Genomic DNA, 288358 nt, shown 5'->3' with positions numbered 1-288358 from the left:
ACTCGTCTATCATCTCTTCCTAATATTGATTCATTATCTCACCTAGTTATCATTAATCCATGCTAGAATCTTCCTAAAGTTATGAGAATTAAGTAGGTCTTGGGTTATCTTCCTCTAATGAACTTGTGATTATAAAACCATGTTTTGTTAATGAATCTAGCATGGGTTATCATGGAATTGATAGGTAATGACTATAGTAACTTGAATCTTCCATTTCTAAGGCTTAATTTGTGAATTAAAGGCTAAGGTTTTACCCAAATTTGGGGGTTTTCTATATAATAAGAATTTTGAGTAATTGTTAGCTAAATTAGTTGTTTATTGATGGGAATTGAACATCTAGAACACTAATTCCATGATGAGAGCCTTAGATCATTATTTTTACTTTATTAGTTATGAAACCGAGTTTATAGGTTGGAATTTGGGGATTTATTAAGAATTAAGTTTATTAAATGCCTTCTTCTTGTTTCTAATTCCGCATTCGAATATGGTAGACTTTGATTATCTTGTGTATCAAAGGAAAGGAAAGGCTAAGGTGTGATTGTTGGTGATATTGATGTTCGGCCTTCCAGGTAGGGGTCACGACCCAAACTGGAGGACCATGACGGGCATCTGACCATACTAGTCAGGCACCACCTGACATGCATGTGTAACATCATCATAAACATAGGTGGGCCGATAAGGCCATCATATGACTCTCGATAAACTCATAAGGAACATGCATGTATCAACTAATCTGAAAGACTCATCTGTAAGAATATGCTGAACATACTACATAAGCCAATAAGGCTATCATTACCACTTGTGACAACAAGTGAAACTACAAGCCTGGACATCATCTGGCAATACATAACTGTCTACAAGCCTCTACTGGAAAACACAACACAACGTGGCTGGCACAGGGCCCTGCCATAGCCATACACGTGTGCATACATAGATGTATATATACATCAGACCATGCTGACTCGTGGAATCTCCAGAACAAATGGAGTGCATCAACCTCATCCGCCGAGCTGACATACTAATATATGGATCACCAACCTGTATCTCAGAACCTGCGAGCAGGAACGCAGCCTACCCAACTAATGAGGGAGTCAGTACGAATAATGTACCGAGTATGTAAGGGGTGAAAATAGCATATACGTAAGAATCATGAAAGGAATCTGAGGCATAAGAGTTAATCTATATATTTGAATGTATCTGTGTGACTGTATATCTGGAAATGTTTGTATAACTCTGTATCACTGAAAGTGCCTCTAAAGCCAATGATATGCATGCTTTCTTTCAAAATCATATACGTCTATCATAATATAATTGTTAGAGCTGTGGAATGTACAGCCTGATCCATAATATTAGTGTTGCGGAACGTGCAGTCCGATCCATATATCATTTCATGTCGGCCCCTCTGTAGGCATCATCATCATCATTATCGTATACCAGCCAATCAGGTGGTGATGCGTATATAACACTTACTTTAAGAAGTCTAAACACTATTTAGTAATTTCAAAACCGTATTCCCCAGCAACGGTGCGAAAATTTGATAAGCTCAAATTACACCTTTTAATAGCATAAAGCGGGCAATGTCAAATATAGTAACCCAACGAGGTTGAGGTCGAATCCCACGGAGAATATGGTGTGAAAAGTTTACTAAATAAGTATTATACTAATCTTGCGGTCCTGGTGTATTCCAGAAAAAGGGTTTTATAGGAATTTTTTTTGTGGATTAATTTATAGTGACTAGAAATTTAAAGTTGTAAATATATGGGTTAAAAGAAGCAAGGTTGTGTCCCCTTCAGATAAAGTGTATGAACATGGGTATCGATCTAATGGATCGTTGTATGAATGCACTTAACCTCTATGTGAATCTAGACTATTTCCCAATAAGAAAAACTTATTTCTTTCTGTGCTTTTCCCAAAGATAAGAAAGTATGCACGAAGAACGATTAATTATGCCGAATTCCTCTTATTCCTAAGTGATTTTATTAAACAAGGTTTAAAGCCTTGAGTTCTTGTAATTTGTTCTTACCAAACCCTAGTTATTTTTCCAAATAAACCAAAGTTTATGGCGTTAGATAATGTTTGCAACCACTAACTATATGATTAAAACGAAGAACAAATAAACCCTAACAATCCATTATGCGTATATCAATCACAATCCCGAATCACAAAACACCCATCCTTGGGTTCACAACCTTAGTACAGAAATTTAGCTACTCATGGCAACAAGAAACAATAAAAGATAAAAAAATTGCATAATTGAAATTGTACTGAATTTTACGAATAAAGCTGGAAATTAAACAATTGTAATTGTCTTGAAATCCTTGAACAGTACTAAGAACAAATTGTCTCCACACAAGTCTCAAAATTCAAGAGTTCAAAATTATGAAGGTGATAATAGCATTCAAAACCCTATTGACTATTTATAGGACCCAAATCCTTCATCTTCAAGGATTAAAATTCATCACCCGCTCGGAAAGAGTACGGGTCGTACATTGAAGTATAGCCCGTCTTTGCAATGTACGTGATCTGGTTGATTTTCAATTCTCGGGCAAAGTACGCCTTGGCTGCAGCCCGTCTTTTAAAGTACGGGACGTACTTTCATCTCGTCCTTTCTTTCTGAGCTTCAGTACTCTCTGCCACCCTTCAATGAAGTATGGGATCAAAGTACGGGTCGTACTTTAATATACGTCCCGTATATTCCTAACCGTACTTTGCGAGACTTTAATAGAACCTTCAGTCACTTTCCACTGGAATACAGGGAACAGGTACGGGGCGTACTTTGATGTACATCCCGTCCTTCTTTGAATTTTCATTATTTTCTCTTAAATATCCATCTTTGGACTCCAATAATGCAAATCACCTAAACACAATAAGAACACATCAAATTGACCAACACTTTATTATAAAAAAGTAAAACTTATAGCCAAAAGGCATCGAATGTGCCATAATTTCATGGCACATCAGGTTGGCCAGTTAGTTTAGAGGTTTCGGATGTTGACTCGGTCAACGGGGCCACCGATGGAAATTTCGAGACCACGAGTGCATTCTTAGTACATTTTTATAGGGGGTAGCATATATGGTATGTGAGCAGATATGTTTGAGCGTTAGTCGGCATTTCAGGTGGAGTCAATGAAGGTTGGGGAATTTTCTGGAGTACCACCGAACTGGTACCGTCAAAGCGGTTTGGGCATTTTGTGAGGGATTGTCGAAGCGGTACCCTAGTGCGCCGAAGCGCTGCTACTGAAGCGGTCTGAGTGACCGCGGAAGCAGTGAACGGGCAGTGACTGGGGTATTTAATGATATAAAACCCCAAGTCCTTTCATTCATTTATTATTCTGAAAGTGGTTCATCTTGGGAAATTTTCTAGAGTTTTCATTGGGCAAACTCTTAGAGGTAAACTCGTCTATCATCTCTTCCTAATATTGATTCATTATCTCACCTAGTTATCATTAATCCATGCTAGAATCTTCCTAAAGTTATGAGAATTAAGTAGGTCTTGGGTTATCTTCCTCTAATGAACTTGTGATTATAAAACCATGTTTTGTTAATGAATCTAGCATGGGTTATCATGGAATTGATGGGTAATGACTATAGTAACTTGAATCTTCCATTTCTAAGGCTTAATTTGTGAATTAAAGGCTAAGGTTTTACCCAAATTTGGGGGTTTTCTATATAATAAGAATTTTGAGTAATTGTTAGCTAAATTAGTTGATTATTGATGGGAATTGAACATCTAGAACACTAATTCCATGATGAGAGCCTTAGATCATTATTTTTACTTTATTAGTTATGAAACCGAGTTTATAGGTTGGAATTTGGGGATTTATTAAGAATTAAGTTTATTAAATGCCTTCTTCTTGTTTCTAATTCCGCATTCGAATATGGTAGACTTTGATTATCTTGTGTATCAAAGGAAAGGAAAGGCTAAGGTGTGATTGTTGGTGATATTGATGTTCGGCCTTCCAGGTAGGGGTCACGACCCAAACTGGAGGACCATGACGGGCATCTGACCATACTAGTCAGGCACCACCTGACATGCATGTGTAACATCATCATAAACATAGGTGGGCCGATAAGGCCATCATATGACTCTCGATAAACTCATAAGGAACATGCATGTATCAACTAATCTGAAAGACTCATCTGTAAGAATATGCTGAACATACTACATAAGCCAATAAGGCTATCATTACCACTTGTGACAACAAGTGAAACTACAAGCCTGGACATCATCTGGCAATACATAACTGTCTACAAGCCACTACTGGAAAACACAACACAACGTGGCTGGCACAGGGCCCTGCCATAGCCATACACGTGTGCATACATAGATGTATATATACATCAGACCATGCTGACTCGTGGAATCTCCAGAACAAATGGAGTGCATCAACCTCATCCGCCGAGCTGACATACTAATATATGGATCACCAACCTGTATCTCAGAACCTGCGAGCAGGAACGCAGCCTACCCAACTAATGAGGGAGTCAGTACGAATAATGTACCGAGTATGTATGGGTTGAAAATAGCATATACGTAAGAATCGTGAAAGGAATCTGAGGCATAAGAGTTAATCTATATATTTGAATGTATCTGTGTGACTGTATATCTGGAAATGTTTGTATAACTCTGTATCACTGAAAGTGCCTCTAAAGCCAATGATATGCATGCTTTCTTTCAAAATCATATACGTCTATCATAATATAATTGTTAGAGCTGTGGAACGTACAGCCCGATCCATAATATTAGTGTTGCCGAACGTGCAGTCCGATCCATATATCATTTCATGTCGGCCCCTCTGTGGGCATCATCATCATCATTATCGTATACCAGCCAATCAGGTGGTGATGTGTATATAACACTTATCCCTTTCCCCATACCCCATATGTATAGGCGTATATAACGCCTTATGGTCATGGGTCACTGGGCATATGTATAAATGAATGCAATGCATAAGTAAAATCAATGAATATGTTACACCTTGAAAATTTCCCCGCGAACGTACAGTGGATAGGCTAACAAAGGGCATAGCGTATACGATGTTTTAATAAGAAGGGAACAACGTTTGACGACCCTAAGTAAGATTTCAAAGGGCATTTGCAATAAGAGATAGGGTATGCTCTATAATGACTAATTATAGGTTCTGAAGACGTGAAAGCTGCAGATTTGCACTTCGGCCCAGTCGATCGTAAAATGAAATACGGATCGTAAAGTAGTTTACGGGCCGTAAACTGCCATGTCGTATTTCAAATCCCAAAACTTCAACTTTCTGTCAAGTGCTCGAATGGTTAAAGACGACTTGAAATACGGACCGTAAACTGGAATACGGACCGTAAACTGAGCTCGTAAACCACCATGTCCTTAGCCTGACTTTCTGTTTCTGTCATCCTTTAATACGCCCACAAAATACAGACCGTAAACTGGAATACGGGTCGTAAACTGAGTTTACAACCACTGTTGCAGTTTCAACTACTGTTCATTTCAAATCAGATTTTAAGTCATTAAATAAGGGACCAACTCTTATTTCATTTCATTTCCACATGACACCCCTTCTCTCTAAAACATCTCTCTACATTTATTCCATAAGAATTCAAGGATTTTTAGTGATCAACAAGATAAACCAAGCGAATCAAGTATGAGAAAACCCATTAAAGATCATTCAAGTCAAGAAATCTCCTTGGAGATGAACTAGGGTTTTGCTCAAGTGGAGTATTATCAACCAAGGCTTGTTCCTACAATATCTAAGGTAAGATTTATGGTACTTATATGTTGTTTGAGGTATTTAAGAGTTGAAATACTTGGATTGTAGAAGGGTATAGAAAAATGGGTCATGAATGTGGAATAATGCCATTTTGAGAAATAGTTTGAATTGAGTCATAATTCTTGATGTGTCGTGATATAAATATGTTATAAATGACGTTGGGAACATGGGATAACCAATGTATGTGAACGAACGTAGTCGTGTGTATTATGACCATGGATATGGTGATTGAAAGTAAATTGAGAAATGTGGATAATGTGGATGAATAATGACTATTGTTATGGTATTGTGAATGTATTATTGACGTTTGGGAGTTGATATACGCTATGGAGGAGTGTTGTATAATAAAGGAGACGCTGTTCGATTTTCTCTAGTTTTAGTCATATATACTAGCTACCGATTATAATGATAGTATGACTTCAATGAAGGTAGAAACGCGAGCATTGAAGGAGGACGTGCAAGTGTAGAATAGTTCAACGGAAAGGTATGTAAGGCTAACCCTTCTTTCATACGGCATGGTTCTTTGGTCAAACGTCTAAATATTCTATAAGACTATGATATCCTTCAAATGATTTCATCTTCCGAGCTAGTAAGCTCACAATTCTTGATATGCTACTATTGTACTAAGTTCCTCATATGACGAGTAAGCCTATAAGATAGATGTAATGAATGACGATAATAGTGATAATGACATTGATGACGACTATAATGGTAATAGCGATGCTGATAACGATGACGACTACGATAGTAATGATAATAGTAAAGATGCTTATGAGCTATTATGTATATGCATCTATGTATGGTTATTATGGAACCCCGAGCTTATGAGGCCGCGTAGGATATGTAAATAAGTATGTATATGATTATGTAACGCGCGCACACCTCTGCAGATGGTACGGATAACCCTGACGCCTTGGTAGGGCCAGGTAGATGTAACCCTGAAGCCTTGGTAGGGCCAGGTATGTGTAACCTTGAGCCTTGGCTAGCCAAGTATGTATGAAACACCGATCCTGCATGGTCGGGTATGCTATGTAAATGTTATGTATATGATATGATTATGTATATGATATAGATACGAGTACGAATACGAATACGATACGATATGAAAGTGAATAAGGGTATGTATACGAATACGAATACAAATATGGAATGGATACGATTATGGATACGGATATGGATGTATGTACACAATACGCATTAGAAATGGAAAGTTCCTATGAAAGGCAAGTAAGTGCCTAAGACGATGATATTACTATCTCCCATCCTGTGCTATTTTTCATGTTGCTTATTATGCTTCTACATTGATATTGATCATGCTTTACATACTCAGTACATTCTTCGTACTGACGTCCTTTTATTTGTGGACGCTGCGTCATGCCCGCAGGTGCACAGGGAGACAGACTTGATCCATAGCCACATTCTCATGGACTACATAGCGGAGCTCCATTTCATTCAGAGCTATAGATTTTGGGTACTTATTCTTTTGTGTATATAATTATGGGCATAGCGGGGTCCTGTCCCGCTTATGTGATATGTTATACTCTCCTTAGAGGCTCGTAGACATGTGTATGTGGTTAGGTATGTCTGACCTTGTTGGCCTATATTTTTTTTGTATATCATTTTGCTGGCCTTGTAGGCTCATTTACATTGATGTGGCATAGATGCCTATGATGATATAAAAGATGTTGTTGTCCAATAGGACTAGTATGACGGATGAATAGAAATGTATGTTTAATTATGTGGCTCACCTAGATGTAAGAGTAAGTGTAAGTCTAGGGGTGCCCGGGTGGGCTAGCACCGGTTGCTCGTCGCGGCCCCCTTAGTCGGGTCATGACAGAATAGAACTCTTGGAGTGACATAAAGTCGCACTACCTCCGATAGATATATTTTGAGCTAAACATCATCAATATACATAATCTCAAGACCCATGGAAAGAAGGAATGATCATAAAAAGGGGTACAGGAACATCAAAGACTAGAGTACTCCTAATGCTTCTATGAGTAGAGTAATATGGAAGCTCGTTTATTCGTTCGTTCATTCTTATCATAAGGGTCATGCCGAAATAAAAGAAAGGATAGCCTCAACATACCTGGTCTTGGCTCAAACGCTCAAGAACTCAACTCGTATATGCTCCTTGACCTATATCATATCAATAATGATACCATCGTTAACCATACCAACGATTCTGTTAATCGTATAATGAAAATTTAACTTATCCTAAAACAAAATGGGCAGCATCCCCCCGTTCATCTCATATTCCCAAACTCCATATATCAACAACAACAACCAGAATAATCCAGCAAGTATATACATCAACACAAAGATACCATGCAGCAGTAACAAGTCATAAACATTTCACGACGAGCGACAGGCCCGGATACGATTATCAAACACACTTCTCCAATTTTTCGTTCCCTCAAAAGACATATCAATGACAACAACAATAATACACTCAAGTTACTCCAACAATTTCCATCCATAACACAACTTAGAATATTATCAAACAATCGATACAACAACAACATAAAAATATGATTTCCCACTATTAACTCTGTATTTTTCATCCCACAATGTAGCTATGACTCGAACAAATTTAAATATATCAAGAATGGGAGAATTCTTACCTTATATGCGAAGAACTAGTCTTTTTCTACCTTACTTATTATGAAGTAGCCTTCGATACGCTAAAAATAGGAAACGCTCATGCACGAGAAATAGCGTCCCTTGCTGCCATACACTTCATACTAGGTATACCTTTCCAAAAAGAGTGGTGTTGTATGTTGTCTTCATTTATCGTGCAAGTGATTCCCATATATTCAGTTCTTTTTCTTCTCAATTCTAAACAAAGTGATTCCAATTATGTATTTTGCCACCTCTCCCTTAATATATAATGAACTTGCAACCTATAGATATACATCTATTTGTTCTTTCATGAGAAGCTACCAAAAAAGATCACAGACAAATCTTTCTTTGTGGATTATGGGGTCCACCCCACTTATACACTTTATTACATACTAAACATAATTGTCCCAAACGTGTCGACCCTGTCACGACCCAACCCCGTAGGCCGTGACTGGTGCCCGAACTGGGCACCCGTATACCAACCTGTTACATATAACGTCAAACTGAAACTACGACAATACGGAAACTTATAAAGGAACTCCAAAGTTCGTAACGTCGTCATATATATATACTTTCAGATCAACGGTCTCCTGAGGAGTCACAACTAATCATATCATGAAATAATACGCAAGCTGACAAGGCTGCAATCACATATCAATATCGTATGCAAGCCGACAAGGCTGCTACTAGAGACGAACATCATACCACCGCACATCGTATAGACACAGCTGAATAGAACCCATACACAACCCACACATATGTCTACAGACCTATAAGAGTACGAATAGCGAAATATGATGGGACAGGGCCCCGTCGTACCCCTGGATAACATATACATATACATCATAAGATCTGTACCAAGAGTCTAGACTCTGGAACAACGTAGCTCTCCAAGACAGCTGAGTAGAAGTCCTATGCTGAAGGATCACCAAGGCGACTATCTGTACCTGCGGGCATAAAACGCAGCCCCTCGAAGAAAGGGGGTCAGTACGGAATATGTACTGAATATGTAAGGCAGTACTGAATCATAAAACAAGGAAAATCGCAACAATAAGCAAGTTTAGAAAGCAACCCGGGAGTAACCTGGAACAACATTTTAAACCATGTCATGTGGTCCTCTACACAAATTCTAGCATACACAATATAAAAATAGAATATCTTACTCGTAGCCGCTTCCGGCTAATAACACAATAGTCCTTTCGGACGGCCGCTTCCGGCATAATAACATAATAGTCCCTTCGGACGGCCACTTCCGGCATAATAATGATGGCCCCTTCGGGCAGCCGCTTCCGGCTTAAAAATGATGGTCCCTTCGGGTAGCCGCCTCCGGCTTAATAATAATGGCCCCTTCGGGCAGCCGCTTCCGGCTTAATAATGATGGCCCCTTCGGGCAGCCGCTTCCGGCATAATAATAATAGCCCCTTCGAGCAGCCGCTTCCGGCTTAATATCACAACCATGTCAACACAACTTTATCTACAAATACCCACACAAAGAGATGATGCTATGGAATGTAAACATAAATCGTAAATGAAATGAAATAGTAAAATCTCGCACCCCCCTTCGGAGTGGTTTTGAAAATCAAACTTTATGTTTCCTTTAGTATAAAACTAATTTCTTCGAAATCATTAGTAAAACCATATACACAACTCAACTGGCACCTTATGGGTGTTCCCTTCGGAACAGAATAGGAGCGTATATATATATCGACTATTATCCATCGTATAGGAAACTGAAGAGGGGAGCTCAATCACTTAAGAGTTCTAACATCAAGAAGTGAATAAGAATCATGAAACGCACTCAAGACTTATGAATAGGATTACCCCAAAGCTTATATCCTTCATCGCTTAAATCTAAGACATGCCAAAAGAAAGAAGGGACAGCTTTACATACATGTTAGCGACTATTCACAAACCCGTTCGTCTTGTCGCTCTTTTAGCCTATTTAATATAAGAGTAACGTTAACGTTAGTAACTATACTTTCTAGTTCATAAATCCGTAGCCCATCTCTTATAAAACTTATTCTTTGGCTTATACTTTCCCGTTAAGGGTTTTTCCTTATTTACGGACTTAACGAAAATCTGGCAGCATTTTCCCTATATATTCGCCTAACCCGAATTTCCTATTATTCTCCTGTTAACACAGAAATACCAACAACAGAGATATACATATAAAATTCTCACAATTCAGCCCATAACAATTCTAACAACGCAACAACTTCTCTACATCCATTTCAACCCACAATTTCCCATAACATCAATTTCATGCATTTTCTTAATTCCAATTTCGTCCAATTCAATTATAATAATTCCATTACAATACTATTAACACAATTACATCATAAAACAATAAAATCTTACCTTAATTTTCTCGGAGGAATTTCTACTCTTCTTCTCTAACTTAAAATCCAATGTTGCTATCACCTCCTTGAATTTGTACTACACTTGAAAATTGATCACAACAAGGAACAAATATTTTTTCCAACAGCCATGGCTGGCCGAACCATGGCTGCCATGGTTAAGTTTTTTTTTCCCTTTCTTAAGCTCTAATTTTGAAAAATGAAGATGAATCCTCCTACTTAGTCATTACTTAACTATTTATGTGAATCTCCCTAGTCCTACATGTGGCCTCCATGGTGACTCACCCAAATTATTATTATTATTATTATTATTTTTACAAATTCGGTGGGGCCCACTTTTAAAAAAAATTAATTAATTAATTTAATTAATCACTAATTCTTGCTTAATAATCCAATCATAATTAATTAGCCCCTAATTTCCAATAATATTTCTACACTAAATAAAATTTATAAACAATTTGTGTTCTAATTAAAATTGAAAATTAAAAGTTTCTACTTTTCGTCCGAAAATGATTCTGCCCTTAACTTGAGTCGATTTGCTTGCGGATAATTCGACGTATAAATATACGGGGCATAAAATCCTTCCCCCCTTTAGAACATTCGTCCTCGAATGTTGGACTGACTCTGAATTCCCAATACTTTCTCAAGTGTTCTCTTAGTTAACTATGTCGTTCACATACCTCTTTCGTTTGTCAATTCGCTTTAATTCATTATAATGCATTCCAGGTCTTTACATAGTCATTCTTGTTATCCTTCCTCTTTTTGTTGCTTTTCGAGGTAATTATTCCACGTCGTTGTCTTTGCTCTTCTCCTGGTGTATTTTTATTCTACATATCTTATTGTACTAAAATTCACTTGCTGTCTATTTCACCATACCGTTTCCCCTTCCTTCATTCACCATTTGGTTTTCTCATATCCTACTATAGGAGGTATTCCCTATCCTTTCTCCTTTACTACCTATATATCACAATATCATTAGCCAATAACTCCGTTGTCAACATCTTAACCTCTAATCCAGCATAGCATTGCTATCCTTCAGAACATCTCTTAAGTTATTCGTTACCATTCTCTTGTCGTATTTTTTCCTTTTTATAAGTATCCACCTTCTGATGTCATATTATCTAAGGTCTTTGCCAATAATTCTCAGCACTGTCTCATATACCATCTTGGTTTCTATCCGTTTATTGCTGGCTTTACTCATTTCTATGGCAATCCTTATGGTGTTCACATTACAACCTGTTCGTAATCCATCCGATAACGTAACACTTCCTAATCTTATTCACAATTTTCAACATGTTTTAATTACACTCCATGAACTAGGCGTACTTAACCCTTCACCCTTTCTGATCGATCTTACCCTTAGTATCTCACAAGCTGTCTTACTAATACCTTCATAACTTGTCATAATTCTTCCTTCTCTGTACTTTTACCTCAATCATACTACTACTTCTTTTTCTATTTCTGGGAAAATTTTAGCAGAGTTTCCTCTGTACTTCTTACTATCCCAAAACCTGCACGCAGGAAATACCAACAATGCCTCACATGGCCAACTTACATACGCATATATCATATCGTATCATAGCCACACAGGGCTCCCAATTTCCAGAAAAAGTATAAAGGTGTCGGGACTTACCTCACATATCGCACCTCAAGACGTACCTGATCCTTTAACGATCTGTTCTGTTATACTTTCCTATCCACCTTCTCTTTCATCCTCCAACTTTACATTTCAAACATATTTCAATATTCTTACCTTATCCAACATGCCTCTTCCACACCGTTACTTACCTCTGTACTTTGTAACTGCTAACATCCTCGGTCGCTTTCTTCTGTCGATGTCGTTCTTTAGCTGAAATCAAAGGTTAGTATAAGGAATTTCATTTCCTATGGCTGGGATCTATCGCACGATCTTAGATATGAATGAAAGGTAACATCCTAAATGTCCTGTAGCTTCCTGTTTATAGATGTGGTGCACAACACACCGATAAACAAGACTCTACTAGACACGGTCTGTAGACACTCCGAGGATGAACTACTCTGATACCACTTTTGTCACGACCCAACCCCGTAGGCCGTGACTGGTGCCCGAACTGGGCACCCGTATACCAACCTGTTACATATAACATCAAACTGAAACTACGACAATACAGAAACTTATAAAGGAACTCCAAAGTTCGTAACGTCGTCATATATATATACTTTTAGATCAACGGTCTCCCGAGGAGTCACAACTAATCATATCATGAAATAATACGCAAGCCGACAAGGCTGCTACTAGAGACGAACATCATACCACCGCACATCGTATAGACACAGCTGAACAGAACCCATACACAACCCACACATATGTCTACACACCTCTAAATGTACGAATAGCGAAATATGACGGGACAGGGCCCCGTCGTACCCCCGGATAACATATACATATACATTATAAGATCTGTACCAAGAGTCTAGACTCCGGAACAACGGAGCACTCCAAGACAGCTGAGTAGAAGTCCTATGCTGAAGGATCACCAAGCCGACTATCTGTAACTGCGGGCATGAAACGCAGCCCCCCGAAGAAAGGGGGTCAGTACGAAATATGTACTAAATATGTAAGGCATTACTGAATCATAAAACAAGGAAAAGCGCAACAGTAAGCAAGTTTAGAAAGCAACCCGAGAGTAACCTGGAACAATATTTTAAACCACGTCATGTGGTCCTCTACAAAAATTCTAGCATACACAATATAAATACAGAATATCTTACTCGTAGCCGCTTCCGGCTAATAACACAATAGTCCCTTCGGACGGTCGCTTCCAGCATAATAACACAATAGTCCGTTCAGACGGCCGCTTCCGGCATAATAATGATGGCCCCTTCGGGCAGCCGCTTCCGGCTTAATAATAATGGCCCCTTCGGGCAGCCGCTTCCGGCTTAATAATGATGGTCCCTTTGGGCAGCCGCTTCCGGCTTAATAATAATGGCCCCTTCGGGCAGCCGCTTCCGGCTTAATATCACAACCATGTCAACACAACTTAATCCACAAATACCCACACAAAGAGATTATGCTATGGAATGTAAACATAAATCGTAAATGAAATGAAATAGTAAAATATCGCACCCCCTTCGGAGTGGTTTTGAAAATCAAACTTTATGTTTCCTTTATTATAAAACTAATTTCCTCGAAATCATTAGTAAAACCATATACACAACTCAACTGGCACCTTATGTGTGTTCCCTTCGGAACAGAATAGGACCGTATATATATATCGACTATTATCCATCGTATAGGAAACTGAAGAGGGGAGCTCAATCACTTAAGAGTTCTAACATCAAGAAGTGAATAAGAATCATGAAACACACTCAAGACTTATGAATAGGATTACCCCAAAGCTCATATCCTTCATCACTTAAATCTAAGACATGCCAAAAGAAAGAAGGGACAGCTTTACATACCTGTTAGCGACTATTCGCAAACCCGTTCGTCTTGTCGCTCTTTTAGCCTATTTAATATAAGAGTAAAGTTTACATTAATAACTATACTTTCTAGTTCATAAATCCGTAGCCCATCTCTTATAAAACAAATTCTTTGGCTTATACTTTCCCGTTAAGGGTTCTTCCTTATTTACGGACTTAACGAAAATCTGGCAGCATTTTCCCTATATATTCGCCTAACCCGAATTTCCTATTATTCTCCTGTTAACACAGAAATACCAACAACATAGATATACATATAAAATTCTCACAATTCAGCCCATAACAATTCTAACAACCCAACAACTTCTCTACATCCATTTCAACCCACAATTTCCCATAACATCAATTTCATACATTTTCTTAATTCCAATTTCTTCCAATTAAATTATAATAATTCCATTACAATACTATTAACACAATTACATCATAAAACAAGAAAATCTTACCTTAATTTTCTCGGAGGAATTTCTACTCCTACTTGCTACAATTTCGCAATTTCTTCTCCAACTTAAAATTCAATGTTGCTATCACCTCCTTGAATTTGTACTACACTTGAAAATTGATCACAACAAGGAACAAATACTTTTTCCAACAGCCATGGCTGGCCGAACCATGGCTGCCATGGTTTAATTTTTTTTTCCTTTCTTAAGTTCTAATTTTGAAAAATGAAGATGAATCCTCGTACTTAGTCATTACTTAACTATTTATGTGAATCTCCCTAGTCCTACACGTGGCCTCCATGGTGACTCACCCAAATTCTTTTCTTTCTCATTTTTTTTTTTACAAATTCGGTGGGGCCCACTTTTAAAAAAAATAAATTAATTAATTTAATTAATCACTAATTTTTGCTTAATAATCCAATCATAATTAATTAGTTCCTAATTTCCAATAATATTTCTACACTAAATAAAATTTATAAACAATTTGTGTTCTAATTAAAATTGAAAATTTAAAGTTTCTACTTTTTGTCCGAAAATGATTCTGCCCTTAACTTGAGTCGATTTGCTTGCGGAAAATTCGACGTATAAATATACGGGGCATAACACACCCACCAGATATTGTATAGGATAGTCATGGGTTGCTTTACTTGTCATGGTCCCACGTGGACAAGATAATTCTTAATCTCATCCAGTTGTTTCTTAATTTCCTCACTTGTCTCCCGCTATAATTAATAATAATAATTAATTTCTTGATCCCAATTCACTCAAACATTTATCACTTAACACATTTCATATACTCGTTATCATAATCATGTGACATGACGCTAGTCCATAGCCCCTTTTGGTACACACAAAATATTAGTTCCAATCATTACCATCACACTTCTCTGTCTTAATTCATTTCGGGACATCATCCTTTTATACGCCGAAATTTTGATTTACATGCTTGAATATGACCAAATCCTCCAAGCTAGGGTAACTTTACTTATGTTGGACGGTCAATTTGCTAGTCAAAAAATACGGGGTATTATAGCTTGAACCGTATTTCATTCAAATAAATGTTGAACCTCGACGAAACTTATTTTATTTGATTTGTTTAACTTCTAATCCTTACGATACATATGCACCATCACTCTAACCACCTAAAAGCTTGAGGGAAAACCTCATTTCCATTACTAATGTTATTTAAGTGGCACTCTTTCCAATGCATGAAAACATGGGATGTAACATCCTTCTCCCTTTAGAACATTCGTCCTCGAATGTTAAACTGGTCCTACATAAGTATGCTGGTTATTAACGAATCAATTCTAACTAGAACTCGTCTATCATGGTGTGCCTCTCTTTGCTTAACTTAATACCATTCTCCACTTGACATCAATAAATATTGAATTTCCAAAGAAAGTGGTCATAATTTAGCTACTTCTGTAATTAACTGCAACTTAATATATCCATCTACACTTGAAGCTTAAGTCATGTTTTTCATTTTTTGGAGTTATCTTTCCAGTAACATCGTAGAATAGGAGTTGTCTTTCGCTTGGGTTGGTTTACCATCGCATATTGGTTCCTCCTGTTCTCTTTTCTAATTCTTATAGGTCTACTTCCACTCTTTATTTAGATCGCATAGTCTGCAGCGTACATCCTTCTTGGAGTCATCATTTTAATCATCTGACATGCACTATCTCTTACATTCCCTTTGAATAGTTGAAAATGAGATAGTGCATGTCAGATGATTAAAATGATGACTCCAACTCTCGGTTGCAATACTTCCTTGACACCTCAGGAATATCCTTTCAAGAGATATAAGTGAGTCACTCTCCTGATATGATCCTCCTTGATACTTGAACTCGTCGATCCTTTTTCTTGCTCAATTAGTCTACATACCTTTCGTCCTTATCGTTACTTCTTCCCATAATCTTGAACTTTTCGTCCCTCTTTCGCCCTTCAGTCCATACCTTTTACCATTTCATCCTTATGTCCCTGCTTGTCGTATCACCTCATAATGTCAAAGGTCAATTTCCCTTTGTTGTCTAATGTCTCTAACTATCTCACCATAGGATAGATGCCTTTGTCATAATGTTCTTTGCCATAAATTCATTGAGACCCATAGGTCATCTTACGCATTAGTCATTTTCACTAATATAGCTCGTAACTAATCTATATTTCCTTCACTGCACTGTTCTCAAACTTGCCATATTTGGATGTGCTTTTCTTAATAATCTCTTCTCCTGGCCGCATAACTTACCCGAATTGTGACTTCATTTGTTACCATCTTCATTTGGCCGCATAACATAACATTGGTTCATTGATCATTGAAGATTATACCTTATCCATTTCCTTGTCTCATTTCTCTTTTTTTTTTTTTTTTTTTTTGCTCATGTAATTCTGTTAGTATCGTAATAACCATAAGTGCAATCACAATGCTTTCAACTATTCGTCAATAAAACTGTGACCTACAACTCAACATTAATCCTTCCATAATTTTCTCTGATCAGCTCACACTATTATGGGCATATTCTTCTCTACTATCGCAATGTGGTAGTAACGGGGTAATATGTGGTCCTTTTGGAATCCCTTGGGGAGATATTATATAGTATAGATGTAGAGTCACTTTCTTCTTTGTGCATAAGGTATTTTACTCATCGAATAACCTCGTACCTCTCATCATAATCTAATGAGTCACGCATTACTTATGATACAATTTGGAACCTCAATCATCTCATAATAATATCCATTAACATTCTCGCATAGTACTGGAATATCCACAAGGCATGATGTTCTCTCATAGTTTGCTCATCAAGTTAGTATTACTAGTGGACGTTCTTTTTATTCGTCTCACTTCTACCGTTCCTTCTCTATCTTTAATATGTTCTTCTTTTTCTGATCATACACATCACACATACTGGACATTTGTCACTTGTCGTTCCTTTGTTTCGTTGATCAATCTTATCTTGTTTTCCATTATCATAGTCTGGATTTCTTCCTTTCTGCATCTCTCACTTTCCTTCGTGTCAATAATATCAAAGTCCTAACATATAATCATTTCACGACCCAACCCTGTATGTTATATCCCGCATTTTGCGCATTTGGATAATTTAAGATAATTGCGGGGAGATGACAAGCAAGGCCTTATTTTTTTATTTTGTTTGGCATACAAGTTGTTATGAAAATTTTGAAGTGGGAATATTAAGAAAGGTCAAGGGCATAAAGGGAAATTCGCAATATGACTAGTGGAATTATGGAGGAAGACGAAGGTCAAATTTGGAAATTGAAAAAATTAAAATTTGTCATGAAGTACAAAAAAAAATGGGCTTATGTTTTGGGCCATGTTGGCCTTCCCACTTGGAGTGGGCTTAGCCCACTTTGGATCTTAATGGATAAATAAAAAGATGACTTAGTCATCTTATTTCCAACACCATCTAGACATTTCAAGAAAACAAAAGAATAAGAAAAGCAAGAGAAAGCTCCAAAGCCATTTCGGCCAAGTGCAAAAACCAACAAGACAATTGACAAAAATTCCTTCAAAAATCATTTTCTACCAAGTGGAGGGTCCTTAACAAAGTAGAGTTGTTATTGAAGCAAGAAAAACACAAATTCATAAGTTGAAAATTCAAGCAAGTTGGAGAATCAAAGAAGAAGGTAAGGGTTCATCCTTTTCTTATATGTTATGGATGTTGTGCATGTTGTAGTGTGTAAAAATGAGTGAAATTCATGAAGAACAAGAATATAGGTGTGTGGCCGTGCATGCCTATGTGTGTGTATGAATCATGTTTTAATTATTCTATCTAGTGTTTGGTTGTTATTGTTGTGGATGTTATGTTGATAATGGAAGTTGAATGATTTTGGAGAGGTTGTAGTTGTGTATGCATGATGTTGGCCGTGTAGTTGTGGTGTGGTGTGGAGGAAGATGAGTTAATTTTATTTAGTATATTGATTGTTGTTGTGTGGATTCTATATTGCTAACAAAAGCCTAATGAGCTTAGTGAAGTATTAGTAGTTGGAGGCTTGTCTTGGAAGATTATGTAAATTGAATATTATGTTCTTACATGTATGGAAGGTAATGATATTAATATGGTGTTGTTGGAATGTATATTATAAGGTTGTTATTGTTTTATTGGAGTTGGAAGGTTTTGAAGGAAGTAGTAAATTGATTAAGTTGTTATAATGTATCTTGGATTGAATATGGAAATTGTTAGTATGGTTGTTGATATTATGTTGATAGTTTGGCCGGGTTGAATTCCTGGATTGTTGTTGATTAAAAATTGACTGAGTTGAACTTTGGGGATGGTGTATTTACAGGGGAAGTTCTGCCGAAATTTCGGTAGCCAAGTGTTATCTTAAGATTTCAATTCTAAATGCTCTAATCAAGTTTGGTAAATGTGACCAATTTGTAGATTTTGGCGGATTTGCAACTTGAATTTGGAATAGCATAAGGAGCGGAAAGAGGTATGTAAGGCTTCACCCTTCCTTCTACGGCATGTCTTAGACGTAATAGGTCGGATACGAGCCTCGGGGACAACTCTATTCTCCGGAATCCGCACCTGAAGTTTTCCCTTTTTCATTCAGTAGGATTGAATTAAAAATCGTGTGAAATGTTGGAAAAACTTCCTAAACCTCTAGAACTTGCATAAATAAGACCCGACTACCTTGAAACCCTCACAAGTAACGCCATGACATGTAACATATGCAAATGGTGTACGCTACCTCATTCAGCCCGAGGTGGGCCCATTGTTCCCAAATTTTCCCTATTGCTCCGTTTGACTCATTTTGGAGTAGAATCCAAAGGAAGCTTTTGACCCTTGTCCCGATTATCAAACGATAAGTACCGTACCATTCTAATGGAAATATGTCTATTGTTAGGCCCCGTGTTTTCGCACAATTGGAAATCGAGAAATAATTATGACTCGGGTGTTGGAAGGACCTAATTTAATTTTTGCGAATAGGACTATGTTGGTTGTGAAATCTTTAATGCTAAGACCTCGGGGAAGGCCGAGGATAAATTTGGAATTTCGGAAATTAGTTTCGGGAATTACAAATCGGGACTTTTCAAGAAGTGGGCCAAAGAAAAAAAAAATTACAATTGAAGCCCAAAGGAAAAATGGGGGCCGGCCATAGTGTGGCCCAAATCCATTTTAAAAGGGGCATGTGCTATGCACATGACCCCATAAGTGGATATATACTAAGATCACACTTAGAAATATCCAAGAATCAAATCATAAATCAAGAACACCAATAAAAGAAGGGCTTCGGCCGAGAGCAATAAGGAAGAGAAAAAAAAAATTCCAAGCTTGTGTGTGATCCAAAAATCTTGGCTTCTACATATTTGTGAAGTACTCAAGGCCCTCTTCAACGGGGTATAATTAGTTTGGCGTAAGATCGACGATTGCGACAAGTCGGGGTTTCAAGAAAAGGTATGAGTTTTGTCCCTTTTATGTTATAGATTTGAGGTGAATGTGTTAAGCATTGGAAGTAGATGGAGATCCCGTAATTTTAACGTAAATAGAAAGTCGTGGGTGTGTGTGTGTAGTGTGTTTGGCCGTGAGTTATGGAAGAAAGAAGTGACTTGAATTGATCTTGTTTAAGTTGGCATAATGTGTTGTTGTGATCCTTATATCGTAAATGAGTGATTGTTGAATTAAATTGGCGGTGGAAAACGAATTCGGATGTTATCGGAAAGTGTATATCCTTGGTATCTTTATGTATATCAATGTATATTTTGGGTACTAGAGACTTTAGATATGACTTTTTAATGATATGGATGAATTCGGAATGAAACGACGTTAGTTAGAATGTTCGTCGTGAAATTTTGATATTTTGAAGAACTATGGAAATTTATTGATTTTGGTGCAATTTCGTGTATGACTTAGATTGAATTTGAAATGTGTTTGGCTAGTGTTGGATGGGTAAATGAATACAATTATGTGAATATAGAATTGGGATTTTGAAAGTTTGAATGGAAGTTGCCAACTTTAGAAATCATGTAGAACTTTAAAGCTAGAATGGTTTGATTGTTGTTTGGTTTGGTTGTTGATGTGTGGGCTGTTGTGGTTGGTTAATTTGAGCCGAGCTACGCCTCGGGGATGTTAGATTTATAGGGGAAATGCTGCCGAAATTTCGGTAGGCAAAAATGAAATTAAAGGCAATTTTTAGCCTAAGAATCTCAATTGGTAACTTTGACCATTTGCAGATTTTTGACGAAACGGGGCGGGACTTTTGGAGGAGCTTACGACATCTGAGAGGTATGTAAAGCTTCCCAATTCTTTATTTGGCATATCTTAGGGTGTTAGTTGAATATGAGACCTTCCGGAGCATTTCTGCTCCTCGAAACCCGATCCACAGGAAAGTTACTATTCATTCAATTCGATTGAAGCCTAAAGGCTCCCTTTTGGCTAGAATGCCACTATTCGTCCGAAACCTATCGAAGTGTGGTCGGGTAACCTAGAAATGATTATGTATGACCCTTGGCGTATAACTGCTCGTAAAAATATGTTCGCCACCTCACTTCGACTCGAGGTGGGTCCGCTACCCCAAAATGCCCGATTTGCCCTTCGGGCCACCTTTGAGAATAAAGTTGAAAGTACCACTTCCGATCTTTGGAACATCCTCCTACGGGGTATGTTTGGACTATTCGATGCGCTAATCTATGTTCCGAACTATATGGACCATTTTGGAAACGTTTTGCAAAATGAAACTTTATGTCGGCTAAGTATTCGACTACTTTGTATTCTAAAATGACTTATGAGTTCACTTTGCTTTGAAAGACTATTTCGAAATACGATTTGCATTTGTTTGCTCACGACTCCGCTCGTGCCTTATTATGACTTCGTTCACCGGTTCCCGGGCCGGTTTTGATTCGTGCGTTTTATGATAATTCGGCCGTATGCTGTGTTACGGTTCCCAAGGCTTCGCTATAGGGCCGGGTTCCGTTTGGAGTTATGCTGTGATATGGCTCGGGATGCGATACGCTCACCGATGATTATGATTATAATCGGGGACGTACGGAGATTTGAAACCTTCTGGTGTTATGCTGTGTGTGGCGCCAGCGTCGGAGTGGCGACCACGTTCTTAAGCGTTTGCATGATTTTTATTTGCATAAAATATATGTATATGATTCCGATACAGATTTTTGACATACCAGTTTGTACCCCACTTTGACATTTGATTTGCTTTCGGTTTTGATCCATAATTCTGTACTCCGTGCTTTACATACTCAGTACATATTCCGTACTGACCCCCTCTCTCCGGGGGCTGCGTTTTATGCCCGCAGGTGCAGACATCGGTGATCCTCCGCAGTAGGCTTCACTTCCTGCTTTCCGGAGTACTCTCACTTGGTCCGGAGTCCACTCTTGGTACAGACTCCTCTACTCTGTATATACTTTGTACATTTGACAGTTTGGGTACGGCGGGGCCCTGTCTCGCCATATGTTATGTTTTGAATTCGTAGAGGCCTGTAGTCATCTTTGTGGGGCGAGGGTCCTATGTGTGTGTTGTCTGATTTTGTTTTCGGGTCTTAAAGCGGTCTGTTTGATATGATGGCCCCAAATGGCCCTTCTGTATATATTTGCATTTTGACCGGCGATGCCTATTTCCGCCGCTTTGTTTGAGTTTGATTTGATACGACCGCTTAAGACATATTTTCGATATAAATTATGTTTGATATAACTTTTGAAAAATTCTGAAATAAGTTTGGACTCGGAAATGAATATGCGATTTGGTCTGGGTACCCAGGTAGGGTGCCAGTCGCGGCCCACGGGGCTGGGTCGTGACAAAAGTGGTATCAGAGGGGTTTGTCCTCGGAATGTCTACAGGCCGTGTCTCGTAGAGTCTTGTTTATCGATGTGTTGTGCACCACGTCTATAAGCGGGAAGCTACAGGGCATTTAGGATGTTACTTTCTTTGAAATCTTAGATCGTGCGATAGAGCTGTGCTATTAGGATAATTTTGATCTGACTCGCCTTCGTGTTTGCAGTGATGCCTCCGAAGAAGGCAACGGCAGCCCAGAAGGGCAAGGCGAGGATTGGGGAGACTAGCCAGGCACAGCGAGCTACCCGGGCTCGTGTTTATGATTTGCCTGAGGATGTGCCACAGTCTGAGGGGTCTGCTACACCCCCACCAGTACAGCCTGGAGTAGGACCATCGGCAGCTCCAGAGGTCCGTGTACCCGCACCTGAGACTGCAGCTCCTCAGCCAGGGGCGGAGGACCGGACCCTGAGAGAGGCTGTGCAGTTGCTGACTACGTTGGTAGCAGGGCAGGCTCGCAGACGCGGGCGTAGAGATGATGATGATGATGACAGGCGGGACAGCCTGCGAGTTCGGGAGTTTCTGTTGTGTGGCCCTCCAGAGTTCTTCGGGTCTAAGCCCGATGAGGACCCCCAAGACTTTATTCGGGGGATGTGACGTTCACTGGACCTAGTCAGGGCTTCGGAGACCGAGTCGGTTGAGCTGGCGTCGCACAGGCTTCGAGATGTGGCTACCCACTGGTATGAGACTTGGGAGCTGTCTAGGGGAGAGGGTGCCCCTCCAGCCACTTGGGATCAGTTTGTGACAGCATTCACCCGCCACTTTTTGCCACCAGAGTTACGGCGGGCACGAGCTGATCGGTTTTTACGTCTGCAGCAGAGGGGTCGGAGTGTTCGCGAGTATAGCCTTGAGTTTGATTCTCTGGCCCGATATGCACCGGCCGTGGTAGCAGATATGTCCGATCGGATGCACCGCTATGTTATGGGATTGGACCGGTATTTGGTAGACAACTGTATGGTCGTGTCACTGCAGACAGACATGGATATTTCCCGGCTTCAGGCCTATGCGATGGGTATGGAGGACCGTCGCAGATCTGATCCTTCTTGCAGAGATCGAGACAGGAGGCCGCCCAAGAGGGCTAGATCCGCGGGTTATTCAGGAGATTCTCGAGGCGGACAGCCTCAGCAGCAGCAGCAGTCTGATAGATATTTCCCTCCTTCCGGCCGGGGTACTCAGTCAGGTAGCCGGAGATTCGACAGTACGGGACCGTCTGGGGCCGGTCAGGGCTCCAGAGCGGCAGGATCGCAGGTATCCAGGGGTCCCAGTCAGGCCAGACCACCTAGACCCCGTTGTCCACATTGCGGGAAGTCTCATCCCGGGGAGTGTTACCGAGCGACGGGAGCTTGTTTTTCTTGTGGCGGTCAGGGCCACTTTATGAGAGACTGCCCATTGGCCAGTGGTTCGGGTAATGCGGCTCAGCAGACAGGGTCAGCCGCCGGTTCTTCCTCTGTTCCATCTGTTGCACGCCCTGGAGGGCGGGGTATTCCAGCACCGGCAGGACGCGGTCGAGGCCGCGGTGGCGCTTCAGGTTCTAGCGGTCCCTCGAACCGCATATATGCTTTGGCCAGCCGCCAGGATCAGGAGGCTTCGCCAAACGTTGTCACAGGTACATTACTGGTTTTCTCCAGATCTGTATATGCTTTGATTGACCCTGGCTCTACTTTATCATATATTTCCCCGCTCGTTGCTAGTAAGATTGGGATAGTGTCGGAGCCTATAGAGCCATTTGAGGTAGCTACGCCAGTTGGGGATTTTATTATAGCAAGGCAGGTCTATAGGGATTGTTCTGTGACCATTTATGATCGTAGCACTAAGGCTGATTTGGTAGAGTTAGACATGCTCGAGTTTGACGTCATTATGGGTATGGACTGGTTGTCCTCCTGTTATGCTAATGTCGACTGCCAGAAAAAGGTGGTCCGTTTTCAGTTTCCAGGGGAACCAGTCATAGAGTGGTTCGGATCTACTGCATCGCCGAGGGGTAAGTTTATTTCATACCTCCAGGCTAAGAAGATGATCCAGAAGGGTTATATCTATCATTTGGTTCGTGTGCACGATACTGCAGCGGAAGTACCTACCCTTCAGTCTGTCCCGGTCGTCAGTAAGTTTCCAGATGTTTTTCCTGACGAGCTTCCTGGCCTTCCGCCGGAGCGTGAGATTGATTTTTCTATTGAGTTGATGCCGGATACGCAGCCTATATCTATTCCTCCCTACAGGATGGCACCAGCTGAGTTGAAGGAGTTGAAGGAGCAGCTGAAAGATTTGCTGGATAAGGGTTTTATCAGGCCCAGCACATCACCCTGGGGAGCGCCGGTATTGTTTGTCAGAAAGAAGGATGGGTCGTTGCGGATGTGTATTGACTACCGGCAACTGAATAAGGTGACTATTAAGAATAAATATCCCCTTCCCCGGATTGATGACTTGTTTGATCAGCTGCAGGGTGCTAGACACTTCTCCAAGATAGATCTGCGCTCATGCTATCATCAGGTGCGAGTACGGGAGTCGATATCCCGAAGACTGCTTTCAGGACCCGGTACGGGCATTATGAGTTCAGAGTTATGTCTTTCGGGTTGACTAATGCTCCAGCGGTGTTTATGGATCTGATGAACCGGGTATTTCGGCCATTCCTGGACATGTTTGTTATTGTATTTATTGATGATATCCTGATTTACTCGCGATCAGCCGAGGAGCATTCAGATCACTTGCGGACGGTACTTGGCATTCTCCGTCAGCAGAAGTTATATGCTAAATTCTCTAAATGCGAGTTCTGGTTGACTTCTGTGGCATTCTTGGGTCATATTGTCGGCGCAGACGGTATTCGGGTCGATACGCAGAAGATCGAGGCTGTGCAGAATTGGCCCAGGCCTACTACACCGACTGAGGTGCGCAGTTTTCTGGGATTGGCTGGGTATTATCGCAGGTTTGTGGAGGATTTCTCTTCTATTGCAGCACCACTGACGAGGCTTACCCAGAAAGCAGCAAAGTTCCAGTGGTCAGATGCCTGCGAGCGCAGCTTTCAGATGCTGAAGGAGAGATTGATTACAGCGCCAGTTCTGGCTCTTCCAGAGGGGTCTGATGGGTACGTCGTATATTGTGACGCCTCTGGTATTGGGATAGGATGTGTATTGATGCAGCACGGTCGAGTTATAGCCTATGCTTCCCGGCAGCTCAGACCGCACGAGAAGAACTATCCCACTCATGATCTTGAGTTGGCCGCGGTGATTCATGCTTTGAAGATTTGGCGGCATTATTTATATGGGGTCCATGTGGATATCTATACGGATCATAAGAGCCTTCAGTATATTTTTAAGCAGAAGGAGCTAAATTTGCGGCAGCGAAGGTGGCTTGAGCTACTAAAGGATTACGACGTTGATATTCTGTACCATCCAGGGAAAGCCAACGTGGTAGCTGATGCGCTTAGCCGCAAGTCAGTAGGCAGTCTGGCTGATGTTCCATCTGATAAGAGAGATCTGGTTCGTGATATTCATCAGCTGGCCAGCCTCGGAGTCCGTTTGGCAGATTCTGGGGATTCTGGGATTTCTGTTCGCCCGGTTGCTGAGTCATCTATTATTCAGGAGGTAAAGCAGCGCCAGTTTGAGGATCCTACTTTGATTCAGTACAGGGATGTGGCCCTTAATAAAGCAACGACTCAGTTCGAAATCTCGCCTGAAGGAGTATTATTGTACGACGGCAGGTTCTGTGTACCGGATGTGGCGGGCTTACGGCGGCAGATTATGGGCGAGGCACATTGTGCCCGGTATTCTGTCCATCCTGGTTCCACCAAGATGTATCGGGATCTCAGGTGTTTGTATTGGTGGGACGGCATGAAGAAAGACGTTGCCGAGTTTGTCAGTCAATGCCCGAACTGTCAGCAAGTCAAGATCGAGCATCAGAAGCCCGGTGGATTATTACAGGAGATGGAGATTCCAGCCTGGAAATGGGAGATGATTAATATGGACTTCATTGTTGGGCTGCCGCGTACGCTACGCAGGTACGACTCTATTTGGGTTATCGTGGACAGGCTGACGAAATCAGCCCATTTCCTTCCGGTCCGGACTACATATTCGGCTGAGGACTATGCCAGATTATATATCAGAGAGATAGTCAGACTTCACGGGGTCCCTCTATCTATTATTACTGACCGAGGTGCTCAGTTTACAGCTAATTTCTGGAGGTCATTTCAGGAGGGATTAGGGACCCAGGTGACCCTCAGTACAGCTTTCCATCCTCAGACCGACGGGCAGGCCGAGCGCACTATCCAGACGCTCGAGGATATGTTACGGGCTTGCGTTATTGATTTCAGGGGCAGCTGGGATGATCATTTGCCGCTTATAGAGTTTGCCTACAATAACAGTTATCACTCCAGCATCCAGATGGCCCCGTATGAGGCCCTTTATGGCAGGAGATGCAGATCTCCTATTGGCTGGTTTGACGTGGGCGAGACTAAGCTGATTGGGCCTGATGTGATCCAGGAGGCTGTAGATAAGGTGAAGCTCATTCGAGAGCGACTGTTAGCTGCTCAGAGTCGACAGAAAGCGTATGCTGATAGGCGACGTCGACCGTAAGAGTTCCAGACTGGTGACTGGGTATTCCTGAAGGTGTCGCCTATGAAGGGCGTTATGAGATTTGGCAGGAAGGGTAAGCAGAGTCCGCGGTACATCGGGCCATACCAGATTGTTCGGAGGATAGGCGCAGTCGCCTACGAGCTAGACTTGCCATCCGATTTGGAGTCCGTGCACCCGGTGTTTCATGTGTCTATGCTGCGGAAATGTATTGGTGACCCTTCCAGGATATTCCCAGTAGATGATCTTCAGGTGACGGAGCAGCTATCTTATGACGAGCAGCCGGTATCTATTCTGGATCGTCAGGTGAGGAGATTGCGCACTAAGGAAGTGCCTTCTGTCAAGATTCTGTGGCGCAATAACAACCGGGAAGAGATGACTTGGGAGGCGGAGGATGAGATGAAGAAGAGATTCCCCCATTTATTCCCTACGCCTCCTGTAATCTAGATTTCTGTATTTGTTGTACCAATGAACGGATGGACCATGTGTGCTATTTATATAAAATGGTTTTCCCGTTATGCTTGTGAGCCTTCATAAGATTTGTTTAACATTCGGGGACGAATGTTCCTAAGGGGGGGAGAATGTTAGGCCCCGTGTTTTCGCACAATTGGAAATCGAGAAATAATTATGACTCGGGTGTTGGAAGGACCTAATTTAATTTTTGCGAATAGGACTATGTTGGTTGTGGAATCTTTAATGCTAAGACCTCGGGGAAGGCCGAGGATAAATTTGGAATTTCGGAAATTAGTTTCGGGACTTTTCAAGAAGTGGGCCAAAGAAAAAAAAAATTACAATTGAAGCCCAAAGGAAAAATGGGGGCCGGCCATAGTGTGGCCCAAATCCATTTTAAAAGGGGCATGTGCTATGCACATGACCCCATAAGTGGATATATACTAAGATCACACTTAGAAATATCCAAGAATCAAATCATAAATCAAGAACACCAATAAAACAAGGGCTTCGGCCGAGAGCAATAAGGAAGAGAAAAAAAAAATTCCAAGCTTGTGTGTGATCCAAAAATCTTGGCTTCTACATATTTGTGAAGTACTCAAGGCCCTCTTCAACGGGGTATAATTAGTTTGGCGTAAGATCGACGATTGCGACAAGTCGGGGTTTCAAGAAAAGGTATGAGTTTTGTCCCTTTTATGTTATAGATTTGAGGTGAATGTGTTAAGCATTGGAAGTAGATGGAGATCCCGTAATTTTAACGTAAATAGAAAGTCGTGGGTGTGTGTGTGTAGTGTGTTTGGCCGTGAGTTATGGAAGAAAGAAGTGACTTGAATTGATCTTGTTTAAGTTGGCATAATGTGTTGTTGTGATCCTTATATCGTAAATGAGTGATTGTTGAATTAAATTGGCGGTGGAAAACGAATTCGGATGTTATCGGAAAGTGTCTATCCTTGGTATCTTTATGTATATCAATGTATATTTTGGGTACTAGAGACTTTAGATATGACTTTTTAATGATATGGATGAATTCGGAATGAAACGACGTTAGTTAGAATGTTCGTCGTGAAATTTTGATATTTTGAAGAACTATGGAAATTTATTGATTTTGGTGCAATTTCGTGTATGACTTAGATTGAATTTGAAATGTGTTTGGCTAGTGTTGGATGGGTAAATGAATACAATTATGTGAATATAGAATTGGGATTTTGAAAGTTTGAATGGAAGTTGCCAACTTTAGAAATCATGTAGAACTTTAAAGCTAGAATGGTTTGATTATTGTTTGGTTTGGTTGTTGATGTGTGGGCTGTTGTGGTTGGTTAATTTGAGCCGAGCTACGCCTCGGGGATGTTAGATTTATAGGGGAAATGCTGCCGAAATTTTGGTAGGCAAAATGAAATTAAAGGCAATTTTTAGCCTAAGAATCTCAATTGGTAACTTTGACCATTTGCAGATTTTTGACGAAACGGGGCGGGACTTTTGGAGGAGCTTACGACATCTGAGAGGTATGTAAAGCTTCCCAGTTCTTTATTTGGCATATCTTAGGGTGTTAGTTGAATATGAGACCTTCCGGAGCATTTCTGCTCCTCGAAACCCGATCCACAGGAAAGTTACTATTCATTCAATTCGATTGAAGCCTAAAGGCTCCCTTTTGGCTAGAATGCCACTATTCGTCCGAAACCTATCGAAGTGTGGTCGGGTAATCTAGAAATGATTATGTATGACCCTTGGCGTATAACTGCTCGTAAAAATATGTTCGCCACCTCACTTCGACTCGAGGTGGGTCCGCTACCCCAAAATGCCCGATTTGCCCTTCGGGCCACCTTTGAGAATAAAGTTGAAAGTACCACTTCCGATCTTTGGAACATCCTCCTACGGGGTATGTTTGGACTATTCGATGCGCTAATCTATGTTCCGAACTATATGGACCATTTTGGAAACGTTTTGCAAAATGAAACTTTATGTCGGCTAAGTATTCGACTACTTTGTATTCTAAAATGACTTATGAGTTCACTTTGCTTTGAAAGACTATTTCGAAATACGATTTGCATTTGTTTGCTCACGACTCCGCTCGTGCCTTATTATGACTTCGTTCACCGGTTCCCGGGCCGGTTTTGATTCGTGCGTTTTATGATAATTCGGCCGTATGCTGTGTTACGGTTCCCAAGGCTTCGCCATAGGGCCGGGTTCCGTTTGGAGTTATGCTGTGATATGGCTCGGGATGCGATACGCTCACCGATGATTATGATTATGATCGGGGATGTACGGAGATTTGAAACCTTCTGGTGTTATGCTGTGTGTGGCGCCAGCGTCGGAGTGGCGACCACGTTCTTAAGCGTTTGCATGATTTTTATTTGCATAAAATATATGTATATGATTCCGATACAGATTTTTGACATACCAGTTTGTACCCCACTTTGACATTTGATTTGCTTTCGGTTTTGATCCATAATTCTGTACTCCGTGCTTTACATACTCAGTACATATTCCGTACTGACCCCCTCTCTCCGGGGGCTGCGTTTTATGCCCGCAGGTGCAGACATCGGTGATCCTCCGCAGTAGGCTTCACTTCCTGCTTTCCGGAGTACTCTCACTTGGTCCGGAGTCCACTCTTGGTACAGACTCCTCTACTCTGTATATACTTTGTACATTTGACAGTTTGGGTACGGCGGGGCCCTGTCTCGCCATATGTTATGTTTTGAATTCGTAGAGGCCTGTAGTCATCTTTGTGGGGCGAGGGTCCTATGTGTGTGTTGTCTGATTTTGTTTTCGGGTCTTAAAGCGGTCTGTTTGATATGATGGCCCCAAATGGCCCTTCTGTATATATTTGTATTTTGACCGGCGATGCCTATTTCCGCCGCTTTGTTTGAGTTTGATTTGATACGACCGCTTAAGACATATTTTCGATATAAATTATGTTTGATATAACTTTTGAAAAATTCTGAAATAAGTTTGGACTCGAAAATGAATATGCGATTTGGTCTGGGTACCCAGGTAGGGTGCCAGTCGCGGCCCACGGGGCTGGGTCGTGACATCTATGATGACCATGATAACGATGATGCTAAGGAAGAGAATACGTCTATGATAAGTATGACAAGAATGATTCCATGACTAAGAGTCTTAAGCTAAGGACCCAATATGAATATGAAAGTATGAAACTAGTTCTTGATTTCAATTCTATTCCTTGGTTATGACACCATCCTCTAAAGATTCCAAAGCCGATGAATTGATTTCTATGACGTCCATGATTTCATTCTATGTTTCTTTCAACACTATTCTCCGTTGATAGTCTCGCCTTAAAATACTCGTTCCTTCAAGGTGAGACAAGGCGATCACGATTGTTCCATAATGTAATCGGAGGTCACCGACCTTATGTCACTCTGATGGTTACATGATTTTCTTTGGGCTTTCCTGCATGCTTATATGACATATGTATGTGAGATATGAATATGTACATGGGGGATGGGAAGGGAAACATGTTTCATTGCCACCTGGTCAGCTGGCTTATCATCCCGGACGCGGGATATATAGGCGAGCCGATGTATTTCGGTGCTATGTGGGCGAGCCGACATCATTCGGTGCTATGCTATGACCTGATATGATATGACATGATATGATATGACACGATATGATATGATATGATATGATAAGACATGACATGATATAAGTTCTATTTTCTATGTCTATGAAAAAGAAATGTTTTTTTAAGGGAAAGACAAGCATGCATGGTATCCGGCCTGAAAGGGTATTCCTATGTACAGGTTACTTCTTGTATCACTATATGTCCTATGATCCCATGATATTGTTAATCATACCTTATGTTTCTGTTTGTATTATTTTCCATGCCTTACATACTCGGTACACTATTCGTACTGACGTCCCTTCTTGTGCACGCTGCGTTCCATGCCGCGCAGGTCAGCAGGTAGACAGACTTGACTCCTAGGAGCTTCATCAGCAGTATTGTAGCAGTGCTCCAGTTGTTCCGGAGCCTCAGTTCCTTGGTACTATTTTGTGTATATATTCGGGCACGGCAGTACTCGGCCCTTCTTATGTATATGTGTACTATGTTTAGAGGCTCGTAGACAGATATGTACAGTTAGATGTTTTGTACTCTTGAGGTTCTCGTCGTTGTATAATGTACTAGCAAAGTTTATTAGTCTGTTTTTATAATTATGCTATTAATGTTGATGTTAAGCAAAAAAAAAAAGGATATGGTATAGTGCATACGGCCCACTTAGTGATAAGAATACGATACGAGATAGGGGGTGCTCGGTACATGTATTGGGTACCCGTCGCGGCCCTAGTTGGGTGGTGACACTGTAGGCCGTGACTAGAGCCCGAACTGGACACTCGTACACACCCCTGTTAGCTATAAGATCAATCCACAACCAAACATAATATGGAACCCATAGGACCAACACATAGTCTCAGAACTGTCGCACAAATGTATATATATATATATCAAGCAACCTGTCTCCTGAGGAGTCCCTACTATCAACAGATAACATAGTATATAAGCCGACAAAGCTATCATAGCATGTGGGAACGTCCCAACTATTTATATACGCAAGCCGACGAGGCTGCCACTATACATGTCAATATACTACGCAAGCCGACAAGGCTGCAACTACGAAACGATAACACAAGCGAGCCGACAAGGCTGCTATAAAAACATAACAGTAAATGCAAGCCGGCAAGGCTGCTATAGCGACGGAAACACACATAATGATCATATACACAACTAGCCACATCGGAGTACAACCCACATACATGTCTACAGACCTCTAAGAGTTTCAACAGTGAAATATGACAGGACAGGGCCCCGTCGTACCCTTACACAACATATACATATTTATATCAAAAAGGGATCTGTACCAAAATCTAGGCTCCTTAACAACGGAGCTCTCCAAGATAGAAGAAAGGGAGTCCTAAGCTGGCGGGTCACCAAAACGAGTATCTGCACCTACGAGCATGAAACGCAGCTGTTACACCTCGGAAATTTTTCCGTACTTGTGTGATGAGTAGAACAATGAAGGACTCGAGTGTATGGTGTTTTACTAAGTCGGGAATGGCTAATTTTGCATTTTTCGGAAATAATAAAGTTGCATAAAATTTTTCTGCCAGTGGTCGTATATGGCACTATACGGCCCGTAAAGTGATTTACGGACCATATAGTGCAATCGTATTCCATCATTCCAAAAATCTCAATTTTCTGCCCAGCGTTGATATGGTTAAATACGACCCAGTTTACGGCCCGTAAACTGGTTTACGGACCGTAAACCAGGTCGTAAAGTGCCATAATCCTCAGCCAAACTTTCTGTTTCTTGGAATGCTTAAATACGTCCACAGTGGATGGGCCGTAAATCAGAATACGGTCCGTAAACTGCAAGTTACGACCACTGTTCACCCGACGAGAATTCATTAAAGATCAAATTTTGGGATTATTAAAAGGGGCTTGGACTACAATTCAGTTCGTTATTCATCAACACAACTCAAGAAACCTCTAGAATATTCCAAATTATTCCTCCACAAGAATTCAAGAGAATCAAAGGGAATATGAAGATCATCACCACTAAATTCATGAAAATAAGTGTAAGAACACATCAAAGGATCTTCTAAATCAAGAAATTCTAAAGAAGGGTGGAACTAGGGTTTTGGCTAAGTGAAGAATTCCAACTCAAGGGTTGTTCAACCACTATCCAAGGTAAGTTTCATGATCATTCTATGTCGTTTGAAGTATTGAAAAGCTTAGACACTTGAAATGTAGAAGAACATAGAAATGGACCATTACTGAGTGAATAGTGCCATAAATGAATGATAGTGGGATTGAATTATGAATGTTGAAGTGTTGTGAATACAAATACGCTGTAAATGATGCTTACATCATGAAACAAGCATTAAACGCATGAAAATGCAAGGATGAGTCATAAGGCTAATTATGATGGAAATTGGAGGAAAATGGTGGATTTTGCTAAATGTACGTAAACGACGATTGTTGATTTCGATATTGTGAGTGATGCTATGAATGTTGGGAGTTAATATAAAACATGAGAAAAAATAGTATAAACAAGAGAAGCGCTGTCCGACTTCTCCTAGAATTAGCGACACGTTCTTGTAGTTAGTATGCTAATGTTGATACGAATTCTTTATGAAGGTAACGATGTGATATTGAAGGAGAACGAGTGAGCGATATCTTAGCTAAACGACCAAGGTATGTGAGGCTAGTCCCTTCTTTCTGATGGCATGAATCTTGTAGCACGAAATTCCTATTCTCTTCATGAGTTCTTGTAGTCCGAAAGGCTAAGAGTCTAACTCCTTAATGTCTATATAAGATGAGGAATACGATATGATGACGCTAGTATAATGATGATGTTAATTATCGCTTACACTCACCTTATGTACTAGTTCCTTCAAGGTGAGGCAGAGTATCAATAGTTGATCCATAATGGAATCGGGGGATCACGACCTTACGTCACCCCGATAGAGTAAAGTTGATCTTGAGCCTTATGCATGTATTACAATGAGATAAGTATTTTATGATGAGTATATTATTATTAGGAGCATTTTATGATAAGCATGACATGAGCATTTCACACCATGCCTAGTTGGCCGGGCAGTCACCGCCAAGGCGGGCAGCTATACGGATACACCATGACCTTCGGGCATGGGCAGACACCCCTAGTGGGCGGCATGAGATGGTACCCCGGACGCGGGAGGCCTGGACGCGGGCTAATATTATTGATTATCACACCGTTCCGACATGGATGGGCAGCTTGCATATGATGCATATATGTCATGAGGATGAGTATGAGTAAGATGGCACGCATGATTTCCTTTATGATTATCAGACAGATCCAGATATTTCATGTTGATGTTATCACTATATTGTTGATGTTTTCTTTCATTGTTTATGCTTCTCATACTCAGTACAACATTCGTACTGACGTCCTTTCTTCGGACGCTGTGTTCATGCCCACAGGTAGACAGAGAGGAGAGCTTGGCCCAGATCCTCAGTAGCAGTCAGCTGGTTGGAAGCACTCCATCGTCCGGAGGTGCTTAGGGTTATCCTTTTGGTATATATGTATATTTTGGGCACGACGGAGTCTTGTTCCGTCCATGTATATACAGTATGTTAGTAGAGGCTCGTAGATAGGCAGTGTGGGTTAGATGGTCTCACAAGACGTTTTCATATGCATGTATATTATTTTGATGGCCGAAAGACAATTGTATATAAAGTATTTATGTTTGTTTAATTATGATTTTCCTACAAATGGTATGTAAATTGATAAAAGAATATTAAATGAGCAAGATAAGTAGTAGAGTGAGCGGTGCTCGGTAACTAGCTCCGGGTACCCGTCGCGGCCCCTAACTGGGTCGTGACAGAAGTGGTATCAGAGCAGTTCGTCCTAGGAAGTGTCTGCGAGCCCTGTCTAGTAGAGTCTTGTTTATGGTGTGTTGCGCGCCACGCTAATAAACAAGAGGCTACGGGGCATTTAGGAAAATGACCATCCTTCTTCTCATGAAATCGTGCGATAGAGCTATGCTTAGGATTATGTTATTCCTAAAAGTGCGTTATGGTTTCAAAAAATGCCGCCAAAAGGAAAAGCTACAGCTGCCCAGAAGGGCAAAGCTACGACAAAGAGGCAGGCGGAAAGAGAGCCTCCGGCAAATGTAGAGGAAAGCGAATCGCAAAGTGAGGCCGCGCCCAATGTAGAAGAGCAGGGAGGAGCCTCAGCTCCGATTCCTCCACCGGGTGCTTCGGGTCAACAAGTGTCCGAGGCCATCCATTTATTGACACAATTGGTTGCCGCTCAGGCACAACGACAGAATGCGGGTCCAAGGGATCGTTCAGCTAGCACGAAAGCCCGTGACTTTATGGCCTTAAATCCTCCACAATTCTTTGGGTCAAAGCCAGATGAAGATCCGCAAAATTTTATCGATGAGATGTTGAGGACTTTAGAGATTATCCATGCTTCCGAGACCGAATCCGTGGAGTTGGCTTCTTATAGACTCCGCGATGTGGCGGTGTTATGGTATAAGAATTGGGTGATAACAAGAGGAGAAAATGTTCCACCTCCCGTGTGGCAAGAGTTTGTGGATGCCTTTATTCGTCACTACTTGCCACCCGAAGTCCGCCGAGCTAGAGCGGACAAGTTCCTGAATTTAAAGCAAAGGGGTATGAGTGCCCGGGAGTATAGCATGCAATTCAACTCATTAGCTCGATATGCTCCGACTATGGTGGCCGACATGGGAGACAGAATCTATAGATTTGTGAGTGGTCTGGGGCCACATTTGTATAGAGATTTTTTGACGGCCTCCTTGCAAGACGGGATGGATATTTCCCGGATACAGGCCCATGCTCAGAATCTCGAGGAACGACAACGACAACAAAGAAGTGATCGTGATGGTGACAGAAGACAAGGTAAAAGGGCTAGATCTATGGGAGAGAACAGTGAGTATAGAGAGGGATCGAGACAGACACATCCCAGGCACTCAAGTCAGTCCGCGACTAGTGCGCCTCCCAGATTCTCAGACGGAAGGTTCGATCGCTCTTTCCAGTCAGGACAGGGTCAGAGTTCGAGGGCCCCAAGTTCTCAGTATCAGGGAGATGTTAGTCAGAGGAGACCTCCAGTACCGTGGTGTAGCCAGTGTGGCAAATTACATTCCAGACGGTGTCGTCAGGGTTCAGATGCTTGTTATGCTTGCGGGCAAGTTGGTCACATGATGAGAAATAGCCCCTCAGCGAGGGATAGAGCTGGGACTCAGCCTAAAGGTTCAGCAGCGGGTTCTTCTTCAGCATGCCCGACAGCACAGACTCCTCAGACTACAGCAGTTAGAGGCAGAGGTAGAGGGGGAGCATCTACTTCAGGTGCTGTTCAGCCCCGTGTGTATGCTTTAGCTGGGCGACAGGATCTCGAGTCTTCCCCAGATGTTGTCACAGGTACCCTGACTATATTTTCCCGTGACGTATATGCTCTGATTGATCCAGGTTCTACCTTCTCATATATTACTCCGTATATTGCTGATTGTGTTGGGGTGAGACCCGAGCCAATTAAACCTTTCGAAGTATTCACTCCGGTTGGTGATCCTGTAATAGCGAGGCAAGTATATAAGAACAGTGTAGTCATTATACGTGATCGTCGGACAAAGGCTGATTTAATTGAACTTGAGATGATAGATTTTGACGTAATTATGGGTATGGACTGGTTGGCGTCATGCTTTGCTAATGTTTGTTGCCGGACAAAGGTAGTTCGATTCAAATTTCCGGGAGAACCCATACTGGAGTGGAAGGGTAATACAGTTGTCACACCCCGACCTTACTAGGGTGTGATGGGAACCCGACCCTTACTTAGGGCCGAGCGAACCCTCAGACTCTTGCTGCACATAAAGTTACGTCAAACTTTTAAATCAAATCAGATAAAATACATAGTAATTTTTTTTTTCTTTCTTTCAAAAATGTTCTTTCTCGAAGCTTCCAAGCGAACAAATCTATAGTCATACAAAATTCAATACATAACACAGACCGACATATCGGCTGACGGAGCCGCTTACAGACTGACATACTATACCCACGACGCTGTCTGCAAAGTCTCTAATACCATACAGAAACCATAACACATATACCATAGCCTGACTTGGCAGTCCTCCAGGAGCAAATGGAGTTCGCCACCACTGCTGAAATATCTTTTATAGGGTCCTTATCTCGTCTGGGAGTACCTGCGCGGCATGAAACGCAGCCCCTAAGGAACAGGGGTCAGTACGGAATATGTACTGAGTATGTAAGGCATAGAATACAGAAAGCAGAACTATAATCGAAACAAACAGTACCAAGAGTACGCATGTTATCCAGATTACCAAATTACTTGCTTCTCAGACACAGTTCATACAGACCAATACCGACCATACAGACCGACACAGACCATACCGACCAATACAAATCCTACAGACCGTACAAATCATACAAAGCATAACAAAATCATACAGAGCATACAGAATGCCGACATACTTACTTTCCAGACACAGATCGCACATACCGATACCAGATGTCAGAAGGAGTGTGGCACGTACAGAACGCACAGATAAGGTCATACATCAGATGGAGTACAGAACGTACTGAATACTCAGATGATGTCATATATCGGACGGTACACAGAACGTACAGATTACTCAGATGATGGCATATATCAGACGGAATACAGAACGTACAGATTACTCAGATAATGTCATATATCGGACGGAATACAGAACATACAGATTACTCAGATGATGTCATATATCGGACGGAATACAGAACGTACAGATTACTCAGATGATGTCATATACCGGACGGAATACATAACGTACAGATTACTCAGATGATGTCATATATCGGACGGAATACAGAACGTACAGATGATGTCATATATCGGACGGAATGCAGAACATACAGAATACTCAGATGATGTCAGAACATACAAAATACTCAGAATCGTATGTCACATATGCGTATAACAGAACCCAGCCCTGTGATAAGGGACGCGGTAAACAGAATCATCATATATCAAATTCATGTATCATATATGCATATATCAGAACCCGACCTTCCAGTAAGGGGTGCGGTAACAGAGCCCGGCCCTCTAGTACGGGACGCGGTGAACAGACAGATCATATGCCATCCTGGCCACCACCCCATATCATCATATCATCAAACCATATAACAGAGCCCGGCCCGCCTATGAGGGACGCGGTGAACAATGCAGAGGAATGCACACAATAACAGAACCTGGCCCGGGGCGCAGTGAATCATATCGTAGCGGACACACGAGGAAATAACAGAACCTGGCCCGGGACGCAGTGAAAGATACATTGAGTCATGCACGAGCAGAGTCGTGAGAAACCACATGCATAGGAATCAAGACTCGACAGACCAGTATACTTACCGATACCTGGGGGCTCAGAACAGATTTCAGGTCCATCCGATGTAGTATGAGAAAGTTACGTGCGTTCAAAGTACATAACGCTTTATAAGCGTTTTAGAAGCCTTTTTCGGGGAATCAGAGTCATAGTCATGTCAGGCACCTTCGGATGTCCTTACGAATCAGATCAAATAGAGATTTTGGAACCACACTTACGTATAAGAAAATTTTGGACGTCTTGATACGGAAACCTCTTCGAACATTCCAGAGCAATCCGAGATCATACACGGAAGTTAGGGACATTAAGTCTTACAGAAGTTCTCGAACCAGAATAAACATATCAGAACGCTCATATCAGAATATTGATTTCGGAATTCTCATATCAGGATACTCATATCAGAATGCTTATATCAGCAAACTTACATCGGAATACTTATATCAAAATACTCGTATCGAAATACTTATATCAAGGACTAACATCAAAATACTTATATCAAAATATTTATATCAAAATACTTACATCAGAATACTTATGTCGAAATGCGGATATCAGAATACTTGTACCAGAATACTTATATCAAAATACTTATATCAAATACTTATATCAGGGAATGAACTAGCATCACAAACTCAGGTCAAGAAGTGAATTAGAATCATAATCAGACTCAGAATCACATAACAGAGTTACCCCAAGGCAGCATATCACATTATACCTTACTTTGGTCTACGACATGCCAAAGAAAAAAAGGGTAAGCCTTACATACCTGTGCTGCGACCAACTAGTTACGCTTGTGCATCCAACTTGTTTGTCTATATGCAAGAAAGTTCATCCCTTGATTAGTTCCATTATCATATACTTGCTTTAACCTTTCAAACACATTTACTTATATTCTGCCGGAATTTCGGCAGCATCTCCCCTGTAAACATACCAACCCCGAGAATATGGCTCGGCTCCAAATCAACAACAACAATCCGGGAATTTAACCCGGCCAAATCAACAACAATACTAACAATTATGCTAGCAATATTCCAACATTCAATTCAATTCAATTTAATTCACACCGTATTCCAACAACTTAATCAATATACTATTTCATCCGAAACCTTCAACTTCAATCCCAACCATACATTTACTTATCGTTCGTATACCTTAACTTCGACGACACCCTTCATTCAATATCACATAATTCATAACGGCGACAACTAGAATATCAAATTACATCAATTCACCTAAACTTACCAAACAACACCATTCTCAACCACAATGACTCCTTACATATTTTCATACAATTTCTTCCATCTCTACATGTTACAACAACAACATGCTACATAAAATTCATTCCTTCATTTCCATATAACACATTTCACACACACGACCAACTTAGACCACACAACACACAACACACGACTTCCACCATATACATGTTTTCCATATTTCTCATCCATTTTGCATTATGGAATTCACAACACAACCATCAAACTACTAAATAAAATCATTTCATCTTTTCTATACAATCAACACCTCATTCGGCCAACACCACAACACACCCACTCCATGATTTTCATTCATTTTTTTATACATTACAACACTACATAATCATGTTGAATACACTTAATTCATTACTCCTACACATTTCACACAACACACGGCCCAACTTGTACATGCAATATTTCATGAATACCCATCACTTCTACATTCAATAACATACATAAACCACTCATAACACATAAAAGAGAAGGTTAAACCTCACCTCGTTCTTCACCCTTTTTCCACTCGGCTTGCTTGCTAAAACGCAAAAACGAGCGGTTCTCTTGTTCTAACAACTTCTCCACGTTGACGAGGACCTCTCAATCACTCTAACTGCAAGAAGAAAAAGACTTTTCTCCATCAACTTCCCATGGCTCATTTTTAAGAGCCATGGCCGAAACCCCCTCTCATCTCTTGCTTCTTTCTTTTGTTTTGTCTTTTTTTCTTTCTTCTCCAATTCTTAAATAAGGATGAACTAGTCATCTTTCCATATTTATATTTTAGTCCCTTCCAATCATAAAATTTTCACATGTCCCCCCTTCTATTATTCTCTAGAGTCTTCTTAAAAGAAGTCTAATTAATTTAATTTAATTATTTTTTTCCTTTCCTTTTCTAGAATTTTCTTCTTCTTTTTCTTTTCTTTTCTTGAATTGTTTTATTTGGTCAAAGAAGACCAAATGTTTTCCTTGGTACACTTTAGCGCCCAAAGCAATGTGGGCATATACTTATGCCACACAACCAACATGGAAATTTTATGAACTTTCAAGACTTTTGTGAAATTCCCATTTTACCCCTAGCTTTCCATAATATCACCATGGTTCTATTTTGCGATTTTTTTTTTCGCCCTCAACCTTTCTTAATATTTCCATAATACTAATGTTGTGAATAATATTTATAACCCACTTGTTCATTGAAATACATTTGGAAAATGGTCATTCCCTTAACTTCGTTACGACTACTTTGGAATATCCGAACGTATAAAATACGGGATATAACATCCTCCCCCCCTTTAGAACATTTGTCCTCGAATGTTCAACCGATCTTATGGGGTGTCATAATACATCGGGAGGATCTCTTTTGTATTCGTCGTTTCCTCCATGCTCGTTCCTTATCTTTTATCTTACTCTCTTTGGCCTTTACACAAATCCTCAGTTTATGTCATAAGTTTCCCTTCTGGTACTTGAGAATATGGTAATCCCTTTTTGGTCTAATATAATGCGGTCTCCCCCCCCCCCCCCTCCTTTAAGGGGCTCCTCATATGCCAACGGTTCTTCTTTTCGACTACGTGCACAACATAGCAAAATTCCGTATCATGAGTTTTCCTTTCATTTTCCGTCGATACCCTCACATATGAGATATCATACATGTTCATATACATATACACATATAATTAGTATCAACTAACCTGCAAAATACTTTCAGACGCTATTCAAGCCTATCCAAATTCCAAAACTGCACTGCACTTCTTATCTTTTTTTTTTCTAGTCTAGCCTGTCGCGTGCCACATGGCTTTTTACATTCTCCAACCATTCCGTATACTCCAATTTCACTTAGGTTGTTCTAGTTTTCCATTTGTCTCTGATAGCTAAATCTTTGGAATTTCCTGCATACTTCCCAGGGGGTCACCCATCCTGAAATTGCTCCCACCTAAGCACGCTTAACCTCAAAACCTTGGTGGAATTTGGCGCCTTAACGCTGATATAATCACGTCCACTTCCTCGTATGTCCTTTACTATGTAATCTGGAGTAAGTCAAGGTTTTATAGATTCTGAGACACATTCGTAACACGTCCTTTCTTGTGAAATTACTATTTTACCCTCTTCGGTCTTCTATACCACCTTTACAAATTCTTATCATTCGAAATCTGTACGCAGAAAATATCAACAATACCTTACAGAGCATACGACTATATATCACATCCTAGCCGCCCAGAACTTTCGGTTTCAGGTAACAGAACGAATATCTCCAGACTTGCCCTTGTGACCTTTCCATATCATTTCCCATCTTCTTCCACAGTATGTAAGGCTTGCATACAAGGGATCTCATGTCCTATGACTTGGCTCTATCGCACGATCTATGACAGAAAGAAGGTCAACAATCCCTAGATACCCCGTAGCCTCCTGTTTATAAGTGTGGCGCGCTATACACCCATAAACAAGACTCTACCGGGCACGACTTTGCAGACAACCCTTAGACCGACCTGCTCTGATACCACTTTGTCACACCCCGACCTTACTAGGGTGTGATGGGCACCCGACCCTTACTTAGGGCCGACCGAACCCTCAGACTCTTGCTGCACTTAAAGTTATGTCAAACTTTTAAATCAAATCAGATAAAATACATAGTAATTTTTTTTTCTTTCTTTCAAAAATGTTCTTTCTCGAAGCTTCCAAGCGAACAAATCTATAGTCATACAAAATTCAATACATAACACAGACCGACATATCGGCTGACGGAGCCGCTTACAGACTGACATACTATACCCACGACGCTGTCTGCAAATTCTCTAATACCATACAGAAACCATAAAACATATACCATAGCCTGACTTGGCAGTCCTCCAGGAGCAAATGGAGTTCGCCACCACTGCTGAAATATCTTTTATAGGGTCCTTATCTCGTCTGGGAGTACCTGCGCGGCATGAAACGCAGCCCCCAAGGAACAGGGGTCAGTACGGAATATGTACTGAGTATGTAAGGCATAGAATACAGAAAGCAGAACTATAATCGAAACAAACAGTACCAAGAGTACGCATGTTATCCAGATTACCAAATTACTTGCTTCTCAGACACAGTTCATACAGACCAATACCGACCATACAGACCGACACAGACCATACCGACCAATACAAATCCTACAGACCGTACAAATCATACAAAGCTTAACAAAATCATACAGAGCATACAGAATGCCGACATACTTACTTTCCAGACACAGATTGCACATACCGATACCAGATGTCAGAAGGAGTGTGGCACGTACAGAACGCACAGATAAGGTCATACATCAGACGGAGTACAGAACGTACTGAATACTCAAATGATGTCATATATCGGACGGTACACAGAACGTACAGATTACTCAGATGATGTCATATATCAGACGGAATACAGAACGTACAGATTACTCAGATAATGTCATATATCGGACGGAATACAGAACATACAGATTACTCAGATGATGTCATATATCGGACGAAATACAGAACGTACAGATTACTCAGATGATGTCATATACCGGACGGAATACATAACGTACAGATTACTCAGATGATGTCATATATAGGACGGAATACAGAACGTACAGATGATGTCATATATCGGACGGAATGCAGAACATACAGAATACTCAGATGATGTCAGAACATACAAAATACTCAGAATCGTATGTCACATATGCGTATAACAGAACCCAGCCCTGTGATAAGGGACGCGGTAAACAGAATCATCATATATCAAATTCATGTATCATATATGCATATATCCGAACCCGACCCTCCAGTAAGGGGTGCGGTAACAGAGCCCGGCCCTCTAGTACGGGACGCGGTGAACAGACAGATCATATGCCATCCTGGCCACCACCCCATATCATCATATCATCAAACCATATAACAGAGCCCGGCCCGACTATGAGGGACGCGGTGAACAATGCAGAGGAATGCGCACAATAACAGAACCTGGCCCGGGGCGCAGTGAATCATATCGTAGCGGACACACGAGGAAATAACAGAACCTGGCCCGGGACGCAGTGAAAGATACATTGAGTCATGCTCGAGCAGAGTCGTGATAAACCACATGCATAGGAATCAAGACTCGACAGACCAGTATACTTACCGATACCTGGGGGCTCGGAACAGATTTCAGGTCAATCCGACGTAGTATGAGGAAGTTACGTGCGTTCGAAGTACATAACGCTTTATAAGCGTTTTAGAAGCCTTTTTCGGGGAATCAGAGTCATAGTCATATCAGGCACCTTCGGATGTTCTTACGAATCAGATCAAATAGAGATTTTGGAACCACACTTACGTATAAGAAAATTTTGGACGTCTTGATACAGAAACCTCTTCGAACATTCCAGAGCAATCCGAGATCGTACACGGAAGTTAGGGACATTAAGTCTTACAGAAATTCTCAAACCAGAATAAACATATCAGAACGCTCATATCAGAATACTGATTTCAGAATTCTCATATCAGGATACTCAAATCAGAATGCTTATATCAGCAAGCTTACGTCGGAATACTTATATCAAAATACTCGTATCGAAATACTTATATCAAGGACTGACATCAAAATACTTATATCAAAATATTTATATCAAAATACTTACATCAGAATACTTATGTCAAAATGCGGATATCAGAATACTTGTACCAGAATACTTATATCGAAATACTTATATCAAATACTTATATCAGGGGATGAACTAGGATCACAAACTCAGGTCAAGAAGTGAATTAGAATCATAATCAGACTCAGAATCACAGAACAGAGTTACCCCAAGGCAGCATATCACATTATACCTTACTTGGCTCTAGGACATGCCAAAGAAAAAAAGGGTAAGCCTTACATACCTGTGCTGCGACCAACTAGTTACGCTTGTGCAACCAACTTGTTTGCCTATATGCAAGAAAGTTCATCCCTTCATTAGTTCCATTATCATATACTTGCTTTAACCTTTCAAACACATTTACTTATATTCTGCCGGAATTTCGGCAGCATCTCCCCTGTAAACATACCAACCCCGAGAATATGGCTCGGCTCCAAATAAATAACAACAATCCGGGAATTTAACCCGGCCAAATCAACAACAATACTAACAATTATGCTAGCAATATTCCAACATTCAATTCAAATCAATTTAATTCACACCATATTCCAACAACTTAATCAATATACTATTTCATCCGAAACCTTCAACTTCAATCCCAACCATACATTTACTTATCGTTCGTATACCTTAACTTCGACGACACCCTTCATTCAATATCACATAATTCATAACGGCGACAACTAGAATATAAAATTACATCAATTCACCTTAACTTACCTAACAACACCATTCTCGACCACAATGACTCCTTACATATTTTCATACAATTTCTTCCATCTCTACATGTTACAACAACAACATGCTACATAAAATTCATTCCTTCATTTCCATATAACACAATTCACACACACGGCCAACCTAGACCACACAACACACAACACAACACACGACTTCCACCATATACATGTGTTCCATATTTCTCATCCATTTTGCATTATGGAATTCACAACACAACCATCAAACTACTAAATAAAAATCATTTCATCTTTTCTATACAATCAACACCTCATTCGGCCAACACCACAATACACCCACTCCATGATTTTCATTCATTTTTTTATACATTGCAACACTACATAATCATGTTGAATACACTTAATTCATTACTCCTACACATTTCCACAACACACGGCCCAACTTGTACATGCAATATTTCATGAATTCCCATCACTTCTACATTCAATAACATACATAAACCATTCATAACACATAAAAGAGAAGGTTAAACCTCACCTCCTTCTTCACCCTTTTTCCACTCGGCTTGCTTGCTAAAACGCAACAACGAGCGGTTCTCTTGTTCTAACAACTTCTCCACGTTGACGAGGACCTCTCAATCACTCTAAATGCAAGAAGAAAAAGACTTTTCTCCATCAACTTCCCATGGCTCATTTTTAAGAGCCATGGCCGAAACCCCCTCTCATCTCTTGCTTCTTTCTTTTGTTTTGTCTTTTTTTCTTTCTTCTCCAATTCTTAAATAAGGATGAACTAGTCATCTTTCCATATTTATATTTTAGTCCCTTCCAATCATAAAATTTTCACATGTCCCCCCTTCTATTATTCTCTAGAGTCTTCTTAAAAGAATACTAATTAATTTAATTTAATTATTTTTTTTCCTTTCCTTTTCTTGAATTTTCTTCTTCTTTTTCTTTTCTTTTCTTGAATTGTTTTATTTGGTCAAAGAAGACCAAATGTTTTCCTTGGTACACTTTAGCGTCCAAAGCAATGTGGGCATATACTTATGCCACACAACCAACATGGAAATTTTATGAACTTTCAAGACTTTTGTGAAATTCCCATTTTACCCCTAGCTTTCCATAATATCACCATGGTTCTATTTTGCGAATTTCTTTTTTTTCGCCCTCAACCTTTCTTAATATTTCCATAATACTAATGTTGTGAATAATATTTATAACCCACTTGTTCATTGAAATACATTTGGAAAATGATCATTCCCTTAACTTCGTTACGACTACCTTGGAATATCCGAACGTATAAAATACGGGATATAACAACAGTTTCCCCAAAGGGTAGGTTTATTTCCTACCTTAAGGCGAGAAAGATGGTAGCCAAGGGTTATATTTGTCATCTAGTTCGGGTTCATGACACTGAAGTGGAAGTGCCAACTTTTCAGTCTGTCCCGGTAGTGAATGAATTCCCAGATGTGTTTCCCGACGAGTTACCAGACCTTCCTCCAGAAAGGGAAATCAATTTTGCTATTGATGTAGTACCCAACACCGAGCCTATTTCTATTCCTCCCTATCGAATGGCTCCAGTAGAGTTGAAAGAGCTAAAGGCACAGTTGAAAGACTTACTCGAGAAGGGTTTTATTAGACCCAGTTCATCACCGTAGGCAGCACCGGTCTTGTTCGTGCGAAATAAAGATGGGTCGCTACGAATGTGTATCGATTATAGACAGTTGAACAAGGTGACTGTGAAGAACAGATATCCCCTTCCCAGAATCTATGACTTGTTCGATCAATTACTAGGTGCTAAGTGGTTTTCTAAGATAGACCTAAGATCGGGTTATCATCAAGTGAGGATCAGAGAAGAAGACATTCCCAAGACAGCCTTCAGAACGAGGTACGACCATTACGAGTTCCGAGTGATGTCATTTGGGTTGACAAACGCCCCGGCGGTGTTCATGAATTTAATGAATAATGTGTTCAGGTCGTTCTTGGATCTTTTTGTGATAGTGTTTATCGACGATATCCTGGTATATTCTCGCACAGAGTCAGAACATGCAGATCATCTAAGAATTGTTCTTGGCGTTCTCTGAGATCGGGAATTGTATGCAAAGTTTTCGAAGTGCGAGTTTTGGCTAAAATCCGTGGCATTTCTAGGTCATGTTATTTCAGATGATGGTATCCGCGTCGACACTCAGAAAATAGAAGCTGTGAAGACTTGGCCAAGGCCTACGACACCTACGGAAGTTCGTAGTTTTCTTGGGTTAGCAGGGTATTTGTTATATCCCGTACTTTCGCATGTTCGGGAAAATTCGAAATAATCTTGATTTGTAAGGAATAAGGTTATATGTTGGGTTGAATTAATATATGTGTGTGTGTTGTCTATGAGAAATATTATTGTGGAGGTGTTGAAGAAGGCCAAGCGCAAAATTGAGATTTCGGAAATTAGTTTCGGAAATTACAAAACGAGATTTTTAATGATTGGGCTCAACAAAATGAAAACAATTTTGGGCCCAAATGTTAAGGGGTGGCCGGCCATGATGGCTTAGGCCCAAGCCCATGGGAAATTCTCCATGTGACAATTAATTGGATAAGGATTAACATTATATATGTGAAGCCTATCCTTAGAAGATTCAAGAAAAACAAAAGCAAGAACAAGAAAAAAAAAAAAAGGGCATTCGGCCTAGAGAAAGAGAGAAAGAAAAGAAATGAAAAAAATTCTCTAGCTTCCAATCTTGATTCAAAAATCTTGTTCCTCTTGAATTCTTAACAAGTTCAAGACGCTCTACAACGTGGTGTAATTAGTTGGCAAAGAAGGCAACGTTAGTGGCAAGTGAAAGTTGGAAGAAAAGGTAAGGATTCTATGTTCTTATTATGTTATGGAAGCTTTTATATGTGTTGTGACGTGTAGAAAGGAATGAAAGCATGAAATTGTAAATATATATAGATGTAGCCGTGTATGTGTGTGATGAAGTTTTGGCCGTGAGCCATGGTATAGGCAAGGGAAGGTGAATTGAATTCTATTTAGTCCGTTAGTTATGTCGTTGTGGCATTTGTGACGTAAATTAAGGTTTAATGACTTAGGACGGCGTTGAAATGGCATGTATGTTGTTATTGAAAATTATGTGTTTTACTATGGTTTTATGTAATCATGCAAGTAAAGGTTTAAAGTGGGAAATGATGTTGTTGTTAATGAATTTGGAAGAAGACGACGCGACTTTATTGTTTTGTTGCATTTGTTGAAGTATCGGATAGAGTATGGAATTGGCGAATTGTTTGAATCCTTAAGTGTTGCTTGAAATGTCATTGAAATGTATTTAAATAATCCTTAATTAGTTAATGGATATGGAAACCGTGGATATCAGCGTGGTATTGTGAAGTTGAAATGAAAGTTTTGCTTTATGAAGAAAAGAGGAATCTTTGCATTATAGTGCTATTTGTGATAGTTGTTTATATTGTTGGATGGGTTGTTGTTGTTGTTGATATATTGAGCCGAGCTAAGTCTCGGGGATGCTATAGGTATAGGGGAGATGCTGCCGAAATTTCGGTAGACAAATATAGACTTAAGTGATTTCCTAAAAGCTCGCAACTCACAATTGGTAAATGTGACCAAATTATAGATTTTGGCGAACTTGAGGCTTGATTTTGGAGACGTATAAGGGGCGGAAAAGGTATGTAAAGGTTATCCCTTCCTTCTTTAGGCATGTCCTAGGTATACTAGGTTGAGATTTGAGCCTCGGGGACAATTCTACTCATAGAAACCCGAGATTGATTTTTGATACTATTCATTCAGCGCAATTGAACTCCAAAAGGCGCATTTTGTTGGAAAAATGGTTAGGCATCCGTAACTTTCACAAATGTAATCCGATTGCTCTGAAACTTTCATGGATGACTCCGTAGAGTCTAATGTTCGTGATTTTTTTTTTGCCCGCCACCTCGACTTGACCCGAGGTGGGCCCGCTATCCCCGACTCCTCTTCTATGGTCCTGTTTGTCTCGTTCTTGTACGCTAAGTCCAGGGAACTTATGGTTCTTGTTCCGACTACTAAACGGGAGTCATTTTAACTGGTCTGAGTGTGATTGAAGGATTATTAAAACAACTGTGGAGACAGAAACCCTGATATACTCTGTATGGCTTTAGGCAATGCACTTTTGTCCGGAGCTCACAAGTAGCTCCTGGTTATTATGCTGTTTACTATATGATAGGTGCTATGACCACCTTTATGAGCCTTATAAAATATTTTTGACATCTAGAACGTTTTCAGAAATCTTACCTTGATATTCTGGATAAACTACTTATCTTCTGTATTTTCCTGATATACGATTTTGGCATACGTGAATCTTGTGTGATGCATGAATCTGGCATGCGTGTGTGTGGTATTGGCCGCTGGACCCTCGACCGCGGCGTGTCCGACATTGACCGCTGGACCCTTGACCGCGATAAGCCGGATGTGTGGCATTAACCGCTGGACCCTTGACCGCGGTATGCCGCATTTGTGATATTGACCGCTGGATCCTTGACCGCGGTTTGCCCGACCTAGACCGCTGGACCCTCGACCGCGGTATGTCGAATTTGTGATAGTGACCGCTGGGTACTTGACCGCGGTATGTGTGATAGTGACCGCTGGGCTTCTGGCCGCGGCAATTTTGTGTTTGATTTTCTGTGTGTATAAAACAAAAATGTTTTCCAAAAGAAAGCAAGCATTCTGGCATTCTGATTGCTGTATTGATCTTCTGGAACTTCTTGTGCCTGTTTTGTACGCCGGCTGCAACTCTTTAGTATTCTGGTTATTGTGCTGACTTTCTATATAGCGTACTTCGGTTGTGACTTCGCTTTCTGTGTTATATGCTTTACATACTCAGTACATATTCCGTACTGACCCCCTTCCTTCGGGGGGGGGGGGGGGCTGCGTTTCATGCCCGCAGGTACAAATTCACGTTTTGGTGACCCACCGGCATAGGATTTCCCTTTTGCTGTTCGGAGTGCTCCCTTTGTTCCGGAGCCGATGTTTTGGGTACATACTCTTCTGATGTATATGTTTATGTTTATTCAGGGTACGGCGGGGCCCTGTCCCGCCATCTGATTCCGTTGTTCCGTACTAGAGGTCTGTAGACATAGACGTGGGTAATGTACAGTTTTGTCTGGACGTGTTGTGTGAATTGTGTTTGGGCGGCTCATCCGCCGTGGCAGCCCTACCGGTTGCATGTATGTATGTTTTGGTACGTTATGTATGGTCTGAAAGCCCTGCCGGCTTCTATGCAGTAGATATGGTTGTAGGCACCCGTGTGGAGCCAGGTCTGGTAATTATTTATGTACAGGTCAGTTGTATGTAAATCTGGTAAATGAGCGCGTAGGGGGTGCCCAGCTCGGGCACTAGTCACGGGCCACGGGGATGGGTCGTGATAGAAGTGGTATCAGAGCGGTTCGTCCTCGGATTGTCTACAGACCCTGTCTAGTAGAGTCTTGTTTATCGGTGTGTTGTGCACCACATCTATAAACAGAAGGCTACAGGGCATTTAGGGTGTTATCTTTCCTTCTGGTCCTAGATCGTGCGATAGAGCTGTGTTATCAGGATGTTTCTTCCCTGACGAATTGTTATATTTTCAGCAATGCCTCCGAAGAAGGCCACAGCTGCCCAGAAGGGCAAGTCTACAGCGGCAGGTGAGACCAGCCGAGCTCAGGTGACTACTAGGGCTCGTGCCCAGATTGAGCCAGATGTTGTGCCTTCGACGGCCAGTTCTGCTACGCCACCAGTATCAGAGCGATTTGGAGCAGCCGCAGCTGCAGCACAGGGGGCAGCTCCACCGCCAGCTCCCGCGGCACCAGTACCTGTGCCTCCAGCCCCCCAGCCAGGGGCGGATGATGGGACCCTGCGAGAGGCAGTCCAGTTATTGACTCAATTGGTAGCAGGGCAGGTTTACAGACAGGGAGCAGGGGATGATCGTGTAGACAGACGCGATAGCCAGAGCGCCCGTGATTTTCTGCTTTGTCGCCCCCCAGAGTTTTCCGGGTCAAAGCCCGCAGAAGACCCTCAGGAATTCATTCGACAAGTGCAGCGTACCCTGCGATTGATTAGTGCCTCCGAGACAGAGTCGGTTGAGTTGGCGTCGTACCGGTTGCACGATGTAGCAGCTAATTGGTACGAGTCTTGGATGTTGTCCAGAGGCGAGGGTGCCCCTCCAGCCGTATGGGGAGAGTTTACAGAGGCCTTCCTGGCCCATTTTCTACCTCCGGAGGTGAGGCGGGCCAGAGTAGACAGATTCCTGCTATTGAGACAGAGGGGCAGGAGTGTCAGGGAGTACAGCCTGGAGTTCGATTCGCTGGCCAGATATGCGCCCGCTTATGTCGCTGATATGACTGATCGGGTGCACCGGTATGTGATAGGGCTAGAAGATTATTTGGTTGACAGCTGCACGGTGATGGCGGCCCAGACAGGGATGAACATTGCCCGTATAGAGGCCCACGCCCAGAGTATGGAGAACCAACACCGAGGGCGTCAGCCTGACAGGGATTATGACAGGGGTCCGCCCAAGAGGTCCCGATTCGTGAGATATTCTGGAGAATCGCGAAGCAGGAAGCCTCAGCAGCAGCAGAGCAGATATCCTCCCCAGTCAGCACCGAGCACACCCCCACAATTCCCCGGCTGGGAACCGGGTGGTGCAGAGTATTCGAGGGCAGGCCAGAGCTCTAGGGCTTCAGACTTACAGATGGACAGAGGTTCCAGCCAGTGGAGGCCACCTTTACCCCGCTGCCCTCTCTGTAGGAGACACCACCGGGAGGGGGAGTGTCGTCGTGCCACGGGTGCTTGCTTTACCTGCGGCCAGCAGGGCCTCTATATGAGAGACTACCCACTAGGGGACCGCGCTGGGGGAGCAGCCCAGCCTACCGGGTCAGTCGCCGGTTCGTCTTCCCCTTCCATAGCTATGCGCCCGATGGGACGGGGCACACCGGCACCAGCAGGCCGTGGCAGAGGTCGTGGCGGAGCCCCCAGTTCTGGCGGTCCATCGAACCGCCTATATGCGCTGACCATCCGGCAGGACCCAGAAGTGGTACCAGATGCAGACCCAGGTATACTATTAATCTTTTCTTGAGGAATGTGTGTGTAGATAGATCTGTACTCTATCATATTATGTGATTTTCTTCTTCCGGGTGTTAGTAAAAGTAAGGTAATCTTCAACCCAGTAGACCTATATGAGATAACCATAAATACACATATGGAAATGGACATTGAGGATTCAGAAGGGCGATACGATAATTGTATGGTTTAGACCGGGATGGGACCCGCTACGAAATCTTTTTGAAAATCTACCAACACTGCGATCTGCCCTGAATTGCGCGACAAAGGTCGTGTGGGGCAGTCAACGCAATTATATTGACATTAACGCATCAAAACGCATAGAAGTTTCAAAGTTAAGTGAGCTTGGGCCAGAGTAATTTTGGGATGGGTGACCCCCTGGGAAGTACCCCGAAATTCTCATCAATGTAGCTATAAAAGGCAAATGGGAAATTTGGAGTAACCTACAGGAAATTAGAAGTACTAAATGGTTAGAAACCTTGAATAGGTCGAGTAGGCTAAGGCGGACCCAGCCGGTAAAGAAAAAAAGAAGCGCAACACAGCTCCGTGATTAGAATAAGTTTGAGTAGATGTTCGGAAATGTTTTGGTGGGCAACATGGTAGTAAATGCATAGATAGGTATATGATGTGTCGTTCATGACTGTACCTATCCGTAGTGGGCCCCAGCGGCCAGTGTTACGATATGTGAGAGATGTTAGCTAAACAAAATTCGGGAGACAAGTAAAAGGTGTGATATGGAAATGTTCTGAAGTAAACGGATACTGACCTCGCCACAGTAAGGGTAGAAGCTTCTGGTACGACGATATTAAGGAAGAAGAGAAAAGTAAGTGGACGGAAGAAAAAGAGATAACAGTTGCAACTTTTGGAACTCCTCGAAGGAAAGACGGGAACCTCCCAGGGTATATCAAGAGACCCCACAAGGTCAGTCTAACATTCGAGGACGAATGTTCTAAAGGGGGGGGGGGGGAGGATGTTATATCCCGTACTTTCGCATGTTCGGGAAAATTCGAAATAATCTTGATTTGTAAGGAATAAGGTTATATGTTGGGTTGAATTAATATATGTGTGTGTGTTGTCTATAAGAAATATTATTGTGGAGGTGTTGAAGAAGGCCAAGCGCAAAATTGAGATTTCGGAAATTAGTTTCGGAAATTACAAAACGAGATTTTTAATGATTGGGCTCAACAAAATGAAAACAATTTTGGGCCCAAATGTTAAGGGGTGGCCGGCCATGATGGCTTAGGCCCAAGCCCATGGGAAATTCTCCATGTGACAATTAATTGGATAAGGATTAACATTATATATGTGAAGCCTATCCTTAGAAGATTCAAGAAAAACAAAAGCAAGAACAAGATAGAAAAAACAAAGGGCATTCGGCCTAGAGAAAGAGAGAAAGAAAAGAAAAGAAAAAAATTCTCTAGTTTCCAATCTTGATTCAAAAATCTTGTTCCTCTTGAATTCTTAACAAGTGCAAGACGCTCTACAACGTGGTGTAATTAGTTGGCGAAGAAGGCAACGTTAGTGGCAAGTGAAAGTTGGAAGAAAAGGTAAGGATTCTATGTTCTTATTATGTTATCGGTAGACAAATATAGACTTAAGTGATTTCCTAAAAGCTCACAACTCACAATTGGTAAATGTGATCAAATTATAGATTTTGGCGAACTTGAGGCTTGATTTTGGAGACGTATAAGGGGCGGAAAAGGTATGTAAAGCTTATCCCTTCCTTCTTTTGGCATTTCCTAGGTATACTAGGTTGAGATTTGAGCCTCGGGGACAATTCTACTCATAGAAACCCGAGATTGATTTTTGATACTATTCATTCAGCGCAATTGAACTCCAAAAGGCGCATTTTGTTGGAAAAATGGTTAGGCATCCGTAACTTTTACAAATGTAATCCGATTGCTCTGAAACTTTCATGGATGACTCCGTAGAGTCTAATGTTCGTGATTTTTTTTTTTTTGCCCGCCACCTCGACTTGACCCGAGGTGGGCCCGCTATCCCCGACTCCTCTTCTATGGTCCTGTTTGTCTCGTTCTTGTACGCTAAGTCCAGGGAACTTATGGTTCTTGTTCAGACTACTAAACGGGAGTCATTTTAACTGTTCTGAGTGTGATTGAAGGTTTATTAAAACAACTGTGGAGACAGAAACCCTGATATACTCTGTATGGCTTTAGCCAATGCACTTTTGTCCGGAGCTCACAGGTAGCTCCTGGTTATTATGTTGTTTACTATATGATAGGTGCTATGACCACCTATATGAGCCTTATAAAATATTTTTGACATCTAGAACGTTTTCGGAAATCTTACCTTGATATTCTGGATAAACTACTTATCTTCTGTATTTTCCTGATATACGATTTTGGCATACGTGAATCTTGTGTGATGCATGAATCTGGCATGCGTGTGTGTGGTATTGGCCGCTGGAACCTCGACCGCGGCGTGTCCGACATTGACCGCTGGACCCTTGACCGCGGTAAGCCGGATGTGTGGCATTAACCGCTGGACCCTTGACCGCGGTATGCCGCATTTGTGATATTGACCGCTGGATCCTTGACCGCGGTTTGCCCGACCTAGACCGCTGGACCCTCGACCGCGGTATGTCAAATTTGTGATAGTGATCGCTGGGTACTTGACCGCGGTATGTGTGATAGTGACCGCTGGACTTCTGGCCGCAGCAATTTTGTGTTTGATTTTCTGTGTGTATAAAACAAAAATGTTTTCCAAAAGAATGCAAGCATTCTGGCATTCTGATTGCTGTATTGATCTTCCGGAACTTCTTGTGCCTGTTTTGTACGCCGGCTGCAACTCTTTAGTATTCTGGTTATTGTGCTCACTTTCTATATAGCGTACTTCGGTTGTGACTTCGCTTTCTGTGTTATATGCTTTACATACTCAGTACATATTCGGTACTGACCCCCTTCCTTCGGGGGGGCTGCGTTTCATGCCCGCAGGTTCAAATTCACGTTTTGGTGACCCACCGGCATAGGATTTCCCTTTTGCTGTTCGGAGTGCTCCCTTTGTTCCGGAACCGACGTTTTGGGTACATACTCTTCTGATGTATATGTTTATGTTTATTCAGGGTACGGCGGGGCCCTGTCCCGCCATCTGATTCCGTTGTTCCGTACTAGAGGTCTGTAGACATAGACGTGGGTAATGTACAGTTTTGTCTGGACGTGTTGTGTGAATTGTGTTTGGGCGGCTCATCCGCCGTGGCAGCCCTACCGGTTGCATGTATGTATGTTTTGGTACGTTATGTATGGTCTGAAAGCCCTGCCGGCTTCTATGCAGTAGATATGGTTGTAGGCACCCGTGTGGAGCCTCGTCTGGTAATTATTTATGTACAGGTCATTTGTATGTTGAATCTGGTAAATGAGCTCGTAGGGGGTGCCCAGCTCGGGCAGTAGTCACGGGCCACGGGGATGGGTCATGACAGTATTACAGGAGATTTGTAGAGGGCTTCTCATCTATTTCAGTCCCATTGACGAAGTTAACTCAGAAGTTGGCTAAATTCCAGTGGAATGATGCCTGTGAGTGTAGTTTCCAAGAGTTGAAAAACAGGTTGACCTCAGCGCCAGTGCTAACACTTCCAGAAGGGTCCGATGGCTATGTCGTATATTGTGATGCCTCCGGTGTGGGAATAGGATGCGTATTAATGCAGCATGGGAGAGTCATTGCATATGCCTCGAGACAGTTGCGAAGGCATGAACAGAATTATCCGACTCATGATCTCGAATTGGCCGCGGTTATCCACGCCTTAAAAATATGGAGGCACTACTTGTATGGTGTACGTGTTGACATCTATACGGATCACAAAAGCCTCCAATATATTTTCAAAAAGAAGGAGTTGAACCTGTGGCAAAGGCGATGGTTAGAATTACTAAAGGATTACGATGTGAACATTCTATATCATCCAGGGAAGGCGAATGTACTGGCAGATGCACTTAGCCGCCGATCGATGGGTAGTTTATGTGGATTTCCTTCGGAAAAGCAGGAAATGGTTCGTGAGCTCCATCAACTAGCAAGTCTCGGCGTACGTGCGACTGATGCAGGAGATGCAAGTATTAGCATCAATGACCCCACAGTTTCATCATTGAATCTAGAGGTGAAGGAACGGCAATATGAGGATTCCCAGCTAAGTCATTATCGAGATCTAGCTCACGAAAAATAAAAGTCTCCATTTGAAGTTTCCATAGAAGGGGTCCTTAGATATCGGGGCAGGTTATGCGTACCGGATGTGGCAAACTTACGCTAACGGATTTTAGAGGAAGCACATTATTCCCGGTATTCTATTCATCCAGGTGCAACCAAGATGTACCACGACCTTAAGTTGCTATATTGGTGGGATGGCATGAAGCGAGACATAGCAGGGTTTGTAGCCCAATGTCCAAATTGTCAGCAAGTGAAAGCCGAACATCAAAAGCCAGGAGGTTTATTGCAAGCAATGGAAATTCCTACGTGGAAATGGGAAGAAATTAATATGGATTTTGTGGTAGGATTACCCCATACGCGAGGGAAGTATGATTCTATATGGGCGATCGTGGACAGGCTCACAAAAGCAGCTCATTGTCTCCCCGTCAGGACTACGTATTCAGCGGAAGACTATGCTAAATTGTATCTCAAGGAGATTGTACGACTTCATGGTATTCCTTTGGCCATTATCACGGATAGAGGGGCGCAGTTCACAGCCAAGTTCTGGAAGTCCTTTCAAGAAGGTCTAGGTACTCGAGTTAAGCTCAGCACGGCGTTCCACCCACAGACCGACGGGCAAGCCGAGCGCACTATTCAGACCTTAGAAGATATGCTACGAGCATGTGTGCTGGACTTCGGTGGTAGTTGGGACGAGCATTTTCCTCTTATTGAATTTGCCTATAATAACAGCTATCATTCCAGTATCCAAATGGCCCCGTATGAAGCCTTATATGGAAGAAATTGTAGATCTCCAATTGGATGGTTTGAAACCGGAGAAGTACAATTGATAGGCCCCGACTTGGTCCAACAAGCAGTTGAAAAGGTTAAAGTGATTCGAGACCGACTGTTAACAGCTCAAAGTCGCCAAAAGTCTTATGCGGACAACCGCCGACGGGATTTAGAATTTCAAGCTAATGATTGGGTATTCCTGAAAGTTTCACCAATGAAGGGAGTAATGAGGTTCGGAAAAAAGGGGAAATTGAGTCCAAGATACATTGGAACTTATCGAATCATCCGCAAGGTGGGAAGAGTAGCCTATGAGTTGGACTTGCCTTCAGAGCTCGAATCTGTACACCCAGTATTCCATGTTTCGATGCTCCGCAAGTGTATTGGAGACCCCACGAGGATTGTTCCGATTGATGATGTACAAGTGACAGAGAAATTGACATACGAAGAAGTGCCCATTGCTATTTTGGATAGACAAGTGCGAAGGCTTCGGAATAAAAATGTTGCTTCAGTCAAAGCGCTATGGCGAAACAATAATCGGGAAGAAATGACTTGGGAAGCGGAGGAAAAGATGAAATCTATGTACCCCCATTTGTTCCAATCCCCAGAAGAGATTCAAAATGAGACGTCGACGATATAAGGTATGAATGTTTTAATTTTATGTTTTTGGTCGTGTGTGGCCATAAATGTGTTGATATTGTGACATAGCCCTGTGAGGCGATGATATTATGGGTCGTTGTGGTAAATTGGTAGTGCCAAATTACAAAGGGAACTCTGGCAAAACTTTTCTAGAATCCCCGAGTGTCGAACATTCGAGGACGAATGTTCCAAAAGGGGGGAAGAATGTTACACCTCGGAAATTTTTCCGTACTTGTGTGATGAGTAGAACAATGAAGGACTCGAGTGTATGGTGTTTTACTAAGTCGGGAATGGCTAATTTTGCATTTTTTGGAAATAATAAAGTTGCAGAAAATTTTTCTGCCAGTGGTCGTATATGGCACTATACGGCCCGTAAAGTGATTTACGGACCGTATAGTGCAATCGTATTCCATCATTCCAAAAATCTCAACTTTCTGCCCAGCGTTGATATGGTTAAATACGACCCAGTTTACGGCCCGTAAACTGGTTTACGGACCGTAAACCAGGTCGTAAAGTGCCATAATCCTCAGCCAAACTTTCTGTTTCTTGGAATGCTTAAATACGTCTACAGTGGACGGGCCGTAAATCAGAATACGGTCCGTAAACTTCAAGTTACGACCACTGTTCACCCGACGAGAATTCATTAAAGATCAAATTTTGGGATTATTAAAAGGGGCTTAGACTACAATTCAGTTCATTATTCATCAACACAACTCAAGAAACCTCTAGAATATTCCAAATTATTCCTCCACAAGAATTCAAGAGAATCAAAGGGAATATCAAGATCATCACCACTAAATTCATGAAAATAAGTGTAAGAACACATCAAAGGATCTTCTAAATCAAGAAATTCTAAAGAAGGGTGGAACTAGGGTTTTGGCTAAGTGAAGAATTTCAACTCAAGGGTTGTTCAACCACTATCCAAGGTAAGTTTCGTGATAATTCTATGTCATTTGAAGTATTGAAAAGCTTAGACACTTGAAATGTAGAAGAACATAGAAATGGACCATTACTGAGTGAATAGTGCCATAAATGAATGATAGTGGGATTGAATTATGAATGTTGAAGTGTTGTGAATACAAATACGTTGTAAATGATGCTTACATCATGAAACAAGCATTAAACGCATGAAAATGCAAGGACGAGTCATAAGGCTAATTATGAGGGAAATTGGAGGAAAATGGTGGATTTTGCTAAATGTACGTAAACGACGATTGTTGATTTCGATATTGTGAGTGATGCTATGAATGTTGGGAGTTAATATAAAACATGGAAAAAAATAGTATAAACAAGAGAAGCGCTGTCCGACTTCTCCTAGAATTAGCGACGTGTTCTTGTAGTTAGTATGCTAATGTTGATATGAATTCTTTATGAAGGTAACGACGCGATATTGAAGGAGAACGAGTGAGTGATATCTTAGCTAAACGACCAAGGTATGTGAGGCTAGTCCCTTCTTTCTGATGGCATGAATCTTGTAGCACGAAATTCCTATTCTCTTCATGAGTTCTTGTAGTCCGAAAGGCTAAGAGTCTAACTCCTTAATGTCTATATAAGATGAGGAATACAATATGATGATGCTAGTATAATGATGATGTTAATTATCGCTTACACTCACCTTATGTACTAGTTCCTTCAAGGTGAGGCAGAGTATCAATAGTTGATCCATAATGGAATCGGGGGATCACGACCTTACGTCACCCCGATAGAGTAAAGTTGATCTTGAGCCTTATGCATGTATTACAATGAGATAAGTATTTTATGATGAGTATATTATTATTAGGAGCATTTTATGATAAGCATGACATGAGCATTTCACACCGTGCCTAGTTGGCCGGGCAGTCACCGCCAAGGCGGGCAGCTATACGGATACACCATGACCTTCGGGCATGGGCAGACACCACTAGTGGGTGGCATGAGATGGTACCCCGGACGCGGGAGGCCTGGACGCGGGCTAATATTATTGATTATCACACCGTTCCGACATGGACGGGCATATGATGCATATATGTCATGAGGATGAGTATGAGTAAGATGGCACGCATGATTTCCTTTATGATTATCAGACAGATCCAGATATTTCATGTTGATGTTATCACTATATTTATGATGTTTTCTTTCATTGTTTATGCTTCTCATACTCAGTACAACATTCGTACTGACGTCCTTTCTTCGAACGCTGTGTTCATGCCCACAGGTAGACAGAGAGGAGAGCTTGGCCCAGATCCTCAGTAGCAGTCAGCTGGTTGGAAGCACTCCATCGTCCGGAGGTGCTTAGGGTTATCCTTTTGGTATATATGCATATTTTGGGCACGACGGAGTCTTGTTCCGTCCATGTATATACAATATGTTAGTAGAGGCTCATAGATACGCAGTGTGGGTTAGATGGTCTCACAAGACGTTTTCATATGCATGTATATTATTTTGATGGCCGAAAGACAATTGTATATAAAGTATTTACGTTTGTTTAATTATGATTTTCCTACAACTGGTATGTAAATTGATAAAAGAATATTAAATGAGCAAGATAAGTAGTAGAGTGAGCGGTGCTCGGTAACTAGCTCCGGGTACCCGTCGCGGCCCCTAACTGGGTCGTGACAGCAGCCCCCGAAGAAAGGGGGTCAATACGGAATAGGTACTTAGCATGTAAAGCATGAAATACAGTAAACAGGATCATAACTGAAATATGAAGTATCAAAAACGAGTGCAGTAACCAGAATACCAAAATACTTGCCTTTAAAACATAAATCATGCATGTTAATATCATATATCATATCCGGCCCCTTAATGGGACTCGGTGAACATGGTCGCCACCCCGTCTTTGGCGTCATAACACAACATACTCCAGAATATAGTATAATTCCGTAACACAGCATAACTCCGTAACACAACATAACCCCGTAACACAGCATAACACCATAACACAGCATAACACCATAATATATATATATATATACCGTACCCGGCCCTCTAGTGAGGGACTCGGTGAACAATGCAGTGGAAATGTGCACGATAACAGATTCTGGCCCGGGACTCAGTTAAAGACATATTGAGGCGTGCACAAGCAGAGTAGTGAGAAACCATATGCAGTTTAAATCATTATCAAGACTCAATGGAACAATCAATACGAGCTATCATTTAGAAATCAGGACAATAGTCATATCAAATACCTTTCGATTATTACTCAGGGCATATCAGCTAACTCTCGAATATTATCACAACGTATATCAAAAGGGCTTGGAAATCATAGTTATATGTCACTAATGTACGTAACATCTTATAGGAATCCAGTCACAAGTTGTCATAAAATTCCTGGAAATAGAAAACGGATGTATATCGACTAGTATTCAACATACAGGAAACAGAAGAGGGAGGCACAATCACTCGAGAGTTCTAACATCTCTAAGTAATTAAGAATCATGAATTACATCCAAAGTCTATGAATAGAGTTACCCCGAAGTTCATATCATTACACTTAAATCTAGGACATGCCAAAAGAAAGAAGGGACAGCTTTACATACCCGTCAGCGACTAATCGTGAACCCTTTTCGCTTCGTCGCTCTTTTTGCCTATTTATATAAAAGTAACGTTATCGTTAGTAACTACATTTTCTAGTTCGCAAATCTATAGTCCATGCTTATATAGGACCTACATTTCAGTTTATATATATACTCTCGTTTAGGGTTTCCTATTATCTAAAAATTTAGCGAAAATCCGGCAGCACTTCCCCTATATGTTCACCTATCCCAAATTTCCAACTGTTCTCCTGTAGACACAGAAATACCAACAACAATATATGGATACAACTATATTTTCAATTCCTTCAATTCAACAAGAACAACAACATGTTCATATCAACACAACTTCACCTTTAACTTTCTAATTCTTTCCATTCTTTTACTATGTAATCTATGATAGCAAAAACCATAATATAACCCTAAAATCAATTTACCATCCTTATTGCATATAATCCTATCACACGGTTGAACTTTGAATTTCAACAACAACATTTACAATCTTTCATATTCAACATACCTTTATCAAATTAAACAAGTTAAAATCCTCCTAAACGTGTAGAAAAAGAAGATCAAATTTTTACCTTATTACACTTGCCCTCTTAATCTTGCTAATTACTTGAATCTTCACAACACCTTGATCATCACATCACCATGAACTTGAAATTTACCTTCAACACTATTCTCGGCCAAACCACCTTAGCCGAGAGCCTCACTTCTTTTTCTCCTTTCAAATTTCAATTGTTCAACTATAATGAAGATGTAATGGATGAATTACTCATCCAACATACATTTATATGCCTCCCCTAAACCTCTCCCTTGGCTTCAATTGTCCATGGCCGAACCTCCCTCTCCAATTTGCTCCCTTTTTTTTTTTTGCAATGTTGAAAGTAATGACTATAAGTCATATTACTAACTTATATATGTATTGTCTAGGCCCTACACGTGCCATTCTAAGGTGGCATGTATTTGATGATTTCATTTTTTTTTGTACTTAGTTCGGGTAGGGCCGACATTACTAATTAACTTTAATTAATTTAATTATTTACTAATTTCCACTTAATAATCTAAGCACAATTTATTAATTCCTAATCTCCAATAATAATATTTTTACACTAAATAAAATTTATAACAATTAATTCTAATTTAGAAATTTAAACGAAATTAGGGTTCCGTTCTTAACTCGCGTCGATTCCTTGCGAATAATTCGACGTATAAAAATACGGGGTATAACATCCTTCCCCCCTTTAGAACATTCGTCCTCGAATGTTAAATTAATCTCGTCGGGTCCTGTAAGAGTTTTGGAAGGGTTCCCTTTATCGTCATAACATATAGTTTTATCAGGCAATCAATATAACCAAGTGAGGAGTTTAGGCTACCTGTAGGCGTAGGGAACAAGTAAGGGTATTTGTTCTTCATTTCCTCCTCGGCCTCCCAGGTCATCTCTTCCCTGTTGTTGTTTCGCCATAACACTTTGACGGAAGCCACGTCCTTAGTTCGCAACCTCCTAATCTGTCGATCAATTATGGCTATAGGCTGCTCCTCGTAGGCTAACTCCTCTGTCACCTGGATATCATCTACGGGAAACACTCTGGAAGGATCACCTATATATTTGCGAAGCATTGACACGTGGAAGACTGGATGCACCGCTTCCAAATCAGCTGGTAGGCCTAACTCGTAGGCAATTTGGCCTACCTTATGGATAATTTGATAAGGCCCAATGTATCTTGGGCTTAGCTTCCCTTTCCTGCCAAACCTCATAACACCCTTCATGGGTGACACCTTCAAGAAGACCCAGTCACCAACCGGAAATTCTAAAGGTCGACGTCGATTATCTGCATATGATTTCTGCCGACTCTGGGCTACCAGTAACCTCTCCTGAATAAGCTTCACTTGATCGACAGCTTGCAGAACCATATCTGGGCCTATCAACTTAGTTTTGCCAATATCAAACCAACCAATAGGAGATCTGCACTTTCTCCCATACAAGGCCTCATACGGTGCCATCTGAATCCTCGAATGATAGCTGTTATTATAGGCAAATTCAATAAGTGGAAAATGATCATCCCAGCTACCCCTGAAGTCAATAACGCAGGCCCGTAACATATCTTGTAGTGTCTGAATGGTGCGCTCGGCCAATCCCTCATGGAAGGATCTCCAGAAGTTAGCTGTAAACTGGGTCCCTCTATCGGAGATAATAGCTGCGGGTACCCCGTGAAGTCTCACTATCTCCTTGAGGTACAATCTGGCATAGTCCTCAGCTGAATATGTAGTCCTGACTGGGAGAAAGTGGGCTGATTTTGTCAACCTATCAACGATGACCCAAATAGAGTCATATTTTCGCGGAGGACGAGGTAAACCTGTGACGAAGTCCATATTGATCACCTCCCATTTCCAGGTCAGAATCTCCATCATCTGTAATAATCCAGCAGGCTTCTGATGCTCGATCTTAACCTGTTGGCAATTCGGGCACTGAGCAACAAACTCTGCTATGTCCCTTTTCATGCCATCCCACCAGTACAAACACCTGAGGTCATGATACATCTTTGTTGACCCCGGATGCACGGAATAACGGGCACAGTGTGCCTCTCCCATAACCTGTTACCGCAAACCTGCAACCTCAGGTACACATAATTTGTCCCTATATCGCAACACTCCGTCAGATGTAATCTCGAATTGGGTCTCTTTCTTTTGAAGAGTTGCATCTCTATGATGTACAAGAATAGGGTCCTCGTATTGGTGTCTTTTTATCTTTTCTATGATAGAGGACTCAGCAACTCCTCGAACAGAAACCCTACTATTATCAAGATCAGCCAAACGGACTCCAAGGTTAGCTAACTGGCAAATGTCTCGGACTATCTCTTTCTGCTCTGGTTGTACATCCGCCAAACTACCCATAGATTTACGGCTGAGTGCATCTGCTACAACATTGGCCTTTCCTGGGTAATATAGAATGTCAACATCATAGTCTTTTAGCAACTCTAGCCACCGCCTCTGCCGCAAATTCAGCTCCTTCTGTTTAAAGATGTATTGGAGACTCTTATGATCTATATAAACATCAACATGCACACCATATAAATAATGTCCATATTTTTAGAGCATGAATCACCGCTGCTAACTCCAGATCATGGGTGGGATAATTTCTTTCGTGCTTTCTGAGCTGTCGGGAGGCATAGGCTATAACTCTGCCATGCTGCATCAACACACAACCTAACCCAACACCCGAGGCATCACAATAAAAAACATAGCCATCTGGCCCCTCAGGAAGTGTTAGGACTGGAGAAGTAGTCAAGTTATCCTTCAATAATTGGAAGCTTCGCTCACAAGCATCGGTCCACTGGAACTTAGCTGCCTTCTGTGTTAGCCTTGTTAAAGGCGCTGAAATTGAGGAAAACTTTTCTACAAACCTCCTGTAATACCCTGCTAGCCCCAGAAAACTACGTACCTCGGTAGGCGTCGTAGGCCTCGGCCAAGTCTTCACCGCCTCAATCTTCTGTGAGTCTACCCGAATGCCATCAGCTCCGACAATATGCCCCAAGAATGCTACTGCAGTTAACCAGAATTCACATTTAGAGAACTTGGCATACAATTTCTGGTGCTGGAGCACCATAAGTACCGTCCTCAAATGATCTGCATGCTCCTCTTCTGATCGTGAATAGACCAGAATATCATCAATAAATACAATCACGAACAGGTCAAGGAATGGCTTGAACACTCAGTTCATTAGATCCATAAATACCGTTGGAGCATTGATCAACCCAAAAGACATTACTCTAAACTCATAATGCCCGTATCGGGTCCGGAATGCAGTCTTCGGAATATCTGCCTCTCTTACTCGCACCTGATGGTAGCCTGACCGTAAGTCTATCTTTGAGAAGCACTTAGCACCTTGCAACTGGTCAAATAAATCATCAATCCTGGGGAGGGGTTACCTATTTTTTATTGTTACTTTATTCAGTTGCCTATAATCAATACACATCCGCAGCGACCCACCCATCTTTCTTTCTCACAAATAATACCGGTGCTCCCCAAGGTGATGTACTGGGCCTGATAAAGCCCTTTTCTAATAAGTCTCTCAGTTGCTACTTCAAATCCTTCAGTTCTGCAGGTGCCATTCTGTAAGGAGGAATAGATATGGGCTGAGTGTCTGGTAATACGTCTATAGTGAACTCTATCTCACGCTCAGGAGGAAGACCTGGAAGCTCGTCTGGAAATACATCTGGAAACTCATTAACTAGCGGGACTGACTGAAGAGTCGGTACCTCTGCTTCCAAATCATGCACAAGAACCAGATGATAAATATAACCCTTTCTGACCATCTTCCTTGCCTTGAGGTATGAAATAAACTTACCCCTCGGTGATGCTGTATTTCCCATCCATTCTATAATTGGCTCTCCTGGAAATTAGAAATGAACTACCTTTTCCCGACAGTTAACGTTGGCATACCAAGAGGCTAGCCAATCCATGCCCATAATAACATCGAATTCAGTCATATGCAACTCTATCAGATCTTCTTTGGTGCAACGGCTACATATAATTACCGAACAATCTCTATATACCTGCCTTGCTATAACAGAATCTCTTACCTGTGTAGCTACCTCGAACGGTTCTATCGGTTCAGGTTTTATCCCAATTCTACTAGCAACAAGGGGAGAAATATATGATAAAGTAGAGGCTGGGTCTATCAATGCATACACATCTCGGGAGAAAATCAATAGTATACCTGTAACCACATTTGGTGACTCCTCCTGATCCTGTCTACTAGCCAGGGCATATATGTTGTTCGAAGGACTGCTAGAACTGGAAGCTCCGCCACGACCTCTACCATGGCCTGCTGGTGCCTGAAAATCTTGCCCCCCAGGGCACATCGCTACAGAAGAAGATAAACCAGCAACCCACCCAGTAGGCTGAGTTGCACCGCCTAGACTACCCCCGAGTGGACAATCCCTCATAATATGGCCCTGACGGCCGCAAGAAAAGCAAGCACCCGTAGCACGATAACACTCGCCAGAATAATGCTTCCCACATTGAGAACACCGAGGCAAGGGTGGCCTCGACTGACTGAAACCTCTGTTCACCTGCGAACCCGAAGCCCTGGAGCTTTGACCGGCTCCTGAGTACCCTGTACTATCGAATCTCCTACCATTGAACTGTGGGGGTGCACTCCGTGCTGGCTGAGAGGGGTATCTACTATACTGCTGAGGCTGCCTGCCCCGAAACTCACCTGGATAGCCAGCCGATCTAGCTCTCTGATGCTTGCCTCTGTCATAGTCTCTATCGGACTGACGCCCCCTGTGTCGATCCTCCATCCCCTGTGCATACGCCTGTACCCGAGCAATATCCATCCCTTGTTGGAAAGCCATTACCATATAGCTATCAACCAAATAACGATCCAACCCACCACATATCGATGCATCCTATCGGTCATATCAGCTACAATAGTAGGCGCATAGCTAGCCAACGAATCAAACTCAACACTATAATCCCGAACGCTCCTGCCATTCTGCCTCAGGTGTAAGAATCTATCAACTCTAGCTCGCCGCATCTCTGGAGGCAGAAAGTGGCCAAGGAAGGCCTCCACAAACTCATCCCATACTGCTGGAGAAGCATCCTCGCCCCTACATAACTCCCACGACTCATACCAATTGACAGCTACATCCCGCAGTCGATACGAAGCTAACTCAACAGACTCAGTCTGAGAAGCCTTAATTAACCTCAGTGTACGCTGCATCTGTCGAACGAACTCCTACCGGTCATCCTCGGGCTTCGACCCAAAAAACTCCAGAGGATTACAACATAGGAAGCCACGGGCCCTCAAACTGTCATATCTATCCGTCTGGTCAACCCCTAGTCCATGCCTGCGAGCCTATCCTGCCACTAATATGGTGAGTAACTGAACTGCATCTCTCATGGCTCTATCCTCCGCCCCTGGCTGAGGAGCTGGAGGCTCAGGTGCTGGAACCTCAGGGGCTGGCGGTGGAGCCGCCCCTTGACCCGGAGCTGTAGCTACCCTGGGTTCCTCTGGAAGTGGCGGTGTAGCAGAACTCGCAGACTGGAGCACCACCTCAGGCATAATCTAGGCATGAGCCCTAGTAACTCGCCGAGTCTGGCTAGTATCCCCTGCTATCGATTTGCCCTTCTGGGCAGCTATCGCTTTCTTTGGAGGCATAGCTGTAAACATAGTAATCGATTAGAAGGGATTATCCTGATAATGCAGCTCTATCGCACGATCTAGGATAAGAAGGAAAGATGACACCCTAAATGTCCTGTAGCCTCCTGTTTATAGATGTGGTGCACAACACACCGATAAACAAGACTCTACTAGACACGGTCTGTAGACACTCCAAGGATGAACTGCTCTGATACCACTTTTGTCACGACCCAACCCCGTAGGCCATGACTAGTGCCCGAACTGGGCACTCGTACACACCCCTGTTAGCTATAAGATCAATCCACAACCAAACATAATATGGAACCCATAGGACCAACACATAGTATCAGAACTGTCGCACAAATGTATATATATATATATCAAGCAACCTGTCTCCTGAGGAGTCCCTACTATCAACAGATAACACAGTATATAAGCCGACAAAGCTGTCATAGCATGTGGGAACGTCCCAACTATTTATATACGCAAGCCGACGAGGCTGCCACTATACATGTCAATATACTACGCAAGCCGACAAGGCTGCCACTATGAAACGATAACACAAGCGAGCCGACAAGGCTGCTATAAAAACACAACAGTAAATGCAAGCCGGCAAGGCTGCTATAGCGACGGAAACACACATAATGATCATATACACAACTAGCCACATCAGAGTACAACCCACATACATGTCTACAGACCTCTAAGAGTTTGAACAGTGTAATATGACAGGACAGGGCCCCGTCGTACCCTTACACAACATATACATATATATATATATATATATATATATATATATATATATATATATATATATATATATATATATATATATATATCAAAAAGGGATCTGTACCAAAATCTAGGCTCCGGAACAACAGAGCTCTCCAAGATAGCAGAAAGGGAGTCCTAAGCTGGCAGGTCACCAAAATAAGTATCTGCACCTGCGGGCATGAAACGCAGCCCCCGAAGAAAGGGGGTCAGTACGGAATATGTACTGAGCATGTAAAGCATGAAATACAGTAAACAGGATCATAACTGAAATATGAAGTACCGAAAATGAGTGCAGTAACCAGAATACCAAAATACTTGCCTTTAAAACATAAATCATGCATGTCAATATCATATATCATATCCGGCCCCTTTATGGGACTCAGTGAACATGGTCGCCACCCCGTCTTTGGCGCCATAACACAGCATACTCCAGAATATAGTATAACTCCGTAACACAGCATAACTCCGTAACACAACATAACCCCGTAACACAGCATAACACCATAACACAGCATAACACCATAATATATATATATACCGTACCCGGCCCTCTAGTGAGGGACTCGGTGAACAATGCAGTGAAAATGTGCACGATAACGGATTCTGGCCCGGGACTCAGTGAATGACATATTGAGGCGTGCACGAGCAGAGTAGTGAGAAACCATATGCAGTTTAAATTATTATCAAGACTCAATGGAACAATCAATACGAGCTATTATTTAGAAATCAGGATAATAGTCATATCAAATACCTTTCAATTATTACTCAGGGCATATCAGCTAACTCTCGAATATTATCACAACGTATATCAAAAGGGCTTGGAAATCATAGTTATATGTCACTAATGTACGTAACATCTTATAGGAATCCAGTCACAAGTTGTCATAAAATTCCTGGAAATAGAAACGGATATATATCGACTAGTATTCAACATACAGGAAACAGAAGAGGGAGGCACAATCACTCGAGAGTTCTAACATCTCTAAGTAATTAAGAATCATGAATTACATCCAAAGTCTATAAATTGAGTTACCCCGAAGTTCATATCATTACACTTAAATCTAGGACATGCCAAAAGAAAGAAGGGACAGCTTTACATACCTGTCAGCGACTAATCGTGAACCCTTTTCGCTTCGTCACTCTTTTCGCCTATTTATATAAAAGTAACGTTATCGTTAGTAACTAAATTTTCAAGTTCGCAAATCTATAGTACATTCTTCAATAGGACCTACATTTCAGTTTATATATATACTCTCGTTTAGGGTTTCCTATTATCTAAAAATTTAGCGAAAATCCGGTAGCACTTCCCCTATATGTTCACCTATCCCAAATTTCCAACTGTTCTCCTGTAGACACAGAAATACCAACAACAATATATGGATACAACTATATTTTCAATTCCTTCAATTCAACAAGAACAACAACATGTTCATATCAACACAACTTCACCTTTAACTTTCTAATTCTTTCCATTCTTTTACTATGTAATCTATTATAGCAACAACCATAATATAACCCTAAAATCAATTTACCATCCTTACTGCATATAATCCTATCACGCGGTTCAACTATGAATTTCAACAACAACATTTACAATCTTTCATATTCAACATACCTTTATCAAATTGAACATGTTAAAATCCTCCTAAACGTGTAGAAAAAGAAGATCAAATTTTTACCTTAATACACTTGACCTCTTAATCATGATAATTACTTGAATCTTCACAACACCTTGATCATCACATCACCATGAACTTGATATTTTCCTTCAACACTATTCTCGGCCAAACCACCTTGGCCGAGAGCCTCACTTCTTTTTCTCCTTTCAAATTTCAATTGCTCAACTATAATGAAGATGTAATGGATGAATTACTCATCCAACATACATTTATATGCCTCCCCTAAAGCTCTCTCTTGGCTTCAATTGTCCATGGCCGAACCTCCCTCTCCAATTTGCTCTTTTTGTTTTTTTTGCAATGTTGAAAGTGATGACTATGAGTCATATTACTAACTTATATATGTATTGTCTAGGCCCTACACATGCCCTTCTAAGGTGGTATGTATTTTATGATTTCATTTTTTTTGTACTTAGTTCGGGTGGGGCCCACATTACTAATTAACTTTAATTAATTTAATTAATTACTAATTTTCACTTAATAATCTAAGCACAATTTATTAATTCCTAATCTCCAATAATAATATTTATACACTAAATAAAATTTATAACAATTAATTCTAATTTAGAAATTTAAACGAAATTAGGGTTCCGTTCTTAACTCGCGTCGATTCCTTGCGAATAATTCAACGTATAAAAATACCGGGTATAACAAATCATCCTGGTGAATAACGAAGGCTATAACGTAGAACGTAGCAGTAGTCATAAATTCAACAAGCTACCAAAAAAGAGCTTTAGTAAACAATTTGCTTTCCATCTATTATCTCTAGGCATTTGTTAAGGTCAACAGCCCATAGTGACTTATATGTTTTCCCGCTTTAATCATCGGGTCAGGTCTAACTTGCCAATCTATAATGGTATTACATGCGTATACATATACGTGTACACATCAAGCTCATCTCATAGCTCAAACTTTCGAAGACATATAATGTCACGACCCAACGAGAGGGCCATGACGGGTACCCAGAGCTAACCTACCGCGTACCTCCAAACATACATCTCAATAATCATTTCTAGGTGGGCCATAAACTAGCTCATATGCATCATACTCTGTAAGGACATGCTTCACAATATAATGGCACGATATTATGTAATCATCAGCAACCATGCCCATAAACATAAGCCAACAAAGCTGTCTAAGTATCATACATCAATATGTACTGATAAGACTAGAACTATCTAGATACATGCATCGGTATACGAGCCTCCATATAAAGAATACAGGAATCCATAAGGACGGGGCAGGGCTCCGCCATACCCAAGTATATGCACAAAAGAGAAGTACCAATAAGTTGAAGCTCCGGAACAACGAGAGACTTTCTGAAACTCCACTAATAAGGCTCCTACGAATCAGGTGCCTCAACTTGTCTACCTACGGGTATCAACGCAGCGTCCAAAAGAAAGGACGTTAGTACGAATAACGTACTGAGTATGTAAGGCAGGAATAACAACATAACAAGAGATATGGAGCATAACATAGAATAAGGAAATAACCTGTACATCTATTCGCCTCTTAAGGCGGATACCATGCATGCTTAGCCCTTTAAAGAAAACATTTCACATGCACATATAACATAATAGTGTTGTAGAACGTGCAGCCTGATCCATATATATATATACACTATATTGCTGCGGAATGTGCAGCCCGATCCATACATCATATCATCACTACATATATATTGCCACAGAATGAACAGCCCGATCCATACCCATATATCCCGCGTCCGGGCATCCCGCGTCTGGGCATCCCGCGCCCGTGAGGATATCATAGTATACCAAATGATCAGGTGATTATGCGCATATAATGCCTCACCTTTTTCCCATATCCCATACATACATATATACAATATACATATATAATATAAGTAGCATGCATGAGTGTTACATCTCGGAGATTTCGGATTGTTGCATTGTGAATAGACTAATGCGAGCTTAAGGTAAATAAGAAGTCCTTACGATATTAAGAAAAGTATTAGATAACTTAAAGTGTGTACCACATGATTTTGAAGTCATATGAATACGTGGAACTAAGTTTGTGGAAGAAAGTGAGATGTAAGTCATGTTTGGAAAGGTTTTTGCTATAATTGAGCTAATATTAATTTAGTAATGTCTTGAGGTTGGGATATGGGGCCTCTTGTGTGGTTAATGAAGTGTCATACAAGTTCCAAGAAGGGTCCATAAGGATTGGGAGTCAAACGAATTGAAAGGAGCAACTTATTGGAAGATGCCACTTTGACGGACCGTATAACATTTGACGGCCCGTCAAATGTTATACGGCCAGTCAAAGTGGCATCTTCCGATAAGACATCGAATGGGGGAGCACCACTGTATAATCGTCACAGTGAGCCATGTTGGGCTGGACACTTTGACAGACTGTAGGAATTTTGACGGTCCGTCAAAGTGGGCGTAGGATTGCCCGATGGGTTTTTAAGTCACGCTTTATATATTTCATTCCACTTCATTTGGGCATTCCATTTTCCCAAATAATATCCAAGAGCTCTCTAAAAACCCTCTCTTTAACTCCATAAACTAATATAAGCCAAGTCCAAGAGAATTAAGAGATCCAAGTGCTAAGGAGCTTGCTAGGGCTTGTGGAACTGAAGTTTTTCTTGGGTGTTGATGTTAGGGTTTTTCACTTTGGTGGATTAAGTTGATCCAAGACTTGTTCTTGTATGATTAAGGTAAGTTTTCACATCTTTTACATATGGCTAAGGCTACTTGATTGTTACGCCATTTGGTTGAAGGAAGAAAAGGTGAAAATGGGGTCAAGTATGAATTTAAGGATATTGTGAGCTATATTTTAACTTAAATCATGATCCTTGACATGTTATGAGTATAATATTGTTTTGGATGATATTAATGATGTTGAGGAGGTATTGTATGTAAGTATATATGTGTTGTGTTGTAGCTATTGTTATGAACGATCTTGAAAAGGAGTTTCGGGGATTGAATGATGTCAAACTTGAGTAGAGTATCTTGATTATAGTATTGTTGATAATGTCATTGTTGTTGGTGGTTGTTCGGAAATTCGGTAGAAGTAGAGGAAAGAGGGGAAATGCTTCCCAATTCTCGTTAGCTCATGAATTATTCTAGTTTGAATTTAAGAGTGTCCTTAAGACTTAACCTTGGTATGAATCCTTTTTAAATGTAGCTTTCTCATGCTTTGGCGGTGAACGTTAAGTAGTTAAGAAGACAAAGAGGGATGTAAGGCTAACCCTCTTTTCTTAAGGCATGATCCCATTGATGTATACCTTCATGAGAAATCGATAGTATCTTCCATGATGATTTCATTCCTAGAATCACTAAATCTCATGATTTTGATATTCTCATGATACCATTGGTCTCATCCTATGATAGTTGATTCTCAAAGAAAGGATAAAATGAATATGATGATGATGATGGTGTTGTTGAGGACACGTATGTACTCCTATGTGTATATATATATATTTATATATCAAAGTATGACTACTAAGAACATAGACCTGATATGGCCGGGAATGATACCTATCGCGCGCACACCACTTTAGTTTGGTACGGATAACAACTGAGCCTTGGTAGGGCCAGGTATGTATAACACTGAACCTTATCATGGTCGGTATGTATGATGCCGAACCTCTATGGTCGGGTATGATACTACTATATATAAAAGTGTACGTAATGGAAGGTTCCCATTAGAAAAAGGGTAAGTGAACATGATGAACGTCGCTAAAGGTATAAATGGCTCTATCATCCCTTGAGTCTTCTATATAATGTTATTTCTCATGCTTCTATTATACTATTGATTATGATTTACATACATATTACATTGTATTTACTGACGTCTTTTTGTTTGTGAACGCTGCATCATGCTCGCAGTTGGACAGGGAGATAGACTTGATCCATAGACTGCTTGTTCAGAGACTACATAGAGGAGCTCCATTTGATTCGGAGCTGCAGCTGTTGGTACTATTCTTTTGTGTATATACATATGGGCATGGCGGGGTCCTGTCCCGTCTATATGATGTTACAAACTCTTTCTAGAGGCTCGTAGACGGTTGTGTATAGCTAGATGCCTCTTAGCCTTATCAGCTTATATTTTTGTATGTCATTTTGTTAGCCTCGTCGGCTTGTGTATAGATATGGGCACAACGTTGATGTTGATATAAAAGTGCTTCAACCAAATGGAAATGGTATTACTCATGTGTAAAGATTGTTAGCAGGCCATGTGGCTCACCTAAATATGATTGTAAAAGTATGATTTGTGGAAGGTTTTTCTTCGATTTCTGCACCACTAACTAAGCTAACTCAGAAATAGCTAAATTTCAATGGACTGATGCTTGTGAGCACAGTTTCCAGGAGTTTAACAATAGATTAACTTCTGCCCCCGTCCTGACACTTCCAGAGGGATCAGAAGGCTATGTTGTGTATTGTGACGCTTCGGGCATTGGGTTAGGGTGTGTGTTGATGCAGCTTGGTAAGGTGATTGCCTATGCTTCAAGGCAGTTGTGAAAACATGAGAAAAACTACCCAACCCATGATCTTGAGTTAGCTATTATGATTCATGCATTGAAGATGTGGAGACATTATTTGTGTGGTGTCCATGTTGATAGTTACATGGATCACAAAAGCTTTTAGTATATCTTCAAGCAGAAAGAATTGAATTTACGGCAAAGGCGATAGTTGGAGATGTTGAAAGACTATGATGTTAACATCCTATATCATCCCGAGAAGGCGAACGTTATGGCCGATGCTCTTAGCTGTAGATCTATTGGTAGCTTATGCGATGGTAAGCTAGAGAAAACTGAGCTAGCTCGTGAGCTCCAGTAGTTAGCTAGCCTAGGAGTTCGGATAATGGACCCGGGCAATATGGGAGCTACCATTCAGAATTCAGTTGTTTCGTCACTAGTAGTTGAGGTGAAAGAGCATTAATATGAGGATGTCATGCTAATTCATTACAAAAATACACTTCCTCAGAAGAAGAAGTCATCCTTTGAAATTTCTAGAGATAAAGATCTCCGATATCTTGGCAGGTTGTGTGTTCCTGATGTTGCAGGGTTACATCATCATATTTTGAAAAGAAGCCCATTGTTCCTGTTATTTTGTTCATCCCGGAGCAACAAAAATATATCATGATCTTAAATCCATATATTGGTGGAATGGAATGAAGAAAGACATAGTGGAGTTCGTGGTTCAGTGTCCTAATTGTCAGCAAGTGAAAATTGAACACTAAAATCCTGGTGGATTGTTGCAAGCTATGGAAATTCCGACTTGGAAATGGGAAGTGATAAATATGGATTTCATCGCAGGCTCACCTCGTTCTAAGCACAAATATGATTCTATGTGGGTAATTGTGGATAGAGTCACAAAGTCAGCTCATTCTTACCAGTCAGAACTACATATGTAGCTGCAAATTATGCGAAGCTTTATGTCAAAGAAATAGTATGGCTCCATGGTGTTCTAGCATCTACTATTTTTTATAGAGGGACACAATTTATAGCCAATTTCTTGAAATCTTTTCAAGAAGGTTTGGGAACTCAAGTGAGTCTTAGTACAACCTTTCATTCACAAACTGATGGACAAGCTGAGTGTACCATCCAGACTCTCGAGGATATGCTATGGGCTTGTGTATTAGAATTTGGAGGTAGTTGGGATCATCACTTACCGCTTATTGAATTTGCTTATAACAACAGTTATCATTTTAACATCCAAATGGCCCCGTATGAGGCTTTATAGGGCGCAACTGCAGATCGCCAATTGGGTGGTTCGAAGTAGGGGAGACTAAATTGATAGGGCCAGACTTGGTCCAACAAGCTATAGAAAAGGTTAAGCTTATACAGGATCGATTATTAACAGCTCAAAGTCATCAGAAATCCTATGCAGATAATCATCGATGAGATTTAGAGTTCCAAGTGAATGACTGGGTATTCTTGAAGGTGTCGCCAATGAAAAGCATCATGAGATTTGGAAAGAAGGACAAGCTTATTCCTCGGTATATTGAACCTTATAAGATTGTACGCAAGGTAGGCCAAGTGTCTTATGAATTAGATCTACCTTCGGATTTGGAGTTAGTCCATCCAGTTTTCCATGTATCGATGCTTCGTAAGTGCATTGGATATCCTTCCAGAATTGTACCAGTAGATGACGTCCAAGTCACCAAAAAATTGTCTTATGAAGAAGTTCCCATTGTCATTCTAGATAGGCAAGTACGAAGAATCAGAACCAAAGATGTAGCTTCAATTAAAGTCTTATGGAGAAATAATAATAGAGAGGAAATGACCTTGTAAGAGGAAGAAGACATGAAGTTCGGGTACCCGCATTGTTTTCCACCTCCAGCGGAGACTCAGGAAGAGACGCCATTGTCCTCCGGTATGTAATGATTTCCTTGATGCTTTCTTGGTCGTGTGTGGCCATGGTTATTAATGTTGTTGTTGTAGCCCAATGAGGCAATATATTTTCGGTTGCTATGACAGGATGGTAGTGCCATATTACAGGGGAAACTCTGGCGAAATTTTTGTAGGATCCCCAAAAGTCTAACATTCGAGGATGAATGCTTCTAAGGGAGGAAGAATAATACATCTCGGAGATTTCGGATTGTTGCATTGTGAGTAGACTATGCGAGCTTAAGGTGAATAAGAAGTCTTTACGAGATTAAGGAAAGTATTAGATAGCTTAAAGTGTGTACCATAGGATTTTGAAGTCATATGAATATGTTGAACTAAGTTCGTTGAAGAAAGTGAGATGTAAGTCATGTTTGGAAAGGTTTTTGCTATAACTAAGCTATATTTATTTAGTAATATCTTGATCAGGGGCTATGGGCCTCTTGTGTGGTTAATGAAGTGTTATGCAAGTGCCAAGAAGGTTCCATAAGGTGTGGGAGTCAAACGAATCGAAAGGAGCAACTTATCGGAAGATGGCACTTTGACGGACCGTATAACATTTGACGGCCCGTCAAATGGTGGAGCACCACTATATAACGGTCACAGTGAGCCATGTTGGGCTGGACACTTTGACGGTGCATTTTTGACGGTCCGTCAAAGTGGGCGTAGGATTTCCCAATGGGTTTTTAAGTCACGCTTTATATATTTCATTCCACTTCATTTGGACATTCCATTTTCCCAAATCAGATCCAAGAACTCTCGAAAAACCCTCTCTTTAACTCCATAAACTAATCTAACCCAAGTCCAAGAGAATTAAGAGATCCAGGTGCTAAGAAGCTTGCTAGGGCTTATGGAACTGAAGTTTTTCTTGGGTGTGGATGTTAGTGTTTTTCACTTTGGTTGAGTAAGTTGATCCAAGACTTGTTCTTGTGTGATTAAGGTAAGTTTTCACATCTTTTACATATGGTTAAGGCTATTTGATTGTTACACCATTTGGTTGAAGGAATAAAAGGTGAAAATGGGGTCAAGCATGAATTTAAGGATATTGTGAGCTATATGTTAACTTAAATCATGATTCTTATCATGTTATGAGTATAATATTTTTGTGGATGATATTAATGATGTTGAGGAGGTATTGTATGTAAGTATATATGGTGTTGTGTTGTAGCTATTGTTATGAACGATCTTGAAAAGGAGTTTCGGGGATTGAATGATGTCAAACTTGAGTAGAATCTCTTGATTATAGTGTTGTTCATAATGTCATTATTTTTAGGGGTTGTTCTGATATTCGGTTGAAGTAGAGGAAATAAGGGAAATGCTGCCCAATTCTCGTTAGCTCATGAATTATTCTAGTTTGAATTTAAGAGTGTCCTTAAGACTTAACCTTGGTATGAATCCTTTTTAAAAGAAGATTTCTCAAGCTTTGGCGGCGACCGTTAAGCAGTTAAGAAGACAAAGAGGTATGTAAGGCTAACCCTCCTTTCTTAAGGGATGATCCCAATGATGTATACCTTCATGAGAAATCGATAGTATCTTCCATGATGATTTCTGTTACACCTTGGGAAATCCCCTGTGTATGTACAGTGAATAGGCTAACAAAGGACATAGCGTATACGATGTTTTGATGAGTAAGAAATAGTATTTGACGACCCTCAACGAGATTTAAAGGCATATAATGCAAGGAAAGAAAGTTGCCTAGTAAAGCGAATCCTATGTCGTGTATCAGAAAAGAATTTCGAGCAACGAGTCTATGATGGCATAATGATGTCTTGGAGACAAGTAATAACGCCCCTAATATTGATATTGAGATGTTAAACAAGTGCCAAGAAGGTTCCATAAGGATCGGAGATCAAACGAGTCGACGAGAACGAAAACAGAACCACTGGGCATTATATGGCCCAACCTACGGACTGTATAAATTGTACCAGCCGTATGTTGGACCGTATAATTGGCCAAGGAGGGAAGCAGCTACTGGACCAAACATACGGCCACACATACGGTTCGTATAAATAGTACGGACCGTATGTTGGTCCGTATAAAGTTGGTCGGCCAGCTTTTTGAGTTAAGTATAAGGATCCTTTTTTCATTCCAATTCATTTCACTCTCACTCCACACTTCACGAAACATCTAGAATACTCTCTAATACTCCTCCAAAATAGAATCAAAGGAAAACCAAGATCAACAACACCAAATCCATGAACCAAAGTGTATGAAACCCAAGTGAAGTTCATCCAAATCAAGAAAACCCAAGGGAGGTGAAGTAGGGTTTTGGGTGCTAGAGGAGCAACTCCACTCAAGACTTGTTCAACCATCATCTAAGGTAAGTTTCATGACTAAACCATGTTGTTTAAGGTATGGGAAGGTTAAGATACTTGAATTGTAGAAAGAATAGGAAATGGGTCATTAATGAGTGAATAGTGCCATGTTTGGATGGTAGTTGGATTGAATGATAAATGTTGGTGTGTTGTGATTATGAATACGTCATAAATGAAATTTAGACCATGAAATAAGTGTGATACATGAGAAAGCGCGATAGTAAGCTATAACCATAAATGTGGAGAAATTGAAGAGAAATGGTGGATCGTGGTCAATGTATATGAACGATGATTGTTGATTGCATTATTGTGAATGTTGTTGTGAGCGTTTGGGAGTTGATATATAATATGGGGAAAGTAGTATAAACAAAGGAAGTGTTTTCCAATTTCCTCTAGCTTTAGAAAGCCCGTTCTTATAATTGCTTAGCTAATGACGATATAAATTCTCTTGAAGGTAGAATGTGTGAATTAAAGGAGAACACACAAGCGATAGCTTAGTTAAATGTTAAAGGTATGAATCTTTCAAGGTTTCCATGATCCTCCTATATGATGGAACTTATGAGTCCTTAAATATACTAAATTACATACGAGCATGATAATGATGATAATGAGTTAAAGTATAGAGATTCGATAGTTCATGATATGATGATCCCATAACGTTGATGATGTCATTATTGTTAACACTCACCTTATGCACTATTTCCTTCAAGGTGAGGCAAGGTACTCATACATGTTCATAATATAATCGGGGGCTTACGACCTTACGTCACCCCGACATAGCCATGGTTGTCTTCAAAGTCTAATGTATACTCCTAATGCTCAATGTGAAATGATGTAAAGTCAAGGTATGCTTATAAGATGATCAATAATGCTAGATTATAATATGCCTATGTTATGTATGAAAATGCCAAGTTATTATAAGATTTTGATACGTTCATGAAATGTGCAATAGCGATGGGTAATGATTGATCATGTGATGATAAAGTTCCACCGTGCCAGAATGGATGGGCATGTCACCGCTAAGGCGGGCTGCATATGATTCCACCGTGCCTAGATGGCCGGGCATGTCACCGCTAAGGCAGGCTGTGATGTTACACCGAGTCTAGAGGGGCCGGGCATGATCACCACTAGTGGGCGGCATATGATGGTTACCCGGACGCGGGATAAGGATGTGATATGTGATGTGACGAGATACGTGATGTGACGAGATATATGATGTGACGAGATATGTGATGTGATGATATATGTACCATGATTATGTAAAATATGATATATGTACGAGATGTATTTTCCTATGACACTCTTGCAGGTTATATCTTTCTCTTATGGCTCATGATCCTCCTAGTATATTTATTTCATTCTTGCCTTACATACTCAGTACAATGTTCGTACTATCGTCTGTTTTTCTTTGGACGCTGTGTTCATGCCCACAGGTAGACAGGGAGAAGAGCTTGAGCCAGACTCGTAGGAACTGTTAGCCGATTGAAAGCACTCCTTTGTCCCGGAGGTGCTTGATTATTCTTTTGTGTATATTTGTATATGTTGGGCTCGACGGGGTCCTGTCCCGTCTATGCATTTTGTACTTCAGTAGAGGCTCGTAGATACGCAGTGTGGGTTATGTGGTTTGACGAGGTCACGATGGTACAGTTGTATATATTATTTTTGATAACCTAAAGGGATTATGTATATGAAACTATTTCTGTTTACAAATGAAACATGACTTTCTTATGATTTGAGTATAAAATCGATAAAAGAGTAGTTAATGAGCATGATGAGTAGTAGAACGAGCGGTGCTCGGTGGTTAGCCTCGGGTACCCGTCGCGGCCCCTAGCTGGGTCGTGACAATTTCATTCCTAGAATCACTAAAGCTCATGATTTGATATTCTCACGATACCATTGGTCTCATCCTATGATAGTTGATCGTCTAAGAAAGGATATAATGAAAATGATGATGATGATGATGCTGAGGACACGTATGTACTCCTATGTATATATATATTTATATATCAAAGTATGTCTACTAAGAACGCCGAGCTTATATGGTCGGATATGATATCTATCGCGCGCGCACCACGTTATATATGCACAACACCAGATCAACTGGTATACGATGATTATCATGCCCGAATGGGTTCCCCGACTGGGACATTATGCTATTATGCCCGAAGGGGCTGCGAACAGGGCGAAGATATGCATATATGATGTTTCAGAAGTTCATATGCACATGCATGATTCTCAGTGTTGGTTACAGGTACAGATTGAGTCTCCTACTCTTTTATTATTCGAGTTGAGATATATTGTTTAAGTTCTGCCTTACATACTCGGTACATTATTCGTACTGACGTCCCTTTGTCTGGGGGAGTTGTGTTTCATGCCACACAAGTTTATACAGATGAGTAGATGACATTTGCTATAGGATGTTCCCAGGCTATCAGCTGGATTGGTGAACTCCATTTCTGTTTGCAGTGTTGCCGAGTCACAATATTTACGTATGTCCTTGAGTTAGATGCATTACAAGTATGTTGGGGCCCTGTCCCAACTTAGGTCATGGTATCTTGTTACATGTTAGAGACTTTTGCAGGCAGTGTCCTATGGATAGTGTGTTGAGATGTCGAAAGTTGTGTAAAGCGGTCATATAGGTCGATGTGTTCATATGCTTTGTTTTAAAGGTTCTGTTTCAATTAGTGATAAGGGAGAAGTCCCGACATGATGAAAGAGTTTTATTGAAAAGTTTTTCCATGTTTTACTTGACGGAAGCGTCATTTGATAAATTAAAGGTTCACAAGAAGTTGTGGCTCATGAATAGAATGGTAGAATGTCACTCAGCCGAGTAGGGTCTTGGGTGTCAGTCTCGGCCCTCCGGTTTGGGTCGTGACAGAAGTGGTATCAGAACTGTTATGTCCCGTATTTTTACAGATTGGGACAACCCGGATGAACTATGATAATTTAAGGCCAAGATTATTTCGGGATTTGAAGTCGGGACTTTTGACCATTTGATTTTATTTTGAGATATAAGTTATGTATGAAATTGTTGACATTGTACACTTAGGGAAAATTGGGACCACAATTCATAAAATTGGAATTTAAAATGTTGTGCAAAAATCCCTTGGTGGCCATGTAAATGGGAATTGGTCTCACACATTGTGTGGCCAATTTTAATTGGTCCAACACATTGTGTGGGACAAGACACTTGGAGATATTTGTGGACTTAAAAAGGATGACTTTAAGTCATCTTTCCCTCATTACACTTCAACACTTAGCACAAAAAGAAGACAAAACTTGAGAGCACCACCACCCCCACTGTTTCGGCCAAGCCTCAAGAAAACCAAATCAATATCTAGCTTCCCTAAAAGTATTTCCTTGATACAAACCCACTATATTGAAGACCCTAAGTACCGTGGATTTATTTTTTGGATCATTTAACCATTCATTGTGTCCAATTGCAAAACCCTAGCTATTTGGTGGAGTGAAGAACAAAGGTAAGATTTCATCTTGTTTATGTATTGTGAATCTTGTATGTCTATTGTAGTATGCTAAAATGGATAGAAATCATGAAATATGGAATGTTGAAGTGGGGTTGTGTGTTTGGTATGTTGGCCGTGTATATGGGTGTGAATTGGATTGATGAATTCAGTCTTGTATCATGTTAAATTGTTATAGAGTGGAGAAGAGAATACGAATCGTCGATATATGAATATATGTGTGCCATGTAGCCGTATGTAGCCCTAAATGTTTGGCAAAGAATGAATTTATATCGCTTAGCGTCGTAATGGTTATTGTGATGACTTGTAGGTTGGAAATGGGAATTTAATATCCCAAATTGACATAGTAAGCGTTGCGGACAGATTTGGAGAACTTTGTGCAATGAATGAAATTCGTATAATAGGAATCCTTAACATATGTATATATGTGTGGTGTGGACGAATGTGAGTTTTATAATGTGTCGAAGATTGCATTACTACCGCTTAGTATAGTTGTCGTCGTCATGAATTCTAGTCTTGAAATGAACATTTAATGACTTATGATTGATGTGAGATTGTGCGGGCTGTTTTGAGGCTTATCGTGCGTTGATGTAATTGGTATATTATATGAGAATAACATCGTTATATTGTGGATTGTTGAGACAAAACATGACTTGAAATTGAGGAAAAATGAAAAGAGGGTTGCTCTCGGCCAAAGGGCTGTTTTCGGCCAATTGGGAGAAAAATTGTGAATTGTTTAGAATGTCCTAGAATATTGTTGGTGAAGATTCGGGTGGATAATTAAATGTGTGAGCGATATTGTGGCTCGAATGTAAGCCGTTGAATTGAATATTTGGAAAGTTGTCGAATGATGAAAAAGAGAGTATTAATGTTATTTTGCCTTCCGAATTTACTATTGATGTTGCTAGGTTGGTTATTGTGGTTGTTGTTGTTGATTTTTAAGCGAGATAAATTCTCGGGATGACCTATTTACAGGGGAAGTGCTGCCGAATTTTCTGTAGAATTTAATGATTAGTTGGAAAGAATGGCTTAAGAGCCTTAACTAATGTTTGGTATTCGTTGGCGTATTGTAGACCTTGGGGATCCCGAGGCGTAGATTTGGAGTAGCTTTAGATTGGCTAGCTTGGAAGTGCGTTCGAGGTATGTAAGGCAACTTCCTTTCTTTTTGGCATGTCTTAGTAGTTTTTCATAGGCTAAATTAGAGCCTTAACGAAATTCCAAATCTGACATCCAAGCATGTTATGATCCGTATATGTTCTTTGGCATTCTTATGCATGATTTGATGAAATATGAATCTTTATGTATTCGAAATAATCGTTCTCCGAACGTTGCACCAAAAGGGTTTCATTTTAAAGAATTCGTAAATTTTGAATGTCATATCTTTCGTATAAATGCTCGGATGGCTCCAATATTTTTATAAGAGTTGGCATTATGTATCATGAGCACGTTTTCCATAAGCGGGCCCGACTTGGGTAAATCCCCGTCCGTGGGTCCCGCGACTTCCCTTTATGTAATTCGGAAGCTTTTGAAAGATTAGTATAACTATTATTGCGATTTTCAAATATGACCATTTTGCTTATGTTTGAATTTATGAAAATGACTTTTATGCATATGACTACTCACGACTCTATTCGTGCATTCTGTTATTCCTTTCGCCGAGTTCCAGGCCGGTTCTGTTATCGTACGCATTTTGATATACTCCGGAGTTATGCTGTGTTTATGGTTCACCGAGCTACTCGCAAAAGAGGGTCGGGTTCCATCTATGTTTGGTGTTATGCTGTGTATGGCGTTATGTTGTGATGTGATATGTGACGGGGATACGGAGATTTGAAATCTTTCTGGTGTTATGCTGTGTTATGGCGCCATCGACAGGCGGGCGACCATATTCTTCTGTACCCTATGCATGATTTACATATTTGAAACTAAATAATTTGATAAGATTGGATTTGCACTTATGTTTGATACTCCCATTTCGTTATGTCTCAGATTTGCTTTCTGTACATTCTGCTTTGCATACTCAGTACATATTTCGTACTGACCCCCTTTCTTCGGGGGCTGCGTTTCATGCCCGCAGGTACAGACGCACAGTTCGGTGATCCCCTAGTGTAGGATACCCCTTTTGCTATTGGAGTGCTCTCCTCCCTTCAGAGCACATCTTTTGGTATACACTTCTGTTCGCTATGTTGTATATATTCGATCATGGGTACGGCAGGGCCCTGTTCCGCCATATGATTCGTTTGGTCTGTTTAGAGGTCTGTAGACTTATTTGTGGGTGTGTGTGCCTACTTCTGCTCGGTGGTGTTTATATGATTCTACTCGTTATGGCAGCCTCGTCGGCAAGCATTTTGTAAATTTGAAAAACAAAGGAAACTCTGCCGATTTTTTTTTTCTAAAAATCTTATAAATTTGAAACATCGCCTTGTCGGCTTCTGTTATATACCTGGATGTGTTTGATATAATCTGGGGCAGCGTTTGATATTTGTGTCGGTATAAGCCATCTGTTTGCCACTCGGATTTTTGATTGTGTTCGGGTGCCCAATTCGGGCACTAGTCACGGCCCACGAGGTTGGGTCGTGACAGAAGTGGTATTAGAGCGGTTTGTCCTTGGGATGTCTACAGACCGTGTCTAGTAGAGTCTTGTTTATCGGTGTGTTGTGCACCACATCGATAAACAGGAGGCTACAGGACATTTAGGGTGTTTCCTTCCTTTGAATCTTAGATCGTGCGATATAGCTGTGCTATTAGGATGACTCTGTTCTGATCAGTTGTTGTGTTTTTCTTTCAGTGATGCCTCCGAAAAAGGCGGCAGTTGCCCAGAAGGGCAAGTCATCAGCGGCCGGAGTGACTAGCCGGGCTCGGAAGGGTACTCGGACCCTTGCTCAGATGATGCGTGATATTGCGCCCCGGCCAACAGACTCTGCTACGTCTTCATCATCAGAGGAGTCTGGAGCAGCTTCACCATTAGCTCCAGAGGCTCCAGCTCCAGCGCCTCCAGCACCCCAGCCAGGGGCGGAGGATAGGACATTGAGGGAGGCAGTACAGTTATTGACTACTTTGGTAGCGGGGCAGGTTCGCAGACGCGGGCAGAAAGATTATGATGATGATGACAGGCGTGATAGCCTGAGGGTTCGAGACTTTCTGACATACCGTCCCCCAGAGTTTTACCGGTCTAGGCCCGAGGAGGACCCCCACGACTTCATTCGGGGGATTCGGCGCTCATTAGATTTGGTCAGGGCTTCGGAGACTGAGTCCGTTGAGTTGGCCTCGCACAGGTTACGGGATGTTGCTGCCAATTGGTACGAGTCTTGGGAGCTATCCAGGGGTGAGAGTGCTTCCCCAGCTACTTGGGATGAGTTCGTGGCTGCTTTTATCCGCCACTTTTTGCCCCCGGAGTTACGGCGGGCGCGGGTTGACAGATTTTTACAGTTGCAGCAGAGGGGCCGGAGTGTTCGTGAGTATAATTTGGAGTTTGATTCTCTGGCTCGATATGCCCCTGCTATAGTAGCGGATATGGCGGACCATATGCACCGGTATGTGATAGGATTGGACCGCTACTTGGTCGATAGTTTCATGGCGATGGCGTCACAGACATATATGGATATCGCCCAGTTACAGGCCCACGCTCAGGGTATGGAGGATCGACACAGGGCTGATTATTCTGGTAGGGATCGAGACAGGAGGCCGCCCAAGAGGGCCAGGTCCGCTAGGTATTCGGGAGGTTCTCCAGGCGGACAGCCTCAGCAGCAGTCGTCGGGCAGGTATTTTCCTCCACCAGGCCGGCGTACACAGTCAGCCGGTAGACGATTTGACAGTGCAGGGCCATCTGGGGCCGATCAGAGTTCCAGAGCATCGGGTTCCCAGACAGTCAGGGGTTCCAGCCAGTCCAGACCACGCTGGCCCCGTTGTACTTATTGCGGGAAATCGCACCCAGGGGAGTGCTATCGAGCTACAGGAGCCTGTTTTTCTTGCGGCCGTCAGGGCCATATGATGCGTGATTGTCCGATGTCGAGTGGTTCTGGCAGTACAGTTCAGCCGACGGGATCAGCCGCAGGTTCATCTTCTACTCCCTCAGTTGTGCGCCCTGCGGGGCGAGGTATTCCGACACAGACGGGTCGCGATCGAGGCCGTGGCGGTGCTGCAGGTTCTAGCGGTCCTTCGAACCGCATATATGCATTGGCTAGCCGCCAGGATCAGGAGGCTTCGCCAAATGTTGTTACAGGTACTTTACTGGTTTTCTCCCGATCTGTGTATGCATTGATTGATCCTGGTTCGACTTTATCATATATTGCCCCACTTGTTGCTAATGAGATTGGGATAGAATCCGAGCTGATAGAGCCTTTTGAGGTAGCTACACCTGTAGGGGATTCTGTTATAGCCAGACAGGTTTATCGGGATTGTTCTGTTATCATATCTGATCGTTGTACTAAAGCTGATTTGATAGAGTTAGATATGCTAGAGTTTGATGTTATTATGGGCATGGACTGGTTAGCGTCCTGTTATACTAATGTTGACTGCCAGCAGAAGCTAGTTCGTTTCTAGTTCCCAGGGGAACCAGTCATAGAGTGGTCCGGGAGTACAGCATCGCCGAGAGGTAAGTTTATTTCATACCTCAAGGCTAAGAAGATGATTCAGAAGGGTTATATTTATCATTTGGTCCGGGTGCACGATACTACAGCCGAGGCACCTACTCTGCAGTCAGTTTCGGTTGTCAATGAGTTTTCGGATGTTTTCCCAGATAAGCTTCCGGGTCTTCCGCCCGAGCGGGAGATAGACTTTGCTATTGATTTGCTGCCAGATACGCAGCCCATATCTATTCCTCTGTACAGGATGGCACCAGCAGAATTAAAAGAATTGATGGAATAGTTGAAAGATTTAATAGAAAAAGGTTTCATCAGACCCAGTACATCGCCCCGGGGAGCGCCGGTATTATTTGTGAGAAAGAAGGATGGGTCACTGCGGATGTGTATTGACTACCGGCAATTAAATAAGGTGACAATCAAGAATAAATATCCCCTCCCCCGGATTGATGATTTGTTTGATCGGTTGCAGGGTCCCAAATATTTCTCGAAGATAGATCTGCGTTCGGGTTATCCCCAGGTACGGGTACGAGAGTCTGATATTCCGAAGACTGCTTTCAGGACCCGGTACGGGCATTATGAATTCAGAGTTATGTCTTTTGGGCTGACTAATGCTCCAGCGGTATTCATGGATTTGATGAATCGGGTATTTCGTCCTTACCTTGATATGTTCGTGATTGTGTTTATTGATGATATATTGGTTTATTCACTATCAGCAGAGGAGCATTCTGATCGTCTGAGGACAGTGCTTGGCACTCTTCGGCAGCAGCAATTATATGCGAAATTTTCGAAATGTGAATTCTGGTTAACTTCTGTGGCATTCTTGGGGCATATTGTCGGAGCAGATGGTATTCAGGTTGATACGCAGAAAATTGAAGCTGTACAGAATTGGCCTAGGCCTACTACACCTACAGAGGTACGCAGTTTTCTGGGTTTGGTCGGTTATTACAGAAGATTCGTAGAGAATTTTTCTTCCATTGCGGCGCCATTAACAAAGTTAACTCAGAAGGCAGCGAAATTTCAGTGGACTGATGCCTGTGAGCGCGGCTTTCAGATGTTGAAGCAGAAATTAATTACAACTCCAGTTTTGGCTCTTCCAGAAGGACCAGACGGGTATGTGGTTTATTGTGATGCCTCTGGTACGGGTTTGGGTTGTGTGTTGATGCAGCACGGTCGAGTCATAGCCTATGCTTCCCGGCAGCTCAGAACGCACGAGAAGAATTATCCTACACATGATTTGGAGTTAGCCGCGGTTATTCATGCTTTTGAAGATTTGGCGGCATTACTTATATGGGTTCCACGTTGATATTTATACGGACAATAAGAGCCTTCAGTATATTTTCAGACAGAAAGAATTGAATTTGCGACAGAGGCGGTGGTTAGAGTTGCTGAAGGATTATGATGTCGATATTCTATACTATCCAGGGAAAGCTAATGTCGTAGCAGATGCGCTTAGTCGCAAGTCCATGGGCAGTTTGATTGGTGTGCAGTCTGGTAAGAAAGAAATGGTTCGTGATATTCATCAGTTAGCCAGTCTTGGAGTCTGCTTAGCCGATTCTGGAGATACTGGGATTTCTATTCGAGGAGTGGCCGACTCCTCTATTCTGGGTGAGATAAAGCGGCGTCAGTATGAGGATCCTGTTCTGACTCAGTACAGAGATTCAGTCCGTGAAAAAGAGCAGACCCCATTTGAGATTTCATCCGATGGAGTACTATTATTCAGGGGCAGATTATGTGTACCTGATGTTGCGGGACTGCGACGACAGGTTATGGGTGAGGCACATCATGCCAGGTATTCTGTTCACCCAGGGTCGACGAAAATGTATCATGATCTTCGATGTCTGTATTGGTGGGATGGTATGAAAAAGGACATAGCAGAGTTAGTTGCCCAGTGCCCTAATTGTCAGCAGGTGAAGATTGAGCATCAGAAGCCCGGTGGGCTATTGCAGGAGATGGAGATTCCGATGTGGAGGTGGGAGATAATTAATATGGATTTCATTGTAGGCTTGCCTCGCACTCCACGGAGGTATAACTCCATATGGGTTATCGTTGATCGGCTGACAAAATGAGCCCATTTTCTGCCAGTTCGGACTACATACACAGCTGAAGATTATGCCAGGCTTTATATTAAGGAGATTGTGAGACTGCACGGAGTTCCTGTGTCTGTTATTTCTGCTAGAGGTGCCCAGTTTACAGCAAATTTCTGGAGATCATTTCAGGAGGGATTGGGGACCCAGGTGAGTCTGAGTACAGCATTTCATCCCTAGTCCGACGGACAGGTCGAGTGCACTATTCAGACATTGGAAGATATGTTGCGTTCCTGTGTTATTGATTTTAGGGGTAGCTGGGATGAACATTTGCCGCTTGTTGAGTTTGCTTATAACAACATCTACCACTCCAGCATTCAGATGGCACCATATGAGGCTTTGTATGGCAGGAAATGCAGATCTCCGATCGGTTGGTTTGATGTGGGTGATACTCAATTAATTGGTCCAGATGTAGTCCAGCAGGCAGTCGATAAAGTGAAACTGATTCGAGAGCGACTACTAGCGGCCCATAGTCGATAGAAATCTTATGCTGATAAACGACGTCGACCGTTAGAGTTTCAGATTGGCGATTGGATTTTCCTGAAAGTGTCACCTATGAAAGGTGTTATGCGATTTGGCAAGAAAGGAAAGCTCAGTCCGAGATATATTGGACCTTATCTGATTATTCGTAAAATAGGCAAGGTGGCCTACGAATTGGATTTGCCAGCTGACTTGGGAGCGGTGCACCCGGTACTTCACGTCTCTATGCTTCGTAAGTGTATTGGTGACCCTTCCAAAATCTTTCCTTCAGATGATATGCAGGTCACAGAGGAGCTATCTTACGAAGAGCAGCCTATAGCCATATTGGATCGCCAGGTAAGAAAGTTGCGGAATAAAGATGTGGCTTCTGTTAAAGTGCTGTGGCGGAATAATAACCGCGAGGAAATGACCTGGGAGGCTAAGGAGCAGATGAAGAAAAAGTATCCTCACCTATTTCCGGTACCTTCAGGTAATCCAAATTCTTTGTTTGCTTATGATTGATGTGTGAATGATTTGTTCATGTTGACTTTAAGAGAACCTCCCCCGAATTTGAGTGGGATCCGTAGAACTAATCCAAGATTCGAGGACGAATATTCTTAAGGGGGGGAGGATGTTACGTCGCGTATTTTTACATATTGGGACAACCCGGATGAACTATGATAATTTAAGGCCAAGATTATTTCGAGATTTGAAGTCGGGACTTTTGACCATTTGATTTTATTTTGAGATATAAGTTATGTATGAAATTGTTGACATTGTACACTTAGGGAAAATTGGGACCACAATTCATAAAATTGGAATTAAAAATATTGTGCAAAAATCCCTTGGTGGCCATGTAAATGGGAATTGGTCTCACACATTGTGTGGCCAATTTTAATTGATCCAACACATTGTGTGGGCCAAGACACTTGGAGATATTTGTGGACTTAAAAAGGATGACTTCAAGTCATCTTTCCCTCATTACACTTCAACACTTAGCACAAAAAGAAGACAAAACTTGAGAGCACCACCACCCCCACTGTTTCGGCCAAGCCTCAAGAAAACCAAATCAATTTCTAGCTTCCCTAAAAATATTTCCTTGATACAAACCCACTATATTGAAGACCCTAAGTAGCGTGGATTTATTGTTTGGATCATTTAACCATTCATTGTGTCCAATTGCAAAACCCTAGCTATTTGGTGGAGTGAAGAACAAAGGTAAGATTTCATCTTGTTTATGTATTGTGAATCTTGTATGTCTATTGTAGTATGCTAAAATGGATAGAAATCATGAAATATGGAATGTTGAAGTGGGGTTGTGTGTTTGGTATGTTGGCCGTGTATATGGGTGTGAATTGGATTGATGAATTTAGTCTTGTATCATGTTAAATTGTTATAGAGTGGAGAAGAGAATACGAATCGTCGATATATGAATATATGTGTGCCATGTAGCCGTATGTAGCCCCAAATGTTTGGCAAAGAATGAATTTATATCGCTTAGCGTCGTAATGGTTATTGTGATGACTTGTAGGTTGGAAATGGGAATTTAATGTCCCAAATTGACATAGTAAGCGTTGCGGACTGATTTGGAGAACTTTGTGCATTGAATGAAATTCGTATATATAGGAATCCTTAACATATGTATATATGTGTGGTGTGGACTAATGTGAGTTTTATAATGTGTCGAAGATCGCATTACTACCGCTTAGTATTTTAGTTGTCGTCGTCATGAATTCTAGTCTTGAAATGAACATTTAATGACTTATGATTGATGTGAGATTGTGCGGGCTGTTTTGAGGCTTATCGTGCGTTGATGTAATTGGTATATTATATGAGAATAACAACGTTATATTGTTGATTGTTGAGACAAAACATGACTTGAAATTGAGGAAAAATGAAAAGAGGGCTGCTCTCGGCCAAAGGTCTGGTTTCGGCCAATTGGGAGAAAAATTGTGAATTGTTTAGAATGTCCTAGAATATTGTTGGTAAAGATTCGGGTGGATAATTAAATGTGTGAGCGATATTGTGGCTCGAATGTAAGCCGTTGAATTGAATATTTCAAAAGTTGTTGAATGATGAAAAAGAGAGTATTAATGTTATTTTGCCTTCCGAATTTACTATTGATGTTGCTAGGTTGGTTATTGTGGTTGTTGTTGTTGATTTTTAAGCGAGATAAATTCTCGGGATGACCTATTTACAGGGGAAGTGCTGCCGAATTTTTTGTAGAATTTAATGATTAGTTGGAAAGAATGGCTTAAGAGCCTTAACTAATGTTTGGTATTCGTTGGCGTATTGTAGACCTTGGGGAGCCCGAGGCGTAGATTTGGAGTAGCTTTAGATTGGCTAGCTTGGAAGTGCGTTCGAGGTATGTAAGGCAACTTCCTTTCTTTTTGGCATGTCTTAGTTTTTCATAGGCTAAATTAGAGCCTTAAGGAAATTCCAAATCCGACATCCGAGCATGTTATGATCCGTATATGTTCTTTGGCATTCTTATGCATGATTTGATGAAATATGAATCTTTATGTATTCGAAATAATCGTTTTCCGAACTTTGCACCAAAAGGGTTTCATTTTAAAGAATTCGTAAATTTTGAATGTCATATCTTTCGTATAAATGCTCGGATGGCTCCAATATTTTTATAAAAGTTGGCATTATGTATAATGAGCACGTTTTCCATAAGCGGGCCCGACTTGGGAAAATCCCTGTCCGTGGGTCCCGCTACTTCCCTTTATGTAATTCGGGAGCTTTTGAAAGATTAGTATAACTATTATTGCGATTTTCAAATATGACCATTTTGCTTATGTTTGAATTTATGAAAATGACTTTTATGCATATGACTACTCACGACTCTATTCGTGCATTCTGTTATTCCTTTCGCCGAGTCCCGGGCCGGTTCTGTTATCGTGCGCATTTTGATATACTCCGGAGTTATGCTATGTTGATGGTTCACCGAGCTACTCGCAAAAGAGGGTCGGGTTCCATCTATGTTTGGTGTTATGCTGTGTATGGCGTTATGTTGTGATGTGATATGTGACGGGGATACGGAGATTTGAAATCTTTCTGGTGTTATGCTGTGTTATGGCGCCATCGACAGGCGGGCGACCATATTCTTCTGTACCCTATGCATGATTTACATATTTGAAACTAGATAATTTGATAAGACTGGATTTGCACTTATGTTTGATACTCCCATTTCGTTATGTCTCAGATTTGCTTTCTGTACATTCTGCTTTGCATACTCAGTACATATTTCGTACTGACCCCCTTTCTTCGGGGGCTGCGTTTCATGCCCGCAGGTACAGACGCACAGTTTGGTGATCCCCCAGTGTAGGATACCCCTTTTGCTATTGGAGTGCTCTCCTCCCTTCAGAGCACATCTTTTGGTATACACTTCTGTTCGCTATGTTGTATATATTCGATCATGGGTACGGCGGGGCCCTGTTCCGCCATATGATTCGTTTGGTCTGTTTAGAGGTCTGTAGACTTATTTGTGGGTGTGTGTGCCTACTTCTGCTCAGTGGTGTTTATATGATTCTACTCGTTATGGCAGCCTCGTCGGCAAGCATTTTGTATATGTTTATGGCAGCCTTGTCGGCTCGCATATGTATATGTTGTTCTGTTGGCCCTGTGTGGCCTTTGTGGTATTTGCTGTGTACAGGGTTATTTTGGATAGTCCGAAAAACAAAGGAAACTCTGCCGATTTTTTTTTTCTAAAAATCTTATAAATTTGAAACACCGCCTTGTCGGCTTCTGTTATATACCTGGATGTGTTTGATATAATCTGGGGCAGCGTTTGATATTTGTGTCGGTATAAGCCATCTGTTTGCCACTCGGATTTGTGATTGTGTTCGGGTGCCCAATTCGGGCACTAGTCACGGCCCACGGGGTTGGGTCGTGACAAGAGCAATTCGTCCTAGGAGTTGTCTGGAAAGTCGTTCCTAGTAGACTCTTGTTTATGGTGTGTTGCGCGCCACATTTATAAACAAGAAGCTACAGGGCATCTAGGATTGTTGTCTTCTTTCATATCTAAGATCGTGCGATGAGAGTCAAGTTATAGGAAATGAAATTCTTTGCACTAACTCTTGATTTAAGTGGAAGAATGGTATTAACAAAGGAAGTGAATGATGATATTGGGATTACATCGACAATAGAAGTTGAAGGAATAAGTAAAGAGGTAAGTAAGAGTAAAAAGGATTATAAGCCAGATTTGGTAAGAATGTTGCAAGTATGACTAAAATGTATAGCTAATGAATGGAAGAGAAAGTGGCTAGGGACGTATAAAAGGACAATCGATAAAGGTTCATGTATATTCCGAGTTGTGACGCATGAGGTAAGTTTTGTCATCTTTGCATTTTTGTTCGATATTGAGAGCCCTGTATGACTAAGGTGTTCTAAGAATGTATATATTCGGCTCTGTGAGGCATTGTATGCATTTTCTAGGCTGCGTGCTGGTTTTGGATAATAAGGAATATAAGGGACACTATACCAAAATTTTCCTAAAATTTAAGGACAAGGACCAAAGATTTAGGAGAAAACGAAAATGATACGTCTATGATTGCTACAGATTGGTTAAAGGGAAAGTATGGGATAGGTTGATATGGAATGATAAGATAAAGATTACGCTACAAGTGGACATCGGAGGTATTGCATAACTTTCGCATGTCTCTAAGAGTTAACATTCGAGGACGAATGTTTCTAAAGGGGGGAAGGATGTTACATCCCGTACTTTAGTACGTTAGATTGGTCGTAAGTTAATCGACATAAGTTCAAGGGCAAGGTTAATTTTTGAGGTTATAAGTATTTATGCGATACATAACAAGTGATAAGTAAGTGTCGTGAAGGTTAGAGGTTAAACAAATTGAATAGTATAAGTTTCATCAGTATTATACCCGTACTTTCGGGATATGGTTCAAACCGCTCGCACCGGAGACTTTTGATCATATTCAAATAGGTAAACAAAGAGCCCGGTGTATAAAAGGATGAAGTCCCGAAAAGTTAGACTTTTAAATGTGTGTCGACGATGATTGGAAATTTTATTTTGTGTGTGCCAAAAGAGGCTACGGACTAGTGCTGTATCACATAGCCATGATAATGAGTATATGAAGTGTGTTGGAAGTGATTATTATTTAAGTGAATTGAGATCAAGAAATTAATTAAGATTGTTGGATAAATATTACATGGGCAACCTTTTTGCTCGTAGATAATAAAGTCATGCTTTCCATTTACAAGTTGTTATGTGGCAGTAGTTAAATGAAAGTTAGCATTAAATGGGAAATGAAGAGTCTCAACAATTGATGTGTCAAGATGACACGTGTAAAGTGATCAAGCATGTCAATTTTGACCTTAACTTCACTTTGCATATTAATCACGTTTGTGGGGGGATCCAAAATCATATGGAGGAGACAATTCTTTTCTTAAGCTCAAGAATTGGAAATGTTCATGAACTGCATACGTACAACAACCATTTCTTATGAGAATACAAAGCAATTTGGAGCAATCTCTCTCGTTAAAAAAAAAATTATTCCACAACACTTTATATTGGAACAAGAACGTTATTTTCTATTTTGATCGGAAAGCAGATTTCTTTGTAGTGAAGTACGGTGTAAGAAGAGTATTTCTTGGCATTCAAGGTAAGAAATCCTCTCTCCTAGATGTATTTAGGTTATCCAAGTCGTATCTACATTGCTAGATGAAAGAAATACGAAAATTATATCGAAAATCGGATAAATTGTTGTTGTTATCGTGTGGGTTGTTTGGTAATTGTTATGAATTGTTTTGTGGGCAGGAATATCGTAGGAGTTGGCTGTAGGTGTTGTTGTTGTGTTTGTTTTGTCACGACCCAAACCTATGAGCCATGACGGGAGTCTGACCTCTAGCGGCCAAACACCCCTAAACACTTATCTGAAACATACTGAACATCAATAGCCCATAAATGGCACAAACTAATCTCATAAAGAGGAAACATCCGAACTCTGTACAATCTGTATATACATATAAACATAACATGCGGAAGAACAGTGCAAGCCAGCTAGGCTGCCATAAATACTGTACACAAAAGAATATAAGCCGACAAGGCTACATTGTCTAACTACTGCATACAACTGTCTACAGACCTCTACTGGAATAAAGCTGTAGAAAGGACGGGACAGGGCCCCGTCGTACCCATCTATATATATCCCAAAGAATGTCCTACCAAAATAGACTGCAACTCCGGATCGAATGGAGTGCACTGATCGCTGCTGTATAAGGGTCCTACTAAGCCGGACCACCTCCTTGTCTACTTGTACCTGCGGGCATGAATGCAGCCCCCCGAGCAACGGGGAGTCAGTACGGAAAATGTACTGAATATGTAAGGCATAAAGACAACATGTATAAACATGTACAGAAATCATGAATAAGATCTGAACTCATAAGCTGAAATGACTATCTGCATAAATCTGTATGAACTAGTATCTGTCTGCATCTGGCTGAATCTGTATGTCGGAAAGTATGGACATGCGTATAAATATAACTAATAGGTACACACCTCATCGTCATATCACAGGCCACACCTTCACCCCCTGTCAAGTGTGTCTTTCTCATGTATATACTCCAACATCATAGGCCACTCATGGACCACTCATAGGCCACACCTTCACCCCCTGTCACGTGTGCCTTTCACATATAGAATGTAATATCATAGGTCACACATTCACCCCCGGTCAAGTGTGCCTTTCACTACATCTCTAAGGACTGAAAGTGAATGCATAATGCAAGTAAGACTTAACAACATGATTCTCAATAATATGATGACAATTTGCCTCTTCATGGGCCTCACTAAACTAGTACTACTAGGACAGGAAATCATAAGATCTGTATATGGGGAAAATACCATGGCCGGGGTACGGGAACATCAACTATATTTCTCTTAGTACTTATAAGAATAGAGTAATATGGAAACTCTCTTTCTCGTTTATCGGTTCATATCATAGGATCATGCCGAGAAAATGAAGGAATAACCTTAACATACCTTGACGTATATCAAATCGCCCAACTTCTACTTCTTGAACTTGTAAAACTACAATTAAGATAACATAAGCCTTAATTAGGCTACTTGCTTTGCTTACTAATCATCCCCAAGCACGTATAAAGCTTAACGAATCATAGATGACTATCTCATTTATAAGATTACAATGATAGCGCCTATATATATCCAAATACACGTAAATCCATCCCTAATCATTTCTTTAAAATAGTCTCATGTCACTACCTTGTTGTTCATCAATCTATCACTTCCACAAATACCCTTTCTTTACCTAGAATCACTAAAGTTGTTGATAGAAAACCCAAATACAAGGGTAGGAATCATTATACATACCTTGAGGGGTCAGGAATTCCATGAATCACTTTAACTTCAAATCCCTAGGCTTCCCATCCTTGGAGAAACCCTAGAATCAACCTTCTTCTTCACAAGCTCGGGTGTACGGGGTCCGGGTCTTGTCAAATCTTCACTACTATGCCATAAATGTTGGAAGAGCAAAATATTAGGGTTTTCTGATCTGGGACAGAGAGAAATAAGACATAAAGTCGTGGACCATGTATTTATACTCGGAGAATTAAATGCTTCAGTGGTCCGGTTCGACGAGCGGGTTGATGACCCGTCGACATGCTCGTCAACCTGCGCCTACAGAATGCAGGGCTGCGGAACCCTGTCGATGCCGCACAACAACAGTCCATCGATAGGTTTGACGACCCGTCGAACACGACTTGTGTCTGCAGACTTTTCCGCTTCAGTTCGGATTGCGACGATTCGATTCGTTAAACTTCTAATCCTGTAAATCAGCAGGAATACCTGCTGGTACCATTGCACATGGGGTAAGACACTTTCTATCTCCAAAACTCTGGCTCGGGTCTTAATTCCCAAGGCATACTCAACTAGGAAATCATAAGTTCTGCCACTACGAAACGAGGGGTGTAATATCCTTTCACCCTTAGGAATATTCATCCTCGAATGTTCGAAACAAAAAATCCTGGGTTATAAGAATTTCGGCATAGTTTCCCCTGTACTTATATCAATTCGTCCGGTACGCAACAACCCAAAATAATGCCTCACAGGGACACATACTATAACATACAATACTATGGCCCCACATGACCAATCACGAAACTGAAATGAAATAATACTTGAGAAAAGTGATGTCTCTGACTGCACCTCTTGTACTGCTGGGAAAAAATGCGGGTACTTAATATTCATCGCTTCTTCCGTTTCCCAAGTCATTTGTTCAACATTCTTATTCCTCCACAAGACTTTAACAGAGGCTAAATCCTTTGTTCGCAACCGACGGACCTGTCTGTCCAATATAACCACTGGAGTCTCTTTGTATGATAACTGTTCGATCACCTGGATATCATTCACTGGTACAACTCTTGAAGGATCTCTGATACACTTATGAAGCATTGATACATGAATTACTGGATGTACCGATTCTAACTCAGAAGGCAATTCCAGCTCATATACCACTGTACCCACTATACGAATGATCTTATATGGCCCAATATATCGAGGGCTCAACTTACCCTTCTTACCAAACCTCATTACTCCCTTCATAGGCAAAACTTTCAGGAACACCTAGTCGCCCAACTCGAACTCTAGCTTACGTCGCCGATTATCCGCATAGGATTTCTGTCGGCTCTGAGCTGTTAGAAATCTCTCTCTAATCACTTTCACCTTATCAACAGCTTGCTGAATTAAGTCTGGGCTTAGTAACTAATTCTCCCCAATATCAAACCATCCTATGGGCGATCTACACCTCCGCCTATATAAGGCCTCATAAGGAGCCATCTGAATACTGGAATGGTAACTGTTGTTCTATGTGAACTCTATAAGAGGAAAATGATACTCCCAATTTCTCGAAAAGTCAAGCAGACAAGCTCTAAGCATATCCTCAAGGGTCTGTATTGTACGCTCTGCTTGCCCATCCGTCTGCGGGTGGAATGCGGTGCTAAGACTCACCTGAGTTCCCAATCCCTGCTGGAAAGACTTCTAGAATCTGGCTGTGAACTGTGCTCGCCTATCTGAAATAATGGCTGAAGGAACACCATGGAGTCGTGCAATCTCCTTAAGATAAAGCATCGCATAATCCTCGGCTGCATAAGTGGTTCTGACAGGCAGAAAGTGTGCTGATTTTTTAGCCTATCAACTATGACCCATATCGAATCACACTTCCGCTGAGTACGGGGCAACCCTGTAATAAAGTACATATTAATTACCTCCCTCTTCCATGTCGGAATCTTCATAGCCTGCAATAGACCTCCAGGCTTCTGGTGCTCTATTTTGACTTGCTGACAATTTGGACACTGAGCGACAAATTCTGCTATATCTCTTTTCATACCATCCCACCAATAAACTTCCTTGATATCATGGTACATCTTTTTTGATCCTGGATGAATAGAATAGCTGGAGTAATGTGCCTCCCCTATAATCTGCTGATGGAGTCCTGCAACACTAGTGATACACAATCTACCTCGATATCTGAGTACCCCATCACCTGTGATTACAAAAGATGTCTTTTCTTTCTGAGGTGTTGTATCGCGGTAATGAACTAGAACAGGATCCTCGTACTGACGCTCCTTTATCTCAACTACCAAGGATGATACCACTGTGTCTTGAATAGTAACTTCTGCATCACCTTAGTCTATCAATCGAACTCCGAGGCTAGCCAATCGATAAACCTCACGAACCATTTCTCTTCTCTCAGGCGATACGTGAGATAAGCTACCCATAAATTTATGACTGAGGGCATCGGGTACCAGATTAGCCTTCCTGGGATGATATAGAATGTCCACATCATAATCTTTTAACTATTCTAACCATCGCCTCTGACGCAAGTTCAAATCCTTCTGCGTAAAGATGTACTGGAGTCTTTTATGATCAGTATAGATATCAACATGGACACCGTACAAGTAGTGCCTCCATATCTTCAGGGCATGAATCACTACTGCCAACTCAAGATCGTGGGTTGGATAATTCTTCTCGTGCTTCTTCAACTACCTAGAAGCATAGGCGACAACCTTACCGTGTTGCATCAATACACAGCCCAATCCAACACCTGAAGCATCACAATATACCACATTGCCGTCTGCTATTTCTGGAAGAGTCAAAACTGGTGCTGAAGTTAGCTTATCTTTCAACGTCTGAAAACTCTGCTCACAAGCGTCTGTCCATTTGAAATTAACTTATTTCTAAGTCAATTTGGTCAATAGGGCTGAACGAGAGGAAACTTCTTCTACAAACCTTCTATAGTAACCTGCCAAGCCCAAGAAACTACGTATCTCCATTGTTGCTATGGGCCTTGGCCAATTCTTCACAGCCTCAATCTTCTGAGTATCCACTCAAACACCTTCTTCTGAAATAATGTGACCCAGAAAAGCCACGGAGTTCAACCAGAACTCATACTTAGAAAACTTAGCATACCACTCTTTACCTCGGAGAATCCCAAGCACTGCCCGCAGATGTTCTGTATGATCAGCCTCTGACGGCGAATAGACCAGAATATCATCTATGAACACAATCACGAACAAATCTAAAAAGGGCCTGAACACACGATTCATCAAATCCATGAATATGGCTGGGGCATTAGTTAGCCCTGTTACACCTCGGAAATTTCTTTGTACTTGTATGATGAGTGGAATGATGAAAATTAAGTGAATGAGGTTTTATTAAGTCGGGAATGGCTAATTAAGAATTTTTTGAAATAAGAAAGTCGCGGAAAAAATTTCAGCCCAGTGGTCGTATATGGCACTATACGGCCCGTAAAGTGATTTACGGACCGTATAGTGCAGTCGTCCTCCAGCTTGTCAAAAATCTCAACTTTCTGTAAATGTTGAATATGGTTAAACACAACCCAGTTTACGGCCCGTAAACTGGTTTACGGACCGTAAACCAGGTCGTAAACTACCATGTCCATCAGCCAAAACATTTTGTTTTTGGAATGCTTAAAAACGACCACAGTGGACGACCGTAAATCAAAATACGGTCCGTATATGGTGGTTTACGACCACTGTTCATCCCGACAAGAATTCATTAAAGATCAGATTTGTGATTTTTAAAGGGGACCTAAGCCTCATTTCAACTCATTATTCATTCAACCAACTCAAGAGACTTCTAGAACCCTCCAAATATTTCCTCCACAAGAATTCAAGAGAATCAAAGGAGATATCAAGATTATCAAAACCAAATTCATAAAAATAAGTGTAAGAACACATCAAAGGATCTTCTAAGTCAAGAAATTCCCAAGAAGGTGGAACTAGGATTTTGGCTAATTGAAGTATTTCAACTTAAGGATTGTTCAACCATCATCCAAGGTAAGTTTCATGATTATTCCATGTTGTTTGAAGTATTGGAAAGCTTAGACACTTGAAATGTAGAAGAACATAGAAATGGGTCATTATTGAGTGAATAGTGACATAAATGAGTGATAGCGGAATTGGACTATGAATATTGAAGTGTTGTGAGTACTAATACGTTATAAATGATGTTTATATCATGAAACAAGCATTAAATTCATGAAAACGCAAGGACGAGCTAGAAGTAGAAATAAGGGAAAATTGGAGGAAAATGGTGGATTTTGCCAAATGTACGTAAATGACGATTGTCGATTATGATATTGCGAATAATATTATGAATATTGGGAGTTGATATAGAACGTGAGAAAAGTAGTATGAGCGAAGGAAGCGTTGTCCGACTTCTCCTAGAATTAGCGACGCGTTCTTATAGTTAGCTCACTAATGTAGATACGAATTCTCTTGTGAAGGTAACGACGTGATGTCGACGGGGAACAAGTGAGAAATATCTTAGCTAAGCGACCAAGGTATGTGAGGCTATTCCTTCTTTCAAAAGGAATGAATCTTTTAACTTGAATCCCTATTTCTATCGTGAGTTCTTACATTCTAAGAAGTTAAAAGCTATTACTTATGCATGTCTATATGAGAGAAGTTATACGATATGATGACGCTAGAATGATGATGATGTCATTCCTTGCCTACACTCACCTTATGTACCAGTCCTTTCAAGGTAAGGCAGAATGTCCATGACAGTTCCATAATGTAATCGGGGGATCACGACCTTATGTCACACCGATAGAGTAAAGTTGATCATGAGTCAAATATACGCATTATGATAAGATAAGTATTTTATGATAAGCTTATTACTATGAGAATTTACATTGAGCATGTCATGAGCATTTCACACCGGGCCTAGTTGGCCGGGCAGACACCGCTTCGGCGGGCGGCGATACGGATACACCACGACCTACGGGCGTGGGCAGACACCACTAGTGGGCGGCATGAGATGGTACCCCGGACGCGGGCTAATATTATTGATTATCACACCGTTCCGACATGGATGGGCAGCTTGCATATGATGCATACATGTTATGAAGATGAGTAAGACAGTATGCATTACTTCATGTATGATTATCAGTGAGATTCAGTTGTCTCATATTGATGTTATCCTTATATTACTGATGTTTCCTTTCATTTTGTACGCCTCTCATACTCGGTGCAATATTCGTACTGACGTCCTTTCTTCGGACGCTGTGTTCATGCCCACTGGTAGACAGGGAGGAGAGCTTGGCCCAGGTCCTCAGTAGCTGTCAGCTGATAGATAGCACTCCATTGTTCGGAGGTGGTTATGACTATTCTTTTGATGTACATTCATATATGCATATTTTGGGCATGACGGAGTCTTGTTCCGTCCATGTATTCATTATGTTAGTAGAGGCTCGTAGATACGCAGTGACAGAAGTGGTATCAGAGCAGTTCGCCCTAGGAAGTGTCTACGAGCTGTGTCTAGTAGAGCCTTGTTAATGGTGTGTTGCACGCCACGCTAATAAACAAGAGGCTACAAGGCATTTAGAAAAATGACCATCCTTCTTCTCATGAATCGTGCGATAGCGCCATGTCTAGGATTATATCATTCCTAAAAGTACGTTATGGTTTCAGAAAAATGCCGCCGAAAGGAAAAGCTACAGCTGCCCAGAAAGGCAAAGCTATGACGAAGAAGCGGGCAGAAAGGGAGCCTCCGGCGGGGGTAGAGGAAAGTGAATCGCAAAGTGAGGCCGTGCCCAATGTAGAAGAGCAGGGAGGAGCCTCAGCTCCGATTCCTCCACCGGGTGCTTCGGGTCAACAAGTGTCCGAGGCTATATATTTATTGACGCAGTTGGTTGCCGCTCAGGCACAACGACAGAATGCGGGCCCAAGTGATCGTTCAGCTAGTATAAGAGCCCGTGATTTCCTTACTCTAAATCCTCCAGAATTTTTTGGGTCGAAGCCGGATGAGGACCCACAAGGTTTTATCAATGAAATGCTGAGGACGTTAACACTTATGCATGCTTCTGAGACTGAATCTGTAGAGTTGGCCTCATATATACTTCGCGACGTGGCGGTACTATGGTATATGAATTGGGTGATAACAAGAGGGGAGAATGCACCACCTCCTGTGTGGCAAGAGTTTGTAGATGCCTTTATTCGTCACTACTTGCCACCTGAAGTCCGCCGAGCTCGAGCGGACAGGTTCTTGAATTTGAAACAAGGAAGCATGAGTGCCCGAGAGTGTAGTATGCAATTCAACTCATTGGCCCGGTATGCTCCGCTTATGGTGGCTGACATGGGGGACCGATTCTATAGATTTGTGAGTGGTTTAGGACCACACTTGTTCAGAGATTGCCTGATAGCCTCTTTGCAAAACGGGATGGATATTTCCCGGATACAGGCCCATGCTCAGAACCTCGAGGAACGACAACGACAGCAGAGAAGTGATCGTGAGGGTGACAGAAGACAAGGTAAGAGGGCTAGATCTATGGGGGAGAGCAGTGAGTACCGAGGGGGACCGAGACAGACATATTCTAGGCACTCAGGTCAGTCAGTGACTAGTGCACCTCCTAGATTCTCAGACAGGAGGGTTGACCGTTCTTTTCAGTCAGGCTAGGGGCAGAGTTCGAGGGCCTCAGATTCGCAGTCTAGGGGAGACTTTAGCCAGAGGAGACCTTCAGTACCGCGGTGTAGCCAGTGTGGTAAATTACATTCCGGACAGTATCGTCAGGGTTCGGATGCTTGTTATGCTTGCGGGCAAGTCGGTCACATGATGAGAGATTGCCTCTCAGCAAGAGATAGAGCTGGGACTCAGCCTACAGGTTCAGCAGCGGGTTCTTCTTCAGCACGCCCGACAGCACAGACTCCTCAGACTACAGTAGGTAGAGGCAGAGGTAGAGGGGGAGCATCTACTTCAGGTGCTGTTCAGCCCAGTGTGTATGCTTTAGCTGGGCGACAGGATCTTGAGTCTTCCCCAGATGTTGTCACAGGTACCTTGACTATATTTTTCCGTGACGTATATGCTCTGATTGATCCAGGTTCTACCTTCTCATATATTACTCCGTATATCGCTGATTGTGTTGGGGTAAAACCTGAGCTAATTAAACCTTTCGAGGTATTCACTCCGGTTGGTGATCCTTTAACAGCGAGGCAAGTATATCAGAACTGTGTAGTCATTATAGGTGATCGTCAGACAAGGGCTGATCTAATTGAACTTGAGATGATAGATTTTGACGTAATTATGGGTATGGACTGGTTGGCATCATGCTATGCTAATGTTTGTTGCCGGACAAGGGTAGTTCGATTCCAATTTCCGGGAGAGCCCATACTCGAGTGGAAGGGTAATACTGTTTCCCCAAATGGCAGGTTTATTTCCTACCTTAAGGCGAGAAAGATGATAGCCAAGGGTTATATTTGTCATCTAGTTCGGGTTCATGACACGGAAGCGGAAGTGCCAACTTTCCAATCTGTCCCGGTAGTGAATGAATTCCCAGATGTGTTTCCCGCCGAGTTACCAGGCCTTCCTCCAGAAAGGGAGATCGACTTTGCTATTGATGTACTACCAGACACCGAGCCTATTTCTATTCCTCCATATCGAATGGCTTCAGCAGAACTGAAAGAGCTGAAAGCACAGCTAAAAGATTTACTTGAGAAGGGGTTTATAAGGCCTAGTTCCTCGCCATGGGGAGCACCAGTCCTGTTCGTAAGGAAGAAAGACGGATCTTTACGAATGTGCATCGACTACAGGCAGTTGAACAAGGTGACAATAAAGAATAAATACCCTCTTCCTAGAATTGACGACTTGTTCGATCAGTTACAAGGTGCTAAATGGTTTTCCAAGATAGATCTGAGATCGGGTTATCATCAGGTGAGAATTAGGGAAGCAGATATTCCCAAGACTGCCTTTAGGACAAGATATGGTCACTACGAGTTTCGAGTAATGTCGTTCGGGTTGACGAATGCCCCGGCAGTGTTCATGAATTTAATGAATAATGTGTTAAGGCCGTTCTTGGACCTTTTTGTGATAGTGTTCATCGACGATATTTTGGTGTACTCTCGCACAGAATAAGAACATGCAGATCATCTAAGAATTGTTCTTGGCGTTCTTCGAGATCGAGAATTGTATGCAAAGTTTCGAAGTGTGAGTTTTGGCTTAATTCTGTTGCATTCCTGGGTCATGTTATTTCAGATGATGGTGTTCGAGTTAACACTCAGAAAATAGAAGCTGTGAAGACTTGGCCAAGGCCTACGACGCCTACAAAAGTTCGTAGTTTTCTGGGTTTGGCAGGTTATTATCGAAGATTCGTAGAGGGCTTCTCATCTATTTCAGCCCCATTGACAAAGTTAACCCAGAAGTCGGCTAAATTCCAGTGGAGTGATGCCTGTGAGCGTAGCTTCCAAGAGTTGAAAAACAGGCTGACCTCAGCGCCAGTGCTAACACTTCCAGAAGGATCAGATGGCTATGTAGTATATTGTGACGCCTCCGGTGTGGGATTAGCATGTGTGTTGATGCAGAATGGAAAAGTTATTGCTTATGCTTCGAGACAGTTGCGAAAACATGAACAAAATTACCCCACTCATGATCTTGAGCTAGCTGCGGTCATTCATGCATAGAAAATATGGAGACACTACTTATATGGTGTGCACGTGGACAACTATATGGATCACAAAAGCCTTCAATATATTTTCAAACAGAAGGAGTTGAACCTGCGGCAAAGGAGATGGTTAGAATTACTGAAGGATTATGATGTGAACATTCTATATCATCCAGGGAAGGCGAATGTAGTAGCAGATGCACTTAGCGGCCGATCGATGGGTAGTTTATGTGGAGTTCCTTCGGAAAAGAGAGAAATGGTTCGTGAAGTCCATCGGTTAGCAAGTCTCGGCGTACGACCCATTGATTCAGGAGATGCAGGTATTAGCGTCAATGACCCCACAGTTTCATCATTGAATCTAGAAGTGAAGGAACGACAATATGAAGATCCTCAGTTAAGCCACTATCGAGATCTATCTCAGGAAAAGGAAGAGTCTCCATTCGAAGTTTCCATAGAAGGGGTTCTTAGATATCGAGGCCGGCTATGTGTACCGAATGTGGCAAACTTGCGCCAACGGATTTTAGACGAAGCACATTATTCTCAGTATTCTATTCATCCAGGTGCAACCAAGATGTACCACGATCTCAAATTGGTATACTGGTGGGATGGCATGAAGCGAGACATGGCAGAATTTGTAGCACAGTGTCCGAATTGCCAGCAAGTGAAGACCGAGCATCAAAAGCCAGGAGGGTTATTGCAAGCAATGGAAATTCCTACGTGGAAATAGGAAGAAATTAACATGGATTTTGTGGTGGGATTGTCACGATCCAACCCCGTAGGCCGTGACTAGTGCCCGAACTGGGCACCCGAACACACTCATCAAATCCGAATCACATACAGATAGCGTATACCGGCACAAATATCACACGCTGCCTCAAATTATATCAAATTGTCTCAGACACATTTCAAACACAACCATATATGTACATATATATCAGAAGCCGACAAGGCTATCAAATGGCTCAATGACCCAAAACATATACAAACGCACGCCGACAAGGCTGCCATGGCAAGTGGGATCATACAAACACACCCGTACAGAAGTAGGCACAAAACCGACATATACGTCTACAGACCTCTAAACAGATAGACCGAATCATATGGCGGGACAGGGCCCCGCCGTACCCTTGAACAAATACATACATATGCAACGAACGAAGATATATACCAAAATGTAGGCTCCGGAATAAGAGGAGCACTCCAAACAGCAGAAGAGGGTATCCTAAACGGCTGGATCACCAAACTGTGCGTCTGCACCTGCGGGCATGAAACGCAGCCCCCCGAAGAAATGGGGTCAGTACGAAATATGTACTGAGTATGCAAAGCAGAAGATACAGAAAACAAATCTGAGGCATAAACGAAATAGAAGTACAGAACATAAGTGCAAACCCAAAATATCAAAATGTTTACTCTCAAAATATAAGTCATGCATAGGGCACAGAGAATATGGTCGCCCGCCCGTCGATGGCGCTATAACACAGCATAACACCAGAAGGTTCAAATCTCCGTATCCCCGTCACACATCATAACACAACATAACGCCATACACAGCATAACGGAAAATATAAGTGGAACCCGGCCCTCTAGCGAGTGGCTCGGTGAACCATAAACACAGCGTAACACCGGAGTATAACAAAGTGCGTACGACAACAGAACCGGCCCGGGACTCGGTGAAAGATATAACAGAACGCACGAGCAGAGTCGTGAGTAACCATATGCACAAAATCATTATCATGGACTCAAATATAAGTAAAATAACCATACTTGAGAATCAAAATAATAGTCATACCAAATTCTTTCAAAAGTCATCCGAATTTACGTAAAGGAAAGTCGCGGGACCCATGGACGGGTATCAACCCGAGCCAGGCCCGCCTATGGAGAACATACTCATTATACGCCATACAAACTCCTACGAAAATATCGAAGCAATCCGAGCCTTTATGTGAAAGATACGGCGTCCATAATTACGGAATTCTTTAAAACAAAACTTTTGTGCAATATTTGAAAATCAATTATTTCGAAGACATAAGGGTTCATATTTCATCACATCAAACATACGAGTGCCAAGAAATATATAAGAGTCATAACGTGCTCGGATTGCGGATTTAGAATTTCCTCGAGGCTCGTGATATAAACTATTTATAACTAAGGCATGCCAAAAGAAGGAAGGTTTGAACTTTACATACCTCGTACGCACACCAAGCAAGCCCAACTCAAGCTAATCCCAACCTACGCCTCGGGCTCCCCAAGGTCTACAAATACGCCAACGAATATCAAACATTAGACATAGGTACTTAGGCGATTTACTCCAAACTAATACTCAAGTCTACAGAAATTTGGGCAGCATTTCCCCTGTAAAATGGCCAACCCCGAGAATTTAACTCGGCCAAATCAACAATCACAACAACAATAACCAACCTAACAACCCCAATGACCAATCCGAAAGGCAATATAACAATAATAACTCTCTTTTTCATCATTCAACAACATTCATAATATTCAATTTGACGGCTTACATTCAAGCCACATCACCGCTCATACATTCAATTTCCAACCCGAACCCATACCAACAATATTCAAGAACATTTCGAACAAGTTACACAATATTTCCAACAATCCAACAATTTCTCCAATTTACCCGAAAACAGCCCCCAAACCCGAGAACTCCACTACAACACACTCCTCATTTTCAAATCATGATTTGTATCAACAATCCACACTATAACGATATCATTGTCATAAAAATAAAAGTTGCATTAATTGCACATAATTCTCCAAATCAGTCCGCAACACTTACCATATCAACTTGCGACATTAAACTCTCATTTCCAACATAAAAGTCATCACAACAACCACTAAAACATTAAGCGACATTAATGTGTTCTTTGGCATATAGTATGACCCACATTCGGCTATCACCACACATGCATATATTAGTGATTCTTAGCCATCCTACACACTACAACAATCAAACATGCTACATAAGATCAATTCATCACCTCCACACCACACAACATACACACACCTCACACGGCTAACACACCAAGCACACGACCCACTTCCAACATACCCTATCTCATGATTTTCATCCATTTTAGCATACTACAACATGCATACAACATTTATAACACATAAAACAAGATCAAATCTTACCTTTCTTCTTCAACTCCACACTTTGCCTAGGGTTTGCGATCTACTAAACGGATGGCTATATCGCTCCAACAACACTTCCACGTTACTTAGGGACCTTCAATTAGTGGATTTGCACCAAAGAAATATTTTTGGAATGGCTCAAATTGGATTTGGTTTTTCTTGTTCTTGGCCGAATGGTGTTGGAGTTGTTCTTCAACTTCTTGATTTTTTTCTAAGTGTTGAAATGATAAAAGATGAGTTAGAAGTCATCCTTTAAGCCTCCACATAAATTCTCCATGTGTCCATGGCCCACACATGAGTTGGACCAATTAAAATTTGCAACAAAGTGTGGAACTACTTGCATGATTTTCAACTTACAAATATATAATTTTTGGTCCCAACTTTTCCTAAGTGTTCCATGCCAAAATATTTCATGAACAACTTATGTCTCAAAATAAAATCGAAGGTCAAAAGTCTCGACTTCAAGTCCCGAAATGGTCTTGGCCCTAACTTATCATAGTTAATCCGGATTGTCCCAATGTAAAAAATACGGGACGTAACAGGGATTACCCCGTACGCAAGGGAAGTATGATTCTATATGGGTGATCGTGGATAGACTCACGAAAGAAGCTCATTTTCTCCCCGTTAGGACCATATATTCAGCGGAAGATTATGCTAAATTGTATCTCAAGGAGATTGTACGACTTCACGGTATTCCTTTGGCCATTATCACAGACAGAGGGGCACAGTTCACAGCCAAGTTCTGGAAGTCCTTTCAAGAAGGTCTAGGTACCCAAGTTAAGCTCAGCACGGCGTTCCATTCGCAGACTGACGGACAAGCCGAGCGCACTATTCAGACCTTAGAGGATATTCTACGGGCATGTGTATTGTACTTTGGCGGTAGTTGGGATGAGCATTTTCCTCTTATTGAATTTTCCTATAATAACAGCTATCATTCCAGCATTCAAATGGCCCCGTATGAAGCCTTATATGGAAGAAAATGCAGATCTCCAATTGGATGGTTTGAAATCGGAGAAGTACAATTGATAGGCCCCGACTTGATCAAACAAGCAGTTGAAAAGGTTAAAGTGATTCGAGACCGACTATTAACAGCTCAAAGTCGCCAAAAGTCTTATGTAGATAATCGCCGATGAGATTTGGAATTTCAGGTGGGCGATTGGGTGTTCCTGAAGGTATCGCCGATGAAGGGAGTGATGTGATTTGGCAAGAAAGGAAAGCTAAGTCCCAGATATATCGGACCCTACCAAATCATTCGCAAGGTGGGTCGAGTAGCCTACGAATTGGACTTGCCTTCAGAACTCGAATCCGTGCATCCAGTATTCCATATTTCGATGCTCCGCAAGTGTATTGGAGACCCAACAAGAATAGTCCCGATTTATGATGTGCAAGTAATAGAGGAGCTAACATACGAGGAGATGCCCATTGCCATTTTGGATAGACAAGTACGAAGGCTTCGGAATAAAGAGGTTGCTTCAGTCAAAGTTCTATGGCGGAACAATAATCGGGAAGAAATGACTTGGGAAGCGGAGGAGAAGATGAAATCTATGTACCCCCATTTGTTCCAATCCCCAGAAGAGATTCAAGATGAGACGTCGATGGTGTAAGGTACGTATGTTTTAGTTTTGTGTTTTCGGCCGTGTGTAGCCATAAATGTGTTGATATTGTGATATAGCCCTCTGAGGCAAAGATATTGTGGGTGTTTTAATGGAAAGGTAGTATCCAACTTACAAAGGAATCTCTGGCAAAAATTTTCCAGAATCCCCGAGTGTCGAACATTTGAGGACGAATGTTCCAAAAGGGGGGAAGAATGTTACACCTCGGAAATTTCTTTGTACTTGTATGATGAGTGGAATGATGAAAATTAAGTGAATGAGGTTTTATTAAGTCGGGAATGGATAATTAAGAATTTTTTGAAATAAGAAAGTCGCGGAAAAAATTTCAGCCCAGTGGTCGTATATGGCACTATACGGCCCGTAAAGTGATTTACGGACCGTATAGTGCAGTCGTCCTCCAACTTGTCAAAAATCTCAACTTTCTGTAAATGTTGAATATGGTTAAACACGGCCCAGTTTACGGCCCGTAAACTGGTTTACGGACCGTAAACCAGGTCGTAAACTACTATGTCCATCAGCCAAAACTTTTTGTTTTTGGATAAAAACGACCACAGTGGACGGACCGTAAATCAAAATACGGTCAGTATATGGTGGTTTACGACCACTGTTCATCCCGACAAGAATTCATTAAAGATCAGATTTGTGATTTTTAAAGGGGACCTAAGCCTCATTTCAACTCATTATTCATTCAACCAACTCAAGAGACTTCTAGAACCATCCAAATATTTCCACCACAAGAATTCAAGAGAATCAAAGAAGATATCAAGATTATCAAAACCAAATTCATAAAAATAAGTGTAAGAACACATCAAAGGATCTTCTAAGTCAAGAAATTCCCAAGAAGGTGGAACTAGGGTTTTGGCTAATTGAAGTATTTCAACTTAAGGATTGTTCAACCATCATCCAAGATATGTTTCATGATTATTCCATGTTGTTTGAAGTATTAGAAAGCTTAGACACTTGAAATGTAGAAGAACATAGAAATAGGTCATTATTGAGTGAATAGTGACATAAATGAATGATAGTGGAATTGGACTATGAATATTGAAGTGTTGTGAGTACTAATACGTTATAAATGATGTTTATATCATGAAACAAGCATTAAATGCATGAAAACGCAAGGATGAGCTAGAAGTAGAAATAAGGGAAAATTGGAGGAAAATGGTGGATTTTGCCAAATGTACGTAAATGACGATTGTCGATTATGATATTGCGAATAATATTATGAATATTGGGAGTTGATATAGAACGTGAGAAAAGTAGTATGAGCGAAGGAAGCGTTTTCCGACTTCTCCTAGAATTAGCGACGCGTTCTTATAGTTAGCTCACTAATGTTGATACGAATTCTCTTGTGAAGGTAACGACGTGATGTCGACGGGGAACAAGTGAGAAATATCTTAGCTAAGCGACCAAGGTATGTGAGTCTAGTCCTTCTTTCTAAAGGCATGAATCTTTTAACTTGAATCCCTATTTCTTTCGTGAGTTCTTACATTCTAAGAAGTTAAAAGCTATTACTTATGAATGTCTATATGAGATAAGTTATACGATATGATGACGATAGAATGATGATGATGTTATTCCTTGCCTACACTCACCTTATGTACCAGTCCTTTCAAGGTGAGGCAGAATGTCCATGACGGTTCCATAATGTAATCGGGGGATCACGACCTTACGTCACCCCGATAGAGTAAAGTTGATCATGAGTGAAATACACGCATTATGATAAGATAAGTATTTTATGAAAAGCATATTACTATGAGCATTTACATTGAGCATGTCATGAGCATTTCACACCGGGCCTAGTTGGCCGGGTAGACACCGCTTCGGCGGGCGGCGATACGGATACACCACGACCGACTGGCGTGGGCAGACACCACTAGTGGGCGGCATGAGATGGTACCCCGGACGCGGGCTAATATTATTGATTATCACACCGTTTCGACATGGATGGGCAGCTTGCATATGATGCATACATGTTATGATGATGAGTAAGACAATATGCATTACTTCATGTATGATTATCAGTCAGATTCAGTTGTCTCATATTGATGTTATCCTCATATTACTAATGTTTCCTTTCATTTTGTACGCCTCTCATACTCGGTACAATATTCGTACTGACGTCCTTTCTTTGGACGCTGTGTTCATGCCTACAGGTAGACAGGGAGGAGAGCTTGGCCCAGGTCCTCAGTAGCTGTCAGCTGATAGATAGCACTCCATTGTTCGGAGGTTCTTATGACTATTCTTTTGATGTACATTCATATATGCATATTTTGGGCATGACGGAGTCTTGTTCCGTCCATGTATTCATTATGTTAGTAGAGGCTCGTAGATACGCAGTGTGGGTTAGATGGTCTCACAAGAGGTTTTCATATGTATGTATATTATTTTGATGGCCGAGAGGCAAATATATATGAAGTATTTATGTTTCGATTAAATATGATTTTTCCTACAATTGGTATGTTAAATAGATAAAAGAGTATTAAATGAGCAAGATAAGTAGTAGAGTGAGCGGTGCTCGGTAACTAGCTCCGGGTACCCGTCGTGGCCCCTAGCTGGGTCGTGACAAGCCCGAACGACATAACACGGAACTCGTAGTGGCCATATCTAGTCCGGGATGCCGTCTTCGGAAAGTCTTCTTCCTTCACCCTAACTTGGTGGTATCCTGACCTCAAGTCTATCTTCGAGAAATACTTGGCACCTTGCAACTGATCAAATAAATCATCAATCCTCGGGAGCGGATACTTATTCTTTACAGTCACCGTATTCAATTGCTAGTAATCAATACACATTCGCAAAGATCCATCCTTCTTTCTCACAAATAACACCGGGGCTCCCCTCGGCGATGTACTAGGCCTAATAAAGCCTTTCTCAAGCAAATCTTTCAACTGCTCCTTCAATTCCTTCAACTCCACAGGTGCCATCCTATAAGGAGGAATAGATATTGGCTAAGTGTCTAGCAATAGGTCAATGGCAAAATTGATCTCCCTCTCTTGGGAATGCGTGGAAGTTTACCTGGAAACACTTCTGGGAACTCATTAACCACAGGGACAGACTGAAGAGTTGGCGACTCTGCTTGCACATCTTAAACTCGAATTGGGTGAAAAATACACCCTTTTCTGATCATCTTCTCTGCCTTAAGGTAGGAAATAAAACTGCCCCTTGGCGAAGCAGCATTAGCCTTCCACTCTAGGACTGGCTCGCCGGGAAACTGAAATTGAATTATGTTTATTCTGAAATCAACATTAGCATAAGAGGAAGCCAACCAATCCATTCCCATAATAACGTCAAAATCAATCATATCTAGCTCAATCAAATCTGCTACAGTGTGGCGATCATAAACTATAACAACACAGTCCCGATATACTCACCTAGCTATAACCGGATCACCAACTGGCGTAGACACCTCAAATGGTTTAATCGAGTCGGGTTCTATCCCAAACATACCAGCGACAAATGGAGTAACATATGATAAAGTGGAACATGGATCGATCAATGCATACACATCATAGGAGGAAACTGATAATATACCTGTAACAACATCAGGGGAAGTCTCGCAGTCCTGTCTACCAACCAATGCATACACGTGGTGCTGAGGACCGCTCGAGCTGGACGCTCCACTCCTCCCTCTACCTCGCCCTGCTGGCGTCAGAAAAACATGCCCTGAAGGGCGCACTGCAGAAGAAGAAGAACCAGCTATAGACCCTGTAGGCTGAACAGTGCCCATGCCACCTCCTAACGGACAATTCCTCATCACATGACCTGGTTGACCACAAGAATAACAGGCATTCGATCCCAATCAGCACTGCTCGACATGTAACCTACCACACTAGGCACACCGTGGTACGGGTGGTCTCATCTGTCCTGACTTTGGTCTGTACTAGGAGCCTGATGCTCTAGAACTCTGGGCTGCTCCGAAATAAGAAGATCGATCAAACCTCGGGCCTGAAAATAGCGGAGGTGCACTCCCTACCGAATGATATGAATACTGGGAATGTTGCTGACTCTGTAATCCCCTAGACTCACTTGCAATGTCGAAAGATCTAGCCCTCTTACCATGGCCTCGGTCACGGTCACGCTCTGCCCCCCTCTGACGCTTGTGATCTTCCAGATTCTGTGCATATGCCTGTATACGGGAGATATCCATGCCTGGCTGTAATGCAGCAGTCTTACAAGCATCTATCAAATGTGGCCCTAAACCAGCCACAAAACGGTGAAATCTGTCCTCCATCTCAGCTACCATGGCTAGGGCATACCTAGCCATAGAATCGAAATACACACAATACTCTTGGACACTCATGCTGCCCTCCTCAATACGTAGGAATTTGTCTGGTCGGGCTCGCCTGACATCAGTAGGCAAAAAATGGCGGATAAAAGCTGTCACGACCCAACCCCGTAGGCCGTGACTAGTGCCCGATCTGGGCACTCAAACACATTCTAGTATATAGCAGAAGCCGACAAGGCTTTATTTCCAATTTAGATAATTTCCAGAAAAATTTCGGCAGAGTTTCTTTGTTTTACGGACTATCTCATATACCCTGCACGCAGAAAATACCAACAAAGGCCACACAGGGCCAACAAAGCAACAGTTAAATATATGCGAACCGGCCGCCGCGGCGAATGGGATCGCCCAAACACAACATAAGCACACAACTGTACAGAAAGACCCCAACCCACAAACATGTCCACAGACCTCTAAACAGACTAACAGAATCATATGACGGGACAGGGCCCCGCCGTACCTATGAACGAGAGTAGACATATATGGAAATGACAGACTGTACCAAAAGATGGCTCTGAATAAAAGAGCGCTCCAAATGGCAGAAAAGATATCCTAGCCGGACGGATCGGCAAACCTGTCGTCGGTACCTGCGCGGCATGAAAATGCAGCCCCGGAGGAAAGGAGGTCAGTACGAAATATGTACTGAATATGTAAAGCCTGAATTACAGAAACAAAATCATAACTGGTACAGAACGTACAGAAAGTGAGCAGAAAATCCAAAGTATCCAAATACATATTTTCAAAACATGCAGAGTGTGTACAGAAACATATGTCATATCAAATCCGGCCTCTGCCAAGGGACTCGGCAGACAGAACGTGGCCACCCTCCCGACGCTGGTGCCACAACACAAAAGAATCAGAATAGGGGCATAACCCCGTAGCATAATATGTCATATCAATTGGTCATAGCAAATCATATCAGAACAAGCGGACATGGCACATCATACTCCACAAACCCATGTACGCGTATACCTGCCCCCTCACATCGAGGCACGGCGAACAATGCAGAGGATCACGGTTGACAACATATCCTGGCCCGGGCTCAGTGTGGGAAACATTGGGGCATCCACGAGTGGAGTAGTGCGAGACTAATGCAATTAAAATATCATAAATGTTTTAATAGACTCGATGAGGCATATCAAAGACAAACCGATCCAATGAAGTCGAACGGGAACATAATAAACGAGTTTCAGATATCATAATGGATTACAGAAGTATAACCTTTCTGAAATCATTCCGAGTGTCAAAACAATTTATCGGACTCAATGGAATATTTAAAACAATGTTTGTTAGGTAATTAGAATAGTAGTCAAAACGTTTCTTTTAAGAACTGCTCGAAAAGAAGACTTAAGTACATTAAGGGCAAAACCGGGAATAGCGGGCCCACCTCGGGACAAACAAGGCGGCGGGCTCAAATTATGCCCTTATAAGCTTATGGGGTCACCTAAAAAGGTTCTACGGACATTCTATAGCTTTCCAAGTAATTTAGAGAAAGTTTGCATAATTTCAGGGAAAGCACACCAAATGGGCTCAATCTTACTAAAGGAAAAAGCGAGATTTTCAATTGCGGATTCCGAGGGGCAGAAAGTCTTCCGAGTCCCGAATCCGATTCTACTACACTTAGGCATGCCAAAATAAGGATCGGGTTAGCTTTACATACCTTTTGAGCTTTTTAAGTCTATCCAAGCTCACTTCCCGTTTCGTCAAAAATCTGTAAATGGTCACATTTACCGGTTGTGAGTTATGGATGCCATGATTTCAATTTAATGCATGTTTGTCTACCGAAATTTCGGCAGCACCTCCCCTATACATATAGCACCCCCGAGAATTTAACTCGGCTCGAAATCATTAACAACAACCCAAACAACAACATTAACATCAACAACGAACATTAGAACACAATATGGCACAACTAGTTCTACTTGCCGACAATTGCCATAACCTTCATTCCAACCCAAACTTTCAAACTAATATCAATGATTTCACATTCATTAACAATCAAGATCATCACAATATAGTTTTAGAAACATTTCCTGTCTTTTTCCTTAAGTTATACACTCGATATAGATAATATACAACTTTCCGTCAAAGTCATAACTTGTGCAAAACATCAAACCTTTGGCATACAACTTCACAACATGCTTCCAACTTCTAAACTCATCAATGATCATCACAATTAACAACCAAATAACTTCATTTTCTTAATGTCGGAAAATCATACTAAAACGACATAAGTTTCTACATTCCAATTCAATACAAACTTATATCATTCTAACTTCATTTACATTGCAAACATCACAATAACACACTAAACAACTTAATTCATTTCTATCCCAAGCCAAACACACCCTACGGCCATATGCCTATTTTATCAATATCAATTAAATTCATCCAACTCTCAATTCCCATATGCATTTCATCACAATCACAACTAGAATATAACATGAATTCAACACATTATAACCACACCATACACACATACCCACGGCTACAAGCCATATTCCAAACCCACTTTGCAAACTTCCATTTTTCCATACAATCAACACATTTCTATATACTACAACACAAACAAGCCTTCATAACACAAAGATAAGGGAGAAATTCTTACCTTTTCCTCAAGTCTTCTTCACTTGGAGGTATGATCACTTTGATGATTCTAATGCTTCTCCCTCCAAACCAACTATACCAAGTTACAAAGGGACCTTGAATTAGTGGAAATCCAACAAGAGAAAAAATTTTAGAACAATATTTTTGGTAGCCAATATTTCCTCCCAAACCCGAGACCTTCTTTCTCTTCTTCTATTTTTGCTCTTGTTTATCTTGTTTCATACTTATCATAAGTCTTCTAATGTATATATTATAAAGACTTGGTCACATGACCAAGCACATGACCAAGAAATGGGCTTGGACCAAGGCCATTATAGCCGGCCAAGCAACCCTCTTTGGGCCTCAATTCATTTCAATTTGTTGTGCCCAATAACTTGTAAATAACATTTTGTAATTCCCGAAACTAATTTTCAAAATTCCAAAATTTACCCTTAGCCTTATCCCACACTTTCACAACAATATTTTTCTCATGCACAACTCCTATGTCAAATAAAAATTAATTATGACCTTATTTCTTACAAGCCAAGAATGTTTCCAAATTTTTCCAACATGTTAAAACACGGGATATAACATCCTCTCCCCCTTTAGAACATTCGTCCTGGAATGTTAAATTAATCTTATAGGGTCTGAGAATACTTTGGGGGAGTTTATGTTTATAGACAGCACATATGACGCACATTCATTATTGAAACAGAATTAAGTAAGGATTGAGGATTACCTGTGGCCGTAGGGAACAATGAGGATATTTCTTCTTCATCTCCTCTTCCGCCTCCCAGGTCATTTCCTCCCTATTATCGTTCCGCCACAGCACATTAACAGAGGCTACATCTTTGTTCCGGAGCTTCCTTACCTGGCGGTCCAAAATAGCGACGGGCTGCTCCTCATAAGATAACTACTCCGTCACCTGAATATCATCCGCAGGAAATATTCTGGAGGGATCACCAATGCATTTGCGGAGCATAGATACATGGAATACCGGATGTACCGCCTCTAAATCAGATGGAAGATTTAACTCATAGGCGACATTTCCAATTTTTCTAACAATCTGATAAGGCCCAATATAACGCGGACTGAGCTTACCCTTTCTGCCGAACCGCATCACGCCTTTCATAGGCGATACCTTCAGAAATACCCAATCACCAACCTGGAATTCCAAAGGACGACGCCGTTTATCAGCGTATGATTTCTGTCGACTCTGGCTGCCAATAGCCGCTCCCGAATAAGTTTCACCTTATCAACGGCCTGCTGGATCATATCTGGGCCGATTAATTCTGTCTCGCCAATATCAAACCAGTCGATCGGTGACCTGCATTTCCTGCCATACAAAGCTTCGTACGGAGCCATCTGGATGCTGGAATGGTAGTTGTTATTATAATCAAATTCAATCAATGGCAAGTGATCCTCCCAGCTACCTCTGAAATAAATAACACAGGCCCGCAACATATCTTCAAGTGTCTGGATAGTGCGCTCGGCCTGTCCGTCGCTCTGAGGATGGAATGCTGTGCTCAGACTCACCTGAGTCCCTAATCCCTCCTGAAAAGATCTCCAGAAGTTCGCCGTGAACTGGACACCTCTGTCAGTGATAATAGATATAGGAACTCCATGAAGTCGCACAATTTCTTTAATATAAAGCCTGGCATAATCCTCAGTGGAGTAAGTAGTTCTGACGGGGAGAAAATGGGCTGATTTAGTCAGCCTATCAACAATAACCCAGATGGAATCATACTTCCGTGGAGTGCGAGGCAAACCTGTAATGAAGTCCATATTAATGATCTCCCACTTCCACGTCGGAATTTCCATTTCCTGCAACAGTCCACCCGGTTTCTGATGTTCAATTTTGACCTGCTGACAATTTGGACACTGGGCGACAAATTCTGCGATATCCCGCTTCATACCATCCCACCAGTATAGGCACCTAAGATCATGGTACATCTTCGTAGACCCAGGATGAACAGAATAGCGAGCATAGTGTGCCTCGCTCATAACCTGCTGCCGTAGCCCTGCGATATCTGGTACACACCACCTGCCTCTGTACAATAGTGTCCCGTCTGGTGTAAACTCAAACGGAGTATTCTCCTACTCGTGAGCCGTGTCTCTGTACCGGGCTAAAACAGGATCTTCATATTGGTGCTGCTTAATATCTTCCTTAATAGATGACTCAGAAACCCCTCGGACAGAAATCCGTGTACCGCCAGAATCGGCCAGACGAACCCCAAGATTAGCCAACTGGTGAATATCACGTACTATCTCTCTCCTGTCTGGCTGTAAATCTGCTAAGCTGCCCATAGATTTCCTGCTAAGTGCATTTGCAACAACATTAGCCTTGCCCGGATGATACAGAATATCCACATCATAGTCTTTTAATAGCTCCAGCCACCGCCGCTGCCGCAAATTAAGCTCTTTCTGCTTAAATATATACTGGAGACTCTTATGATCTGTGTAAATATCAACATGAACACCATATAAGTAGTGTCTCCATATCTTCAGAGCATGGATTACCGCTGCAAGCTCCAGATCGTGGGTAGGATAATTCTTTTCATGCTTTTTGAGCTGCCGGGAAGCATAAGCTATAACTCTGCCGTGCTACATCAATACACAGCCTAATCCCACGCCAGAAGCGTCACAATAAATAACATACCCATCGGGTCCCTCTGGAAGAGTCAGAACTGGAGCTGAAGTCAACTTCTCTTTCAGCAACTGGAAGCTTCGTTCACATGCATCGGTCCACTGGAACTTAGCTCCCTTCTGAGTTAGCCTTGTCAAAGGCGCTGAAATCGAAGCAAACTTTTCCACAAATCTCCTGTAATAGCCTACTAACCCCAGAAAACTCCGTACCTCCGTGGGCGTCGTGGGTCTCGGCCAATTCTTTACGGCCTCAATCTTCTGTGTGTCTAACCGGACACCATCAGCTGCAATAATATGTCCCAAGAATGCCACTGAAGCCAGCCAGAAATCACATTTAGAAAATTTTGCATATAATTTCTGATGCCGAAGTACCCCAAGTACCGCTCTCAGATGATCTGCGTGCTCTGCCTCAGACCGAGAATAAACCAGAATATCATCGATAAATACAATTATGAACATGTCTAAGAACGGCCTGAATACCCGGTTCATTAAATCCATGAATACCGCAGGAGCATTAGTCAGCCCAAAAGACATAACTCTGAATTCATAATGCCCATATCTGGTCCGGAACGTTGTCTTAGGAATATCAGCCTCTCGTACCCGTACCTGATGATAGCCCGACCGAAGATCTATCTTCGAAAAATATTTGGCACCCTGCAACTGATCAAACAAATCATCAATTCTGGGGAGGGGGTATTTATTCTTTATGGTTACCTTATTCAGCTGCCGATAATCAATACACATACGCAGCGACCCGTCTTTCTTACGCACAAATAATACCGGGGCTCCCCAAGGCGAAGTGCTGGGTCTGATGAAGCCCTTTTCTAACAGATCTTTTAGCTGCTCTTTCAATTCTTTTAATTCTGCCGGTTCCATTCTATACGGGGGAATGGATATAGGCTGAGTATCTGGAAGCAAATCAATAGTAAAATCTATCTCCCGCTCTGGAGGAAGGCCTGGAAGTTCATCCGGGAATACATCTGGAAATTCATTAACCACGGGAACTGACTGAAGGGTCGGCGTTTCTGCTGTCAAGTCTTGTACCCGAACTAGATGATAAATATACCCTTTTTTGATCATTTTCTTCGCCTTAAGGTATGAAATAAACTTACCTTTCGGCGATGCTGTATTACCGGCCCATTCTATAACTGGCTCCCCGGGAAACTGGAAACGAACTACCTTATTTTGGCAGTCAACATTAGCATAACAGGAGGCTAGCCAGTCCATTCCCATAATAACATCAAATTCAATCATATCTAATTCCACCAGATCGGCCTTAGTGCCTCGGCCATATACAGTTACAGAACAGTCTTTATATACCTGTTTCGCTACAATAAAGTCCCCAATCGGTGTGGCTACCTCAAACGGCTCTATAGGTTAAGACGTTATACCAATTTTACTAGCAACCAGAGGCGAAATATATGACAAAGTCGAACCTGGATCAATCAATGCATACACAGACCGAGAGAAAACCAATAATGTACCTGTAACGACATTAGGCGATGCCTCCTGGTCCTGGCGGCTGGCCAAAGCATAAATGCGGTTCAAAGGACCGCTAGTACCAGAAGCTCCACCACGGCCTCTGCCGCGACCCGCCGGTGCTGATGTACCCGGCCCTATAGGGCGCATAGCCACTGACGAAGATGATGACCCGGCGGCTGATCCGGTAGGCTGCGTTGCACCACCCGAACTACCCTTATACGGGTAATCTCTCACAGAATGGCCCTGACGGCCACACGAAAAACATGCACCGGTGGCTCTGTAGCACTCCCCAGGATGGTATCTTCCATAATAAGAACACTGAGGCCTAGGGGGCCTCGTCTGACCAGAACCCCTATCTGTCCGCGAACCTGAAGCCCTGGAGCTCTGACCTGCTCCTGAATAACCTGGGCTATCAAATCTGCGACCTGTAGGTTGTGGAGGTGCGCTCTGTGCCGGCTGGGATAGATGTCTGCTAGGCTGCTGCGGCTGCTGAGGCTGTCTACCCCGAAAATCTCCCGAATACCCAGATGATCTAGCCCTCTTGGGCTGTCTCCGATCCTGACTCCTATCGGGCTGATGACCCCTGTGCTGGTCCTCCATGCCTTGGGCGTGCGCCTGAATACGGGTAATATCCATATCGGGCTGAGCGGCCAATACCAAGCAACTGTCGACAAAATACCGGTCCAGCCCCATAATATACCTGTGCATCCTGTCAGCCATAGTAGATACCACAGCAGGTGCGTATCGGGCCAATGAGTCGAACTCCATACTGTACTCTCGGACGCTGCGGCCCCTCTGTCTCAGTAATAAGAATCTGTCAGCCTTGGCCCGTCGTAACTCCAGAGGCAGAAAATGGCTAAGAAAAGCCTGAGAAAAATCATCCCAAACTGCTGGGGGAGCGCCGTCCCCTCTAGATAACTCCCATGACTCGTACCAATTAGCCGCCACATCATACAACCGGTACGAGGCCAACGCAACTGACTCTGTCTCGGAAGCATTAATCAGCCGTAAAGTGCGCCGCATCTTCCTGATAAACTCCTCAGGATCCTCCTCGGGCTTTGTCCCGAAGAACTCTGGAGGGCCACAAGTCAAGAACTCACGAGCTTTCGAACTGTCACGCCTATATGCTCGGTCACCTCCCAATCCGTGCCCCTGCACCTGTCCCGCCACAAGCCTGGTCAATAGCTGGACTGCCTCTCTCATAGTCTGATCCTCAGTCCCTGGCCGTGGAGCTGGAGGCTCAGGTACTGGAATCTCGGGAGCTGGCGGTGGAGCCACCCCTCGACCTGCAGCTGCTGCTGCTCCAATCTCCTCTACATGTGGCGTTGTGGAAGAGCCCTCTGCCGGGGGAAAAATATCAGGAGCAATAGGTGCATGGGTGTTACACCTCGGAAGTTTTTCCGTACTGGTATGATGTGTGTATGGTGTTTCACTAAGTCGGGAATGGCTAATTACGAATCTCGGAAAAAAATTATAAAGTTGCAGAGAAATTCACTGCCAGTGGTCGTACGTGGCACTATACGGACCGTATAGTGGTTTACGGACCGTATAGTGCACTCGTCCTTCAACCTACCAAAAATCTCAACTTTCTGGAAATTGTTGAATATGGTTAAATACGACCCAGTTTACGGCCCGTAAATTGGTTTACGGACCGTAAACCAGGTCGTAAACTGCCCTGTCCACCAGCCACACTTTCTGTTTCTTGGAACGCTTAAATACGTTCACTGGGACGGACCGTAAATCAGAATACGGTCCGTAAACTGCACAATACGGTCACTGTTCATCCCGACAATAAGGACTGTGTAGTGGTTATATGTGATCGCCAGACGAGAGCTAATTTGATTGAACTTGAGATGATAGATTTTGACGTAATTATGGGTATGGACTGGTTGGCATCGTGCTATGCTAATGTTTGTTGCCGGACAAAAGTAGTTCGATTCCAATTTCCGGGAGAGCCCGTACTTGAGTGGAAGGGCAATACAGCTTCCCCAAAGGGTAGGTTTATTTCTTACCTTAAGGCGAGAAAGATGATAGCCAAAGGTTACATTTGTCATCTAGTTCGGGTTCATGACACGGAGGCGGAAGTGCCAACTTTCCAGTCGGTCCCGGTAGTGAATGAATTCCCAGATGTGTTTCCCGACGAGTTACCAGGTCTTCCTCCAGAAAGGGAAATTGATTTTGCCATCGATGTATTGCCGGACGCCAAGCCTATCTCTATTCCTCCCTATCGAATGGCTCCAGCAGAGTTGAAGGAGCTAAAGGCACAGTTGAAAGACTTGCTCGAAAAGGGTTTCATTAGGCCCAGTTCATCACCATGGGGAGCACCGGTCTTGTTCGTGCGGAAGAAAGATGGGTCGCTACGAATGTGTATCGATTATAGACAGTTGAACAAGGCGAATGTGAAGAACAGATATCCCCTCCCCAGAATCGACGACGTGTTCAATCAATTGCAAGGTGCTAAATGGTTCTCCAAGATAGATCTGAGATCGGGTTATCATCAGGTGAGAATTAGGGAAGCAGATATTCCCAAGACTGCCTTCAGGACAAGATATGGTCACTACGAGTTTCGTGTAATGTCGTTCGGGTTGACGAATGCCCCGGCAGTGTTCATGAATTTGATGAATAATGTGTTCAGGCCGTTCTTAGACCTTTTTGTGATAGTGTTTATCGACGATATCCTGGTATATTCTCGCACAGAATCAGAACATGCAGATCATCTAAGAATTGTTCTTGGTGTTCTTCGAGATCGGGAATTGTATGCAAAGTTTACAAAGTGCGAGTTTTGGCTAAATTTTGTTGCATTCCTGGGTCATATTATTTCAGATGATGGTATTCGAGTCGACACTCAGAAAATAGAAGCTGTGAAGACTTGGCCAAGGCCTACGACGCCCACAGAAGTTCGTAGTTTCCTTGGGTTAGCAGGATATTATAGAAGATTTGTAGAGGGCTTTTCATCTATTTCAGCCCCGTTGACAAGGTTAACCCAGAAATCGGCTAAATTCCAGTGGAGTGATGCTTGTGAGCGTAGCTTTCAAGAGTTGAAAAATAGGTTGACCTCAGCACCAGTGCTAACACTTCCAGAAGGATCAGATGGCTACGTAGTATATTGTGATGCCTCCGGTGTGGGATTAGGCTGTGTATTGATGCAGCATGGGAAAGTCATTGGATATGCCTCAAGACAGTTGCGAAAGCATGAACAGAATTATCCCACTCATGATCTTGAATTAGCCGCGGTCATTCATGCATTGAAAATATGGAGACACTACTTATATGGTGTGCACGTAGACATCTATACAGATCACAAAAGCCTTCAATATATTTTCAAACAGAAGGAGTTGAACCTGCGGCAAAGGCGATGGTTAGAATTACTGAAGGATTACGATGTGAACATTCTGTATCACCCAGGAAAGGCGAATGTAGTGGCAGATGCACTTAGCCGCCGATCGATGGGTACTTTATGTTGAGTTCCTTCGGAAAAGCGAGAAATGGTTCGTGAGGTCCATCGGTTATCAAGTCTTGGCGTACGGCCAATTGATTCAGGAGATGCAGGTATTAGCGTTAATAACCCCACAGTTTCATCATTGAATCTAGAAGTGAAGGAACGACAATATGAAGATCCTCAGTTAAGCCATTATCGAGATCTAGCTCATGAAAAGGGAAAGTCTCCATTCGAAGTTTCCATAGAAGGGGTCCTTAGATATCAGGACAGGTTATGCGTACCGGATGTGGCAAACTTACGCCAACGGATTTTCGAGGAAGCACATTATTCTCGGTATTCTATTCATCCAGGTGCAACCAAGATGTACCACGACCTTAAGTTGCTATATTGGTGGGATGGCATGAAGCGAGACATAGCAGGGTTTGTAGCCCAATGTCCAAATTGTCAGCAAGTGAAAGCCGAACATCAAAAGACAGGAGGTTTATTGCAAGCAATAGAAATTCCTACGTGGAAATGGGAAGAAATTAATATGGATTTTGTGGTAGGATTACCCCGTATGCGAGGGAAGTGTGACTCTATATGGGTGATCGTGGATAGACTCACGAAATCAGCTCATTTTCTCCCCGTTAGAACCACATACTCCGCGGACGATTATGCTAAATTGTATCTCAAGGAGATTGTACGACTTCACGGTATTCCTTTGGCCATTATCACAGACAGAGGGGCACAATTCACAGCCAAGTTCTGGAAGTCCTTTCAAGGAGGTCTAGGTACCCAAGTCAAGCTCAGCACGGCGTTCCATCCGCAGACCGACGGACAAGCCGAGTGCACTATTCAGACCTTGGAAGATATGCTAAGGGCATGTGTAATGGATTTCGGTGGTAGTTGGGATGAGCATTTACCTCTTATTGAATTTGCCTATAATAACAGCTATCATTCCAGCATTCAAATGGCCCCGTATGAAGCCTTATATGGAAGAAAGTGCAGATCTCCAATTGGATGGTTTGAAACCGGAGAAGTACAATTGATAGGCCCCGACTTAATCCAACAAGCGGTTGAAAAGGTTAAAGTGATTCGAGACCGACTATTAACAGCTCAAGGTCGCCAAAAGTCCTATGCGGACAACCGCCGACGAGACTTGGAATTTCAAGCCAACGATTGGGTATTCCTGAAAGTTTCACCAATGAAAGGAGTAATGAGATTCGGTAAAAAGGGGAAGTTGAGTCCAAGATATATTGGACCTTATAAAATTATCCGCAAGGTGGGTCGAGTAGCCTACGAATTGGACTTGCCTTCAGAGCTCGAATCTGTGCATCCAGTGTTCCATGTTTCGATGCTCCGCAAGTGTATGGGAGACCCAACGAGAATAGTTCTGATTGCTGATGTGCAAGTAACAGAGAAGCTAACATACGAGGAAAGGCCCATTGCCATTTTGGATAGACAAGTACGAAGACTTCGGAACAAAGAGGTTGCTTCAGTCAAAGTTCTATGGCGGAATAACAATCGGGAAGAAATGACTTGGGAAGCGGAAGAGAAGATGAAAATCAAATATCCGCATTTATTCCACTCCCTGGAAGAAACTCAAGAAGAAACGTCGACGATATAAGGTATGTATACTTTAGTTTTAATGTTTTTGGTCGTGAGTGGTCGTGTATGTGTTGATATTGTGATATAGCCCTGTGAGGCGGTGATATTATGGGTCGTTGTGGTAAATTAGTAGTGCCCAATTTACGAAGGAAACTTTGGCAAAATTTTTCCAAAATCCCCAAGTGTCGAACATCCGAGGATGAATGTTCCTAAGGGGGGGAGAATGTTACACCTCGGAAGTTTTTCCGTACTGGTATGATGAGTGTATGGTGTTTCACTAAGTCAGGAATGGCTAATTACGAATCTCGGAAAAAAATTATAAAGTTGCAGAGAAATTCACTGCCAGTGGTCGTACGTGGCACTATACTGGTTTACGGACCGTATAGTGCACTCGTCCTTCAACCTGCCAAAAATCTCAACTTTCTGGAAATTGTTGAATATGGTTAAATACGACCCAGTTTACGGCCCGTAAACTGGTTTACGGACCGTAAACCAGGTCGTAAACTGCCCTGTCCACCAGCCACACTTTCTGTTTCTTGGAACGCTTAAATACGTTCACTGGGACGGACCGTAAATCAGAATACGGTCCGTAAACTTGTTACACCCCGGAAATATTTTGAGTTACCGAAAACTGTAGACGGCTTAGTAAGGGCCAAAGGGCCATTACAGCGCGAACGCGCTGAACAAAATTCGATAATCAAGTATGGAATGAAGGTTGTGTTATAAGAAGTTAATAATAATATATATATGACATTGGAAGACCATATGGTGTAAATTAGTTTATATGTTATTTGACAAAAAGCCCTCGTTACTGCAAGCTAAGCGGGGCCCACATGTCGGAGTTTTGTGAAAGACGTGAGAAGGGACACGTGAGTAGTATATGGAAAGTTGAGTAGGTCCTAAGAAGGACCCATAAGCTAAAAATGAGTGTAGACCCTCTAAAAGGACGATTTAAGAAAACATTTTTGGGTGATCCGACTTGGAGGGCAAAAACCGGCACTATAGGTTTGGAATTTGGGAAAACCCCCAGAAATAAAAGTTGTAGATAATTGAATTATCTTTCCAACCATAGGTCGTGGGCCCTCATAAGATATCGGGATCAAACGTTATGACCGTTTTACTGAACGAACATCCAGTCAGAAAATTTAACCCTGCGCGACCGCGCCCAAAGGGACGCGAACGCGCAGAAGGAGTTTATTTCACCCTACGCGATCGCGCCAGAAGGCAGCGCGAACGCGATGAGCAAGTTTCCAGTAGTTTCTGGCAGCTTCCAAACGTCATAAAAAGGGGGAAACCCCCCTCATTTTCAGATCAACACACAAAAAAAACACCACAAAAACTCTCCAAAAATCTGGAGAGTTCCCCCCAACTCCCCAACCAAAATTTTGCCCAAACTAGGTATAATTTCCCAATTCCAGTCCGGATAGCGTGTAGTTTTTGCTGCGGAATCATATGGCAGGCGGGTGATGCCCTAAATTTAGCATGGAAAAGTGGAGATTAAGCAATATTAAAGGGAGAAAGGTATGAATCTCTTTCTATTTGTGCTAATACCGGTTTATTTACGAAGAAAGCGTGATTAAATGATTGTATACTGAGTTAATTAATTATGAAAATTGGAAAACAGCGTGTAGGCTGTTTTATGAGATATTTTAGAGTTGGAAACATTATAATTGATGTTGGTATTATTGTTATTGTTGTTGGCTGCTGAATTAAAAATTTGGGCTAGGCATATAAACATGGGAGATGCTGCCCGATTTTCGGCAGAATATAAAATAGTATAATTTGAATTATGGTACAAGTGTAAGATGAAAAGGCTAACATTAGTATGAATTATTTTAAATGTAGACTTACAAGCTCGGACACATAAGCGTAGCTAATAGGACGTGGAACAGGTATGTTAAGGCTCGACCTTTTCCTTCTATGGCATGATCTCTAGGTCGCAAGTTTACGAATGTTTTCATAGTCCCCTTATTTTCAAAAGTTATAAGCCCATGACACCAAGGTATAAGCCTCTCCTTAATAGTTTACAAACTATTTTCCAAAATGCCCATATTTTTCAAAAAACCAAGTTTTAAGAAGTTGAAAGCTTTTATTACTAAAACGACGAATATTATTCTTATAATGAAAATGATAATGCCAGACATGAGAAAATGTCTATGATGATGAGTATGTAATAACAATTCCATGTTGGGAAATCCTAAGTTATGGGTTCGCTACGAATATGAGAATATTGAGTTATTTCTTGATTCTCAATTTTACTCCTTGATAACGATTCTATTTTTTTTCAAAAACTTCAAAGCATATGATTCAACGTATTATGAAATTTATGATCCTATCTTATGTTATTTACTATTAGTCTCATCTTATATAATTGTTCCTTCAAGGTGAGACATGACGACCATGATGATTCCATAATACAATTGGAGGTTAACGACCTTACGTCACTCCGATATGGACATGATTTTCTTTGGGCTCTCATGGATGTTGTTTATATGTTATAAGTATAAGTATATGTATATGGGGAAGATTGAAAAAGGGAAGGCGCTATAGACGCACAACCACCTGATCAGTTGGAGTATGATACATGATATCGTCCCGGACGCGGGATGCCCGGACGCGGGATATATGGTTAAATGGATCGGAGCCGACGCCTCGGCAATATGATGTATTTTATTTTCTATATACATGAAAAGAAAAGTTTTCCAAGAAAGTAGAGTAATATATGCACATATGGATCGGGCTGCACGTTCCGCAGCAATATAACATAGTATATGCACGTATAGATCGGGCTGCACGTTCCGCAGCGCTAAGTATGCATGGTATCCGCCAAAGGGCACTTACATGTACAGGTTATTTTTCTACCTCATGACATGCTCCACATTTCTCTTATGTCATTATCCCTGTTCTATATTTTCCGCATATTATTATTCATGCCTTACATACTCAGTACATTGCTCGTACTGACCCCTCTTCTTCGGGGGCTGCGTTTCATGTCACGCAGGTACACCCAGATGAGTTGAAGCTAGCATAGAAGATGTTCCAACGGAGTTGGTAGGCTCCACTTGTCCTGGAGTGCTGCCGAGTCAGAGTATACGTGCTACGATGTCTGATAAATGTTAGAGACTTTGCAAACAGTGTCATGGGTATAAGATGTCGGTATTGTGAATGGCTCCACTAACCTATGTGTCATTTTATGTTATGTTATAAAGTCAATATGATCAAAGATTATATTGATTCGAGTACGATGAAAAAAAAATTGAAAGCTTTACTATGTTTTCCACTCCTTATTAATGCAAGAGTCTAAGGAAATTAAGTACGTAATAAGAGTCAGCGGGTTCGCTCGGCTCCGAGTATGGGGTCGGGTGCCCATCACACCCTAGTACAGTCGGGGTGTGACAAAGTGGTATCAGAGCAGGTCGGTCTAAGGGGTTGTCTGCAAAGTCGTGTCCAGTAGAGTCCTGTTTATGGGTGTGAAGCCGGCCACATTTATAAGCAGGAGGCTGCGGGGCATCTAGGGATTTTGACCTTCTTTCTGTCCTAAATCGTGCGATAGAGCCAAGTAATAGGAAATAAGATTTCTTATACTAATCGTGAATTCCGCAAGATGCCTAGTATCGACGGAGGGAAGCGAGTGTTGACATGGCAAGCCACATAGGTAAGTCGGGATATTTGTTCTGTTACTCGGAACTGGAAGTTCAGGATGGATGGAATATGTCATAAAGTTGTATGTTCTGTGAAGTATTGCCTATATTTGCTACATACAGACTTTGAAAAGTAAGAATGGTAAAGGAGGTTCTGTCAGACTAGATACGCCTAACAGGAAGAAACAGGGATAGAAGATACTGTAAATAGGTAATGAATGAGATGTGTTGGTTCAGGAAGGTTATGGGTTTGGCATGGCGACGATGATGTAATCACTACCATCGGGAATCTGGGAATCCAGGATGAAAGATAGTTATGCACGTAAGTGACAGGTGAACATTGGGAATCAAAAAGGGTAAAATAGTAATTGTAAAAGGAGGGACGTGTTACGAAAAGGTCCCGGAATCTGTAAGACTTCGATATGCTCCAGATTATATGCTGAAGGTCATATGAGGAAGCGGACGCGATTATATCAACATTAAGCCATCGGATTCCATCAAAATTTCAAGGTTAAGCGTGCTAAGGTGGGAGCAATTTTAGGATGGGTGACCCCCTGGGAAGTGTACTGAAAATTCCATAAATGTAGGTATAGGAGACGAATGTGAAATTAGGGTAAACTAAAGGAAATAAGAGTAAGTGGAGGGGTTATAAATCTTATAGAGGCCACATAGGACAAGACAGACTAGACTGCTGAAGAGAAAGAAAATGTAGTACAGCTTTGGAATTTGCATAGGCTTGAATAGCGTTTGGAAGTATTTTATGGGCTAGTTGGTAGTAAATATATAAATGAATGCATACGACACCCCACATGCAAATATATTTGTGGACACGAGATGTGTGTCCCAGCAATCGGTGCTACGGTATGAAAGGCACCAATCAAATAAGGGTACTGAAGTTCAAGTGACAACAAACTAAATGGTACCAGTGTTACAAAGTAAGATGATGTCATTTTTACTACAGGTTAAGATTGAAAATTCTAACAAAACGATATTTGGAAAAGAAAGAGTGTGAGTAAATGGAAGGCAAGAAGATCAGATGTCGGGAAAATATGAAAGTTAAAAACACCTTAGTGAGTGAAACCCCCGAGAGAAATTACCGGTAAGAGTACGAGACAAAAAAAAAATCAAATCAAAGGTAGGCACATGAAAAGGATAAAGTATGGTAACATGGAACAAAAGAGATCAGACAATAGATTTACGAATGATATAAGTAAAACCCAAAAAGGGGGGAAGCAAGTAAGGAATGCGTAAGTGAAGAGATTGAAATGACGAATTCCAAATATGACAAGTAGATGTAGTTGGGAGCGAGAATTTTTGTAGAAACAAGTTCAATAAGATCCAAGGGCTAGTCAGCAAAGAAATAGAGTGATTGAAGTGTATCTTTTAAGATTGGACTAAAAATAATTTATGAGCTACAAAAGAATTGAGTGATATTCCAATGAAGGGGGAAAATATTAACAAGATATTGGAATAACGAACATACTTGTTATGGTATAATCGCATTAAAGGAAGAATGGACCGATAACGGAATGTACCCGAGAATAAGATTATGGACAGACTACAAAACTAGTATGAACATTCGAGGACGAATGTTCCTAAGGGGGGAAGGATGTTACACCCCGGAAAAATTTTGAGTTACCGAAAACTGTAGACGGCTTAGTAAGGGCCAAAGGGCCATTACAGCGCGAACGCGCTGAACAAAATTCGATAATCAAGTATGGAATGAAGGTTGTGTTATAAGAAGTTAATAATAACATATATATGACATTGGGAGACCATATGGTGTAAATTAGTTTATATGTTATTTGACGAAAAGCCCTCGTTACTGCAAGCTAAGTGGGGCCCACATGTCGGAGTTTTGTGAAAGACGTGAGAAGGGACACGTGAGTAGTATATGGAAAGTTGAGTAGGTCCTAAGAAGGACCCATAAGCTAAAAATGAGTGTAGACCCTCCAAAAGGACGATTTAAGAAAACATTTTTGGGTGATCCGACTTGGAGGGGAAAATACGGCATTATAAGTTTGGAATTTGGGAAAACCCCCAGAAATAAAAGTTGTAGATAATTGAATTATCTTTCCAACCATAGGTCGTGGGCCCTCATACGATATCGGGATCAAACGTTATGACCGTTTTACTGAACGAACATCCAGTCAGAAACTTTAACCCTGCGCGACCGCGCCCAAAGGGACGCGAACGCGCAGAAGGAGTTTATTTTACCCTACGCGATCGCGCCAGAAGGCAGCGCGAACGCGATGAGCAAGTTTCCAGTAGTTTCTGGCAGCTTCCAAACGTCATAAAAAGGGGGAAACCCCCCTCATTTTCAGATCAACACACAAAAAAACACCCCAAAAACTCTCCAAAAATCTGGAGAGTTCCCCCCAACTCCCCAACCAAAATTTTGCCCAAACCAGGTATAATTTCCCAATTCCAGTCCGGATAGCGTGTAGTTTTTGCTGCGGAATCATATGGCAGGCGGGTGATGCCCTAAATTTAGCATGGAAAAGTGGAGATTAAGCAATATTAAAGGGAGAAAGGTATGAATCTCTTTCTATTTGTGCTAATACCGGTTTATTTACGAAGAAAGCGTGATTAAATGATTGTATACTGAGTTAATTAATTATGAAAATTGGAAAACAGCGTGTAGGCTGTTTTATGTGATATTTCAGAGTTGGAAACATTATAATTGATGTTGGTATTATTGTTATTGTTGTTGGCTGCTGAATTAAAAATTTGGGCTAGGCATATAAACAGGGGAGATGCTGCCCGATTTTCGGCAGAATATAAAATAGTATAATTTGAATTATGGTACAAGTGTAAGATGAAAAGGCTAACATTAGTGTGAATTATCTTAAATGTAGACTTACAAGCTCGGACACATAAGCGTAGCTAATAGGACGTGGAACATGTATGTTAAGGCTCGACCTTTTCCTTCTATGGCATGATCTCTATGTCGCAAGTTTACGAATGTTTTCATAGTCCCCTTATTTTCAAAAGTTAGAAGCCCATGACACCAAGGTATAAGCCTCTCCTTAATAGTTTACAAACTATTTTCCAAAATGCCCATATTTTTCAAAAAACCAAGTTTTAAGAAGTTGAAAGCTTTTATTACTAAAACGACGAATATGATTCTTATAATGAAAATGATAATGCCAGACATGAGAAAATGTCTATGATGATGAGTATGTAATAACAGTTCCATGTTGGGAAATCCTAAGTTATGGGTTCGATACGAATATGAGAATATTGAGTTATTTCTTGATTCTCAATTTTACTCCTTGATAACGATTCTATTTTTTTTCAAAAACTTCAAAGCATATGATTCAACGTATTATGAAATTTATGATCCTATCTTATGTTATTTACTATTAGTCTCATCTTATATAATTGTTCCTTCAAGGTGAGACATGACGACCATGATGATTCCATAATACAATTGGAGGTTAACGACCTTACGTCACTCCGATATGGACATGATTTTCTTTGGGCTCTCATGGATGTTGTTTATATGTTATAAGTATAAGTATATGTATATGGGGAAGATTGAAAAAGGGAAGGCGCTATAGACGCACAACCACCTGATCAGTTGGAGTATGATACATGATATCGTCCCGGACGCGGGATGCCCGGACGCGGGATATATGGTTAAATGGATCGGAGCCGACGCCTCGGCAATATGATGTATTTTATTTTCTATATACATGAAAAGAAAAGTTTTCCAAGAAAGTAGAGTAATATATGCACATATGGATCGGGCTGCACGTTCCGCAGCAATATAACATAGTATATGCACGTATAGATCGGGCTGCACGTTCCGCAGCGCTAAGTATGCATGGTATCCGCCAAAGGGCACTTACATGTACAGGTTATTTTTCTACCTCATGACATGCTCCACATTTCTCTTATGTCATTATCCCTGTTCTATATTTTCCGCATATTATTATTCATGCCTTACATACTCAGTACATTGCTCGTACTGACCCCTCTTCTTCGGGGGCTGCGTTTCATGCCGCGCAGGTACACCCAGATGAGTTGAAGCTAGCATAGAAGATGTTCCAACGGAGTTGGTAGGCTCCACTTGTCCTGGAGTGCTGCCGAGTCAGAGTATACGTGCTACGATGTCTGATAAATGTTAGAGACTTTGCAGACAGAGTCATGGGTATAAGATGTCGGTATTATGAATGGCTCCACTAACCTATGTGTCATTTTATGTTATGTTATAAAGTCAATATGATCAAAGATTATATTGATTCGAGTACGATGAAAAAAAATTGAAAGCTTTACTATGTTTTCCACTCCTTATTAATGCAGGAGTCTAAGGAAATTAAGTACGTAATAAGAGTCAGCGGGTTCGCTCGTCTCCGAGTGTGGGGTCGGGTGCCCATCACACCCTAGTATAGTCGGGGTGTGACAAAACTGCACAATACGGTCACTGTTCATCCCGACAGAAATTCATTAAACATTAGCTTTTGAGTTATTAAAAGGAACATTGGCCTCATTTTATTTCATTCATTATTCATGCAACTCAGGAGACCTCTAGAACTTTCCAAATATTTTATCCACAAGAATTCAAGAGAATCACAAGGAACATCAAGATCAACACCACCAAACTTATGAAATCAAGTGTAAGAACACCATAAAAGATCATTCAGGTCAAGAAATCCCACAAAGGGTGGAACTAGGGTTTTGGCTAAGTGAAGAATTTCAACTCAAGGGTTGTTCAACCACTATCCAAGGTGAGTTTCATGATCATTCTATGTTGTTTGAAGTATTGAAAAGCTTAGACACTTGAAATGTAGAAGAACATAGAAATGGACCATTACTGAGTGAATAGTGCCATAAATGAATGATAGTGGGATTGAATTATGAATGTTGAAGTGTTGTGAATACAAATACATTATGAATGATGTTTACATCATGAAACAAGCGTTAAACGCATGAAAACGCAATGACGAGTCATAAGGCTAAAAATGGGGAAATTGGAGGAAAATGGTGGATTTGCTAAATGTACGTAAATGACGATGGTCGATTGTGATATTATGAGTAATGTTAGGAATGTTAAGAGTTGAGATAAAACATGAGAAAAATAGTATAAACAAGTGAAGCGCTGTCCGACTTCTCCTAGAATTAGCGACGCATTCTTGTAGTTAGTATGCTAATGTTGATATGAATTCTTATGAAGGTAACGACGCGATATTGAAGGAGAACGAGTGAGCGATATCTTAGCTAAACGACCAAGGTATGTGAGGCTAATCTTTCTTTCTAATGGCATGAATCTTTTGATGTAATTTCCTATTCCCTTCATGAGTTCTCACTTCCTAAGAAGTTAAAATCCTATACCTATGAATGTCCATATGAGATAAGCTATATGATACGATGACACTAGAATGATGATGATGTTATTTCTTGCCTGCACTCACCTCATGTTCTAGTCCTTTCAAGGTGAGTCATAATGTCTATGATGACTTCATAATGTAATCGGGGGATCACGACCTCACGTCACCCCGATAGAGTAAAGTTGATCATGAGTCATGTACACGCATTATGATAAGATAAGTATGTTATGATAAGCATATTACTAGGAGCATTACATTGAGCATGTCATGAGCATTTCACACCGTGCCTAGTTGGCCGGGCAGTCACCGCCAAGGCGGGCAGCTATACGGATACACCATGACCTTCGGGCATGGGCAGACACCACTAGTGGGCGGCATGAGATGGTACCCCGGACGCGGGAGGCCTGGACGCGGGCTAATGATATTGATGATTACACCGTTCCGACACGGACGGGCAGCTTGCATATGATGCATACAGGTTATGGTGATGAGTATGAGTACGATAGCATGCAATACTGCATTTATGATTACCAGTCAGATCCATATGTTTTATGTTGATGTTTTCCTTCTTTATGTATGCCTCTCATACTCGGTACAATATTCGTATCGACGTCCTTTCTTCGGACGCTGTGTTCATGCCCACAGGTAGACAGGAAGGAGAGCTTGGCCCAGGTCATCAGTAGCTGTCAGCTAGAAGATAGCACTCCTTTGTTCGGAGGTGCTTGTGATTACTCTCTTTTGATGTACACTCCTATATGTATATTCTGGGCATGACGGAGTCTTGTTCCGTCTATGTATTCCTTATGTTAGTAGTGGCTCGTAGATACTCAGTGTGGGTTAGATGGTCCCATAAAACGATTTCCTATGTATGTATATTATTTTGACGGCCAATAGGCCAATGTATATGAAGTATGTATGTTTTAAATAAAATATGATTTTCTCAAAATTAGTGTGCAAAATGTATAAGAGAGTATTAAGTGAGCAGAATAAGCAGTAGAAAGAGCGGTGCCCGGTAAATTCTCCGGGTACCCGTCGCGGCCCCTAGTCGGGTCGTGACAATGGGCCTTGGTAACCCTCTGGGCCCGACTAGTCTCTCCCATAGCTGCTTCCTTGGCCTTTTGGGCCGCTGTTGCCTTTTTTGGAGGCATAACTGCAAATGTAACAATTCGTTAGAGAGGAGTCATCCTGATAACACAGCTCTATCGCACGATCTAAGACAGAAAGAAGGGTAGTATCCTAAATGCCCTGTAGCCTCCTGTTTATAGGTGTGGTGCACAACACACCGATAAACAAGAATCTACTAGACACGGCCTGTAGACATTCCGAGGACGAACCTCGCTCTGATACCACTTGTGTCACGACCCAACCCCGTAGGCCGTGACGAGTGCCCGATCTGGGCACTCAAACACATTCTAGTATATAGCAGAAGCCGACAAGGCTTTATTTCCAATTTAGATAATTTCCAGAAAAATTTCGGCAGAGTTTCCTTTGTTTTATGGACTATCCCATATACCCTGCACGCAGAAAATACCAACAAAGGCCACACAGGGCCAACAAAGCAACATTTAAATATATGCGGACCGGCCGCCGCGGCGAATGGGATCGCCCAAACACAACATAAGCACACAACTGTACAGAAAGACCCCAACCCACAAACATGTCCACAGACCTCTAAACAGACTGACAGAATCATATGACGGGACAGGGTCCCGCCGTACCCATGAACGAGAGTAGACATATATAGAAATGACAGATTGTACCAAAAGATGGCTCTGAATAAAAGAGCGCTCCAAATGGCAGAAAAGATATCCTAGCCGGACGGATCGGCAAACCTGTCATCGGTACCTGCGCGGCATGAAAACGCAGCCCCCGAGGAAAGGGGGTCAGTACGAAATATGTACTGAATATGTAAAGCCTGAATTACAGAAACAAAATCATAACTGGTACAGAACGTACAGAAAGTGAGCAGAAAATCCAAAGTATCCAAATACATATTTTCAAAACATGCAGAGTGTGTACAGAAACATATGTCATATCAAATCCGGCCCCTGCCAAGGGACTCGGCAGACAGAACGTGGCCACCCTCCCGACGCTGGTGCCACAACATAGAAGAATCAGAATAGGGGCATAACCCCGTAGCATAATATGTCATATCAATTGGCCATAGCAAATCATATCAGAACAAGCGGACATGGCACATCATACTCCACAAACCCATGTACGCGTATACCTGCCCCCTCACATCGAGGTACGGCGAACAATGCAGAGGATCACGCTTGACAACATATCCTGGCCCGGGCTCAGTGTGGGAAACATTGGGGCATCCACGAGTGGAGTAGTGAGAGACTAATGCAATTAAAATATCATAAATGTTTCAATAGACTCGATGAGGCATATCAAAGACAAACCGATCCAATGAAGTCGAACGGGAACATAATAAACGAGTTTCGGATATCATAATGGATTACAGAAGTATAACCTTTCTGAAATCGTTCCGAGTGTCAAAACAATTTATCAGACTCAATGGAATATTTAAAACAATGTTTGTTAGGTAATTAGAATAGTAGTCAAAACGTTTCTTTTACGAACTGCTCGAAAAGAAGACTTAAGTACATTAAGGGCAAAACCGGGAATAGCGGGACCACCTCGGGACAAACAAGGCGGCGGGCTCAAATTATGCCCTTTTAAGCTTATGGGGTCACCTAAAAAGGTTCTACGGACATTCTATAGCTTTCCAAGTAATTTAGAGAAAGTTTGCATAATTTCAGGGAAAGCACACCAAATGGGCTCAATCTTACTGAAGGAAAAAGTGAGATTTTCTATTGCGGATTCCGAGGGGCAGAAAGTCTTCCGAGGCCCGAATCCGATTCTACGACACTTAGGCATGCCAAAAGAAGGATCGGGTTAGCTTTACATACCTTTTGAGCTTTTTAAGTCTATCCAAGCTCACTTCCCGTTTCGTCAAAAATCTGCAAATGGTCACATTTACCGGTTGTGAGTTATGGATGCCATGATTTCAACTTAATGCATGTTTGTCTACCGAAATTTCGGCAGCACCTCCCCTATACATATAGCACCCCCGAGAATTTAACTCGGCTCAAAATCATTAACAACAACCCAAACAACAACATTAACATCAATAACGAACATTAGAAACACAATATGGCACAACTAGTTCTACTTGCCGACAATTGCCATAACCTTCATTCCAACCCAAAATTTCAAACTAATATCAATGATTTCACATTCATTAACAATCAAGATCATCACAATATAGTTTTAGAAACATTTCATATCGTTTTCCTTAAGTTATACACTCGATATACATAATATACAACTTTCCGTCAAAGTCATAACTTGTGCAAAACATCAAACCTTTGGCATACAACTTCATAACATGCTTCCAACTTCTAAACTCATCAATGATCATCACAATTAACAACCAAATAACTTCATTTTCTTAATGTCGTAAAATCATACTAAAACGACATAAGTTTCTACATTCCAATTCAATACAAACTTATATCATTCTAACTTCATTTACATTGCAAACATCACAATAACACACTAAACAACTTAATTCATTTCTATCCCAAGCCAAACACACCCTACGGCCATATGCCTATTTTATCAATATCAATTAAATTCATCCAACTCTCAATTCCCATATGCATTTCATCACAATCACAACTGGAATATAACATGAATTCAACACATTATAACCACACCATACACACATGCCCACGACTACAAGCCATATTCCAAACCCACTTTGCAAACTTCCATTTTTCCATACAATCAACACATTTCTATATACTACAACACAAACAAGCCTTCATAACACAAAGATAAGGGAGAAATTCTTACCTTTTCCTTAAGTCTTCTTCACTTGGAGGTATGATCACTTTGATGATTCTAATGCTTCTCCCTCCAAACCAACTATACCAAGTTACAAAGGGACCTTGAATTAGTGGAAATCCAACAAGAGAAAAAATTTTAGAACAATATTTTTGGTAGCCAATTTTTCCTCCCAAACCCGAGACCTTCTTTCTCTTCTTCTATTTTTGCTCTTGTTTATCTTGTTTCATACTTATCATAAGTCTTCTAATGTATATATTATAAAGACTTGGTCACATGACCAAGCACATGACCAAGAAATGGGCTTGGACCAAGGCCATTATAGCCGGCCAAGCAACCCTCTTTGGGCCTCAATTCATTTCAATTTGTTGAGCCCAATAACTTGTAAATCACATTTTGTAATTCCCGAAACTAATTTTCAAAATTCCAAAATTTACCCTTAACCTTATCCCACACTTTCACAACAATATTTTTCTCATGCACAACTCCTATGTCAAATAAAAATTAATTATGACCTTATTTCTTACAAGCCAAGAATGTTTCCAAATTTTTCCAACGTGTTAAAACACGGGATATAACAAAAGCATCCGCAAAATTTCGCCACACAGCTGGAGGAGCACTCTTTCCCCTAGACAACTCCCAAGTCTGATACCACTGTACTGCAATGTCGCGAAGGATATACGAAGCTAACTCCACTGACTCAACCTCACTTGCATGCATAACCCTAAAAGTCCTCTGCATACCATCAATGAAATCTTGGGGATCCATATTCTGCTTTATCACTGAAAATTCTGGAGGATCTAACTCAAGGAAGGTCTTAACCCTCGAACTACCAGCTCCCTACCTCTGAGCCTGAACGGCTACTAATCTGGTCAATACCTGAACAGCATCCCGCACACCCTGGCCTGCTGCATCTGGCTGAAGAACTGGGATGGGTGCTGGAGACGGTGTATGCGATGTCTCAGATGGGATCTCACTCTGAACCCCAGCCTGAGCCCTAGTGGCCTGCCGAGTACGGCTAGTGGCCTCTCCTGTGGCTTTCCTGCCTTTCTGGGCAGCTGTAGCTTTCTTGGGAGGCATTGTTGAAATCATAACAATTCATCAGAAAGCGAACGCCTAACACATGGCTCTATCACACCATCTAGGAGAGAAAGAATGACATCATCCTAAATGTCCTGTAGCCTCATGTTTATAAGTGTGGTGCACAACACGCCCATAAACAAGACTCTACTAGACACCGTCTGTAGACAACCCTAGGATCAAACTGCTCTGATACCACTTCTATCACAACCCAAGCTGATGAGCCGTGACGGGAGTCTGACCTCTAGTGACCATACACGCCCAAACACTTATCTGAAACATACTGAACATCAATAGCCCATAAATGTCACAAACTAATCTCATAAAGAGGAAACATCGGAACTCTGTATAATCTGTATATACATATAAACATAACATGCGGAAGAACAGTGCAAGCCAGCTAGGCTGCCATATATACTGTACACAAAAGAATATAAGCTGACAAGGCTACATCGTCTGACTACTGCAAACAACTATCTACAGACCTCTACTGGAAAACAAGCTGTAGAAAGGACGGGACAGGGCCCCGTCATACCCATCTATATACATCCCAAAGAATGGCCTACCAATATAGACGGCAACTCCGGATCGAATGGAGTGCGCTGATCACTGTTGTATAAGGGTCCTACTAAGCCGGACCACCTCCCTGTCTACTTGTACCTACGGGCATGAACGCAGCCCCCCCGAGCAACGGGGAGTCAGTATTGAAAATGTACTGAATATGTAAGGCATAAAGACAACATGTATAAATATGTACAGAAATCACGAATAAGAGCTGAACTCATAAGCTGAAATGACTATTTGCATAAATCTATATGAACTAGTATCTGTCTGCATCTGGCTGAATCTGTATGTCGGAAAGTATGGACATGCGTATATATATAACTAATAGGTACACACCTCATCGTCACATCACAGGCCACACCTTCACCCCCTGTCAAGTGTGTCTTTCTCATGTGTATACTCCAACATCATAGGCCACTCATTGACCACTCATAGGCCACACCTTCACCCCCTGTCACGTGTGCCTTTCATATATAGAACGTAATATCATAGGTCATTCCTTTACCCCCGGTCAAGTGTGCCTTTCACTGTACCTCTAAGGACTGAAAGTGAATGCATAATGCAAGTAAGACTGAACAACAGGATTCTCAATAATATGATGACAATTTGCCTCTTCATGGGCCTTACTAAACTAGTACTACTAGGACAGGAAATCATAAGATCTGTATATGGGGAAAATACCATGGCCGGGGTACGGGAACATCAACTGTATTTCTCTTAGTACTTATAATAATAGAGTAATATGGAAACTCTCTTACTCATATATCAGTTCATATCATAAGATCATGCCAAGAAAAAGAAGGAATAACATTAACATACCTTGACGTATATCAAATCGCCCAACTTCTACTTCTTGAACTTGTAACTCTACAATTAAGATAACATAAGCCTTAATTAGGCTACTTGCTTTGCTTACTAATCATCTCCAAGCACGTATAAAGCTTAACGAATCATAGATGACCATCTCCTTTATAAGATTACAATGATAGCGCCTATATATATCCAAATACACGTAAATCCATCCCTAATAATTTCTTTAAAATAGTCTCATGTCACTACCTTGCTCTTCATCAATCTATCACTTCCACAAATACCCTTTCTTTACCTAGGATCACTAAAGCTCTTGATAGAAAACCCAAATACAAGGGTAGGAATCATTTACATACCTTGAGGGGTCAAGAATTCCAAGAATCACTTTAACTTCAAATCCCTAGGCTTCCCATCCTTGGAGAAACCCTAGAAACAACCTTCTTCTTCACAAGCTCGAATTTACGGGGTCCGGGTCTTGTCAAATCTTCACTACTATGCCATAAATGTTGGGAGAGCAAAATATTAGGGTTTTCTTATCTGGAAAAGATAGAAATAAGACATAAATTCATGGACCATGTATTTATACTCGGAGAATTAAATGCTTCAGTGGTTCGGTTCGACGAGCGGGTCGACGACCCGTCGACATGTCGACGGACCGTCAACATGCTCGCCGACCTGCGCTTGCAGAATGCAGGGCTGTGGAACCCTGTCGACACCGTACAACGATGGTCTAATTACAGGTTCGACAACCCGTCGAACACGACTGGTGTCTACAAACGTTTCCGCTTCAGTTCGGATTGCGTCGATTCGATTCGTTGAACTTCTAATCCTGTAAATCACCAGGAATACCTGCTGGTACCATTGCACACGGGGTAAGCCACTTTCTATCTCAAAAACTCAGGGTCGGGTCTCAATTCGCAAGGCATACTCAACTAGGAAATCATAAGTTCTACAACTACGAAAACGAGGGGTATAACATGTTTTTATACTATGTATTTACGGAAATAAAGAAGTGTATATAGGTGTGGGTATAAGAATGTATAGTGGGTTGTTTTCAGGTTCTTAGTATGGATAATTACTACTTATTGTCGTTGTTTAGAGTTGTTTAAAGTTGTCAGAAGTCTTTTGATGATTTAACTAAGGAATAGAATGAAGAAATATTCGTCGAACGGTTCTAAATGAAGCTTGTTGCTCATTAGGTTGTTGTGGGATTGTTGTTGATGTTGTTTGTGGATTGTTTCACTTCTGGGAGGTTTGAAGGAGTAAGAAGAACAGGGAAGATGTTGTCTGTTTCATCTTTGGATAGGTTAACTTCCGTTTACGTATAAGAAGTCATTCATATAGTAACAACAGTGTTATTCTTATTATCGTATAGGTTAAAGGGCAACCAAAGCGAGTTCGTATAGAGTTGGACGATGACTAGGTATTTTAAGGCTATTTCTCCTTTCATTTTGGCATGATCTATGACAAGTGCTAAATGTAGTGATACTCATAATGAATACACTCCTAGATGGAGAAGCTCATGTCCGTATGTTTATATTGATGTTGTTCATATCTTGAGTTCCTTGACTTCTTAAGTCCTGATAGGGCATCCATATTTTGTACGTTTCTATAATCGTGTCTCAATCCCGAAGTGGATATTTATAAGGTTTCTTTATCCATATGCATTTCATATTTGATTTTTAAGAATCGAAGGAGAAGAAGTTTCCATTTTGAACTAAAAGTTGCTCCGAAAGGAGTCTTTAATATTTTACAAAGATTATCATGCATTGGCACACTTATTTATATGTACGGTGTGATTTTATGGGAAAGGGGGAAAGGGATATGGCATTATATACGCACACCACCTGATTAGCTGGTATACGATGATTATTATGCCCGAATGGGTTGCCCGACGGGGCCATTATGCTATTAGCCCGAAGGGGCTACGAGTAGGGTGAAGATAAGCATTACATATATATATACATATGATGTTTCAGAAGTTCATATGCACATGCATGATTCTCAGTGTTGGTTACAGGTACAGATTGAGTCTGCTACTTTTTTATTATTTGAGTTGAGATATGTTGTTTCAATTCTGCCTTACATAATCGGTACATTATTTGTACTGGCGTCCCTTGGCTTGGGGGTGCTGTGTTTCATGCCACACAGGTGTATACAGATGAGTAGATGGCATTTGTTATAGGATGTTCCGAGGCTATCAGCTGGATTGGTGAACTCCATTTTTGTTCGGAGTGTTGCCGAGTCATAGTATTTACACATGTCCTTGAGTTAGATGCATTACGGGTATGTTGGGGCCCTGTCCCAACTTATGTTATGGTATCTTGTTATATGTTAGAGACTTTTTCAAACAGTGTCCTGTAGGGAGTGCGTTGAGATGTCGATAGTTGTGTAAAGCTGTCGTATAGGTTGATGTGTTCATGTACTTTGTTTTAAAGGTTTTGTTTGAATTAATGATAAGGGAGATGTCCCTGACATGATGAAAGAATTTTATTGAATTTGTTTTTCATGTTTTACTTGACGAATGCGTCATTTCATAAATTAAAGGTTCACAAGAAGTTGTGACTCATGAATAGAATGGTAGAATGGCACTCAGCCGAGTAGTGTCTTGGGTGTCAATATCGGCCCTTCCGTTTGGGTCGTGACAGAAGTGGTATCAGAGCAATTCGTCCTAGGGGTTATCTGGAAAGTCATGACTAGTAGTGTCTTGTTAATGGTGTGTTGCGCGCCGCATTTATAAACAGGAAGCTACAGGGCTTCTAGGATTGTTGTCTTCTTTCATATCTAAGATCGTGCGATTAGAGCCAAGTTATAGGAATGAAATTCTTTGCACTAACTCTTGATTTGAGCGGAAGAATGGTATAGAGAAAAGAAGTGAATGATGATATTGGGATTACATGGACAACAGAAGTTGAAGGAATAAGTACAGAGGTAAGTAATAGTAAAAAGGATTATAAGTTAGATATGGTAAGAATGTTGCAAGTATAATTGAAATGTATAGCTAATGAATGGAAGAGAAAGTGACTAGGGAAGTATAAAAGGACAATCGATAAAGGTTCAGGTATATTCCGAGTTGTGACGCATAAGGTAAGTTTTTTCATATATCCATTTCTGTTCAATATTGAGAGCACCGTTGTCACGACCCGACTAGGGGCCATGACGGGTACCCGGGGCTAACCACCGAGCACCACTCGTTATATTACTCATCATACTCATTATACACTTCTTTAATATTCATATACTCATAATCATAGGAAAACCATTTTTCATTTGGAAACATAATTACTTTTATATACATAAGCCCTTCGGCTATCACAATAATACATATATATACAATAGCAACATCGTGAGACCATACTACCCACACATGCGTATCTACGAGCCTCTACTAGAGTACTAGACATATGGACTGGACAAGATCCCATCGTTCCCAAAATACATATACATATATATACACAAAACAATAAACCAAATAGCACCTCCGGAGTAATAGAGTGCTCCTGTAAATCTGCTGATGACCTCTACGAGTCTGGATCACCTCCCTGTCTACCTGTGGGCATGAACACAGCGTCCAAAGAAAACGAACATCAGTACGAATATTGTACTAAGTATGTAAGGTGTCATGACCCCAACCGATGGGCCATGACTAGTGCCCGACTTGGGCACCCGTATACGACCCGCTAGATATAATCAGACTGAAACTGAAAACAATATGGCACTCTGTAAAAGCATACTGAACTCATCATATCATACATCAGAAATAACCTGTCTACTGAGAAGTCACAGTTAACCAAAACATAAAAAATATGCAAGCCGACAAGGCTGCCGCTATACACGGGGACGTCCAAGATGAACTACATCGATATAGCTGACCAAACCGTATATACACAACCCACATATGTCTTTAGACCTCTAAGAGTGTAACAAAGTCTACGTCAAAAGGGTATGTACCAAAATAACTCAAGCTCCGGAACAATGGAGCTCTCCAAGCTGCTGGGCAGAAGTCCTAAGCCGGAGCATCACCACACTGAGTGTTTGTACCTGCGGGCATGAAACGCAGCCCCCGAAGAAAGGGGGTCAGTACGAAAAATGTACTGAGTATGTAAAGCATGAAGTACATTAATGGAGATCATGACTGACTAAAAGATGACAAAAGACTAATATGATAATCAAGTAATACCAAATCATCTGTACCTTATGAAATGAGTCATGCATATATATATATAATATACCATACCCGGCCTATTATGGGACTCGGTGAATGAAGTCATATACATATATACCGTACCCGGCCCTCTAGTGAGGGACTCGGTGAAATCATCATATATATACCGTATCAGGCCCTCTAGTGAAGGACTCGATGAAATCATCATATATATACCGTACCCGGCCTTCTAGTGAGGGACTCGGTGAAATCATCATATATATACCGTACCCGGCCCATTATGGGACTCAGTGAATGAAGTCATATGCATATATACCGTACCCGGCCCTCTAGTGAGGGACTCGGTGAAATCATCATATATATACCGTACCCAACCCTCTAGTGAGGGACTTGGTGAACAATGCAATGAAACTGTGCACGAATACGTACCCGGCCCGGGACTCCGTGAATGATACATTAACGGTATGCACGAGTAGAATATCATGAGAAACCATATGCAAGCTAAATCAGAAAATGAGACTTAATAGAATAATTAGAATAAACCAACACTGGAGAATCAAAGACAATTATTGTTATATCCCGTATTTTTGCATATTCGGAAAATTCGAAATAATTTTGACTTGTAAGAATAAGGCCATATCTTGATTTTATTTAATATATATATGTGTTGTTCATGAAATGTTGACGTGGAAATATGGAGGAAGGCCAAGGGAAAAATTGGGAATTTTGGAAATTAGTTTTCGGGAATTACAAACTGACCCATAACTAATTGGGCTCATAATAAATGAAAAAAAAAACAAGAGGCCCAATGGTGCAAGTGGCCGGCCATGGCAATGGAAAGAGGCCCAAGCCCATGTGATTAATTAACCCAAGTAATAAAATAGACATAGGGCCACAATTCATTCATTTCAAAGAAGCTTCAAGAACAAAAAAATTGAGATAAAAGAAAAGGGGGCCATTCGGCCATTGAAGGGAGAAAGAAAAAAATTGGAGGGCTTCCACCTTTGATCTAAAAATCTAAATTTTCTAGTATTCCTACTAAGCTCAAGACCCTCTTCAACGTGGTACAATTATTTTAGCAAGAAAATCACTTTGGTGGCAAGTGAAGAATTTGAAGGAAAAAGGTAAAAATTCTATCTTTTTTTTATGGAAGATTTATATATGTTATAGTGAGTAGAATTGAATGGAAAATATGGAGATGTTGTGTGTGGTGTGTGAGCCGTGTGTGTGTGTGTGTGTGTGATGTCTTTTGGTGAAGGGAGATGAATTAAATTTATTTAGTATGTTAATTATGTTGTTGTGGCCTTGTGATGTAAATGGAAGACTAATGGTTCTAGTTGGCATGAAAAAGTTGTTGTTAAGCTGTTGTAGGAAAGTATGTGATTTTATTATAGTTTATGTAATTATGGGAATGGAGTTGTTAAGGTGCAAATTGTTGTTGTTGTTGATGAAATTGGAAGAATAAAATGCAACGTTGTGACTTTGTCGCATTTGTGGAGATTCCGAGTGGAATATGGTGTTAGAGGGGTTATTGAATATTTTGTAGAATTGTATGAAATGCTTTTGAATTGTATTTGGTTGATCTTGAATTAATAATGAATATGTGAGCCTTGGAATTGGCTTGAAAATGCGTAGTTGAATTGAATAATGATGAAATATGTAGAAAGGAAGGTTACTAGTGTTGGAATGCGTTTTAAATTGATTGTTGATGTTATTGGTGTTACACCTCGGAAAATTTCCCGTTGATACGCAAGTGAACGAACTAGTGATGTGTGCGAGGAGTGCGAGAGTATAATGTTTCATGAGCAATGTGCGTAAATGGACGAGAATGATTAGAATGAAAAGTCGAGAAATTTGAAAAGTTGAAAGTTGGCAAAACTGCCCAGTGGTCGTAAAGTGCAAAATACGGACCGTAAACTGGTATACGGTCCATAAACTGGAAGGTCGTAAACTGCCATGCAAGGCTTCGACTTTCTGCCCAGTGGAGAAATGGTAAAATACGACCAGGAGGACGGACCGTAAAGTGATTTACGGCCCGTAAACCATGGTCGTAAATCACCATGCATGCAACCTAAAGTTTCTGGCGCTGCTTAAGGTCAAAGACGACCACGAGGGATGGTCCGTAAACTGAAATACGGACCGTAAACCTCCATGGACGACCACTGTTCACCCCAGCACCGATTTTCAGTTCATTAAATATAAGGACCAAGACTTGTTTTATTTCATTTCTACACTACACCACTTCTCTCTAGAATCATCTCTCTACATTTATTTCATAAGTTTTCAAGGACTATAAGCCACCAACAACATAAACAAGTGAATCAAGTGTAAGCAAGCCATTAAATACCATTCAAGTCAAGAAATGCAAATGGAGAAAAACTAGGGTTTTGCTCAAAGTGGAGTATTATTAACCAAAGCTTGTTCCTACAATTTCTAAGGTAAGATTCATGATTTTTAGGAATAGTTTGAATTGAATCATGAATGTTGTTGTGTTGTGATATGAATGCATTATAAATGTTACTAAGATCATGAACTAGACACTTTAGACGAATGGACGAAGTTGGATGTTATGACCATGAATATTGGTGAATTAGAGGCAAATTAAGGAGTCTAAATAATGTGGATAACGTGAATGTTACGTCCCGTATTTTTATACATTGGAACAACCCGGATTAACTATGATAATTTAAGGCCAAGATTATTCCGGGATTTGAAGTCGGGACTTTTGACCATTTGATTTTATTTTGAGACACAAATTATTTATGAAATTGATGGCATTGAACACTTAGAGAAAATTGGTACCACAATTCATAAAATTGGGATTAAAAATCTTGTGCAAAAAGGGCCATGTGGCCGTGTGAATTTAAAGGGGTCCCCACATTGTGTGGCCAAATTTAATTGGTCCAACACATGTGTGGACCATAGGGACATGGAGATATTTTAGTGGGAACTTAAAAATATGACCTCTAAGTCATTTCTCTTCATTTCTACACTTAGAATAAAAATTAAGAAGGAGGAGAACAACAACTCCAACCTCACGGCTAAGAGGAGAGAAAAACAAGATCATTTTTTTGCTTTCCAAAAATCAATTCTTTGGTGTTAACCCAATATATTGAAGTCCCTAAGTAGCGTGGAAGAGTTGTTTGGGCCATCCAACCACTAGTTGTGCCCAATTGCAAACCCTAACTATTGAAGGAAGTGAAGAACAAAGGTAAGATTTCATCTTGTTTATGTATTGTGAACCTCGTATGCCTATTGTAGTGTGCTAAAATGGATAGAAATCATGAAATATAGAATGTTGAAGTTGGGTTGTGTGTTTGGCATGTTGGCCGTGTAAGTGGGGGTGTGTTGGGTGGTATTGGATTGATGAATTTATTCTTGTATCATGTTAAATTATTGTAGGATGGAGAACTTTGTGCATTGAACGAAATTCGTATATATAGGAATCTTTAACATATGTATATATGTGTGTTGGGGACGAATGTGAGTTTTATAAGGTGTCGAAGATCTCATTTCTACCGCTTAGTATGTTAGTTGTCGTCGTCATGAATTCTAGTCTTGAAATGAACATTTAATGACTTATGATTGATGGGAGATTGTGCGGGCTGTTTTGAGGCTTATCGTGCGTTAATGTAATTGGTATATTATATGAGGATAACATCGTTATATTGTGGATTGTTGAGACGAGACATGACTTGAAAATGAGGAAAATTAAAAAGAGAGCTGCTCTCGGCCAAAGGGCTGTTTTCGGCCAATTGGGAGAAAAATTGTGAACTGTTTAGAATGTCCTAGAATATTGTGGTAAAGACTCGGGTTGATAATTAAATGTGTGAGCGATGTGGTGGCTTGAATGTGAGCCGTTGAATTGAATATTAGGAAAGTTGTCGAATGATGAAAAAGAGAGCTATTAATGTTATTTTGCCTTCCGAATTTATTATTGATGTTGCTAGATTGGTTATTGTGGTTGTTGTTGTTGATTTTTTTAAGCGAGATAAATTCTCGGGATGGCCTATTTACAGGGGAAGTGCTGCCGAACTTTTTTGTAGAATTTAGAGTTAGTTGGAATGAAAATTTTCTTAATATGCCTATGGTTAATATTGGATATTCATTGGCACATTTTGTAGACCTTGGGGAGCCCGAGAGGTAAATTTGGAGTAGCTTTAGATTGGCTAGCTTGGGAGTGCGTTCGAGGTATGTAAAGCAACCTCCTTTCTCTTTGGCATGTCTTAGTTTTACATAGGCTAGATTAAAGCCTTAAGGAAATTCCTATGATTCGAAATCCGAGCATGATATGATCCATATGTATTCTTTGGCACTCTTATGCATTATTTGATAAAAGTATGAACCTTCACGTCTTTGAAACAATCGTTTTTTGAACTTTGTACAGAAAGGGTTCACTTTAAGGATTTTTCGTAATTCTTGAATGCCATTTCTTGCACATAAATGCTCGGATTACCTCAATACTTTTGTAGGAGCCTATATGGCATGTGATATGTATGTTTTCTATAGGCGGGCCCGACTCGGGTAAATAACCATCCGTGGGCCCCGCGACTTTCCTTTATGAAATTCGGAAACTTTTGAAAGAATTTGTTAAGACTATTATTTCGATTTCCAAATATGATCATTTTACTTATGTTTGAGTTATGATAATGATTTTATGCATATGACTACTCACGACTCTATTCGTGCATTCTGTTATTCGTTTCGCCGAGTCCCGGGCCGGTTCTGTTATCGTGCGCATTTTGATATACTCCGGAGTTATGCTGTGTTATGGTTCTCTGAGCTACTCGCTAATGAGGGTCGGGTTCCACTTATGTTTGGTGATGTGTTGTATATGGCGTTATGTTGTGATGTGATATGTGACGGGGATACGGAGATTTGAAATCTTTCTGGTGTTATGCTGTGTTTATGGCGCCATCGACAGGCGGGCGACCATATTCTTCTGTACCCTATGCATGACTCACATATTTGAAACTAAATAATTTGATAAGATTGTATTTGCACTTATGTTTGATACTCCCATTTCGTTATGTCTCAGATTTGCTTTCTGTACATTCTGCTTTGCATACTCAGTATATATTTCGTACTGACCCGCTTTCTTCGGGGGCTGCGTTTCATGCCCGCAGGTACAGACGCACAGTTCGGTGATCCCCCAGTTTGGGATATCCCCTTCAGCTGTTTGGAGTGCTCTTCTCATTTCAGAGCATACACTTTTGGTATATACTTTTGTTCGTTATGTATGTATATATATTTGTTCTGGGTACGGCGGGGCACTATTCCGCCATATGATTCGTTTGGTCTGTTTAGAGGTTTGTAGACTTATTTGTGGGTGTGTGTGCCTACTACTGTACAGTTGTGTCCATATGATCTCTTTCGTTATGGCAGCCTTGTCGGCTCGCACATGTATATGTTGTTCTGTTGGCCCTGTGTGGCCTTTGTTGGTATTTGCTGTGTACAAGGTTATTTTGGATAATCCGAGAAACAAAGGAAACTCTGCCGAAATTTTCTTTGAAAATCTTATAAATTTGAAACACCGCCTTGTCGGCTTCTGTTATATACCTGGATGTGTTTGATATAATCTGAGGCAGCGTTTGATATTTGTATCGGTATAAGTCATCTGTTTGCCGCTCGGATTTATGATTGTGTTCGGGTGCCCAATTCGGGCACTAGTCACGGCCCACGGGGTTGGGTCGTGACAGAAGTGGTATCAGAGCGCGGTTTGTCCTCGGAATGTCTACAGACCGTGTCTAGTAGAGTCTTGTTTATCGGTGTGTTGTGCACCACATCTATAAACAGGAAGCTACGGGACATTTAGGGAGTCTCCTTTCTTTGAATCTTAGATCGTGCGATAGAGCTGTGCTATTAGGATGATTCTGTTCTGATCCGTTATTGTTTTTCTTTCTGTGATGCCTCCGAAAAAGGCGATGGCCGCCCAGAAGAAAAAGGGCGTGGTAGGAGAGACCAGCCGGGCTCGGAAGAGTACTCGGACCCTTGCTCAGATGATGCGTGATATTGCGTCACGGCCAGCAGACTCTGCTACGTCTTCATCATCAGAGGAGTCTGGAGCAGCTCCACCATTAACTCTAGAGGCTCCAGCTCCCGCGCCTCCAGCACCCCAGCCAGGGGCGGAGGATAGGACATTGAGGGAGGCAGTACAGGCATTGACTACCTTGGTAGCGGGACAGGTTAGCAGGCGTCGGCAGAGAGATGATTATGATGATGACAGGCGTGATAGCCTGAGGGTTCGTGATTTTCTGACATGCCGTCCCCCAGATTTTTACGGGTCTAGGCCCTAGGAGGACCCCCACGACTTCATTCGGGGGAATCGACGTTCATTATATTTGGTCAGGGCTTCAGAGACCGAGTCTGTTGAGTTGGCCTCGCACAGATTACGAGATGTTGCTGCCAACTGGTATGAGTCTTGGGAGCTATCCAGGGGCGAGAGTGCTTCCCCAGCTACTTGGGATGAGTTCGTGGCTACTTTTACCCGTCACGTTTTTCCCCCGGAGTTACGGCGGGCACGGGTTGATAGATTTTTACAGTTGCGGCAGAACGGCCGGAGTGTTCGCGAGTATAACCTGGAGTTTGATTCTTTGGCTCGATATGCCCCTGCTATAGTAGCGGATATGGCTGACCGTATGCATCGGTATGTGATAGGATTGGATCGCTACTTAATTGACAGTTTCATGACGATGGCGTCACAGACAGATATGGATATCGCCTGGTTACAGGCCCATGCCCAGGGTATGGAGGACCGACATAGGGCCGATTATGCCGGTAGGGATCGAGACAGGAGGCCGCCCAAGAGGGCCAGGTCCGTGGGGTATTCTGGAGATTCTCGAGGCGGACAGCCTCAGCAGCAGTCGTCGGGCAGATATTTTCCTCCGCCAGGCCGGGGTACACAGTCAGCTGGCAGACGATTTGACAGTGCAGGACCATCTGGGGTCGGTCAGAGTTCTAGAGCATCAGGTTCCCAGACAGCCAGAGGTTCCAGCCAGTCCAGACCACCCAGGCCCCGTTGTACTTATTGCGGTAAATCACACCCAGGGGAGTGCTACCGAGCTACGGGAGCCTGTTTTTCTTGCGGCCGTCAGGGCCATATTATGTGTGACTGTCCGATGGCGGGTGGTTCTGGCAGTACAGTTCAGCCGACGGGATCAGCCGCAGGTTCATCTTCTACTCCCTCAGCTGTGCGCCCTGCGGGGCGAGGTATGCTGGTACAGGCAGGTCGCGGTCGAGGCCGTGGTGGTGCTTCAGGTTCCAGCGGTCCTTCGAACCGCATATATGCATTGGCTAGCCGCCAGGATCAGGAGGCTTCGCCAAACGTTGTTACAGGTACTGTACTGGTTTTCTCTCAATTTGTGTATGCATTGATTGATCCTGGTTCGACTTTATCATATATTGCCCCACTTGTTGCTAATGAGATTGGGATAGAATCCGAGCCGATAGAGCCTTTTGAGGTAGCTACACCTGTAGGGGATTCTGTTATAGCCAGACATGCTAGAATTTGACGTTATTATGGGCATGGACTGGTTAGCGTCCTGTTATGCTAATGTTGACTGCCAGCAAAAGGTAGTTCGTTTCCAGTTCCCAGGGGAACCAGTTATAGAGTGGTCCGGAGTACGGCATCGTCGAGGGGTAAGTTTATTTCATACCTCAAGGCTAAGAAGATGATTCAGAAGGGTTATATTTATCACCTGGTCCGTGTACACGATACTACAGCCGAGGCACCTACTTTGCAGTCAGTTCCGGTTGTCAATGAATTTTCAGATGTATTCCCAGATGAGCTTCCGGGTCTTCCGCCTGAGCGAGAGATAGACTTTGCTATTGATTTGTTGCCAGATACGCAGCCCATATCTATTCCTCCATACAGGATGGCACCGGCAGAATTAAAAGAATTGAAGGAACAGTTGAAAGATTTATTAGAAAAAGGTTTCATCAGACCCAGTACATCGCCTTGGGGAGCGCCGGTATTATTTGTCAGAAAGAAAGATAGGTCACTACGGATGTGTATTGATTACAGGCAATTAAATAAGGTGACTATCAAGAACAAATATCCCCTTCCCCGGATTGACGATTTGTTTGATCAGTTGCAGGGTGCCAAATATTTCTCGAAGATAGATCTGCATTCGGGTTATCACCAGGTACGGGTACGAGAGTCTGATATTCCGAAGACTGCTTTCAAGACACGGTACGGGCATTATGAATTCAGAGTTATGTCTTTCGGGCTGACTAATGCTCCAGCGGTATTCATGGATTTGATGAATCGGGTATTTCGACCTTTCCTTGATATATTCGTGATTGTGTTTATCGATGAATATATTGGTTTATTCACGATCAGCAGAGGAGCATTCTGATCATCTGAGAACAGTGCTTGGCACTCTTCGGCAGCAGCAATTATATGCTAAATTTTCGAAATATGAATTCTGGTTAACTTCTGTGGAATTCTTGGGGCATATAGTCGGAGTAGATGGTATCCAGGTTGATATGCAGAAAATTGAAGTTGTACAGAATTGGCCCAGGCCTACTACACCTACAGAGGTACACAGTTTTCTGGGGTTGGCCGGTTATTACAGAAGGTTTGTAGAGAATGTTTCTTCTATTGCGGCACCGTTGACAAAGTTAACTCAGAAGGCAGCGAAATTTCAGTGGACTGATGCCTGTGAGCGCGGCTTTCAGATGTTGAAGCAGAAATTAATTACAGCTCCAGTTTTGGCTCTTCCAGAAGGACCAGACGGGTATGTGATTTATTGTGATGCTTCTGGTACGGGTTTGGGTTGTGTGTTGATGCAGCACGGTCAAGTCATAGCCTATGCTTCCCGGCAGCTCAGACCTCACGAGAAGAATTATCCCACACATGATTTGGAGTTAGCCGCGGTTATTCATGTTTTGAAGATTTGGCGGCATTACTTATATGGGGTCCACGTTGATATTTATACGGACCATAAAAGCCTCCAATATATTTTCAGACAGAAAGAATTGAATTTGCGACAGAGACGGTGGTTAGAGTTGCTGAAAGATTATGATGTTGATATTCTATACCATCCAGGGAAAGCTAATGTTGTAGCAGATGCGCTTAGCCGCAAGTCCATGGGCAGTTTGATTGGTGTGCAGTCTGATAAGAAAGAAATGGTTCGTGATATTCATCAGTTAGCCAGTCTTGGAGTCCGCTTAGCCGATTCTGGAGATGCTGGGATTTCTGTTCGAGGAGTGGCCGACTCCTCTATTCTGGGTGAGATAAAGCGACGTCAGTATGAGGATCCTGTTCTGATTCAGTATAGAGATGCAATCCGTGGAAAAGAGCAGACCCCGTTTGAGATTACATCTGATGGAGTACTATTATTCAGGGGCAGATTATGTGTACCTGACGTTGCGGGACTGCGACGACAGGTTATGGGTGAGACACATCATGCCAGGTATTCTGTTCACCCAGGGTCGACGAAAATGTATCATGATCTTCGATGTTTGTATTGGTGGGACGGTATGAAAAAGGATATAGCAGAGTTCGTTGCCCAGTGCCCAAATTGTCAGCAGGTGAAAATTGAGCATCAGAAGCCCGGTGGGTTATTACAGGAAATGGAAATACCAGCGTGGAAGTGGGAAGTAATTAATATGGATTTCATTGTAGGCTTGCCTCGCACTCCACGGAGGTACGACTCCATTTGGGTTATCGTTGATCGGCTGACAAAATCAGCCCATTTTCTGCCAGTTCAGACTACGTACTCAGCTGAAGATTATGCCAGGCTATATATTAAGGAGATTGTGAGACTGTACGGAGTTCCTGTGTCTGTTATTTCCGATAGAGGTGCCCAGTTTACAGCTAAGTTCTGGAGATCATTTCAGGAGGGATTGGGGACCCAGGTGAGCCTGAGTACAGCATTTCATCCTCAGTCCGACGGACAGGCCGAGCGCACTATTCAGACATTGGAAGATATGTTGCGGGCCTGTGTTATTGATTTCAGGGGTAGCTGGGACGATCATTTGCCACTTGTTGAGTTTGCTTATAATAACAGCTACCACTCCAGTATTCAGATGGCGCCATATGAGGCATTGTATGGCAGGAAATGCAGATCTCCGATCGGTTTGTTTGACTTGGGCGATACTCAATTAATTGGTCCAGATGTAGTCCAGCAGGCAGTTGATAAAGTCAAATTGATTCGAGAGCGATTATTAGCGGCCCAGAGTCGACAGAAATCTTATGCTGACAAACAACGTCGACCGTTAGAGTTTCAGATTGGCGATTGGGTTTTCCTGAAAGTGTCACCTATGAAAGGGGTTATGAGATTTGGCAAGAAGGGAAAGCTCAGTCCGAGATATATTGGGCCGTATCAAATTATTCGTACAATAGGCAAGGTGGCCTATGAATTGGATTTGCCAGCTGACTTGGGAGCGGTTGACCCGGTATTTCATGTCTCTATGCTTCGTAAGTGTATTGGTGACCCTTCCAGAATCTTTCCTTCAGATGATATGCAGGTCACAGAGGAGCTATCTTACGAGGAGCAGCCTTATAGCCATATTGGATCGTCAGGTGAGAAATTTGCGGAATAAAGATGTGGCTTCTGTTAAAGTGTTGTGGCGGAATAATAACCGCGAGGAAATGACTTGGGAGGCTGAGGAGCAGATGAAGAAAAGGTATCCTCACCTATTTCCGGCACCTTCAGGTAATCCAAATTCTTTGTTTGCTTATGTTGATCTGTGAATGATTTGGACATGTTAGATATAAAAGAAACTCCCTCGAATTTGAGTAAGATCCCTAGAACTAATCTAACATTCGAGGACGAATGTTCTTAAGGGGGGGAGTTGTGTTACGTCCCGTATTTTTATACATTGGAACAACCCGGATTAACTATGATAATTTAAGGCCAAGATTATTCCGGGATTTGAAGTCGGGACTTTTGACCATTTGATTTTATTTTGAGACACAAATTATATATGAAATTGATGGCATTGAACACTTAGGGAAAATTGGGACCACAATTCATAAAATTGGGATTAAAAATCTTGTACAAAAAGGGCCATGTGGCCGTGTGAATTTAAAGGGGTCCCCACATTGTGTGGTCAAATTTAATTGGTCCAACACATGTGTGGACCATAGGGACATGGAGATATTTTAGTGGGAACTTAAAAATATGACCTCTAAGTCATTTCTCTTCATTTCTACACTTAGAATAAAAATTAAGAAGGAGGAGAACAACAACTCCAACCTCACGGCTAAGAGGAGAGAAAAACAAGATGATTTTTTTGCTTTCCAAAAATCAATTCCTTGGTGTTAACCCACTATATTGAAGTCCCTAAGTAGCGTGGAAGAGTTGTTTGGGCCATCCAACCACTTGTTGTGCCCAATTGCAAACCCTAACTATTGAAGGAAGTGAAGAACAAAGGTAAGATTTCATCTTGTTTATGTATTGTGAACCCCGTATGCCTATTGTAGTGTGCTAAAATGGATAGAAATCATGAAATATAGAATGTTGAAGTTGGGTTGTGTGTTTGGCATGTTGGCCGCGTAAGTGGGGGTGTGTTGGGTGGTATTGGATTGATGAATTTATTCTTGTATCATGTTAAATTGTTGTAGGATGGAGAACTTTGTGCATTGAACGAAATTCGTATATATAGGAATCTTTAACATATGTATATATGTGTGTTGGGGACGAATGTGAGTTTTATAAGGTGTCGAAGATCTCATTTCTACCGCTTAGTATGTTAGTTGTCGTCGTCATGAATTCTAGTCTTGAAATGAACATTTAATGACTTATGATTGATGGGAGATTGTGCGGGCTGTTTTGAGGCTTATCGTGCGTTTATGTAATTGGTATATTATATGAGGATAACATCGTTATATTGTGGATTGTTGAGACAAGACATGACTTGAAAATGAGGAAAATTAAAAAGAGAGCTGCTCTCGGCCAAAGGGCTGTTTTCGGCCAATTGGGAGAAAAATTGTGAACTGTTTAGAATGTCCTAGAATATTGTGGTAAAGACTCGGGTTGATAATTAAATGTGTGAGCGATGTGGTGGCTTGAATGTGAGCCGTTGAATTGAATATTTGGAAAGTTGTCGAATGATGAAAAATAGAGCTATTAATGTTATTTTGCCTTCCGAATTTATTATTGATGTTGCTAGATTGGTTATTGTGGTTGTTGTTGTTGATTTTTTTAAGCGAGATAAATTCTCGGGATGGCCTATTTACAGGGGAAGTGCTGCCGAATTGTTTTGTAGAATTTAGAGTTAGTTGGAATGAAAATTTTCTTAATATGCCTATGGTTAATATTGGATATTCATTGGCACATTTTGTAGACCTTGGGGAGCCCGAGAGGTAAATTTGGAGTAGCTTTAGATTGGCTAGCTTGGGAGTGCGTTCGAGGTATGTAAAGCAACCTCCTTTCTCTTTGGCATGTCTTAGTTTTACATAGGCTAGATTAAAGCCTTAAGGAAATTCCTATGATTCGAAATCCGAGCATGATATGATCCATATGTATTCTTTGGCACTCTTATGCATGATTTGATAAAAGTATGAACCTTCACGTCTTTGAAACAATCGTTTTTTGAACTTTGTATAGAAAGGGTTCACTTTAAGGATTTTTCGTAATTCTTGAATGCCATTTCTTGCACATAAATGCTCGGATTACCTCAACACTTTTGTAGGAGCCTATATGGCATGTGATATGTATGTTTTCTATAGGCGGGCCCGACTCGGGTAAATAACCATCCGTGGGCCCCGCGACTTTCCTTTATGAAATTCGGAAACTTTTGAAAGAATTTGTTAAGACTATTATTTCGATTTCCAAATATGATCATTTTACTTATGTTTGAGTTATGATAATGATTTTATGCATATGACTACTCACGACTCTATTCGTGCATTCTGTTATTCGTTTCGCCGAGTCCCGGGCCGGTTCTGTTATCGTGCGCATTTTGATATACTCCGGAGTTATGCTGTGTTTTGGTTCTCCGAGCTACTCGCTAATGAGGGTCGGGTTCCACTTATGTTTGGTGATGTGTTGTATATGGCGTTATGTTGTGATGTGATATGTGACGGGGATACAGAGATTTGAAATCTTTCTGGTGTTATGCTGTGTTTATGGCGCCATCGACAGGCGGGCGACCATATTCTTCTGTACCCTATGCATGACTCACATATTTGAAACTAAATAATTTGATAAGATTGGATTTGCACTTATGTTTGATACTCCCATTTCGTTATGTCTCAGATTTGCTTTCTGTACATTCTGCTTTGCATACTCAGTACATATTTCGTACTGACCCGCTTTCTTCGGGGGCTGCGTTTCATGCCCGCAGGTACAGACGCACAGTTCGGTGATCCCCCAGTTTAGGATATCCCCTTCAGCTGTTTGGAGTGCTCTTCTCATTTCAGAGCATACACTTTTGGTATATACTTTTGTTCGTTATGTATGTATATAAATTTGTTCCGGGTACGGCGGGGCCCTGTTCTGCCATATGATTCGTTTGGTCTGTTTAGAGCTCTGTAGACTTATTTGTGGGTGTGTGTGCCTACTACTGTACAGTTGTGTCCATATGATCTCTTTCGTTATGGAAGCCTTGTCGGCTCGCACATGTATATGTTGTTCTGTTGGACCTGTGTGGCCTTTGTTGGTATTTGCTGTGTACAGGGTTATTTTGGATAATCTGAAAAACAAAGGAAACTCTGCCGAAATTTTCTTTGAAAATCTTATAAATTTGAAACACCGCCTTGTCGGCTTCTGTTATATACCTGGATGTGTTTGATATAATCTGAGGCAGCGTTTGATATTTGTATCGGTATAAGTCATCTGTTTGCCGCTCGAATTTGTGATTGTGTTCGGGTGCCCAATTCGAGCACTAGTCACGGCCCACGGGGTTGGGTCGTGACAGTGAATGACTAATGGCCATTGTTATGATACTAATGAAGGTATAGACGCTAGCAGTTGAAGGAAGCGTGCAAGTGTAGAATAGTCCGACGAAAAGGTATGTAAGGCTAACCCTTCTTTCATAAGGCATGGTTCCTTGGCCAAACTCTTAAATCCTCTATATGAGTATGTTGTATTCAAGTGACTGACACTCCGAGCTCATAAGCTCACAACCCTCGATACGTGCTACGAATGTACTACGCACCCCATTGACGAGTAAGCATAAGATAGAGATGTAGCGAAAACGATGATGATAGTGATGACGATGATGATAATAATGATGCTAAAGGTGCCTACGGGCTATTATATTCACATGTGCCTATGAAGGCTATAATGACACCCCGAGCTTATAATGCCGGGTAGAATATATGTATATGGATGTATATATATATGTATGTATATGATTACGTAACGCGCGCACACATCTGCAGATGGTACGGATAACCCTGAAGCCTTGGTAGGGCCAGGTAGAAATAACATTGAGCCTTGGTTGGCCAAGTACGTATGAAACACCGAACCTTATGGTCGGGTACGATATGTATGTATATAAGTGCATGGCTATGTATATAATATGAATATGAATGTGAAAAGACTATGTATACGAATACGAGCCCTATTATGAAATACGCATGAGAAACGGAAAGTTCCTATGAAAGGCAGGTAAGTGCCATGATGATGATATTATTGTCTTCCCTCCTATGCCACTTCATTAGTTGTCTATGATGCTTCTACATTGATGTTGATCATGTTTTACATACTCAGTACATTCTTCGTACTGACGTCCTTTTGTTTGTGGACGTTGCGTCATGCCCGCAGGTGCACAGGGAGACAGACTTGATCCATAGCTGCTTATTCAGAGATTACATAGCGGAGCTCCATTTCCTTCGGAGCCATAGCTTTTGGGTACTTATTCTTTTGTGTATATAATTATGGGCATAGCGGGGTCCTGTCCCGCTCATGTGATGTGTTATACTCTTCGTAGAGGCTCGTAGTCAGGTGTATATGGTTAGACATGTCCGGACTTGTCGGCCTATGTTTTGTATATCATTTTGTCGGCCACGTTGGCCCACGTACATTGATGTGGCATAGATTCCTATTGTGATATAAATGTACCGTTGTCCAATTGGGGCTAGTTGACGAATGAATAGAAATGTATGTATAATTATGTGGCTCACCTAGATGTAAGTATAAGAGTAAGCTAAGAGGGTGCTCGGGTGGGTTAGCACCGGGTGCTCGTCGCGGCCCCGAGTCGGGTCGTGACAAAAGTTGTATCAGAGCAGTTCAGTCCTAGGGTATGTCTACGAGCCGTGTCTAGTAGAGTCTTGGTTATGGGTGTGTTGTGCACCACACTTATAAACAAGGAGCTGCAGACATTTTAGGAATATATGACCTTCTTTCTTCATAAGAATCGTGCGATAGAGCTATGATGTAGGAAATTCTTGCTCCTAAATCGTGTGTTGTGTATTTCAGAGATGCCTAAAAAGAAAATGGCTACAGTAGCCCAAAAGGGCAAGACGGTGGTAGAAAAGCGGGCTAAAAGAGCACCGCCACCGGTAGCAGAGGAAAGTGTGTCCCATAGTGCGGCTCAATCTCAGTCCTCCCAGACAGTGCCTATTACTGAGGAGCGTGAGGGAGCCTCAGCCCCAGCTCCAGCTCCTCCGCCAGATGCTTCGGGCCAAGATGTGAGAGAGGCCATTACTTTGTAGACTCAGTTGGTTGCGGCCCAGACTCAGAGGCAAAGCTCGGGGCAAGGCGACAGGGCTGTTAGTGCAAGGGCCCGTGACTTCATTACTTTGAAACCCCCGAAATTCTTTGGGTCGAGACCGGAGGAGAATCCTCAAGACTTCATAAACGGTATGTTGAGGACGCTCCGATTGATACATGCTTCAGACACTGAGTCAGTAGAGCTAGCGTCGTATAGGTTGAGGGATGTATCAATCCAGTGGTATACGGTTTGGATGGCTTCACGGGGAGCCAATGCACCTCCCCCGGTATGGCAAGAGTTTGTTGATGCTTTTCTCCGTCACTATATGCCTCCAGAAGTTCGGCGAGCAAGGGCCGATAAATTCTTGAATTTGAGGCAAGGTAGCATGAGTGCTACAGAGTATAGTCTCCGCTTCAACTCCTTGGCCAGGTATGCTTCAACCATGGTAGCGGATATGGGCGATCGGGTGCACCGGTTCGTGAAAGGCCTAGGGCCACACTTAATGGATAAATGCTTGACTGCGTCCCTTCAGTATGGCATGGATATTGCACGCATTTAGGCACATGCTCAGGCATTAGAGAAACACCTACAACAGCGGAGAAATGAACGTGAGCAAGACAGGGGACATAGCAAGAGGGCTAGACCTTCGGGTTCGATAAGTGAGTCCAGGGGCGGGCATAGACAACAGTTCCCCAGGCATTCAGGCTATCCTACGACCAGTACACCTCAACAGTTTACGGGGCAGATTGACAGATCTACTCATTCCGGGCCGAGTCAGGGTTACTCGGGGTCTCAGTTTAGAGATGATTCAGGCCAGTCAAGGCCACCTGTACCACGATGTTCCCAGTGTGGGAAGTTACATTGGGGTCGATGCCGATTGGGCTCGGATGGTTGCTATTCATGTGGTCAACCAGGCCATATCATGCGTGATTGCCCCTCAGTACAAGGTAGAGGTAGGACCCAGCCAGCAGGGTCGGCAGCCGGATCATCAGCATCTGTACGCCCTACGGGGCTAGGTTCACATGCGCCAGTCGGCCATGGTAGAGGTAGAGGCAGAGCTCCCAGTATTAGCGGTCCTCAGCACCGTATTTATGCTTTAGCTGGACGCCAAGATCTTGAGTCTTCTCCTGATATGGTCACAGGTATATTATCGGTATTCTCTCATGATGTATATGCTTTGATTGATCCGGGCTCCACATTATCATATGTTACTCCATATATTGCGGGTCGATTTATAGTCGAGCCGGAGTCGATCAAACCTTTTGAGGTGTCTACGCCCGTTGGCGAATCGGTGATAGCTAGCCGAGTGTATAGAGATTGTGTAGTCGTGATATGTGACCGCCGTACTATAGCTGACTTGCATGAACTAAAGATTGTAGATGTTGATGTCATTATGGGCATGGATTGGTTGGCTTCTTGCTACGCCAATGTCGATTGTAGAATGAAAATGGTTCGCTTCCAGTTTTCGGGAGAACCAGTTTTAGAATGGAAAGGAAATACGGCGTCACCAAAAGGTAGGTTTATTTCCTATATGAAGGCAAGGAAGATGATCACGAAAGGGTGTATCTATCACTTAGTGTGAGTTCAAGATGTTGAAGCTGAGTCGCCGACTCTTCAGTCAGTTCCAGTAGTGAATGAATTTCCGGATGTGTTCCCGGAAGAGCTTCCAGGCCTTCCTCCCGAGCGGGAGATTGATTTTGTGATTGATGTGTTGCCAGACACTAAACCCATATCTATTCCTCCCTATAGAATGGCGCCCACAGAACTGAAAGAGTTGAAGGAGCAATTGAAAGACTTGCTTGATAAAGGCTTCATTAGGCCCAGTTCATCCCCGTGGGGAGCCCCTGTATTGTTTGTCCGAAAGAAGGATGGCTCCTTGAGAATGTGCATTGATTATCGACAATTAAATAAGGTGACGATTAAGAACAAATATCCTCTTCCGAGGATTGATGATCTATTTGATCAATTGCAAGGTGCCAAGTGGTTTTCAAAGATCGATTTGAGGTCCGGGTATCACTAAGTAAGAGTTAGGGAGAAAGATATCCCTAAGACAGCTTTCAGAACAAGATACGGTCATTTTGAGTTCTGAGTGATGTCGTTTGGGTTAACTAATGCACCGCCAGTGTTTATGGACTTAATGAACAATGTATTCGGGCCTTTTCTGGATCTATTCGTGATTGTATTCATCGATGATATCCTAGTGTATTCTAGATCCGAGGCAGAACATGTGGATCACTTGCGTATTGTCCTTGGAGTTCTTCGAACTCGAGAGCTATTCGCGAAGTTTTCCAAATGCGAGTTTTGGTTGAACTCAGTGGCATTTCTGGGCCACATTGTTGCAGCTGACGGTATTCGAGTGGATAGTCAAAAGATTGAGGCAATGAAGACTTGGCCAAGGCCCACGACCCCTACGGAGGTTCGTAGCTTTTTGGGCTTAGCAGGTTATTACAGAAGATTTGTTGAGGGTTTCTCTTCTATTTCTGCACCGCTTACAAAGTTGACTCAGAAGTCAGCCAAGTTTCAATGGACAGACGCTTGCGAACGTAGTTTCCAAGAGTTAAAGGTTCGATTGACTTCTGCCCCAGTTCTAACACTTCCAGAGGGATTGGAAGGATACGTTATTTATTGCGATGCTTCAGGTGTTGGGCTAGGCTGTGTATTGATGCAACATGGCAAGGTGGTTGCGTATGCTTCCAGGCAGTTACGGAAACTTGAGCAGAATTATCTTACCCATGACTTAGAATTGGCCGCGGTGGTCCATGCATTAAAGATATGGAGACATTACTTATATGGTGTCCACATGGATATTTATACAGATCATAAGAGTCTCCAGTACATCTTCAAGCAGAAAGAGTTGAATTTGCGGCAACGACGATGGCTAGAGTTGCTAAAAGACTATGATGTTGAAATCCTGTACCACCCCGGAAAGGCAAATGTTGTGGCTGATGCTCTTAGCCGTAGGCCGATGGGAAGTCTAAGTGATGTACGACCAGAAAAGAAAAATATGGCCCGTGATCTTCAGCAGTTAGCTAGCCTAGGAGTCCGAGTGGTGGACTCAGGTAGCAGCGGAGCTGCTATTCATAATTCAGCAGTTTCATCGCTAGTAGCGGAAGTAAAATAGCGACAGTATGAGGATCCCACGCTAATGCAGTACAGAGATGCACTCCCTCAGAAAGAGGAGTCATCGTTTGATATTTCAGGAGACGGAGTTCTCCGATGCCGGTGCAGATTATGTGTTCCCGATGTGGCAGGTCTACGCCACCAGATTTTGAGAGAAGCTCATTGTTCCCGTTACTCCATTCACCCTGGAGCGACGAAAATGTATCATGATCTTAAGTCCGTATATTGGTGGAATGGTATGAAGAAAGATATAGCGGAATTCGTGGCTCAATGTCCTAATTGTCAACAGGTGAAAATCGAGCACCAAAAGCCGGGTGGATTATTCCAAACAATAGAAATCCCGACGTGGAAGTGGGAAGTGATTAATATGGATTTCATTCCAGGCTTACCCCGTTCTCGACGTAAATATGATTCCATATGGGTGATCGTGGATAGACTCACTAAATCAGCTCATTTCTTACCGGTCAGGACGACCTATGTGGCTGAAGATTACACAAAGCTTTATCTTAAAGAGATAGTGAGACTCCACGGTGTTCCAGTATCTATTATGTCCGATAGGAGAACTCGGTTTACAACCAAGTTTTGGAGGTCTTTCCAAGAGGGTTTAGGGACCCAAGTGCGCCTTAGCACGGCATTTCACCCCTAGACCGATAGGAAAGCTGAACGTACTATTCAGACTCTTGAAGATATGTTACGGGCATGTATGATAGATTTTGGAGGAAATTGGGATGACCATTTGCCACTCATTGAGTTTTCTTACAATAACAATTATCATTCTAGCATTCAAATGGCACCGTATGAGGCTTTATATGGGAGAAAGTGTAGATCCCTGATTGGGTGGTTTGAAACTGGAGAGGCCAAGTTGATAGGGCCAGATTTGGTCCAGCAAGCTATAGAGAAAGTCAAGCTCATACAAGATCGGTTGTTAGCGGCTCAAAGTCGCCAGAAGTCCTATGCGGATAATCGTCGAAGGGACTTAGAGTTCCAAGTTAAGGATTGGGTATTCTTGAAAGTGTCGCCAATGAAAGGCGTTATGAGATGTGGCAAAAAGGGGAAGCTCAGTCCCCTGTATATCGGACCCTATGAGATTGTGCGCAAAATAGGCAAAGTGGCCTATGAGCTAGATCTACCTCCAGATTTGGAGTCAGTGCATCCAGTATTTCATGTCTCGATGCTTCGGAAGTGTGTTGGAGATCCTACGAGGATCGTCCCAGTGAATGATATTCAAGTGACAGAAAAGTTAACTTATGATGAAATACCCATTGCCATATTAGATAGGTAAGTACGGAGGCTTAGAAACAAAGAAGTGGCCTCAATTAAAGTTCTGTGGAGAAATAACAATCGAGAGGAAATGACATGGCAAGCGGAAGAGAATATGCGATCCAAATACCCACATTTATTTCAGCCATTGGGAGAACTCCAAGATGAGACGTCGAGATCATGAGGTATGTATGATTCCCTTTTATACATTCAGGTCGTGTGTGGCCAAATTTCTAGTGCTGTTGTATTATTGCCCTGTGAGACATTGTTATTGTGGGTTGCTGTGACAGGGTGGTAGTGCCACATTACAGAGGAAACTCTGGCGAAATTTTTATAGAATTCCCCAAGCCTTTAACATTCGAGGACGAATGTTCCTAAGGGGGGTAGAATGTTACACCTCGGAAAATTTCCCGTTGATACGCAAGTGAACGAACTAGTGATGTGTGCGAGGAGTGCGAGAATATAATTTTTCATGAGCAATGTGCGTAAATGGACGAGAATGATTAGAATGAAAAGTCGAGAAATTTGAAAAGTTGAAAGTTGGCAAAACTGCCCAGTGGTCGTAAAGTGCAAAATACGGACCGTAAACTGGATGGTCGTAAACTGCCATGCAAGGCTTCGACTTTCTGCCCAGTGGAGAAATGGTAAAATACGACCAGGAGGACGGACCGTAAAGTGATTTACGGCCCGTAAACCATGGTCGTAAATCACCATGCATGCAGCCTAAAGTTTCTGGCTCTGCTTACGGTTAAAGACGACCACGAGGGACGGTCCATAAACTGAAATACGGACCGTAAACCTCCATGGACGACCACTTTTCACCCCAGTACAGATTTTCAGTTCATTAAATATAAGGACCAAGACTTGTTTTATTTCATTTCTACACTACACCACTTCTCTCTAGAATCATCTCTCTACATTTATTTCATAAGTTTTCAAGGACTATAAGCCATCAACAACATAAACAAGTGAATCAAGTGTAAGCAAGCCATTAAATACCATTCAAGTCAAGAAATGCAAATGGAGAAAAACTAGGGTATTGCTCAAAGTCGAGTATTATTAACCAAAGCTTGTTCCTACAAATTCTAAGGTAAGATTCATGATTTTTACATGATGTTTAAGGTATTGAAGAGTTGAAATACATGGATTGTAGAAAATATGGTCAAGCAGGTCATGAATGATGAATAGTGGCATTTTGAGGAATAGTTTGAATTGAATCATGAATGTTGTTGTGTTGTGATATGAATGCATTATAAATGTTACTAAGATCATGAACTAGACACTTTAGACGAATGGACGAAGTTGGATGTTATGACCATGAATATGGGTGAATTAGAGGCAAATTAAGGAGTCTAAATAATGTGGATAACGTGAATGACTAATGGCCATTGTTATGATACTAATGAAGGTATAGACGCTAGCATTGGAAGGAAGCGTGCAAGTGTAGAATAGTCCGACGAAAAGGTATGTAAGGCTAACCCTTCTTTCATAAGGCATGGTTCCTTGGCCAAACTCTTAAATCCTCTATATGAGTATGTTGTATTCAAGTGACTGACACTCCGAGCTCATAAGCACACAACCCTCGATACGTGCTACGAATGTAGTACACACCCCATTGACGAGTAAGCATAAGATAGAGATGTAGCGAAAACGATGATGATAGTGATGACGATGATGATAATAATGATGCTAAAGGTGCCTACGGGCTATTATATTCACATGTGCCTATGAAGGCTATAATGACACCCCGAGCTTATAATGTCGGGTAGAATATATGTATATGGATGTATATATATATATATATGTATATGATTACGTAACGCGCGCACACATCAGCAGATGGTACGGATAACCCTGAAGCCTTGGTAGGGCCAGGTAGAAATAACATTGAGCCTTGGTTGGCCAAGTACGTATGAAACACTGAACCTTATGGTCGGGTACGCTATGTATGTATATAAGTGCATGGCTATTTATATAATATGAATATGAATGTGAAAAGACTATGTATACGAATACGAGCCCTATTACGAAATACGCTTGAGAAATGGAAAGTTCCTATGAAAGGCAGGTAAGTGCCATGATGATGATATTATTTTCTTCTCTCCTATGCCACTTCATGTGTTGTCTATGATGCTTCTACATTGATGTTGATCATGTTTTATATACTCAGTACATTCTTCGTACTGACGTCCTTTTGTTTGTGGACGCTGCGTCATGCCCGCAGGTGCACAGGGAGACAGACTTGATCCATAGCTGCTTATTCAGAGATTACATAGCGGAGCTCCATTTCCTTCGGAGCAATAGCTTTTGGGTACTTATTCTTTTGTGTATATAATTATGGGCATAGCGGGGTCCTGTCCCGCTCATGTGATGTGTTATACTCTTCCTAGAGCCTCGTAGTCAGGTGTATATGGTTAGACATGTCCGGACTTGTCGGCCTATGTTTTGTATATCATTTTGTCGGCCACGTTGGCCCACGTACATTGATGTGGCATAGATGCCTATGGTGATATAAATGTACCGTTGTCCAATTGGGACTAGTTCACGAATGAATGGAAATTTATGTATAATTATGTGGCTCACCTAGATGTAAGTATAAGAGTAAGCTAAGAGGGTGCTTGGGTGGGTTAGCACCGGGTGCTCGTCGCGGCCCCGAGTCGGGTCATGACAATTGGTATGGTTGTTGGTATTGTTGGTATGGTTGTTGATGAATTTGGTCGAGTTAAATTCTCGGGGATGTTGAATTTACAGGGGATATGCTGTCGAAATATCTGTAGACAAGTACTAGTTGGAATTGAATCTCTAAGTACTTGTAACTAATGTTTGGTAATTGATAATGTTATTGTAGATCTTGGAGAGCCCGAGACATGAGTTGGGATTTGTTTAGCGAGTGATCGAAATTTGTTAGCGAGCGATTGAGGTATGTAAAGCCTACCTTTCTTTCTTTTGGCATGACCTTTATGATATGGACGAATGACATATGTGTGTGCTTCTGAAGAAAATTCTATTCTTAAGAGCCACTAGGATGGCCGACATCTTTGACCTCCATAAGCTGTTCCATATGGTTTGCTACGCATTTATGATGTTCGAAAGATTCTAGTTGGTATACTTCCGAATGATGTCCGAAAAATATTTGATATGGCTAAAGTTTTGGATACATGTATTTTGATAGGTACATATGATTCTAAAACCCCATTTGATTTGATCCTTAGTGATAGTTGAAAGTTCCCTAATATGATTGCTACTTGAAATTTCCAAAAAGGAGCTTCTTAAATGCTTTTAGAAAGTTCTGTACTTCAAACGTTTGTAACTTTCGCATACTAACTCCGATTAACCCGAAACAGATTTCTGAGCCTTCGAATGTTGTAAATATATTTGTCCATCGAGTTTTGAAATTTGTTTATGTATTATTATGCATATAGTTCCCTCACTACTCCGGTCGTGCATCCTACTATGATATCGTTCGCCGGATCCTGGGCCGGTTTTGTGATCGTGCGCACTATGTTATATTCGGCAGTATGATGTGTTACGTTTCCCGAGACCTCGCCATAAGGCCGGGTACCGCTTATATATGGCGTTATGATGTGATATGGCATATGATATGTTCTGGTGTTGTGATATGTTATGATGATACGATATGTTCGGGGATTGTACGGAGATATGAAACCTTCTGGAGTATGATGTGTTGTGGCGCCAGCGTCGGAGTGGCGACCACGTTCCTGAGCCCTATGCATGATTTTATTTGCATCATATATATACATATTTTCAGCACAGTTCTTGATATACTAATTCTGTATCCATTTTCTGTACTCCTCACTTCAGTTATGATTCAGATTTCTGTATTTCATGCTTTGCATACTCAGTACATATTTCGTACTGATCCCCTTTCTTCGGGGGCTGCGTTTCATGCCCGCAGGTACATGCGTTCGTTCAGGTGACCCGCCAGTGTAGGGCACTTATTCTGCTGTTGGGAGTACTCCTTTTGATCCGGAGCTTATATTTTTGGTACATACCTTCTGTTATACATGTTCTGTACATATGACTATTTGGGTACGACGGGGCCCTGTCCCGTCATATGTTTCTGTTATGGTTTGTAGAGGCCTGTAGACATGTATGTGGGTCATGGGTCATGTTTGTTCATTTATGTTTATGATCTGTTCCTTAAGCGGTCCCGTTTGCTATTATGGCCAAAACGGCCCAAATGTTTGTATATGTATGTATATCTAGGCGATGTGTATTCCGCCAGCCTACCGGTTTTGGTATGATATTTCTGTACGGGCAACCGCTTAGGATGATTTCTGTTCTCAGTATCCGTATAAATAATGTATGTTAAACTTGAATAAGTCTGCGATATATCGATCTGGTACGTAAGTCTATTTGGGTGTCCAAATAGGGCACCAGTCGTGGCCCACGGGGCTGGGTCGTGACAATTATCATGCAAGTACCACTGAGAATTAGAGTTCATTGGATTCATGTATGTTCGTCGTTCCCTCACTTTACGTAGTTCATGCCAAAAAGAAAGAAGGGGTAACCTTACATACACCTTGGAGCCTTTAAAGGTAGAGTCATCATCAATGAATAAAATTGAGAACGTCTAGAAGTAGCTCCACATTTTCATATTCGCTTTAAAATCATAAACACAAAATCATCATTATCGTTGTCACCATCATAAAATCATTCTTATCCTAGACATCATAAGAAGCTTTAAGAACAATGGACTTTTGGCTTTTGAAGACAAGAAGGTTACAGAAACATTTATGAAATCATACCATAGGAATCATGCCTTTGAAAGCAAGGGACGAGCCTTATCATACCTGTTCCACCTCCTATTGGCTACGCTTATTTGTCCAAGCTCGGAAGTCTACATTTAAGAGGATTTACACAATCGTTAGACTCATCGTTATACGCTTGTCTTAATCCTTCAAATAAATCCACTTATAATCTGCCGAAATTCGGGCAGCACCTCCTCTGTTTATATGCCTAGCCCGAAATCACAATACCAACAAAACAACAACTACAACAGCACCAATATCAACAACATCATCATCAATACCAAAAATTCCATAAAACATCTCACGCGATGTTTGTCCAATTTCTCAACCAACAACTTTATTATACAACCATTTCATCACTCTATCTTCGTAAATAAACCAAAAGTAATATTAATAAGGAGAGATTCATACCTTATTTTTGTTAAAATAGCGATATATTCAATATCCACCTTGAATCCACTGCAAAACCATACTAGAATCACATCTATGCGTTTATCCGAGCTTCGATTAATACTCCGTCACTTGAAAATTGCTTACTTTTTGTTTCCCTCTCTCTCTCTCTTCAATTTATAGAAATTGCTGGGCTAAAATCTGGTGAAAAAAAGTGGGTCTTACAAACTCTCCCTTTAATTCCTTTGCCTCCATTCTTGCAATATAACTAATAATTATAAGGTTAGGGCAATTCTCACTTTACCACAGCTTCTTTCCAACATCGGTATGGTATACTTACCCTTGACTTCCTTATTCTAGTGATCACTTAGTTCGCTGTCATTCCTTGTTGGCTTTCCGGTGTGTCCATTCCCATCTGTGGGGCATAACCTTACGTTGATGGTTCATATAAACCTATAATACATACCCTTATGCTCAGTATGGTTAGTGACCCGTGATATACTTTCTAATTTCTATTGATGCTGCTGCCTCTCTATCTGTACCCACATTGTTCTTCCTCTCTTTCGAGATCACCACACCGCTTATCGTTACTCCCTTTGTTCAGATTCTCATATTTTTCCTTTAACATCAAGATTTTCTTCCGTTGTAACCCAAAGTGTCCTTTGTACTCATCATCCATTTCATCATTCTCTTTGTACTTAGCTTGTATAGCTTTCTTACTCTCTTTATTACCCTTTAGGATACGCCGCTGCCTATTTAGGTGCTGCACAAATTTCCCTAGTCTAGAAATATCATTTCTCACGCCCGCATGAAGTATTCTCTTGATCCATTTTAATTCCTTTTCATACCTGCTTTTGTCACGACCCAACCTCGTAGGCCGTGACTAGTGTCCGTGCTGGACACCCAAACGTACCCAAACCCCAAACCAGTATTTTAGCAGAAAATATCAATATAAAAGTTAGTAAGCGATACTAAATAGTGCAGGGAAACAGATATAGCACGTGGAAGCCGATAAGGCCATCACAGATCATAATAACCCAAAACATATACAGAACCCACATAGATATATCTACAGACCTCTACAGGGCCCCGTCATACCCCTGAATAGTGTACATGTATACAGTAGTGACAGATTGTACCAAAAGATGGGCTCTGGATAAGAGAGCGCTCCAAAATGGCAGAATGAGATCCTAAGCGGGCGGATCGGCAAACCTGTCGTCAGCACTTGCGCGGCATGAAAACGCAGCCCCCGAAGAAAGGGGGTCAGTACGAAATATGTACTGAATATGTAAAGCCGGAATTGCAGAAACAAATCATAACTGGTACAGAACGTACAGAATGTGAGCAGAAAATCCAAAGTATCAAATACATATTTTCAAAACATGCAGAGTGTGTACAGAAACATATGTCATATCAAATCCGGCCCGTGCCAAGGGACTCGGCAGACAGAACGTGGCCACCCTCCCGACGCTGGTGCCACAACACAGAAGAATCAGAAGAGGGGCATAACCCCGTAACATAATATGTCATATCAGATGGCCATAGCAAATCATATCAGAACAAGCGTACATGGCACAGCATACTCCACAAACCCATGTACGTGTATACCTGCCCCCTCACATCGAGGCACGGCGAACAATGCAGAGGATCACGCTTGACAACATATCCTGGCCCGGGCTCAGTGTGGGAAACATTGCGGCATCCACAAATGGAGTAGTGAGAAACTAAATGCAATTAAAATATCATAAATATTTTCAGAGACTCGATGAGGCATATCAATGACAAACTAATCCAATGAAATCAGACGGAATCATAATACGTGGGTTTCGGATGTCATAATGAATTACAGAAGCATACTCTTTCTGAAATCGTTCCAAGTGCCAAAACAATTCATAAGACTTAGTGAAAGATTTAAAATAGTTTTTGTTTAGTAGCTAAAAGAGTAGTCAGAACATTTCTTTCAAAAACTGCTCGAAAACAGGCCTTAAGTACAATAAGGGCAAAACTGGGAATAGTGGGCCCACCTCGGGACAAGCAAGGCGGTGGGCTCAAATTACGCAATTTTAAGCTTATAGGGTCACCTACAACAGTTCTACAGACATTCTATAACTTTTCATATAGTTTGGGGAAAGTTTGCATAATTTTCAAGAAAGCATACAAAAAGGGTTCAATTCTATTGAACGAAAATGTGACAATTCCAGACGCGAATTCCGATGAGCAGAATATCCTCCGAGGCGTGAATCCAATCCTAGTACATCTAGGACATGCCAAAAGAAGAATCGGGGTAGCTTTACATACCTTTCAAGCTCCTTACGCCTTTCCAAGCTCACTTCCCGTTTCCTCAAAAATCTACAAATGGTCATGTTTACCAATTGTGAGTTATAGATTCTACGAATTCAACTTAACTCATATATGTCTACCGAAACTTCGGCAGCACCTCCCCTATACATATAGCACCCCCGAGAATTCAACTCGGCCAAAACAATCAAAAACATCCCAACAACAACACCAACAACAACAACAATCAATATAGAATGCAATATGACATAACTAGTTCTACTATGCGACATAATACGATACCTTCGCATTGTCAAATCAATATCGACATTCTCATATTCATTAGTAATCAAGATCATTACAACGCAATTTGGAAGCATTTCATATCATGTCCACAAGGTATTCACAAGATATACAAAATATACAAACTTTCCGCCTAAGTCATAATTCCTCCAAAACTTCTAATCTTTAACAAACATATTCATAACATGTTTCCATCTTCAAAGTCTATCAATGATCGTCATAATGTAATAAAATCGTACTAAAACGACATAAGCTTCTACATTCCATTTCAATACAAACTTATATCATTTTATCTCCATATACATTGCAAGCATCACAATAACACAACTAACACACTAAACAAACTTAATCCATTTCCATTACACACAACTCCATACCACACGGCCAAACACCACATTACTAACCTCAACTAAATTCATTCAGTTTTCATTTCCAATGTGAATACCATCATCCACACAATTAGAATATAACATAAAATTCAACTCATATATGTATACCACATATATACCCCCACGGCTACACACTATATTCCAAACCCACTTTGAAATCTTCCATATTTCTATACTTTCAACTCATTTCTACATACTACAACACAAACAAGACTTCATAACACAATAATAAGGGATAAATTCTTACCTTTTTCTCTAGTCTTCTTCACTTGGATATATGATCAAATTGATGAACCAAGACCTCTTTCTTCCAAACCAAATACACCAAGTTGAAAAGGGACCTTGAATTAGTAGGAATTCAACAAGAAATTAATTTTTGGAGGGAGATTTTTGAGGGTTGATCTTCCCTAGCCAAACCCGAAACCCCTCTTCTTCTCTGTTTTTTTTTTTGCTCTTGTGCTTTGTTCTTTCACAAACAACTCATGTGCTAGATGTAATCAATTATGACTTTATTTTATACCAGTCCAGATTATTTCTAATTTTTCCAAATGTGCGAAAACACGGGATATAACATCCTCCCCCCCTTTAGAACATTTGTCCTCGAATGTTAAATTAATCCTATAGGGTTTGAAATGGCTTCGGGGGAGTTCCTGTTTATAGACAGCGCATATGGTACACATTCATTATTGAAATGGAATTAAGCAAAGATTCAAGATTACTTGAGGGCATAGGGAACAATTGTGGATATTTCTTCTTCATTTCCTCTTCGGCCTCCCAGGTCAATTCTTCCCTATTATTGTTCCGCCACAGCACCTTAACAGAAGCTACATCTTTGTTTTGGAGCTTTCTTACCTGGCGGTCCAAAATGGCTACGGGGTGCTCCTCGTAAGATAACTGCTCCGTCACCTGAATATCATCTGTAGGAAATATTCTGGAAGGATCACCGATGCATTTGCGGAGCATAGATACATGGAATACCGGATGTACCGCTTCCAAATCAGATGGCAGATCTAACTCATAGGCGACATTTCCAATTTTCCGCACAATCAGATAAGGCCCAATATAACGCGGACTAAGCTTACCCTTTCTGCCGAACCGCATTACGCCTTTCATAGGCGATACCTTTAGAAATACCCAATCACCAACTTGGAATTCCAAAGGACAACGTCGTTTGTCAGCGTATGATTTCTGTCGACTCTGGGCTGCTAATAGTCGCTCCCGGATAAGTTTCACCTTATCAACGGCCTGCTGGATCATATCTGGGCCGATTAACTCTGTCTCGCCAATATCAAACCAGCCGATAGGTGACCTGCATTTCCTGCCATACAAAGCCTCGTACGGAGCCATCTGGATGCTGGAATGGTAACTGTTATTATAATCAAATTCAATCAATGGCAAGTGATCATCCCAGCTACCTCTGAAATCAATAACACAGGCCCGTAACATATCTTCCAGCGTCTGTATAGTGCGCTCGGCCTGTCCGTCACTCTGAGGATGAAATGCTGTGCTCAGACTCGCCTGAGTCCCTAATCCCTCCTGAAAAGACCTCCAGAAGTTCGTAGTGAACTGGGCACCTATGTCAGTGATAATAGATATAGGAACTCCACGAAGTCGCACAATTTCTTTAATATAAAGCCTGGCATAATCCTCAGCGGAATAAGTAGTTCTGACGGGGAGAAAATGGGATGATTTTGTCAGCCTATCAACAATAACCCAGATGGAATCATACTTCCGTGGTGTGCGAGGCAAACCTGTAATGAAGTCCATATTAATGATCTCCCACTTCCACATCGGAATTTCCATTTCTTGCAACAGTCCACCCGGTTTCTGATGTTCAATTTTGACCTGCTAACAATTTGGGCACTGGGCGACGAACTCTGCGATATCCCATTTCATACCATCCCCCCAGTATAAGCATCTGAGATCATGGTACATCTTCGTAGACCCAGGATGAACAGAATAGCGAGCATAGTGTGCCTCGCTCATAACCTGCTGCTGTAGCCCTGCAATATCAGGTACACACAACCTTCCTCGGTATAATAAGGTTCCGTCTGGTGTAAACTCAAACAGAGTCTTCTCCTTGTCATAGGTTGTGTCTCTGTACCGAGCTAAAACAGGATCTTCGTATTGGTGCCGTTTAATATCTTCCTTAATAGATGACTCGGAAACCCCTCGGACAGAAATCCGTGTACCTCCAGAACGCCAGACGAACCCCAAGATTAGCCAACTGATAAATATCACGTACTATCTCTCTCCTGTCTGGCTGTAAATCTGCCAAGCTGCCCATAGATTTCTGGCTAAGCGCATCTGCAACAACATTAGCCTTGCCCGGATGATACAGAATATCCACATCATAGTCTTTCAGGAGCTCCAGCCACCTCCGCTGCCGCAAATTAAGCTCTTTCTGCTTAAAAATATACTGGAGACTCTTATGATCTGTATAGATATCAACATGAACGCCATATAAATAATGTCTCCATATCTTCAGGGCATGAATCACCGCTGCAAGCTCCAGATCGTGGGTAGGATAGTTCTTTTCATGCTTTTTGAGCTGACGGGAAGCGTAGGCTATAACTCTGCCGTGCTGCATCAATACACAGCCTAATCCCACACCAGAAGCATCACAATAACTAACATACCCGTCTGGTCCCTCTGGAAGAGTCAGAACTGGAGCTGTAGTCAGCTTCTCTTTCAGCAACTGGAAGCTTCGTTGACAAGCATCAGTCCACTGGAACTTGGATCCCTTCTGAGTTAGCCTTGTCAAAGGCACTGAAATCGAAGCAAACTTTTCCACAAATCTTCTGTAATAGCCTGCTAATCCCAGAAAACTGCGTACCTCTGTGGGCGTCATGGATCTGGGCCAATTCATCAATGCCTCAATCTTCTGTGTGTCCACCCGGACACCATCAGCTGCAATAATATGTCCCAAGAATGCCACTGAAGCCAGCCAGAATTCACATTTAGAAAATTTTGCATATAATTTTTGATGCCGAAGTACCCCAAGTACCGCTCTCAGATGATCTGCGTGTTCCTCCTCTGACCGAGAATAAACCAGAATATCATCGATAAATACAATCACGAACATATCCAAGAACGGCCTGAATACCCGGTTCATTAAATCCATGAATACCGCAGGAGCATTAGTCAGCCCAAAAGACATAACTCTGAATTCATAATGCCCATATCTGGTCCGGAATGCTGTCTTAGGAATATCGGCTTCTCGTACCCGTACCTGGTGATTGCCTCATCGAAGGTCTATCTTCGAAAAATATTTGGCGCCCTGCAACTGATCAAACAAATCATCAATTCTGGGAAAGGGGTATTTATTCTTTATGGTTACCTTGTTCAGCTACCTATAATCAATACACATACGTAGCGACCCGTCTTTCTTACGCACAAATAATACCGGGGCTCCCCAAGGAGAAGTACTGGGTCTGATGAAGCCTTTTTCTAACAGATCCTTCAACTGCTCTTTCAGTTCTTTCAATTCTGCCGGTGCCATTCTGTACGGGGGAATAGATATAGGCTGAGTATCTGGAAGCAAATCAATAGTAAAATCTATCTCCCGCTCTGGAGGAAGACCTGGAAGCTCCTCTGGGAATACATCTGGAAATTCATTAACCACTGGAACTGACTGAAGGGTCGGCGTTTCTGCTTTCAAGTCTTGTACCCGAACCAAATGATAAATATAACCTTTTCTGATCATTTTCTTCGCCTTAAGGTATGAAATAAACTTACCTTTCGGCGATGCTGTATTACCGGCCCATTCTATAACTGGCTCCCCAGGAAACTGGAAACGAACTACCTTATTTTGGCAGTCAACATTAACATAACAGGAGGCGAGCCAGTCCATACCCATAAGAACATCAAATTCAATCATATCTAACTCCACCAGATCTGCCTTAGTATCTCGGCCACATGTAATTACAGAACAGTCTTTATATACCTGTTTCGCTACAATAAAGTCCCCAATCGGTGTGGCTACCTCATATAGCTCTATAGGTTCAGACGTTATACCAATTTTACTAGCAACAAGGGGCGAAATATATGACAAAGTCGAATCTGGATCAATCAATGCATACACAGACCGAGAGAAGACCAATAATGTACCTGTAACGACATTAGGCGATGCCTCCTGGTCCTGGCGGCTGGCCAAAGCATAAATGCGGTTCGAAGGACCGCTAGTACTAGAAGCTCCACCACGGCCTCTGCCGCGACCCGCCGGTGCTGATGTACCCGGCCCTGTAGGGCGCATAGCCACTGACGAAGATTATGACCCGGCGGCTGATCCGGTAGGCTGCGCTGCACCACCCGAACTACCTTTATACGGGCAATCTCTCATAGAATGGCCCTGACGGCCACAAGAAAAACATGCACCGGTGGCTCTGTAGCACTCTCCCGGATGGTATCTGCCACAATAAGAACACTGAGGCCTAGGTGGCCTCGTCTGACCAGAACCCCTATCTATCCGCGAACCTGAAGCCCTGGCGCTCTGACCTGCTCCTGAATACCCTGGGCTATCAAATCTGCGACCTGTAGGCTGTGGAGGTGCGTTCTGTGCCGGCTGGGATGGATGTCTGCTAGCCTGCTGCGGCTGCTGAGGCTGTCTGCCCCGAAACTCTCCAGAATACCCGGATGATCTGGCCCTCTTGGGCTGTCTCCGATCCTGACTCCTATCGGGCTGATGACCCCTGTGCCGGTCCTCCATGCCCTGGGCGTGCGCCTGAATATGGGCAATATCCATATCGGGCTGAGCGGCCAATACCAAACAACTGTCAACAAAATACCGGTCCAACCCCATAATATACCTGTGCAACCTGTCTGCCATAGTAGCTACCACAGCAGGTGCATATCGGGCCAATGAGTCGAACTCCATACTATACTTTCGAACACTGCGGCCCCTCTGTCTCAGCAATAAGAATCTGTCAGCCCTGGCCCGCCGTAACTCCGGAGGCAGAAAATGGCTAAGAAAAGCCTGAGAAAAATCATCCCAAACTGCTGGGGGAGCGCCGTCACCTCTGGATAACTTCCATGACTCGTACCAATTAGCCGCTACATCATACAACCCGTACGAAGCCAACATGACTGACTCTGTCGCGGAAGCATTAATCAAATGTAAGGTGCGCCGCATCTTCCTGATAAACTCCTCAGGATCCTCCTCGGGCTTTGTCCCAAAGAACTCTGGAGGACCACAAGTCAGGAACTCATGAGCTCTCGAACTGTCACGCCTACCTGCTCGATCACCTCCCAATCCGTGCCCCTGAACCTGTCCCGCCACAAGTCTGGTCAATAGCTGGATTGCCTCTCTCATAGTCCGATCCTCAGTCCCTGGCCGTGGAGCTGGAGGCTCAGGTACTGGAACCTCAGGAGCTGGCGGTGGAGCCGCCCCTCGACCTGCAGCTGCTGCTGCCCCAATCTCCTCGATGTGTGGTGGTGTGGAAGAGCCCTCTGCCGGGGGCAAAATATCAGGAGCAATATGTGCATGGGCCCTGGTAATCCTCTAGGCCCGACTCGTCTCTCCCACAGCTGCTGACTTGGCCTTTTGGGCCGCTGACGCCTTTTTTGGAGGCATAACTGCAATTATAACAATTCGTTAGGGAGGAGTCATCCTGATAACACAGCTCTATCGCACGATCTAAGACAGAAAGAAGGGTAGTATCCTAAATGCCCTGTAGCCTCCTGTTTATAGGTGTGGTGCACAACACACCGATAAACAAGACTCTACTAGACACGGTCTGTAGACATTCCGAGGACAAACCGCTCTGATACCACTTCTGTCACGACCCAACCCCGTACGCCGTGACTAGTGTCCGTGCTGGACACCCAAACGTACCCAAACAAGTATTTTAGTAGAAAATATCAATATAAAAGTTAGTAAGCGATACTAAATAGTGCAGGGAAACAGATATAGCACGTGGAAGCCGATAAGGCCATCACAGATCATAATAACCCAAAACATATACAGAACCCACACAGATATATCTACAGACCTCTACAGAGCATAACGGAATCATAAGACGGGACAAGGCCCCGTCATACCCCTGAATAGTGTACATATATACAGTAGTGACAGACTGTACCAAAAGATGGGCTCTGGATAAGACAACGCTCCAAAATGGCAGAATGAGATCCTAAGCGGGCGGATCAGCAAACCTGTCGTCAGCACCTGCGCGGCATGAAAACGCAGCCCCCGAAGAAAGGGGGTCAGTACGAAATATGTACTGAATATGTAAAGCCGGAATTGCAGAAACAAATCATAACTGGTACAGAACGTACAGAATGTAAGCAGAAAATCCAAAGTATCAAATACATATTTTCAAAACATGCAGAGTGTGTACAGAAACATATGTCATATCAAATCCGGCCCCTGCCAAGGGACTCGGCAGACAGAACGTGGCCACCCTCCCGACGCTGGTGCCACAACACAGAAGAATCAGAAGAGAGGCATAACCCCGTAACATAATATGTCATATCAGATGGCCATAGCACATCATATCAGAACAAGCGTACATGGCACAGCATACTCCACAAACCCATGTATGCGTATACCTGCCCCCTCACATCGAGGCATGGCGAACAATGCAGAGGATCACGCTTGACAACATATCCTGGCCCGGGCTCAGTGTGGGAAACATTGGGGCATCCACGAATGGTGTAGTGAGAAACTAAATGCAATTAAAATATCATAAATATTTTCAGAGACTCGATGAGGCATATCAATGACAAACTAATCCAATGAAATCAGACGGAATCATAATACGAGGGTTTCGGATGTCATAATGAATTACAGAAGCATACTTTTTCTGAAATCGTTCCAAGTGCCAAAACAATTCATAAGACTTAATGAAAGATTTAAAACAGTTTTTTTTTAGTAGCTAAAAGAGTAGTCAGAACATTTCTTTCAAAACTGCTCGAAAACAGGCCTTAAGTACAATAAGGGCAAAACCGGGAATAGTGGGCCCAACTCGGGACAAGCAAGGCGGTGGACTCAAATTACGCATTTTTAAGCTTATAGGGTCACCTACAACGGTTCTACGGACATTCTATAACTTTTCATATAGTTTGGGGAAAGTTTGCATAATTTTCAAGAAAGAATACAAAAAGGGTTCAATTCCATTGAACGAAAATGTGACAATTCCAGACGCGAATTCCGATGAGCAGAATATCCTCCGAGGTGTGAATCCAATCCTAGTACATCTAGGACATGCCAAAAGAAGAATCGGGGTAGCTTGACATACCTTTCAAGCTCCTTACGCCTTTCCAAGCTCACTTCCCGTTTCGTCAAAAATCTAGAAATGGTCATGTTTACCAATTGTGAGTTATAGATTCTACGAATTCAACTTAACTCATATATGTCTACCGAAACATCGGCAGCACCTGCCCTATACATATAGCCCCCCCGAGAATTCAACTCGGCCAAAACAATCAACAACAACCCAACAACAACACCAACAACAACAACAATCAATATAGAATGCAATATGACATAACTAGTTCTACTGTGCGACATAATACGATACCTTCGCATTTTCAAATCAATATCGACATTCTCATATTCATTAGTAATCAAGATCATTACAACGCAATTTGGAAGCATTTCATATCATGTCCACAAGGTATTCACAAGATATACAAAACATACAAACTTTCCGCCTATGTCATAATTCCTCCAAAACTTCTAATCTTTAACAAACATATTCATAACATGTTTCCATCTTCAAAGTCTATCAATGATCGTCATAATTTGCAACCTAACAACTTAATTTTTCATAATGTCATAAAATCGTACTAAAACGACATAAGCTTCTACATTCCATTTCAATACAAACTTATATCATTTTATCTCCATATACATTGCAAGCATCACAATAACACAACTAACACACTAAACAAACTTAATCCATTTCCATTACACACAACTCCATACCACACGGCCAAACACCACATTACTAACCTCAACTAAATTCATTCAGTTTTCATTTCCAATGTGAATACCATCATCCACACAATTAGAATATAACATAAAATTCAACTCATATATGTATACCACATATATACCCCCACGGCTACACACTATATTCCAAACCCACTTTGAAATCTTCCATATTTTTATACTTTCAACTCATTTCTACATACTACAACACAAACAAGACTTCATAACACAATAATAAGGGATAAATTCTTACCTTTTTCTCTAGTCTTCTTCACTTGGATATATGATCAAATTGATGAACCAAGACCTCTTTCTTCCAAACCAAATACACCAAGTTGAAAAGGGACCTTGAATTAGTAGGAATTCAACAAGAAATTAATTTTTGGAGGGAGATTTTTGAGGGTTAATCTTCCCTAGCCAAACCCGAAACCCCTCTTCTTCTCTTTTTTTTTTTTTGCTCTTGTGCTTTGTTCTTTCTCTTCTAATTTTCTTGAACCATCTAAGGGATAAAGACCACTATATATTATTATTATTATTAGCACATGGAAAATTAACTAAAAAGGTTGGGTGGGCTTTGCCTTGTGGCCGGCCACCCCCCTTATTTGGGCCTCATTTTTCTCTTCAATTTTCTTGGCCCAATGAATGAAATCCTTGCTTTACAATTCCCGAAACTAATTTCCGAAATTCCAATTTTTGCCCTTAGCCTTCCCCGACACTTTCACATTAATATTCTTTCACAAACAACTCATGTGCTAGATGTAATCAATTATGACTTTATTTTATACCAGTCCAGATTATTTCTAATTTTTCCAAATGTGCGAAAACACGGGATATAACAGCTTTGTGGTATGCTTATCTTTAATTTGTTCCTGCTCCTTCTTAATGCATTCTTCGTATGCCACTACGTCCCGAATTTTGGCCTCCTTAAGCTAACCTCTTTCTTTCCTTGGATTTTTGACAATGCCATACCTCGTTTCAGGACTAGATCTGCCCTTCCACCCTTTTTCAGGGTGTTCTTATACACTAGTAACTGCCGAGTATCAGTAGTCATTGGCCTACCCTAACGATCCTTCGACTCTTTTGGTCTGTTATAATACCGGAATTCCCTCATCGTATAGCTTGACTTATTTTCCTTTCTGCTAATCGAGGGCTTTTCATTTGAACGAAGCGCTTATGCATTACAGATCCATTCTCATTGCCTTTTTTAAGGCCTTTCTACTTCTACCTTTTATGACTGAACATTTCCCGAATCAACGGGTTAATGGAAACATTAGAATCCATCAAAACATTTTACGGAACGTTTGGTCACACTTTGCACTTTTTATCCCTCGTCTTCTTCCACAACTATTATCTCTGAAATTCTTCTTACTCTGAGTTTCCGGTTTCACTCTACGTCTACAATTTATCATTGAGGGTTAATATGCTACACTCTTCCCCTTCCACTATCAATTCTTTTATTGACTTAGCTCACTTATCCAAAATTTTCCTTGACTACTTATTTGCGTCCCACCTATGCGTTGTAGTTCTTCCAGTGTTCTGCCACTTCTTGTTCGTGTCATGAATTCCTTGCAAATATACCCTCTTCTTTCTTCTCCTTCCTGCCGCCAAGGCTAGTCCATACTCATGAATATTTCCCATACATCCTTCTATTTTATTTATAATTAAACCTCGGTATTCCTTATCCTCATCCTATGTCATTGATGTACTACCTCCCGGTTAGCTTTGTTAGTTCATTAACCTCTCACTTGTCCTTGGTGATTGGTCAATTTTTCTTTTCTTCCTTTCTTCTTCTTTTGACCAGCCCATTAGTGTACCTTTCCTGCTTTCATCCTCAAACCTTCCTTGAGTTCCTTCCTCCCCGAGCGCCTTCTCCACTTGTTATTTTATAGTATCGACCTGTTATATCCCGTATTCCGCACATTCGGAAAATTTGAAATAATTGTGACAAGTTAGAGACAAGGCCATATTTTGATCTTGTTCTATATATAAGGTGTTCAGGAAAAACATTGACGCGGAAATATCGAGGAAGGTTAAGGGCAAAACTTGGAATTTTGGAAATTAGTTTCGTGAATTACAAAATATGGTCATAACTAGTTGGGCTAGAAAAAAATCAAAATAAATAAAAAGGGCCCAAGTGATAGGGGTGGCCGGCCATAGTGGCCATAAGCCCAAGCCCATGGAATTAAAATTTTGTCCATGTGATAAATAAGGACAAGGGAGTCAAAATTCTTCATTTATCAAGAAACTTCAAGAACCCAAAAATGGAGAGAAAGACTTAAGGGGATTTCGGCCAGCCCCATAAGAATTCAAGCCATAGAAATCTTGTCCCAAAAATTATTTTCTTGTGGTATTCCCACTAATTCAAGGGTCCTCTACAACGTGGTATAATTGTTTCGGAAGATAAGTCATCCGTTTCGTCGTTTCCGCGTTCTAGTCAAGTGAAGAAGTTGAAGAGCAAAGGTAAGAATTCATACCCTTTTATGTGTTATGAAGGCTTGGTCTATGTTTTAGTATGTGGAAATAAGTGAAATTCATTAAATATGTATGGGTGAAGGTTGGCCGAAAATGGTGGTGTGGTATAGAATGTGATGAATAAATTTTTAGTTAGTATTTTGATTGTTGTTGATGTTATGGGTGATTTGTATATGTTGTAGGATGAAGAAATGGATGGAATATATGGAACCATAGATGTAGTGATATGGCCGTGAGTTGCTATGTGGTATAGAAGTGAATGAATCAATTTTTATCTAAGTATTTTGGTTGTTATGTTGCGGTTTCTATGATGTTAAATGAAGAATAAATGACTTGAAATGAAGTTGTAATTTGTTGGTGGATTATGAAAGAAGTTAATGCGATATTAGTATGGTTTCTTGCGATCATAAGAATGAAGGATATTGTTGAAGTATAGATTATTAATGTCCTTGTGGAATTTGGAAGGTCTTGGGTGAAGAAGTAGGTCGTTTGGGTTGTTTGGTATACTATGCGAATTGTTTGAAATATTCTTGAAATGATTGATGATGTTGTTGCCATAATTGTTGGTATTATTGTTGATAATGTGGCCGAGTTCCATTCTCGGGTTGTTGTTGTTGAATTAGCCGAGTTGTACCCTCGGGGATGGTGTATTTACAGGGGAAATGCTGCCGGAATTTCGGTAGACAAATATGAATCTAAGTTGAATTCTTAAGAGTGTACAACTCATATTTGGCACTTATGACCAATTGCAGATTTTGGGCGAAACGGGGTTTGATTTTGCGCGAGAATAAGCCGCGAGAAAGGTATGTAAGGCTACCCTATTCCTTCTTTTGGCATGTCCTAGGTATACTAGGTCGATACTTGAGCCTCGGGGGCAATTCTGTTCATAGAAATCCGAAATTGAATTTGAGCACTATTCATTCAATCTAATTGAACTATAAATCTCATGTTTTGGTCGAAAGGAAATCAAACGTCCGAAACTTTTGTAAATGTAATCAAGTCGACTCGAAACTTCCTTGGATGACTCTATAGACCCTAATGTCCATGATTCATGTCCGTTGCCTCGACTTGATCCGAGGTGGACCCACTACTCCCGAAATCTTCCCCTATTGTTCTATCTGGCTTAATTCCATACAATAATTAAAGGAGACTCTTGGTTGTTTTACTATCCCATTGAGTCCTTAATCTATATCTTGATATGTGCACACGATCTTATAAGTTATATTTGGTCCGATCCGGAAGGAATTCGCTTCTAAAGTGCTATCTAATATGTTCCGAGTCTGCCTATGATTCTGACCTATATGAGTAGAAGTATGTTTGACATGACCCATTCTACGACATGATCGGGTAACGAAATAAGTATAAAGAATTTGTGTCGGAAAGAATATTATGAGTACATTGATTCGACTATTCTGATATAAATATTCCGGTACAAGTAATCCGATATGAGTACTTCCAATTCTGATATAAGTGTTCAGATATGAACATTCCGATTTGAGCGTTTTGATATAAGCATTTGGGTATAAGTATGTTGACATGAATATTTCGACATAAGTATTCCGATATAAGCACTCTGATGTGAAAATTCTGATGTGAGTATGTAATTTGATATAAGAAATCTGTTATGAATAATCTGATATATAAGTGTGTTGATAAAAGTACTCTTCTATAAGTATTATGATATATGTACTTTGACATGAGTATTCTGATAAAAGTATCCGATAAGAGTATTCTGATCTCGGTATGTAATCTGATAGGAGAATTATAATATGAGTAATCTGTTATGGATAATTCGCTACGAACATTTTGATAGGAATATCTTCTGTAAACTCTGATGTTTTGGTTGTCAGACGACAACACGTACGATTGTTCTAATGAATCTCCGGATTGTCGGTAAGTGTGTATATATACTGAGTCCTGATTTGTATGCATATGGTTTCGCACTACTCTGTTTGTGCAAGTTTTAGATATGTCTATTCACTGAGCCCGGGCCAGGATATGTTCTCGTGCGTACTCCACTGCATTGTTCACCGAGACCCACCAGTAGAGGGCCGGGACACGTATATGATGATGGCGCCAGATCCGGACCGGATCCCCTCTACCGAGTCCCTTAATGAAGGGCCGGGACATGTTATCCACCGAGTCCCTCACTGGTGGGCCGGGACACGTTACATGCATACATGACATTTGATGTGACATATACGATTCTATTCACCGAGTCCTTCATTCGAGGGCCGGGACACGTTATGTATATATGGTATATGATTCTGCTATACATGATCCTATCCACCAAGTCCCTTAATAAAGGGCCGGGACACGTTATATGCATATGCTATACATGATATTGATATACGTAATTCCATTTACCGAGTCCCTCACAAGAGGGCCGGGACACGTCATAGGTATATATAGTATGTGATACTGATATGTCTGACCTTATTCACCGAGTCCCTCACTAAAGGGCCGGGACACGTTATGTGCATAAGTATGTATATGTATATGTATCTGAATTATGATTTGAGATCTACTACTTTATTATACAAAGAAAACGTATTGATGACTCTTCACAGTTTTACTGGCTCTGTAGAGTTTCCATTTTTGGCTATGATTCTCTGTTCTGTATTTCATGCCTTACATACTCGGTACATTTTTCGTACTGACCCCCTTTCTTCGGGGGCTGCGTTTCATGCCGCGCAGGTACTCCCAGATAAGTTGAAGACATTATAGAAGATGTTCCAGCGAAGATGGCAAACTCCATTTGCTCCTGGAGGACTGCCGAGTCAGAAGTATATGTGATATGGTCTCTGGTTAATGTTAGAGACTTTGTAGACAGAGTCGTGGGTATGGTATGTCGGTTTAGTAAGCGGCTTCATCAGCCGATGTGTCAGTTTGTATTATAATGTGAATTCTATATAATCACAGATTTAGTTGAATTTAATGAGCAAAGAAAAAAAAAATTCTATGTATGTCAGGCTTATTTGACTTCACAAGTCCGGAAAGATCATGTATGAAATAAGAGTCTGTGGGTTCGCTCGGCTCCGGATATGGGGTCGGGTGCCCATCACACCCTAGGGAAATCAGGGTGTGACAGGACCCTAACGTTCGTAAAATATTCCTCTAAACGTGAAAATCCGTTCTATTCTTAAATCATCTTTTAGGAAAGATTCTCCGTTTCCGAGGCAACCGTGTCAGTATGACTACACATTTATCCCTTTAGACACCTCTCGAGAGCTGGAAATCTCTTAGTATCGTTGCAAGGCCTGATCATTCTCTCTCTTACTTCACATCCCTATTTGTGATTACTATCCTTTGGTCCCACTTATCGAAGTCTGTTTTCTGACCCCACACATTCATCTTGTGTGTCACACTACCATACTTTATCCCTTTCGCATGCCTACCTTCGAATTTTATCCAAATAGTCCCTTGCCTTACCCATCGTCCCTCTTGGAAGCTTCACTTACCCTCGTTTCTTACACTTTTTTTTCTCAAGGCATTCTATTCTCATTACTTTCTATATATTCACTTTCTTCCTTTCCCAGATGTTGTTGCATTAGGACTTTCCAACTCTAGCCTATAGTGAAAATAACATCAACTTGTTGTAACATTTGTTACTTGAACTTCACTGCCTTGTTCGATTGATGCCTTTAGTATACCACAATGTCGGTTGCTGGGACACATATACCGGTTGGCGTAGCCATATATGGGATGTCACACACACACACACACACACACATATATATATATAGGTATGCTTACTAACGCCTCGCTTACAAAGTACTTCCCAATACTATTCGAACTCATCGTTATTCTAGAGCGGTGATGCACCTTCTTTCTCGTTGCCGGTCTAGTCTGCCTCATCCTTCGCGATCCTTTAGAGTTTCCAACCACTCCGCATACTTCAATCTCCCTTAGCCTACTCTAGCTTCTCATCTGTCTCTTATGTCTGAATTTATAGGACTCTTAATATACTTCCCAGGGGGTCACCAATCTTAGTATTTCTCTCACCCCAGCGCGCTTAACCTGGAAATTCTAATAAAATCCGGTGTGTTAGTGCTGGTATAATCGCATACACCTTACTGCGTGACCTTCCTCACATGACCTAGAACCAGTCGAAGTTCTAACGGGCCCAATAAATTCTCGTAATGCATCTCCCTCCGGATTAAAAGGATCTCTTACTCTTCTGACTAAGCTTGTCACGACCCAACCCCGTGGGCCGCGACCAGTGCCCGAGCTGGGCACCTATACGTACCCGATACCCCAAATTGGCATATTAACAGAATAATAATATAATAATAATATTAGTGGTCGCTACAGAATTTAGCAGAAAAACAGACTTGGCACACATAGGCCGATAAGGCCATCACAGAACAGAATATCCCAAACATATGTACAGAACCCACACAGATGTATCCACAGACCTCTACAGAACATATCATAATCATAAGACGGGACAGGGCCCCGTCATACCCTGAACAAAGTACATATCCAGATAGCAGTGACAGACTGTACCGAAAGATGGGCTCTGTAGAAGAGAGCGCCCCAAATAGCAGAAATAGGATCCTAAACGTGTGGATCAGCGAACCTGTCGTCAGTACCTGCGCGGCATGAAAACGCAGCCCCCGAAGAAAGGGGGTCAGTACGAAATATGTACTGAATATGTAAAGCGGAATCACATAAGTCAAATCATATTGGTTACAGAAAATGAGTACAGAATCCAGAGTGTCAAATGCATATTTCCAAAACAGACAGAATGCGTACAAAAACATATGTCATATCATATCATATCCGGTCCCTGACACGGGACTCGGCAGACAGAATGTGGCCACCCTCCCGACGCTGGTGCCACTATACAGAGGAATCAGAATAAGGGGCGTGGCCCCGTATCATATAATGTCATATCAAAATGGCCATACAGATCAGATCAGAATAGGCGGACATGGCACATCATACTCCACAGACCCATGTACGCGTATACCTGCCCCCTCACAACGGGACGCGGCGAACAATGCAGAGAATTACGCTTGACAACATATCCTGGCCCGGGCTCAGTGTGGGAAACATTGGGACATCCACGAATGGAGTAGTGAGAGACTAATGCAATTTAAAAATATCATAAGTATTTTCAAAGACTCGATGAGGCGTAGCGAAGACAAACAAATCAAATGGAGTCGGACGGAATCAGAATTAATACAATTCGTATATCATAATAATTTACAAAAATATAACTTTACTGAAGTCATTCCGAGTGTCAAAATAATTTATAAGATTTAATAGAATATTTAGAATAATATTCGTTAAGCGATTAGTAGGGTAATTAAAACATTTCTTTCAAAAATCGCTTAAAAAGGAATCTTTAGCATATTAGGGGCAAAACCGTAAATAGCGGGCCCGCCTCGGGACAAATAAGCCGGCGGGCTCAAATTGTGCCCTCTAAGCATATAGAGTCACCTAAAAAGGTTCTACAGACATTCTATGACTTTCTGAGTAATTTGGAGCAAAATCGCATAATTTCAGAAAAAGCGTATCAAAGTAGTTCAATTCTATTGAAGGAAAAACTGAAATTTTGTCTTGCGGATTCCGAGGGCCAAGAGGTCCTTCGAGGCCCGGATCCGACCCTAACATACTAGGGGCATGCCAAGGGAAGAATTGGGTTTGCTTTACATACCTTTCACGCTCCTTAAGCCTTTCCAATCTCACTTCCCGTTTCGTCGAAAAACTGCAATTGGTCAAGTTTACCAATTGTAAGCTAATAATACCAAAGTTCCAATTTGATGCATAATTGGCTACCGAAATTTCGGCAGCACCTCCCCTATACATATAGCACCCCGAGAATTCAACTCGGCTATAATTTATCAACAACAACCCAAACAACAACATTAACATCAACAAAAAGCATTAACAACACAATTATCCTTCAACTAGTCATTGTTTCCACAACTTGCCATAACTTCCCTTCTAATCCAAACTTTCAAACTAACATCATTACTTTCACATCCATAATTACTCAAGATCATCACAACAGAGATTTAGAGGCATTTCATATCATTTTCCTTAAGATATACACTTGATATACATAATATACAATTTTCCGCCAAAGTCTTAATTTATGCAAAACATCAAATCTTTGGCATATAACTTCATAACAAGTTTCCAACTTCCAAATTCATCAATGATCATCACTATTAGCAATCAAACAACTTCATTTCCTTAATGTCGGAAAATCATACTAAAACTACATAAGTTTCTATATTCCAATTCAATACAAACTTATATCATTCTAACTTCATTCACATATCAAGCATTACAATAACACTCCAATACACTAAACAAACTTAATCCATTTTATTCTCAAGCCAAATACACCACACGGCCAAGTGCTATTTTAGCAATTCAATCAAATTTATTCCACTTTCATTCTCAACATGAATTCCATCACATTCACAACTAGAATACAACATAGTTTCAACACATTTTTGGCTATACAACATATATATACACACGGCTACACCTCCAATTCCAAACCCACATTGCAAACTTCCATTTTTCCATCCAATCAACACATTTCTACATACTACAACACAAACGAAACTCAACAACACAATAAAAAGGTAGAAATTCTTACCTTTTCCTCAAGTCTCCTTCACTTGAATATATGATCACCTTGGAGATTCTAGTGCTCCCCACTCCAATCCAACTATACCAAGATGCAAAGGAACCTTGAATTAGTACGAATTTAACAAGAAATGAATTTTTGAAGCAAGATTTTGGAGGGTCAATTTTGCCCCTCAAACCCGAAACCCTCTCCCTTTTCTTTCTTATTTTTGCTTTGTTTGGTCTTGCCTTCTAATGTCTTGAATCTTCTTATACATATAATATCAAGACTTGGTCACATGACCAAGCACATGACCAAGTAAAAATGGGCTTGGATCAAGGCCATTATGTTAATTAATCTTATGGAAATTAAATACAAATTTTGGGCTTGGGCCAAGGCCATTATGGCCGGCCACCCCCTAATATTTTGGGCCTCAATTGTTTCTTATTTTACAAGCCCAACAACTTGTGAATCGTATTTTGTAATTCCCGAAACAAATTTCCAAAATTCCAAAATTACCCTTAGCCTTGTCCCACACTTTCATGACTCTATTCTTTCATGCATAACTCCTATGTTCAACAAGATATAAAATTGATCTTATATCTCAAGAATCCCATATAATTCAAGTTTCTCCAAACGTGTGAAAACACGGGATATAACATCCTCCCCCCCTTTAGAACATTCGTCCTCGAATGTAAATTAACCTCATAAGGTTGGAAAATACCTTGGGGGAGGTTCTGATTATAGACAACACATAGGATATACGATTGACATTGAAATAAATTTAAGCAGGAATTTAAGGTTACCTGTGGGCACAGGGAACAGATGAGGATATTTCTTCTTCATTTCCTCTTCGGCCTCCTACGTCATTTCCTCCCTATTATCGTTCCGCCACAGTACCTTAACGGAGGCTACATCTTTATTCCGGAGCCTCCTTACCTGACGATCCAAAATAGACACGGGCTGCTCCTCGTATGATAACTGCTCCGTCACCTGAATATCATCTGCAGGGAATATTCTGGAAGGGTCACCGATGCACTTACGAAGCATAGAGACGTGAAACACCGGATGTACCGCTTCCAAATCAGATGGCAGATCTAACTCATAGGCGACATTTCCAACTTTCCGAACAATCTGATAAGGCCCAATATAACGCGGACTAAGCTTACCCTTTCTGCCGAACCGCATTACGCCTTTCATAGGCGATACCTTCAGGAATACCCAATCGCCTACTTGAAACTCCAACGGTCGACGCCGTTTATCCGCGTATGACTTCTGTCGACTCTGGGCTGTTAACAGTCGCTCTCGAATAAGCTTCACCTTGTCCACTGCCTGCTGGACCATATCTGGGCCAATCAACTCTGTCTCGCCAATATCGAACCAGCCGATCGGCGATCTGCATTTCCTGCCATATAAAGCCTCGTACGGAGCCATCTGGATGCTGGAATGGTAACTGTTATTATATGCAAACTCAATCAACGGCAAGTGATCATCCCAGCTGCCTCTGAAATCGATAATGCAGGCCCGCAACATATCCCCCAGCGTCTGTATAGTGCGCTCGGCCTGCCCGTCGCTCTGAGGATGAAATGCGGTGCTCAGACTCACCTGAGTCCCTAGTCCCTCCTGAAAAGATCTCCAGAAATGCGCCGTAAACTGGGCGCCTCTGTCAGAAATAATAGATATAGGAACTCCGTGAAGCTTCACAATCTCCTTAATATAGAGCCTGGCATAATCCTCGGCGGAATAGGTAGTCCTGACGGGAAGAAAATGGGCTGATTTCGTCAGCCTATCAACGACGACCCAAATGGAATCATACTTCCGTGGAGTGCGAGGCAATCCTGTAATGAAGTCCATATTAATAACCTCCCACTTCCAAGTCGGGATTTCCATCTCCTGCAACAGTCCACCCGGCTTCTGATGCTCAATCTTGACCTGCTGACAATTAGGGCACTGGGCGACGAACTCTGCAACATCCCGTTTCATACCGTCCCACCAGTATAAGCATCGGAGATCATGGTACATCTTTGTAGACCCAGGATGGACCGAGTAGCGAGCATAATGTGCCTCGCTCATAACCTGCTGCCGAAGGCCTGCAATATCCGGTACACACAACCTGCCTTTGTATAACATAGTGCCGTCCGGTGAAAACTCGAACGGAGTCCTCTCCTTATCATAGGCTGTGTCCCTGTACCGAGCTAAGACAGGATCCTCAAACTGATGCCGCTTAATATCGTCCCTGATAGATGACTCAGAAACCCCTCGAACAGAAATCTGGGTATCTCCAGAATCGGCCAGACGAACCCCGAGACTAGCCAACTGCTGAACATCACGGGCTATCTCTCTCCTGTCTGGCTGTAAATCGGCTAAACTGCCCATGGACTTCCGACTGAGCGCGTCTGCAACAACATTAGCCTTGCCCGGATGATACAGAATATCTACATCATAATCTTTCAGAAGCTCCAGCCACCTCCGCTGCCGCAAATTAAGCTCTCTCTGTCTGAAAATATACTGGAGACTCTTATGATCAGTATAGATATCCACATGAACGCCATATAAATAGTGTCTCCATATCTTCAGAGCATGAATCACCGCTGCGAGCTCCAGATCGTGGGTAGGATAATTCTTCTCATGCTTTTTGAGCTGCCGGGAAGCATACGCTATAACTCTGCCGTGCTGCATCAATACACAGCCTAACCCCATGCCAGAAGCGTCACAATAAATAACATACCCATCCGGTCCCTCTGGAAGAGTCAGAACTGGGGCTGTAGTCAGCTTCTCCTTCAGCAACTGGAAGCTCCGTTCACAACCGTCAGACCACTGGAACTTAGCTCCCTTCTGAGTCAGCCTTGTCAAAGGCGCTGAAATCGAAGCAAACTTCTCCACAAACCTCCTGTAATAACCTGCTAACCCCAGGAAACTGCGTACCTCTGTGGGCGTCGTAGGTCTGGGCCAATTCTTCACGGCCTCAATCTTCTGTGTGTCCACCCGGACACCATCAGCTGCAATAATATGCCCCAAGAAGGCCACTGAAGACAACCAGAATTCGCACTTAGAAAATTTCGCATATAACTTCTGATGCCGGAGTACCCCTAATACCGATCTCAGATGATCTGCGTGCTCCGCCTCAGACCGAGAATAAACCAGGATATCATCAATGAATACAATTACAAACATATCCAAGAATGGCCTGAATACCCGGTTCATCAAATCCATGAATACTGCGGGAGCATTTGTTAGCCCAAAAGACATAACCCTGAACTCGTAATGCCCATATCGGGTCCGGAAAGCTGTCTTAGGGATATCGGCCTCTCGTACTCGCACCTGGTGGTAACCGGATCGAAGATCTATCTTCGAAAAACACTTAGCGCCCTGTAGCTGATCAAACAAATCATCAATCCTGGGGAGGGGGTATTTATTCTTTATCGTTACCTTATTCAGCTGCCGATAATCAATACACATACGCAGCGACCCGTCTTTCTTACGCACAAATAATACCGGGGCTCCCCAAGGCGAAGTACTGGGTTTGATGAAGCCCTTATCCAACAAATCTTTCAGCTGCTCCTTCAACTCCTTTAACTCTGCAGGCGCCATTCTATACGGAGGAATAGAGATAGGCTGAGTGTCTGGGAGTAAGTCAATAGAGAAGTCTATCTCCCGCTCTGGAGGAAGACCTGGAAGCTCGTCGGGGAAAACATCTGGAAACTCACTAACCACGGGGACTGACTGAAGTGTCGGCGTCTCGGCGTCCAAGTCTTGCACCCGAACCAGATGATAGATATAACCCTTTCTGATCATTTTATTTGCCTTAAGGTATGAAATAAACTTACCTTTCGGCGATGCTGTATTACCAGCCCAATTTATAACTGGCTCCCCGGGAAACTGGAAGCGAACTACCTTATTCTGGCAGTCAACATTAGCGTAACAGGAAGCTAGCCAATCCATACCCATAATAACATCAAATTCAGTCATATCTAACTCCACCAGATCTGCCTTAGTGTCACGGTCACAAACGATCACAGAACAGTCTTTATAAACCTGTTTCGCTACAACAAAATCCCCTATCGGCGTGGCTACCTCAAATGGCTCTATAGGTTCATACATAATACCAATTTTACCGGCAACAAGGGGTGAAATATATGATAAAGTCGAACCTGGATCAATTAATGCATACACAGACCGAGAGAAGACCAATAAAGTACCTGTAACGACATTAGGAGATGCCTCCTGATCCTGGCGACTGGCCAAAGCATAAATGCGGTTCGAAGGACCGCTAATACCAGAAGCTCCACCACGGCCTCTGCCATGACCCGCTGGTGCCGAAATACCCTGCCCCGTAGGGCGCATAGCCACTGACGAAGATGAAGACCCAGCGGCTGATCCGGTAGGCTGCGCTGCACCACCCGAACTACCCTTATACGGGCAATCTCTCACAGAATGGCCCTGACGGCCACAAGAAAAGCATGCACCGGTGGCTCTGTAGCACTCTCCCGTATGGTATCTGCCGCAAAAAGAACACTGAACCCTGGGTGGCCTCATCTGACCAGAACCCCTATCTGTCCGCGAACCTGAAGCCCTGGAGCTCTGGCCTGCTCCTGAATACCCTGGGCTATCGAATCTGCGACCTGTAGGCTGGGGAGGCGCGCTCTGCGCCGGCTGAGATGAAAATCTGCTAGGCTGCTGCGGCTGTTGGGGCTGTCTGCCCCGAAAATCTCCAGATGACCTGGCCCTCTTGGGCTGTCTCCGATCCTGGCCCCTGTCAGGCTGGTGTCCTCCTCTGCCCCGATCCTCCATGCCCTGGGCATGGGCCTGGATACGGGCAATGTCCATACCGGGCTGAGCAGCCAATACTAAGCAGCTATCAACAAAATACCGATCCAGCCCCATAATATATCTGTGCATCCGGTCCGCCATAGTAGCCACCACAGTAGGTGCATATCGGGCCAAGGAATCAAACTCCAAACTATAGTCCCGGATACTGCGGCCCTTCTGCCTCAATAATAAGAATCTATCAGATCTGGCTCGTCGCAACTCTGGGGGCAGAAAATGTCCAAGAAATGCCTGAGAAAAATCGCCCCAAACTGCTGGAGGAGCGCCGTCCCCCCTGGATATCCCCCATGACTCGTACCAGTTTGCCGCCACATCATATAACCGGTACGAAGCTAACGCGACTGACTCTGTCTCGGAAGCATTAATCAAATCTAGAGTGCGTCGCATCTTCCTGATAAACTCCTCAGGATCCTCCTCGGGCTTTGTCCCGAAGAACTCTGGAGGGTTACAAGTCAAAAACTCACGGGCTCTCGAACTATCACGCCTGACTGCCCGGTCACCTCCCAGTCCATGCCCCTGAACCTGCCCTGCCACAAGTCTCGTCAGCAACTGGACTGCCTCCCTCATAGACTGATCCTCAGTGCCTGGCCGTGGAGCTGGAGGCTCAGGTACTGGAACTGCGGGAGCTGGCGGTGGAGCCGCCCCCCGATCTGCGGCTGCGGCCGCCCCAATCTCCTCCACGAGTGGCGGTGTAGACGAACCCTCTGTCTGGGGCAGAGTCCCCGGAGCAATATGTGCCTGGGCCCTGGTAATCCTCTGGACCAGGCTAGTCTCTCCCAAGGCTGCTGACTTGGCCTTTTGGGCCGCGGTTGCCTTTTTTGGAGGCATATCTGCAAATATAGCCACTCGTTAGGGAGGGGTCATCCTGATAACACAGCTCTATCGCACGATCTAAGACAGAAAGAAGGGTAGTATCCTAAATGCCCTGTAGCCTCCTGTTTATAGGCGTGGTGCACAACACACCGATAAACAAGACTCTACTAGACACGGTCTGTGGACATTCCGAGGACGAACTGCTCTGATACCACTTTTGTCACGACCCAACCCCGTGGGCCGCGACCAGTGCCCGAGCTGGGCACCTATACGTACCCGATACCCCAAATTGGCATATTAACAGAATAATAATATAATAATAATATTAGTGGTCGCTACAGAATTTAGCAGAAAAACAGACTTGGCACACATAGGCCGATAAGGCCATCACAGAACAGAATATCCCAAACATATGTACAGAACCCACACAGATGTATCCACAGACCTCTACAGAACATATCATAATCATAAGATGGGACAGGGCCCCGTCATACCCTGAACAAAGTACATATCCAGATAGCAGTGACAGACTGTACCAAAAGATGGGCTCTGTAGAAGAGAGCGCCCCAAATAGCAGAAATAGGATCCTAAACGTGTGGATCAGCGAACCTGTCGTCAGTACCTGCGCGGCATGAAAACGCAGCCCCCGAAGAAAGGGGGTCAGTACGAAATATGTACTGAATATGTAAAGCGGAATCACATAAGTCAAATCATATTGGTTACAGAAAATGAGTACAGAATCCAGAGTGTCAAATGCATATTTCCAAAACAGACAGAATGCGTACAAAAACATATGTCATATCATATCATATCCGGTCCCTGACACGGGACTCGGCAGACAGAATGTGGCCACCCTCCCGACGCTGGTGCCACTATACAGAGGAATCAGAATAAGGGGCGTGGCCCCGTATCATATAATGTCATATCAAAATGGCCATACAGATCAGATCAGAATAGGCGGACATGGCACATCATACTCCACAGACCCATGTACGCGTATACCTGCCCCCTCACAACGGGACGCGGCGAACAATGCAGAGAATTACGCTTGACAACATATCCTGGCCCGGGCTCAGTGTGGGAAACATTGGGACATCCACGAATGGAGTAGTGAGAGACTAATGCAATTTAAAAATATCATAAGTATTTTCAAAGACTCGATGAGGCGTAGCGAAGACAAACAAATCAAATGGAGTCGGACGGAATCAGAATTAATACAATTCGGATATCATAATAATTTACAAAAATATAACTTTACTGAAGTCATTCCGAGTGTCAAAATAATTTATAAGATTTAATAGAATATTTAGAATAATATTCGTTAAGCGATTAGTAGGGTAATTAAAACATTTCTTTCAAAAATCGCTTAAAAAGGAATCTTTAGCATATTAGGGGCAAAACCGTAAATAGCGGGCCCGCCTCGGGACAAATAAGGCGGCGGGCTCAAATTGTGCCCTCTAAGCATATAGAGTCACCTAAAAAGGTTCTACAGACATTCTATGACTTTCTGAGTAATTTGGAGCAAAATCGCATAATTTCAGAAAAAGCGTATCAAAGTAGTTCAATTCTATTGAAGGAAAAACTGAAATTTTGTCTTGCGGATTCCGAGGGCCAAGAGGTCCTTCGAGGCCCGGATCCGACCCTAACATACTAGGGGCATGCCAAGGGAAGAATTGGGTTTGCTTTACATACCTTTCACGCTCCTTAAGCCTTTCCAATCTCACTTCCCGTTTCGTCGAAAAACTGCAATTGGTCAAGTTTACCAATTGTAAGCTAATAATACCAAAGTTCCAATTTGATGCATAATTGGCTACCGAAATTTCGGCAGCACCTCCCCTATACATATAGCACCCCGAGAATTCAACTCGGCTATAATTCATCAACAACAACCCAAACAACAACATTAACATCAACAAAAAGCATTAACAACACAATTATCCTTCAACTAGTCATTGTTTCCACAACTTGCCATAACTTCCCTTCTAATCCAAACTTTCAAACTAACATCATTACTTTCACATCCATAATTACTCAAGATCATCACAACATAGATTTAGAGGCGTTTCATATCATTTTCCTTAAGATATACACTTGATATACATAATATACAATTTTCCGCCAAAGTCTTAATTTATGCAAAACATCAAATCTTTGGCATATAACTTCATAACAAGTTTCCAACTTCCAAATTCATCAATGATCATCACTATTAGCAATCAAACAACTTCATTTCCTTAATGTCGGAAAATCATACTAAAACTACATAAGTTTCTATATTCCAATTCAATACAAACTTATATCATTCTAACTTCATTCACATATCAAGCATTACAATAACACTCCAATACACTAAACAAACTTAATCCATTTTATTCTCAAGCCAAATACACCACACGGCCAAGTGCTATTTTAGCAATTCAATCAAATTTATTCCACTTTCATTCTCAACATGAATTCCATCACATTCACAACTAGAATACAACATAGTTTCAACACATTTTTGGCTATACAACATATATATACACACGGCTACACCTCCAATTCCAAACCCACATTGCAAACTTCCATTTTTCCATCCAATCAACACATTTCTACATACTACAACACAAACGAAACTCAACAACACAATAAAAAGGTAGAAATTCTTACCTTTTCCTCAAGTCTCCTTCACTTGAATATATGATCACCTTGGAGATTCTAGTGCTCCCCACTCCAATCCAACTATACCAAGATGCAAAGGAACCTTGAATTAGTACGAATTTAACAAGAAATGAATTTTTGAAGCAAGATTTTGGAGGGTCAATTTTGCCCCTCAAACCCGAAACCCTCTCCCTTTTCTTTCTTATTTTTGCTTTGTTTGGTCTTGCCTTCTAATGTCTTGAATCTTCTTATACATATAATATCAAGACTTGGTCACATGACCAAGCACATGACCAAGTAAAAATGGGCTTGGATCAAGGCCATTATGTTAATTAATCTTATGGAAATTAAATACAAATTTTGGGCTTGGGCCAAGGCCATCATGGCCGGCCACCCCCTAATATTTTGGGCCTCAATTGTTTCTTATTTTACAAGCCCAACAACTTGTGAATCGTATTTTGTAATTCCCGAAACAAATTTCCAAAATTCCAAAATTACCCTTAGCCTTGTCCCACACTTTCATGACTCTATTCTTTCATGCATAACTCCTATGTTCAACAAGATATAAAATTGATCTTATATCTCAAGAATCCCATATAATTCAAGTTTCTCCAAACGTGTGAAAACACGGGATATAACAAAGCTACTGTTATTTTGGCCTTTGAAATCCTCAATAATCACCTTTCATCTGTGTATATGACTACCTTCCATCCTAGATTTCAAGAATCCCAATAGTGGCAACAACACCTTAATCGCAGCTACCTCCAAATACTTAAGTCACTGATCACCTATAGGATTTCTGCTCATCACTATTCAGTATTACCCTGAAGTAATTATATGCGCACATAGGAAATTCCAATAAGAACTCATACACCTATAGCCAATCGGTCCTTAGCCTGATCTGGTAGGCTATAAAGTGAAGTGTGCTCTTCATCCTTGTCTTCCTACCGTCTACTAGTCTGGTCTAACACAAATGCAGAAACGTAGGGAAAATCTAGATGTGTCAACTTTGTACTTCCTCACGTACGTCTTCATCCACAGGAGTCTCGTGACCCTTAAACTGGTCTTTGTCATATGATTTCTCAGTCGGGTCTCCTCCTACTAGAGCCACATCCTCTGATAGGTCCGCCCCAATGGAATAACTGATGCTCTTTCTTATACCTCTTGACATCCTCGATCCTGAGTCGACGAGCGATACGGGTCTGATGTCCCCCTTCGAAGCCGCACTTACGCTCCCATTAATTGAACTTGTCCTCTTCACCAATGCAATCCTGCAATTTAATAAAAATCGTACCAAGAACGAGCTTTCCTATCCTGGCTCTACTGCGCGATCTATGATCAGAAAGAAAGATGACATCCTAAATGTCCTGTAGCTTCCTGTTTATAGATGTGGTGCACAACACACCGATAAAAAAGACTCTATTAGACACGGTCTGTAGACACTCCAAGGATTAACTACTCTAATACCACTTTTGTCACGACACCAACCGATGGGCCATGACTAGTGCCCGAGCTGGGCACCCGTATACGACCCGCTATATATAATCAGACTGAAACTGAAAACAATATGGCACACTGCAAGCCATAACAAATATGCAAGCCGACAAGGCTGTCGCTATACACGGGGACGTTCAAGACGAACTACATCGATATAGCTGACCAAACCGTATATACACAACCCACATATGCCTACAGACCACCAAGAGTGTAACAAAGTCTACGTCTTAAAGGTCTGTACCAAAATAACTCAAGTTTCGAAAATATGGAGCTCTCCAAGCAGCTGGGCAGAAGTCCTAAGCCGAAGCATCACCAAACTGAGTGTCTGTACCAGCGGGCATGAAACGCAGCCTCCGAAGAAAGGGGGTCAGTACGAAAACTGTATTGAGTATGTAAAGCATGAAGTACATCAATGGAGATCATGACTGAGTAAAAGATGACAAGAGACGAATATGATAATCCAGTAATACCAAATCATCTGTACCTTACGAAATGAGTCATGCATATATATATAATATACCGTACCCGGCCCATTATGGGACTCAGTGAATGAAGTCATATGCATATATACCGTACCCGGCCCTCTAGTGAGGGACTCGGTGAAATCATCATATATATACCGTACCCAACCCTCTAGTGAGGGACTCGGTGAACAATGCAATGAAACTGTGCACGAATACGTACCTGGCCCGGGACTCGGTGAATGATATATTAACGGTATGCACGAGTAGAATATCATGAGAAACCATATGCAAGCTAAATCATCATCTGAGACTCAATAGAATAATTAGAATAAACCAACACTGGAGAATCAAAGACAATTATCATGCAAGTACCACTGAGAATTAGAGTTCATAGGTGTCATGTATGTTCGTCGTTCCCTCACTTTACGTAGTTCATGCCAAAAAGAGAGAAGGGGTAACCTTACATACACCTTGGAGCCTTTAGAGGTAGAGTCATCATCAATGAATAAAATTGAGAGCGTCTAGAAGTAGCTCCATATTTTCATATTCGCTTTAAAATCATAAACACAAAATCATCATTATCGTTGTCACCATCATAAAATCATTCTTATCCTAGACATCATGAGAAGCTTTAAGAACAACGGACGTTTGGCTTTTGAAGACAAGAAGGTTACAGAAACATTTATGAAATCATACCATAGGAATCATGCCTTTGAAAGCAAGGGACGAGCCTTATCATACCTGTTCCACCTCCTATTGGCTACACTTATTTGTCCAAGCTCGCAAGTCTACATTTAAGAGGATTTAAACAATCGTTAGACTCATCGTTATACGCTTATCTTAATCCTTCAAATAAATCCACTTATAATCTGCCGAAATTCGGGCAGCACCTCCTCTGTTTATATGCCTAGCCCGAAATCACAATACCAACAAAACAACAACTATAACAGCACCAACATCAACAACATCAACAACATCATCATCAATACCAAAAATTCCATAAAACATCTCACGCTATGTTTGTCCAATTTCTCAACCAACAACTTTATTATACAACCATTTCATCACTCTATCTTCGTAAATAAACCAAAAGTAATATTAATAAGGAGAGATCCATACCTTATTTTTGTTAAAAAAGCGATATCTTCAATATCCACCTTGAATCCACCGCAAAACCATACTAGAATCATATCTATACGTTTATCCGAGCTTCGATTAATACTCCGTCACTTGAAAATTGCTTACTTTTTGTTTCCCTCTCTCTCTCTCTCTCTTCAATTTATAGAAATTTCTGGGCTAAAATCTGGTGAAAAAAATAGGGTCTTACCCTTTTTATAAGGGTCAAATTCGGGTCGGGGTCACTGTAGCATTTTACTGTAGCACGCGTTTCTGCTCTGTCAGCTGAACTTGTAACGTCTATAATTCTCTACTCTGAAGTCCAATCGACAAGCGGTTTGTTGCATTGGAAACTAGACTCGACGAAGTTCATTTTAGGCTTTTGTTTCACCTTAAAACGCTTCATATTCTAAGAGATAGTCATCCACCCAGTTGGACAAAAATTTTCACACAAAACATTACTCATCCTTTTTCCAAAGTCGTACTACCCATTTCTTCCACTCATTTCCTTATAAAACCTTTTGGTATACCTTATATACATCCTTCCTCATTAAATATACTTAATAATTCTTGCTCCTTATATTCCATAGTGGTTTTACTTAACCATAACTCAACATACTTATGTTTGAAATTTTATAAGTGCTTCTTTGAAGATACGGGGTGTAACATAAGGCATGAATGAGATGTACATGATAGAGAAGTCATAAGTTATAAGGTGAAGAAACAACCTGTGGAACTTTTAAGGGTGGATACATTTCATACGTATATCATATATATAGTCATAGTACACGTATCATCATAGCGCATACATCATCGTAAAACATATATCATCGTCGTTAACCCGCGTCCGGGTAACCATCATATGCCGCCCACTAGTGGGGACCATGCCCGACCCTCTAGGCTTGGTGTAAACATAGCAGCCCGCCTTAGCGGTGACATGCCCGGCCATTTAGGCACGGTGGAATCGTATGCAGCCCGCCTTTGCGGTGACATTGTTACACCTTGGAAAATTTCCCGTTAATGTACGGTAAATAGGCTAGCGAGGAACACGAGGTATACGATGATTCGGAGAAGTGAGAGATAGCATTTGACGACCCTAACAAAGATTCAAAGACATTAGACCTAAAGGAAGAAGTTTGGTAAAGAAAGTAAAGGATATGTGATGTGTCGAGTAAAACTTTTGGACGGCGAATTAATGATGGCATAATGATGTCTTAGAGGCGAGTAATGACGTCCCTTAGATTGGTATTAAGGTGTTAAACAAGTGTCAAAAAGGTTCCATAAGGATCGGAGATCAAACGAGTCGACGAGAACAAGTCCCGGACAGCTGGACATTATACGGCCAGACATACTGGCCGTATAAAATCCACGGACCGTATGTCCAACCGTAGATTCAGCCCAGAATGGCATACTCCACTGGACCAAACATACGGTCCAACATACGGTCAGTGAAAAATATACGGACCGTATGTTGGTCCGTATAAGTTGGTCGGGACAGTTTCAACATTTAATATAAGGGACCTCTCTCATTTCATCTTCATATCATTTTCACTCCACAAGCTAAGAAACCTCTAGAAAACTCCCTAACATTCTTCCACAAGGAAAATCAAAGGAATCCATGATCAACTACTTCAATCCATGAAAACAAGTGTATGAAACCTAGTGAAAGTCATCCAAGCCAAGAAATCCTAAGAGAAGTGAAATAGGGTTTTGGTGCTAGAAGAGTATTTCCATTCAAGGCTTGTTCATCCATCATCTAAGGTAAGTTTCATGACCATACCATGTTGTTTAAGGTATTGGGAGGATAAGACACTTGAATTGTAGAAAGACATAGAAAATGGGTCATAAATGGGTGAATAGTGTCATTGTTGAATAGTGGTTGAGATGAATCATGAATGTTGGTATGTTGTGATTGTGAATACGTTATAAATGACATTTAGACCATGGAATAGGTATTATATGTGAGAAAATGCGATAGGGAGTCATAACCATAATTGTGGAGAAAGTGAAGAGAAATGGTGAATCGTGGTAAACGTAGATAAATGATGATTGTCGTGTGCGATATTGTGAATGTTGATATGAACGTTTGGGAGTTGACATAGAACATGAGAAAAGTAGCATAAACAAGGGAAGTGCTGCCCAATTTTCTCTAGCATTAGTAAGTCCGTTCGTATAATTATTAGCTAATGTCGATACGAATTCTCTTGAAAGTAGAACGTGTGCATTAAAGGAGAACAAGAAAGCGATAGATTAGTTAAACGACAAAGTTATGTAAGGCTAATCCCTTCCTTTAAAGGCATGAATCCTTCAAGCTTTCCATGATCCTCCTTTATGATGAAGCTTATGAGTCCGTAAATATACCAAACTACATTCGAGCATGATAATGATGATGATGAGTAAAAGTATAGAGATTCTAAAGTTCATGATATGATGCTCCTATAACGTTAATGATGACATTATTGTTAACACTCACCTTATATACTATTTCCTTTGCGGTGAGGCAGGATACTCATAAATGTTCATAATATAATCGGGGGTTCACGACCTTACGTTACCTCGACATAGCCATAGTTGCCTTCAAAGTCTAATGTATGCTCCTAATGATAAATGTGAACTGATGCTAAGTCTTGATATGTCTATAAGATGGTCAAAAATGCTAGCTTATAAAATGATAAGATTATGATATGTTCATGAGATGTGTAATAATGATGGGTTATGATTGACTATATGATGATGTGATTCCACCGTGCCTCAATGGCCGGGCATGTCACACTAAGGCGGACTGCATATGATTCCACCGTGCCTAAATGGCCGGGCATGTCACCGCTAAGGCAGGCTGCTATGTTTACACCGAGCCTAGAAGGCCGGGCATGATCACCACTAGTGGGTGGCATATGATGGTTACCCGGACGCGGGTTAACGATGAGTATTATGATGTGATGATATATGTGATGTGATGACATATGTACCACGATTACATAGAATATGATATATGTACGGAATGTATTTGCCTATGAAACTCCTGCAGGTTATATCTTTCTCTTATGGCTCATGATACTTCTATTATATTTGTTTCATTCTTGTCTTATATACTCAGTACAATGTTCGTACTGACGTCCGTTTTCTTTGGACGCTGTGTTCATGCCTACAGGTAGACAGGGAGGCGAGCTTGACCCAGACTCGTAGGAGCGGTTAGGTGATTGAAAGCACTCCTTTGTTCCGGAGGTGCTTGATTATTCTTTTGTGTACATTTGTATATGTTGGGCATGACGGGGTCCTGTCCCGTCCATATGTCTAGTACTCTAGTACAGGCTCGTAGATACGCAATGTGGGTTGTATGGTCTCACGAGGTTGCTACTATGCATACATATTATTTTGATGGCCGAAAGGCTTATGCATATAAAAGTATTTAAGTGTTCCAAATGAAAGATGATTTTCTTATAATTTGAGTATGAAGTTGATACAAGAACGATTAATGAGCATGATAAGTAGTAGAGTGAGCGGTGCTCGGTGGTTAGCCCCGGGTACCCGTCGCGGCCCTAGTCGGGTCGTGACAGACATGCCCGGCCAACTAGGCGAGGTGAATTGGATCGTCATGTAATCAATCATAAACTTAACATTATTGTACATCTCATAGACATGTCATGACTTAGCATCATTATACGTTTATCATCAAAACATAAATTAGAACTTGAAGGCAACTATGGCTATGTCGGGGTGACATAAGGTCGTGAACCTCCGATTATATTATGGGGCAATCACGAACATCATATCTCACCTTGAAGGAAATAACATTTTAAGGTGAGTGGACACAAGTAAAAGTTAGAATCATTTACTTCATGGGCATCTTACTTTACTCTAGGATTCTTTATACTTAATCCATCATCATCATTATCTTGCTCGTCGTCATATCTCCTTTCTTTATCATATGCGTATGTAGCTCTTTATAGTCATGGACTCATAATTTCCGTTATTTAGAAAGACCATGGAAAGATAGGAAAATTATGCCATAGGATTCATGCCATAGAAAGAAGAGACTAGCCTTACATACCTTTTTGATTAGCTACTCTATCGCTTGAACGTTCCTCTCCAATATTCACGTTTCTACCTTCAAGAGAGTTCATACTTATATTAGATAATCAATAACATAAGCGTGTTTGAACTAAAGCAATAGAAAATTGAGCAGCATCTCCTTTGTTATTGCTACTTTCTCCATATCATTTATCAACTCCCAAACGTCAATAATAACATTCATAACGTCATCATCAATGACTTTAGTCAAATTCATCATTATCCAATCCCCACAATTTCCTCTCAAGATCAACCATAATCATAATCATAATGCAACGTTACAGTCATTCTCATCTAATGTTTCTCTCTTACACTTAACATCATTCATAACGTAATTACAATCACAATCATATCAATATTCATGATTCACCCCAAACTACTTTTAAAAAATGGCACTATTCCCACTTTCATGACCCATTTCTTATACATTTCCACAATCCGAGTGTTTCAACTTTTCAACACCTTAAATAACATGTAAATACCATAAAACTTACCTTAGATAGTATAGGAATAAGCCTTGAGTTAAAAGATTTTCTCTTTCACCAAAACCCTAGTTCACTTCCATTGATATTCTTTGGTTTGGATGCACTTCAATGTATTTCTTACACTTGATTTTTGTGGGTTTGATGAAATTGATCATCAATTTCTCTTGGGTTCTTGTATATGAAGTGTGTGGAAGTTTCTAGAGAAGTCTTGAGTTTTGGAGAATGAAAATGAAATGAAAATAATGAACTTGGGTGCTCTTTTTATAAATTAAAACATTTGTCCCGACGAAATTATACGGACACTTATACGGTCCGTATAAATTTATACGGTCTGTATAAGTGACTGTTAAACTGCTTCAGCAACTATCCATTTCTGTGTTAATTTGACGGCACATTATTCGGTCCGTATAATTTTATACGGTCCGCATAAGTGACCGTGAAATCACCCCGTCAACTTCTCGTTTCTGTGATCATTATACGGTCCGTATAATTTTATACGGTCCATATAAGTGACCGTATAATCCCATTAGTGAGGGACTTCACTGTGACGATTCTGCGGTCCATTATATGGACCGTATAACATTATACGGACCGTATAATCGGCCGTAGAATCCACCTTTTCTCCTATCTTGTTCTCGTCACTTCGTTTGATCCCAAATCCTTATGGGACCTTCTTGACACTTGTCTAATACTTCATTAGAAATCTAAACATCCCTGTAACTCATCCTCAAGGCCTTACCCAACAATCCTTAACGCAATAATTTACGAAACCTTTCCTAAACCCCACTCATCCTCCACTTGTCCTTATAAATCCTTATTTCGTCAATTCATATAACTTCAAAATCTTAATGTATGCATTCTAAGACCACTAAATATCTGTCTTATAGTCTTAAGAACTTCTTGTTACCCTTAAGCTCGCATTGGTTCATTCACTACACGACGACATGAAATTTCCAAGGTGTAACACTTTTCCCCTCCTTTTGAACATTCCACCTCGAATGTTAAGCACTCGGGAATTCTGCAAAAAATTTGCTGGAGTTTCCCCTGTAATATGGCATTACCATCCTATCATAACAGTCCATAATAATAATGCCTCACAGTGTTACAACACAATGACATTATAAATTGGCCACACACGACCCATATGCATAAAAGAAAACATACATACCTCATACTCTTGGCGTTTCATCTTGGATCTTTTCTAGGGGTTGGAATAAGTGCGGGTTGTTACATCCCGTATTTTCGTACATCGGAAAGCGTGCGAGTTAAATGATATTAGTAACGGACACGAGGATATCCCCCCCCCCCCCCAAGCTTATAGAGGATTAAAGTGATGGTACACATGTATCGTAAGGATTTGAAGTTAAACCAATCGAAGAAAATAAGTTTTATCGAGTTTCAACATTTATTTGAGTGAAATACGGTCCAAGTCATAATATCCCATATTTTTTTGGACTAGAAAAATTTGATCGTCCAATATGAGCAAAATTTCCCGAGCCCGGAGAATTTGATCATATTCAAGGATGAAAATCAAGAGCTTGGTGTACAAAGAGTTTGAGGTCCCGAAATAATTTAGCCCTTAACAAGTGTGACCACGGTGGTTAAGAATAATATTTTTGTGTGTATCAAAAGGGACTATGGACTAGTGATACGTCACATAATCATGGAAATGAGTATATGAAGTGTATTAAAAATAATTGGTATTAAAGTGAATTGAGATCAAAAAATTAATTATGGGTGTAATTGGCCAAATGAGGAGTACAGTGGAGGAATAAATTAATTTATTAGTGATGGATAAATATTAACGTAAAATTTCCAGGTGGTCCCATTTTAAGGTCATTAATGACTAAGCTTTTCATTTATTAGTGGTCAAGTGTTAAAATTCTCACTTCCATGTGTGACCTTGCAAATCAAGTCACATATGACTAATTGTATATTCAAGATCTGTTGGTGGACACATAGTTGGACATGATGCAATGCAAATATGATATGCATAGGTTGTGTGGACCCCACGGTCACCAACAAGGAATAAATGGGATCTATCCTTTTATTTTCAGTGGCTTCTCACGAGAGACTAACTCATTAGGTGCAACAATTTAATTTATGTGTGGAAGAGGAGTGTATAAAAATTCTAATCAAAAGATATACTAAGTTCTACACACAAAAATACATGGGAAAAGGGCATAAGTTTTATGGCCACGTCGATTTTGTCCGGATGATTGCAAAGCGGAGATTTCTTTAAAGTGAAGTAAAAATTGAAGAAGAGTAGTTCTTGGCATATAAGGTAAGAATTATCCTATTCATGATATATTTATGTTCGTCCGGGTCACAACTAAATTGTGACACGGGAACTACGAAATTAATTGCGGGAAATCGGATAAATTGTTATTGTTATCATATGGACTGTTTGGTGGTTGTTATAAATTGTTTGGTGTACTGGAATATCGTGGAATTTTCTGTAGTTGTTGTGGTTGTGCTTGTTGTTATACTATGTATATACGAAAATAAAGAAGTGTATACAAGTATCGGTATAGGAATGTATATTGGGCTGTTTTGGAGGTGATTTAAGAATGGATTTGATTCTATTGGGATATGTATTCATGGATATCGCTATTGATATTTTGGATAAATTAGAATCATGAGGATTATTAAGTTTTTAAGGAAGATACTACCCGAATATCGTTAGATTTCTAAGTAATTAAGGATTTGTTTGAAAGAGTATCCTAATTTGATTATTGTCACATTTGGTATTGTTTGTAGATTGGTGAAGCCCGAGACCTAAGTTAAGGTTAACTTGAGAAGCAACAAAGTATGTAAAGTTAACCCTTCTTTCTTTTTGGCATGATCTTTATGAAACAAACAGACGGCGTGTATATGATTCCAAAGAAGTTCTTATTCTTAGAGCCACTAGAATGGCTAATGTTCTTGACTAACAGAAGCTATTTCATTATGTCTTGATACGTGTATATGATTCCAGAAGTTCTATTTTGATATAATCCGTATTGATATTCGAAAGGTACTGGATATGGCTATTGTCTTGATTATCAAAAGATGATTCATTTTGAATATTCTATTGAGTCCTTGAATTCCATAAGCTATTTCATGTTAGCTTGATATGTGTCTATGATTCCCGAAGTTCCATTTGACATAATCCATAATGATATTTGAGTGATACTTGACATGACAGACTCCTTTGACACTCAAGTGTTAGTTTATTTTACTTATTCTATTGAGCCTCAGATGATGACTTGGTTTGTATATGGTCACTTACTACTCTGCTCGTGCATGCTGTCATTATGTCTTTCACCGAGTCCCGGGCCGGGTATGTTATCGTGCACAGTGTCACTGCATTATTCACCGAGTCCCTTACTAGAGGGCCGGGTACGGTATATGTATATGATGATATAATTATGGCACCGAGTCCCATGATGGGCCAGGTATGGTATACGTGTACACGACTTTATTCACTGAGTCCCTTATTAGAAGGCCGGGTACGGTATATGTATATGATGATATGATTATCGCACCGAGTCCCATAATGGGCCGGGTATGGTATATGATAATGATATGCATGATTTTGTTTCGTAAAGCACAGGTACAGTGATTTCTTGATTATCATACTTGTCTCCTGGAATCTCTACTTCAGTTATGATCTTCCTTAATGTATTTCATGCTTTATATACTCAGTACATATCTCGTACTGACCCCCTTTCTTCGGGGGGGGGGGGGGGGGGGGGGGGGGCGGCTGCGTTTCGTGCCCGCAGGTACAGATAGTCGGTTTGGTGACCCTTCAGCATAGGACTTCTACTCAGCTGTCTTGGAGAGCTCCATTGTTCCGGAGCCTAGACTTTTGGTACAAATCTTTTGATGTATATATACGTTTATCTAGGGGTACGGCGGGGCCCTTTCCCGTCATATTTCACTATTGATACTCTTAGAGGTCTGTAGACATGTGTGTCGGTTGTGTATAAGTTCTGTTCGGTTGTGTCAATACGATGTGCTATGATATGATGTCCGTCTGTAGTGGTAGCCTTGTCGGCTTGCATATGACATGATATTGATGTGTAGTGGCAGCCTTGTTAGCTTGCGTATCATTTTATTATTTGATCAGTTGTGACTCCTCAGGAGACAGTCTGTCTTACTATACATATATGATGACGTTATGAACCGTTGGAGTTCTTTTGCAAGTTTCCATATTGTTCATAGATTCAGTTTGATTATATTTAACATTTACGTATACGGGTGTCCAGGTCGGGCACTAGTCATGGCCTACGGGGTTGGGTCGTGAGAAAAGTGGTATCAAAGCAGTTCATCCTCGGAGTGTCTGCAGACCGTGTCTAGTAGAGTCTTGTTTATCGGTGTGTTGTGCACCACATCTATAAATAGGAAGCTAGAAGACATTTAGGATGTTACCTTTCTTTCATATCTAAGATCGTGCGATAGAGCCCAGCCATAGGAAATGAAATTCCTTATACTAACCCTTGATTTCAGCTGAAGAACGACATCGACAGAAGAAAGTGACTGATGATATTGGAAATCAAAAAGGTACGCAGGTAATCAACAATACGAAATATGTATGTCGGGCAAGGTATTTGAAGTGCGATTGAAATGTAAAGTTGAAGATTGAAAGGGAAAGTAAACAGGAAAGTGTAACAGGTGCAGTTTGAGTTGGACATACGAGGTAAGTTCATCATTTCATACTGTTATTGATATTGGGAGCCATGTGTGGCTGTGATATGATATGAGATATATATATGCTGGCCCTGTGGGGCATTGTTGGTATTTCCTGCGTGCAGGGTTTGAGATAGTAAGAAGTACAGAGGAAACTCTGCCAAAATTTTCCTAGAAATAAAAAGAGAATGAGATATAGGTTTGTAATATGTCCTGAAAGGTCGCGACGATAGTAATGATAGGATTTGACTAAGTTGCGAGTACGGCTGACTTCGAGAAATAAGTTAACCGTTGAATTGATGGTAATAGTAATTATGAGATCGGTATCAATATGGTAAAAAGGGAAATGCTAGGGTAATTTGGAAGGGCTTGAGATACTAAAAGATGATTTAGAAAAAGATGGCAAGTCTTAATAGGGTGTTATATTAAGGTATCAACTGAACTGACAAGTAGAGATAAATTACGACGAGTTTACATTAAAAGGAGTAATAGTATGATTGAGATAAAGGTATGGAGGAGGAAGAGTTATGACAAATATGAAGGTATTGATAAGACAGCTCGTGAGATATTAAGGACAATATTGATCTCAAAGGGTGAAAAGTTAAGTACGCCTACTCCACAGAGTGTAATTAAATTATTGTAAGAATCGTGAATAAGGTTAGGAAGTGTTACGTTATAGGATGGATTATGAACAGGATGTAATGTGAATACCATAAGGATTATTATAGAAATGAGTAGAGCCTAGCAAGGAAGTAACTAAAGGATATGATGTGATTAGTGTGAAACGGAAAAGCAAATGTAAAACGAATAAGAAAGACTTACAAAGTTCTACAGGGAAAGTTCATAATAGAGATCAAGTGGTAACGAAAGTGGAAGCGAGCACAGGAAGAGAAGGAGTTAATTGAAAGAAGAACATAAGAAGAAAGCGAGTGGGATTACAGTATAGCGATGTGTTATGACGTGTAGCTAAGAAAACGAGTAATATAAGCGACAGAATTGTGAAAGCCCAAACTAAAGGAAGATGAGCAACGAGACAGAATGAACGCCAGAAATGACTGGTATGATAAGAAAAAATAGGGATGAACAGAATATACTATGAAAATAAGAAAGGGGTTATGTAGAAGTAGTGTTTTCTGAAGTATACAGGAGTAGCGTAAGAATCCTCATTGTCATGACCCAACCCCGTAGGCCGTGACTAGTGCCCGAGTTGGGCACCCTAACACACTTATCCAAATTGAATCACATACAGATAGCGCATACGGCACAAATGTCCCACGCTGCCTCAAATCATATCAAAAGCCGACAAGGCTGCCATAACGAGTGGGATCATAATAACGCAACTGTACAGAAATAGGCACCAGCCCACATATATGTCTACAGACCTCTAAACAGACCCACCGAATCATATGGCGGGACAGGGCCCCGCCGTAACCTGAATAAACATAAACCTGAACATCGGTAGAGTATGTACCCAAAATGTCGGCTCCGGAACAAAGGGAGCACTCCGAACCGCAGAATGGAAATCCTACGCCGTTGGGTCACCAAAACCTGAGTCTGTACCTGCGGGCATGAAACGCAGCCCCCAAAGAAGAGGGGGTCAGTACGGAAAATGTACTGAGTATGTAAAGCGGAAATATAACAAAAATAATCATAGTACGAACCAGAAGTGCAGAGATATAGCGGACAGAATCACCATACGGATCGGGGCACAGAATATGGCTGACATAATTGTAATCAGAGTTAGAGGTACCGAAGTGTAACAGACTGAATCACGGTCTGAATCATATTTCTGGAAGTGTAACAGACGGAGTCATAATCCAGATCAGGCATACAGAAGCGTAACAGACAGAATCATGCATGCAGAGTCATAAGCATATACAGATACAGGTGGCATATATATATCAGATCCCGGAAGACAAATACGGCAATCAAAATTCCAAACTGCTTTGCTTTCTTTTAAAAAAACATTTCCGTCTCATACACATAGAAAATCAAACACACAAATGCCGCGGCCAAAAGTCCAGCAGTTAACATCCCAAATGCGGCATACCGCGGTCAAGAATCCAGCGGTCAATGTCGCACGCACCGCGGTCAAGAATCCAGCGGTCAACATCACAAATGCGGCATACCGCGGTCAAGAATCCAGCGGTCAATGTCGCACACACCGCGGTCAAGAATCCAGCGGTCAACGTCACACAGTGCACACAATAATAAAACCGGCCCGGGACTGGGCGAAAGAAGTAATAACAGAATGCACGAGCGGAATCGTAAATAACCGTAAGCATGCAAATCTCTTACCACAACCCAACAGGATAATCAAAACAAACTGTTAGTTCGACCCCGGAACAACAGTCAAACATGTTATAACCCCAATGAAATGATTAAACGACCATCTCACAGTAGTTGACGCACTAGTCATAAGTTTTCATGTTTCAAATACATTGTGGGACTTACGAAATACTTCAAAACAACTGTCGTATAGCAGTTAGAAAAGTAGCCAAGAGTTTCCTTTGAATTCCACTTCAAAATAAGTCAAACGGAACAAATCAGAAAAATCCGAGAATAGTGGGCCCACCTCGAATCAAATGAGGTGGCGTACGTAAATTATGGATTATAGGTCTTATGGAGTCATCCGTGAGAGTTTTAGGGCATTCCGACTTCATTTGTGAAAGTTGCATACATATAGGTCATTTTGCCGACGAAAGGTTAAGAAACCAATTCAATCTCATTGAATGAAATGGAGCCAATTTCAATCTCGGATTTCTAGAAACAGGGTCGTATCTGAGGCTCGCGGCCGGGCCTATTATGTCTAGAACATGCCAAAGAATGAAGGGAAAGACTTTACATACCTTGATTGCGCCTTACGCTCGTCCAAGTTCAATTCCCATTTCGCTCAAAATCTACAAATGGTCATGTTTACCAATTATCAATAGTATGACTTTTAGCATTCAAATATTTAATTCATTACTTGTCTACAAAAATTTGGGCAGCATTTCCCCTATAAACTCGCCTATCCGAATTTCCAATTGCTCTCCTGTTGACACAGAAATACCAACAATAACATATGGACACAACCATATCTTCAATTCTTTTATTTCAACAAGAACAACAACATACCAAAACAGCCCCCAACTATAATATAACGATGCCCGAAATTCTAACGAACACTTGCAATACACCAAGCAGCCCATATGCACTTCTTATACCTTATTTCATGCAATCTTTTCAGCAAAATTCTGAGAAATACAACAGCAGCCACACGACACCACATCATCTATTCATATGCAACTAAACCACATTATTATCTCTATAATCCTTACAACAACCCACAACAATTTAACTCCAACTCTAACCATTAAATTCCTTCACTCTCCTCACATAATCCATGATTGCAACAACCAAAATATTAATTCAAATCAGTCCATCAATTTCAATTAAAATAGCCCCTCACCCATAAATTTCAACAAAACAACAAACGAGTTTATAATGCTGTTTTCTCCGTTCTAATTCGTTACATAAAAGGAATTTTATAAATACCTTATCAGAAGCTCCACCACGAAAATTTCATCCCCCAAGACCAATATTTATCTCAAATTGAAGGCAACGCAACGTACAACATTTTTCTCTTCATGAGCTTCGGGATTCGGAGCTCGGATTTTAATCAAAATGGCTTCCTTAGCCTAGAAGCTCTCTCCCTCTCTCTCTCTCTCTCTCTCTCTCTCTCTAATGTTTTGGAGGATATGAGCTGAAAATGATCAGCCCTCAAATGAATCTACAATATATTTTAACGTTAATGGGCCTCATGGGCCGAAACATACTCATGGGCCAAAATATGAGTGCTTGGATCGGGTCTCAAGTTTCTGCCCCGCCAGCCCAACTTTCATCGTCCATATCTCCTTATTCCGATATCAATTTGACGTGAGGTTTGTTGCGTTGAAAACTAGACTCGATGAACTTAATTTTAGGCTTTTGAAACACCTTAAAACTCCTCATATACTAGGAGATATGCCTCCAACAATATGGGCTAAAAATCTGGTCCGAGATATTTCTGAAGTTGTTCTGATTCATTTCGTTCAGATTCGTTTAACGACTAATCCTCTTCCGACCCTCATGTAACCTCTTATACATACATATACATACTCATATACATACATAACAATCCATACACATCTCGAAGGGTCCGGAGAATCACAATAACCTTAAACGTAACTAGAGAACTTACGAAGCTTCGACGAAACTCCAATCGCAAAAATATATTCATATCTTTTATCCATCTTCTATATCATTACTAATAATCTCAAATACTTTAAAAGGGCACTCACATTACCTCATATACGCTCATAACGCGATTTCAAATCCTTTAGGTTACGATGTCACCTCGGAATACTTAAGGCAACCATATATATATATATAACGATATTCTTACTAACTCGATTAACTTTCCTTGAACTTTCTTAACTCATTCTTTCTTGTCTTAATTAAAATAGCACAAACTCTTACGGGGTGTAACATCCTCCCCGCCTTAGGAACATTCGTCCCCGAATGTCAAATTAGTCCTACATAATTATACCGCTTCTGGTGATCTTATAACGAATCACATGTAACTTGAACTCATCTATCATGCTGTGCCTTTCTTTACTTAGCCTAATGCCATTCTCCACCTGACATCTGTTAATATTGATCTTCCAAATATAGTAGACACGATTTAACTACCTCCGTAATCGACTGCAACTTACCATATCCATCTATACTTGAAGCTTAAGTCGAGTTCTTCTTGCTCGTTCTCTTTAAATTCACTGTCTTCTAGTAACTAGCTCGTTCTGACCATCTCACTTAAACCATTTCGCAATTTCCCTTAATCCCACTTATAACACTTCAAGCATATTATCTCGTGTCGTTTCTCTCTTTTTGACTCAACTCTTCTATCGCCCCTTTACTCAGATTCACCTGGGTCTTCAATCCCTCCTGAAATGATCTCCAGAAATTTGTTGATCATATATGCTTTCCCAAGTAAGGATGATGCTTCTTACGAATGACATGGAGGGTATCTCTTAGACTTTAATCCAACATAATAGATTTGCCCTATCGGTATCGACTTTCAAAACATGCTAAGAACTTATATCTCATTTTCCCTATTCAAATTTCTAGAAAAATTTGGGCAGAGGTTCCTCTGCATTTCTTACTATCCCAAAACCTGCACGCAGGAAATACCAACCATGCCTCACAGGGCCAACACACATACGTATATACACATCATATCACATCGTATCGTAACCACACAGGGCTAACAATTTCAAATAAAAGTATGAAATGTCGAGACTTACCTCACATGCCTAACTCAAACGGCATCAAAGGCACTTTCCTGTTTACTTTCCCTTTCAATTTTCAACTTTATGTTTCAATCGTACTTCAAGATACCTTACCCAGCATACATCTTTCATACCATTGCTTACCTGTGTACTGTGTAGCTTCCAATATCATCAGTCACTGTCTTATGTCGATACCGTTCTCCAGCTGAAATTAAGGGTTAGTAAGAGGAATTTCATTTCTTATGGCTGGCTCTATCGCACGATCTAAGATATGAAAGAAAGGTAACATCCTAAATGTCCTGTAGCCTCCCGTTTATAGATATGGTGCACAACACACCGATTAACAAGTCTCTACTAGACACGGTCTGTAGACAATCCGAGGACGAACTGCTCTGATACCACTTCTGTCACGACCCAACCCCGTAGGCCGTGACTAGTGCCCGAGTTGGGCACCCTAACACACTTATCCAAATTGAATCACATACAGATAGCGCATACGGCACAAATGTCCCACGCTGCCTCAAATCATATCAAAAGCCGACAAGGCTGCCATAACGAGTGGGATCATAATAACGCAACTGTACAGAAATAGGCACCAGCCCACATATATGTCTACAGACCTCTAAACAGACCAACCGAATCATATGGCGGGACAGGGCCCCGCCGTACCCTGAATAAACATAAACCTGAACATCGGTAGAGTATGTACCCAAAATGTCGGCTCTGGAACAAAGGGAGCACTCCGAACCGCAGAATGGAAATCCTACGCCGGTGGGTCACCAAAACCTGAGTCTGTACCTGCGGGCATGAAACGCAGCCCCCAAAGAAGAGGGGGTCAGTACGGAAAATGTACTGAGTATGTAAAGCGGAAATATAACAAATATAATCATAGTCCGAACCAGAAATGCAGAGATATAGCGGACAGAATCACCATACGGATCGGGGCACAGAATATGGCTGACATAATCGTAATCAGAGTTAGAGGTACCGAAGTGTAACAGACTGAATCACGGTCTGAATCATATTTCCGGAAGTGTAACAGACGGAGTCATAATCCAGATCAGGCATACAGAAGCGTAACAGACAGAATCATGCATGCAGAGTCATAAGCATATACAAATACAGGTAGCATATATATATCAGATCCCGGAAGACAAATACGGCAATCAAAATGCCAAACTGCTTTGCTTTCTTTTAAAAAAACATTTCCGTCTCATACACATAGAAAATCAAACACACAAATGCCGCGGCCAAAAGTCCAGCGGTTAACTTCCCAAATGTGGCATACCGCGGTCAAGAATCCAGCGGTCAATGTCGCACGCACCGCGGTCGAGAATCCAGCGGTCAACATCACAAATGCGGCATACCGCGGTCAATGTCGCACACACCGCGGTCAAGAATCCAGCGGTCAACGTCACACAGTGCACACAATAATAAAACCGGCCCGGGACTGGGCGAAAGAAGTAATAACAGAATGCACGAGCGGAATCGTAAATAACCGTAAGCATGCAAATCTCTTACCACAACCCAACAGGATAATCAAAACAAACTGTTAGTTCAACCCCGGAACAACAGTCAAACATGTTATAACCCCAATGAAATGATTAAACGACCATCTCACAGTAGTTGACGCACTAGTCATAAGTTTTCATGTTTCAAACACATTGTGGGACTTACGAAATACTTCAAAACAACTGTCGTATAGTAGTTAGAAAAGTAGCCAAGAGTTTCCTTTGAATTCCACTTCAAAATAAGTCAAACGGAACAAATCAGAAAAATCCGAGAATAGTGGTGTTATGTCCCGTGTTTTCGTACAATTGGAAATCGTGAAATAAATATGACTCGGGTGTTAGAAGGACATAAATTAATTTTTGAGAATATGACTATGTTGGTTATGGAATCCTTAATGCTAAGACCTCGGGGAGGGCCGAGGATAAATTTGGAATTTCGAAAATTAGTTTCGGGAATTACAAAACGGGGATTTTAATGTAGTGGGCCAAGAGAAATTGAACACAAAAATTGGGCCCAAAGAGGTGAAGTGGCCGGCCATGGCATGGTCTAAGCCCACTTTAAATGGTCATGTGATTATCACATGACCTATATTGTGGATATATATCAACTAAATCTTAGTAATTATCAAGATCAAAAGCAAAAAAATCCAAGAACACCCCATGAAAAGGGCTCTCGGCCGAGAATAGAAAAGAGGAAAAAAAAATTGTGCTAGCTTGTGTTGTGATCCAAAAATCTTAGTTTCTACATAGTTGTGAAGTGCTCAAGACCCTCTTCAACGGGGTATAATTAGTTTGGCACAAGAACTACGTTTGCGACAAGTCGGAAAATCAAGAAAAGGTAAGAATTTTGCCCCTCTAATGTTATAGAATTGATATGAATGTGTTAAGGATTGGAAATAGACGAGAATCCCGTAATTTTGATATAAATAGAAAGCCGTGGGTGTGTGTGGATAGTGTGTGTTGGCCGTGAGCCATAGAGAGGAAAAATTTATGTGAATTGATCTTGGTTTAGTTGGTATAATGTGTTGTTGTGACCCTTAGATCGTAATTGATTGATTGTTGAATTAAATTGGCGGTGGAAAACGAATTCGGATATTATCGGAAAGTGTATATCCTTGGTATCTTTATGTATATCAATGTATATTTTGGGTACTAGAGACTTTAGATATGACTTTTAATGATATGGATGAATTCGGAATGAAACGAAGTTAGTTAGAATGTTCGTCGTGAAATTTTGATATTTTGAAGAACTACGGAAATTTATTGATTTTGGTGCAATTTCGTGTATGACTTAGATTGAATTTGAAATGTGTTTGGCTAGTGTTGGATGGGTAAATGAATACAATTATGTGAATATAGAATTGGAGTTTTGAAAGTTTGAATGGAAGTTGCCAACTTAGATAACAAAGTAGAACTTTGAAGCTAGAGTGAATTGATTGTTGTTTACATTGTTTGGTTGATGTGTGGGCTGTTGTGGTTGGCTAATTTGAGCCGAGCTACGCCTCGGGGATGTTAGATTTATAGGGGAAATGCTGCCGAAATTTCGGTAGGCAAATATGGAGTTAAAGGCATTTTTGAGCCTAAGAATCTCAATTGGTAACTTTGACCATTTGCAGATTTTTGACGAAACGGGACGGGACGTTTGGAAGGACTTACGACGTCTGTGAGGTATGTAAAGCTTCCCACTCTTTCATTTGGCATATCCTAGTGTACTGGTAGAATATGAGATCCTCCGGAGCATTTCTGCTCCTCGAAACCCGATCCACAGAAAAGTTACTATTCATTCAATTCGATTGAAGCCTAAAGGCTCCCCTTTGGCTAGAATGCCATTATTCGTCCGAAACCTATCGAAATGTGGTCGGGTAACCTAGAAATGATTATGTATGACCCTTGGCATATAACTGCTCGTAAAAATATGTTCACCACCTCACTTCGACTCGAGGTGGGTCCGCTACCCCAAAATGCCCGATTTGCCCTTCGGGCCATCTTTGAGAACAGAGTTGAACATACCACTTCTGATCTTTGGAACATCCTTCCACGGGGTATGTTTGGACTATTCGATGCACTAATCCAGGTTTTGAACTATATGGACCATTTTGGAATCGTTTTGCAGAATGAAACCTTATATCGACTAAGTATTCGACTATTTTGTAATAGGATATGATTTATGAGTTTACTTTGTTTTGAAACACTATTTCGAAATACGATTTGCATTTGTTTGCTCACGACTCTGCTCGTGCCTTATTATGACTTCGTTCACCGGTTCCCGGGCCGGTTTTGATTCGTGCGCTGTATGATAAATTCGGCCGTATGCTGTGATATGGCTCGGGACGCGATACGCTCACCGATGATTATGATTATGTTCGGGGATGTACGGAGATTTGAAACCTTCTGGTGTTATGCTGTGTGTGGCGCCAGCGTCGGAGTGGCGACCACGTTCTTAAGCGTTTGCATGATTTTATTTGCATAAAATATATGTATATGATTTCGATACAGATTTTGACATACCAGTTTGTGCCCCCACTTTGACATCTGATTTGCTTTCGGTTTTGATCCATAATTCTGTACTCCGTGCTTTACATACTCAGTACATATTTCGTACTGACCCCCTCTCTCCGGGGGCTGCGTTTTATGCCCGCAGGTGCAGACATCGGTGATCCTCCGCAGTAGGCTTCACTTCTTGCTTTCCGGAGTACTCTTGTTTGATCCGGAGTCCACTCTTGGTATAGACTCCTCTACTCTGTATATCCTTTGTATATTTGACAGTTTGGGTACGGCGGGGCCCTGTCTCGCCATATGTTATGTTTTGAATTCGTAGAGGCCTGTAGTCGTATTTGTGGGGCGAGGGTCCTATGTGTATGTTGTCTGATTTTGCTTTCGGGTCTTAAAGCGGTCTGTTTGATATGATGGCCCCAAATGGCCCTTCTGTATATATTTGTATTTTGACCGGCGATGCCTATTCCGCCGCTTTGTTTGAGTTTGATTTGATATGACCGCTTAAGACATATTCTCGATATAAATTATGTTTGATATAACTTCTTGGAAATTCTGAAATAAGTTTGGATTCGGAAATGAATATGCGATTTGGTCTGGGTACCCAGGTAGGGTGCCAGTCGCGGCCCACGGGGCTGGGTCGTGACAAGTGGGCCCACCTCGAATCAAATGAGGTGGCGTACGTAAATTATGGATCATAGGTCTTATGGAGTCATCCGTGAGAGTTTTAGGGCATTCCGACTTCATTTGTGAAAGTTGCATACATATAGGTCATTTTGCCGACGAAAGGTTAAGAAACCAATTCAATCTCATTGAATGAAATGGAGCCAATTTCAATCTCGGATTTCTAGAAACAGGGTCGTATCTGAGGCTCGCGGCCGGGCCTATTATGTCTAGAACATGCCAAAGAATGAAGGGAAAGACTTTACATACCTTGATTGCGCCTTACGCTCGTCCAAGTTCAATTCCCATTTCGCTCAAAATCTACAAATGGTCATGTTTACCAATTGTCAATAGTATGACTTTTAGCATTCAAATATTTAATTCATTACTTGTCTACAAAAATTTGGGCAGCATTTCCCCTATAAACTCGCCTATCCGAATTTCCAATTGCTCTCCTGTTGACACAGAAATACCAACAATAACATATGGACACAACCATATCTTCAATTCTTTTATTTCAACAAGAACAACAACATACCAAAACAGCCCCCAACTATAATATAACGATGCCCGAAATTCTAACGAACACTTGCAATACACCAAGCAGCCCATATGCACTTCTTATACCTTATTTCATGCAATCTTTTCAGCAAATTTCTAAGAAATACAACAGCAGCCACACGACACCACATCATCTATTCATATGCAACTAAACCACATTATTATCTCTATAATCCTTACAACAACCCACAACAATTTAACTCCAACTCTAACCATTAAATTCCTTCACTCTCCTCACATAATCCATGATTACAACAACCAAAATATTAATTCAAATCAGTCCATCAATTTCAATTAAAACAGCCCCTCACCCATAAATTTCAACAAAACAACAAACGAGTTTATAATGCTGTTTTCTCCGTTCTAATTCGTTACATAAAAGGAATTTTATAAATACCTTATCAGAAGCTCCACCACGAAAATTTCATCCCCCAAGACCAATATTTATCTCAAATTGAAGGCAACGCAACGTACAACATTTTTCTCTTCATGAGCTTCGGGATTCGGAGCTCGGATTTTAATCAAAATGGCTTCCTTAGCCTAGAAGCTCTCTCTCTCTCTCTCTCTCTCTCTCTCTCTCTCTCTCTCTCTCTCTCTCTCTCTCTATCTATCTATCTCTCTCTCTAATGTTTTGGAGGATATGAGCTGAAAATGATCAGCCCTCAAATGAATCTACAATATATTTTAACGTTAATGGGCCTCATGGGCCGAAACATACTCATGGGCCAAAATATGAGTGCTTGGATCGGGTCTCAAGTTTCTGCCCCGCCAGCCCAACTTTCATCGTCTATATCTCCTTATTCCGAAATAATTTTGACATGAGGTTTGTTGCGTTGAAAACTAGACTCGATGAACTTAATTTTAGGCTTTTGAAACACCTTAAAACTCCTCATATACTAGGAGATATGCCTCCAACAATATGGGATAAAAATTTGGTCCGAGATTTTTCTAAAGTTGTTCGGATTCATTTCGTTCAGATTCGTTTAACGTCTAATCCTCTTCCGACCCTCATGTAACCTCTTATACATACATATACATACTCATATACATACATAACAATCCATACACATCTCGAAGGGTCCGGAGAATCACAATAACCTTAAACGTAACTGGAGAACTTACGAAGCTTCGACGAAACTCCAATCGCAAAAATATATTCATATCTTTTATCCATCTTCTATATCATTACTAATAATCTCAAATACTTTAAAAGGGCACTCACATTACCTCAGATACGCTCATAACGCGATTTCAAATCCTTTAGGTTACGATGTCACCTCGGAATACTTAAGGCAACCATATATATATATATAACGATATTCTTACTAACTCGATTAACTTTCCTTGAACTTTCTTAACTCATTCTTTCTTGTCTTAATTAAAATAGCACAAACTCTTACGGGGTGTAACACTCATGTACAGAATAAAAGATGGATATAGACTGGAGAAATGAAAGGAATACTAAAGGAAGCACTCAAGACGGACATAATTAATTAAGTATGAGTATAGGACAAAAGGGAAATATATAGCTATGAACTTTAAGGTGTAGTATGACGAGAAGGTGATAAGACAAGACCTCTATTAAGACGAATTTGATATGATTTTGAGTAAGTTAGAAGTTAGCGTTGGGTATACAACAAGGATAAAAAGGCAGGAGGCATAAAGGAGTACTGCATGTGTATGACTACACCTCGGAAATGGTGAAATCCTTAAAGGACAAGGACTGCGGATTTGCAAATCAACTGATGTATTGTAAATTTATTAGAAGAAACAGACGATATCCGTTGGGATAAAGATAGTGTTATGAGAAAGCTTGAGACACTTGTCATCAGAATGTAAGTGCTACCGAATGGAGAATTTGAAATCACTATAAGCACTAGCTAATTACTGATTGGAATGAATGCAATGTGGCTTTGGATAAATTGCTACATTAATTACAATACTCGAGTACCAACCATCAGATTAGATGTTGTACTATATATTGAGAGTTCTCATCGCCTCGTGATTGTGTTGGGGTTTCATACATGGGTAATCTAAGTTATAGATGATATAAAGGAAGACATGGATATGGGACAGTATACCAAATGTATTGGAAAAGAATCATATGAATTTGAAAATTGGAAATGGGGACATAGAGTGGAATATAAATAGATAATGATGTGAGTACATCCAAAATGGGGGAAGCGAATGAGAGAAATGCAAGTACAAGATGAAATCAACTGACACTGCAACACGTTTGATGTGAATACTTAAACTTCAAGTGAGATCCCATGCTGAAACAAGTTAGTGAGATCTGAAAGCCAGCGACAAACGGATAGAAGCCAATATGGTATTTGAGACAGTGTTGAGTATTATTGGTAAAGACTTTGGGTACTATGACATCAGAAGGTGGATGCTTATAAAAAGGAAGAAAAAGACAAGAGAATGGTAACAAGTAACTTAAAAGGATATTATAAGGATAGCAAGACTCTATTGGATTAGAGGTTAAGATGTTGACAACGGAGTTATTGGCTAATGATATTGTGACACATAAGTAGCAAAGGAGAAAGAATAGGAAATCTCTCCTATAGTAGGATAAACAAAAAAAAAACAAATGGCAAATAGAGGAAGGGGAAGGAGTATGGCGAAATAGATAGCAAGTGAGTTTTAGTACAATAAGATATGTAGAGTAGAATAAACCAGGAGAAGGGAAGACTATGACTAAGATTGGATGCACTTTATACGAATTGTACAAGAATAGTTATGCAACCTATGAATATTTGTATACTAAGAATGAGACCAAGTGAGTACCTGATAAGAAGAGTAAGAATTCAGTAACAACAACGTAGGTGCGATATTTTGGATACATCAAGGAAAGGTATAAGATGGTTTGAGGCAAAACTACAGAGATATAATTAGTACTGAGGGCAAAAGCCATAGTTGAGCCTTGGTATCAATTGAAAAATACAAGGGAAGAATATAGGGTCTACATGAAGACTGGCGAGGCGACGCTAAGGTATTTTCTGGGCTGATTTGAGCACCTACACATACTCGTGTAAAGATTGCAATAGGATATGTGATAGGAGAACTAAGAACAAATTTGAGTAAAGAGGCAATAGAAGGGTTTGAGTCAAAAATAGAGAAACGACACGAGGTAATATGCCTAAAGTATGGCCAGTTAGAGTAAAGGAAATTACGAAATGATTTAACCGAGACGATCAGAACCAACGGGTTATGGGTTACTGGATGACAGTAAAGCTATAATATGAGGGGACCCTAGCGCTATTTGATAGCCAACCCTAAAGATCGGGATCAAGAAGTAAAAGCAAGTGAAGTTGAAGACCTTTAAAAGAATATCCGAAAGTGACACATGATGCCGAGGATTTCAGAATACGGACAGTCACAGCGGAGTAAATCAAAGATATTGGAGTACAAAAATGTTACCCTCTAGGAAATTTTGTTTTACCCGTAGAACCTGCGAAAGGTCCACAGGTTACCAGAGTCATACGATACTCCAGGGATATTAAAGTCTAATGAACTGACGAGGGACGTCAGCGCGTTATTAAAATCACATTTAAAGATTGAGAGGTAAGATAAAGGAAACGATACGTTAAGGGAATAACTATAGGAGAAGAAGGAGTCAAGTAAGATTTCAACGGAAGAGCTCGCAATACAACTGACAACGGACTGCGAAGTAAGATGAGGGTAAAGGCAATGACGTGGAATTATTACCTCGAGAGGCAAGAGCAAGAGGAAATATTACGGAAATGGTTATTTAGAGATCAGGAATGCGTTATAATAAATTGAAGGGAATCGATCAACGAAAAAGGCATGTGAAGGGCATAATTCAATAAAAGAACACTTGAGGAAATATTGGGAGTACAGGACTAGTTTAACATTCGGGGACGAATGTTCTAAAGGGGGGAAGGATGTTACATCCCGTATTTTCATACGTCGGAAAGACTGCGAGATAAATGATATTAGTAATAGACACGAGTTTATCCCCCCCCCCCCCCCCCCAAGCTTATAGAGGATTAAAGTGATGGTACACATGTATCGTAAGGATTTGAAGTTAAACCAATCGAAGAAAATAATTTTATCGAGTTTCAACATTTATTTGAGTGAAATACGGTCCAAGTCATAATATCCCGTATTTTTTTGGACTAGAAAAATTTAATCGTCCAATATGAGCAAAATTTCCCGAGCTCGGAGAATTTGATCATATTCAATGATGAAAATCGAGAGCTTGGTGTACAAAGAGTTTGAGGTCCCGAAATAATTTAGCCCTTAACAAGTGTGACCATGGTGATTAAGAATAATATTTTTGTGTGTATCAAAAGGGACTATGGACTAGTGATACGTCACATAATCATGGAAATGAGTATATGAAGTGTATTAAAAATAATTGGTATTAAAGTGAATTGAGATCAAGAAATTAATTATGGGTGTAATTGGCCAAATGAGGAGTATAGTGGAGGAATAAATTAATTTATTAGTGATGGATAAATATTAACGTAACATTTCCAGGTGGTCCCATTTTAAGGTCATTAATGACTAAGCTTTTCATTTATTAGTGGTCAAGTGTTAAAATTCTCACCTCCACGTGTGACCTTGGAAATCAAGTCACATATGACTAATTGTATATGCAAGATCTGTTGGTGGACATGTAGTTGGACATGATGCAATGCAAATATGATATGCATAGGTTGTGTGGACCCCACGGTCACCAACAAGGAATAAATGGGATCTATCCTTTTCTTTTCAGTGGCTTCTCACGAGAGACTAACTCATTAGGTGCAGCAATCTAATTTATGTGTGGAAGAGGAGTGTATAAAAATTCTAATCAAAAGATATACTAAGTTCTACACACAAAAATACATGGGAAAAAGGCATAAGTTTTATGGCCACGTCGGTTTTGTCCGGATGATAAGCGGAGATTTCTTTAAACTGAAGTAAAAATTGAAGAAGAGTAGTTCTTGGCATATAAGGTAAGAATTCTCCTATTCATGATATATTTATGTTCGTCCGGGTCACAGCTAAATTGTGAGACGGGAACTACGAAATTAATTGCGGAAAATCGGATAAATTGTTATTGTTATCATATGGACTGTTTGGTGGTTGTTATAAATTGTTTGGTGTACTGGAATATCGTGGAATTGGCTGTAGTTGTTGTTGTTATATCCCGCATTTTTGCGTATTTGGATAATTTAAGGTAATGGTGGAAGGTCAAGAACAAGACTATAATTTTGATTTTGATTGGCATACAAGTTGTTTATGAAAATTTTGAAGTGGGAATATTAAGAAAGGTCAATGGCATAAAGAAAAATTCGCAATATGACTCGTGGAAATATGGAGGAAGGCGAGGGGTAAATTTTGAATTTAAAAAAAAAATAAGAATTCATGAGTTACAAGACCAAGAGAGCTAAATATGGGCTTGGAATTAAAAAGGGGCCACTTGGGCCATCCACATGGATGGGCTAGGCCCAACTAAAGCTTAAGGGGTCAAAAATAAAAAGGATGACCAAGTCATCTTTTCCACTTCAACTTCTAGAAATTTCAAGAGCCTAAGAACACTAGAGAAGAAGGAGAAAAAAATCTCCAAGGCCATTTTCGGCCAAGTTCAAGACCAAAAAAAAAAAAAAATTTTTTTCTTCAAAAATCATTTTCTACCAATTGAAGGGTCCTAAACAAAGTGGAGTGGTCATTGAAGCAAGAAAAACACATATTCATACAAGTTGTGAATTCTAGCTAAGTGGAGGATTAAAGGAACAAGGTAAGAATTCATCCTTCCTTATATGTTATGAATGTTTATGGATGTTTATGCATGTGGTAGTGTACAAAAATGGATGAAATTCATAAGGAAAAAGAATATGGTGGTGTGGCCGTGAGGTAGCATGTGTGGGTGTAGAAATCATGTTTTAATTATTTTATCTAGTAATTGGTTGTTATTGTTGTGAATGTTATGTTGATAATGGAAGTTGAATGATTTTGGAGAGGTTGTAGTTGTATATGCATGATGTATAGCCATGTATATTTGGTGAATCATGAAGGAATGTGAGCAAGTTTTATTTGGTATGTTGGTTGTTGTGTTGTGGATTTTATATTGCAAATAAAAGCCTAATGAGCTTAGTGAAGTATTAGTAGTTGGAGGCTTGCCTTGGAAGATTATGTAAATTGAATATTATGTCCTTACATGTATGGAAGATAATGATATTAGTATGGTGTTGTTGGAATATACATTATAAGGTTGTTATTGTTTTTATTGGAGTTGGAAGGTTTTGAAAGAAGTAGTAAATTGATTAAGTTGTTATAATGTATCTTGGATTGAATATGGAAATTGTTAGTGTGGTTGTTGAAATTATGTTGATAGTTTGGCCGGGTTGAATTCCCGGGATTGTTGTTGATTGAAATTGGCCAAGTTGAACTTGGTGGGATGGTGTATTTATAGGGGAAGTGCTGCCGAAATTTTGGTAGACAAATGTTACTTTGAGATTCCAATTCAAAAATGCTCTAATCAAAGTTTGGTAAATGTGACCAATTTGTAGATTTTGGCGGATTTGCAACTTGGATTCGGAATAGCATAAGGAGCGAAAAGAGGTATGTAAGGCTTCACTTCTTTCTATGGCATGTCTTAGATGTAATAAGTCGGGTACGAGCCTCGGGGACAACTCTGTTCCCCGGAATCCGCACCTAAAGTTTTCCACTTTTTGTTCAATAGAATTGAACTAGAAAGTGTGCAAATGGTAGAAAGACCTCCTAAACCCCTAGAAGTTGCATAAATGGGACCCGATTACCCTAGAACCCTCACAAGTAATGCCAAGACATGTAACATATGTAAATCGTACACGCTACCTCATCCGGCCCGAGGTGGGCCCGTTACTCTCGGAATTTCCCTATAGTCTTGTTTGACTTACTTGAAGTGAATCCAAAGGGGACCTTTGATCCCGATCCCGCTACCAAATGATAAGTGATGTGACTACTTTAACGAGAATGTTTCTATGGTGATAATGATAACGACAATGTTAGACAAGAGAATGTGCCTATGATAAGTACGACCGGAACGATTCTACGACTAAGATTCCTAAGCTAAGGAATTAATGTGAATATGAAGTTGATAAACTAATTTCTGAATCTTATTTGTATCCTCTAGCTATGACTTTACTTTCTAAAGACTCCCAAGCCTATGAACTGTCATATGTGACGCCCACGATTTCATTCTACGTTTACTTTAATACTATTCTCCGTTGACCGTCTCACCTTAAAATATTCGTCCCTTCGAGGTGAGACAAAAGCGATCACGAGTATTCCATAATGTAATCGGAGGTCACCGACCTTACGTCACTCCGATGGCTACATGATTTTTCCTTGGGCTCCCTTGTGTGCTTATATGATATATGTATATAAAAAACATGTATATGTATATATATATATATATAAAACATGTATATGTATATAAGATATGTGTAAGTATATAAAATATGTATATGTATATAAGATATGTAAATGTGAGCCGGTGCGTATCTACATCGGCGCTATGTGGGTGAGCCGACATTGTTCAGCGCTATGATATGACCTACCATGTCATGACCAGACATGCTATGCTATGATATGACACGATACGTTATGATACGTTATGCTATGATAAGAAATGCTATGACAAGCTATGCTATGACATGATATGCTATGATATGCCATGACATGACATGCTATGATACGGTAAGCTATGCTATGATATGAAAGGCTATGCTATGATATGATAAGCCATGCTATGATACGATAAGCTATGCTATGATATGACAGGCCATGCTATGATATGATAAGCTATGCTATGATGTGACAAGCTATGCTGTGACATGATACGCTAGGATATAATACTCCCATGACATGATATGCTACGATATGATATGATACGACACGCTATGATAGTGCAGAATGTAATATGATAAAAACATAACATGATTTAAACCCTATTTTCCATGTCTATGAAAAAGAAATGTTTCAAAGAAAAAAAAAAGACAAGGGGCCTCCCTAAGTGCAGGTTACTTTCTTACCTTATTATACGTCCTACGACTCCATGATACTATTAATCGTACTCTATGTTACTACTTGTATTATCTTCCATGCCTTACATACTCGGTACACTATTCGTACTGACGTCCCTTCTTGTGGACGCTGCGTTTCATGCCGCGCAGGTCAGCAGACAGGTGGACGTGATCCTTAGAAGCTCTACCAGCCGCACTTGACAGCGCTCCAGTTGTTTCGGAGCCTCCCTCCAGCGGTACTATTTTGTGTATGTATATTCGGGCCCGACAGTACTCGGCCCTCTCTATGTATAAGTATACTATGTCTAGAGGCTCGTAGACAGATATGTACAGTCAGTCAGGTACGGTTAGATATATGGTGTTTTGGCATGGTTGTTGTATAAAGTGATAACGCAGTTTACTAGTCTATGTTCATAATGACGCTGCTAATGTTAATGTTCATTAATGTTCAAAAAAAAAAAACATGGCACTGTTTATACGGCTTGCTAAGAGGTAAAGGTAACAAGATAAATAAGGGGTGCTCGGTACAAGTATCGGGTACTCGTCACGGCCCCTAGTCGGGTCGTGACAGTTGTGGTTGTGCTTGTTGTTATACTATGTATATACGAAAATAAAGAAGTGTATACAAGTATCGGTATAGGAATGTATATTGGGCTGTTTTGGAGGTGATTTAAGAATGGATTTGATTCTATTGGGATATGTATTCATGGATATCGTTATTGATATTTTGGATAAATTAGAATCATGAGGATTATTAGGTTTTTAAGGAAGATGCTACCCGGATATCGTTAGATTTCTAAGTAATTAAGGATTTGTTTGAAAGAGTATCCTAATTTGATTATTGTCACATTTGGTATTGTTTGTAGATTGGTAAAGCCCGAGACCTAAGTTAAGGTTAACTTGAGAAGCGACAAAACATGTAAAGTTAACCCTTCTTTCTTTTTGGCATGATCTTTATGAAACAAACAGACAGCGTGTATATGATTCCAAAGAAGTTCTTATTCTTAGAGCCACTAGAATGGCTAATGTTCTTGACTTCCAGAAGCTATTTCATTATGTCTTGATACGTGTATATGATTCCAGAAGTTCTATTTTGATATAATCCGTATTGATATTCGAAAGGTACTGGATATGGCTATTGTCTTGATTTTCAAAAGATGATTCGTTTTGAATATTCTATTGAGTCCTTGAATTCCATAAGCTATTTCATGTTAGCTTGATATGTGTCTATGATTCCCGAAGTTCCATTTGACATAATCCATAATGATATTTGAGTGATACTTGACTTGACAGACTCCTTTGACACTCAAGTGTTAGTTTATTTTACTTATTCTATTGAGCCTCAGATGATGACTTGGTTTGTATGTGGTCACTCACTACTCTACCCGTGCATGCTGTCATTACGTCTTTCACCGAGTCCCGGGCCGGGTATGTTATCGTGCACAGTGTCACTGCATTATTCACCGAGTCCCTTACTAGAGGGCCGGGTACGGTATATGTATATGATGATATTATTATGGCACCGTGTCTCATGATGGGCCGGGTATGGTATACGTGTACACGACTTTATTCACCGAGTTCCTTACTAGAGGGTCGGGTACGGTATATGTATATGATGATATGATTATCACACCGAGTCCCATAATGGGCCGGGTATGGTATATGATAATGATATGCATGATTTTGTTTCGTAAAGCACAGGTACAGTGATTTCTTGATTATCATACTTGTCTCCTGGAATCTCTACTTCAGTTATGATCTTCCTTAATGTATTTCATGCTTTATATACTCAGTACATATCTCGTACTGACCCCCTTTCTTCGGGGGGGGGGGGGGGGGGGCTGCGTTTCATGCCCGTAGGTATAGATAGTCGGTTTGGTGACCCTTCAGCATAGGACTTCTACTCAGCTGTCTTGGAGAGCTCCATTGTTCCGGAGCCTAGACTTTTGGTACAGATCTTTTGATGTATATATACATTTATCTAGGGGTATGGCGGGGCCCTGTCCCGTCATATTTCACTATTGATACTCTTAGAGGTCTGTAGACATGTGTGTGGGTTGTGTATAAGTTCTGTTCGGCTGTCTCTATACGCTGTGGTATGATATGATGTCCGTTTGTAGTGGCAGCCTTGTCGGCTTGCATATGACATGATATTGATGTGTAGTGGCAGCCTTGTCGGCTTGCGTATCATTTTATGATTTGATCAGTTGTGACTCCTCAGGAGACAGTCTGTCTGACTATACATATATGATGACGTTATGAACCGTTGGAGTTCTTTCGCAAGTTTCCATATTGTTCATAGATTCAGTTTGATTATATTTAATAGGTACGTATACGTGTGTCCAGGTCGGGCACTAGTCATGGCCTACGGGGTTGGGTCTTGACACGGGTACCTTGACTTCATACTCTCTTCTGCTTCCCAAGTCATTTCCTCTCGGTTGTCTTCACAAGCTAGCTTCTCTGTCACTTGAACATCATCTATTGGGAAAATCCTCGTAAGATCTCCAACACACTTGCGGAGCATGGAGACATGGAAAACTAGATGAATCAATTCAAGTTCTGAAGGCAAGTCCAATTCATAAGCCACTTGACCCACCTTGCGGATAATCTTATAGGGTCCAATGTATTGAGGACTTGACTTTCCTTTCTTTCCAAACCTCATCACACCTTTCATTGGTGACACCTTTAATAATACCCAATCATCAACTTGAAATTCTAACTCTCACCGGCGGTTGTCCGCATAATATTTATGGCGACTTTGGCCTGTCAACAATCGATCTCGGATCACCTTGACTTTCTCTACTGCTTGTTGAATCAACTTAGGGCCTATTAGCTGTACTTCTCCTATTTCAAACCATCCAATTGGGGATCTACACTTCCTCCCATATAAAGCTTCATACGGAGACATTTGGATATTGAAATGATAGCTATTGTTGTATGCAAACTCGATTAGAGGTAAGTGGTCATCCCAACTCCCACCAAAATCTAAGACACATGCTCTTAGCATATCCTCCAAGGTCTGAATAGTACGTTCGGCTTGTCCATCGGTCTACGGATGAAATGCCGTGCTAAGCTTCACTTGAGTACCTAGACCTTCTTGGAAGGATTTCCAGAACTTGGTTGTAAATTGCGCTCCTCTATCGGTGATAATAAATATCGGAATACCATGGAGTCACACAATCTCCTTGAGATACAACCTTGCATAATCTTCTGCTGGGTATGTGGTTTTGACTGGAAGAAAATGAGCTGCTTTCGTGAGTCTATCCATGATCACCCATATAGAATCATACTTGCCTTGGGAACGAGGTAACCCCATAATAAAATCCATGTTGATCACTTCCCATTTCTAAGCAGGGTTTTCCATTGCTTGCAATAATCCTCCTGGCTTATGATGTTCGATTTTCACTTGCTGGCAATTTGGACATTGAGCTACAAATCCTGCTATGTCTCTCTTCATGCCATCCCACCAATATATTAACTTGAGATCATGATACATCTTTGTTGCACCTGGGTGTATAGAATACCGGGAATAATGAGCTTTTGCTAGAATTCGACGGTGCAATTCTGCAATATTCGGAACACATAGCCTGCCTCGGTATCTACGAATTCCATCCATAGAAGTTTCAAATGGAGACTCCTCTTTTTCATGAAATGTGTCTCTGTAATGGCTGAAATGAGGATCTTCGTATTGACGCTCTTTTACTTCCATATTCAGGGACAAAACTGTGGGATCATTAATACCAATCCCTGCACTACTTGAATCAATTGCACGTACTCCAAGATTAGCTAGTTGGTGGAGCTCATGAATCATCTCTTTCTTTTCTGAAGGAACTTCACATAGGCTTCCCATTGATCGGCGACTAAGCGCATCAGCTACTACATTTGCCTTTCCAGGGTGGTATAAAATACTCACATCGTAACCTTTCAACAATTCAGATTCAACTCCTCTCCCGCAGATTCAACTCCTTTTGTTTGAAAATGTATTGAAGACTCTTGTGATCTGTATAAATATCGACATGCACGCCATACAAGTAATGTATCCACATATTTAACGCATGAATAACTGCAGCCAATTCAAGATCATGAGTTGGGTAGTTCTTTTCATGTTTCCGCAGTTGTCTCGAAGCATAAGCAATGACTTTACTGTGCTGCATTAACACACATCCTAACCCAACACCGGAAGCATCACAATATACAACAGAACCATCTGGCCCTTCTGGGAGTGTCAAGACTGGGGCTGAGGTTAATCTGTCCTTCAACTCTTGGAAGCTACGTTCACAAGCATCATTTCACTGAAACTTAGCTGACTTTTGGGTTAGCTTCGTCAATGGCACTGAAATAGCCAAAAATCCTTCTACGAACCTTTTATAGTATCCTGCCAATCCCAGAAAACTACGAACTTTTGTAGGCGTCGTAGGCCTTGGCCAAGTCTTCACAGCTTCGATTTTCTGAGTATCAACTCGAATGCCATCATCTAAAATAACATGACCCAGAAATGTCACAGAATTCAACCAAAACTCGCACTTTGAAAATTTTGCATACAATTCTCGAGTTCGAAGAATTCCAAGAACAACACGTAAGTGATCGGCATGTTCTGATTCTGTGCGAGAGTATACCAGAATATCGTCAATACTATTACAAATAAATCCAAGAGAGGCCTGAATACATTATTCATCAAATTCATGAACACTGCCGGAGCATTGGTTAACCCAAACGACATCACCCAGAATTCGTAATGGCAATATCTCGTTCTGGAAGCTGTTTTGGGAATATATTCTTCTCTAACTCTAACTTGGTGATAACCTGACCTCAACTCTATTTTGGAAAACCACTTGGCCCCCTGTAGTTGATCAAACAAATCATCAATCCTTGGGAGAGGATACTTGTTCTTTATCGGCACCTTGTTCAACTGCCTATAATCGATACACATTCGTAGGGAACGATCTTTCTTTATTACAAATAGGACTGGCGCTCCCCACGGTGATGAACTGGGTCTAATAAACCCCTTCCCAAGCAAATCTTTTAGTTGTGCCTTTAATTCCTTCAGTTCTGCCGGAGCCATTCGATAAGGAGGAATAGAAATAGGTTTGGTATCCGGCAACACATCAATAACGAAATCAATCTGCCTTTCAGGAGGAAGGCCTGGAAGTTCATCTGGAAATACATCCGGAAATTCATTCACTACCGGAACGGATTGGAAAGTTGGCGACTTTGCTTCGGTGTCATGAACTCGGACTAAGTGATAAATATAGCTCTTAGCTATCATCTTCCTTGCCTTAAGGTAGGAAATGAACCTACCTTTTGGAGAGGCTGTATTACCCTTCCATTCAAACACGGGCTCTCCCGGAAATTGAAATCGAACCACTTTTATTCGGAAGTCAACATTAGCATAACATGAGGCCAACCAATCCATACCCATAATCACATCAAAATCTAACGTCTCTAACTCAACTATATCAGCTTTAGTCTGGCGGTCGCATATCACAATTACACAATTTTTATGCACTTGTCTAGCTATCATGGGATCACCAACCGGAGTAGATACCTCAAAAGGTTTTATTGGCTCAGGTTTCACCCCAATAAGACCAGCAACATACAGAGTAATATAGGATAGGGTAGAACCCGGATCTATCAATGCATACACATCATGGGAAAATACGGATAATGTACCTGTAACCACATCTGGGGAGGACTCAAGATCCTGTCGTCCGGCTAAAGAATACATACGGGGATGAGGGGCACCTGAAGTAGATGCTCCCCCTCTGCCTCTACCTCGACCTGCTGAAATCTAGGGAGTCTGCCCTACCGGGCGCACTGAAGATGAACCAGCCGCTGACCGTGTGGGCTGAACCCCACCCCTACCATACCTCGAGGGACAATCTCGCATCAAGTGCCCAGTCTGTCCATAAACATAGTAAGCATCTGTACCCTGGCAACATAGCCCTGAATGTAATTTACCGCACTAACTGTATCGCGGCACTGGTGGTCTCCTCTGACTATGATCACCCCCAAACTGAGAACCCGAAGCTCTCGAACTCTGACCCTGTCCTGAAGGAAAGGAGCGATCAAATCTCCTATCTGCAAATCGTGGAGGCGCACTAGTCACCGACTGGCCTGAATGTCTGGAATAAGTCTGCCTCGATTCCCTGCTATAATCACTACCTGCCCCCATAGATCTAGCCTCTTTGCCTTCTATCGGTATCACGATCACCCCTTTGTGGATACTGTTGTCCTTCTAAATTCTTGGCATGGGCTTGAATTTGGGAAATATCCATCCCATCTTGTAACGAAGCCATCAAAAAATCATTGAACAAATATGGCCCTAAGCCACTCACAAATCGATGCACTCTATCTCCCATGTCGGCCACCATAGTCGGGGCGTATCTAGCCAATGAATTAAACTGAATGCTATACTCCCGGGCACTCATATGTTCTTGTTTTAGATTTAAGAACCTATATGCTATAGCTCGGAGGACCTCGGGTGGCGAATAATAGCGGATGAAGGCATCTACAAATTCTTGCAAGACGGGAGGAGGCGCATCCTCTTTCCTTGGCGATATCCAATTATTATACCATAATACTGCCACATCTCGGAGTCTATAAGATTCCAACTCCACAGATTAAGTTTCGAAGGCATGGATAATCTTCAACGTCCTCAATATTTCATCAATAAAACTTTGCGGGTCTTCATTCGGCTTTGACCCGAAAAATTCTGGAGGATTCAAACTCATGAAATCACGAGCCGTGGTACTAGCTGCCCGATCACTTGGACTCACATTCTGCCGCTATCCCTGGGCGGCAACAAACTGTGTCAACAGGTGGATAGCCTCGGTCACTTGTTGGCCCGAAGCAACCGGTGGAGGAACTGGAGCTGAAGCTCTTCCTTGTTCTTCTACATTGGGCGGGGTGGAGGAAGTACTAGATGGGGCCTCATTATGTGACTCGCCCTCTTCTACATTCATTGGCGGCTCTCTTTCTACCTGTCTTTTCATCGTAGTCTTGCCCTTTTAGGGAGCTGTAGCTTTTTCCCTTTGGCCGCATTTCTGAAATCATAGCACACTATTAAGGAGGAGAAAATCTTATAAATATCTTAAGATGAAAGATGGTCATTTTTCCTAAATGCACTGTAGCCTCCTGTTTATTAGTGTGGCGTGCAACACACCATAAACAAGACTCTACTAGACACGGCTCGTAGACACTTCCTAGGACTGAACTACTCTGATACCACTTTTGTCACGACCCGACTAGGGGCCATGACGGGTACCCGGGTCTAACCACCGAGCACCACTCATTCTATTACTCATCATACTCATTATACACTTCTTTAATATTCATATATTCATAATCATAGGAGAACCATTTTTCATTTGGAAACATAATTACTTTTATATACATAAGCCCTTAGGCTATCAAAATAATACATATATACACAATAGTAACATCATGAGACCATACTACCCACACATACGTATCTACGAGCCTCTACTAGAGTACTAGACATATGGACGGGACAAGACCCTGTCGTGCCCAAAATACATATACATATATATACACAAAAGAATAAACCAAATAGCACCTCCAGAGTAATGGAGTGCTCCTATAAATCTGCTGATGACCTCGACGAGTCTGGATCACCTCCCTGTCTACCTGTGGGCATGAACACAACATCCAAATAAAACAGACGTCAGTATGAATATTGTACTGAGTATGTAAGGCATGAATGAAATGTACATGATAGAGAAGTCATAAGTTATAAGGTGAAGAAACAACCTGCGGAACTTTTAAGGGTTGATACATTTCATATGTATATCATATATATAATCATAGTACACGCATCATCATAGCACATACATCATCGTAACACATATATCTCATCATCGTTAACCCGCGTCCGAGTAACCATCATATGCCGCCCACTAGTGGTGACCATGCCAGGCCCTCTAGGATCGGTGTAAACATAGCAGCCCGCCTTAGCGGTGACATGCCCGGCCATTTAGGCACGGTGGAATCGTATGCAGCCCGCCTTTGCGGTGACATGCCCGGCCAACTAGGCGCGGTGGAATCGTATCGTCATGTAATCAATCATAAACATAACATTATTGTACATCTCATAGACATGTCATGACTTAGCATCATTATACGTTTATCATCACAACATACATTAGAACTTGAATGCAACTATGGTTATGTCGGGGTGACATAAGGTCGTGTACCCCCGATTATATTATGCGGCAATCACCAATATCATATCTCACCTTGAAGGAACTAACATTTTAAGGTGAGTGTACACAAGGAAAAGAATCAACGGAACCATACTTAGAATCATTTGCTTCATGGATATCTTACTTTACTCTAAGATTCTTTACACTTAACTCATCATCATCATTATCTTGCTCGTCATCATATCTCCTTTCTTTATCATATGCGTATGTAGCTCTTTATAGTCACGGACTCATAATTTCTGTTATTTAGAAAGATCATGGAAAGATAGGAAAATTATGCCATAGGAGTCATTCCATAGAAAGAAGGGACTAGCCTTACATACCTTTTTGATTAGCTACTCTATCGCTTGAACGTTCCTCTCAAATATTCACGTTTCTACCTTCAAGAGAGTTCATACTCATATTAGATAATCAATAACATAAGCATGTTTGAACTAAAGCTATAGAAAATTGAGCAGCATCTCCTTTGTTTTTGCTACTTTCTCCATATCATTTATCAACTCCCAAACGTCAATAATAACATTCATAACGTCATCATCAATGACTTTAGTCAAATTCATCATTATCCAATCCCCACAATTTCCTCTCAAGATCACCCATAATCATAATCATAATGCAACGTTACATTCATTCTCATCTAATTTTTCTCTCATACTCTCAACATCATTCAAAACGTAATTACCATCACAATCATATCAATATACATGATTCACCCCAAACTACTATTCAAAAATGGCACTATTCCCACTTTCATGACCCATTTCTTATACACTTCCACAATCCAAGTGTTTCAACTTTTCAACACCTTAAATAACATGTAAATACCATAAAACTTACCTTAGATAGTATAGGAATAAGCCTTGAGTTGAAATATTTTCTCTTTCACCAAAACCCTAGTTCACCTCCATTGATATTTTTTGGCTTGGATGCACTTTAATGTGTTTCTTACACTTGATTTTTGTGGGTTTGATGAAATTGATCATCAATTTCTCCTGGGTTCTTGTATGTGAAGTGTGTGGAAGTTTCTAGAGAAGTCTTGAGTTGTGAAGAATGAAAATAAAATGAAAATAATGAACTTGGGTGCTCTTTTTATAAATTAAAAAATCTGTCCAGACAAAATTATACGGACACTTATACGGTCCGTATAAATTTATACGGTCCGTATAAGTGACCGTGAAACTGCTTCAACAACCATCCCTTTCTGTGTCATTTTGACGGCACATTATACGGTCCGTATAAGTGAACGTGAAATCACCCCGTCAACTTCTCATTTCTGTGATCATTATACGGCACATTATACGGTCCGTATAAGTGACCGTATAATCCCATCAGTGAGGGACTTCACTGTGACGATTCTGCGGTCCATTATACGGACCGTATAATCGGCCGTAGAATCCACCTTTTCTCCCATCTTGTTCTCGTCACTTCGTTTGATCTCAAATCGTGATGGAACCTTCTTGACATTTGTCTAATACTTCATTAGCAATCTAAACATCCCTGTAACTCGTCCTCAAGGCCTTATCAAACAATCCTTAACGCAATAATTTACGAAACCTTTCCCAAACCCCACTTATCCTCCACTTGTCCTTATCAATCCTTATTTCATCAATTCATATAACTTCAAAATCTTAATGTATGCATTCTAAGACCACTAAATATCCGTCTTATAGCCTTAAGAACTTCCTGTTACCCTTAAGCTCGCATTGGTTCATTCATTACACGACGACATGAAATTTCCAAGGTGTAACAACCGTATGGCTAAGGTGTTCTAAGAATGTATATATTTGGCTCTGTGAGGCATTGTATGCATTTTCTGGGCTGCGTGTTGGTTTTGGATAATAAGGAATATAAGGGACACTCAACCAAAATTTTTCTAAAATTTAAGGACAAGGACCAAAGATTTAGGAGAAAACGAAAATGATATGTCTCTGATTGCTACAGATTGATTAAAGGGAAAGTATGGGACAAGTTAATACGGAATGATATGATAAAGATGACGCTACAAGTGGACATCAGAGGTATTGCAAAATTTTTGCATGTCTCTAAGAGTTAACATTCGAGGACGAATGTTTCTAAAAGGGGGAAGGATGTTACATCCCGTACTTTTGTACGTTGGATTTGTCGAAAGCTAATCGAAATAAGCTCAAGGACAAGGTTAATTTTTTAGGTTATAATTATTTATACGATGCTTAACAAGTGATAAGTAAGTGTCGTGAAGGTTAAAGGTTTAACAAATTGAATAGTATAAGTTTCATCAATATTATACCCGTAACTTCGAGCTACGGTTCGAACCGCTCGCACCGGAGAATTTTGATCATATTTAAATAGGCAAACAAAGAGCCCGGTGTATAAAAGGATGAAGTCTCGAAATGATAGTCTTTTAAAAGTGTGTCGACGATGATTGGAAATTTTATTTTGTGTGTGCCAAAAGAGGCTACGGACTAGTGCTATATCACATAGCCATGATAATGAGTATATGAAGTGTGTTGGAAGTGATTATTATTTAAGTGAATTGAGATCAAGAAATTAATTAAGATTGTTCGATAAATATTACATGGGCAACATTTTTGCTCGTAGATAATAAAGTCATGCTTTCCATTTACAAGCTGCCATGTGGCAGTAGATAAATGAAAGTTAGAATTAAATGGGAAATGAAGAGTCACAACAATCGATGTGTCAAGATGACACGTGTAAAGTGATCAAGCATGTCAATTTTGACCTTAACTTCACTTTCCATATTAATCACGTTTGTGGGGGGATGCAAAATCATATGGAGGAGACAATTCTTTTCTTAAGCTCAAGAATTGGAAATCTTCATGAACTGCATATGTACAACAACCATTTCTTATGAGAATACGAAACAATTTGGAGCAATCTCTCTCGTTAAAACAAAAAATGCCACCACACTTTATATTGGAACAAGAACGTTATTTTCAATTTTGATCGAATCGGAGATTTCTTTGTAGCGAAATACGGTGTAAGAAGAGTATTTCATGGCATTCAAGGTAAGAAATCCTCTCTCCTAGATGTATTTGAGTTATCCAAGTCGTATCTACATTGCTAAATGAAAGAAATACGAAACTTATATCAAAAATTGGATAAATTATTGTTGTTATAGTATGGGTTGTTTGGTGATTGTTATGAATTGTTTGTGGGCTAGAATATCATGGGAATTTGCTGTAGTTGTTGTTGTTGTGTTTGTTGTTATACTATGTATATACGAAAATAAAGAAGTGTATATAAGTGTGGGAATACAAATGTATAGTGGGTTGTTTTCAGGTTCTTAGTATGGATAATTACTACTTATTGTCGTTGTTAAGAGTTGTATAAAGTTGTTAGAAGTATTTTGATGATTTAATTAAGGAAAGGAGTGAAGAACTATTCGTTGAACGGTTCTAAATGAAGCTTGTTGCTCATTAGGTTGTTGTGGGATTGTTGTTGATGTTGTTTGTGGATTGTTTCACTTCTTGGAGGTTTGAGGGAGTAAGAAGAACATATAAGATGTTGTCTATTTCATATTTGGATAGGTTAACTTCCATTTACGTATAATAAGTTGTTCATATAATAACGACAGTGTTATTCTTATTATCGTATATGTTAAAAGGCAACGAAATCGAGTTCGTATATAGTTGGACGATGACCATGTATGTTAAAGCTATTCCTCCTTTCATTTCGGCATGATCTATGACAAGTGCTAAATGTAGTGATACTCATAATGAATACACTCCTAGATGAAGAAGCTCATGTCCGTATGTTTATATTGATGTTGTTCATATCCTTAGTTCCTTGACTTTTTAAGTCCCGAGAGGGCATCCATCAGTTGTATCTTTTCATAATTGTGTCTCAATCCCGAAGTGGATATTTATAAGGTTTCTTTATCCATATGCATTTCATTTTTGATTTTTAACTCGAAGGAGACAAATGGAAAGGGGAAGAGGTTTCCATTTTGAACTCAAAGTTACTCCGAAGGGAGTCTTTAATATTTTACAAAGATTATCATGCATTGGCACACTTATATATATGTACGACGTGATTTTATGGGAAAGGGGTATGGCGTTATATAGGCACACCACCTGATTAGCAGGTATACGATGATTATTATGCCCGAATGGGCTGGCCGATAGGGCCATTATGCTATTATGCCCGAAGGGGCTGCGAGCAGGGCGAAGATAAGCATTATATATATATATATGTACACACACATACATACATACATACATATACATATGATGTTTCAGAAGTTCATATGCACATGCATGATTCTCAGTGTTGGTTACAGGTACAGATTGAGTCTGCTACTCTTTTATTATTCGAGTTGAGATATATTGTTTCAGTTCTGCATTACATACTCAGTACATTATTCGTACTGACATCCCTTTGCATGGGGGCTCTGTGTTTCATGCCACACAGGTGTATACAAATGAGTAGATGACATTTGCTATAGGATGTTCCCAGGCTATCAGCTGGATTGGTGAACTCCATTTTTGTTCAGAGTGTTGCCGAGTCACAGTATTTACATATGTCCTTGAGTCAGATGCATTACGGGTATGTTGGGGCCCTATCCCAACTTCTGTTATGGTATCTTGTTATATGTTAGAGACTTTTGCAGACAGTGTCCTGTGGATAGTGCGTTGAGATGTTGATAGTTGTGTAAAGCGGTCATATAGGTCGATGTGTTCATATGCTTTGCTTTAAAGGTTTTGTTTGAATTAATGATAAGGGAGAAGTCCTTGAAATGATGAAAGAGTTTTATTGAAAAGTTATTTTATGTTTTACTTGACAGAAGCGTCATTTCATAAATTAAAGGTTCACAAGAAGTTGTGACTCTTGAATAGAATGGTAGAATGGCACTCAGCCGAGTAGGGTCTTGGGTGTCAATATCGGCCCTCTGGTTTGGGTCGTGACAGAAGTGGGATCAGTGCAATTCGTCCTAGGGGTTGTCTGGAAAGTCGTGTCTAGTAGAGTCTTGTTTATGGTGTGTTGCGCGCCACATTTATAAACAAGAAGCTACAGAGCTTCTAGGATTATTTTCGTATTTCATATCTAAGGTTGTGCGATGAGAGCCAAGTTATAGGAAAAGAAATTCTTTGCACTAACTCTTCATTTGAGCGGAAGAATGGTATTGACAAAGGAAGTGAATGATGATATTGGGATTACATGGACAATAGAAGTTGAAGGAATAAGTAAAGAGGTAAGCAATAGTAAAAAGGATTATAAGTCAGATATGGTAAGAATGTTGCAAGTATGATTGAAATGTATAGCTAATGAATGGAAGAGAAAGTGACTAGGGAAGTATAAAAGGACAATCGATAAAGGTTCAGGTATATTCCGAGTTGTGACGCATGAGGTAAGTTTTGTCATCTTTGCATTTTTGTTCGATATTGAGAGCCCTGTCTAGCTAAGGTGTGCTAAGAATGTATATATTTGTCTCTGTGAGGCATTGTATGCATTTTCTGGGCTGCGTGCTGGTTTTGGATAATAAGGAATATAAGGGACTCTCTACCAAAATTTTCCTAAAATTTAAGGACAAGGACCAAAGATTTAGGAGAAAACAAAGATTATACGTCTATGATTGCTACAGATTGATTAAAAGGAAAGTATGGGACAGGTTGATCTGGAATGATAAGATAAAGATGATGCTACAAGTGGACATCAGAGGTATTGCAAAATTTTCGCATGTCTCTGAGAGTTAACATTCGAGGACTAATGTTTCTAAAGGTGGGAAGGATGTTACATCCCGTACTTTTGTACGTTACATTTGTCGTAAGTTAATCGACATAAGTTCAAGGACAAGGTTAATTTTAGAGATTATAAGTATTTATGCGATGCTTAACAAGTGATAAATAAGTGTTGTGAAGGTTAGAGGTTAAGCAAATTGAATAGTATAAGTTACATCAATATTATACCCGTACCTTCGGGTTATGGTTCGAACCGCTCGCATTGTGAGAGTTTTGATCATATTCAAAAAGGTAATAAAGAGCTCGGTGTATAAAAGGATGAAGTCCCAAAATGATAGACTTTTAAAAGTGTGTCGACAATGATTGGAAATTATATTTTGTGTGTGCCAAAAGAGGCTACGGACAAGTGCTATATCACATAGCCATGATAATGAGTATATGAAGTGTGTTGGAAGTGATTATTATTTAAGTGAATTGAGATCAAGAAATTAATTAAGATTGTTGGATAAATATTACATGGGCAACATTTTTGCTCGTAGATAATGAAGTCATGCTTTCCATTTACAAGCTGCCATGTGGCAGAAGATAAGTGAAAGTTAGCAACAAATGGGAAATGAAGAGTCACAACAATCGATGTGTGAAGATGACACGTGTAAAGTGATCAAGCATGTCAATTTTGACCTTAACTTCACTTTGCATATTAATCACGTTTGTAGGGCGATCCAAAATCATATGGAGGAGACAATTCTTTTCTTATGCTCAAGAATTGGAAATGTTCATGAACTGCATACGTCCAACAACCATTTCTTATGAGAATACGAAGCAATTTGGAGCAATCTCTCTCGTTAAAAAAAAATATAAGCCACCACACTTTATATTGGAACAAGAATGTTATTTTCTATTTTGATCGGATCAGAGATTTCTTTGTAGTGAAGTACGGTGTAAGAAGAGTATTTCTTAGTATTCAAGGTAAGAACTCCTCTCTCCTAGATGTATTTGAGTTATCCAAGTCGTATCTACATTGCTAGATGAAAGAAATACGAAACTTATATCGAAAATCAGATAAATTATTGTTGTTATAGTATGGGTTGTTTGGTGATTGTTGTGAATTGTTTGTGGGCTAGAATATCGTGGGGGTTTGCTGTAGTTGTTGTTGTTGTGTTTGTTGTTATACTATGTATATACGGAAATAAAGAAGTGTATATATGTCACGACCCAACCCCGTGGGCCGCGACCAGTGCCCTAGCTGGGCACCTATACGTACCCGATACCCAAATTAGCATATTATCAGAATAATAATATAATAATAACATTAGTGGATGCTACAGAATTTAGCAGAAGAGCAGACTTGGCACACAGAAGCCGATAAGGCTGTCATATAACAAAACATCCCAAACATATGTACAGAACCCACACAGATGTATCCACAGACCTCTACAGAACATATCGCAATCATAAGACGGGACAGGGCCCCGTCATACCCTGAACAAAGTACATATCTAGATAGCAGTGACAGACTGTACCAAAAGATGGGCTCTGTAGAAGAGAGCGCCCCAAAATAGCAGAAATGGGATCCTAAACGTGCGGATCAGCAAACCTGTCGTCCGTACCTGCGCGGCATGAAAACACAGCCCCCGAAGAAAAGGGGGTCAGTACGAAATATGTACTGAATATGTAAAGCGGAATCACAGAAGTCAAATCATAATGATTACAGAAAATGGGTACAAAATCCAGAGTGTCAAATGCATATTTCCAAATCAGACAGAATGTGTACAGAAACATATGTCATATCATATCATATCATATCCGGTCCCTGCCACGGGACTCGGCAGACAGAATGTGGCCACCCTCCCGACGCTGGTGCCACTATACAGAGGAATCAGAAAAAGGGGCGTGGCCCCGTATCATATAATGTCATATCAAAATGGCCATAACAGATCAGATCAGAATAGGCGGACATGGCACATCATACTCCACAGACCCATGTACGCGTATACCTGCCCCCTCACATCGGGACGCGGCGAACAATGCAGAGAATTACGCTTGACAACATATCCTGGCCCGGGCTCAGTGTGGGAAACATTGGGACATCCACGAATGGAGTAGTGAGAGACTAATGCAATTTAAAAATATAATAAATGTTTTCAAAGACTCGATGAAGCGTATCAAAGACAAACAAATCCAATGGGGTCGGACGGAATCATAATAAATGTATTTCGGATATCATAATAAATTACAGAAGTATAACTTTCCCGAAGTCATTCCGAGTGTCAAAATAATTTATAATATTTAACAGAATTTTTAAAATAATATTCGTTAAGCGATTAGTAGGGTAATTAAAACATTTCTTTCAAAAATCGCTTAAAAAGGAAGCTTTAACACATTAGGGGCAAAAACCTAAATAGTGGGCCCGCCTCAGAACAAATAAGGTGGCGGGCTCAAATTGTGCCCTCTAAACATATAATATCATCTACGAAGGTTATACAGACATTGTATGACTTTCTGAGTAACTTAGAGCACAATTGCATAATTTCAGAAAAAGCGTATCAAAATGGTTCAATTCTACTGAAGGAAAAACTGAAATTTTGTCTTGCGGATTCCGAGGGCCAAGAGGTCCTTCGAGGCCCGGATCCGACCCTAATACACTAAGGGCATGCCAAGGGAAGAATTGGGTTTGCTTTACATACCTTTCACGCTCCTTAAGCCTTTCCAAACTCACTTCCCGTTTCGTCGAAAAACTGCAATTGGTCAAGTTTACCAATTGTAAGCTATGAATACCAAAGTTTCAACTTAATGCATATTTGGCTACCGAAATTTCGGCAGCACTTCCCCTATACATATAGCACCCCGAGAATTCAACTCGGCTAGAAATCATCAACAACAACCCAAACGACAACATCAATATCAACAATGAACATTAAAAACATAAATATCCTTCAACTAGTCATTTTTCTCACAAGTTGACATAATCTTCAATTCAACCCAACTTTCAACTAAGATCAATAATTTCACATTCAACAACAATCATGATCATCACCATATAGTTCTAGAAACATTTCATATCGTTTTCCTCAAGATATACACTCGATATACATAATATACAACTTTCCGCCAAAGTCATAACTTATGCAAAACATCAAATCTTTGGCATACAACTTCATAACAAGTTTCCAACTTCCAAATTCATCAATGATCATCACTATTAGCAACCAAACAACTTCATTTCCTTAATGTCGGAAAATCATACTAAAACGACATAAGTTTCTACATTCCAATTCAATACAAACTTATATCATTCTAACTTCATTTACATTACAAACATCACAACAACACTTTAACACACTAAACAACTCAATTCCTTTCTATCCCAAACCATATACACCCTACGGCCATATGCCTATTTTTTCCAATATCAACTAAATTCATCCAACTTTCAATTCCCATATGCATTTCATCACAATCACAACTAGAATATAACATAAATTCAACACATTGTGGCTATACAATTGTGCATACCCACGGCTACACACCCACTTTGCAAACTTCCATTTTTCCATACAATCAACACATTTCTATATACTACAACACAATCAAAACTTCATAACACAATAAAAAGGTAGAAATTCTTACCTTTTCTTCAAGTCTTCTTCACTTGGAGATGTGATCACTTTGGTGATTCTAATGCTCCCCACTCCAATCCAACTATACCAAGTTACAAAGGAACCTTAACTTAGTAGGAAAACCACAAAAGAAAAATTTTAGGAGCAAGATTTTTGGTGGTGAATTTTTGCACCTCAAACCCGAAATGGTCTTCTTTTTTTGCTCTTGTTTTGCTCTTCTTTCTCTTCTAAGTCTCTTGAACCTTCTAAGGGATATTGATCCCTTTATAATTAATTAGCACATGGAAATACTCATTAAAGCCATGGGTTGGGCCTCACTTGGCCGGCCACCCCTTAAACATTGGGCCTAAATTTTTATTTTATTTTTTTGGGCCAACTCGGTTGGTCCCGAGTTGGGCCTAGCCCACTGACCTTTCGACCTTAAAACGTTCATAACTCCTTGTACCGACGTCACCTGGGAACCCACGACCTATGGATTGAAAGCTAATTCAATTATCTACAACTTCTATTTCAAGGTATTTTCGAAATTCCAAACTTACAATACAGTTGTTTGCCCCCCAAAGTCAGGTCACCCGAAAACGTTTTCTTAAAAATATTCGTTTGGAGGGTTTCCACTTTGATTTGGTCCAAAGGTACTTCATGAGTTGTGTTTAACTTTACATATGTGATTCATATGACTTTTCAGATGTTCCAAAAAAAATCTCGGTGTGTGGGCCCCACCCCAGCAGATGCTCCGAGGTTCAAAAATACGGGATATAACAATATAAGCGTGGGTATACAAATGTATAATGGGTTGTTTTCAGGTTCTTAGTATGTATAATTACTACTTATTGTCGTTGTTAAGAGTTGTATAAAGTTGTCAGAAGTCTTTTGATGATTTAATTAAGGAATGGAGTGAAGAACTATTCGTTGAACGGTTCTAAATGAAGCTTGTTGCTCATTAGGTTGTTGTGGGATTATTGTAGATGTTGTTTGTGGATTGTTTCACTTCTATGAGGTTTGAGGGAGTAAGAAGAACAGGGAAGATGCTATCTGTTTCATCTTTGGATAGGTTAACTTCCATTTACATATAATACGTGGTTCATATAATAACGACAGTGTTATTCTTATTATCGTATAGGTTAAAGGGCAATGAAAGCAAGTTTGTATATAGTTGGACGATGACCAGGTATGTTAAGGCTATTCCTCCTTTTATTTTGGCATGATCTATGACAAGTTCTAAATGTAGTGATACTCATAATGAATACACTCCTAGATGAAGAAGCTCATGTCCGTATGTTTATATTGATGTTGTTCATATCCTGAGTTCCTTGACTTCTTAACTCCCGAGAGGGCATCCATCAGTTGTATGTTTCCATAATTGTATCTCAATCCCGAAGTGGATATTTATAAGTTTTCTTTATCCCTATGCATTTCATATTTTATTTTTAAGTCTCGAAGGAGACAAATGAAAAGGGGAAGAAGTTTCCATTTTGAACTAAAATTTGCTCCGAAGAGAGTCTTTAATATTTTACAAATATTATCATGCATTGGCACACTTATATATATGTAGGATGTGATTTTATGGGAAAGGGGGAAAGGGATACGGCGTTATATACGCACACCAACTGATCAGCTAGTATACGATGGCTATTATGCCGGAATGGGCTGCCCGACGGGGCCATTATGCTATTATGCCTGAAGGGGCTGCGAGCAGGGTGAAGATGAGCATTATATATATATATATATATATATATATATATATATATATATATATACATATATATGATGTTTCAGAAGTTCATATGCACATGCATGATTCCCAGTGTTGGTTACAGGTACAGATTGAGTCTGCTATTCTTTTATTATTCGGGTTGTGTATATTGTTTCAGTTCTGCCTTATATACTCGATACATTATTCGTACTGACGTCTCTTTGCCTGGGGGCGTTGTGTTTCATGCCACACAGGTATATACAGATGAGTAGATGTCCTTTGTTATAGGATGTTCCCAGGCTATCAGCTGGATTGGTGAACTCCATTTCAGTTCGGAGTGTTGCTGAGTCAAAGTATTTAAGTATGTCCTTGAGTCAGATGCATTACGGGTATGTTGGGGCCCTGTCCCAACTTATGTTATGGTATCTTGTTACATGTTAGAGACTTTTGCAGACAGTGTCCTGTGGATAGTGCGTTGAGATGTCAATAGTTGTGTAAAGCGGCCGTATAGGTCGATGTATTCATATGCTTTGTTTTAAAGGGTTTGTTTGAATTAATGATAAGGGAGAAGTCCCTGACATGAATGAAAGAGTTTTATTGAAAAGTTTTTCATGTTTTACTTGACAGAAGCGTCATTTCATAAATTAAAGGTTCACAAGAAGTTGTGACTCATGAATAGAATGATAGTATGGCACTCAGCCGAGTAGGGACTTGGGTGTCAGTCGCGGCCCTCTGGTTTGGGTCATGATATTTGCTTTACCTCAAATCTCTCCGTATCTTAAAAGATATTCTTTCCCCAAGTTAGACAAAAATCATCGTATGAAATCTTACCCGACTTTTCTCCAAAGTTTCGAAAACTCAATCTCCCTGATTCACTTGTTCTTCAATCCTTCCACGACCTCATGCATGAGCTTAAACCCTCATAACCATAAGATAAGCACCTATAATCTCATATATCTTCGGCAGTCTCTCCAATATCCAATATTGAACGACTAACACCTAGCGAATCTCAACGTACAAAAACTACGAGGTGTAACATTCCTCCCCCCTTAGGAATATTCATCCTCGAATGTTAAGCTCTTAGGGATTCCTACGAAAATTTTGCCAGAGTTTCCCCTGTAGTTGTACCACTATCACCCTGTCACAACAACCCCAAAATATACAATGTCTCACAGGGCCACATTATCAATATCTATATTGGCCACACACGAGCAAGAAATCCTTCAAACTAGCATTACATACCTGATGGTGCTAGTGTCTTTATCTGGGGCTCTTCTAGGGGTGGAAATAGATGTGCATACCTGGACTTCATATCCTCCTCTGCTTCCCAAGTCATTTCCTCTCTATTATTATTTCTCCACAAGACATTAACTGAAGCTTCGTCTTTTGTTCTAAGTCTTCGAACTTGCCTATCTAAAATGGCAATGGGTAACTCTTCATAGGACAATTTTTCAGCAACTTGGACATCATCTACAAACACAATTCTAGAAGGATCTCCCACATATTTCCAATGCATTGACACATGAAACACATGGTGAGCTGACTCCAAGTCCGAAGGCAGATCTAATTCATAAGCCACTTGGCCTACCTTGCGCACAATCTTGTAAGGCCCGATATACCGGGGACTAAGCTTTCCCTTCTTGCCAGATCTCATTACACCTTTCATCGGCGACACTTTCAAGAATATCCAATCATTAACTTTAAATTCCAAGTCTTGTCGACGGTTGTCCGCATAGGATTTTTGACGGCTTCGGGTTGTTAATAACTGATCCTGAATAAGCTTGATCTTCTCTACCGTTTGCTGGATCATGTCTGGGCCCACTAACTTTGTCTCTCCTACTTTAAACCATCAAATTGGCGATCTACACTTCCTTCCATATAGAGCTTCATATAGGGCCATCTGGATACTAGAGTGGTAACTATTATTGTATGCAAATTCAATAAGCGGCAAATGATCATCCCAACTACCTAAAAAGTCTAACACATACGCTCTTAGCATATCTTCGAGGGTCTGGATAGTGCGCTCAACCTGCCCATCATTCTGTGGATGAAATGTTGTGCTAAGCCTCGCTTGTGTTCCCAAACCTTCTTGGAAGGACTTCCAAAATTTAGCTGTAAATTGTGCTCCTCCATCAGTGATAATGGATACTAGAACACCATGAAGTCGCACTATCTCTTTGATATACAGTTTTGCATAATCTTCTGCTGAGTACGTAGTTTTGACTGGCAGGAAATAAGCTGATTTTGTGAGTCTATCAACAATCACCTATATAGAGTCGTACTTACGCTGGGAACGAGGCAAACCTGTAATGAAGTCCATATTAATCACTTCCCACTTCCAAGTTGGAATCTCTATAGCTTGCAGTAATCCTCTAGGCTTTTGATGCTCGGTTTTCACCTGTTAACAATTAGGACATTGAGCTACAAACTCCGCTATATTGTCACGACCCGACTCGGGGCCGCGACGAGCATCCTCTTAGCTTACTCTTATACTTACATCTAGGTGAGCCACATAATTATACATACATTTCCATTCATTCGTCAACTAGTCCCAATTTGGATAACGGTACATTTATATCACCATAGGCATCTATGCCACATCAATGTACGTGGGCCAACGTGGCCGACAAAATGATATACAAAACATAGGCCGACAAGGCCGGACATATCTAACCATATACACATGACTACGAGCCTCTAGAAAGAGTATAACACATCACATGAGCGGGACAGGACCCCGCTATGCCCATAATTATATACACAAAAGAATAAGTACCCAAAAGCTATGGCTCCGAAGGAAATGGAGCTCCGCTATGTAATCTCTGAATAAGCAGCTATGGATCAAGTCTGTCTCCCTGTGCACCTGCGGGCATGACGCAGCATCCACAAACAAAAGGTCGTCAGTATGAAGAATGTACTGAGTATGTAAAACATGATCAACATCAATGTAGAAGCATCATAGACAATATATGAAGTGGCATAGGAAGGAAGACAATAATATCATCATCATGGAACTTACCTGCCTTTCATAGGAACTTTCCATTTCTCATGCGTATTTCATAATAGGGCTCGTATTCGTATACATAGTCTTTTCACATTCATATTCATATTATATACATATCCATACACTTATATACATACATAGCGTACCCGACCATAAGGTTCGATGTTTCATACGTACTTGGCCAACCAAGGCTCAATGTTATTTCTACTTGGCCCTACCAAGGCTTCAGGGTTATCCGTACCATCTGCAGAGGTGTGCGCACGTTTCATAATCGTATACATACTTTATACATAATCATATACATATATTCTACCCGGCGTTATAAGCTCGGAGTTTCATTATAGCCCTTCATAGGCACACATATAAGTATAATAGCCCGTAGGCACCTTTAGCATCATTATCATTACTATCATCATCATTATCGTTACTTCTATATCATAGGTCTACTCGTCGTATGAGGTGCATGGTACAATCTTAGTACATATCAAGGGTCGTGAGCTTATGAGCTCGGAATATCAACCAATTGAAAACAACATACTCATATAGAGGAATTAGGAATTTGGCCAAGAATCATGCCTTATGAAAGAAGGGTTAGCCTTACATACCTTCTCATTGAACTATTCTACACTGCACGTTCCCTTCCAATGTTAGCGTTTCTACCTTCATTAATATCATAACAATGGCCATTAGTCATCCACATTATCCACATTGTCTAGGTTTCTCAATTTGCTTCTAATTTACCCATATTCGAGGTCATAACACCCAACTTCGTCCATTCGCCTAAAGTGTCTAGTTCATGATCTTAATACCATTTATAACACATTCATATCATGACACAACAACATTCATGATTCAACTCAAACAATTCCTCAAAATGTCACTATTCATCATTCATGACCCATTTCACCATATTTTCTACAATCCATGTATTTTAACTCTCCAATACCTTAAACAACATATAAATAGCATGAATCTTACCTTAGATGTTGTAGGGACGAGCCTTAGTTGATAATATTCCACTTTGAGTAAAACCCTAGCTTTTCTCCATTTGGATTTCTTGACTTTAGATGATCCTTGATGGGTTCTTACTCTTGATTCACTTATTTAATGTTGTTGATGGCTTATAATCCTTGAAAACTTGTATAATAAATGTAGAGAGATGTTTTAGAGAGAGGAAGGAAATGTTGAAATGATTTCATGAACTTGGTCCTTTATTTAATAACATTCCACTGATGTGTCGGGTTCCATTATACGGTCCATTATACGGTCCGTATAATAGACCGTGAAATGGGTCTGCCTGCACCCCCTTCACTGTGACCATTTGACGGTTCGTTATACGGTCCGTATAAATTTATACAGTCCGTATAACTGACCGTAAAAATTCCACCAGCAACCAACCTCCACTGTGATGGTTTTACGGTCCATTATACGATCCGTAAAACATTCTACGGTCCGTATAATGAGCCGTAAAACTCATCAGTTCACTGAACTTGTTCTCATCACTTCGTTTGATCTCCGATCCTGGCGGAACCTTCTTAACACTTGTTCAACACTTCAATACCAATTTAAGGGACGTTATAACTCTTTCCCAAAATGCCCTTAAGTCATCATTAACCCGATACTCGTATTTCACTAGTTCATCACTTCGTTTGATCTCCGATACTCGTATTTCCTTAAATCATCGTTTTGGAGGGCCTATGCCCATATTTGGCTTAAGGGTCTTTCTTAGGACTTGTTCAACTTTCCATGTACTACTCATATATCTCTTCATATGTCCTTTATAAAACCCCAACATGTGGACCCCACTTAGGTTACAGTAACGAGGGTTTTCCTCAAGCAACATACTACCTGATTTAAACCATATGATCTCCAAATGTCATATGTATATTATTATTAAACTTCTTATAATAAGACCTTTATCCCGAATCTGGGCCTCAAAATGTTTCAGCGCGTTCGCACCTCGTGGTGGCACGTTCGCGCAGACCATATTCTGGTCTGCCAGCCCGACTTGTAACGTCCATATCTCATTACCCCGATGTCCTATTGAGGAGCGGTTTGTTGCGTTGGAAACTAAACTTCCCGAACTTCACTTTAGACTTTTTTTCCACTTCAAAACTCTTATTATACTAAAGGATATTCTTTCTCCCAGTTAGACCAAAATTTCCGTACCACCTTGCCCAACTTTTCTTCAAATCCTCGGAAGCTTAATCTCCTTAGTTCACTTGTTTTCCAATCCTTCTATAACCTGTTACGTGAACTCGGGCTCTTATAATTGTAAAAGGTGCACCTATGATCTTGCATCTTCTCGACAATAACTCTGATGTCTACAATTGAATAGCTAACACCGAACGAATCTCGACGTACAGAAAATACAAGGTGTAGCAGGTACGATGTTGTATTGTATTGTATGGTATTGCATAGGTAGGCATCTGGATGTATGAAATGTTGCTTCTAGAGAAAGGATAAGTAAGCATGACGAACGTCTTAAAAGGTATTATAAGATATAAACAGTTCTTTTATCCTATGGTATTCCTCATGCTTTTATCATGTTACTATTCATACCTCACATACTCAGCACACTATTCGTACTGTCGTCCTTTCATGTAGACATTGCGTTCATGTCCGCAGGAAAGCAAGAGAACGGATCAGTTTCTTAGGAGCTCCATCAGAGGAATCTCAGGAGGGCTCCAGTTGCTTCGGAGCCACAGTTATTGGTACTACTCTTTTGTATATATATACTTGGGCATGGAAGGGTCCTGCCCCATCCTTATAGATTCATGTATTCTATACAGAGTCTTGTAGACAGATATATGTACCTAGATGTTATATGACCTTATCAGTTTTTCTTGTTGTATAATATTTTTGGTAGCCTTGTTGGCTTATGGTTATGGGCTTAGTTGTTGATTATTGTACTAAGTATGTGTGGTCCACCTGGAAATGCTTACGAGATATAAGGCCAGAGATGCTTGGTAGGCTAGTCCCGAGTACCCGTCATGGCCCTCCAGTTGGGTCGTGATAGATGTATATATACATAAGACCATGCTGACTCGTGGCATCTCTGGAACAAATGGAGTGCATCAACCTCATCCGCTGAGCTGACATCCTAATAGATGGATCACCAACTTGCATCTCAGAACCTGCAGGCATGAAACTCAGCCCATCCAAGCAATAGGGGAGTCAGTATGAATAATGTACTGAGTATGTGTGGTGTGAAAATAGCATATACGTAAGAATCATGGAAGGCATCTGAGACATAAGATTTAATCTGTATATCTGAATGCATTTGTGTGACTGTATATTTGGAAATGTCTGTATAAATCTGTATAACTGAAAGTGCCTCTGAGGGAGACTGATATACATGCTTTCTTTCAAAATCATATATTTATATAATAATATAATTGTTAGTGCTTTGGAACGTACAGCCCGATCCATGTTACTCTGCGGAACGTGCAGTCTGATCCATATATCATATCACGTCGGCCCCTCTATGGGCATCATCATCATTGTATACCAACTGATCAGTTGGTGCTGCATATATAACGCTTATCCCTTTCCACATACCCTATATACATATTATATACGTGTATATAACACCTTATGGTCATGGGTCAAGGTGAAAATATATAAATGAATGCAATGCATAAGTAAAATGAATAAATAGAACTCTCGGAGTGATATAAAGTCGTACATATTTTGAGCTAACCTCATCAATATACGTAATCTCAAGACCTATGGACAGAAGGAATAATCATAAAAAGGGGTATAGGAACATCAAAGACTAGAGTACTCCTAATACTTCTAAGAGTAAAGTAATATGGAAGCTCGTTTATTCGTTCGTTCGTTCATATCATAAGGGTCATGCCAAAATGAAAGAAAGGATAGCTTTAACATACCTGGTCTTAAAGGATAGCCTTAACATACCTAATCTTAGCTCAATGGCTCAAGAACTCATCTCGTACCTGCTCCTCGACCTATATCATATCAATAATGATACTATCGTTAATCATACCAACGGTTCTCTTAATCGTATAACGAAAATTTAACTTATCCTAAAATAACAGTATCTCCCCTGTTCTTCTCATTTTCCCAAACTCCATATATCAACAATGTTATAGCCCGTATCTTGTGTGTTTGGAAATTCCAAAGTCGTCGTGGAAATTTAAAGGCGAGACCATTTTCAAAAATTATTTTAATGTACAAGTTGGTTATGGATATTATTTATGAATATTATTGTATGGAAAAATTGAGAAAGGTTAAGGGTAAAAAGATAAACTCACAAAATGGTAATTTCACAAGTATTCAAGAAAATGGAAGAATTCCCTAGGAAATTAAAAAACAAAAAGAGCATGTGACCATTTTATATATTGAGAGTTGATCTTTTAGATGAAGAAAGCAAGAACAAAAAACAAAAGAAAAGAGGGGGAGCAACTTAAGGCCATTCGGCCAAGAGGGTGCCAAACCCACCCCATGAAATCTTGTCCAAAAATATTGTTTCTTCATGTATTCCTACTAAAATTATGGTCCTCTTTAACATGGTACAAGTATTGGAGCAAGAAACCCCCTCTTTGCTGCAAGCTCATGATCATAATTAAAGGAGAAGTTGAAGGAAAAAGGTAAGAATCCAATCTTCTTATATGTATTATGGATGGTTATGCATGTTGTGATGTATAGGAATGAATGAAAAGTATGGAAATGTTATGTGTTGTGTTGGCCGAATGATGTGTTGTTATGTAGAAAAGATGAAATGATTCTATTTACTAGTTTGATGGTTGTGTTGTGAATTCCATGATGTAAAATGGATGAGGAACATGAGATCATGCATGTTGAAGTGTGGCTATGTGTGTGGTATGTTGGCCGAAAATGGACTGTTTTGCATGTCAAAGAATGGACTAATTTTATTTAGTATGTTTGGGTTGTTGCGTTGTGGATTATGTGATGTAAATGAGAGCTTAGTGAGCCAAGATGGTGTCGTAATTGTTGCGGGCTGTTTTTGGAAGCCAATTTGAATCAAATGTAGTTTCTTGTAATTATGATAATAATGTTGTTAAAATGTGGTTTGTGGGTGTAGTTTGTGAATTTTGAAGAAAGAAATGTCTTGTGATGGTTCCTATGGAAGTTGGGAGATTTCGGGTTCCATGGTACATTGTTGGATTGTTCGAATGTTTTGTGGTTTGTCCGAAGCGTTCTCGAATCTTGTTTAAATGGTTTGGATTAGTACTTGAATGTATGAAGGTGGATGTTGGTTTGATTGCATGCGGTTGATTTGAATGAAAATGGAATATCGTCGAATTGTATTGAAAAGAGTCACTAATGATTAGAATGTGTTTTGAACCTCTTATTGATGTTGTAGCTTGGTTGTTGGTTGGGTTGTTGTTGAATTGGGCCGAGCCATATTCTCGGGGTTGGTACATTTACAGAGGAAATGCTGCCGAAATTTTGGTAGACGAAGTGTTACTTCAAGGAATCAACTTCTAAAGGCTCTAATCAAGTTTTGGTAAACATGACCAATTTGTAGATTTTGGCGGATTTGGAACGTGAATTTGGAGTCGCATAAGAAGCAGAAAAGGTATGTAAGGCTTCACCCTTCCTTCTTTGGCATGTCTTAGACACAATAGGTCGAATACGAGCCTCGGGGACAACTCTATTCTCCGGAATCCGCGCCTAAAGTTTTCTCTTTTTCAATCAGTAGAATTGAATTAAAATGTGTGCAAAATGTTGGAAGAATTTCCTAAACCTCTAGAACTCGCATAAATAGGACCCGACTACCCTAAAACCCTCACAAGTAACGCCATGACATGTAACATATGTAAATTTGGTACGCCGCCTCATTTCATCCGAGGTGGGCCCACTATTTCCCGGATTTACCTTATTATTCCGCTTGACTTACGTTGAAGCTGAATCCAAAAGAAACTTTCGATCCTTATTCCATTACCAAATGACAAGTATTGTACCTATCCCAACGAGAATACTTCCATGACGATAATGATAACGATAACGTCAGAAAAGAGAATATGCCTATGATAAGTACGACAAGAATGATTCCACGAATAAGAGTCTTGGGCTAAGAATCCAATGTGAATATGAAAGTGTTGTACTAGTTTCTAAAAGACTTCAAAGCATATGAATTGACGGTTATAATGCCAATGATCTTATTCTGTGTCTCCTCTTAAAGCTATTTTCCATTGATAGTCTCGCCTTATAATTATCGTTCCTTCAAGGTGAGACAAGTGACCCGATTATTCCATAATGTAATCGGAGGGTTTCGGCCTTACGTCACTCCGATGGACACATGACTCTCTTTGGGCTCTCATGCATGCCAATTGTATGACATATGAATATGAATGTGAATGTGTATATGTATATGTATATGGGGAAGGGGAAGGGCCACTGTTATATCACCACCTAATTCAGCTGGATTTCGTCCCGGACGCGGGATGCCCGGACGCGGGATAGGGGAGAGCCGGATACGGCGTCTGTATTTGTGACATACATATAATATGTTGGGACACTGTTGGAGAGGGGGTGGGAGAGCCGATGTACTTGGCGTCTGTGAATGTAAATGAAGGACACCGTTTTCTGAAATGTTCTGTTTTCTGTATATGTAAATAAGAAACACCGTTTTTTTGAAAAAAAACTAAGCATGCATGACATCTGCAGAAAGGCAATCATATGTACAGGTTACATCTGTCCCAGGATAAGCTCCATATGTCTATTCTGTCATTATTCATTCTGCATATTCCTTTATTATGTTACTATCCATGCTTTACATACTCAGTACATTGCTCGTACTGACCCCTCTTCTTCGGGGGCTGCGTTCATGCCGCACAGGTACTCCCAGATGATTAGAAGATTTTACTGAAGGTGTTCTAGCGGAGATGGCGAACTCCCTTTGTCCCGGAGAATTGCCAAGTCCAAGTATATACTATGATATTTTGTTATACGTTAGAGACTTTGCAGACAGAGTCATGGGTACTGGGTGGTCAGTCCGTAAGCAGCCGATATGTTATTACGCTTCATGTCACCAGTCTTACATGATGTCGGAGTTTACTTATGGAAAAAAAAATATTGGAGAGCTTACTATGTATTTCTTTCTGTACTGATTCCGGAGTTTATATATGTAACAAGAGTTAGCGGGTTCGCTCGGCTCCGGATATGGGGTCGGGTGCCCATCACACCCTAGTAAAGTCGGGGTGTGACAAACAACAACAACTAGAATAATCTAGAAAGTATATGTAGCAATAACAAGATACCATGTAGCAGCAACAAGTCATAAACATTTCACGACGAGCGACAGGCCTGGATACGATTATCAAGCACACTTCTCCAATTTTTCTTTCCTTCAAAATACATATCAATGACAACAACAACACACTCAAAATATGATTTCCCGCTATTAACTCCTTATTTCTCATCCCACAATTTAGCTATGACCCGAACAAATTTAAATATATAAAGAATGAGATAATTCTTACCTTATATGCCAAGAACTAGTCTTTTTCCACCTTACTTATTACGAAGTATCCTTCGATACGCTAAAAATAGGAAATGTTGATGCACGTGAAATAGCGTCCCTTGCTGCCATACACTTCGTACTATGTATACCATTCCAAAAAGAGTGGTGTTGTATATTGTCTTCATTTCTCGTGCAAGTGACTCCCAAATATTCAGTTCCTTTTTCTTCTCAATTCTATACAAAGTGATTCCAGTTATGTATTTTTCCACCTCTCCCTTACTATATAATGATATATTTGCCTATAGATATACATCTATTTATTCTCTCATGAGAAGCTACCAAATATGACCTCAAATAAATCTTTCTTTGTGGACTGTGGGGTCCACCCCACTTGTACATTTTATTGCATACTAAACATAATTGTCCTAAACGTGTCCACCCACCAGATATTGTATAGGATAGTCATGGGTTGCTTTACTTGTCATGGTCCCACGTGGACCTGATAATTCTTCATCTCATCCAGCTTGTTTCTTAATTTCCTCATTTTTCTCCCACCATAATTAATAATAATAATTAATTCCTTGATCCTATTCACTCAAACATTTTTCACTTTACACATTTCATATACTCGTTATGATAACCATGTGATATAGCACTAGTCCATATCCCCTTTTGGTCCACAAAAAATATTATTTCCAATCATCGTCATCACACTTTTCCGTCTTAATTCATTTCGGGACATCATCCTTTTATACCCTGAAATTTTGATTTGCATGCTTGAATATGACCAAATCCTCCGAGCTAGGGTAAATTTTCTCATGTTGGACGGTCAATTCACTAGTCCAAAAATACGGGGTATTATAGTTTGGACTGTATTTCATTCAAATAAATGTTGAACCTCGATGAAACTTATTTTATCCGATTTGTTTAACTTCTAATCCTTACGATACATCTATACCATCACTCTAAACACCTATAAGCTTGGGGGATAACCTCGTTTCCTTTACTAATGTCATTTAACTCACATGCTTTCCAACACATGAAAACAAGGGATGTAACAGTAGGTTACAGTTTACCCCTGTGGTGAGACTTCGACTAGCGAAGCGTATATTTAGATGATATTATCAGAAATTACATGTAAACCTTCGGGTATGAAGTTGGGTTGGATGTTGCCTTAGGGTTTGGTATTGCTTGTGACTTGTTTGATCGGGCTAGTGGCCTGTAAACTCCATAGGACCCTGTTTGGTACGTTGTGCATAAATTATTAGATTGTTTGTGCATTGGGAGTAAATCAGAAGGATGAAATTACTTGATATTGATATTGGTACTTAGTGTATGCCTCGTTATTGGTATGGCCATTTTGGGATAGTTGGCTCTTATTATTATGAAATTTGGAGATTCATTATGATTACTGTATGGGTCACTCGTTGACGATATGGGTGTGTTATGTGTGGCACAACTTGAACTTGACATTATTCATTATTGTACTTGCGTCATTCCATATTCATGTCATATTTGATGCGCAGTGTGTGGCACAACTTGAACTTGATATTATTCGTTATTTGTACTTGCATCGTTCCATATTCATTTCATATTATTTTATTGTGCTGTGTGACAGGCACTATTGATGGAAACGAGAAGGAAAATTGATGCTTATGGAACATGGTAAGTCACCTCTAAGTTGTGGGCGGAGGATAGATATGGAACACCGATATTGCGATACTTGTGAAAAATTGGATCTTCTGAGCTGTGTGCGGAGTGACGGTGCTTGGACTTCGCAGGTCTCCCATGGGTTGTGTTGTTGAGGCATGGAGATATTCCGCTGTCGGAGTACAAGAGTACAGGCATTGCATTGCATTCATATCTAATATTGGATTGCTTGATTATCCTTCGTGGTTGCTAATGATTTGGTTATTGTGTTGGTCATATTCTTGAATTGTATTGATATGGGCTATATGCTTATTTGACTTGATAACACTTGGTTTTCGGTATACTTTGATATTTGTTTCACTTGGGGCTAGTTGTTACATCAAAGCTTGATTATGTGAGTCGATTTCTTGATACCTACCGGTACTGATGTTTGTACTGACCTGCAATTGTTGCATAGTTTTATGAATGCAGAATTCCAGATGGGATTGACATCTGTTTCTCGTGGCTGATAGTCATTCCGGGAGTTGTTGTTTAGAGACTACAGGGTAAGAACGAGGACGTCCGCCGCATTGAAGACTCTTCTTTTATTTATGTCTTCTTTACTATTCCGAGACATATTCAGACTTTGTAATGTATTATTGATAATTCCAGACTTATAGATTCTAGTTAGATGCTCTTGTATAGTTAGACTAGACTCTAGGCTGTATTTTCCTTACTTATGCATATTTCCATATCATTATCGTTAGACTTACGTGATTTTGTCTCTTCCGCTTATTTACTCATTTATTCATGCTTATATTATTTTTGGGTTGAGGGTTTGCCTATCTAGGTGGGAAAGGCAGGTGCTCGTGCGACTTAGTTAAATTGGATCGTGACAGTTTGCCAAGCAATCCAATGATGTTTTCCATCCTCATTTTTCCCTGATCAGAAGAATCTAGCAAGATATTTATCAATGTTTTCACAAGCGCCTTTGGATGTTTGTAATGCTCCTAGAGAGTGGGTTGGAAGAGCCAATAAGACATGTTTAATGAGCACAACTCTCCCTCTGGTAGATAGCAATTTATTGTACCGTCCTTTAATTTTGTTAATGATGTTGCAGACTAAGTCATTAAAATGACTTATCTTTTTTTTTCTTCCACTTATCAAAGGGCATCTCAAGTACTTAATAGGAAACTCCTAATGGTTCATGCCAGTGATGAGCTTATGCTTTGCAATGAAGCGTTGTTTAGCATTTCCGACCACATCAAAACAAATTTGTTTCTTTTTTAATAACTGTCAAGAGGTTTTCTCATAAGTGTGGAAAGCTTTTAAGAACATCGCTAATGGACCTTTACTCTAATTGCAAAATAAGATGGTATCATCAGCAAAAGGGACGTGATTCATGAGGACCATCCCCGTTCATATAAAACTTATCCCCTTTTGTTAGGGAGATCATTCAATAATTGAGAGAGTAATTCAGATGTAATCACAAAAGGGAAGGGGATAGTGGATCACCTTGTCTAAGCCCCTGTTATGTCCAGTATTTTATATATTGGGACGATCCGGATTAACTATGATAAGTTAGGGCCAAGACCATTCTCGGACTTGAAGTAGAGACTTTTGACCTTCGATTTTATTTTGAGACATAAGTTGTTCATGAAATTGTTGGCATGGAACACTTAGGAAAAGTTGGGACCAAAAGTCACATAATTGGAAGTTGAAAATCATGCAAGTAGTCCCACACACTTTGTGGTCAATTTTAAATGGTCCAACTCATGGGTGGACCATGGACACTTGGAGGGTTCATCTTGCGGCTTAAAAGATGACTTCTAAGTCATCTTCTCTCATTACAACTTAGCAAAAAAATCAAGAAGTTGAAGAACAACAACCAACTCCATTCGGCCAAGCCTAAGAAAAACCAAGTCCAATTTGAGTCATTCCAAAAATATTTCTTTGATGCAAATCCACTAATTGGAGGTCCCTAAGTAACGTGGAAGTGTTGTTGGAGCGATCAAGCCATCCGTTTAGTAGATTGCAAACCCTAGGCAAAGTGTGGAGTTGAAGAAGAAAGGTAAGATTTGATCTTGTTTTATGTGTTATAAATGTTGTATGCATGTTGTGGTATGCTAAAATGGATGAAAATCATGAGATAGGGTATGTTGGAAGTGGGTCGTGTGCATGGTGTGCTAGCCGTGTGAGGTGCGTGTATGTTGTGTGGTGTGGAGGTGATGAATTGATCTTATGTAGCATGTTTGATTGTTGTAGTGTGTAGGATGGCTAAGAATCACTAATATATGCATGTGTGGTGATAGCCGAATGTGGGTCATACTATATGCCAAAGAACGCATTAATGTCGCTTAATGTTTTAGTGGTTGTTGTGATGACTTTTATGTTGGAAATAAGAGTCTAATGTCACAAGTTGATATGGTAAGTGTTGCAGACTGCTTTGGAGAATTATGTGCAATTAATGCAACTTTTATTTTCATGAGAATAACATTGTTAGAATGTGGATTGTTGGTGCAAATCATGATTCGAATGTTGGAAGTGTGTATAGCGAGGTTCTCGGGTTTGGGACTGTTTTCGGGAAAATTGGAGCGATTGTTGGATTGTTGGAAATATTGTGTAAATTGTTTAAAATGTCCTTGAATATTGTTGGTATGGGTTCGGGTTGGAAATTGAATGTATGAGCGGTGATGTGGCTTGAATGTAAGCCGTCGAATTGAATATTATGTTGTTGAATGATGAAAAAGAGAGCTATTAATGTTATATTGCCTTTCGGATTGTTCATTGGCGTTGTTAGGTTGGTTATTGTTGTTGTGATTGTTGATTTGGCCGAGTTAAATTCTCGGGGTTGGCCTTTTTACAGGGGAAATGCTGCCCAAATTTATGTAGAATTGAGTGTTAGTTTGGAATAAATCGCCTAAGTGCCTATGTCTAATGTTTGATATTCGTTGACGTATTTGTAGACCTTGGGGAGCCCGAGGCGTAGGTTGGGATTAGCTTGAGTTGGGCTAGCTTGGAGTGCGTACGAGGTATGTAAAGCTCAAACCTTCCTTCTTTTGGCATGCCTTAGTTATAAATAGGTTATATCACGAGCCTCGAGGAAATTCTAAATCCGCAATCCGAGCACGTTATGACTCTTATATATTTCTTGGCACTCGTATGTTTGATGTGATGAAATATGAACCCTTATGTCTTCGAAATAATTGATTTCCAAATATTGCACAAAAGTTTTGTTTTAAAGAATTCCGTAATTATGGACGCCGTATCTTTCACATAAAGGCTCGGATTGCTTCGATATTTTCGTAGGAGTATGTATGGCGTATAATGAGTATGTTCTCCATAGGCGGGCCTGGCTCGGGTTGATACCCGTCCATGGGTCCCGCGACTTTCCTTTACGTAAATTCGGATGACTTTTGAAAGAATTTGGTATGACTATTATTTTGATTCTCAAGTATGGTTATTTTACTTATATTTGAGTCCATGATAATGATTTTGTGCATATGGTTACTCACGACTCTGGTCGTGCGTTCTGTTATATCTTTCGCCGAGTCCCGGGCCGGTTCTGTTGTCGTGCGCACTTTGTTATACTCCGGTGTTATGCTGTGTTTAAGGTTCACCGAGCCACTCGCTAGAGGGCCGGGTTCCACTTATATTTGGTGTTATGCTGTGTATGGCGTTATGCTGTGTTATGATGTGTGACGGGGATATGGAGATTTGAAACCTTCTGGTGTTATGCTGTGTTATGGTGACATCGACGGGCGGGCGACCATATTCTCTGTGCCCTATGCATGACTTATATTTTGAGAGTAAACATTTTGGTATTTTGGGTTTGCACTTATGTTCTGTACTTCTATTTCGTTTATGCATCAGATTTGTTTTCTGTATCTTCTGCTTTGCATACTCAGTACATATTTCGTACTGACCCCCTTTCTTCGGGGGGCTGCGTTTCATGCCCGCAGGTGCAGACGCACAGTTTGGTGATCCAGCCATTTAGGACACCCTCTTCTGCTGTTTAGAGTGCTCCTCTTATTCCGGAGCCTACATTTTGGTATATATCTTCGTTCGCTACATATGTATGTACTTGTTCAGAGGTACGGCGGGGCCCTGTCCCACCATATGATTCGGTTGGTCTGTTTAGAGGTCTATAGACGTATATGTGGGTTGTTCCTACTTCTGTATAGGTGTGTTTGTATGATCCCACTCGCCATGGCAGTCTTGTCGGCGTGCGTTTGTATATGTTTTGGGCCGTTGCGCCATTTGATATCCTTGTCGGCTTCTGATATATATGTACATTTATGGTTGTGTTTGAAATGTGTCTGAGACAGTTTGATATAATTTGAGGCAGCGTGTGATATTTGTGCCCGTTTACGCTATCTGTATGTGATTCGGATTTGATGAGTGTGTTCGGGTGCCCAGTTCGGGCACTAGTCACGGCCTACGGGGTTGGGTCGTGATAGCCCCTTACTAGATATAAAGAACCCATGTCTACCTCTATTTACAATGATATAGTAACAATTGTTAGAAATGTACCTGAAGATAAGTCAATCTAAATTTCATAGAATCCTATTTTCCTCAACACCATGCATAGATATGTCCAGGAGACTCTGTCGTAGGCTTTGACCATGTTCAGTTTGATTGCAACATTACCACCCCTAATTGGTTTTTGACGTCATCGATAATTTCCTAGACTAGGAGAATATTCTCAGAAATTGACCTTTCTTTAATAAACCAGAGTGATTATTGGATATGAGTTCAAGAAGTGGGAGGTTGAGGCTGCAATTAAGGATTTTGGGAAATTATTTTACTGGACACATTAGGCTGATAGGTCTAAGGTCAGTAAAGTGTTGGGGGGATTCAAATTTTGGTATCATGACAAGCCAAGTATGGTTGAAGTACTTTGTAATCTCAGATCCTCCAAAAAAATCTCTAATGGCATTAAGCACATCACTTTGAATGATACTCCAACCACTCTAGTAGAAACCTCCCATGTATCCATCAAGCCTGGTGCACTATCAGGATCAATCGAGAAAATGGTATCGTTGACGTCTTGTATGGATGGTGTCTATAAGCATCTCATTGTCTAGATCACTGACCTTTACACTCAGCTGGCTAGTGGCATCCAGATTTTTCCTTTGATAATTTGAGGAGAACATTTCCTGGAAGTATTCTACAGCAACATCTGATATGGCGTCTTTACCCTCTATCCAATGGTTGTTCTCATCTATAATGTTGTCGATAGTGATCTTTTTTCTTCTGTTCTTTAAGATATCATCGAAAAATGCAGTGTTAGCATCCCTTTCTTCCAACTATTTAATCCTATTTTTTTAATCTCAAAATGGCTTCCTGGGTTTTTAGTAATCTTGTATATTTAGCTTAGCTCTGGATTGTGCCATTTTGTTCTCTCCACTATTATCACTAATGCATCTTTCTTCCAGTTGTATAATTTCATGGTCTAGTCTCTTGGGTTCTTCATAGATGTATCCAAATCCACTTCTTGATCGTACATTCAGAGCTTTGCTAGTCCATTGGAGTTTCTACTATAGAATGAACATGCGATGGCCATTGACTTCCTCTTCCCAGTTAGCTTGTCCTACCTTAAAGAAGTCTTGGTGAGTAGTCCATACATTCATAAATTGGAAAAATTTAATAGTATTACTAGGTTCATTAATAAGTTTGATGAGTAACTGGGCATGATCTAAGCATGTCCTTGACAGGCAGGTGACACTAGTGCTCCTATATGCATCAAACTGTTGTGAGTTGTAAAGTAGTCTATCTAGTCTTTTCCAACTAGTATCTGGTGGATCCCTATGCTCACTCCAAGTGTTATGTCCCGCGTTTTCGTATAATTGGAAATCGGGAAATAATTAAGACTTATATGTTATAAGGAAGTATCTTGATTCTAGTTGATATGACTATGTTGGTTATGTAATCTTTGGTGCCAAGACATCGGGGAAGGCCGAGGTAAATTTGGAATTTCGGAAATTAGTTTCGGGAATTACAAAACGGGACTTTTAATGAATTGGGCCAAGAAATTAGAACAAAAATTGGGGCCCAAAGTTTGTGGGGTGCGGCCACTAGGCTTGGCCCAAACCCATTTTTAAATGTCATGTGTTATGCACATGACCCTTAGTTATGGATATATATCTAGCTATCCTTTGTAATGATCAAGAACAAAAATCATAACTCAACTTTGAGCTCTAAAGCCCTTCGGCCGAACCCAAGAAAAGGAAAAAAAAAAATCTCCAAGCTTTGATTCTAATCCAAAAGTCTTGCTCTTTCAATATTTGTAGAGCACTCAAGACGCTCTTCAACGGGGTACAATTAGTTTGGCGAAAGGTGCGCGTTTACGATAAGTCGGAAATTTAAGAAAATGTAAGAATTTTGCTATTCTTTTGTTATGGAATTTGTATGAATATGATAAGGATTAAGAATAGACGAGAATCCCGTAGTTTTGATATGTGTAGAAAACCGTGGGTGTGTGTGTGTTTGGTGTTGTAGCCGTGAGCTACATGAAATGCAAGGCCATGTGAATTTGATCTTTTTAGTTGGTTTGTGGCGTCGTTGTGACATTTATGACGTAAATGATCGTTTAATGAATTGAACTGGTGTTGGAAAATGTTTTCGGAACATTATGGGAAAGTGTATACCTTTGGTTTATTTGTGTATATCATGGTATATCTATGATGCTAAAGACTTTAAATATGCCTTATGGTTGATGTTAATGAATTTGAAGTGAAACAATGCGAGTTAGAATGTTCGTCGTAATTTTTGATGTTTTGGATGAAATATGGAAAGTAATGAACTTCGGGAAATTTTGTATATGGTTTGGAACATATTTGGGATGTGATTGAATAATCTTGAATGAGTGAATGAATACAATAATGTGGATATAGATTTGGAATTTTGAAGTTTGAATGAAGAGTTGCCAACTTATGTAATAAGGTAGAATTTTGAAGTTAGAATGGTTTGATTATGGTTTATGTTGTTTGATGATGTTTGGGTTGTTGTTGTTGATATATTTTGAGCCGAGCTAAGTCTCGGGGGTGTTAGATATATAGGGGAAATGCTGCCAAAATTTCGGTAGACAAAAATGAAGTTAATGGAATTCTTAAGCCTAAGGATCTCTAATTGGTAACTTTGACCATTTGCAGATTCCGGACGAAACGGGATTTGATTTTAGGGAGAGCATAAGACGTCTATAAGGTATGTAAAGCTTCCCACTTCTTCGTTTGACATGTCTTAGTATGTTAGGTGAATATTGGAACCTTCGGAGCAATTTTGCTCCTGGAAACCCGATCTATAAAACGGCTACTATTCATTCAATTCAATTGAAGCCTAAAGGCTCTATTTTGGCTAGAATGCAACTAAATACCCGAAATCTATGGAAATGTGATCGGGTCACTTTGAAATCATTATGTATGATCTGTTAGCCTCTAAATGTTCGTAAATTATGTTCGCCACCTCGAATTGACCCGAGGTGGGCCCGCTAACCCCGAGACGCCCTAGTTGTCCTATCGGGCTCTCTTTTTGGATGAACTTCGATATGAGATCTTCGACTTTGAAACTTTCCTCTATGAAATATGTTTTGACTATTATGATATGTTAAGTTCCGTTTGAGCCATACGTACCGCTTTGGAAACATTTCCTGAATTAAACTCTCGTATCAAGTAACTATTTGTCTATTTTGGTCTATGAAATGACTTATGAAATTATTAAGTTTTGAAAGGCTATTTTGAAATATAATTTGCAATTGTTTGCTCACGACTCCGCTCGTGCCTTATTATGACTTCGTTCACCGGTTCCCGGGCCGGTTATGATTCGTGCGCCCTATGATAATTCGGCCGTATGCTGTGTTACGGTTCCCGAGGCCTCGCCATAGGGCTGGGTTCCGTTTGGAGTTATGCTGTCATATGGCTGGTGATGCGATACGCTCCCATATGTATGTGTTCGGGGATGTACGGAGATTTGAAACCTTCCGGTGTTATGCTGTGTGTGGCACCAGCGTCGGAGTGGTGACCACGTTCTTGAGCTTTGCATGATTCCGTTTGCATTATGTATATGTATATGATTTTGATACGGATTTTGACATACTGATTTGTACTTCCCTTTGATATCCGGTTTGCTTTCAGTTTTGGCCCATATTTCTGTACTCCGTGCTTTACATACTAAGTACATATTTCGTACTGACCCCCTTTCTTCGGGGGGCTGCGTTTTATGCCCGCAGGTACAGACATTGGTCATCCTCCACTGTAGGCTTCACTTTTCTGCTATTTCGGAATACTCCTCCTTGATCCGGAGTCCACTTCTGGTACAGACATCTTTTGCTATGTATATTTTGTACATTTTACTATTCGGGTACGGCGGGGCCCTGTCTCGCCATATGTCTTTGTTTTGGATTCGTAGAGGCCTGTAGTCATGTTTGTGGGGCGAGGGTCCTATATGTGTTGGTTTGACTTTGATATTTGGTCTTAAAGCGGTCCGTTTGTTACGATGGCCCTAAATGGCCCTTATGCTTATATTTGAACTTATGACCGGCGATGTCTATTCCGCCGCTCCTTTCGGATTCGATATGATATTTTGATATGTGCGACCGCTTAAGACATATTTTGATATAAATTATGTTTGATATGACTTTTATGAAATTTTGAAATAAGTTTGGATTCGGTAAATGAATGTGCGATTTGGTCTGGGTACCCAGGTAGGGTGCCAGTCGCGGCCCACGGGGCTGGGTCGTGACAAAAGTGGTATCAGAGCGGTTTGTCCTCGGAATGTCTACAGGTCGTGTCTCGTAGAGTCTTGTTTATCGATGTGTTGTGCACCACATCTATAAATAGGAAGCTACAGGGCATTTAGGATGTTACTTTCTTTGGAATCTTAGATCGTGCGATAGAGCTGTGCTATTAGGATGATTCTGATCTGACCCGTTCTTGTGTTTGCAGTGATGCCTCCGAAGAAGGCAACGGCGGCCCAGAAGGGCAAAGCGAGGATGGGAGAGACTAGTCAGGCACAGCGATCTACCCGGGCTCGTGTTTATGACTTGCCTGAGGTTGTGCCTCATTCTGAGGGGTCTGCTACACCCCCACTAGTACAGCCTGGAGCAGGACCTTCAGCAGCTCTAGAGGTCCGTGTACCCGCTCCTGAGACTCCAGCTCCTCAGCCAGGGGCAGAGGATAGAACCCTGAGGGAGGCTGTACAGTTGCTGACTACACTGGTGGCAGGACAGGCTCGCCGACGCGGGCGGAGGGACGATGATGATGATGACAGGCGGGACAGCCTGAGAGTTCGGGAGTTTTTGTTATGTGGCCCTCCAGAGTTTTTCGGGTCTAAGCCCGACGAGGACCCCCATGACTTTATTCGGGGGATGCGGCGCTCACTGGACTTGGTCAGGGCTTCAGAGACCGAGTCGGTCGAGCTGGCTTCGCACAGACTTCGAGATGTTGCCACTCACTGGTATGAGACTTGGGAGTTATCCAGGGGTGATGGTGCTCCCCCAGCTACGTGGGACCAGTTTGTGACTGCTTTCACCTGCCACTTTCTGCCCCCAGAGTTGCGGCGGGCACGGGCCGACCGATTCTTACATTTGCAGCAGAGGGGTCGGAGTGTTCGCGAGTATAATCTTGAGTTCGATTCCCTGGCCCGGTATGCACCTGCCGTGCTAGCAGATATGTCCGATCGGATGCACAGATATGTTATGGGATTGGATCGGTATTTGATCGACGGTTGTATGGCGGTGTCGTTGCAGACAGATATGGACATTGCCCGACTACAGGCTTATGCGATGGGTATGGAGGACCGTCATAGGTCTGGTCATTCTGGTAGAGATAGGGACAGGAGGCCGCCCAAGAGGACTAGGTCCGCAGGATATTCCGGAGATTTTCGAGGCGGACAGCCTCAGCAGCAGCAGTCAGGGAGACAGCTTCCTCCGTCCGGCCGGAGTACTCAGTCAGGCAGCCGGAGAGTTGACAGTGCAGGACCGTCTGGGGCCAGTCAGAGCTCCAGGGCGGCAGGTTCACAGGTATCCAGAGGCCCCAGCTAGGCCAGACCACCCAGGCCCCGTTGTTCTCATTGCGGGAAGTCTCATCCTGGGGAGTGCTATCGAGCTACTAGAGCTTGTTTTTCGTGTGGTGGTCAGGGCCATTTTTTGAGAGATTGTCCGTTGGCTAGCGGTTCTGGTAGTGTGGCTCAGCCGACAGGGTCAGTCGCCGGTTCATCATCTGCTCCATCTGTTGCACGCCCTGGAGGGCGAGGTATGCTAGCACCGGCAGGACGCGGTCGAGGCCGCGGTGGCGTTTCAGGTTCTAGCGGTCCCTCGAACCGCATATATGCTTTGGCCAGCCGCCAGGATCAGGAGGCTTCGCCAAACGTCGTCACAGGTACATTACTGGTTTTCTCCAGATCTGTATATGCATTGATTGACCCTGGTTCTACTTTATCATATATTTCCCCGCTCGTTGCTAGTAAGATTGGGATAGTGTTTGAGCCTATGGAGCCATTTGAGGTAGCTACGCCAGTTGGGGATTTTGTTATAGCGAGACAGATCTATAGGGATTGTTCTGTGACTATTTATGATCGTTGCACTAAAGCTAATTTGATAGAGTTAGACATGCTTGAGTTTGATGTCATTATGGGTATGGACTGGTTGTCTTCCTGTTATGCTAATGTCGACTGCCAGAAAAAGGTAGTCCGTTTTCAGTTTCCAGGGGAACCAGTTATAGAGTGGTTCGGATCTACAGCATCGCCGAGGGGTAAGTTTATTTCATACCTCAAGGCTAAGAAGATGATCCAGAAGGGTTATATCTATTATTTGTTTCGTGTGCACGATACTGCAGCTGAGATACCTACCCTTCAGTCTGTTCCGGTTGTTAGCGAGTTCCCAGATGTATTTCCTGACGAGCTTCCTGGCCTTCCGCCTGAGCGGGAGATTGATTTTACTATAGAGTTGTTGCCAGACACGCAGCCTATATCTATTCCTCCGTACAGGATGGCACCGGCTGAATTGAAAGAGTTGAAGGAGCAGTTGAAAGATTTGTTGGATAAGGGCTTTATTAGACCCAGTACATCACCCTGGGGAGCGCCGGTATTATTTGTGAGAAAGAAAGATGGGTCACTGCGGATGTGTATTGATTATCGGCAATTAAATAAGGTGACCATAAAGAATAAATATCCCCTCCCCCGGATTGATGATTTATTTGATCAGCTGCAGGGTGCTAAATATTTTTCAAAGATAGATCTGCGCTCAGGTTATTATCAGGTGCGAGTGCGGGAGTCAGATATCTCGAAGACTGCTTTCAAGACCCGGTACGGGCACTATGAGTTCAGAGTTATGTCTTTCGGGCTGACTAATGCTCTAGCGGTATTTATGGATCTGATGAATCGGGTATTTCGGCCTTTTCTGGACATGTTTGTTATTGTGTTTATTGATGATATTCTGATTTACTCGCGATCAGTCGAGGAGCATTCAGATCATTTGAGGACGGTACTTGGTATTCTTCGTCAACAAAAGTTATACGCTAAATTCTCCAAATGTGAATTCTGGTTAACTTCTGTGGCATTCTTGGGCCATATTGTCGGCGCAGATGGTATTCAGGTCGATACGCAGAAGATGGAGGCTGTACAGAACTGGCCCAGGCCTACTACACCGACAGAGGTGCGCAGTTTTCTGGGATTAGCCAGATATTATCGCAGGTTCGTGGAGGACTTTTCTTCTATTGCAGCACCACTGACGAAGCTTACTCAGAAAACAGCGAAATTTCTGTGGACCGATGCCTGCGAGCGCAGCTTCCAGATGTTGAAAGAAAGGTTAGTTTCAGCACCAGTTTTGACTCTTCCAGAGGGATCAGATGGGTATGTGGTCTATTGTGACGCCTCTGGTATTGGGATAGGTTGCGTGTTGATGCAGCACAGTCGAGTCATAGCCTATGCTTCCCGGCAGCTCAGACCGCACGAGAAGAATTATCCCACTCATGATCTTGAGTTGGCCGCAGTGATTCATGCTTTGAAGATTTGGCGGCATTATTTATATGGGGTCCATGTCGATATTTATACGGACCATAAGAGTCTCCAGTATATTTTTAAGCAGAAAGAATTGAATTTGCGGCAGAGAAGATGGCTTGAGTTACTGAAGGATTATGACGTTGATATTCTGTACCATCCTGGGAAAGCCAGTGTGGTAGCGGATGCACTTAGCCGCAAGTCTATGGGCAGCTTGGCTGATGTACCATCTGGTAAGAAAGATTTGGTTCGTGATATTCATCAGCTGGCCAGCCTTGGAGTTCGTTTGGCAGATTCTGGAGATTCTGTGATTTCTGATCGTGCAGTTGCTGAATCATCCATTATAGAAGAAGTAAAGCAGCGACAGTTTGAGGATCCTATTCTGGTTCAGTACAGAGATGTGGCTCTTAATAAAGCAAAGACTCAGTTTGAGATCTCGCCTGAAGGAGTATTATTATATGACGGCAGATTCTATGTACCGGACGTTGCGGGCTTACGGCGGCAGATTATGGGTGAGGCCCATAATGCACGGTATTCTGTTCATCCTGGTTCCACTAAAATGTATCGGGATCTCAGGTGTTTGTATTGGTGGGACGGCATGAAGAAAGATATTGCTGAGTTTGTTAGTCAGTGCCCGAACTGCCAGCAAGTTAAGATCGAGCATCAGAAGCGCGGTGGATTATTACAGGAGATGGAAATTCCAGCCTGGAAATGGGAGATGATTAATATGGATTTCGTTGTTGGGTTACCGCGCACTCCACGCAGGTATGATTCTATTTGGGTTATTGTTGACAGATTGACGAAATCAGCCCACTTTCTCCCAGTCCGGACTACTTATTCGGCTGAGGACTACGCTAGATTGTACATCAGAGAGATAGTCAGACTTCACGGAGTCCCTATATCTATTATTACCGACCGAGGTGTCCAGTTTACGGCAAATTTCTGGAGGTCATTCCAGGAGGGATTAGGGACTCAGGTGAGCCTCAGTACAGCTTTTCATCCTCAGTCCGACGGGCAGGCCGAGCGCACTATTCAGACACTAGAAGATATGTTGCGGGCCTGCGTTATTGATTTCAGGGGCAGCTGGGATGATCATTTGCCACTTATTGAGTTTGCCTATAATAATAGTTATCACTCTAGCATTCAGATGGCACCGTATGAAGCCCTTTATGGCAGAAAATGCAGATCTCCTATTGGTTGGTTTGGCGTGGGCAAGACTAAGCTGATTGGGCCAGATGTGATCCAGGAAGCTGTAGATAAGGTAAAGCTTATTCGAGAACGATTATTGGCTGCTCAGAGTCGACAGAAAGCTTATGCAGATAGACGACGTCGACCGTTATAGTTCCAGATTGGCGACTGGGTATTCCTGAAGGTGTCGCCCATGAAGGGTGTCATGAGGTTCGGTAGAAAGGGTAAGTTGAGCCCCCGGTACATTGGGCCGTATCAGATCGTTCGAAAGATAGGCGAGGTCGCCTACGAGCTAGACTTAACATTCGACTTGGAGGCCGTACACCCGGTGTTTCGTGTGTCTATGTTGCGGAAATGTATTGGTGATCCTTCCAGGATATTCCCAGTGGATGACATTCAGGTAACGGAGCAATTGTCTTATGACGAGCAGCCTGTAACTATTCTGGATCGACAGGTAAGGAGATTGCGCACTAAGGAAGTACCTTCTGTCAAAGTCCTGTGGCGCAATAACAATCGGGAGGAGATGACTTGGGAAGCGGAGGACGCGATGAAGAAGAAATACCCCCATTTGTTCCCGACGTCCACAGGTAATCTAAACTTTTCAGTTTGTTGTGTTGATTGATAAAATAAATTGTGTATGCCATTATTAAAAAGGGACACTCCCGCCATGATCATAAGACCTTATAAGATTAATTTAACATTCGGGGACGAATGTTCTTAAGGGGCGGAGAATGTTATGTCCCGCGTTTTCGTATAATTGGAAATCGGGAAATAATTAAGACTTATATGTTATAAGGAAGTATCTTGATTCTAGTTGATATGACTATGTTGGTTATGTAATCTTTGGTGCCAAGACATCGGGGAAGGCCGAGGGTAAATTTGGAATTTCGGAAATTAGTTTCGGGAATTACAAAACGGGACTTTTAATGAATTGGGCCAAGAAATTAGAACAAAAATTGGGGCCCAAAGTTTGTGGGGTGGCCGGCCACTAGGCTTGGCCCAAACCCATTTTTAAATGTCATGTGTTATGCACATGACCCTTAGTTATGGATATATATCAAGCTATCCTTTGTAATGATCAAGAACAAAAATCATAACTCAACTTTGAGCTCTAAAGCCCTTCGGCCGAACCCAAGAAAAGGAAAAAAAAAAATTCTCCAAGCTTTGATTCTAATCCAAAAGTCTTGTTCTTTCCATATTTGTAGAGCACTCAAGACGCTCTTCAACGGGGTACAATTAGTTTGGCGAAAGGTGCGCGTTTGTGACAAGTCGGAAATTTAAGAAAAGGTAAGAATTTTGCTATTCTTTTGTTATGGAATTTGTATGAATATGATAAGGATTAAGAATAGACGAGAATCCCGTAGTTTTGATATGTGTAGAAAACCGTGGGTGTGTGTGTGTTTGGTGTTGTAGCCGTGAGCTACATGAAGTGCAAGGCCATGTGAATTTGATCTTGTTAGTTGGTTTGTGGCGTCGTTGTGACATTTATGACATAAATGATCGTTTAATGAATTGAATTGGTGTTGGAAAATGATTTCGGAACATTATGGGAAAGTGTATACCTTTGGTATATTTGTGTATATCATGGTATATCTATGATGCTAAAGACTTTAAATATGACTTATGGTTGATGTTAATGAATTTGAAGTGAAACAATGCGAGTTAGAATGTTCGTCGTAATTTTTGATGTTTTGGATGAAATATGGAAAGTAATGAACTTCGGGAAATTTTGTATATGGTTTGGAACATATTTGGGATGTGATTGAATAATCTTGAATGAGTGAATGAATACAATAATGTGGATATAGATTTGGAATTTTGAAGTTTGAATGAAGAGTTGCCAACTTATGTAATAAGGTAGAATTTTGAAGTTAGAATGGTTTGATTATGGTTTATGTTGTTTGATGATGTTTGGGTTGTTGTTGTTGATATATTTTGAGCCGAGCTAAGTCTCGGGGGTGTTAGATATATAGGGGAAATGCTGCCGAAATTTCAGTAGACAAAAATGAAGTTAATGGAATTCTTAAGCCTAAGGATCTCTAATTGGTAACTTTGACCATTTGCAGATTCCGGACGAAACGGGATTTGATTTTAGGGAGAGCATAAGACGTCTATAAGGTATGTAAAGCTTCCCACTTCTTCGTTTGGCATGTCTTAGTATGTTAGGTGAATATTGGACCCTTCGGAGCAATTTTGCTCCTCGAAACCCGATCTATAAAACGGCTACTATTCATTCAATTCAATTGAAGCCTAAAGGCTCTATTTTGGTTAGAATGCAACTAAATACCCGAAATCTATGGAAATGTGATCGGGTCACTTTGAAATCATTATGTATGATCTGTTAGCCTCTAAATGTTCGTAAATTATGTTCGCCACCTCGAATTGACCCGAGGTGGGCCCGCTAACCCCGAGACGCCCTAGTTGTCCTATCGGGCTCTCTTTTTGGATGAACTTCGATATGAGATCTTCGACTTTGAAACTTTCCTCTATGAAATATGTTTTGACTATTATGATATGTTAAGTTCCGTTTGAGCCATACGTACCGCTTTGGAAACATTTCCTGAATTAAACTCTCGTATCAAGTAACCATTTGTCTATTTTGGTCTATGAAATGACTTATGAAATTATTAAGTTTTGAAAGGCTATTTTGAAATATAATTTGTAATTGTTTGCTCACGACTCCGCTCGTGCCTTATTATGACTTCGTTCACCGGTTCCCGAGCCGGTTATGATTCGTGCGCCCTATGATAATTCGGTCGTATGCTGTGTTACGGTTCCCGAGGCCTTGCCATAGGGCTGGGTTCCGTTTGGATTTATGCTGTCATATGGCTGGTGATGCGATACGCTCCCATATGTATGTGTTCGGGGATGTACGGAGATTTGAAACCTTCCGGTGTTATGCTGTGTGTGGCACCAGCGTCGGAGTGGTGACCACGTTCTTGAGCTTTGCCTGATTCCGTTTGCATTATGTATATGTATATGATTTTGATACGGATTTTGACATACTGATTTGTACTTCCCTTTGATATCCGGTTTGCTTTCAGTTTTGGCCCATATTTCTGTATTCCGTGCTTTACATACTCAGTACATATTTCGTACTGACCCCCTTTCTTCGGGGGGCTGCGTTTTATGCCCGCAGGTACAGACATTGGTGATCCTCCACTGTAGGCTTCACTTTTCTGCTATTTCGGAATACTCCTCCTTGATCCGGAGTCCACTTCTGGTACAGACATCTTTTGCTATGTATATTTTGTACATTTGACTATTCGGGTACGGCGGGGCCCTGTCTCGCCATATGTCTTTGTTTTGAATTCGTAGAGGCCTGTAGTCATGTTTGTGGGGCGAGGGTCCTATATGTGTTTGTTTGACTTTGATATTTGGTCTTAAAGCGGTCCGTTTGTTATGATGACCCTAAATGGCCCTTATGCTTATATTTGCACTTATGACCGGCGATGTCTATTTCGCCGCTCCTTTCGGATTCGATATGATATTTTGATATGTGCGACCGCTTAAGACATATTTTGATATAAATTATGTTTGATATGACTTTTATGAAATTTTGAAATAAGTTTGGATTCGGTAAATGAATGTGCGATTTGGTCTGGGTACCCAGGTAGGGTGCCAGTCGCGGCCCACGGGGCTGGGTCGTGACACCAAGTGTAAGTTTCTCCTGAGAAACCTGCATCTTGTAAACCACAACCATCAATACAAAATATAAAGTCCAGACATTATTAAGGTTGAATGCTCCTCCCCCTAGCATTTCATCTGCACTTGTGATAGAGATGAAATCCGCAACTACTCCCATGCCTCTAGCATCCCAGTTCCCAGTTGTTGTATTTTTTAAAGCATCCCTGTTATATCCCGTAATTTTGCACAGTTGGATAAATCGAAATAATTGTGACTAATATGAGATAAGGCAATATTTTGATCTTATTTAATATATATGTTGTTCATGAAAAATATTGATGCGGAAAGATCGAGGAAGGCTAAGGGAAAAATTGGAATTTTGGAAATTAGTTTCATGAATTACAAAATACTAACCAAAAGTAATTGGGCTAGGAAAAATAAAAAAAAAAGGATTTTGGGCTTGAAAAAAAGGCCAAGTGGCCGGCCACCATGAGGTGGGCCTTGGGCCACATGGGAGCCCAACTTTAAATCATAAAAGACGAGGACTTGGGCATTATTTTTCATTCTTCTCCTTAGAGTTTTCAAGAACATTCAAGAGAGAAATTTGAGAGCAACAAACAAAGGCCATTCGGCCAAGAACAAGAGAAAGAAAAAAAAATTGAGGCCATCAATCTTTGATCCAAAAATTCATTTCTTCTTGAATTCCTACTTCAACGTGGTATAATTATTAAAGCAAGAAAACTACTTTTGTGACAAGTGCAAAAATTCTATTCAAGTGGAAAATTGAGGAAGAAGGTAAGAATTTCTATTCTTTTACATGTTATGGAAGATTTATATATGTTGTAGTATGTGGAAATGAATGAAAAGTATGAAATTAGTGTGTTGTGGGTGTGGCCGTGTGGGTGTGTGTGAGTGTGTGTGGCCGTGTGGTGTTGCCTAGTGGAGGAAGGATGAATTTATTTTATTTAGCATGTTAGTTGTGTTGTTGTGGCCTTTGTGATGTACATGAAGGTTTAATGGTCCAAGTAGGCATTGAAATTTGTTGTGGGTTGTGGTAGGAAATTAATGTGATTTTTAATATGGTTTTATGTAACTATGAAAGTGAAGTTGCTAAAGTGTGAATTGTTGTTGTTGTTTTTGAATTTGAAGGAAGAAAATGTATTATTGTGGCTTTTGTTGTATTGTAGAGATTTCGGGTGGAGTATGGTGTTGGTGGAATTGTTTGAATATTGTATAGATTGTTTGAAATGTTCTTGAATTGTGTTTGAATGATCTCGGATTAGAAATGAATATGTGAGCATTGATATTGGCTTGAATGTACGTAGTTGAATTGAATGTGATAAGCTACGTAGAGGAGAAGGTTACTAATGTTAGAATGCAATTTAAATTGATTCTTGATGTTACTAGTATGGTTGTTGGTATTTTTAGTATGGTTGTTGATGAATTTGGCCGAGTTAAATTCTCGGGATGTTGAATTTACAGGGGAGATGCTGCCGAAATTTCTGTAGACAAGTACTAGTTAAAATTGGATTTTTAGGTACGTGTAGCTAATGTTTGGTAATTGATAACGTTATTGTAGATATTGGGGAGCCCGAGATTTGGTTAGCGAGCGATCGAGGTATGTAAATCCTACCTTTCCTTCTTTTGGCATGACCTTTATGAAATGAACCAATAACGCATATGTATGCCTCTAAAGAAAATCCTATTCATAGAGCCACTAGGATGGCTAATATCTTTGACTTCCATAAGCTATTCCATATGGCTTGATACGTATTTTATGATGTTCGAAGATTCTAGATGTTATGTTTCCGAATGTTGTTCGAAAGAAAATCGAGACGACTAAAGTCTTTGATGAATACTTTGATACGTAAATATGGTCTTAAAGCCTCCATTTGATTTGATCCATAATGTTATTCGAAAGTTCCTAATATGAATGATACTTGAATTTCCAAATATGGCTAATGAAATGTTTTTAAAAGGTTCTGTACTTCAAAAGCTCGTAACTTTCGTATACTAATTCCGATCGACTCGATATTTGTTTCTGAGCTTTCTGATATCGGTATATATATATTTATTCATCGAGTCTTGGAATTTATTTACTTATATGCATATGGTTTTCTCACTACTCCGCTCGTGCATACTACTACTACATCGTTCGCCGGGTCCCGGGCCGGTTTTGTTATCGTGCGCACTATGTTACATTCGGCAGTATGACGTGTTACGGTTCCCGAGTCCCTCGCCATAGGGTCGGGTACCGCTTATATACGGCATTATGATGTGATATGGCATATGATATGTTCTGATGTTGTGATATGTTATGATGATACGATATGTTCGGGCATTGTACGGAGATTTGAAACCTTCTGCAGTATGATGTGTTGTGGCGCCAGCGTCGGAGTGGCGACCACGTTCTTGAGCCCTATGCATGATCTTTATTTGCATGATTTATGTTTTCGGAAAAGGTTTTGATATACTAACTCTGTATCCATTTTCCATACTCCTTATTTCAGTTCTGATTTGAATTACTGTATTTCATGCTTTACATACTCAGTACATATTTCGTACTGACCCCCTTTCTTCGGGGGATGCGTTTCATACCCGCAGGTACAGACGTTCGTTCTGGTGATCCGCCAGTGTAGGATACATATTCTGCTACTTTGGAGTACTCCTTTGATCCGGAGCTCATATTTTTGGTACATATGCTTTGTTGTACATGTTTCTGTATATATGACTATTTGGGGTACGGCGGGGCCCTGTCCCGTCATATGTTTCTGTTATGGTTTGTAGAGGCCTGTAGACATATATGTGGGTCATGGGTCGTGTTTGTTCGATTATGTCTGTGACTTGTGCCTTAAGCGGTCCTGTTTGCTATTATGGCCAAAACGGCCCATATGTTTGTATATGTGTGTGTATTTGGGCGATGTGTATTCCGCCAGCCTGCCGGCTTTGTATGATATTTCTGTTACAGGTGACCGCTTAAGATGACGTATGTTCTCAGTATCTGTGCAAAATAACGTATGTTAAATTTGAATAAGTCTTTGATATGTCGATTTGGTAAGCGAATGGGTTTGGGTGTCCAAATAGGACACTAGTCACGGCCCATGGGGCTGGGTCGTGACAATCCCAATGCTCAATCCTTTCCTATTCAGTGCATTTAGCATAGACAATAGTTAGATAAAAAGCATATATCAAGTTTTGGTTGGTGTTTTTGCAAAAAACCCACTGTGTAACGTTTAAATCCGCTTGGTCAGACCCAAGGATCCATAACTTTTTGTTGCAATTTTTGAAACAGTGGTTGTACCGTAGCCTTCTCTTGAACTCATCAATCTTGTCAGGGCCAACCATAGGTTCCTGTAAGCTGATAATTAGTAAATTATATTGAGGTTTGAGAATAATGAGTATAAGTGCTACACCTCGAAAAATTTTTCGTTCATACACAGTGAATAGACTGATGAAGGGTACGTCGCATGCGACGTTTTGATGAGTAAGAAATAACATTCGATGATTCTAAACGAGATTTCAAAGACATTCGAAGTAAGAGAAGAAAGTTGCCAAGAGGAGGCAAGACATACGAGATGTATCGGAAAGGATTTATGAATAACGAAGTAACGATGACTTAATAATGCTTTGGAAAAGATTTATAACGACCCCTAGATTGTTAATGAAGTGATAAACAAGTGTCAAGAAGGTTCCATAAGGATGGAGATCAAACGAGTCGACGAAAATGATTTTCGGAAAGACTATGGATTGTACGGTCCATTATATGGACCGTACAAAATATACGGACCATAGATCTTGCAGTATAACCTTTCCAGAGAAGAGTCTCCGCTGGAACCATTATACGGTCACACATGCGGACCGTATAAATTGTACGGACCGTATGTGTGTCCGTATAAATGGGTCGGGACAGAATTGTGTGTATTTAATAAGGGACCGAGTTCATTTCATTTCATTTCCCTTCACACCCCTTCTCTCTAAAACATCTCTCTACACTTCTCCCACAAGAATTCAAGGGATATTAGTGATCAACTACATCAAACCAAGGAAATCAAGTGTAAGAAACCCATTAAAGTTCATCCAAGTGAAGGTGAAACTAGGGTTTGCTCAAGTGAAGTGTTTGCACTAAAGGTTCATTCCTACACCATCTAAGGTAAGATATATGGTATTTCCATGTTGTTAAAGGTATTTGAAAGTTGAAACACTTGGATTGTAGAAGGATATAGAAAAATGGGTCATGAATGTGAGAACAGTGTCATTTGAGGAATAGCTTGAATTGTTTCATGATTCTTGATATGTTGTGATATGGTTATGTTATAAATGATGTTAGGGACATGGGATAAGCATTATAAGTAAGAAAAAACGTATTAGTATACTATGACCATGGTTGTGGCTGAATTGAAGTGGAATTGTGAAATCAGGGTGATGTAGATGAATGAAGATTGTTGGTTCTGATATTGTGAACGTTATTATAAATTTTTAAGAGTTGATATACAATATGGGGAAGGTTGTATAAACAAAGGAAATGCTGCCCAATTTTATCTAGCTTTAGGAAGCACGTTCATATAATCGATTAGCTAATGTGAATGTGAATTCTCTTGAAAGTAGAAACGTGAGCATTGAAGGAGAACAATCAAGCGATGGAAATTGTTAAACGAAAGAGGTATGTAAGGCCAGTCCTTTATTTCTAAGGCATGACTCTTATGGTATGAATCCTCCTATCTTTCCATGATTTTCCTCCATATCGGGAATTATGAATCTACGAGTATAAAGAGCCTCATACGAGATAAAGAAAAGAGATACGTTACGAGCATGATAATGCCGATGATGAATCTAAGTCTAGAAATCCTAAAGCTCATGATACGATATTCCTACGAAGCTAATGATCCTTATATGATTCCTATGATACAATTTCCCTAACTCTCCATGACTTTCTTACATTCCAGGAACTACAAGACAATATTGATAAAGAGCTTCTTATGAGATAAAGTTGAGATATATGTCATGAATACGGAAATAATGATGGTCAGTTTAAGCCTAGAGATTCTAAAGCTAGACATGATGTCTATGAAGTTAAAGATCCTACTTATGATCCCTTGATGTTGTTCATGGTGTACACTCACCTTAAAATGTTAGTTCCTTCAAGGTGAGATATGATATATATGATTACTCCATAATGGAATCGGGGGTTCTCGACCTTATGTCACCCCGACATTGTTATAGATTTTCTATAAGCTCTAATGCGTGTTCTATGACCAATGTTGCGAAAAATCACGAGTCTATGCTCATAGAGGATTTCATATGAGATAAAGGTAAGAGATATGCCATAGATGCGATGATGGTAATGATGAGCCTAAGTCTAGGGATTATAAAGTCTATCATACGATATTTACACAAAGTTCATGCTACGAATATGATATGATTTTCATAAGTTGTCTTAAAAATTCAAATGCATGCTTTATGGAAAGTTATGGTAAGCTTATGAGATGTATGTCATGGCAATGATGATGATGAGATATACCGAGCCTTGTTATGGCCGGGTACGGAAGACATGTATGTGATATTGTCGAGCCACTACGTGGCCGAATACGGATAATATTTAATGTGTATGAGCAGATACGATACTATGATATATATATATATATATATATATATATATATGTATGTATAATGATGCTAAGTTATGATAAGGTCATGATATGTCTATGAGATGTATAATAATGTTAAGTCTATGATGTGCTCACGATGATGCAATTCCACCGTGCCTAAATGGCCGGACATGTCACCGCAAAGGCGGGCAGCTTGTGATTCCACCGTGCCTAAATGTCCGAAGATGTCACCGCTACGGCGGGCTGCTTGTTATTCCACCGTGACTAAATGGCCGGACATGTCACCGCTAAGGCGGGCTGCTTACGATTCCACCGCGCCTAGAAGTCCGGACATGATCACCACTAGTAGCCAGCATATGATGGTTACCCGGACGCTGGTTAACAATGATGATATATATGATACGATGATGTATGCGCTATGATGATACACGTACTATGACTATATATGATATAGGCATGAAGGGTATCAACCCTTAAAAGATACGTAGGTTATATCTTCATCTTATGTCTTATGATTTCTCTATTATGTTCATTTCATTCATGCCTTACATACTCAGTACAATATTCGTACTAACGTCCGTTTTCTTTGGACGTTGTGTTCATGCCCACAGGTAGACAGGGAGGCGATCCAGATTTATAGAATCGATAAGCAGACTTTTGAAAGCACTCCATTATTATGGAGGTGCCATTGATCTACCATTTTATGTACATATATGTTTTAGGTACGACGGGGTCCTGTCTCGTCCATATGTCTAGTACTCTAGTAGAGGCTCGTAGATGCGTATGTGTGGGTAGCATGGTCTCACTATGTTATTATGGCATGTATATTATTTTGATAGCCGAAGGGCTTATGCGTATAAAAGTATTTATGTTTCAAATGAAAAATGATTTTCTTATGATATGAGTATGATAAGTAAGGGAATGAGTGGTGCTCGGTGGTTAGCCTCGGGTACCCGTCACGGCCCCTAGTCGGGTCGTGACAAAGGTGGTATCAGAGCCAGGTTCCGTCCTAGGAAGTGTCTACGAGCCGTGTCTAATAGAGTCTTGTTTATGGTGTGTTGCGCGCCACATCTATAAACAGGAGGCTACAGGGCATTTAGGATGGTTACTCTTCTTTCATCTCTAAGATCGTGCGATAGAGCTAAGCCATAGAAAATGAGATTCCTTATACTAACCCCTGATTACAGCAGAAGAACGGTATTGACCGAAGAAAGTGATTGATGATGTTGAAGTTACAGAGGTAAGTCACTTCAGTGAGACTACGTTATCTGGGTACGTATTCGTATGTTAATGGATTGGTTGTCATAGAGGTAAGTCAGTATTCATATGATAGAGGAATTGATCAAATGTGTCTCTTGATGATAAGTTCAGTTATAAGTTGAGAACTAAGAAAATTGAATGAATCAGAACAAAGGTAAGCGACGGTATAAATGATGTGTGTCGAATAAAGTAAGAATATCGAGATATGATTGAAAAATAAAGCTGGAGGATGAAAGAGAAAGTAAATAGGAAGAGGTAACAGGGCAGATCGCTAAAGGATCAGGCACATCTTGAAGCGTGCTATATGAGGTAAGTTTCGACATCTGTGTGCATTTACTTGAAAGTGGGAGCCCTGTGTGGCTGAGATATGTCGTGTGTGTGTGTGTATATATATATTGGCCCTGTGAGGCATTGTTGGTATTTGCTGCATGTAGGTTTTGAGATAGTAAGAAATATAGAGGAAACTCTGCCGATAGGATATAAGCTTGTAATATGTCCTAACAAGAAAAGATGATGTGCAAAATAGTAATGGCAGAATGAGATTAAGTTAGGAGTATCGTTAATGACTACAAGAGTTGAGTTAGATACTATTGAATTGATAGTAATGGCAGTTATAATAGCGACATTGATACAGTAAAGAGAAATGCTAGAGTAAATTAAAGAGATTGGTAGCACTAAGACATGACGTGGAAGAGGAAGTGTAACTCTATTAGAGTGCGATACTGGAGTAGCGATTGGATGTATAAGCATGAGTAAGATACGATAAGTTTATTAGCAAAATAAATTAACAGCATCACGGAGACAGAGGTAAGAATATGAAGAGTTATAATGAATGTGACTACATTGGTGAGATAACTTATGTGGTAAGTGTAATAGGGCTGATTAGAAAGAGTAACGTGTTAAGTATGCTTACTTCATAAGGTTTATTTTATTTTATTCTATAAGCAGGCTTGCAAACGAGGTAAAGAAGTGTCACCTTATAGAATTGATTATGATCAAGGTATAATGAGAACGTAACAAGAATTTCAATACAAAGTGTAGCGAGGAAACGCCTAAAGATATGACATGTCCTATATGAATAATGTCACGACCCAGCCCCGTGGGCCGCGACTGGCACCCTACCTGGGTACCCAGACCAAATCGCATATTTATTTCCAGATCCAAATTCCTTTCAGAGTTTTTCGAAAATCATATCAAACATACTTTATGTCAAAAACATGTCTTAAGCGGTCATACCAAATCAAAATGCCCTATCAAATACAAACGGAGCGGCGGAATAGACATCGCCGGTCAACAGTACAAACATAAGCATAAGGGCCATTTGGGGCCATCATAACAAACGGACCGCTTTAAGACCAGAAAACAAAATCGAACAACCATACATAGGACCCTTATCCCACATATATGACTACAGGCCTCTACGAACTCAAAACAAAGACAGATGGCGAGACAGGGCCCCGCCGTACCCAAATAGTCAATGAACACAGTGTATGCATAACAGAGAATGTCTATACCAAAGTGGACTCCGGATCAGATGGAGTACTCCAAAATAGCAGAATGAGTAGCCTAAACCGGAGGATCATCCCAAACGAGCTTCTGTACCTGCGGGCATAAAACGCAGCCCCCGAAGAAAGGGGGGGTCAGTACGAAATATGTACTGAGTATGTAAAGCACGAAGTACAGAAATATGGATCAAAACCGGAAGCAAATCAAAAGACAAAGTGGAGTACAAACCGGAGTGTCGAAATCAGTATCAAATCGTGTACATATACATAATGCAGGCGAAAATCATGCAAAGCTCAAGAACGTGGTCGCCACTCCGACGCTGGCGCCACACACAGCATAACACCAGAAGGTTTCAAATCTCCGTACATCCCCGAACACAAACATAATCATAGGTGAGCGTATCGCATCACGAGCCATATCACAGCATAACTCCAAACGGAACCCGACCCTATGGCGAAGCCTCGGGAACCGTAACACAGCATACGGCCGAATTTGTCATAAGGCGCACGAATCAAAACCGGCCCGGGAACCGGTGAACGAAGTCATAATAAGGCACGAGCGGAGTCGTGAGCAAACAAATGCAAAATATATTTCAAAATAGCTTTCCAAAGCATAATGATTTTGTAAGTCATTTCATAGTACAAAGTAATCGGATACTTAGCCGATAACAAGGTTTCATTTCACAAAACGTTTCCAAACTAGTACGTATAGCTCAAAACATGACTTAGCGCATCGTAATATTCAAAATATATATCCCGTAGGAGGAAGTCCCAAAATCGAAAGCATCATTTCAAACTTCATTCAAAAGGACAGCCCAATAAGACAGATAGGGCGTCTCGGGGTTAACGGGCCCACCTCGAGTCAAATTGAGGCGGCGAACATATTTTTCGAACATTTATAGGCCAAAGGGGTCATACATAATCATTTCTAAATCACCCGACCACATTTCGATAGGTTTCGGACGAATGGTGGCATTCTAGCCAAAATAGAGCCCTTAGGCTTCAATAGGATTGAATGAATAGTAACTTTTCTGTGGATCGGGTTTCGAGGAGCAGAAATGCTCCGGAAGGTCTCATATTCGACTAACATACTAGGATATGCCAAATGAAGGAGTGGTAAGCTTTACATACCTCACAGACGTCGTAAGCTCTCCCGAAAGTCCAGTCCCGTTTCGTCAAAAATCTGCAAATGGTCAAAGTTACCAATTGAGATTCTTAGGCTTAAAAATGCCTTTAACTTCATATTTGCCTACTGAAATTTCGGCAGCATTTCCCCTATAAATCTAACATCCCCGAGGCGTAGCTCGGCTCCAAATTCATCAATCACAACAGCCCACACATCAACAACAACACAAACAACAATCAAACCACCCTAGCTTCAAGGTTCTACTTTATTATCTAAGTTGGCAACTTTCGTTCACACTTTCAAAACTCCGACTCTATACCTATATAATTGTATTCATTTCCACATTCAAACTTATACAATCACATTCTAATTACAATCCAAGCCATACACGAAATTGCACCAAAATCAATTAATTTCCCTAATTCTTCAAAACATCCAAAAAATGCACTACGAACATTCTAACTCGCATCACTTCATTCCGAATTCCTCAACGTCATTATAGATTCATATTTAAAGTCTATAGCACCCAAAATATACATTGATATACATAAAGATACCAAGGGTATACACTTTCCGATAATATCCGAAATCGTTTTCCACCGTCAATTTAATTTAACAATCAATCTTTTACGATACAAGGATCACAACAACACATTATGCCAACTTAAACAAGCTCAATCCCCATCATTTTTCCTCTCTATGGCTCACGGCCAACACCCAACTTACACACACACCCATAGCTTTCTATTTACATCAAAACTACGGAATTCTCACCTATTCCCAATCCTTAACATATTCATATCAATTCTATATCAATCAAGGGGCAAAATTCTTACCTTTTCTTGAAAACCCGACTTGTCGTAAACGTCGTTCTTGCGCCAAACTAAATATACCCCGTTGAAGAGGGTCTTGAGCACTTCACAACTATGTAAAAACTAGGATTTTTGGATCACAAACAAGACTTGGAATTTTTTTTTTCTCTTCCTTCTCTAGCTCACGGCCGAACCTCCTTGTGGGGTGTTCTTGAAATTTTTTTGTGGTTCTAATGAAAATTCTAAGTGTAACATATTGATATATATCCATTAATAGTCATGTGCATAGCACATGACATTACAATAGTGGGTTTGGGCTTGGCTAGGGCCGGCCACCCTTCAACTCTTGGGCTTCATTTTTGTTATAATTTTTTTTTTCTTGGCCCAATTCACAAAACGCCCCGTTTTGTAATTCCCGAAACTAATTTCCGAAATTCCAAATTTACCCTCGTCCTTCCCCGAGGTCTTGACATTAAAAATTCCATAACCAACATAGTCATATTTACAAAAATCAAATTATGTCCTTCTAACACCCAAGTCGTAATTATTTCTCGATTTCCAATTATGCGAAAACGCGGGACATAACATTCTCCCCCCCTTAA

This window comes from Lycium barbarum, chromosome 7, assembly GCF_019175385.1.
Source record: "Lycium barbarum isolate Lr01 chromosome 7, ASM1917538v2, whole genome shotgun sequence".
In the NCBI taxonomy this organism is placed as follows: domain Eukaryota; kingdom Viridiplantae; phylum Streptophyta; class Magnoliopsida; order Solanales; family Solanaceae; genus Lycium; species Lycium barbarum.
This window is presented reverse-complemented; position numbering follows the sequence as displayed.